At 54.5% G+C, this 242,500-nt stretch overlaps 31 protein-coding genes, 1 long non-coding RNA gene and 1 other non-coding gene across 95 annotated transcripts in view; 10 read left to right on the top strand and 23 right to left on the bottom strand.

The window, feature by feature from the left end:
• Nucleotides 1-12,183: 12,183 nt before the first annotated feature.
• Nucleotides 12,184-27,576, bottom strand: syt4 (synaptotagmin IV). 2 transcript variants are annotated; one of them, XM_037261185.1, is made up of 6 exons: nucleotides 27,555-27,576; nucleotides 17,293-17,469; nucleotides 14,318-14,874; nucleotides 13,579-13,902; nucleotides 13,390-13,510; nucleotides 12,184-13,307 (listed from the first exon to the last, which is right to left on the bottom strand). In XM_037261185.1, the coding sequence occupies exons 2-6, from the start codon at nucleotides 17,327-17,329 to the stop codon at nucleotides 12,988-12,990; spliced, it is 1,359 nt and encodes a 452-aa protein (XP_037117080.1). In that variant the 5' UTR covers nucleotides 17,330-17,469; nucleotides 27,555-27,576; the 3' UTR covers nucleotides 12,184-12,987. The 2 variants fall into 2 exon arrangements, with proteins under 2 accessions (XP_037117080.1, XP_037117081.1); XM_037261186.1 differs by lacking the exon at nucleotides 27,555-27,576 and having other exon boundaries at nucleotides 17,293-17,523.
• On the bottom strand, nucleotides 17,764-28,851 carry sema4f (sema domain, immunoglobulin domain (Ig), transmembrane domain (TM) and short cytoplasmic domain, (semaphorin) 4F). 5 transcript variants are annotated; one of them, XM_037261178.1, is made up of 15 exons: nucleotides 28,264-28,851; nucleotides 23,566-23,711; nucleotides 23,439-23,498; nucleotides 22,881-22,982; nucleotides 22,690-22,801; nucleotides 22,503-22,622; nucleotides 22,263-22,417; nucleotides 21,933-22,114; nucleotides 21,709-21,838; nucleotides 20,780-20,996; nucleotides 20,605-20,714; nucleotides 20,379-20,530; nucleotides 20,116-20,171; nucleotides 19,569-19,759; nucleotides 17,764-19,141 (listed from the first exon to the last, which is right to left on the bottom strand). In XM_037261178.1, the coding sequence occupies exons 1-15, from the start codon at nucleotides 28,352-28,354 to the stop codon at nucleotides 18,671-18,673; spliced, it is 2,295 nt and encodes a 764-aa protein (XP_037117073.1). In that variant the 5' UTR covers nucleotides 28,355-28,851; the 3' UTR covers nucleotides 17,764-18,670. The 5 variants fall into 5 exon arrangements, with proteins under 5 accessions (XP_037117073.1, XP_037117072.1, XP_037117076.1 ...); XM_037261177.1 differs by having other exon boundaries at nucleotides 19,569-19,762; XM_037261181.1 differs by lacking the exon at nucleotides 28,264-28,851 and adding an exon at nucleotides 24,570-24,824 and having other exon boundaries at nucleotides 19,569-19,762.
• Nucleotides 28,852-31,692: 2,841 nt separating this feature from the next.
• LOC119129633 (meiosis 1 associated protein) lies at nucleotides 31,693-35,218 on the top strand. Its single transcript, XM_037262987.1, has 9 exons — nucleotides 31,693-31,923; nucleotides 32,098-32,289; nucleotides 32,699-32,855; nucleotides 33,799-33,945; nucleotides 34,022-34,151; nucleotides 34,452-34,593; nucleotides 34,666-34,720; nucleotides 34,854-34,996; nucleotides 35,096-35,218. The coding sequence occupies exons 1-9, from the start codon at nucleotides 31,693-31,695 to the stop codon at nucleotides 35,216-35,218; spliced, it is 1,320 nt and encodes a 439-aa protein (XP_037118882.1).
• Nucleotides 35,219-37,314: 2,096 nt separating this feature from the next.
• On the bottom strand, nucleotides 37,315-42,088 carry dok1b (docking protein 1b). Its single transcript, XM_037261183.1, has 5 exons — nucleotides 41,598-42,088; nucleotides 40,712-41,020; nucleotides 40,485-40,590; nucleotides 40,224-40,396; nucleotides 37,315-39,894 (listed from the first exon to the last, which is right to left on the bottom strand). Exons 1-5 carry the CDS (start codon nucleotides 41,652-41,654, stop codon nucleotides 38,611-38,613), a joined length of 1,929 nt encoding a protein of 642 aa, XP_037117078.1. The 5' UTR covers nucleotides 41,655-42,088; the 3' UTR covers nucleotides 37,315-38,610.
• A 1,148-nt stretch (nucleotides 42,089-43,236) lies between these two features.
• On the top strand, nucleotides 43,237-46,036 carry nagk (N-acetylglucosamine kinase). Of its 2 annotated transcripts, none has more exons than XM_037261187.1 (10): nucleotides 43,237-43,370; nucleotides 43,554-43,638; nucleotides 43,715-43,813; nucleotides 43,893-44,034; nucleotides 44,165-44,275; nucleotides 44,570-44,682; nucleotides 44,757-44,844; nucleotides 44,926-45,023; nucleotides 45,107-45,185; nucleotides 45,269-46,036. In XM_037261187.1, the coding sequence occupies exons 1-10, from the start codon at nucleotides 43,270-43,272 to the stop codon at nucleotides 45,469-45,471; spliced, it is 1,119 nt and encodes a 372-aa protein (XP_037117082.1). In that variant the 5' UTR covers nucleotides 43,237-43,269; the 3' UTR covers nucleotides 45,472-46,036. The 2 variants fall into 2 exon arrangements, with proteins under 2 accessions (XP_037117082.1, XP_037117083.1); XM_037261188.1 differs by having other exon boundaries at nucleotides 43,287-43,370; nucleotides 43,453-43,638.
• Nucleotides 45,840-49,799, bottom strand: paip2b (poly(A) binding protein interacting protein 2B). Of its 2 annotated transcripts, none has more exons than XM_037261201.1 (4): nucleotides 49,611-49,799; nucleotides 47,544-47,710; nucleotides 47,257-47,439; nucleotides 45,840-47,140 (listed from the first exon to the last, which is right to left on the bottom strand). In XM_037261201.1, the coding sequence occupies exons 2-4, from the start codon at nucleotides 47,697-47,699 to the stop codon at nucleotides 47,084-47,086; spliced, it is 396 nt and encodes a 131-aa protein (XP_037117096.1). In that variant the 5' UTR covers nucleotides 47,700-47,710; nucleotides 49,611-49,799; the 3' UTR covers nucleotides 45,840-47,083. The 2 variants fall into 2 exon arrangements, with proteins under 2 accessions (XP_037117096.1, XP_037117095.1); XM_037261200.1 differs by lacking the exon at nucleotides 49,611-49,799 and adding an exon at nucleotides 48,377-48,527.
• On the top strand, nucleotides 48,704-49,326 carry LOC119128630. The gene is made up of 2 exons (XR_005099054.1): nucleotides 48,704-49,037; nucleotides 49,129-49,326. It is a non-coding gene; the product is annotated as an uncharacterized LOC119128630 (long non-coding RNA).
• Nucleotides 49,800-51,702: 1,903 nt separating the features above from the next.
• On the bottom strand, nucleotides 51,703-53,344 carry LOC119128625 (ankyrin repeat domain-containing protein 46). Of its 2 annotated transcripts, none has more exons than XM_037261197.1 (4): nucleotides 53,225-53,344; nucleotides 52,608-52,950; nucleotides 52,117-52,275; nucleotides 51,703-52,029 (listed from the first exon to the last, which is right to left on the bottom strand). In XM_037261197.1, the coding sequence occupies exons 2-4, from the start codon at nucleotides 52,916-52,918 to the stop codon at nucleotides 51,813-51,815; spliced, it is 687 nt and encodes a 228-aa protein (XP_037117092.1). In that variant the 5' UTR covers nucleotides 52,919-52,950; nucleotides 53,225-53,344; the 3' UTR covers nucleotides 51,703-51,812. The 2 variants fall into 2 exon arrangements, with proteins under 2 accessions (XP_037117092.1, XP_037117091.1); XM_037261196.1 differs by having other exon boundaries at nucleotides 53,077-53,314.
• Nucleotides 53,345-53,862: 518 nt separating this feature from the next.
• On the bottom strand, nucleotides 53,863-57,160 carry LOC119128622 (transmembrane protein 185A). Of its 2 annotated transcripts, XM_037261189.1 has the most exons (7): nucleotides 56,539-57,160; nucleotides 55,772-55,948; nucleotides 55,445-55,658; nucleotides 55,279-55,362; nucleotides 54,869-55,045; nucleotides 54,652-54,775; nucleotides 53,863-54,441 (listed from the first exon to the last, which is right to left on the bottom strand). In XM_037261189.1, exons 1-7 carry the CDS (start codon nucleotides 56,574-56,576, stop codon nucleotides 54,188-54,190), a joined length of 1,068 nt encoding a protein of 355 aa, XP_037117084.1. In that variant the 5' UTR covers nucleotides 56,577-57,160; the 3' UTR covers nucleotides 53,863-54,187. The 2 variants fall into 2 exon arrangements, with proteins under 2 accessions (XP_037117084.1, XP_037117085.1); XM_037261190.1 differs by lacking the exon at nucleotides 56,539-57,160 and having other exon boundaries at nucleotides 55,772-55,967.
• A 793-nt stretch (nucleotides 57,161-57,953) lies between these two features.
• LOC119128626 (cytoplasmic aconitate hydratase-like) lies at nucleotides 57,954-59,016 on the bottom strand. Its single transcript, XM_037261198.1, has 4 exons — nucleotides 58,870-59,016; nucleotides 58,588-58,710; nucleotides 58,242-58,427; nucleotides 57,954-58,172 (listed from the first exon to the last, which is right to left on the bottom strand). Exons 1-4 carry the CDS (start codon nucleotides 58,960-58,962, stop codon nucleotides 58,056-58,058), a joined length of 519 nt encoding a protein of 172 aa, XP_037117093.1. The 5' UTR covers nucleotides 58,963-59,016; the 3' UTR covers nucleotides 57,954-58,055.
• Nucleotides 59,017-60,153: 1,137 nt separating this feature from the next.
• LOC119128624 (ankyrin repeat domain-containing protein 46) lies at nucleotides 60,154-61,744 on the bottom strand. Of its 2 annotated transcripts, none has more exons than XM_037261195.1 (4): nucleotides 61,625-61,744; nucleotides 61,008-61,350; nucleotides 60,517-60,675; nucleotides 60,154-60,429 (listed from the first exon to the last, which is right to left on the bottom strand). In XM_037261195.1, the coding sequence occupies exons 2-4, from the start codon at nucleotides 61,316-61,318 to the stop codon at nucleotides 60,213-60,215; spliced, it is 687 nt and encodes a 228-aa protein (XP_037117090.1). In that variant the 5' UTR covers nucleotides 61,319-61,350; nucleotides 61,625-61,744; the 3' UTR covers nucleotides 60,154-60,212. The 2 variants fall into 2 exon arrangements, with proteins under 2 accessions (XP_037117090.1, XP_037117089.1); XM_037261194.1 differs by having other exon boundaries at nucleotides 61,477-61,714.
• Nucleotides 61,745-62,254: 510 nt separating this feature from the next.
• LOC119128623 (transmembrane protein 185A) lies at nucleotides 62,255-65,554 on the bottom strand. 2 transcript variants are annotated; one of them, XM_037261192.1, is made up of 7 exons: nucleotides 64,933-65,554; nucleotides 64,165-64,341; nucleotides 63,838-64,051; nucleotides 63,672-63,755; nucleotides 63,261-63,437; nucleotides 63,044-63,167; nucleotides 62,255-62,833 (listed from the first exon to the last, which is right to left on the bottom strand). In XM_037261192.1, exons 1-7 carry the CDS (start codon nucleotides 64,968-64,970, stop codon nucleotides 62,580-62,582), a joined length of 1,068 nt encoding a protein of 355 aa, XP_037117087.1. In that variant the 5' UTR covers nucleotides 64,971-65,554; the 3' UTR covers nucleotides 62,255-62,579. The 2 variants fall into 2 exon arrangements, with proteins under 2 accessions (XP_037117087.1, XP_037117088.1); XM_037261193.1 differs by lacking the exon at nucleotides 62,255-62,833 and having other exon boundaries at nucleotides 63,610-63,755.
• A 793-nt stretch (nucleotides 65,555-66,347) lies between these two features.
• On the bottom strand, nucleotides 66,348-73,954 carry aco1 (aconitase 1, soluble). Of its 3 annotated transcripts, none has more exons than XM_037261175.1 (21): nucleotides 73,826-73,954; nucleotides 71,868-72,001; nucleotides 71,572-71,740; nucleotides 71,369-71,506; nucleotides 71,213-71,282; nucleotides 70,759-70,942; nucleotides 70,485-70,624; nucleotides 69,975-70,146; nucleotides 69,812-69,912; nucleotides 69,633-69,749; nucleotides 69,336-69,495; nucleotides 69,126-69,261; nucleotides 68,421-68,505; nucleotides 68,142-68,298; nucleotides 67,947-68,071; nucleotides 67,779-67,883; nucleotides 67,510-67,652; nucleotides 67,264-67,411; nucleotides 66,982-67,104; nucleotides 66,636-66,821; nucleotides 66,348-66,566 (listed from the first exon to the last, which is right to left on the bottom strand). In XM_037261175.1, exons 2-21 carry the CDS (start codon nucleotides 71,974-71,976, stop codon nucleotides 66,450-66,452), a joined length of 2,685 nt encoding a protein of 894 aa, XP_037117070.1. In that variant the 5' UTR covers nucleotides 71,977-72,001; nucleotides 73,826-73,954; the 3' UTR covers nucleotides 66,348-66,449. The 3 variants fall into 3 exon arrangements, with proteins under 3 accessions (XP_037117070.1, XP_037117069.1, XP_037117071.1); XM_037261174.1 differs by lacking the exon at nucleotides 73,826-73,954 and adding an exon at nucleotides 72,744-73,033; XM_037261176.1 differs by lacking the exons at nucleotides 66,348-66,566; nucleotides 66,636-66,821; nucleotides 73,826-73,954 and adding an exon at nucleotides 72,744-73,037 and having other exon boundaries at nucleotides 67,012-67,151.
• On the top strand, nucleotides 73,667-76,728 carry arsj (arylsulfatase family, member J). The gene is made up of 3 exons (XM_037261184.1): nucleotides 73,667-74,077; nucleotides 74,774-75,800; nucleotides 75,934-76,728. Exons 1-3 carry the CDS (start codon nucleotides 73,800-73,802, stop codon nucleotides 76,276-76,278), a joined length of 1,650 nt encoding a protein of 549 aa, XP_037117079.1. The 5' UTR covers nucleotides 73,667-73,799; the 3' UTR covers nucleotides 76,279-76,728.
• A 303-nt stretch (nucleotides 76,729-77,031) lies between these two features.
• LOC119128627 (calcium/calmodulin-dependent protein kinase type II delta chain-like) lies at nucleotides 77,032-78,842 on the top strand. The gene is made up of 4 exons (XM_037261199.1): nucleotides 77,032-77,558; nucleotides 77,617-77,692; nucleotides 77,760-77,857; nucleotides 78,188-78,842. The coding sequence occupies exons 1-4, from the start codon at nucleotides 77,459-77,461 to the stop codon at nucleotides 78,400-78,402; spliced, it is 489 nt and encodes a 162-aa protein (XP_037117094.1). The 5' UTR covers nucleotides 77,032-77,458; the 3' UTR covers nucleotides 78,403-78,842.
• On the bottom strand, nucleotides 78,478-99,220 carry LOC119128614 (ankyrin-2-like). Of its 7 annotated transcripts, XM_037261166.1 has the most exons (44): nucleotides 99,080-99,220; nucleotides 98,195-98,620; nucleotides 93,753-93,854; nucleotides 93,479-93,577; nucleotides 93,100-93,198; nucleotides 92,879-92,977; nucleotides 92,619-92,804; nucleotides 92,352-92,375; nucleotides 91,442-91,540; nucleotides 91,274-91,372; nucleotides 90,910-91,008; nucleotides 90,321-90,518; nucleotides 90,146-90,244; nucleotides 89,980-90,078; nucleotides 89,799-89,897; nucleotides 89,503-89,700; nucleotides 89,281-89,379; nucleotides 88,992-89,090; nucleotides 88,679-88,876; nucleotides 88,482-88,580; nucleotides 88,309-88,407; nucleotides 88,148-88,246; nucleotides 87,959-88,060; nucleotides 87,813-87,885; nucleotides 87,589-87,724; nucleotides 87,279-87,354; nucleotides 87,111-87,199; nucleotides 86,721-86,762; nucleotides 86,286-86,495; nucleotides 86,106-86,204; nucleotides 85,865-86,022; nucleotides 85,556-85,767; nucleotides 84,849-85,053; nucleotides 84,685-84,781; nucleotides 84,371-84,602; nucleotides 84,139-84,264; nucleotides 83,942-84,070; nucleotides 83,802-83,828; nucleotides 83,705-83,729; nucleotides 81,818-83,317; nucleotides 79,827-81,547; nucleotides 79,437-79,567; nucleotides 79,268-79,358; nucleotides 78,478-78,955 (listed from the first exon to the last, which is right to left on the bottom strand). In XM_037261166.1, the coding sequence occupies exons 2-44, from the start codon at nucleotides 98,576-98,578 to the stop codon at nucleotides 78,929-78,931; spliced, it is 8,184 nt and encodes a 2,727-aa protein (XP_037117061.1). In that variant the 5' UTR covers nucleotides 98,579-98,620; nucleotides 99,080-99,220; the 3' UTR covers nucleotides 78,478-78,928. The 7 variants fall into 7 exon arrangements, with proteins under 7 accessions (XP_037117061.1, XP_037117062.1, XP_037117068.1 ...); XM_037261167.1 differs by lacking the exon at nucleotides 92,352-92,375; XM_037261173.1 differs by lacking the exon at nucleotides 81,818-83,317 and having other exon boundaries at nucleotides 99,080-99,209.
• Nucleotides 99,221-99,770: 550 nt separating this feature from the next.
• On the bottom strand, nucleotides 99,771-102,469 carry LOC119129634 (FH1/FH2 domain-containing protein 1-like). Its single transcript, XM_037262988.1, has 8 exons — nucleotides 101,888-102,469; nucleotides 101,692-101,826; nucleotides 101,433-101,615; nucleotides 101,244-101,363; nucleotides 100,730-101,157; nucleotides 100,480-100,666; nucleotides 100,208-100,316; nucleotides 99,771-100,132 (listed from the first exon to the last, which is right to left on the bottom strand). The coding sequence occupies exons 1-8, from the start codon at nucleotides 102,467-102,469 to the stop codon at nucleotides 100,104-100,106; spliced, it is 1,773 nt and encodes a 590-aa protein (XP_037118883.1). The 3' UTR covers nucleotides 99,771-100,103.
• A 2,270-nt stretch (nucleotides 102,470-104,739) lies between these two features.
• On the top strand, nucleotides 104,740-118,134 carry trpc5a (transient receptor potential cation channel, subfamily C, member 5a). 2 transcript variants are annotated; one of them, XM_037261803.1, is made up of 17 exons: nucleotides 104,740-105,253; nucleotides 110,583-110,702; nucleotides 110,775-111,128; nucleotides 111,205-111,321; nucleotides 111,450-111,512; nucleotides 111,602-111,739; nucleotides 111,822-112,028; nucleotides 112,259-112,396; nucleotides 112,514-112,712; nucleotides 112,788-112,927; nucleotides 113,184-113,384; nucleotides 113,537-113,658; nucleotides 114,295-114,490; nucleotides 114,579-114,788; nucleotides 115,065-115,106; nucleotides 115,263-115,352; nucleotides 115,692-118,134. In XM_037261803.1, the coding sequence occupies exons 2-17, from the start codon at nucleotides 110,670-110,672 to the stop codon at nucleotides 116,616-116,618; spliced, it is 3,177 nt and encodes a 1,058-aa protein (XP_037117698.1). In that variant the 5' UTR covers nucleotides 104,740-105,253; nucleotides 110,583-110,669; the 3' UTR covers nucleotides 116,619-118,134. The 2 variants fall into 2 exon arrangements, with proteins under 2 accessions (XP_037117698.1, XP_037117697.1); XM_037261802.1 differs by having other exon boundaries at nucleotides 110,661-110,702.
• Nucleotides 118,135-121,025: 2,891 nt separating this feature from the next.
• Nucleotides 121,026-122,615, top strand: cnpy3 (canopy FGF signaling regulator 3). Its single transcript, XM_037261820.1, has 6 exons — nucleotides 121,026-121,281; nucleotides 121,512-121,638; nucleotides 121,712-121,808; nucleotides 121,867-121,989; nucleotides 122,067-122,184; nucleotides 122,257-122,615. Exons 1-6 carry the CDS (start codon nucleotides 121,083-121,085, stop codon nucleotides 122,439-122,441), a joined length of 849 nt encoding a protein of 282 aa, XP_037117715.1. The 5' UTR covers nucleotides 121,026-121,082; the 3' UTR covers nucleotides 122,442-122,615.
• Nucleotides 121,690-139,344, bottom strand: LOC119128926 (dachshund homolog 2-like). Of its 7 annotated transcripts, none has more exons than XR_005099097.1 (12): nucleotides 138,425-139,341; nucleotides 131,345-131,451; nucleotides 129,669-129,779; nucleotides 128,991-129,110; nucleotides 128,327-128,505; nucleotides 127,986-128,085; nucleotides 127,658-127,711; nucleotides 127,245-127,348; nucleotides 127,022-127,169; nucleotides 126,814-126,945; nucleotides 125,405-125,511; nucleotides 121,690-121,703 (listed from the first exon to the last, which is right to left on the bottom strand). XR_005099097.1 is itself a non-coding variant. In XM_037261817.1 (12 exons), the coding sequence occupies exons 1-11, from the start codon at nucleotides 139,000-139,002 to the stop codon at nucleotides 126,661-126,663; spliced, it is 1,650 nt and encodes a 549-aa protein (XP_037117712.1). In that variant the 5' UTR covers nucleotides 139,003-139,337; the 3' UTR covers nucleotides 124,698-125,511; nucleotides 126,624-126,660. The 7 variants fall into 7 exon arrangements, 4 of the variants coding, with proteins under 4 accessions (XP_037117712.1, XP_037117711.1, XP_037117710.1 ...); XR_005099098.1 differs by lacking the exon at nucleotides 121,690-121,703 and adding an exon at nucleotides 126,624-126,677 and having other exon boundaries at nucleotides 124,698-125,511; nucleotides 127,658-127,769; nucleotides 138,425-139,339; XM_037261817.1 differs by lacking the exon at nucleotides 121,690-121,703 and adding an exon at nucleotides 126,624-126,677 and having other exon boundaries at nucleotides 124,698-125,511; nucleotides 138,425-139,337.
• Nucleotides 139,345-140,669: 1,325 nt separating this feature from the next.
• On the bottom strand, nucleotides 140,670-169,066 carry dennd4c (DENN/MADD domain containing 4C). Of its 5 annotated transcripts, XM_037261797.1 has the most exons (33): nucleotides 169,051-169,066; nucleotides 167,477-167,479; nucleotides 152,256-152,350; nucleotides 150,596-150,901; nucleotides 150,278-150,530; nucleotides 150,131-150,200; nucleotides 149,888-150,057; nucleotides 149,580-149,821; nucleotides 149,279-149,345; nucleotides 149,145-149,203; nucleotides 148,908-149,052; nucleotides 148,598-148,773; nucleotides 148,429-148,529; nucleotides 148,124-148,348; nucleotides 147,540-147,915; nucleotides 147,090-147,222; nucleotides 146,792-146,998; nucleotides 146,553-146,681; nucleotides 146,331-146,469; nucleotides 146,160-146,240; nucleotides 145,758-145,871; nucleotides 144,743-145,686; nucleotides 144,464-144,641; nucleotides 143,994-144,091; nucleotides 143,746-143,921; nucleotides 143,526-143,678; nucleotides 143,269-143,455; nucleotides 143,096-143,206; nucleotides 142,657-142,794; nucleotides 142,444-142,561; nucleotides 142,129-142,285; nucleotides 142,005-142,069; nucleotides 141,210-141,916 (listed from the first exon to the last, which is right to left on the bottom strand). In XM_037261797.1, exons 4-33 carry the CDS (start codon nucleotides 150,889-150,891, stop codon nucleotides 141,780-141,782), a joined length of 5,445 nt encoding a protein of 1,814 aa, XP_037117692.1. In that variant the 5' UTR covers nucleotides 150,892-150,901; nucleotides 152,256-152,350; nucleotides 167,477-167,479; nucleotides 169,051-169,066; the 3' UTR covers nucleotides 141,210-141,779. The 5 variants fall into 5 exon arrangements, 4 of the variants coding, with proteins under 4 accessions (XP_037117692.1, XP_037117693.1, XP_037117696.1 ...); XR_005099095.1 differs by lacking the exons at nucleotides 167,477-167,479; nucleotides 169,051-169,066 and adding an exon at nucleotides 140,670-140,709 and having other exon boundaries at nucleotides 141,693-141,916; nucleotides 152,256-152,553; XM_037261798.1 differs by lacking the exons at nucleotides 167,477-167,479; nucleotides 169,051-169,066 and adding an exon at nucleotides 164,646-164,668 and having other exon boundaries at nucleotides 152,256-152,322.
• haus6 (HAUS augmin-like complex, subunit 6) lies at nucleotides 152,308-156,774 on the bottom strand. Of its 4 annotated transcripts, XR_005099096.1 has the most exons (16): nucleotides 156,545-156,774; nucleotides 156,291-156,386; nucleotides 156,130-156,208; nucleotides 155,931-156,063; nucleotides 155,722-155,866; nucleotides 155,580-155,642; nucleotides 155,439-155,490; nucleotides 155,201-155,362; nucleotides 154,948-155,138; nucleotides 154,619-154,748; nucleotides 154,432-154,534; nucleotides 154,258-154,315; nucleotides 153,909-154,023; nucleotides 153,368-153,503; nucleotides 152,883-153,280; nucleotides 152,308-152,324 (listed from the first exon to the last, which is right to left on the bottom strand). XR_005099096.1 is itself a non-coding variant. In XM_037261808.1 (15 exons), the coding sequence occupies exons 1-15, from the start codon at nucleotides 156,667-156,669 to the stop codon at nucleotides 152,949-152,951; spliced, it is 1,902 nt and encodes a 633-aa protein (XP_037117703.1). In that variant the 5' UTR covers nucleotides 156,670-156,774; the 3' UTR covers nucleotides 152,778-152,948. The 4 variants fall into 4 exon arrangements, 3 of the variants coding, with proteins under 3 accessions (XP_037117703.1, XP_037117702.1, XP_037117701.1); XM_037261808.1 differs by lacking the exon at nucleotides 152,308-152,324 and having other exon boundaries at nucleotides 152,778-153,280; nucleotides 155,598-155,642; XM_037261807.1 differs by lacking the exon at nucleotides 152,308-152,324 and having other exon boundaries at nucleotides 152,778-153,280; nucleotides 155,204-155,362.
• LOC119129763 lies at nucleotides 154,104-154,234 on the bottom strand. Its single transcript, XR_005099303.1, has one exon.
• Nucleotides 157,189-162,101, bottom strand: plaa (phospholipase A2-activating protein). Of its 2 annotated transcripts, none has more exons than XM_037261804.1 (13): nucleotides 161,828-162,101; nucleotides 160,834-161,021; nucleotides 160,358-160,579; nucleotides 160,081-160,248; nucleotides 159,839-159,974; nucleotides 159,595-159,764; nucleotides 159,382-159,533; nucleotides 158,979-159,231; nucleotides 158,836-158,901; nucleotides 158,466-158,537; nucleotides 158,278-158,388; nucleotides 158,028-158,192; nucleotides 157,189-157,844 (listed from the first exon to the last, which is right to left on the bottom strand). In XM_037261804.1, the coding sequence occupies exons 1-13, from the start codon at nucleotides 161,986-161,988 to the stop codon at nucleotides 157,273-157,275; spliced, it is 2,436 nt and encodes an 811-aa protein (XP_037117699.1). In that variant the 5' UTR covers nucleotides 161,989-162,101; the 3' UTR covers nucleotides 157,189-157,272. The 2 variants fall into 2 exon arrangements, with proteins under 2 accessions (XP_037117699.1, XP_037117700.1); XM_037261805.1 differs by having other exon boundaries at nucleotides 157,443-157,791.
• On the bottom strand, nucleotides 162,511-169,401 carry rcor2 (REST corepressor 2). Of its 5 annotated transcripts, none has more exons than XM_037261812.1 (14): nucleotides 169,274-169,401; nucleotides 166,898-167,046; nucleotides 166,569-166,625; nucleotides 166,120-166,200; nucleotides 165,994-166,046; nucleotides 165,679-165,840; nucleotides 165,474-165,598; nucleotides 165,329-165,395; nucleotides 165,033-165,272; nucleotides 164,881-164,958; nucleotides 164,746-164,803; nucleotides 164,258-164,325; nucleotides 164,045-164,194; nucleotides 162,511-163,939 (listed from the first exon to the last, which is right to left on the bottom strand). In XM_037261812.1, the coding sequence occupies exons 2-14, from the start codon at nucleotides 167,019-167,021 to the stop codon at nucleotides 163,619-163,621; spliced, it is 1,584 nt and encodes a 527-aa protein (XP_037117707.1). In that variant the 5' UTR covers nucleotides 167,022-167,046; nucleotides 169,274-169,401; the 3' UTR covers nucleotides 162,511-163,618. The 5 variants fall into 5 exon arrangements, with proteins under 5 accessions (XP_037117707.1, XP_037117706.1, XP_037117708.1 ...); XM_037261811.1 differs by lacking the exon at nucleotides 169,274-169,401 and adding an exon at nucleotides 168,283-168,756 and having other exon boundaries at nucleotides 166,898-167,049; XM_037261813.1 differs by lacking the exon at nucleotides 169,274-169,401 and adding an exon at nucleotides 168,288-168,755.
• Nucleotides 169,402-170,959: 1,558 nt separating this feature from the next.
• LOC119128610 (serine/threonine-protein phosphatase 2B catalytic subunit alpha isoform) lies at nucleotides 170,960-183,983 on the bottom strand. 10 transcript variants are annotated; one of them, XM_037261154.1, is made up of 15 exons: nucleotides 178,538-178,955; nucleotides 178,236-178,436; nucleotides 176,555-176,679; nucleotides 176,340-176,451; nucleotides 176,116-176,261; nucleotides 175,835-175,974; nucleotides 175,633-175,710; nucleotides 175,463-175,557; nucleotides 175,264-175,389; nucleotides 175,110-175,181; nucleotides 174,752-174,778; nucleotides 174,184-174,268; nucleotides 173,822-173,919; nucleotides 172,727-172,756; nucleotides 170,960-171,185 (listed from the first exon to the last, which is right to left on the bottom strand). In XM_037261154.1, exons 1-15 carry the CDS (start codon nucleotides 178,806-178,808, stop codon nucleotides 170,992-170,994), a joined length of 1,800 nt encoding a protein of 599 aa, XP_037117049.1. In that variant the 5' UTR covers nucleotides 178,809-178,955; the 3' UTR covers nucleotides 170,960-170,991. The 10 variants fall into 10 exon arrangements, with proteins under 10 accessions (XP_037117049.1, XP_037117056.1, XP_037117050.1 ...); XM_037261158.1 differs by lacking the exon at nucleotides 178,538-178,955 and adding an exon at nucleotides 183,577-183,982 and having other exon boundaries at nucleotides 170,962-171,185; XM_037261163.1 differs by lacking the exon at nucleotides 178,538-178,955 and adding an exon at nucleotides 180,504-180,730 and having other exon boundaries at nucleotides 170,962-171,185.
• Nucleotides 183,984-187,338: 3,355 nt separating this feature from the next.
• On the bottom strand, nucleotides 187,339-193,752 carry LOC119128609 (transmembrane protein 151B). Of its 2 annotated transcripts, XM_037261151.1 has the most exons (6): nucleotides 193,178-193,752; nucleotides 190,340-190,690; nucleotides 189,783-189,917; nucleotides 189,512-189,651; nucleotides 189,364-189,403; nucleotides 187,339-189,155 (listed from the first exon to the last, which is right to left on the bottom strand). In XM_037261151.1, the coding sequence occupies exons 1-6, from the start codon at nucleotides 193,241-193,243 to the stop codon at nucleotides 188,034-188,036; spliced, it is 1,854 nt and encodes a 617-aa protein (XP_037117046.1). In that variant the 5' UTR covers nucleotides 193,244-193,752; the 3' UTR covers nucleotides 187,339-188,033. The 2 variants fall into 2 exon arrangements, with proteins under 2 accessions (XP_037117046.1, XP_037117047.1); XM_037261152.1 differs by lacking the exon at nucleotides 190,340-190,690.
• A 117-nt stretch (nucleotides 193,753-193,869) lies between these two features.
• spag17 (sperm associated antigen 17) lies at nucleotides 193,870-205,304 on the bottom strand. Of its 6 annotated transcripts, XM_037261150.1 has the most exons (48): nucleotides 205,090-205,304; nucleotides 204,441-204,581; nucleotides 204,284-204,343; nucleotides 204,082-204,219; nucleotides 203,843-203,978; nucleotides 203,335-203,505; nucleotides 203,058-203,242; nucleotides 202,825-202,977; nucleotides 202,522-202,576; nucleotides 202,304-202,422; nucleotides 202,019-202,207; nucleotides 201,847-201,954; nucleotides 201,598-201,748; nucleotides 201,315-201,521; nucleotides 201,195-201,232; nucleotides 200,919-201,113; nucleotides 200,625-200,779; nucleotides 200,431-200,543; nucleotides 200,295-200,353; nucleotides 199,982-200,227; nucleotides 199,800-199,914; nucleotides 199,620-199,709; nucleotides 199,394-199,504; nucleotides 199,206-199,267; nucleotides 199,035-199,143; nucleotides 198,818-198,951; nucleotides 198,663-198,747; nucleotides 198,431-198,588; nucleotides 198,093-198,356; nucleotides 197,812-197,967; nucleotides 197,563-197,681; nucleotides 197,312-197,442; nucleotides 197,114-197,247; nucleotides 196,804-196,977; nucleotides 196,636-196,743; nucleotides 196,464-196,533; nucleotides 196,303-196,393; nucleotides 196,165-196,215; nucleotides 195,979-196,072; nucleotides 195,802-195,898; nucleotides 195,583-195,721; nucleotides 195,461-195,516; nucleotides 195,269-195,384; nucleotides 195,000-195,178; nucleotides 194,873-194,933; nucleotides 194,587-194,737; nucleotides 194,338-194,508; nucleotides 193,870-194,264 (listed from the first exon to the last, which is right to left on the bottom strand). In XM_037261150.1, exons 1-48 carry the CDS (start codon nucleotides 205,213-205,215, stop codon nucleotides 194,236-194,238), a joined length of 6,000 nt encoding a protein of 1,999 aa, XP_037117045.1. In that variant the 5' UTR covers nucleotides 205,216-205,304; the 3' UTR covers nucleotides 193,870-194,235. The 6 variants fall into 6 exon arrangements, with proteins under 6 accessions (XP_037117045.1, XP_037117044.1, XP_037117042.1 ...); XM_037261149.1 differs by having other exon boundaries at nucleotides 194,338-194,737; nucleotides 204,091-204,219; XM_037261147.1 differs by having other exon boundaries at nucleotides 194,338-194,737; nucleotides 200,919-201,110.
• A 2,285-nt stretch (nucleotides 205,305-207,589) lies between these two features.
• si:dkey-106g10.7 (uncharacterized protein C11orf95 homolog) lies at nucleotides 207,590-211,484 on the bottom strand. The gene is made up of 5 exons (XM_037260582.1): nucleotides 211,046-211,484; nucleotides 209,620-210,102; nucleotides 209,122-209,463; nucleotides 208,650-209,033; nucleotides 207,590-208,320 (listed from the first exon to the last, which is right to left on the bottom strand). Exons 1-5 carry the CDS (start codon nucleotides 211,167-211,169, stop codon nucleotides 207,854-207,856), a joined length of 1,800 nt encoding a protein of 599 aa, XP_037116477.1. The 5' UTR covers nucleotides 211,170-211,484; the 3' UTR covers nucleotides 207,590-207,853.
• A 1,095-nt stretch (nucleotides 211,485-212,579) lies between these two features.
• Nucleotides 212,580-218,155, top strand: si:dkey-28a3.2 (actin cytoskeleton-regulatory complex protein PAN1). Of its 5 annotated transcripts, none has more exons than XM_037260566.1 (7): nucleotides 212,580-212,695; nucleotides 213,402-215,095; nucleotides 215,389-215,760; nucleotides 215,976-216,037; nucleotides 217,028-217,080; nucleotides 217,152-217,460; nucleotides 217,781-218,155. In XM_037260566.1, exons 2-7 carry the CDS (start codon nucleotides 213,491-213,493, stop codon nucleotides 217,795-217,797), a joined length of 2,418 nt encoding a protein of 805 aa, XP_037116461.1. In that variant the 5' UTR covers nucleotides 212,580-212,695; nucleotides 213,402-213,490; the 3' UTR covers nucleotides 217,798-218,155. The 5 variants fall into 5 exon arrangements, with proteins under 5 accessions (XP_037116461.1, XP_037116464.1, XP_037116462.1 ...); XM_037260569.1 differs by having other exon boundaries at nucleotides 213,402-215,050; XM_037260567.1 differs by having other exon boundaries at nucleotides 213,407-215,095.
• ecsit (ECSIT signaling integrator) lies at nucleotides 217,656-221,077 on the bottom strand. Of its 4 annotated transcripts, none has more exons than XM_037260592.1 (7): nucleotides 220,952-221,077; nucleotides 220,309-220,408; nucleotides 219,656-220,010; nucleotides 219,353-219,576; nucleotides 218,829-219,038; nucleotides 218,648-218,753; nucleotides 217,656-218,577 (listed from the first exon to the last, which is right to left on the bottom strand). In XM_037260592.1, the coding sequence occupies exons 2-7, from the start codon at nucleotides 220,399-220,401 to the stop codon at nucleotides 218,348-218,350; spliced, it is 1,218 nt and encodes a 405-aa protein (XP_037116487.1). In that variant the 5' UTR covers nucleotides 220,402-220,408; nucleotides 220,952-221,077; the 3' UTR covers nucleotides 217,656-218,347. The 4 variants fall into 4 exon arrangements, with proteins under 4 accessions (XP_037116487.1, XP_037116488.1, XP_037116486.1 ...); XM_037260593.1 differs by having other exon boundaries at nucleotides 220,309-220,560; XM_037260591.1 differs by having other exon boundaries at nucleotides 219,353-219,439; nucleotides 219,512-219,576; nucleotides 220,309-221,077.
• An 826-nt stretch (nucleotides 221,078-221,903) lies between these two features.
• eml3 (EMAP like 3) lies at nucleotides 221,904-231,951 on the top strand. 3 transcript variants are annotated; one of them, XM_037260564.1, is made up of 25 exons: nucleotides 221,910-222,148; nucleotides 224,295-224,471; nucleotides 224,540-224,636; nucleotides 224,716-225,033; nucleotides 225,064-225,078; nucleotides 226,213-226,323; nucleotides 226,392-226,420; nucleotides 226,607-226,642; nucleotides 226,982-227,102; nucleotides 227,178-227,327; nucleotides 227,397-227,466; nucleotides 227,847-227,957; nucleotides 228,127-228,222; nucleotides 228,636-228,770; nucleotides 229,189-229,327; nucleotides 229,403-229,557; nucleotides 229,643-229,768; nucleotides 229,842-229,973; nucleotides 230,033-230,100; nucleotides 230,170-230,258; nucleotides 230,338-230,435; nucleotides 230,500-230,587; nucleotides 230,743-230,841; nucleotides 231,373-231,503; nucleotides 231,774-231,951. In XM_037260564.1, exons 1-25 carry the CDS (start codon nucleotides 222,124-222,126, stop codon nucleotides 231,933-231,935), a joined length of 2,778 nt encoding a protein of 925 aa, XP_037116459.1. In that variant the 5' UTR covers nucleotides 221,910-222,123; the 3' UTR covers nucleotides 231,936-231,951. The 3 variants fall into 3 exon arrangements, with proteins under 3 accessions (XP_037116460.1, XP_037116459.1, XP_037116458.1); XM_037260563.1 differs by having other exon boundaries at nucleotides 224,716-225,078; XM_037260565.1 differs by lacking the exons at nucleotides 230,500-230,587; nucleotides 230,743-230,841; nucleotides 231,373-231,503; nucleotides 231,774-231,951 and having other exon boundaries at nucleotides 221,904-222,148; nucleotides 224,716-225,078; nucleotides 229,643-229,772; nucleotides 230,338-230,396.
• A 1,237-nt stretch (nucleotides 231,952-233,188) lies between these two features.
• The window catches only part of mta2 (metastasis associated 1 family, member 2), a 9,621-nt gene continuing 309 nt past the window's right edge, over nucleotides 233,189-242,500 (top strand). Inside the window, exons 1-18 of the mRNA XM_037260571.1 lie at nucleotides 233,189-233,594; nucleotides 236,083-236,150; nucleotides 236,640-236,733; nucleotides 237,863-237,980; nucleotides 238,091-238,154; nucleotides 238,293-238,410; nucleotides 238,486-238,588; nucleotides 238,691-238,790; nucleotides 238,886-239,074; nucleotides 239,305-239,379; nucleotides 239,449-239,507; nucleotides 239,586-239,713; nucleotides 240,200-240,339; nucleotides 240,424-240,652; nucleotides 240,724-240,813; nucleotides 241,162-241,280; nucleotides 241,373-241,515; nucleotides 241,590-242,500. The exon at nucleotides 241,590-242,500 is cut by the window's right edge and continues 309 nt beyond it. Of these exons, the coding sequence (XP_037116466.1) occupies nucleotides 233,567-233,594; nucleotides 236,083-236,150; nucleotides 236,640-236,733; nucleotides 237,863-237,980; nucleotides 238,091-238,154; nucleotides 238,293-238,410; nucleotides 238,486-238,588; nucleotides 238,691-238,790; nucleotides 238,886-239,074; nucleotides 239,305-239,379; nucleotides 239,449-239,507; nucleotides 239,586-239,713; nucleotides 240,200-240,339; nucleotides 240,424-240,652; nucleotides 240,724-240,813; nucleotides 241,162-241,280; nucleotides 241,373-241,515; nucleotides 241,590-241,749 (2,025 nt within the window). The 5' untranslated portion in view covers nucleotides 233,189-233,566 and the 3' untranslated portion in view covers nucleotides 241,750-242,500. The remainder of the gene's footprint in view (nucleotides 233,595-236,082; nucleotides 236,151-236,639; nucleotides 236,734-237,862; nucleotides 237,981-238,090; nucleotides 238,155-238,292; nucleotides 238,411-238,485; nucleotides 238,589-238,690; nucleotides 238,791-238,885; nucleotides 239,075-239,304; nucleotides 239,380-239,448; nucleotides 239,508-239,585; nucleotides 239,714-240,199; nucleotides 240,340-240,423; nucleotides 240,653-240,723; nucleotides 240,814-241,161; nucleotides 241,281-241,372; nucleotides 241,516-241,589) is intronic.

A 242,500-nucleotide genomic window follows, 5' to 3' on the forward strand; every position in this document is an offset into this window, starting at 1 on the left:
ATAGCCCTAAGCGAAACCCTAACCCTAACCCTAGGAGCACATAGCCCTAAGCGAAACCCTAACCCTAACCCTAGGAGCACATAGCCCTAAGCGAAACCCTAACCCTAACCCTAGGAGCACATAGCCCTAAGCGAAACCCTAACCCTAACCCTAGGAGCACATAGCCCTAAGCGAAACCCTAACCCTAACCCTAGGAGCACATAGCCCTAAGCGAAACCCTAACCCTAACCCTAGGAGCACATAGCCCTAAGCGAAACCCTAACCCTAACCCTAGGAGCACATAGCCCTAAGCGAAACCCTAACCCTAACCCTAGGAGCACATAGCCCTAAGCGAAACCCTAACCCTAACCCTAGGAGCACATAGCCCTAAGCGAAACCCTAACCCTAACCCTAGGAGCACATAGCCCTAAGCGAAACCCTAACCCTAACCCTAGGAGCACATAGCCCTAAGCGAAACCCTAACCCTAACCCTAGGAGCACATAGCCCTAAGCGAAACCCTAACCCTAACCCTAGGAGCACATAGCCCTAAGCGAAACCCTAACCCTAACCCTAGGAGCACATAGCCCTAAGCGAAACCCTAACCCTAACCCTAGGAGCACATAGCCCTAAGCGAAACCCTAACCCTAACCCTAGGAGCACATAGCCCTAAGCGAAACCCTAACCCTAACCCTAGGAGCACATAGCCCTAAGCGAAACCCTAACCCTAACCCTAGGAGCACATAGCCCTAAGCGAAACCCTAACCCTAACCCTAGGAGCACATAGCCCTAAGCGAAACCCTAACCCTAACCCTAGGAGCACATAGCCCTAAGCGAAACCCTAACCCTAACCCTAGGAGCACATAGCCCTAAGCGAAACCCTAACCCTAACCCTAGGAGCACATAGCCCTAAGCGAAACCCTAACCCTAACCCTAGGAGCACATAGCCCTAAGCGAAACCCTAACCCTAACCCTAGGAGCACATAGCCCTAAGCGAAACCCTAACCCTAACCCTAGGAGCACATAGCCCTAAGCGAAACCCTAACCCTAACCCTAGGAGCACATAGCCCTAAGCGAAACCCTAACCCTAACCCTAGGAGCACATAGCCCTAAGCGAAACCCTAACCCTAACCCTAGGAGCACATAGCCCTAAGCGAAACCCTAACCCTAACCCTAGGAGCACATAGCCCTAAGCGAAACCCTAACCCTAACCCTAGGAGCACATAGCCCTAAGCGAAACCCTAACCCTAACCCTAGGAGCACATAGCCCTAAGCGAAACCCTAACCCTAACCCTAGGAGCACATAGCCCTAAGCGAAACCCTAACCCTAACCCTAGGAGCACATAGCCCTAAGCGAAACCCTAACCCTAACCCTAGGAGCACATAGCCCTAAGCGAAACCCTAACCCTAACCCTAGGAGCACATAGCCCTAAGCGAAACCCTAACCCTAACCCTAGGAGCACATAGCCCTAAGCGAAACCCTAACCCTAACCCTAGGAGCACATAGCCCTAAGCGAAACCCTAACCCTAACCCTAGGAGCACATAGCCCTAAGCGAAACCCTAACCCTAACCCTAGGAGCACATAGCCCTAAGCGAAACCCTAACCCTAACCCTAGGAGCACATAGCCCTAAGCGAAACCCTAACCCTAACCCTAGGAGCACATAGCCCTAAGCGAAACCCTAACCCTAACCCTAGGAGCACATAGCCCTAAGCGAAACCCTAACCCTAACCCTAGGAGCACATAGCCCTAAGCGAAACCCTAACCCTAACCCTAGGAGCACATAGCCCTAAGCGAAACCCTAACCCTAACCCTAGGAGCACATAGCCCTAAGCGAAACCCTAACCCTAACCCTAGGAGCACATAGCCCTAAGCGAAACCCTAACCCTAACCCTAGGAGCACATAGCCCTAAGCGAAACCCTAACCCTAACCCTAGGAGCACATAGCCCTAAGCGAAACCCTAACCCTAACCCTAGGAGCACATAGCCCTAAGCGAAACCCTAACCCTAACCCTAGGAGCACATAGCCCTAAGCGAAACCCTAACCCTAACCCTAGGAGCACATAGCCCTAAGCGAAACCCTAACCCTAACCCTAGGAGCACATAGCCCTAAGCGAAACCCTAACCCTAACCCTAGGAGCACATAGCCCTAAGCGAAACCCTAACCCTAACCCTAGGAGCACATAGCCCTAAGCGAAACCCTAACCCTAACCCTAGGAGCACATAGCCCTAAGCGAAACCCTAACCCTAACCCTAGGAGCACATAGCCCTAAGCGAAACCCTAACCCTAACCCTAGGAGCACATAGCCCTAAGCGAAACCCTAACCCTAACCCTAGGAGCACATAGCCCTAAGCGAAACCCTAACCCTAACCCTAGGAGCACATAGCCCTAAGCGAAACCCTAACCCTAACCCTAGGAGCACCTAGCCCTAAGCGAAACCCTAACCCTAACCCTAGGAGCACATAGCCCTAAGCGAAACCCTAACCCTAACCCTAGGAGCACATAGCCCTAAGCGAAACCCTAACCCTAACCCTAGGAGCACATAGCCCTAAGCGAAACCCTAACCCTAACCCTAGGAGCACATAGCCCTAAGCGAAACCCTAACCCTAACCCTAGGAGCACATAGCCCTAAGCGAAACCCTAACCCTAACCCTAGGAGCACATAGCCCTAAGCGAAACCCTAACCCTAACCCTAGGAGCACATAGCCCTAAGCGAAACCCTAACCCTAACCCTAGGAGCACATAGCCCTAAGCGAAACCCTAACCCTAACCCTAGGAGCACATAGCCCTAAGCGAAACCCTAACCCTAACCCTAGGAGCACATAGCCCTAAGCGAAACCCTAACCCTAACCCTAGGAGCACATAGCCCTAAGCGAAACCCTAACCCTAACCCTAGGAGCACATAGCCCTAAGCGAAACCCTAACCCTAACCCTAGGAGCACATAGCCCTAAGCGAAACCCTAACCCTAACCCTAGGAGCACATAGCCCTAAGCGAAACCCTAACCCTAACCCTAGGAGCACATAGCCCTAAGCGAAACCCTAACCCTAACCCTAGGAGCACATAGCCCTAAGCGAAACCCTAACCCTAACCCTAGGAGCACATAGCCCTAAGCGAAACCCTAACCCTAACCCTAGGAGCACATAGCCCTAAGCGAAACCCTAACCCTAACCCTAGGAGCACATAGCCCTAAGCGAAACCCTAACCCTAACCCTAGGAGCACATAGCCCTAAGCGAAACCCTAACCCTAACCCTAGGAGCACATAGCCCTAAGCGAAACCCTAACCCTAACCCTAGGAGCACATAGCCCTAAGCGAAACCCTAACCCTAACCCTAGGAGCACATAGCCCTAAGCGAAACCCTAACCCTAACCCTAGGAGCACATAGCCCTAAGCGAAACCCTAACCCTAACCCTAGGAGCACATAGCCCTAAGCGAAACCCTAACCCTAACCCTAGGAGCACATAGCCCTAAGCGAAACCCTAACCCTAACCCTAGGAGCACATAGCCCTAAGCGAAACCCTAACCCTAACCCTAGGAGCACATAGCCCTAAGCGAAACCCTAACCCTAACCCTAGGAGCACATAGCCCTAAGCGAAACCCTAACCCTAACCCTAGGAGCACATAGCAAATGTCACCTTTAGCACATAGCAAATGTCACCTTTAGCACATAGCAAATGTCACCTTTAGCACATAGCAAATGTCACCTTTAGCACATAGCAAATGTCACCTTTAGCACATAGCAAATGTCACCTTTAGCACATAGCAAATGTCACCTTTAGCACATAGCAAATGTCACCTTTAGCACATAGCAAATGTCACCTTTAGCACATAGCAAATGTCACCTTTAGCACATAGCAAATGTCACCTTTAGCACATAGCAAATGTCACCTTTAGCACATAGCAAATGTCACCTTTAGCACATAGCAAATGTCACCTTTAGCACATAGCAAATGTCACCTTTAGCACATAGCAAATGTCACCTTTAGCACATAGCAAATGTCACCTTTAGCACATAGCAAATGTCACCTTTAGCACATAGCAAATGTCACCTTTAGCACATAGCAAATGTCACCTTTAGCACATAGCAAATGTCACCTTTAGCACATAGCAAATGTCACCTTTAGCACATAGCAAATGTCACCTTTAGCACATAGCAAATGTCACCTTTAGCACATAGCAAATGTCACCTTTAGCACATAGCAAATGTCACCTTTAGCACATAGCAAATGTCACCTTTAGCACATAGCAAATGTCACCTTTAGCACATAGCAAATGTCACCTTTAGCACATAGCAAATGTCACCTTTAGCACATAGCAAATGTCACCTTTAGCACATAGCAAATGTCACCTTTAGCACATAGCAAATGTCACCTTTAGCACATAGCAAATGTCACCTTTAGCACATAGCAAATGTCACCTTTAGCACATAGCAAATGTCACCTTTAGCACATAGCAAATGTCACCTTTAGCACATAGCAAATGTCACCTTTAGCACATAGCAAATGTCACCTTTAGCACATAGCAAATGTCACCTTTAGCACATAGCAAATGTCACCTTTAGCACATAGCAAATGTCACCTTTAGCACATAGCAAATGTCACCTTTAGCACATAGCAAATGTCACCTTTAGCACATAGCAAATGTCACCTTTAGCACATAGCAAATGTCACCTTTAGCACATAGCAAATGTCACCTTTAGCACATAGCAAATGTCACCTTTAGCACATAGCAAATGTCACCTTTAGCACATAGCAAATGTCACCTTTAGCACATAGCAAATGTCACCTTTAGCACATAGCAAATGTCACCTTTAGCACATAGCAAATGTCACCTTTAGCACATAGCAAATGTCACCTTTAGCACATAGCAAATGTCACCTTTAGCACATAGCAAATGTCACCTTTAGCACATAGCAAATGTCACCTTTAGCACATAGCAAATGTCACCTTTAGCACATAGCAAATGTCACCTTTAGCACATAGCAAATGTCACCTTTAGCACATAGCAAATGTCACCTTTAGCACATAGCAAATGTCACCTTTAGCACATAGCAAATGTCACCTTTAGCACATAGCAAATGTCACCTTTAGCACATAGCAAATGTCACCTTTAGCACATAGCAAATGTCACCTTTAGCACATAGCAAATGTCACCTTTAGCACATAGCAAATGTCACCTTTAGCACATAGCAAATGTCACCTTTAGCACATAGCAAATGTCACCTTTAGCACATAGCAAATGTCACCTTTAGCACATAGCAAATGTCACCTTTAGCACATAGCAAATGTCACCTTTAGCACATAGCAAATGTCACCTTTAGCACATAGCAAATGTCACCTTTAGCACATAGCAAATGTCACCTTTAGCACATAGCAAATGTCACCTTTAGCACATAGCAAATGTCACCTTTAGCACATAGCAAATGTCACCTTTAGCACATTGCAAATGTCACCTTTAGCACATAGCAAATGTCACCTTTAGCACATTGCAAATGTCACCTTTAGCACATTGCAAATGTCACCTTTAGCACATTAGCAAATGTCACCTTTAGCACATTGCAAATGTCACCTTTAGCACACTAGCAAATGTCACCTTTAGCACATAGCAAATGTCACCTTTAGCACATAGCAAATGTCACCTTTAGCACATAGCAAATGTCACCTTTAGCACATAGCAAATGTCACCTTTAGCACATAGCAAATGTCACCTTTAGCACATAGCAAATGTCACCTTTAGCACATAGCAAATGTCACCTTTAGCACATAGCAAATGTCACCTTTAGCACATAGCAAATGTCACCTTTAGCACATAGCAAATGTCACCTTTAGCACATAGCAAATGTCACCTTTAGCACATAGCAAATGTCACCTTTAGCACATAGCAAATGTCACCTTTAGCACATAGCAAATGTCACCTTTAGCACATAGCAAATGTCACCTTTAGCACATAGCAAATGTCACCTTTAGCACATAGCAAATGTCACCTTTAGCACATAGCAAATGTCACCTTTAGCACATAGCAAATGTCACCTTTAGCACATAGCAAATGTCACCTTTAGCACATAGCAAATGTCACCTTTAGCACATAGCAAATGTCACCTTTAGCACATAGCAAATGTCACCTTTAGCACATTGCAAATGTCACCTTTAGCACATTGCAAATGTCACCTTTAGCACATAGCAAATGTCACCTTTAGCACATAGCAAATGTCACCTTTAGCACATAGCAAATGTCACCTTTAGCACATAGCAAATGTCACCTTTAGCACATAGCAAATGTCACCTTTAGCACATTGCAAATGTCACCTTTAGCACATTGCAAATGTCACCTTTAGCACATTGCAAATGTCACCTTTAGCACATTGCAAATGTCACCTTTAGCACCTAACCACATCAGACCTCAGCACCTAGCCTCTTAGCACCTAGCCTCTTAGCACAATTACAGAGTATGACATCACAAAAAACAGAGTATGACATCACAAATGCAAAACATCTCACAAAGGAAATCACATCACCCCACGTGCTCTTAAAATAACTTGGCCAATGCATTTGTCTATTTGATCTGCAGCAAATCCAAATTATACCTAAGGATGGTGACAAATCTTAATATCATACTTAATAGGACATAAAGACTTGAGTAAATTAATTAATTTATTTGCTAATTGTCATTTTAATTATGATTTTGTATAAATACTAGGTATAAACAGAAAATATACTATACAAAATGGGCAGACTTTACTTGTTTGAAAAGGAGTGGGAAGTAAGACTTATTTCATTCATTTAAAGGGAAGAAGACTTATTTATCGGAAAGAATGGATTTGCTGGAATTCCAAATTTCCAAAATGAATGAATGAAGTCATTTCAATTATGATTTGGGATAAATACTAGGTGTGAACACAAAAACTACTGCACAAAATGGCCAGTTTACTTGTTTGAAAAGGACTGTGAAGAAGAGAGACTTATTTCATTTATTTAATGGGAAGAAGTCAGACTTATTTAATCTATTTTTGTTCCCAGGCAAAATTGGATTTGCTGCAATTGCAAATTTCAACAAAGCACAGTGCCAAATCTTGACTTGAGACCTGACAGGACGTATTAAACGCCTAGTTAAATTGATAGAAGTTGGTCGTATGAGCGAGTGGAGTAACATGAGATCTATTCTCAATTACTAATAGCACACACAACTTTGGATATTTTGAATGAATGAGTGAGTGAATGAATCTTATTTGTTCATTTAAATTATGACTGTATAAATACTAGGTATAAACAGAAAATCTCCTGCACAAAATGGCCAGTTTACTTGTTTGAAAAGGTGTGGGAACAAGTCATCTATCCAATTTAAGACAAATGTAGTTTGTAACCTCTAACAATGTGTTACTTTAGCTATTGTTGTCTGTGACTTCCCATGAATAAAAAGGAAGGAAGGACTCACCGGAGACGTCTTCGCCAACGTGCAACTGTTGTACTTTGTATTTTTATCCTTCTTACAGTGGAAAACATACAGCCAAAGAACACCGTGGAACCTAAAGGAATGAAAGAAAACTTTATCATTTGGCCTCAACCAATATTCGCAGATACAACACAATGTGACGTGCGGGGTTAGGGTTAAAGATTGAGGGAGGGGCCCTCGTTTTAAACTACTTTTTTTGAAAAGGAGTGGGAACAAGCAAGACTTATTTAATTTATTTAATGGGAACAAGTAAGACTTATTTAGTTTATTTAATCTATTTTTGTTCCCAGGCAAAATTGGATTTGCTGCAATTGCAAATTTCAACAAAGTACGGTGCCAAAATCTTGACTTGGGACCTGATAGGACGTATTAAACTCATTTAATATGAAGAAGACTTATTTAGTTTATTTAATCTATTTTTGTTCCCTGGCAAAATTGGATGTATGGTGCCAAATCTTGACTTGAGACCTGATAGGATGTATTAAACGCTTAGTTAAATCGACAGAAGTTGGTAATAAGAGCGAGTGGCGTAACGGTGGTTGAATGGATGAATAAATGTTGAAAGTAATTTAAATTATGACTTTGTATAAATACTAGGTATTAACAGAACATCTACTGCGCAAAATGGGCAGAGTTTACTTGTTTGAGAAGGAGTGGCAAGAAGTAAGACTTATTTAATCTGTTTGTTCCCAGGCAAAATTGGATGTGCTGCAATTCCAAATTTCACCACATGATGGTGCCAAATTTTGACTTGAGCCATGATAGGAAATATTAAACACTTAGTTGAATTGATAGAAGTTCGTAATAAGACCGAGTGGAATAACATGAATGTTCTGAATTAGACATAGTTTGAATATGCTTTTGAATATTTTTAGGTAAACAGTTTTGCTTTACTTTGAGCATCATTTGAGCAGTCTGATAATCTACCAAATCTTTGAATTGAAGAATTTGTTATTTAAGAAATAGCTTGTTATTATTTTCAAGGTAATCAGATTTGTTTATAATTCTAATGGCCTTCTTTTCAAAACTTTTGTTTGTTCCCAGGCAAAATTGGATGTGCTGCAATTCCAAATTTCACCACATGATGGTGCCAAATTTTGACTTCAGCCCTGATAGGACATATTAAACACAGTTGAATTGATAGAAGTTGGTAATAAGACCGAGTGGAATAACATGAATGTTCGGAATTAGACAGTTTGAATATGCTTTTGAATATCTCAAAGGGGGATGAGTCTGCCTACAGGGACGAAGTGGTCCAGCTATCGGAGTGGTGTGGAGAGAACAATCTGCTCCTAAACACGGCTAAAACCCAAGAACTGGTCATTGATTTTCGGAGGAAAAATAAAACGGACATTCCACCACTTATCATCGACGGGGTCTGTGTGAAGAGGGTGTCCTCCTTCCGCTACCTGGGAGTCCACATCGAGGAGGACTTCACCTGGGGCGTGAACACCTCTGAGCTGCTTAAAAAGGCCCAGCAGAGACTCTACTTTTTAAGGGTGCTGAGGAGGCACAGCATTACACAGAGACTGCTGGTGTCCTTCTATCGCTGCTCCATAGAAAGCACTTTAACGTACTGTATACGTGTTTGGTACTCCAGCTGCACTGCTGCTCAGAGGAAAAAGCTCCAAGAGGTCATCAACACAGCACAGAAGATCATTGGCTGCCCTCTCCCTCTTTACGGTGTTGTGCTTGATTTGGTCCCCCCGTGAGATTTTGTTCCCCCTGCCGCGGGAGCGCGCACGCCTTATTTGGAAAGCGAAAAACCGATGTCGTACGGCGTCAGCACTACGTTGTTTTCAATAAAAACATGAAGACCTCACGTTTGCGTCAGTCAATTTTAATTTTCATAAAGGATTATTCTCATTTGATGTCTTTAAATTCATCCGCGTTGTGCCATTGAAGCGGGGTGCATTCAAAGACCAGTCGTACAGTCGGAACACTCATTCCCTTCACCAAAAAGCAACAATATAATTAAGTGATCTCTTTGCATAAACCTCGATGCAAAGAAACTCCTCTTTTTGGGTACAGGCTACAAGGAGTATATATTACAAATACTTAATTGTGATCATCATCCATCCATCCATCCATTTTATTCCTCAGGTATTTTCAAAGCAAATTAATATTGTTGCATTTATTAATTTGCTTTAAAATGACAGCGCAATATAATTAAAAGCTGACACTGTAGCAATGTCAAATGTGTTCATTTAAGAAAAAGCCACACACGTTTTGTGATCAAATCTTTCAGAACGAGAATGATTTGAGTGAATTGATTTGAATGAATAATTGAGAAGAGATTTCAGTTCTGAAGGCTCCTTTTGTCCCAAGCAAAGTGACAGATGGTGGGGAGGGGGGATAAAAATTGTAAGGAACTCTATAAAAATGTCAAGCCGTGAGGATATGTCCCCCCCCCCCCCCTTTATTTTGAGAACGGTGAGTGCTGGACTGCAGCTGTTTTTTTTTCTCTGTCTTCCTGGGGGTCTGTTCAGGTTGTGTGAAAATTTTGAACAGGTTCCCTCATTCCTAGGCCAAATTACAGGTCTGGAACAAATCCTCACAGCTGCCCCGTGAGGATATGTTCCCCCCCCCCCCTTATTTTGAGAACGGTGAGTGACTGTGAGTGAAAAAACGCTGGAGTCCAGCACTCACCGTTCTCAAAATAAGGGGGGGGGGGGGGGGACATATCCTCACCGGGCAGCTGTGAGGATGTGTCCCCCCCCTGTAATTTGGCCTAGGAATGAGGGAACCGGTTCAAATTTTTCACACAACCTGAACAGACCCCCAGGAAGACAGAAAAAAAAACATCTGGAGTCCAGCACTCACCGTTCTCAAAATAAGGGGGGGGGGGGGGGGAACATATCCTCACGGCTTGACATTTTTATAGAATTCCTGTTACAATTTTTATCCCCCCTCCCCACCATCTGTCACTTTGCTTGGGACAAAAGGAGCCTTCAGAACTGAAATCTCTTTTCAATTATTCATTCAAATCAATTCACTCAAATCATTCTCGTTATGAAAGATTTGATCACAAAACGTGTGGCTTTTTCTTAAATGAACACGTTTGACATTGCTATAGTGTCAGCTTTTAATTATATTGCGCTGTCATTTTAAAGCAAATTAATAAATGCAACAATATTAATTTGCTTTGAAAATACCTGAGGAATAAAATGGATGGTTGGATGATGATCACAATTAAGTATTTGTAATATATACTCCTTGTAGCCTGTACCCAAAAAGAGGAGTTTCTTTGCATCGAGGTTTATGCAAAGAGATCACTTAATTATATTGTTGCTTTTTGGTGAAGGGAATGAGTGTTCCGACTGTACGACTGGTCTTTGAATGCACCCCGCTTCAATGGCACAACGCGGATGAATTTAAAGACATCAAATAAGAATAATCCTTTATGAAAATTAAAATTGACTGACGCAAACGTGAGTTCTTCATGTTTTTATTGAAAACGTAGTGCTGACGCCGTACGACATCGGTTTTTCGCTTTCCAAATAAGGCGTGCGCGCTCCCGCGGCAGGGGGAACAAAATTTCACGGGGGAACCAAATCAAGCACAACAACGGTACACAGTAAAAATAAATGTGGCTCTTATTCTCTGACTGGTTGGCCACCCCTGAGCTAGGGTTAGCTACTCAGCTACACATTGCTATTACACAGTGAACGCTAGCTACATCGACAACTTTAGTCAAACTACACAAACGTAAATCTCTAAACGCAATGAGTTGTATTTACCTTGTACGTTCTAGACGGTCCAGTTGCAAGCAGAAAATAAAGATATTTCTGTTGATAATCGTCGTGTTTGTATCCGCTGTCTCGCTCACGGCAATCCGCGCCCACAGATTTGAATCTTGGCGGGATTTCCGCCAATTGACGTCACTGCCGCGGCACATGACTGCGACGTAATACCCGCTTATCTGAAACGGTAATGTTAAAAGTAGAGTTAAATAAAGTTTTCTTTTTTAATCAACGCAATAATTTACAACCGTTGACCAGAAAGAATCGTCGAAATTCGGTGTCTGTGGCTGGAAGCAGACGCCGAGTTCGACGACGCCGAGTTCGACGACGCCGAGTTCGACGACGCCGAGTTCGACGACGCCGAGTTCGACGACGTCCCCCCCCCCCCAAACGCCACACTCACTCGCTTTTCAGGGCTACAAAAGTACTTCTTTTTAAAAACAATGAGTTGTATTTACCGTGTACGCTCTAGACGGTCCAGTTGCAAGCAGAAAATACAAATATCTCTCTTGTTAGTCGTCGTCTTACTATTCGCTGTGTCTCGTTTGCCGCATTGCCGATTTCCAACTGCCTGTTGAAAGCCGCGCCCGCGGATTTGAATTTTGGCGGAAGTCATTTTCGCGTCACATGACTGCGACGTGGAAATTACGTCATATAGCAACCGCTGTTTTATTTAGTAAACTTGCAATGGTTTGCAGTTGCTCCAGAGGCAGATTAAATTCAAATGCATTTCTCTGCACTCATTCCAGAGTGTAATTACGTCATGGACTTTTTCTCTACGTGTTGCCATGTAAATCTAATCTGTTTAAGGCCTTAAGAAGCCTCATCGTTGGCCACTGTGACTAAAAAGGAAAGCAAGGGGACCGCAGGTTCTTTGACCAATCAGATTATTAGCTCTCCATGACGTCGGCATTTTGTCTGTCCTCTGATTGGTTGGGTCGAGCAATCCAAGTTCAACTAGCAAAATGTGTTTTTCTATAATGCCAATGGGCAGCCAAATGAAGACAAACACTTGTCATAACTTGATCCCTTTAATTTGAAGGTACTTTCATTTTACATTTCATTTCGGCTGTCTTTGTGCTCACAGTCAAGGGGACAAAACTGACAAATATTATATGTGCGCACACACGCAGTTGCGCACATCTGCACAAACATTCGCACGGCTGTGGCGCGTCGCCTCTTGCCACTGCAGTCCAAGCTCACGCTACCTCATTTAAGCTTGTTAGGAGATAGCACTTACAAAACATAGTCCAAAAGTCCACCCAGACGAATAAAAACAGCTAATGAATCAAATCCAACATATTTGGTCCTTTTGATAAATTAATGCCTTTTTTTTTTTTTTTTTTTTGGTGTGTGTGGGGGGGAGGGGGCGGGCGCTTTTGGTCAAAAGTAACGCTCAATTTAAAGCGAGAGATGGAGACGTTTAGGCACACGATTACCATGACAACCTCAATGATGTAACCCAGGAACGTTGGTCAACAGTCTTTGGGCATATTAAAAGATACACTGTACTGCCAACATCAAATATGTATGTGCAAATATGGGCAATTTCCATATATTTAGTTTTTTTAAAAATCCATCCTATTGATCTGTCTCCAACATTGTCTGATATTTTTAAGGCAGATATTGTTGGCAATAGCTATGGTTCTGCTTTTGGCACGCAACAGCATCGACCAAGCTATGCCTCGTAACTTGAAAAATGAGCAAATGGGTCAAGGTATAATCGTAATTTCCAAGATGAGCTAATGACCGATAGATTGACGACAATAAGGCTCCCCGCGCCAACCGTCCAATGATTTGCACACATCCCGCCATCTTAACCCTCAGACATGGCGTGCCACTTGGCAATTTGGCGCCGTGGGTGCTCGCAGATCTCCCGCCAGTGCTCGCCGGCGGTGCCCGCTGCCGTCATTCCCATCAGCAGGCGGCCGAGGACCGGCTTCGGACAGCGGGAGTCCCCCGGGTCCGAGTCCATCAGCAGCAGTTCCACGCCGGCGTCCCTTGGGCCATGGTCGGAGGGCAGGTCGAAGGTGAAGAGCTCGTTGAAGACGGGGTTGGGGGCGCACTTCTTAACGTGGGTCTTCTTCTTGCACACGCGCTTCCTTCCGTGGTACAGGTTGACTTTGACGTACGGATCTACAGAAAGAGCAGGAGAAAAAGAACGTGACTCAGTAATAAGTGGCTTTGAATTTGCAAGTCATAATTGCAGCTACCGCACCCGAGGGCCCGTTGTTGTCATTCTTGGGCAGGTGGCGGGCCTTGAGGACCACCACGGTCAGAGTGTTGGTGGCGGATTGGTAACACAAGGACAGCAGCAGCTCGCCTCGGCCCCAAGACTTCTGCGGTGACACAAACGTGCAGTACGGTCAGTGGTGAAAACGGGACACTAAAAGCGTCCTCTCGTCACCTTGACGTTCCTCTTGATGATCTCCCTGCTCATCAGCACGCGGCCTTCGGACAGGTCGATTCCCGAGAGCGGGACGAGGGTCTCGCCGATGATTTCGTCCCGGGAGAACCTGTCAAAGCTGAGCACCATAAACTGGAGAGCCAGTTTGGACACACTGGGCAAGGAGATCCCGTAAAAGCTGAAGGTTTCGTCAAAAGTCGGGTCCAGAGTCTTCCTTAGCACTCTGGTCTTGACTCGGTGCTTCTTCTCAGGCAGCAGGGTCAGCTTGATGTAGGGGTCTGACGTCAAGGATTGCTCATCGGTTGGGCTCAGGTCACGGGCTTCCTGGAATCAAATCAGCCAGTCAGAAATGTGCCAATCATATAGCATTGCAGTTCAGAACCAGACACTAAGATAAGCGCTCTCGAATCTTGTGCTCTATGGAGCGCCAAGGAAGGAATGAGGGTGCTTAACAGCGGACAGGGCCTTGTTACTCCCAAGTTTGGGGCAAAAAACCCAGCGTGCCCTCTGAGCCAAGACTCGGCAATCTCCACCGGCAGCCGGTCAGCCGAGCCGAGGCACCAGGCGGGAGTGTCGGAATGCAGCAGCTCGGCAAGGAAAGCCAGATATGGGAAGAAGAGCAATCTTAAAATGATGCGAGCGACAGCGTTTTGGCTCGACCGGAGACGTTCGAGGGAGGGCTGGGCGACTCCGAAGCGCATTCTGACGACCGAGGCTCGGCTTACTTTCAAAGGCTCACCTGAATGTGGACGATGAAGGCCTTCTTCTCCACGTGATACTCAAGGGCAAAGCGGAGGGTTCCGAGCCTCCCCTCTCTCTCGTCCGTGGCCGGGGTCGGAGCGTGGCTGGAGATGGACGGCGAGGGGGGTTCCCGGCGGTCCGTCGTGCCGGGCTCCAAGTCGGGCGAGCGCCGCACCTTGACCTGGTGAGAGGGTTTGGTGGGGAAGTTTCCGTTGAGGTCCAGTTGCTCCAGGTCCAGATGTAGCGCCGATCTGGAGCCACCCGGGCTCGACGCCAGCTCGGGACTATCCACGGGCGTCGCGGCGCCCCGGCAGTTCCCGTTAACGTCCGTTTGACCGACTTTATTGGTTGTCACGCCGGTAGCGGGGGCAAACTTCTTTTTGCCGCCGAGGCTTTCCGGATAAATGTCGACACCTTTGAGCATGTGCACAAACTTGTACGGGGGCGTCTTCTGGCCTTTGGTGTTTTTGCGCTGGCAGCAGATCCACGCAAAGGCCGACGCGGTGAAGATCAAGCCGAAGACGCTTGCCGCCGCGACACCTCCCGGGACCGCCACTGCAAAGCAGCACAAAGAACCGTGACCTACGTTGCGTGGCGGCGGCGTCCGTACGATTGATTCTAAAGGCGGCAATGCCAGCAAATGAGACAGACTGAGCTGAATGAGCGACGCACAACACATCTGGCGACCCTCGCACTAGCGCTGTTTCTCGTATAATAACATTGAGATGACGCGCCTCTGACTCCCAGCCAACATTTCCACCATGCGGGTTTTAAGAGGGGCTTATGGGCACAGGTTCCATCTGGTTTTGCTCCTGGGTTCCGCCGCCAGGGGCACGCTTGTATTAGACCAGTGGTCCCCAACCACCGGGCCGGGTACCGGTCCGTGGGTCACTTGGTATCGGGCCGCGGAGCCGCACAGGAAAAAAAAAAATTGACGATCAATTCATTCAGGTTAAGACGCTCGTCCCGGTCACGTGACATGTTTCCCCAGTCGAGCCCGCAAAGCTAGCAAAAATGAGTAAGAATTTATTTTGAAAAATATAAAAGATTTGGCGAATCTCTCCCAATTACATCTGTCGGTGCATCTGAAAAATAAGGACTCTTGACACAGGGCGCTCGTCTCGGTCACGTGACATGTCACCACAGTCAAGCCCGCGAGGCAAGCAAAAATGAGCAAGAAACAGAGAAGTTTGGAAAGCTTCTTCGGAAAGGGAAAAACGTCCAATGAGGACACTGAAGAAGAAGATGCTACGACTTCTAAGAAAAGGAAAGCTGCATTTAAAAGAACATTTCTGGAGTCCTACTTAAAATATGGATTTATCGCCACAGGTGACGAGCCAAGCCCACTCTGCATAATAGGTGGCGACAGGCTAGCTAACGAGGCAATGAAGCCTTCAAACCTGCTTCGGCACATGGTGACCAAGCATCCTGCATTTAAAGACAAACCTTAACCACTTCGGGTGTCATTGTCTCCGATTACGCCTAGATGGGAACGGCTCATTTCTGAGAAAAGAGCTCGGTGCTCCCACTAATTCAACGTTTTATTTTTATGTGGTTTATATTTGTTTTTATGCCAGTCGTATCATTTGATTTCATCCTATTTATATATATAAATATTTAAATAATAAATATATAAATATATTTATTTATATAAAGACCGGTCCGCGAAAATATTTCTGACACGTAACCGGCCCGTGGTGCAAAAAAGGTTGGGGACCACTGTATTAGACCACATGGGCTGAGCTGGGTTTTTGACTGGGTCTTAGGTGGATTGTAAATGCACCACTTGAACTGGGGAAATGTTTCGCAACCCAAGTAGGCCCCGATTGCGTTTGCCCAATTAGGGCTGCTGCGAGTAGTTTCCGTGCATTCGTTGAAGTCACATGTGTTAGGACCACAGCAATGCCAGGTGAGAGATTCCCAGGGCGGACTTGATCCAATTTGGGAAGGATTCTCATGAAACAAGGGTGCACGGAAAAGACGTGAGAAAGAATGAAAGGCAAATTGTGAGGATGAACACAATGTCAGACAGCCCTACAAAAGGAGACCTGCATAAGAAGTGATACAGGGTGAGACCCAGACAGGGGTGAGCAGTTTCCAACCCTCAAATCCCAGATGGACTCTCCATGGAACCGTTGCCCATTTCTACCCGTAGCCACTTGGTAGCCAGGAAACCAACCACATTAGCCCCACTTGCGGCTGGGCCCAAATCGGTCAGCCATTTTGGTTTGGAGTAGCCATTTTCCAGGGCTGCTACTTTGCAAAACTCCTTCCAAAGGGAATACCAATTGGAAATCCTGCTTTGGAGAGGCAACTTTTAGCCTGGGCCACTTGGTGACTATTTGGCGGCTTTGCCACGGGCCTGTTCATCACTGCCGCCGGCGGCGGCGGCTCTTATTATCGCGGCGTCGCTAATCCCGCAACTCGTCAAGCCGACAACAGTCGTGTTTTTGGACGGGAGCTTGATAAAAGAAAAACCTGGCGTCTTATGTAAGGCAATTTGAGCATATTTGAGCGCATGTGTTGGAGCTCAGCGTCAATAGATGCTATTGGTGCTATTGGTAAGGTGTGACCGGAACGCCGCTCGTCCTGCCCGATGACGCCACGATACGGCGCTCGAGGCCTTCTCTGTCCCGACGGCTCTGTTTTTCAACTGGGGCGTTTCTTGCTCTCGGGCCAGCGAGGCGACAGCGGCTGAATACGACCGAGAACCCAATGTGCATTTCACGGACATTCCCGTCTCGTACCGAGACGGCTCTCGATGTTTTTTTAATGAGCCGCCCCGCCCAAAAGCACAACAATACCCGCTTCAATGGACAGGGCTGAGATTTTGAAGCACATCACCAGTTTCAAGCTAGACAAATGAAAGTGAAGAAGCCGCATACTGCATAAACACACGACAGTGAGAATCCTTTCCAAAGGACACATGGGAGGGAAGCAAATGTCAGATGTGGCAAAAGGAAGCAGACTCACCAGGCTGCGCTCCATCCTCCAGCGTCACTGGTGCCATGGTCGCTCTCCGAGGTCCTGTAATGCTTCCCCCTCCCCCTTGAAAGCAGACGTGTGAGAGCTTGATGGAGGAAGTCGATGAAGAAGGTTGCCGTTGAATCTCCTCTTGCTGCTCTGCCACGGTCTTCAGAATGTGCGCGTACGCGCGCGTGTGTGTTTGTCCCACACCCCGCCCGTGCTCCTTCCCTCGTCCTCGTCATCGTCCTCGTCATCCTCCTCCTCCTCCTCCTCCCCCCCCCCCCCTATGAGCTCACGGGCGCGCTGACGCAGTGGTGACGGAAGCTGCCTTGCATTGGTCCTGTCATTGTGGTGGCTCCAAAATGGTTGATTTACTCCAAACAATGACACCCTCATCCATCTTTCCTTGCCAATGACACATAGGAATAAAGACAACGATTATGTTCTAACAAAAGGACCAATAACAATAACAAATGGTCCAGATGGCGTGAATTTTAGGAATGTAATGAAGCCGGAGTGGGGAGAATCAGTTGAAGAAGGGAACGGAACGGAACCAAATAGAATATAATAGCACAGAACAGAACAGAATAGAACAGAACAGAACGCCTTGATTGTCATTGTACAACAGGTATACAAGAAAATTGGGAGTCATTTTAAAGCATGTTAAAGAAGAGAACAAAAAAATGGAATAGTTCCAAGGTGTGGAACATGAATGATTTACTCCAGAGCCTATCAGTCATATAGTATCTGCTATGTAGAGTGAAAAGCAGAACGATTGATGATTTTTTCTTTTGTTTGTATTCTTTTGACATTTTTGCTCTTCGACTGTGAGAGTTTGGTCAGGTAAAATACATGCCTCGGCTCAAAAGTAGAGCCTTCCCATTTTCCTTACTTGTCTTTGTGTTCCCACATATGATTTATTATAAGAACAGTACATTAGGAATCCACATTAAGGGAACACGGTTAGTCCTCGCACGCCGACGCTGACCCTCATCCGAGGTAGGAGGAGGACCCCGTCGAGATCACAGGACTAAGCCAAGACGGGCCCGCTCACTTGACGACTCGGGAGTCCTTTGGTGACTGTGGGATCGGCCGCACTGAGACAACTTGTGTTCTCTTTGGATGGGCGAGGACAATAGGACTTTTCCACGTCACGCTTGGATCGCACACGAGCGACATCCTGCTTTTCTCCACTAGTCACGCATCAAGATGGAGACGGAGTCTTGTCATAAAGGCTTTGAGTCGCGGGCCGTTGCAGCTCCCGGCGCCTGTTCAAATGGAGCTTTCTTCACACGGAGCGAGGGCTGCTGGGGATTTAAACAAAGCTGGCTAACTCTTCTTCGAGTCCTGTGATCCCTTCACTCAGGCCCCCATCCAGCCCAGCCTAATCCGACGACTCCGCCCGCCCCCCCTCGGAACCCTCTCCCTCCCCGGGGGCGGTCGGTCGGTCCGGAACGTCCGCAGATAAAATGCTGTAGTTAGCGTACGAGGCGCTCGCATTTCTGCCTTTGTCGCCAGCCGGCGGGGCGCTCAAACCGTCGCCGAGGCAACCGCCGTTTCCCCGCTTCCGGACTCGGCTGGCTTCGGCGGCTGCGATCTCGTTGCGTTCATCTGTCAAACGGGAGCCCGGCTGCAGGGGGGCGGAGTCCAACGAGTCCCGCCTCATGACCTTGCACCGACCGCTGGCAAAGTGGAAGAGCATCGCCCCGCACAGCGAGCCGGCGAAGAAAACGAGGACGTAGAAGGCCACCACGTGACGAGTGCATCCCGACAGGGCTCCCGCGGTGCCGGGGTCCTCCAGCGTCAGATGATAGGCCGCTCGACGGCAAGGGGTGTGCTCACGCTTTTGTCCTTCCTGAGTAGGGAAGGGAGAGAGACTCTCAATTGTAAATGACTGGTTGTATCAAGAGTGTCCATGTCAACGGTATCAATTAGAAACTAAATCATGGAAAGTTGACTTTTGTGCCCCCAAGCATTAAAAATTGAGAATTTGGTTTTGAGGGCCCATTTTGATTCAATGACCAAAAGTACACAGTACCTAATACATTCATGCTCGGTCGGGCTGGACAAAACATAAACAAAAATAGTTATGTACGTATCCTTATGGCAGTAATGGCCTGTGAAATATACGTACATATCCAAGTTCAATAAGTTTCTGGTGGAATTGTTGTATGCTTTGACCTATTTGACTTTGACCAATCAGGTGCGATTGGCCATGGAACGGTATACGGGGCCCAAACGTTTGACCTTTATTTATAACATTTCCCGTGTCTCCTGGGTACCTGGCACGCACAGATGTAACTTCCCAGTCCGTCTTTGGTGACGGTCACCTCCAAGTCAGGGTGCCGCTGCTTGGTGAGACTGTTGCGAGGGTGCTCCCAGCTGCAGGGCCTGGGAGACAGCTGGGCGCAAGGCAACACCACACGCAGGCCCAGCGAAACACGCAGCTCCTTGATGGGCGGCGAACAGCGCTCTGCTGTGTGACCAGTCACATGACAAAGGCAAATAAGCACTGGCTTCGTTTCTTTTCAAACATTTTGAGCCTTCTTCATATTTTCTCTGCTCAGCCGCTTTGAGTTCAGCACCGCTTGACCAATACAAGAAGAATAGCTTTGTGAGGAGAAGCGCTTCTGAAAATGGATGGATGGATGGATGGATGGATGGATGGATGGATGGATGGATGGATGGATGGATGGATGGATGGATGGATGGATGGATGGATGGATGGATGGATGGATGGATGGATGGATGGATGGATGGATGGATGGATGGATGGGGTTGGTTTATGGGTGGATGGATGGATGGATGGTACGTGTCCAACAAATATACCTTCCTGGTAGTCACATTTCCTCACGGCTTCTTCCGTTTTAACTCCATGGTCGAGCCTACACACACACACACACACACACACACACACACGCACACACACGCACACACACGCACACACGCGCACACACGCGCACACACACGCACGCACGCGCAGACACACGCGCAGACATGCGCAGACACACACAGACACACACACACACAATGCTTATATGTGAGATAGCAGCGGCATCTGTCCGATCTGGATAGCGAGCGGCCCGACTTACGCCGCTGCGGAGCGAACGCAGCCTTCCTTGCCGACGTCCCACTCGCAGCCCAGTTGACGGAATCGGGTGCACAATTCGCAGCTTAAATAGAGCGCGCATTCTTGCGCCTGGATGCGCGCCAGAGACAGCGGGCTGCCCACCACAAGCCAACCCTGGCAAACGAGAAATGGCAGGAAAGCAGCCGTCCGATTGGCACGTTGACGCAGGCAGCAGGCGGGCCGCTTACTTGGTACAGCAAAATATTGTTGACCGGCTCTGTGGCCTCAAATAAGGGAATTTCACGGAGTAAGGTGGCATTCTCGCCCAAGACTGCCACCTGATGGAGCTCCCCAGAGTCTGGTGATGTAACAAGCATGACGGCGTACGTATGGCTACACTTGTTTGATGTGGGTGCCTTTTACCTGTTCCCAGGTGGAGCAAGGCCTCTTCTCTCTGGCCCTCTCTGCGACCGATCAGCGTGACGGCCAGTTTGGTGTACGCCACCCCCTTTCTGACCAGCAGGGGCGCCGCGTTGACACTCTGCTGCACGAGGGGGTGATTCCTCACGTATGCCAACAGGTTGTCGGGCATTTTGAGGGAGGAGTCAAAGCCGTGTGCCTTCAGCGCATTGTTCACACACTGTCAATGCCGGCGGAGGAAAGAAAAAGCATGAGAGGCCGTCTCACGTGCTCACAAACACTGGCCGATATCTACAAGTCAAATTCTCAGTCTCACGTGCTCACAAACACTGGCCGATATCTACAAGTCAAATTCTCAGTCATTGCTTGTGCTTCGTGGGAGATGTTGTTGTTAGATCGATCAATATCGTGTGGCATCCACGTTGGAGTAGTTGTAGATTTTTCATCATAGCTAGTTTCCTCTACTGGCTTTAGAATTCACGTTTTTCCTTGGTTTTTATTTTTGAAATCATGCTTTGCTTTTATTAGTTATGCTAAATAGTTGGAGTAGGTGACAAGCGTGAGACTAAAAAAGTCACTAGCTCAACTACATTCACTAGGGAGTAAGCTAGGATTCTCAAATGGCTTTTTGACCTCTCTTCTTCTTACGTCAGCACGCACCGCGGAATAAACGGTTAGGGTGAACACCGAAAGCCGACGGATGATGTCCGTTGGCAGCGATGAAGGACATTTTTTGACCCTTAGTTTTCGAAACATGAGACGCTAGTCGCATTTCCATTTGATTTGGTCACTGAAATAGTTTGATCAATTTCAGAATTGCTCATTTCATTGGTTTTGGTCACCTAAAATAAACCCGGTGTGAAAACGCTACGTTAGCTTCTTCCTTTGTAACATGCTAAAAGATGGACAGCATTCCGCCGAGAGGTCAGTACCTGGCCAGGCCTCGGCAAGCCCGCCGGTGCGAGCGCGTCGCTTTTGTCGCTGCCTTTTCTAAACGGGCCGTTCATCGCCGTGACGATGTCCGACATGCTGAAAACACACACCGCTGACCGCTCGGGTTCCCTAGAGCACGGACGGACGGGTGAGACGAGAGAACGGTCCGTCGTAAAGTGAGACCGCTTGATTCACCGGCTCTGAGTTTGCTCCCTCGGCTTACCACTGTGTGGTGAAGAGTCCGTAGAAGTGCGTCGTGCCGGCTTCTCCAGGAGAATGCCGCAAGGTGAAAACGTCCACCAGGACGTCAAAGCGCCGATGTCGGACTTTGTCCTCGCACACCAGCTCCGCCTTGAGAAAGGTGGTCCAATGCTGCTGCAGCGTCCGGAGACCTCCCACGTCAGACTGAAAGCAAGAGAAATGCATCGTACGGCGGGCGGGCGGGCGGCATCAATCGCGACGGACTGTCGACGGCACGCGTGCCAATTGAGCAAGCAGACCAAATGGCGTCGGTCGCTCCACCGGGACTTAATGGATAAAAGCCACCTCTCACCCTGCACACGCGTGCCACTCTGGGCACCCGGACTTTGGAATAAAAGTTGTACTCCTGGGCCGCCTCGTTGAAAAAGAAGTAGATCCTGTCGTCCTCTCCCGTCTCGTTATTGTCGGCCGACAGCGCCACCGCGGCCGAGCTCACAAAGTCGGGTTCTGCGTGGCAAAAGCGCACCGGCGGGCATCAGCGCGGCGACGCTCTCCGCGTCGGCACGGCTAAGCGAGCACGCCGTGGCCTCACCGTCAAGCCAGTGCACTTTCTGCTCACTTCGGACCTGCTTCTGCTCCGGACCCGTCGCCCGGGTGATATCGAACTCCGTCCCGCGGAAGTTGATGGAGGTGGCGGCGTACAACACGTCGCCTTAGCGCACGACACAAAGATCTAGAAAGCGCTCGAGGCGAGGACGTCGCGAGCCGCGCCGGCTCACCTATCATGACGGCTGTGTGTCGCTTCCTGGGGTCAAAGGGGACCTTCTTCCTCCCCATCTCCACGATCACATGGCCATCGGCATCCCTCCGCAGGGTGAGGGAGGAGATCTCCTGCGGGAGGGATGGTCAGGTAGGAGGACAGAAAAATACAAACTATTGACAAAAGAAACACACACACACACACACGCACCAGGTAGGCACACTTTGGGTCAAAGGCATGCGTGCCACACGCGTAGATGTGGCGCCCATCGGAGTGAAACTCCAACAGCACGATGTAGTTATGGCACTCACCCTGGAGAGGGAGACAAACGAGCACCGCGCATGCTGAAAGAAATCTGATATACGGGCATTTACTCATTTGCGTTGCCGTATGAATGCGTGCCCTACGAATGGCTGAATGAGAGGCATTGAAACGCTTTGGGCAGCGTAGCTCGAGCGCTGTAGGAGCGCAGTCCATTTGCCACAGGAATGAATAGTCACATCTGTCTTTGGTTATTTCACAGAGATGCAACTTTGACGTTAAAACGCTGAAAGACACTGCGTAAGTTTTTGCACTAAACGAAAGCCAAAGCTATCCATCTCCCCACATTTAGGATTGTGTACTTGTCCACAGACTGCACGAGTGTGACTTGTTCAGAAGCGAGAATCGGCACTTCCCTCCTCCTGAGTGTCTTTTGGCTTTGCAGGTGGAACCGCCACCGTGTCACTTCCCGTCTCTCTTTTGATGGTGACGATGGCACGCTCTCACCTCAGTCTTTCCCTTGGCCATACAAGTCTTCCTGCTCTCTTGCGGCACGTCCCACACCACCTGAAATGGGGAAAAGCATCATTTTCACACCGCTGGCGGCGACGATCAGTAGCGATTGGCCAATCACCGTGCGGACGGGCTCGTTCAGTTTGTTGGTGTCCAGCGCCACGATGGTGTCCCTGGCGCCCAGGAAGAGGAGACCCGACGCGGGATCCAGCAGCAACGTACTGAAGTTGGCCACAGCCCCAAACTCTCGGCGACTTAAAACAGGGTCTGCGGTGAAGAAAAAACAACAACAAATGTCGACCGCCGCGTGCTGTCCCAAAGGGGAGGGGAGGGGAGAACAGAGACACGGGCGGACGGGACAGATGCTCACGGACAGTGGGCAGAAAACACAAGGGAAGGGAAGGGACACAGGTGGACGAGACAGATGCTCACGGACAGCGGGCAGGAAACACAAGTCCACTCTGACCAGGAACACAGACATGAAACGGGTTCTAAGCGTGAGCCTACTACGCGAGACCCGCTGCACAACGGAACAAGAACAACGGGGGCAGAAAGAGACAGGAAGCAACAGTCGACACCGACTGGTGTCTAATACACCCGAGCAGGCTTTAAAAACACAAGGTAACAAAAGAGGGCGCAGGTGACAGTCCCAGCTTTGCCTTCTTTTATGCTTGATGAACACAACGGGTTCAACCCTAACCACTCGCTTCACAATGGCTCCACGTGGTATTTCACAAGATTTAATTGTCATACATATAGCAGGTAGGCAGAGTACTAAGAAAAGCTTCCTGACTGGGCGAGCTGTCTCCACACACAAAGTGACATTTGACACCGTACACGAAACCGAGAACTCGGATGACAAGAAGCAAGCGCCTCATCTTGAAGCTAGCTGTCATCAGCGCCGCAATTGTGCACGTATTGTGTTACCACGTTTGCACCAAGCGACCCGTGGGAAAGTCGGCCCATAGAGTTGATACATCGAGCGTGGCTGCTGCTGCCTAACACGAGTACAACTGTCTCTGCTGACTGACAAACATGCTGGACACGCACACCGCTGCACTGCGTGCGACAGAGCAGAGAGAGGAGGGAGGAGGAGGAGGAGGAGGAGGGAGGACGCACCCGTACCCGTCCAGCCGTCTGCTGTTCATTCGATGGCAAAGAGTGAAGAGGAGTGTTCCGAGTCATGAACGCTGTTAACGCTGTTAATCATTTGTCAAACCAGTTCAGAGGACCAGGCTACAACAGTGGTGCCTATTGTGCATGCACGTGTTCCAATATGGGCAATGACATCATCAAAAGCAGCATGTGCACACACGTGCGCGCACACACAACATGTCAGGATATAAGCAGCAATTGAACGGAGCTCGCGCGCGTGCGTCCAACTAAATGCCTCTTAGTGGATGCCACTCGAGGTCATCTCGCTCTTGGTGCCTTGCATTTTCACCTGACACTCCCATTAAAACAGGGGTGTCAAACTCATTTTTTTTCACGGGCCGCGTTGTAGTCATAGCTTCTTTTGGAGGGCCATTCCATTATGACTGTCAACCCAAATAAATGTATGAGCACCTCATATTATATACAGTAAAAGCTACAAAACAAACTGACAAATAACTCGTTTTCAAATCAGACGAGTAAAAACTGGTCAAATATTTAAAAAAAAAGATATTATTAAAAGTGAAGACAATTTGCAATTCTAGTAATGACAAACGAATTTGATGCACAATTTGTCTTCGCGGGCCACATAAAATGATGTGGCGGGCCGTATCTGGCCCCCGGGCCTTGAGTTTGACACCTGTGCATTAAAAGCAACCAGACTACCGAAAGCCAGCGGCATGGGGTTTAGTGAAGGATTTGGGGGGGGGGGGGGGGGGGGGGGCATTTAATGAGAGGTTGGCTCACACACGAAGACCACTCCCGCTGCGGGGAATGTGTACGGCTTTTCCTCAGCTTGTGCCAGCTTCTTGCCATTAAGGACTTTCGTACCACCTGCAACCCGAATGAGCCCCCCCACCCCCCTCAAGTAATGCGAGTATATGGTCGAAGATCCATTACTCAGCGTTGTGTTTGGGTGTGTGTGTGACGGTGCGCTCTAGTGCAGCATCAAAACCGGTTCGATCAAAGGTGCTCGTGGTTCAGCTGTGAACTGGTTCGACCTGACTGGTGAGGGAAAGTGTGTGCTCGTGTACAAGCGGCGCTTGCTGCAGCGTCTACAAAAAGCTTTGTCTCAAATTGGGGGGGTTTTCCAAACCAAAACGATCCCGCCAAAGGGAGGCAAATTCAAAAGGCAGAGACATCAATATTAAAGACTTGAAAAAAAAAAGTGACATTATTTTCATGTAGCTTAATACTAATATTTAACGCTAAATGCCATCCACGGCCAAGGGATTTAGCATTGCGGTCAATATAAGCAACAAACGAGGCATACGAGCAGACAGTCGCTCTATTTGCGCATCACGATACCGCGTCTACAACAGATCCATAGAGTCGTTCTGTTTGCCCCGTTGGCTACATCCGGTAGCTGCTGCCCAGCGTTTTACCCTGCTAAGTTAGTGGAGCATTTTTTGGTGGTGGTCGCCGATACGACAGCGTACGAGGGGAAAATAAACCAGCTGCACCTCACAGGCGTGACACGTGTACGACGCGTAAAGCTGTCAAATACACGGGAAAGACGAACAATGCTCGCTACTTGCTACGACTGCTGTAGCGTCAATGGAAAGGATGGCTTTCACGCGATGGCTTTCGTCAAACGAGCGGCAGGCGGGTATCCTCGGACCAGGCAAAATACACAGCGACAAATGCGCGACAGCCGTGTACGCCGCTTTACCCGTGGAAGCGCTTTCTGCTTTGCTCAAAGTCAAGGGCAGACCTTTTGACACAAGCCTTCCTTCCAACTTGTGTCTACATTGTGGAAGCGTGTGGCGTGAAGATGCAAAGTTAAAAGCAACATCGAAGGCAACATCTTAGGCTCACACGCACAGTCCAGGCCTCCCCCCCTACATACAAACTAGCGATGAATGATTGCGTTATCACGGAGTTGCCGTGTCATTCCGACTGTCCTTCTTTGCAACGCTTTCCAGAAAACAGGAAGCCCGCGGGGCAAATGTGCGCCGCTGACCTCGCCCGCCAACACAAAGAGGGTGCTTGTCGGCGAGCCGGGCTCGTCTCGCAATCGGGATGCTTTTACACCATGGCAGTAGCGATTCACGAAAGCGGTCCCGATACTTTTTCACATTTCTGACCTCTTACGCTGGCCTGGAGTTTCCGCTCAATCTAAGCACTAGTTACGAGTGCCGAGTGTGGAAGAGGAGCACACAAATGCCACGGTCGCTTCAGCTCGTCTGGGGATAATAACCAATACTTCTACGATTTTTATGTTCATATCACTCCGCATGCTTCCAGTTTCCATTAGATTGCAGATATGCACTGAGGCCAAAACTTGTGTACTCTTCCTCAAAACTATGGGTGTGTGTGGGGGGGAGTGGTTGGGGTTCCGATTGCACGTCACCTACGTACCCTCTACACTGCTCAATATGACCGCTAATGTTGAGACTACGGGAGCGCTTTGTCTGGAAATGATTCGCACAAACGGGGTTTTCAGAACCACAAATATAGCCGTGATTCTCACATGCGCTTTTCAGTTCCACAATAAGAGGGAGCGTGGCTGGTTTTGTGTGCGCCTGCATTTAACATGATTTATCATCTGCCAATATTCATTTCTGCTTGTCAATTGTTACATGTACGTTGACATCCCTGGAGGTGGCTTTCCCTTGAGATGGAAGACCTTCTGCTGCTACCGCCCAGGATGCTGCAGTGGGGCTGAAGAAAAAGTAGCAGCAGCAGCAGCAGCAGCAGCAGCAGCAGCAGAAGAACAACCTCTTCTGGCTTCCAGGAAAAGCAGGCTCGAGGCAACCGAATCACAGTCGTATTTTCTTTCCCGACTTGTTTTTACGTAATAGACTAAGAGATCAGATAAAGGCCCCCTTACCGTTGTTCAACTTCCAAAAACTTGTTCCTGTTCACCGGGGACAGCAACAATCCCTCCTAACGGATGGAGTAGCCTTTCCACACACGTTTGTGTGTGTGTGTGTGTGTGTGTGTGTGTGTGTGTGTGTGTGTGTGTGTGTGTGTGTGTGTGTGTCTTGAAACTGCATGGCGAAAATAAATGAGCGCCCGCTGACTCACAAACACACATTCAACAATTTACAAACTAAGCCAATTTTCAAAATGATGAATCATAGTACTAAATGCACACACATACACACACACACACACACACACACACACACACACACACACACACACACACACACACACACGATAGCTCGCCTTGCCATGTTTGGCTCAACATTAGGGGCCACATCGCAGTGTCACTGAAGGCTGGTGTGTTGGTATCGGAGCTTATTTTTATATCGAGTATGAATCATGTGGAGACAAATTTCTCCCTATATTAGAGACCACACAACTTTTAGATGAAATGTGTTCCAAGACTGTTAAAAGAATACTTTAGAGACGACAAATAATTGGTACTTAAAAAATACTTTTCTCTGAAACTCGTGCCATGTTCAAGAAAGTTCCCGTTGTTTAATAAGTAGCCGCTAGTACTCAAATATAAGTCCGAGTATTTGTCTCCGTCTGCAATGAGTGGTGTCTACCGCTAGTTTCTACCAAAAAGAACAAGAAAAAAACACCCATCGTCACCCAACCATCGTTCAGCTGTGCGACCGGAGAATATTTGCAGCAAGTGTAGCCTACCGAACATTGTGGTCAGACATGCAGTGCACTCGACAACGAGATCCAAGAGAGCGTTCACTCTACTTACATTGCAGTCCGCTCAAAGTCGCTGCCCGGGAGGTTCCGAGGAGCAAACAGCATACCGGGAGACAAGCGAACATCACCCCGGCCGAAGTCATCCCAACTCGGCTTTTGTCCCGCTCAAGTCTCCAATCGCGTTGTGATTCTTATTCCACTTTTAGTACGGGGGTTTCAGCTGCGGGGTCTCCTCGCGTTGATTCTTGACCGCCGAGTGATGAAGCCGCACGCGATCGATTGCGGTTAAAACGTTTCTCACAGAACTGCTGGCACATCGCCCAAGGAGCACCCAGCAGCCGCAGCAGGTGGAGGCTGCGCGGTGCACTCACCGTGGCTCGTCCGCCTGCCCGGCAAAGGTGTCCTGAAGTTTCACCCCGGTGGTTAGAAACTGTAACCAAAGTATTGTCCTTTTCTATGCCGGACGAGACAGCCAAAGGTCGCGTGTATGGGTCTGCGGACAGTCCCACCCTCCGAAGCATACACGATAGGTTTTGTTCAGGAGAATACGTGGAGAGATTGAATAAGAAACAATAAATACATTTTTAAAAAAAGGCAAGGGGCTGGTGTTTGTCAAGTATGTCTGCGCAGGCGTGGTGACCCGCACAGAAGTCAACGCCTCAAGGATGGAAGACTCCGCCCCCCCCCCCCAACCCTAACCCTAACACCCCCCCCCCCCCCCCCCGGAAAAGGCAGCGCACAACAGGTTAAAGCTGGAGTTTGACACTTCAAGGCCCGGGAGCCAGATTTGGCCCGCCACATCATTTTATGTGGCCCGCAAAGACAAATTGTGCATCACATTCGTGTGTCATTACTAGAATTACAAATTGTCTTCACTTTTAATAATATCTTTTTTTTTAAATATTTGACCAGTTTTTACTCGTCTGGTTTGAAAATGAGTTATTTGCTCATTTGTTTTGAAGCTTTTACTGTATGTAATTTGAGGTGCTCATACATTTATTTGGGTTGACAGTCATAATAACCCTCCGAAAGAAGCTATGACTACAATGCGGCCGGCGAAAAAAAAGAGTTTGACACCACTGGTTTAAATCTAGGGTTAGGGTTTTAAAGTAGGGTTTCATACTAGGGTTAGGGTTTCAAAGTAGGGTTCAAAGCTAGGGTTAGGGTTTCAAACATGGGTTTAAACCTATGGTTAGTATTTCAAACTCGGGTTTCAAACTAGGGTTAGGGTTTCAAAGCGGGGTTTTATACTAGAGTTAGGGTTTCAAAGTAGGGTTAAAGCTAGGGTTAGGGCTTCAAAGTATGGTTTCATTCTAGGGTTAGGGTTTCAAAATAGGGTTTAAAGCTCGGGTTACGGTTTCAAAGTAGGGTTTAAAGCTAGGGTTAGAGTTTCAAAGTAGGGTTTAAAGCTCGGGCTAGGGTTATAAACCAGGGTTCATACTAGAGTTAGGGTTTCAAACTAGGCCCTAGTTACTAGGGTTTAAAATTTAAACTTTAACTTTAACCGTTAAAGTGAGGACGTGGGAACGACTTGTTAACAATAATTATTAAAATAATTATTTATTAAAACTAAAAAATAAATAAATAAATAAAAGAATATTTGGACTTGATTACGGAAAGACTGTGAAGAAGTCATCTTTCATGTATTTGTATGCGTTGGATTTGACAGGTCCTTGCCCACTTGATATCAACTTTGGCTCTACTACCTGTGCAAAATGTGCCGCCCCTAGTGGAGAGTGAGTGAACGATCCAATCACAATCGGTCCTCCTTTTGAGTTGGCTGAATCTATACACCTGCTAAAGTAAGTGACGAAACGTTTGTTATATGGTAAACGTGACCTTCAATCGACGAATTGAGATTTTGTGAAATGTAAACACGATTTTAGTAAAATTGTGTGACCTCAACATCGGAGATGAGAATTAGCATTCGTTCATTAGCATTATGCATTAGCATTATGGTTATTATGGCATAGCATTATATAGTCGTTTCGTCCGTTCGCGGCCGTACTGGACCGCTTGTCTTCACAAAACGCGTTGTGGGTGGTGAAAAGGACAGATAGGAACACCAAACCCATGTCCACACTGCGCTGCCTTGGCGTCGTTGCTCGTAGATCTGTGAAACGAAAGGGCCTTGAAGAAAGTACGGTGGGTGGGCGGGCGAGCCATTCATTTGTATGGGAGAAGTTTACTTTTGTGAATGCTATAGACCAGGGGTGTCAAACGTATTTTTGTCGTGGGCCGCATCATAGTCATGGTTTCCTTCGAAGGGCCATTGAAATTGCCAACCCAAATAAATGTCTGAATGTCTCAAATTATAGATAGTGTAACAAACTCAGCAAACTAGTGAATGACTAGATGAATAACTAGTTTTCAAAACAGAGACTAAGAAAAACTGTTAACATATTTTAAAAAGATGAATGGTAATAAAAATTGCTAGCAATAGATCTATTTTTTTAAGTGAGAACAATTAGTAATTTTAATATTGACATATGAATTTGATGCACAATTTGTCTTCGCGGGCCACATAAAATGATGTGGCGGGCCGTGTCTGGCCCCCGGGCCTTGAGTTTGACACATCTGCTATAGACCAAAGGAACCCAGATGCACTGCATAACACCATATTTATTTGCCAGGATTTCCCATCGTAATGTCTGGTGCAATTAAAGAGCTTGTTTTGAATTTTTGTCATCTGTTGGTGACAGTTAAATTGTTGCTCTGAAATGCTGTGTGCCGTGCATGTTAAACTAATACGCCACTAAAAAAACTTGTAAACAGCACGAGTGTCTGTATGAAATTCAACACTTGATATTCAGCAAGATGAAAAATGATTTACTGGTGTCAAGGATCGGATGGAGCAGGGCGACCAAATGCAGCTTGGACCAGGGTTTATTGGAGAAAACAAAAACAGACTCGGCAAGCTGACATGACTTAACAAAATAACTAGAGGACTAACTGACAGGGACGTGAAACAAAGGACGTGAAGGCATTAACCGACAACAAGAATCAAAAGACATCAAGACGACAACACACAATGATCCAACGGGGCGTGAGGGGCAGACAGGACTTATATACATGACAGGTAACAAGCGGCAGGTGAGAATAATCAAACTAGTCATGGGCACACAGGAGGGGAGGGGCGAGCACACAGACAGAAACCATGACAACAGACACATAGTGGAACGACTGGGGACGAGACGTGACAACTGGGGAATTTTGAAATATCACCTTTTCAACTCAAGCCATCAATAAAGAAGCTTGAGCCATTGGCAAACTAGATTCTGTTTTGCTTGAATCAATACCAAGGTATTTTGGTTGAAGTTTTTTTTTTTTTATTCTGTAGTCATCCATAGCATTGGATATTGGGATGGAGGGCTCATTTGTGTTATTCCTGGTTCTTATTGCCTCCTTGTGATCCAGTAACATTTTGTTTTTTAACATGTTCAATCAATATAAGCACTTTCTTCTTGTGTTTCCAGGTGACATGGATTGCAAGAAGGCTTCCGGTCTCTCTAACACCGCATTTCTACGGCAACCAGCCCGGGTCTTGATTGTTGAGGCCGTGCCGCCACGGTGGTCCGACACCCGCGCGGTTCTCTGTGATGCTCTTGAGAACTTCCTGACCATGGTCTGTAGTCTGAAGGGCCCTTCTAGACTTCCTTTCCTCAGCGTGTTTGCCATCGGCAGTCAGCAGCAATGTCTGCTCCCTTTTGCGGTAATCAATCAATCAATCAATCAATCTATCAATCAATCTATCCATCCGCTTTATCGTCATTACCTTGCCTCCCCTTATCATTTGTGTGTGTGTGTGTGTGTGTGTGTGTGTGTGTGTGTGTGTGTGTGTGTGTGTGTGTGTGTGTGTGTGTGTGTGTGTGTGTGTGTTTTTTAGAAGGTTCGGGGTAACCTGCCCATGTTGCTTTCCTGCGTGGCGGCCTTGCGGGCAATCCCGGGCAAAGGCGTCAACACAGAACTGGCCAGTGTCGGCGAGCATCTGCGAAGGACTGTGCTGGACAGCCACAGACAATTTCACCAATACAGGAAGTTCAGCGGAGTCCACGTCCAGGCCAACATATCTGTCGAGGTGAAGCGAGGCGAGGGGGGGGGGGCACAAAGCGGCTTAATATGTAAGGATTGAAGACTTTGAAAGGGCTGTCTCCTATGGCATGCTTCACTTCTCCTCAGCTGCAGCCACACCATTTGAAGTGTGGCTGTGAGCCTACTGCTTTTATTCGGAGCTCGGCAACATCCCATCATGATCATTCTTTCATGTTCTCTCGGGAGAGGGAATACAAATTACACAAGAGAGCACATTTATGTTGTGTCAGATAGTGATGGTCTTGAACCAGGATGAAGTCGGGAACGGGCGTTGTCCTAAAATCACACACGTAGTATGTTACCTTCCCTAACCGTGTCCCCAAAGTGCAACCTTAGCTTCAAAGAGGGCTTTATATGTACATGTTTTTTGTTTTGTTTTTGTTTTTTATGAACAGGTTACTGTGGTGACCAGCCGTCCAGGAAAAGGCGTGGTTAGTCTTTTGAAAAACGTGCTCAAGGACGATGACCTGGAGCCAATCAATAGTTTCCTGGTGGTGCAGCTCGACAGTGAGGTGGATTGGGCTCAAGATGAAGTCCTGCCTCAGGACCCACGTCAGATTTGTAGTGCGGGTAGGAAGGAGACAGACGCCCTTGATTTTTCTTTCATTTGTGCCAATGGGAGAAATGTTTTGTTTTGTTTTGTTTTGGACCAAAGTCAATTCAACCAACACATTGTCCCATATGTGGACCAGTGCGTGCGTGGTCAAGTCGGTCCCAATTGAAGCAAAGCTCCCCGACTGATCCTGCGGCGTTGCTTCCGTCTATCCGGGCCGCGCCGCGCGAGCACAAGCTGTGTGTGGTGGCGGCCTGGCTCAGGCAGCAGAGCGGCCCGTTCAGAAACCGGAGGGTGGGCGTTTCCGACCCGGCTCTGTCCGAGTCGCGCGCCGTCGTGTCCGTGGACAGAACGCTTGACGCACCTTGCCTCCAGGCCGTCGCTGTAAATGAGAAAGTCTTCTCAATTGACTTACCTACTAAAAAGTTGAATAATATTTCAACAAAACAAAACCAAATCTAGGCGCTAGTTGAGGATCCGTCACGCATTTTGTTTTCCTTGAACGCTTCCAATTTTGGCTTGCAACGCACAAAATCTCTGGCATTGTATCTCGAGTGCCGTTTTCTCTCTTTTGTTCTCGGTGTTCTTTCCAAGCCTCTGCTCATAAAGTAGACGTGCCTTTGAGGCAATGAGCTGGCTGGCTGGCTGGCTGGCTCGCTCGCTCGCTCGCGTCACACTGCCACCAATGTGACAGCAGTCGTGTTGCGTGCCGGACCATCAATGGGGCATTGACGACACGGACGTGCTATTTGCTACCGGCCGTGTTGGAAAAGTGTTGGCCTGCGTGAGGCCAAACAAGTAACATGGTAAAAGAGAAAGAGAGCTCTTTCATACATCTCAAAGTTAATTTTGCTTACTTTGTTTACGAATCCAATTCAGTTGTAATGAGAAAAGAAAATGCAGCGGCTGGCAAGTGTGTGATGGGCCAAATTCCTCCCGCAGAGAGTCTGGTGCTGGTAGACCTGCGACAGGTGGCCAACAGTGTGTTTGCTGTGGAGGGCGTGCTGAAGGAATGGCTTCAAGAATATGGCGTGGACTTCGAACACCTCCACCTTGGCCTGCCGAGCCCGCGGGGGAGTCCCGCTGCAGGTCTGGAGCGACATGGCAAAAACGTCGTCATTCTTGCCGCCCGAGACGTGAGCGTGGCTTTTTGGCTCCGCTCTAGTGCACATCAAGTGCGACGTGCGGGAGAGCGTCATCAGCCCCAGCCTTCTCCCGCTCAGCCCCGAGAAGCCCGATAGCCTCGGAGACATCGTACCTGCCTCTCCAGCACCACGGAGGATGAGGGCAATCAAGTAGGATTGAGAAGGACTCATCACGAGTGGCTTTTCTATTCACATGGGGGGGGTTATGTCCACCCTTTGTGCAGCCGACTGAACGTGAGCGTTCCAATGCACCGTGTGCGTGTTGTCTATTGTGCGTTCTCTTTGACAGCGCACTTTTTCCAAGAGCTCCCGTTATGTCGACATATGAGACGGGCCTAAATGGCATGGACACGGATTGCACACGTGTCGGCAGCCGCTCGGTCGAACAAAAGAGGAGACAAATGGCGACGGCTACATTTGCCAGAAGGCCCTCCTATCTTGTGTCCGCAGGGCTCTGCGCTCAGGCGGCGTGTGTCAAAGCATGTTGTACGGGCTGCCGCTCGTCGTCACCCCGACGACCTGCTGGCGGCTCAACTGGGACGAGGTGGAGAGTAACCGACACGCCTTTCAAGCTCTCAACCGCACGCTGCAGGTGCGTCAGAAACACCACCGCCGCCATATAGCGACTCCCCAAAGCCACGCTCTCCCCGAACTTCCGTTTCAGGACCATGACCAGGTTTTGCTGCTGCAGGCGGGGCCGAGCGACGGAGGCGGCCCAGGTGCGTGGCCGTTGTAGTTGGAATTTGATGAGACCTGACCTGACTTTGTTATCCCGAGGAGGTCCAAATCTCTGCTATTTGTTGTTATTTCCAATGGTGGCCTTCAAAGTGCGTGTGTCTTTGCGTGCCACAGATTTACGTACTTTCTATTGCCTCCATCCCTCACCGTCCCTCGCCATGCTGCTGAAACCGGTCGTCTGCCAGGAACTGTTTATGCCCGGCATTCACTCGAAGCCGCTGCAGGAGCCTCCGCCCGAGGCCATGCGGCTCATCCGGGTAAAATGGCCTTTGTCTTCTCTAGAATTCCATAGCAGAAGGGGTGGCGAGAGGCAGAAAGCGTCACTCAACATTGGTTTCGTGTCTTGTCGGTATCAGGGTTGCCTCAGCCAGATCAACGAGACGGCCGTGTTGAGCCCTTGCTGTCTGAGCAGCAACCTCTACCAATATCTCAGGAGCATCCCGGTCACCGAGCTGCACCGTCCGTCGGGGTCGGCTTGACTTCAGTTGTGTTTCAGTAGGCTCTGAGTTGAAAACACGTGACAATCAATGCCATGCGTCCGTCTGTTGTCTCTAGTGCGTCAAATGCGCACGCCGCTATCCAGACGTACCAGCGTCAACCAGCAGGGGGCGTCGAAGTCGGCGGGCAACCCCGTCAGGTAAACACTTGTTTTCTTGACCGTGGGAGCGAGCCATATCGGTGGTTTGTGGCAACCCTCGGATCCATTTACGTCAGAACGTCTTTTGACGTTCCTGATGACTTTAGTGTTCTCCTCATTGAAAAAGTATAGCCATTTTATTCTCAAAATGAGGACAGTGACCCCAAACCTTTGAACGGTAGTGTGCATGGCACGCATAGGCCCCGGTGGAAATGAAATGAGCACCTTTGGTCTGCCTGCCCGCCGTCCCAAATGCAACACACATATATATATATATATATATATATATATATATATATATATATATTGCCTTCCTTATCTCTCAGGCTCGGCAGCTGAGCGTGTACAGCGGCGAGGTCGCTTCCACCGTGGCGTCCTCCTCGCCCACGAGCCCGGAACACTCTCGCCCCGGCCCGCCGAGAACCTCGCCTGTCTTTCCGCCGCGGCGACGTCCAGCCTTGACCTTGACCAGAGAGGGGAGTCGGGGGCGCGACGGCGCGGCCCTGACGGGAAAGCACTGATGGGCCAATGCTCCAGGCGCACCCTTGTCGCCTTTCCACGGCTGGGTGAGGGCTTTGCAAATGGATGCGTGTAGTGCGACGGAAGGAGTGGAGGTACCCGTCAGAATCGTAGCAAGGTCAAGACGAGCGTGAGCATTCTTCTGGAGTCGGAGCGAGTAAGCAGCAGAGGTACGGCTCTCCGCTTCCCTTTGACCCCAAAGTCGTCCACCGTGACCCATCGAGTCGTGTCAGGCTTGCGCCGTCTGTCGCGCCCACCGTCGGACGCGACTCGATATCCTGCCATTCGGCTCCCTCGTGGAACCTTGCGGCGCGAGCGGCGACCCGCTGACCGATGACCTCATGCTGTTGCCATGTCAGCGCACTTCCGCATTGGCAAGTTCCTTCCACCACAAGGGCTCTTTTGTGCCTCCTTTTTGGCTTGCCTGGCTTCCTTGCTCCCATCCTCTGGCCTACCTTTTTGTACCACCAGTCGGTGGACTGAAGTGCAAAATAGAAAAGGTCACAAGTCTGAAGTTCCTCTTTCAGACTGGTAACCACAAAGGAGAACCAGGCGAGCTAAAGACTGACGTTTTGTGTGCGTGGGTGTGTTGAATTTGACTCGGGAGGATGCGCGTACTTTACTTTGAAGATGAGTTGAGTTTTGGGAGGGAAACTTGTGAATTTTATTTACTTATATATTTATTTATTGTATTTGAGAAAAGCATTTTCCTGTTCAGCTTTCACATGTTGTCAACAAGTCGTCGCGCGCGGACTATTGCTACCCTCGCTAGAAATGCTTGGAGTTGTCTTAAGTTGGCTTTCAATAAATTGCCTTGAGACCTCGCAGGCGTCGTCGCTCATTGTGTCGCTGCGGGCAAGAAAACCTTTCCTCTGGCTGTGTCTTTCCTGCAGTTGTCTGTTCCGGCCCCAGTGAGAAAACCAGACAAATGCCCACCCATGACACAAGGTGAGGCTAACCCTCTGTAGGAGGAGGTGTGTCACAGGATCGGATGGAGCAGGGCAACCAAATGCAGCTTGGACCAGGGTTTATTGGCAAACTGACATGACTTAACAAAACGATAACATGCCTGACTGACTAACCGAAACAGACTTGAAAACGACAGGAACCAAAAAGACATGAAGACAACAATGATCCGACGGGGCGTGAGGGAGGGGCAGACAGGACTTATATACACGACAGGTAACAAGAGGCAGGTGAGAATAATCAAACTAATCATGGGCACACAGGAGGGCAGGGGCGAGCACACAGACAGAAACCATGTACACGGTGCAGTGGGAAGTGGACAACTCAAAGTCTAAAAACAAAATAGAAAAAAGGTTGGCCACCTTCCTCGGCAGTCACAAAAGTGTCGAAAAGTGATTCCAAGTACCAGACATGCAAACGTTTACCCAAACAAAATTTGTGGGTGGGTTTTCCGTTAAAAAAAAAAAAAAAAGTAGTCTGCGTCCTCAAAGAAGCAAAATGAAATGACTATGACAGAGAGCCGAAACAAAGCAAATGGAACTTGAGAGACAGACGCAATGACGCCGCTGCCGTGCAGTGCTAAAAATACAAGTCGCATGTGCTCATTCCAAAGAGCAGTTAAGTTGAACAAATGGGACGTCGTCAAATGGCCCCAAACGGAACCCTGGAACATGCACAGACTATTTCCTCGCCTCATCGTGTATTTGCATTTGTTCCGTCAGCTTGCCAGACAGTGGAGTGAAGTGCCTTAAAAATGCCACGTGGGCTTCTGCGGAGGCGCTCGCAAAGAAGCTCACCGAGCAATCGAGGACATCGGACAAAGCCGAGAGATGAGCGGGACAGAGAAACAGAGCAGGGAAGGGAACGGTCAGTCCCCGTTTCGCAAACCGACCGCCGCACGCCGGCATCCTTTCTCGTGCGGTGTGGCCTTGCGTATGCGCCGCACAAAGTGTCCATTGTCGTCGGTCCCGCTCGGGCGGAGCCTCCCTCGTCTTTCCGCCTCACGTTCCATCTGCCTTTGTCAAACTGCTCGCGGTTAACTGACGCTGTGGCGACCCGACGAGCCAAACGAAGGAGAAGAAAGTAGGGACGAAAGGCGCCGCGCTGTGCCTAAACGGTGCCATGAAGTGCTTGGAAACGCACCTGAGTAACAAAAACAGAGTGTGGCACAGGATGAGGTCAGACTTGCTCATAAAGTCCCTTGACTAAGAGTAACTGTGATGTTGGTGCCACTCTCTTTTGCAGATATCTTTTATTGCCCGTGAGATTTGCGGACATCTCCGTATGTAAACATCCATTGCGAGTCAAGGCTCTTATGTAGCAGATGCAAGGAGGTAAGAGTGCTGCAGCTTGGCGCGCTTTGGGTCAAGTTCCTTGACCCAAACGAGGATTCATTGCATGATTCGTGCAAAAGATTTTCCACTGTCTTGGTGCCTTGGATGGAGGAAGGGATAGATGGCAGCTAAGGTGATGTGACTCGCTGACGTGAATGAGAATGTCCTGGGCTGGAGCTGCACCCAATCTAAAGGCGGCAGCAACAGCGGCGGTGGCAGCGGCGGTGGCAGCGGCGGAGGCGGGAGCGGAAGCGGCTTTCTCACGCATTTGCGTGCGCCTCACAGCTTGCTCGGTCTCTGACGGATGAGACCGTCCCAACGCTTTCGCCGCCGTTTTTACCCCAACAATGACACAAGTGTGCTTCCGAAAACAAAGTCTTCTTTTGATCACTTACAGACTAACTAAGGCAACTGTTCAAATATTTCCCAAGTTGTCATAGATGGTATCCGGTGAGCCCAGTGCTGACGGTTTGGACTGATTTGACCACGATGTGGAAGGTTTAGAGACAATGCTGTACAGCTCCCTTTCCTTTCCACCCCTAAAGTTGTTGTTGTTGTTGTCGTTGCCGCCGCCGCTCACATTGTCATCGGGCTCGCCAAGTTTCCCAGGAGGCGACGGTACGGGCACCTTCCGAGCAAAATTGCACCAGACGGGTTTGGGAGCGGCGACGGGCTTGGGCCATCTTGGAGCCGGCACGTGTCGCCCTCCACGATTGGCGGGCCAATGTTTGTGGGACTCCAGAGACTTTGCGTGGGCAGGGGTGCTGTAATCTCGCTCCGGTCCCGCGGGGGCCGGCGCTTCCTCCTGCCTCTTCCTTCCTCCTTTGGCGCAACCCTCCGGTTCATCGTAGATATGCTCCGGAGAAGGAAGGGGGGTGGACAGAGCTCCGGGGTTCGACATGTTATCGTTCACGCCGCGTCTCCCGTCCCCATTCAGAAGCAAGACATCCGTCTGACGGCTGAGCTCCAGGCTGATGCGGTCATAGACGTGGGAATAGAGGTCCCGGGCTTTCCTCTGGTCGTCGCCCCCACGAGCTTGGGCCCCGCCCCCGGAGGACTCGTCACCCAGCGGACGCAGGCGACAGGCTGGAACTCGCAGCGCCGACGCGATGCTGTCCACCGGGTCCGAGTAGAGGCCGTCGGCCTTTTGCGGGGGCAGACGGACGGCGTCTGCTGGCTCGGAGTAAAGAGTGGCTCGTCGCTCGGGTGAGGTAGGACACTTTGCCGTCCCCCGGCCTCTGGGAGAGCACGGAAGTGTGTCGGCTCCGCTCGCAGAGCCCAGTAACGCCGGCGGTTCTGGCAAGCTCCTCCCTTTGTGTCTATCGACGGCGCCGCACGCTTGCCCTCTCGCCCCCCCGCCGCCATCTCCTCCCTCCCTTTTCCCGAGCACACCGTCTGCGGAGCCCGGTTTGCTGCCGCCCGAATCGCCGTCGGCCTCCCAGCTGTTACAGCTGCTGCTGCCGCTGTCTCCGCTTGCGGGTGCCGCGGCGCCAGCTGCGTCGCGTACGTGCCGCAGCGAGGGCGGGCACTCTGGCTCAAAGTCGACGGGGCAGCTTAGGGGACGTTCCTCAGCCAGGGCCTTCTGGGACTTGATGGCCCGGTCCACCAGGACAAAGATCTCGTTACCTTGCTTGGTGTCAAAGCTGAAGTTGCCGGGGCCCGAGTCACAGCGACGCCCGGACTCGAAGGAAAACATCACCTGGAGAAAGAAAAGATCAAGCCAGATGGATTTCAGTTCAGCCTGTGACAGAAGCCTCTGAAGGAAGGTTTTGCACCCTTTTTTTTTAGTCTGGCTGGCTTTGACTTGCTTTTCGCGTTACTCCTGTTAGCAAATCCCCACCAACGACGAGCTTTCCTTAAGCCGTCTGCTATCCCGTCCGTCTTCTGCGCATACGTAATTGAACCGTCTCGTGTAAGCGACCGCGTGTCAACAGCATAGCAGCCGCTGCCTCGGAAACACAAGATGCTCTGACCGCTCAGTCGCTCGCTCAGTCGCTCGCTCAGCAACACGCACGGACTCTGACCCACCCGGTCTCGACCGTATCTCCTCAGCAGCTTATACGGCCAGACAAAGACGTCCCTCTTTGTCTTGGGCTCTTTCAAGATCAGGACGTCGCTTTCAGCTTTCAGCCAGTAGTTGCCCGACAGCCCGCAGCGGTCCGAAGCCTCGGTCGGCTGAATGGTCACCCAGAACTGGTTGGCTGCGGACATGTTTTTTGTTTTTTCTTTCACAGTTTACAAACGATTGCTTATGCAAGCGCTTTGGGCTTCTGTCTGTCGCATACTCACCCTCCTCTCTGGAGTAATAGATGAGGTTCTCTGACATTTTCAGGTCTTGAGGTTCCCCGTCATTATTCCTGTTGGCGCCGCCGCCGCCGCCGCCGCCACTTCCACCCTTTGGAGACACAAATTTGCCTTCATGCAAAAGTGCTCACGGAAGCAGCATATGGAAAGATCTCTCTCCGCTCGTCAAAGTCTTTGAGCCTTTTAAAGCAAAGGCAGGCGCCAAAGGATACCTGAAACGCAATGTCACACATGGTATTCATCCACTCCTCGGCGGCTTTCTTCTCAGCAGCAAACACGTGGGTCTTGTCGTTGGTCTCCACGCAGAAGGCCGCCATGTTGTCTTTGGGACAGTTCTCCGTCAGCGCCGGCAGGATGGAGATGCACTCGGACAAGCGGATAATCTTCTTGTCGAGCTTTCTGGTCTTCTCGTTTGAATTGCCGCCGGCCGCGCCTCCCGACCCGGCCGCGTCGAAGAACTCCAGGCGCGCGATTCCGTTTTGGCTGGCCGGATAGAGGACGAACCAGTTCTTCTTCCATTTCTGTTGGGCACAACGACATAAGGAGCCACTGTCACATCCTTTCGACGCCACGCTTTGATTTCGTTCTGTTCTGAGATTGGGGAACCCCTTAAAATGGTGCCCGATCGCAGCGTTGAGCTCAGCAGAAAGCAAATGTCAAGAGTTTCACCTCATTCCTTCTTTCCACAAACAGTAAGCCGTCAGGTTGTACCGTGGCTTTCGTACTAGGAACGCGTTCCCGTTGACTTTTTCCACTCTCTACTGTGGGACGGACGGAGCGAGGGCCAAAAATGTTTTTGCTGCTCCATGTCATATGACCCAAAGGAGACGCTCAACATAGACAAAGACCCTCTTTCAATTCCCCGCCAGGCAGGAGATGTGTTCTTAGCCAGAAGCGCGTTAGGAGCAAAGGCACGTATGCTTGGAGACCCAAGTCCGAGCCCCTCGAACGATGAGCTTCCGCGGTATGAAGGTCTAAGGTTGTTAAAAAAACACACACAAAAAACTGTCTTCCTTCCGTACACGGCTCTGTGCAGCTCACACACCAAATGGAGCTCATGACGAGGCTACCACGACGATAAGAACAGCAAAAGATTACCTTGCCAAACTTTTGATGCTGCACGTAAAGTTGTCCCTCCTTAGTGTGAGTGTCCATGCCCCCGGCCGGGCTCCAGGGACTCGAGCCTCACCCCCACCCCCCAGCCCCAGGTAATCCAAATTTGACAGCAGAGGAGGGGGGGAAAAATCCTCTTGAGTTTGTTGTTCTTTTTCTCCCCCCCACACACCCCTACATCCCCAACCCAAGCAAGCAACTTCCCCACTTCTTTCACTTCCGCTGCCTGGCTATGAAAGGCTGAGAAGGGTTGCCGTGGGACTAAGCGATGCAAAGCGGCACGGCGCAAACAAGTCAAGGCCCAACAGAACACTGGGCGGTCCCGTTTGGGATAAAAAAAAGTCCAAAACTAAAGTTACGCTTCTACTTGATGTGTCTGACGGCTGCGGTGAGAGTGAGCTGTGTGAAAAGTTCGCATCAAGAATCCCAGTCTTCCCTTTAACCTTTCAGTATAAAAGCTCTTTGGTCCTTAACTCATTGACAACCAGCACCCCCTCACCCCCACCCCGTTCTACGTAGGAATACTATGATTCCCTTAAAAAAAAGGTGAGAGGTCATCAGGGGTGCCGTGGGAAATCATCTACTTTCACTTTATTTGTAAGGACATTGTTATTTATTTTATATAACTGCCTCGTGACTTCGCTGGCTATGCCAATGATATGTAATGACAGGCAGAACAATAATATGCTCTTATTATATACGTCACCTGCTGGGCATTCTTCCAATATGACTCATGGAGGTAGTGTATTCTGTTCATTGGAGTTAGCACAGAGTCAATCCAATTCGTGTGAAAATGGACACAAGATCACTTTCTAGTCGTTTTTCGCAAACTAGCTTATTGAAACATTTATGTTTGGCGTTGTGTGCGTCTTTGTTAGACAAAATAGACACCCACCGTCGCTCAGTAAAGGTTGGGAAACGAATATAATCATGTCTGTCAGATGTTTTATTTCGAAGCTCTGGCGCTTCATATCTGCTTTTTCCTGCTCGCTTGACACGCGCTCGTCTTCCTCTTCTCAGATCTCCTCACTCTTTCGTAACGGCTCTTTTGCTCGCTGTCATGGCACACTTAACACGTTGTCCCTGATACGGTGTCAGAACGACAACAAAGTTCAAGTGATTTTTGTTTTAACACTACTTTCCTAGGATCACGTCAAGCAAAGTTGCAGGGGGACTCGCCCACTTTGGCAAGAGATTTGCGAATGGCTTTTTAATGGGCTGCAGATGCCTCGTGTTGGCTCTCAGCGTTGTCCCTGATTCGAGCCTAAAACCAGCACTATGAACCCTCTTCGTTCATCACGTCGTAGAGGAGGAGGAGGAGGAGGAGGAGGGGGAGGGGGGGGGGTGCAATCAGTCGTTCCAATTTTAGTACGGTTTAACAAACTAAAAGAAAATCACTTTAAACTCAACACAGTGAGATAATCACACTGATTTGATATACAGGGGCAAACGCGGGATGCTGCAAGCAAAAAAAAAGAATAAAAAGATGCAAACATAAATAAGACAAACACACACACGCAAAGGAATAAGAACGCAAAAGAAAAAACGCCGCCGCAAGTAAGAAATGCCGCAAACAATGGAAAATCACCCGTTACCCGCCACCTTCATTTCATTTTGTCGACGGTACAATGCTGCCGTCCACTGGTCGTTTGAGAGCATGGCAAAGTTCAGCCCAATTCTTTGGAGATCGTCGCAGTCACGCGGACGGAGCGAAGCAGGAAGTGGGGCAATGGCAACCGTGTTCGGCGGCGTAGAAGGGTAAGTTTGAAAAGATAGCGCACAAAATGTTGTATGTTTTTCTGCTCGATCCCGATCGCTAAAGACATCACTTGCGGTGAAGTCACTGCTACGTACGTCCTGGCATTCGGCACTACAGTGTTTAGTTGAAGTTCCAATGTCCAACCAAGAAAGACGCATCCGAAACTTGGTGTGCGCCCGTAGTGGGGGAACCCATTCCAAGGCGGTGCTGGTGGCACAAGATGGACGAATCCTGGCAGAGACTGCGGGGCCCTCCACCAACCACTGGGTGAGCAAGCGAGCCGGCGAGCGAGCTGGAGTAGTCCTGATGACTTTTGTCTAATCAAACAATTGTGTTTGCGCAGTTGGTGGGGGTGGACAAATGTATCGAAACCATCAATCTCATGGTCCAGAGAGCCAAAGTGGAGGCGGGACTGGATCCAAACACGCCGCTGCGCTTGCTGGTCTGTCAAATGATGGCTGGCAGAACGTGATTTTTATTTGTTTCCTTTTTTCAGCCAAAACGTGCGTTTATGTCAACAGGGCATGTCTCTGAGTGGGGGCGAGCAGAAGGAGGCCATCGACAAGCTGATTGCGCACATGAAAGCCCGCTTTCCGAATCTTAGCCAACATTATTTCATCACGACCGACGCCATCGGTGCCATGGCTACCGCTAGTGATCGCGGCAAGTCCAGGCTTAGCACACACCAGTCGAAACAGGCTTGATACTTTGCACCCATTAGGTGTGCGTGTGGCATTATCTCTGTCAAGTTGGCTGCTTGATCAGAGTTCGGGCGTTTGCTTTTTTTCGCCAGGAGGCGTGGTCTTGATCTCGGGCACCGGCTCCAACTGCAAATTGATGAATCCGGACGGGTCCCAGATCGGCTGCGGGGGCTGGGGTCACATGATGGGCGACGAAGGGTCCGGTAAGAAGTTCAACATTCCTGGACCAGATCCGATTTGAAGAAACTCCCCCCTCCAACACACACATTCACACCGTCATATGCCGGAATCGAACTCACAGTGTCGGCACACAAGACAGGCAAGTCTACACCATCGGCAACTCCCACCGGTCTGAGAACCGTAAAGCTTCGGAACCGGCTCTGAGCTGCGGTCCTGACAGGAAATGTGTCAGTTGGCAAGCGGCGGTCACCGGTAGAAAAACGGACTGTACTTACCGGTAAGCACAAGTGACGAGCCTCCGAACATGTTCTTCGCAGCTTTCTGGATTGCTCATTTAGCGGTCAAGAGCGTCTTTGACGCAAAAGACAAGCTGGCCACGCCTCCTCATGATGTCACGTATGTGAGAAAAGCCATGGAGGAGTATTTTGCGGTGAGCTTCCGTCCCATTCGGCCCGACGTTTCTCATGTGCCATGCCAAAGCGGATTCCCAACGGTTCTTTGTAGGTGTCTGACCTCATGGGAATGCTGCCGCACCTCTACACAAACTTCCAGAAGTCCCGCTTTGCCGGATTCTGTCGGAAGCTGGCTGAAGGTAGGCAGTGAGTCGCGCCAGCCGCAAATGATTTCTTTGAAATACTATTGGGAAAAGCAAATATTTGCTTGTGTGTCAAAGGTGCGGAGGCCGGGGATGCCCTGTGTCGATATGTGTTCTCCCAAGCCGGGAGAGTCCTCGCCAAACACGTGCGAGCTGTGCTACCTGCGGCGCAAGAGGTGACGCCCGCACACCCGCCCGATTGCACCGTCATCGCTTTCCTCTGTGAGCGCCGCCCTATCTCCCTCCCTCCCTCTTCCAGCCTCTACTGAGCGGCGACCTCGGACTGCCCATCCTGTGCGTGGGCTCCGTGTGGAAGAGCTGGGAGCTTCTGAAACCGAGTCAGCTTCCGTCGACTTTGCCCTCTTGCGCAACGCGTACGGCCGTCTCCACAACTCCCCGTTTTGTGCCTCCTCCCTCGCAGGCTTCGTCCAGGTCCTGGATGAGGCGGCGGCGTCGCAGGAGCTCAAGGGTCGTTTCCACGGCTACAGCCTTCTGTCGTTGAAGCGGTCCTCGGCCGTCGGCGGCGCCAACCTCGGAGCTCAGAGTTTGGGCGCACTTCTAAAGATGGACTACGCGGCCAATGTCGACGTCTTCTACCGTCACTCCTGCGAGAACGAGCGCTGAGAGCGTAAGATGCAGAGAACGTTTTGGTCTTTTTGTTCAATAGTTGCGGACTACGTCTTCTTCTCGCGCGTCATCATATTGTGATGCCGACAAACGGCGCAGAGGACTCGCTTAGCCACCCGTCCGTTTTCTGAAGCTGGTCCCACAAATTTGTTACGTTAGCTACCGACGCCGCTTCCTTTTGTATGTCAGCGATGCCACCATCTGCTGGCCACCCAGCTGCATTGCACACAGACAGGGCACTAAATTCCAAACCCGACGTGTCTCTCCCTACTTTGAAGACGATCAGTCAGTTCCCACGCTAAATTGGACAACGACAACAGACTCCGTTGTGGATGCTTGTCATGCCTAAGAAAGCTCCAAAGCAGTTTGCCTTGAATATCTTTTATTCATTCTTTGTATTGAAATGAATACTCTGTCTTTGGACCTCTTTAACTCTCACGGCTCGTGTCAACTAACTTGAACAAAAATCAGCCAAAAATGATTTGACGTTGCACAACCCACCTGGCAAACATGAGGAAGTTCCGCTTTGACCCCATGTTCAAATAAACTCAACTTGACGGTGGCAAAGTGAAATGTTTCTACTCATTAACAGTCAAGTTTATTACACAAAAGTAGGACAACAAAAACTACGGAGCTGACGGGGCATTTCCGTGCGACCATTTCCTACGACTCACGCCAAATCAGGCTCACGAGAGGAACTTCCTCATACGTGCGATTGTGGGGGGGGGGGGGGGGTGTTACGGTGACAATCAGCCCAGACGGATATCGCCCACGTGACGGGTCGGAGCGGACCCCAAACATCTCCGTCCTCTAAACAGGATGAGAAGGACAAAACCAAAGTGGGGAAGAGGCCATTTGAAAATCCCATGCGAGTATGGACACTTGTTGGGATGCCGGACGAATAAGTAAGAATGTCAGCCGCCGGTCCCCTGCGATCACGCCCGAGCGTTTGGATCGGTCTTTGTAGCGTCCTGCAAAATTGGCAGGCTCTGTGACATCGCGGGCGTCAACGGGTCGCGGGGCCTTTGATAGACGGGCAGAGTGGCCCACCGCGCCCTCCGAAATTTGGGCTAAGGAAACCTTCAACCGCTTCGATGTCCAATTTGACCAAACACAAAATGTATGAGAGGTCATTTTTCAAGTTTATTGTTACACTCGGTTCAAGTTGTTGAGTCTGGCGTCAATCGCTCGGTAGCTGCCGCAATTCCCGCGGGGGAGGGGTTGGGGGCGATGTGTGTGTGTGTAGGGGGGGGGGGGGGGGGTCGGTGGGCGCGCGCCCTCTCTGCCGTGTATTGGGAAGTGTGGCCGCGCGGAGGCGCCCGTCGTAGGGCCGGACATGTGTCGAGACCCCGCTCCAAAGTGTCGCTCGGTTCGCAAGAAACAAGAAATAAAAAGAAAGGGAACAAAACGAAGAAATAATCCCCCCACCCCCCGACTGGGCCTAATCACACAGTGGTTGTGTGTGCATGTGTGTGTATGTGTGTGGTTGTGTGTGTGTGCGTGCGTGCGCGTGAGAATCAGTGTGCTGACTCATGGCCGCCAGAGTCTCTTGAGAATGCGTGAGGACTGGTGCACGTGCGTGTAGGCTCCATAGGGGTGAGGGGGACTTCTAGTATTTCTTCCCAGGGACAAACTCCTTGGCTTCGGGGTTCAACATGCTCTTCCTCTGCACAAAAGAAGGGGAGGGAGAGAGTGAGCGCTGCAGGCAGGCTGCTAGGTAGGTAGGTAGGCTGGCCGGCCGGCAGGCAGGCAGGCAGGCCTTGCCTGCACCAATCTTCTCACCGCCACTTCCTCCAGACTGTTGTGGTGTTCGCTGACAGACAGGCCGTTGAGCTGCTGCTGCAGTTGCTCCACCCCTTGATTGTTGAGATCACGTGACGGGATGAACCAGTGCTGGTCCTCTTCCTCCAGCATCTCCTGGAAGCAGCGGTCCAGGAACTCTTGCTCCAGCAGCTCTTCTTCCACCTGCAGGAAGGGGCAAAGCATGACAGCGGATTGGTGGGGGCAGACGACAGCTAAAGCCAAACCAGCAACGCTGCCAAAACACAACTTCTACACTAGATCCACACCTGTCTGTTATACTCCTCCTCATTCTCCATCCACATGTATTCGGCAAAGGGGTTGGCGTCGTTGGTGTCGCCCGCATGTCCGTTAGCCACCGGCTCTTTGCCCTCCTTCCCTGGCGCGCCTCCCCCCGGTGTCTTGGCCACCTCGGGACCACTCATCTCAGCCGGCTCTGCGTGGGATGAATGACAATGGAGGTCATAAGAAGGACGTGAGGGATGGACATTTGACAACACGACTGTGCTCTACCCTACAGCCATAGCATCCGAGACTTCATGACAGGTTATGTAACGCGGACGGACGGACGTCGCCGTGGCGTCGAGCCTGCTAGCGTCTGCACGCAGCTAACGGGCTAAGGCAGGTGCCTGGCCGAGTCTACCTGCAAAGTTACTCGAGGGATTGCACAGCGCTCTTAGCTGCCAGAAGAGTACGGGAGGGGCGGGCTGCTAACTGGTTAGCTGCATGCAAATAGACGCTGAGCTGACTGAGCCGAGCTGCGCTGCGCGGCGCTGTCAACGAGCAGGCCTAAAGACGGCCGCCATCCCGTCAACAACAAAAGGCCGGCTCGAAACCATAGCACGCAGCTGCTCCAACACGCAAGGCGCAACCAACACAATCTCAATTTGAGCACCTCCAAACAATCAAAGTCCAAGCTCGATCGCTGTGTGCGGCAAACAAAAGACGAGTGCTCCGCTACGTGTTAGCACGATGCTAACAGCATGGCAGCATCACCGAGGCAGATCAACAAAAACAAGGCAGCGTTCCAGGTTTGCAGTGGCTTTGCACGGGACGAAGGCAAAAACCGCATAGCCTTGACGTTCTGCGGCCCCAGGGTTACCTGGCATCGTGTACTCCGAGTGTGACGTGACCCAAACGTCGGTTCTGTGGCTCGCTGATTGTTAAGGGTTGCTTCCGTCGGAATTTCAGTGCAGCAACGCAATGGTGCGCGAGTTAGCTAAATCTTGTTAGCCACCGCCTTGCTAGCGCAAGCAAACTGGGATGCTCACGTGATCTCTATCGAGTTGACGTGTTTCGCGAAAACCGTTGTTCGCACTGCTTTTGGAAGTTTCGGGGGGGGAAACTATTCCCCCTCAAATTGCTATCACTGTATTCTGATGGTTTTGGTCGGTGCCCATGTTTTTTGTTACCTAACTGGTTTCAGTCTTGCCACGAATCAAACTAGCGACAAATACAGATTTAAAAATACGGCATCGGGAAGGGGCATTGAACGCAGCATGTGAGCAAACACACCGCCCACCCGCCCTTGGTCGTGCTGCGTTCACATGTAAATCGGAACTGCAGCTTTTCTCTGTGAGACCGCAACAGGAACGCATTTCTAAAATATCGGGTCTAACGTAAGTCCTTGTAGTTGTTGTTACAAAGTTTGGAAAATAACAGTTTATATGGAAATTAAAGTAGAGCAGTTCAGAAGAAGGATGGATGTACATAGCTGTACCTACTTAAATGTGTCAAAGCCGAAACACGTTTACGCGTGCGACGTAAACTGAATCCTTCCCGTGATGCCTACATTTGTCGTTGACTTTTATGGCTGTCATAGTGCGGTAATCTGTGTCTTGATGTAACCTGCAGGCGTTTCATGTTCGTGATGTAGATTGACGAGTGTTTTTCTTCAAACGGCCGTTTGGTCACTTGACGGCTCGGTTGTGACGCCACGGGCAGCCAATATTCCGAGGTAGCGGGAACGCGACATTACTCACACCAAAACCAAATGTCTGCGTGGCTTCGTCAATCCTCGAGTGTAACCAAGTAAAGCAGCTACCAGTGAACTATATTTTGTTTGACTCCGGCCTAAGCACTACAGCAGACGTAACAAACTGTGTGCGATTTCGGGACATTTATGTGTTGCCACATGTTGGAGTCCCGTGGAATTGTCCCTAAAAGTTTTTCAATGCGGTCGTAGGGGGGGGAAGTCGTTATTTTACTTTTCGAAGGGCGAAATTCTCTCTTTCGACTGTCTGTGGCAAAGTTCTGGCAGGGGGTTGCTGGCTGGCTGGCTGGCTGGATGGATGGCTGGATGGATGGCTTCTCACTGGCAGACAACACAGACTCACCCAACAACTTGAGGTGTAAACGGGGCGAATCCGCTGGAGCAAACGATCGTCTCTGCTGCCTGCCGGATGTCACGCTGTGTTAACGTTCAACTTTTTTTTCCTCCCATCAACAAACACGTGTCTTCTTTGACACTTTTGGGACGCGAAAGCAAGCAAGCGAAATCCACTGCAGCATTCAGGGGAGACGAGCCCTGTGCCGTGTTAAGTTTATCCAACTGGAGGTTTCGCCCATTGGTCGAAAGGGACGCCAATCAGCTCTTTGGCGCAGTGCAATTGGTCATACGGCCAACATGCCCGCCCCCATTCACAGAAGTAAACAAAATGTACCCCATGCTATAGTTCTGTATTAATCAATGTGGCTTGTTAATATTTGACAAAGTCAACGTTTACGTGGCAGCTGTAGCACCTACTTAACCTTTTAGTGTTGGTAATCAACATAAAAAATAAAAATACCCCTGGCATGGAGAGTCCAGCAAAAATAGACAATATTTGCTCGGCGTTTCAAACAAGTGGTTTGCACGGCTGCTTTGCAGTCGTACTGTTCTGGGTTTGACTCCCAGAGGGGTGGCCATATTTGCCACCCGAGTGAAGGTGGCCATACTTACTAGGGGGGGGGGGGGGGGGGCAACGGTATAGATAACCCACGGTACAGATAACCCACGGTACATCCCTCGGTATTTGCGCCATGGTTTCAGGACACCATTTTTGTGTTTACAGAGTAAAGAACTTTTTTTCGATCAAAATATTGCGTCATTTTGCTTTTCAGCAACATTTTTCTAAATCTCTGGGATTCATTTAAGTAATAATGATTTTGACACTCTTCTCAAGCCTAACCCTAATTCGAAACCCTAACTTTAACTTGGTAGCCTACTTTGAAACTGTAACCCAGGGGTGGGCAATTCCGGTCCTTGAGGGCCGGCCGGTGTCCTGCAAGTTTTATAGGTCTCCCTGCTGCAACACACCTGATTCAAATGATCAGGATTGTTATCCAGCTTCTGCAGACCTTGCTAATTATCAGACCATTTGAATCAGGTGTGTTGCAAAAGGGTGACAGAAAACCTGCAGGACACCGGCCCTCGAGGACCGGAATTGCCCACCCCTGCTGTAACCCTAGTTTAAAACCTAACGCTTAACCCTATCACTTCTACAGAACCCAAACCCTAGTTTGCAATTCATACGGATACATTGGGAGGTTTCTGCAATCTGCGTTTATTTACTTTTAACAGAACACAAGTAGCTTAATTATGTTGGAGGACAATGTGTGATTTTACCAATTCATATCAGACCATCCATATGGAGAATACAGTTGAAGAGAGCGATACAAAGCATTTCACGACAAATAAATTGGGTCAGAAGAGAAAGGAGAAAATTGTCAAGACATATCACCGATGATCAACTATGTGTTTCTCACAAGTGAACAAAAAGGACGCCACGGAGAGCATACGTCCAAAGTCGCTGAGCTGCCTGCTCCCAAAGTCTGCCTCTCCATCACAAAAACTTGCCATTTGGTGTGTGTTTGTGTGAACAGAGATGATTTTAAAACGTAGCATATGTATGTATAAATGTATTAATCCAATGTCATACGCAAAAGACAAATATCCGACTGTTACCAATCAGTGGGGGGGGGGGGGGGGGGCATCTCTAAGAACACAAGCAAGGTTTCTCTGTCACCGAGACACACAAAAGTCATCAACTTTGCTGGCTTGAATGACATTCTCATGAATTAATACAGTGGGGAGGGAGTTACAAAAAAATAAAATAAAAGTACATAACACAAGCAACGTGCCGCTTGGGACGAGCGCATCATTTCTTCAAAGCAGCCGCGGTTACCTTTAGTGCAGGGGTCTCAAACTCCAGTCCTCGGGGGGGGGGGGGGCGCATTCCTACATGTCTTCCAAGTTTCCCTCGTTAAACACACCTGATTCAAATGATCAGTTCATCCTCACGTTCTGCAGGAGCCTGATCATTGAATCAGGTGTGTTTAACGAGGGAAACTTGGAAAACATGTAGGAATGCGGCCCCCGAGGACTGGAGTTTGAGACCCCTGCTTTAGTGAAAGACGACAAAGACTTTGATTTGATCGGCGCAGAGGTCAGTAACGCTGCGTCATCCAATTTTTCGATGAAGTGTCGTTCGCTTTTCACAACTTTACCTCTTGACGTTTTGATAAGAAAAAAAAAAAAGGCAAAAAAACCAAGCCGCTCAGTGCACGAGCTCCAGCTGGCCGGCAGAGAAGGGCAGCACGCCGCTGACGTAGTAGGCGATGCCGAGGGAGAGCAGGGCGATGACCAGCAACAGCAGCAGGACCCTCCAGAAGCCCAGGTCCTCCACAAACTCCTGCCAGGTGGTGCGGAAGCTGGACAGCACGCCCTCGCTGCGTTGCAGGCTGGGGTTGAGCAGCGAGTGGCTCTCCATGGCGCTAGAGGCACACGGCACAAGGAGGACGGACGCGCACGCAAAAATCTATTCAGCGTCTGAGCACCAAGCGTCCGGCCCGAGCACATACCTCTCGCTGTCGGCCATCTGCATGCTCTCCAGTTTGGAGTGAGCTCCTCGGTTAAAACCTTTCACCTCCTGCTCCTCCAGTCCCTCCAGCAGTCGGATGGCGTCCTTGTTGACGCCGCGTCTCTTGGCCAGCACCAGCGGCGTGGAGCCGTTGTGATTGCTACGGCGGGCGAGAGAGAGCAGGTCGCGCCGTCAACAACGGTACCTCGACTTAAGAGGCGAGGTCCATCCGGGACGCACTCGAGTCAAAGGTGCCCTTTGAAATGAATTGGCTTTGGGCTGAAATGTGACATTTTGGTAGGGCTTTGAATGATGAATGAAGCTTTGGGTTTACGGCGCCATAAACACGCTTACACAAGCGGACGGAGTCAGAGCTCCATCTCGCAGGCGGCAGCGTTCAATCTGCAAAACTCCGGCCGGTCTGGTTCCGATCACCAGCTTAATGTGTGCTCACGAGTCATGATTTGCAGCCAAACAGATTGCATCGCTTACCAAATATCAATCTTCAGCCCATTGGACACCAGGAACTGAATGGTATCGACGTGCCCGCACAGGTGCAGCGCCGTATTCCCCTGGTAGTCGGTCGCCAACAAATCGGCGCCAAACTTGTGCAGCAGGCGACATATGTCCACGTTGCCCCGCGCCGCAGCTAAGTGCAAGCCGGTGCGACCCCGGTTGTCGCGGATGTTGGGGTCGCAGCCGGTCTCCAGGAGCCTCTTGGCGAAGGCCAAGGCGCCGTCGATGCAGGACTGCAGCAGAGGCACGTTGGTCTGCGACGAGTCGTTGATGAAGACATAGGACATGTCCGAGTGGCTGTCCGAAAATTCCAGCGTACCTGCATCGGGAAGGACAACGTCACTTTCCGAGGATTCGGAACATTTGACGTGTGGGCCATTCGCCCTCACCCGGTCGCACAACCTTACTAAAGGCAGAAACGAAGCATCCATCGAAAGAAGCTTACTTATAGCTTGAGCTAACATCAGCAGCCTGCGATGCTACTGGTCCGGCCAGATCGACATGAGCTCACGCGCGACTCGACAATCAACGCACGGGAAAATGACAAGGAGAAGATTCCTCGTTTCCTAGGAGCTGTACGACGACGGACGTACCTGCTTAAGACGTCGCAGAGGAGCCGAGGAAATGCTGTTCGACGCCGAGAAGCGCTGTTGAAGCTGCTACCGTCTTCTTCTTCGGAGTCATTTGCTGCCATCTAGCGTTCGGGAGTGTAACTAGCATCCGAGTTTTGCGCAGTTACGTCGTATTTCTTTCGACGCTTTTATCGGGTTCGCGCGCTCTCGCAGCCAGCCAGCCAGCCAGCCAGCCAGCCAGCCAGCCAGCCGGACCGACGTCAAGCACAGTTACCGTAAGTTGACGTACGTCCTCCACATTTGCATCCAAAGCATTACAAGTTGACAGTGATCAGACCATCAAGAACGACTCCAGCAAGGCTCGTTTGACAGTGATCAGACCATCAAGAACGACTCCAGCAAGGCTCGTTTCTATCGATCAGCTGAAAGCTGATTGGTTGCTCTGGTCCCTGATGAGACACATTCATTTATTTACAATCAACAGGAAGAAGGGAGAGAAAAAAAGAGACGGGACCTATTTCAGCTGATTGGTTGCTCTGGTCCCTGATGAGACATATTCATTTATTTACAATCAACTGGAAGAAGGGAGGAAAAAAGAGACGGGACCTATCTCGGGGGAGAAAAAAAAAAGACAGGACCTCTCTCAACTCGTAAGTGCATTTTCCATCAAAGATTTTGGAAACCCTCTTGGGTCACATCAACTCTTTCTTCTCTTTGCTAGCGGCGAATGTGAAATAAACAGAACGGGAGTGTTGGCTCCGGAGCGCAAGCGAAGGGAACGACTAGGGAGGGGCCAACTTTCAAAGTCCTCGCCGCAAAGTTCGCGTCTCTCCGCTGGTCCCAGCGCAGAGGCGACGCGGCGTTCATTGTGGAGCCTGGAATCATCATCGCCTTGCTCTGAAAACGACGCGGCAGGGCCACACTCGGTTCGCATCGAGCGGCGGCTGGACCCGCGGCTCGACCTGCGGCGGCGTCCGCGCCCGTCTAGTCGGGCGTGTCGATGCAGAGTTTGGGCGGAGGCGCAAAGTATTTGCCGGGACTCTGCGTGATCACCACGCCCGTCTTTTTGCGGAACACGGGGGCGATCTTGGGCGGCGGCTCGGGGATGGGCGGGTCCTCGGCGGCCTCGGGGTCGTCGCCGCCGCCCCGGAGGTCATAAGAGACGTTGCCGTACTCTCTCAGGAAAGGGAGGAGCTCCAGCAGAAAATGGCAGAAGTCCTTGCGGATGCCAAACCACCCTAGAAGAGAAAATGAGCGGCGCCGTTGTATAATTGCCATTTTTCAAAAGCAAGACGAAGTGAGGTCACATGGAGTGTGTGTGGAAAATGCACAAACAAATTGATGAGGATGCACTTGTCTTAGACCCGCTTCGGTCCAGAACATGTCACAAATTGCTAGGAGTCTACAGAAAACCTCTTGCACCAAAGCTTTCATTGCCTTCTACTCACAGTGGTTTGCGCCTTTCTGGCCGAAGGCGGTGACCATGAGCGTGAGCAGCGAGAGCCACAGCGGCACGAAGACGCACACGTAGCTCAGGCCGTTGTGGCCGTCCAGCTTGTGCACCAGCAGGATCTACGCCAGGCCAGAAGAAGGCGGCAAAGGTCAGCGACCTGGCGGCGGCAAAGGTCAGCCACCAGCCCGGCCCCTCGCCTCCCTCGCGCTCACCTCGAAGGTGAGCAGCGGAACCACGATGGTCATCCAGCTGACGGCCATGGTGATGTGAGTCCGCCGCTGCTCGGCGATGATGTCGATGGAGCGGAGGAAGAGCACCGACCAGATGATGTAGTAGAGGACCACCAGGCATAGGAAGGACATGAGGATCCACAGCGGCACGCACACCACCTGCACGCAGAGCGGACCTGTGACTCACTCGGCTCCCTAACCCAAACCCAAGTCGCTCGTCTGGAACGTTTGGGCTCTACGCATTTTTTTTTTTTTTTTTGCAAACGGGGTCGGTCGTGATGTGAAGAAAACAAGACCAAAAACCGCAGCCGTTCTGAAGCGCCTCTTCACCGCTGTCTGTCGCAGCGGGAAGTCGTATTTCGGCTCTCGACAAAATGTTCCTTGGCCCTCACCAGCCAAGGCCAGTTGATGATCCTGTCCAGCCTGAGAGCGATGAAGATGAACTGGAGAATATTCACCGAACAGAACACCTCCAGCTAGGGGGAGAGGAGGTGGTTACTTTTGCACCACCCCGTCCGTCCGCCCAATGGTTGCTAAAGTAGGCAAGGCGCATCTCACCTCCAGGGAGCGGTCGTGCCTGAAGCCCCAGACGCACGCCGCCACCGAGACGGGCGACACGAAGAAGAGCGGCATGAAGACCAGCAGCCAAAAGTAGTTGCCGCTTCCCCTGGCCACACGGTCGCACACCAACACCTCGAACATGAGCAAGAGGACGTGAAGCCCCACGGCGATCAGCATGGCCTTGAACTCTACGCAGGTCTCACCTTCAGCCCTGGCAGAGAGGGAAAACGCGCCCCCCCGCTCACATGACTCGAGTCCCGCAACATTTCGACTGAAATAAAAAAACAACCTCTGGATTTTCGCCAAGATCACCGACGGCCGTACCTGTACTGAGGGTTGCGGGCCCACACTCCGATGCCCACTGACGCCCCGATGATGACCAGCAGCTTCCACAGCCATATTGGCGTGAACACTGCCCAGTAGCTCCACTGGATAACCCCATCCAGCCTCAAGGACAGCAACACGGAGAAAAGCAGCAGGCACGAGTAGATCAGGAACTTGCTGTGTGTGTGTGTGTGTGTGTGTGTGTGAGGGGGGGGGGGGGGGGGGGGTTAGGGTGGGACAGAGAGACGGAAGTTCACGTGGGTCACGCCGAATTGGCAGAATTGAATTCAACAGACTCGAAAGTGATCATATACAAGGAACGGCCAGCAACCCGAAAGAACCGCCACTGGACTATGGCGTCTCAAGGCAGGACCGCCGCTAATATGAGGACATCAATGCAATTAATGAATGACGACCGAGGCTGTTCATAAAGAAATCCTCGTCAAGAACAGATCGGCGCATTATTTGTAGGCTTTATTGCGTGACTTGGCCCTCAAATGTTGTTAGTCACCTGAATGTTGTTAAGTCACTTAAATGTTGTACAGAGGCTGAGATCAACCGGAGTCAAATTCCTTGTTTGGTACAAACTTGGCCAATAAAGCGGATTCTGATTCTAAAAGCGGTTACGACGTTTAAAGTCAACGGTAGCACCGTAGGCACCCACACTTTCCCATTTTTAACTCTGGAGCCAAACAAGATCCATATTGGTTCAATTCCTTACACAGTGTGTGATGACATTCAGCTAAATTTGCGGACGTTCATTATACCTGGGATTAAAATCCTGAAAGAGTCCCCGTAAATTCATGGCGCAGAAGGAAACGTCGCGCGCGTCCTTTATTTCATTGTTTCCGTTTCTTTGCGATTTGATCTGGTTTTTGGCGTTCAAAAGATATTCCGCGTTAGCAGGCTAGCTTGTTTTGGTTTTTGCCCTAAACCTTCCATCGGAAATGACGTCATGACACCGAGGGAGGCCTTTTCCGCTCACAAGCGACCAAAGGAGAAAAAAAAACAACGGATTATTTTTGCTTGATTTCTCTGCCGTCTTTGTTTGTTTTTAATTTTCTTCGTTAAAAAAACCAAAACAAAAAAAAAAGTTCAATTGTACTACTTACTACACAGCGATTAGTTTGAGTTCTTTTGCTTGTAAAATGTTGACTGAAACTGAACAAAACCCATCTCGGAAACGTTATTCGTGGGTGTCTTTCACAACTGAAAATCACTATTGAGCCTGAATTGTTTCTCATCCGCTAGCAGTGAGTCTCAAAAGTGTACCGTGGCTCACAGTTGCATTTCACTTTTTTAGCACAATGGACTTCAGCTTTAATAAAAGTCCATTTTTTATTTAGCCACAATCAAGCTGTTACATCCAATACGTTGGAAATGAATGGGGGTTTAAGATGAGGGGATGTTTGAGAATAATTGTCCATTTTTTTTTGTATATGTGAAGCCCTTTGAGACTTGTTTGTGATTTAGGGCTGTATAAATAAACTTGACTTGAATGATTGAAGCCTTCTTTTCTTTCTGTTCAAATTGTGCATAACGTTTCAGTATCTTCAATGATATTTAGTTGCACTTTTTAGAAGCAAACTTCCGATTTGTGGCTTTCACATTGGCCAACCATGCTGTAGTTCAATGTTGGTCAAGATGGTGGTACTCTAAAAGTCTAGAATGTTTTTTTTCCCTCAATGGTTAGCTGGTGTAAAAAGTTGAAATGTATACAGTATAAAGCATTTTCAACAGCGCTTATGCTGCTCAGGGTCGCTTGCTGGAGCTCACCCCGCCCCAGTCCAGCCCAGCCCAGCTGACAACGAGCAGATGACACCCCTACACCCTGAACTGGTCGCACATATCCAGACGAACAAGCAACCAGCGTCACTGAGCGGGAAGCGATCTCACGCCGTCCTGCCTGCACGCATGTCAGGCACGTGCTGCCCGAAACCATCAGTGACTCTATGGACGAGTGAAAAGTGATTGAATTCAATGAAAAAGCCTTGCACAGATGTATTCCTTATCTGCAAATGCAATCTAAAAGTTAACAGTTGTCGCACAACTTTGTACCGTGATGGTATCAGGAGTCGCGCTGCCATTCGACCGTGACAAAATCTGCACCGACCGGGTGGCTACGTGAGCAGCACCGTATGGCAAAAATGAAGGCAACAAGACCTACAAACAAAGCGGTGACTGAAGGCAAACTATCCACCGAGGCCACTTTATAGAATGCTACGGATAACACAACACTTAAAGAGGAACGGAATGCAACTTGAGGTAAGGATAACTCTGGACGTTAATTTTTAGACATCTTGCGGATCATGTAGTTCAGGATTCCCCCGTGGTGGAAATAGGCCAGTTCCACGTCGGTGTCGAACCTCATCCGTACGCCAAAGGTTTTGCCCGTGTGGAGCTGTCGGGAGAAGAAGAGCTAGGAGAAGGCGTCGTATACGAAAAGGCGCGCCTTCACCAGACAGCGTACCGTCACGGCCACGATCATCCCAGGGGCGATGTTCTCGGGGATGGCGACGTGGAAGCGTTCTCTTCCGGTCAAGCCCAGACTCTCTGCGTTGTCTCCCGGCAAATACTCCAGCGGGATTATTCCCATCCCCACCAGATTGCTCCGATGGATCCGCTCGTAGCTCTCGGCGAGAACAGCCTTGATGCCCTTGATTTGGGGCGGGGGGAAACGTGGCTCACTGCCTTCAAGGAAAGCCTACTCTTGCTAGTTTTTAATGATATTCTATCTGTTTTGTTAGTTGGTGATTTGTCCATTATAAATCAAATTCAATATTTTCATCATCATTATTATGTAGGGGCGTTCCTACCAGCAACAATGGACCTTTGGCTGCCCAATCTCTCGAGCTACCCGAACCATACTCCTTCCCGGCAAGAATCAGGAGCGGGACTCCCGATTGGCCGTATCGCTCGGCGGCATCAAAAACGTCCATCTTGACACGGGGAGGGAACAGACTAATTATGATGACCGAGAACCAACCTTCGGGGAATGGCATCAAAGTCTTCGTCAGTTTGTGTACAGCAAAGCCCCATTTCTCATATGGTCACCGTCCGGCGGACATTTCCCAAATATGCAAAGTTGGGCAGCTTACCACTTCGCCAGTTGGCAGGAAAACAGTTTGTGGCGCCTGCTTGTTGAGGAATTTGTTAAACAGGCGGATGTTGGCAAACGTCCCCCGGGCCATGACGGCGTCATTCCCTCGACGGGAGCCGTAAGAGTTGAACTCGCGTGGGCTGATGCTGTCGCCCAAAAAATTTGAATCAGGTGTGTTGCAAAAGGGTGACAGAAAACCTGCAGGACACCGGCCCTCGAGGACCGGAATTGCCCACCCCTGCTGTAACCCTAGTTTAAAACCTAACGCTTAACCCTATCACTTCTACAGAACCCAAACCCTAGTTTGCAATTCATACGGATACATTGGGAGGTTTCTGCAATCTGCGTTTATTTACTTTTAACAGAACACAAGTAGCTTAATTATGTTGGAGGACAATGTGTGATTTTACCAATTCATATCAGACCATCCATATGGAGAATACAGTTGAAGAGAGCGATACAAAGCATTTCACGACAAATAAATTGGGTCAGAAGAGAAAGGAGAAAATTGTCAAGACATATCACCGATGATCAACTATGTGTTTCTCACAAGTGAACAAAAAGGACGCCACGGAGAGCATACGTCCAAAGTCGCTGAGCTGCCTGCTCCCAAAGTCTGCCTCTCCATCACAAAAACTTGCCATTTGGTGTGTGTTTGTGTGAACAGAGATGATTTTAAAACGTAGCATATGTATGTATAAATGTATTAATCCAATGTCATACGCAAAAGACAAATATCCGACTGTTACCAATCAGTGGGGGGGGGGGGGGGGGGCATCTCTAAGAACACAAGCAAGGTTTCTCTGTCACCGAGACACACAAAAGTCATCAACTTTGCTGGCTTGAATGACATTCTCATGAATTAATACAGTGGGGAGGGAGTTACAAAAAAATAAAATAAAAGTACATAACACAAGCAACGTGCCGCTTGGGACGAGCGCATCATTTCTTCAAAGCAGCCGCGGTTACCTTTAGTGCAGGGGTCTCAAACTCCAGTCCTCGGGGGGGGGGGGGGCGCATTCCTGCATGTCTTCCAAGTTTCCCTCGTTAAACACACCTGATTCAAATGATCAGTTCATCCTCACGTTCTGCAGGAGCCTGATCATTGAATCAGGTGTGTTTAACGAGGGAAACTTGGAAAACATGTAGGAATGCGGCCCCCGAGGACTGGAGTTTGAGACCCCTGCTTTAGTGAAAGACGACAAAGACTTTGATTTGATCGGCGCAGAGGTCAGTAACGCTGCGTCATCCAATTTTTCGATGAAGTGTCGTTCGCTTTTCACAACTTTACCTCTTGACGTTTTGATAAGAAAAAAAAAAAAGGCAAAAAAACCAAGCCGCTCAGTGCACGAGCTCCAGCTGGCCGGCAGAGAAGGGCAGCACGCCGCTGACGTAGTAGGCGATGCCGAGGGAGAGCAGGGCGATGACCAGCAACAGCAGCAGGACCCTCCAGAAGCCCAGGTCCTCCACAAACTCCTGCCAGGTGGTGCGGAAGCTGGACAGCACGCCCTCGCTGCGTTGCAGGCTGGGGTTGAGCAGCGAGTGGCTCTCCATGGCGCTAGAGGCACACGGCACAAGGAGGACGGACGCGCACGCAAAAATCTATTCAGCGTCTGAGCACCAAGCGTCCGGCCCGAGCACATACCTCTCGCTGTCGGCCATCTGCATGCTCTCCAGTTTGGAGTGAGCTCCTCGGTTAAAACCTTTCACCTCCTGCTCCTCCAGTCCCTCCAGCAGTCGGATGGCGTCCTTGTTGACGCCGCGTCTCTTGGCCAGCACCAGCGGCGTGGAGCCGTTGTGATTGCTACGGCGGGCGAGAGAGAGCAGGTCGCGCCGTCAACAACGGTACCTCGACTTAAGAGGCGAGGTCCATCCGGGACGCACTCGAGTCAAAGGTGCCCTTTGAAATGAATTGGCTTTGGGCTGAAATGTGACATTTTGGTAGGGCTTTGAATGATGAATGAAGCTTTGGGTTTACGGCGCCATAAACACGCTTACACAAGCGGACGGAGTCAGAGCTCCATCTCGCAGGCGGCAGCGTTCAATCTGCAAAACTCCGGCCGGTCTGGTTCCGATCACCAGCTTAATGTGTGCTCACGAGTCATGATTTGCAGCCAAACAGATTGCATCGCTTACCAAATATCAATCTTCAGCCCATTGGACACCAGGAACTGAATGGTATCGACGTGCCCGCACAGGTGCAGCGCCGTATTCCCCTGGTAGTCGGTCGCCAACAAATCGGCGCCAAACTTGTGCAGCAGGCGACATATGTCCACGTTGCCCCGCGCCGCAGCTAAGTGCAAGCCGGTGCGACCCCGGTTGTCGCGGATGTTGGGGTCGCAGCCGGTCTCCAGGAGCCTCTTGGCGAAGGCCAAGGCGCCGTCGATGCAGGACTGCAGCAGAGGCACGTTGGTCTGCGACGAGTCGTTGATGAAGACATAGGACATGTCCGAGTGGCTGTCCGAAAATTCCAGCGTACCTGCATCGGGAAGGACAACGTCACTTTCCGAGGATTCGGAACATTTGACGTGTGGGCCATTCGCCCTCACCCGGTCGCACAACCTTACTAAAGGCAGAAACGAAGCATCCATCGAAAGAAGCTTACTTATAGCTTGAGCTAACATCAGCAGCCTGCGATGCTACTGGTCCGGCCAGATCGACATGAGCTCACGCGCGACTCGACAATCAACGCACGGGAAAATGACAAGGAGAAGATTCCTCGTTTCCTAGGAGCTGTACGACGACGGACGTACCTGCTTAAGACGTCGCAGAGGAGCCGAGGAAATGCTGTTCGACGCCGAGAAGCGCTGTTGAAGCTGCTACCGTCTTCTTCTTCGGAGTCATTTGCTGCCATCTAGCGTTCGGGAGTGTAACTAGCATCCGAGTTTTGCGCAGTTACGTCGTATTTCTTTCGACGCTTTTATCGGGTTCGCGCGCTCTCGCAGCCAGCCAGCCAGCCAGCCAGCCAGCCAGCCGGACCGACGTCAAGCACAGTTACCGTAAGTTGACGTACGTCCTCCACATTTGCATCCAAAGCATTACAAGTTGACAGTGATCAGACCATCAAGAACGACTCCAGCAAGGCTCGTTTGACAGTGATCAGACCATCAAGAACGACTCCAGCAAGGCTCGTTTCTATCGATCAGCTGAAAGCTGATTGGTTGCTCTGGTCCCTGATGAGACACATTCATTTATTTACAATCAACAGGAAGAAGGGAGAGAAAAAAAGAGACGGGACCTATTTCAGCTGATTGGTTGCTCTGGTCCCTGATGAGACATATTCATTTATTTACAATCAACTGGAAGAAGGGAGGAAAAAAGAGACGGGACCTATCTCGGGGGAGAAAAAAAAAAGACAGGACCTCTCTCAACTCGTAAGTGCATTTTCCATCAAAGATTTTGGAAACCCTCTTGGGTCACATCAACTCTTTCTTCTCTTTGCTAGCGGCGAATGTGAAATAAACAGAACGGGAGTGTTGGCTCCGGAGCGCAAGCGAAGGGAACGACTAGGGAGGGGCCAACTTTCAAAGTCCTCGCCGCAAAGTTCGCGTCTCTCCGCTGGTCCCAGCGCAGAGGCGACGCGGCGTTCATTGTGGAGCCTGGAATCATCATCGCCTTGCTCTGAAAACGACGCGGCAGGGCCACACTCGGTTCGCATCGAGCGGCGGCTGGACCCGCGGCTCGACCTGCGGCGGCGTCCGCGCCCGTCTAGTCGGGCGTGTCGATGCAGAGTTTGGGCGGAGGCGCAAAGTATTTGCCGGGACTCTGCGTGATCACCACGCCCGTCTTTTTGCGGAACACGGGGGCGATCTTGGGCGGCGGCTCGGGGATGGGCGGGTCCTCGGCGGCCTCGGGGTCGTCGCCGCCGCCCCGGAGGTCATAAGAGACGTTGCCGTACTCTCTCAGGAAAGGGAGGAGCTCCAGCAGAAAATGGCAGAAGTCCTTGCGGATGCCAAACCACCCTAGAAGAGAAAATGAGCGGCGCCGTTGTATAATTGCCATTTTTCAAAAGCAAGACGAAGTGAGGTCACATGGAGTGTGTGTGGAAAATGCACAAACAAATTGATGAGGATGCACTTGTCTTAGACCCGCTTCGGTCCAGAACATGTCACAAATTGCTAGGAGTCTACAGAAAACCTCTTGCACCAAAGCTTTCATTGCCTTCTACTCACAGTGGTTTGCGCCTTTCTGGCCGAAGGCGGTGACCATGAGCGTGAGCAGCGAGAGCCACAGCGGCACGAAGACGCACACGTAGCTCAGGCCGTTGTGGCCGTCCAGCTTGTGCACCAGCAGGATCTACGCCAGGCCAGAAGAAGGCGGCAAAGGTCAGCGACCTGGCGGCGGCAAAGGTCAGCCACCAGCCCGGCCCCTCGCCTCCCTCGCGCTCACCTCGAAGGTGAGCAGCGGAACCACGATGGTCATCCAGCTGACGGCCATGGTGATGTGAGTCCGCCGCTGCTCGGCGATGATGTCGATGGAGCGGAGGAAGAGCACCGACCAGATGATGTAGTAGAGGACCACCAGGCATAGGAAGGACATGAGGATCCACAGCGGCACGCACACCACCTGCACGCAGAGCGGACCTGTGACTCACTCGGCTCCCTAACCCAAACCCAAGTCGCTCGTCTGGAACGTTTGGGCTCTACGCATTTTTTTTTTTTTTTTTTGCAAACGGGGTCGGTCGTGATGTGAAGAAAACAAGACCAAAAACCGCAGCCGTTCTGAAGCGCCTCTTCACCGCTGTCTGTCGCAGCGGGAAGTCGTATTTCGGCTCTCGACAAAATGTTCCTTGGCCCTCACCAGCCAAGGCCAGTTGATGATCCTGTCCAGCCTGAGAGCGATGAAGATGAACTGGAGAATATTCACCGAACAGAACACCTCCAGCTAGGGGGAGAGGAGGTGGTTACTTTTGCACCACCCCGTCCGTCCGCCCAATGGTTGCTAAAGTAGGCAAGGCGCATCTCACCTCCAGGGAGCGGTCGTGCCTGAAGCCCCAGACGCACGCCGCCACCGAGACGGGCGACACGAAGAAGAGCGGCATGAAGACCAGCAGCCAAAAGTAGTTGCCGCTTCCCCTGGCCACACGGTCGCACACCAACACCTCGAACATGAGCAAGAGGACGTGAAGCCCCACGGCGATCAGCATGGCCTTGAACTCTACGCAGGTCTCACCTTCAGCCCTGGCAGAGAGGGAAAACGCGCCCCCCCGCTCACATGACTCGAGTCCCGCAACATTTCGACTGAAATAAAAAAACAACCTCTGGATTTTCGCCAAGATCACCGACGGCCGTACCTGTACTGAGGGTTGCGGGCCCACACTCCGATGCCCACTGACGCCCCGATGATGACCAGCAGCTTCCACAGCCATATTGGCGTGAACACTGCCCAGTAGCTCCACTGGATAACCCCATCCAGCCTCAAGGACAGCAACACGGAGAAAAGCAGCAGGCACGAGTAGATCAGGAACTTGCTGTGTGTGTGTGTGTGTGTGTGTGTGTGAGGGGGGGGGGGGGGGGGGGGGTTAGGGTGGGACAGAGAGACGGAAGTTCACGTGGGTCACGCCGAATTGGCAGAATTGAATTCAACAGACTCGAAAGTGATCATATACAAGGAACGGCCAGCAACCCGAAAGAACCGCCACTGGACTATGGCGTCTCAAGGCAGGACCGCCGCTAATATGAGGACATCAATGCAATTAATGAATGACGACCGAGGCTGTTCATAAAGAAATCCTCGTCAAGAACAGATCGGCGCATTATTTGTAGGCTTTATTGCGTGACTTGGCCCTCAAATGTTGTTAGTCACCTGAATGTTGTTAAGTCACTTAAATGTTGTACAGAGGCTGAGATCAACCGGAGTCAAATTCCTTGTTTGGTACAAACTTGGCCAATAAAGCGGATTCTGATTCTAAAAGCGGTTGCGACGTTTAAAGTCAACGGTAGCACCGTAGGCACCCACACTTTCCCATTTTTAACTCTGGAGCCAAACAAGATCCATATTGGTTCAATTCCTTACACAGTGTGTGATGACATTCAGCTAAATTTGCGGACGTTCATTATACCTGGGATTAAAATCCTGAAAGAGTCCCCGTAAATTCATGGCGCAGAAGGAAACGTCGCGCGCGTCCTTTATTTCATTGTTTCCGTTTCTTTGCGATTTGATCTGGTTTTTGGCGTTCAAAAGATATTCCGCGTTAGCAGGCTAGCTTGTTTTGGTTTTTGCCCTAAACCTTCCATCGGAAATGACGTCATGACACCGAGGGAGGCCTTTTCCGCTCACAAGCGACCAAAGGAGAAAAAAAAACAACGGATTATTTTTGCTTGATTTCTCTGCCGTCTTTGTTTGTTTTTAATTTTCTTCGTTAAAAAAACCAAAACAAAAAAAAAAGTTCAATTGTACTACTTACTACACAGCGATTAGTTTGAGTTCTTTTGCTTGTAAAATGTTGACTGAAACTGAACAAAACCCATCTCGGAAACGTTATTCGTGGGTGTCTTTCACAACTGAAAATCACTATTGAGCCTGAATTGTTTCTCATCCGCTAGCAGTGAGTCTCAAAAGTGTACCGTGGCTCACAGTTGCATTTCACTTTTTTAGCACAATGGACTTCAGCTTTAATAAAAGTCCATTTTTTATTTAGCCACAATCAAGCTGTTACATCCAATACGTTGGAAATGAATGGGGGTTTAAGATGAGGGGATGTTTGAGAATAATTGTCCATTTTTTTTTGTATATGTGAAGCCCTTTGAGACTTGTTTGTGATTTAGGGCTGTATAAATAAACTTGACTTGAATGATTGAAGCCTTCTTTTCTTTCTGTTCAAATTGTGCATAACGTTTCAGTATCTTCAATGATATTTAGTTGCACTTTTTAGAAGCAAACTTCCGATTTGTGGCTTTCACATTGGCCAACCATGCTGTAGTTCAATGTTGGTCAAGATGGTGGTACTCTAAAAGTCTAGAATGTTTTTTTTCCCTCAATGGTTAGCTGGTGTAAAAAGTTGAAATGTATACAGTATAAAGCATTTTCAACAGCGCTTATGCTGCTCAGGGTCGCTTGCTGGAGCTCACCCCGCCCCAGTCCAGCCCAGCCCAGCTGACAACGAGCAGATGACACCCCTACACCCTGAACTGGTCGCACATATCCAGACGAACAAGCAACCAGCGTCACTGAGCGGGAAGCGATCTCACGCCGTCCTGCCTGCACGCATGTCAGGCACGTGCTGCCCGAAACCATCAGTGACTCTATGGACGAGTGAAAAGTGATTGAATTCAATGAAAAAGCCTTGCACAGATGTATTCCTTATCTGCAAATGCAATCTAAAAGTTAACAGTTGTCGCACAACTTTGTACCGTGATGGTATCAGGAGTCGCGCTGCCATTCGACCGTGACAAAATCTGCACCGACCGGGTGGCTACGTGAGCAGCACCGTATGGCAAAAATGAAGGCAACAAGACCTACAAACAAAGCGGTGACTGAAGGCAAACTATCCACCGAGGCCACTTTATAGAATGCTACGGATAACACAACACTTAAAGAGGAACGGAATGCAACTTGAGGTAAGGATAACTCTGGACGTTAATTTTTAGACATCTTGCGGATCATGTAGTTCAGGATTCCCCCGTGGTGGAAATAGGCCAGTTCCACGTCGGTGTCGAACCTCATCCGTACGCCAAAGGTTTTGCCCGTGTGGAGCTGTCGGGAGAAGAAGAGCTAGGAGAAGGCGTCGTATACGAAAAGGCGCGCCTTCACCAGACAGCGTACCGTCACGGCCACGATCATCCCAGGGGCGATGTTCTCGGGGATGGCGACGTGGAAGCGTTCTCTTCCGGTCAAGCCCAGACTCTCTGCGTTGTCTCCCGGCAAATACTCCAGCGGGATTATTCCCATCCCCACCAGATTGCTCCGATGGATCCGCTCGTAGCTCTCGGCGAGAACAGCCTTGATGCCCTTGATTTGGGGCGGGGGGAAACGTGGCTCACTGCCTTCAAGGAAAGCCTACTCTTGCTAGTTTTTAATGATATTCTATCTGTTTTGTTAGTTGGTGATTTGTCCATTATAAATCAAATTCAATATTTTCATCATCATTATTATGTAGGGGCGTTCCTACCAGCAACAATGGACCTTTGGCTGCCCAATCTCTCGAGCTACCCGAACCATACTCCTTCCCGGCAAGAATCAGGAGCGGGACTCCCGATTGGCCGTATCGCTCGGCGGCATCAAAAACGTCCATCTTGACACGGGGAGGGAACAGACTAATTATGATGACCGAGAACCAACCTTCGGGGAATGGCATCAAAGTCTTCGTCAGTTTGTGTACAGCAAAGCCCCATTTCTCATATGGTCACCGTCCGGCGGACATTTCCCAAATATGCAAAGTTGGGCAGCTTACCACTTCGCCAGTTGGCAGGAAAACAGTTTGTGGCGCCTGCTTGTTGAGGAATTTGTTAAACAGGCGGATGTTGGCAAACGTCCCCCGGGCCATGACGGCGTCATTCCCTCGACGGGAGCCGTAAGAGTTGAACTCGCGTGGGCTGATGCTGTCGCCCAAAAAAAAGGAAGGCAATGAAATGTTTGTATTCCACACGTGGCGTGGCCTGGCCTGGTGTCATTGCTTCAATTGCGATCGCTCGCTCACCCTCTGCTTGACAGGTAGCGGGCGGCGGGGCTGCTTCTGGTGATGTTCCCAGCAGGGGAAATGTGGTCCGTCGTCACTGAGTCGCCCAAGTTCAGCAGCACGTAGGCGCCGTCTATGGCTGCCGGAGGATTTAACTGCATGCTCTGAAGAAAAGACCAGCGAGCGTGTTCCAAAATGAAGATCTCTTCTTTGGCAGGCAGGCAGGCAGGCAGGCAGGCAGGCAGGCAGGCAGGTGTGCGACGAACCACACCCTGCCCAAAAAAACTTACCAAGCCATCAAAGAACGGCGGGGACTTGATATACGTGGAGGCGGCATCCCAGGGATACAGCTCGTCTGACGGCGCCACCAGAGAGTTCCAGCGTTCATTCCCTTTCTGCAACCACATTCCGACTTCAACAACGCCCGGCAGAGCGAAAGGGCGGGCCGGCCAATCTACCTCGACGTTTTGGTAGACTTCTCTGAACATTGTCGGGATGACAAACTTTGTCTCCTCTTGCTGGATCTCTTCGCGCGTGGGCCAGATGTCCCTCAAGAAGACCCCTCGGCCATGGGAATTAACGGCTAAAAAAAGCAGACGTTTGTATTCAATGGCGTGCCACGACTCCCCAATTTACTAAACCCACACACCCACCGATAGGTTCTGTCTCAAAGTCAATCTTTACAGTCCCGGCTATGGCGTAAGCAATAACGAGCGGCGGCGAGGCAAGGTAGTTGGCTCTGGTATTGGGGTGGACGCGACCTTCAAAGTTTCGGTTTCCTGACAGGACGCCTGCGGCGACCAAGTCTCCCTGAAAAAACAAAGGCACGGACAGAAGCGTAGCTGGAATGAATGAGAAGGAGCGTGAAATCCAGCATCTTGTCTAACCCTAACCCTCTAGCGCACCAGGAACATAGCAAACGACGGTAATACCTGGGAGATGGCCTCCACCACCGGCTCCGGGAGGGGTCCACTGTTTCCTATGCAGGTCATGCAACCGTAGCCGACCACCTCAAAGCTAAAAAAGAGAAGAGAGCGATCCATACATAGCCGCTTCATTGGCATCCAATGACAATGGCAATTACGCTTTCCGTTTTATTAGCGGATCCGCCGCTGCATTCGGAAGCAATCGTTTTCGAATGGGCCTAAAATGGCTGCTCGAGAGAAGCTCATGGTCGACCCGCCTCTGCGTTGTGAGGAGCCAGATGAGGTGGCTCGGGCCTCCCAGACATCTCCACCCCGCTCAGGTGGTCCGGAGGGAGACTCCGGGCGCGACCCACCCGGGACACGCCGGCGAGAAGGCCTCGGGATCCCCCGGACGAGGTGGCGCTTTGGGTTTGCCGCCCCAGAGAAGCGGTGGAAAAGGGAGGGAGGGATGACAGATGGATGGATGGATGACGGATGGATGGATGGATACATATGACAGACGTATGCCGTTCAAATTTCAAGCTAGTACGTTTTGCCATTTGAAGAAAAAAAAAGCAAGATGAAAAAAGGCATCCCCCAGAGCTCTTTGTCGTGGCCCTGCATTTTCTGCGCTTTACGTCGCTCGGTTCGTTTGGCGCATCACACCGAGAGCGCCGGCCCGCCGTGTCCGTATGTTGAGCGCCTTTGTGCGAATGCAGTTTTGCAGCTTACCCCAACTGAGAGAGATAGTCCATAACGCCGCTCTCCTTCAGGTAATAGGTCACCACTCCACTGCCGGGCGAAAGGCTGGTCTTGATGTAAGGCCTCACGCTTAAGCCGTTCTCCACCGCCTTCTTAGCGAGGAGTCCTGGAAGAAAAGCCCGATTGATAGATAATCCAGACGTGGAAAAAAGGAGGGCGATCCGAAAAGGGCCGACCCACCGGCTCCGAGCATGACGGACGGGTTGCTGGTGTTTGTGCAGCTGGTGATGGCCGCGATCACAACAGAGCCGTGGCTTAACGAGTAGTCTTTTCCGTCGTAGCAGAAGGGGACTGTTGCGCTCTGACCATCCGGGGCCACGGCAAAGCCTTTGAAACCTTGCTGGATTTCGGGCACAGCAGGTCAAACGTGGCACCTGCAGCTAGCTTTCCATGCTCCGGCGGCGGCAACGAGAGATGAGACTACGCTGGGCACCGGAGCGTCAACAAGTCAAATCATCATCAAGAATGCAAACTCACCTTTGCAACCAGACACCTTTCAAAGTCTTCCTTCATGTCTGAAAGAGGAATTTTGTCCTGAGGTCTCTTGGGCCCACTGCAGCACGGAACCACCGTCCCGAGGTCCAACTCTACAACCTTCAACGAGAGATGCAAAGTCATTTTCCAGACTCGGTCGGATGCCTGTCAGCGGCACAGACCTGACTGAAATCTGGATCCTGGGAGACGTCGCCGTAGTCCCGGAACATGCCCACGGCCTTCAGATACTTTGTAATGTAGGCCAGCTTTTGTGCTTCTCGCCCTGAGAGAAAAGAAATCACGGGCTGACCCAAATCCGCTCAGCGCTGGTGACTTGTCACTCACCGGTCTGCTTGAGGTATTCCACGCTGACGCCATCCACCGGAAAGAACGCTGCGGTGGCTCCGTATTCTGGACACATGTTGGAGATGGTGGCTCTGTCCGCAATGGACAGCTGAGCCACGCTGGGCCCGAAAAACTCCACAAACTTGCCGACGACGCCCACTTGGCGCAGATGCTGGGAAAGCACAGACGCAAACAGGTGACGCTCGATGTTTGAGGCAGGCAGGCAGGCAGGCACTGGCAGGCACTGGCAGGAAGGCACTGGCAGGCAGGCACTGGCAGGCACTGGCAGGCAGTGACTGCCTGCCAGGCAGTCACTGCCTGCCAGGCAGTCACTGCCTGCCAGGCAGTGACTGCCAGTGCCTGGCAGGCAGTGACTGCCAGTGCCTGCCAGGCAGTGACTGCCAGTGCCTGCCAGGCAGTGACTGCCAGTGCCTGCCAGGCAGTGACTGCCAGTGCCTGCCAGGCAGTGACTGCCAGGCAGGCTCCTTCCTCGAAAGAGGGCTCTGTTACCTCGGTGACGGTGAGAACAATGTCGGTGGACGTAATGAAGCGGTCGGGGCTGCCGCGCAACTTGTATCCGACCACCTCGGGTAGAACCATGCTGATGGGCTGACCCAGCATCACCGCCTCTGCTTCGATGCCACCCACGCCTACGCGGAGGAGACCAAGCCAACTCAACCGAGCCGCCACGGCGCTTTCAATTGAGAACGCCGCTCCTCGCCGATGACCGCATGATACGGTCGAGCGGAATTTGGACCGGCTCCCTTCAAAACGGGCGACTTACCCCATCCCAGAACACCGAGGCCATCGATCATGGTGGTATGGGAATCGGTGCCCACCAGGCTGTCGGGGTAGAAAAAGCCTCGGTGGTTAAACACCACCCGGGCCAAATACTCCAAGTTGACTTGGTGGACAATCCCTGAACCGGGCGGAATGATACGCATGTTCCTGAAAGCTTGGGAGCCCCACTAAAAATAAAAGACAGACAAAGCCATGCCCGTTACAATCAAACTGTTATTCAAATCTACTGTCCAAACATAAATGGCAACAGGCATTCCCCAAGGCATTTACTTTACGTTCAATCGCGGCATCACATCCAGACCTTTCGCTCGGGTTCCAGACAACGGAATTCCATTGGCATCGAGCCCAACGCATAGTTTCAACGTACCTACGAGCACGTCGCTACTATACGTGTATCGCTGACATACATTCGGCGTACTATTACGGCTCGTTAGTACCTTAAGGAACTGGAATCTCTCTCTGTTGCGCTCAAACTCCAAGTTTTGATTTTTCTGGAGGCTATCAGACCTTAAGAAGGGAAAGAAAGAGAAAAAAAAAACCCCACACATTACATATGAATGGAGCATTTAAAAGCTGGAAGAACTATATCTTACTTTTTGTTAAAGTCCACTTGGACAGAATGATCAATGACTAGGTCAGCCGGGCAAACGGGATTGATTTTGGCAGGGTCTCCGCCAAGCTTAACCACCGCATCGCGCATGGCGGCAAAATCCACCACAGCGGGTACGCCGCTGTGAAGAAAAAGCAAACAAAGACTGCAATTGCACCACAGCAGAAAGAAGTGGTGCAGACTTACGTGAAGTCCTGCAGGATGACGCGCGCCGGCATGAACGGGATCTCCACCCTCTGCGTCTGGGTTTGCTTCCAGTTGAGGATATTTTCCACGTCGGACTGTTTCACCAGAAAGCCGTCGCAGTTTCTGACGGCAGACTCCAAGAGAACACGGATGCAGAACGGCAAGCTCCCTAAAGAACCGAACCGAACCAAACCAAGCGTTGTGAATGTTGGGCTCCTTGTTTGAGAATAGGAAGGAAGCCGTTCTAGTTTGGTTCAAGCTTCTCGGAAAAGGCGCGGCAACAGATGACATTTTACCATATCTGGGATCTTCAAGTTTGGAGAGATTATAGAAATGCTGATTTGCAACCTGGGGATCCAGGGGATCCACTATACGTTGGAATGGATGATTGACAGTTTCAGCCATCCTCGCCCAGTAGGTTTGCGCAAATCTAAAAGAAAAATGGAAATCCAAATGAAGGGCACTCGATTGGGATTGATGCCCTCGCTCCGCCCCGCTAATTATGACGACATTTTCGAATGTAGGTAGTAAAACACATATTTAAGTACAGAACAATTGATGAAAATCTACTCAAGTACTAATATTATGAGGCGTTTGCTGACAGCCGGACCCGTTTTTTGACGTCAGGTTACGGAAACCATCTTGGGGTGGGATTGTCGGTACTCTCCGTTAGTAATCATTATTGTGACCATTAACTTGAGTTGAGACACTTGACGTTTAATGTAAATATATAAAACGCTTTCAATGTTCTCGCTGCCTCTCAAGCACACAGCACGATAATAGGTGCGTGTGCCCCCCTCCCCGACCCCCAAGCCCCGTCTCTCTCTCGCAGTTGCATAATGTTGCCTTCTGTCAAAGTCGAAAGTCTGCAGCACGGCCCTGGCTTAGCATTAGCTACGCTGTCAAAGTCACATTTTGGGTTGCGATGGAACGACAACAACGGCTTCGTGGTGCAACTTTGTGCGCCTTTCACTTGGACGGCCAGGGGTAGTGTTAAAAAAAAAGAAGTTATCTGCCAAAGTTCTGTAACGTAATTCGTGCTGTCGGCCGAATAGCTCGAGCTACTTGGGCTCGTATTGAAGAGAAGACGCCGAATTAGTAGCACAGTCGGATCATGTGTGCCTTGTACGGAAAACGACGGCGAACAAGTCGTGATGTGCGGCGGACTGTACCTCGTCACAAAAATCGCCGTTTGACGTCGCTGCTACCCGAAACGAAGGCGGAAGTCATCTGCAGCGGAGCTTGTACGGCAACTCCACTTGGACAGACTACGTAGAGTGCTTTCTATACATAGAGGGGGGAGGGCTGGCTCGCTCGCTTCGTGGGCCTTAACGTCCAGTGAAAAAGCTCATGTACGAGGAAAGATTGTCAGTGTGCACATTTGGAATAAAAAATGGATAAAAATGTCAAAATATGAAAAACTGAGCAAATCCCTTCAGAAGTGCGCTGTGAATCTCACAAAACTGGCACTCAGACCCCCCCCCCCCCCCCCCCCCCACACACACACCCCGTCCTCTGAAAAAAGGCTACTGGAGGTTCCCCTCAATTTGCACAGGCTCAAACAAGACAAAGTTGCGGACTGCTGCAAATCCCACCAAAGTTGCGCTGGGCGGCGGGGCCGAGGTGGAAGAAAAGAACTGCTGGCCCGGCGTGCTTCCATTTCTGATAAAGTGTGCGGAATGTGTTTGGGGCCTTGAGAGAGACAAGACGCAACTTGTAGAACTGATATGTAAGGAACCGCTATGCCAATGACGGAGAGCTCGTGGGATCGAGGAGAGCTTCCAGTATGGCAAGTACCCTCAGAAGAACAGGACGTTGAAAAGAAAAGGACAGTGCAGTGGCCGTCGTGCATGCCTGATGATGCACGCACGACTTGGTTCCATGTGTTTGGGACTGGCTGGCGAGGAGAACGTCCTTTATGCTGTCACTTTTACCATCAAATCCCCACCCCACCCAGCCGCCGAGTTCCGCACGGACCCGCCCGCCCACGCACGCACTCGGGGGGTTTGCTCGGCGAGCACGAACATGGAGCGTTTTTCTCCCACGATGCAAGACATCTGGCTTGGACGTGCTCCAGAGTAATGCGCGTGGAAGTCATTTTCGATTGGCGGCGCCATCGACGCGAAGCCGGCCAGCCTACTCACGCGTCGATGCACGCATTCTACAAGACGATGGGAGAGGCGAGAGGCTAGAGGCGACCGCAGTGCAATCGGGGCTGCAGCAGCGCAATGTTGATTCTGTGGGTTCCGCTCACTTTGCTCCTCGGCTTCATCGTGTCGCACACGTGGAGCTCCAAGCGGGCGTCGGAGTTGGGCAAAGCGCCGTCGCCGCCGCCGCACATCGTCTTTATCTTGGCGGACGATCAGGGCTTCCGGGACGTGGGCTACCACGGCTCCGAGATCAAGACGCCCACCCTCGACCGACTGGCTGCACGGGGAGTCAAGCTGGACAACTACTACGTGCAGCCGCTGTGCAGCCCATCCAGGAGCCAGCTCATGACCGGCAGGTACACTGGGAACACGCGGAGGGAAACACTACCGCGGCGCGGAACGTTCCGTGCTGTCGCCGACTGCCGCCACATCGTGACGAGATTTCCCCATCGATCAGATGCAGACAGTGACGCTGTGAGCGGGCTGGCAGCGAGTGAATCGAATCATGTCGGAAAACTAAAGTAAAACCAAACATTCTGAGGACAAAAACAAACAAACAAACAAACAACAACAACAGTGATTCAAACCCAGCAACCCTGGTCCAAAAACTATAGTGAAATAAAAGGAAAATAAAAACGACGAAGAATCTCAAAGTGTCATAACCTCGGTAAGCGGCCAACGATATGAGATAGCTATGTTTGGTCTCGCGTCAGTGACAATGCTCGATGCAAACGTTGATATTTTTCCAAGAAGAACGGTACGGAGAATCGATATACGGGACGAAAAGTACGTAGAGAAGCCGATTTGAGCTATTTGACAATGGTGGAGCGCGAGCGAGGTGACCGACCGCGCGGCGAACCGACGCGGTCTGAAGCCGCCGCGGTCTGAAGCTGCCGCGGTCTGAATTCGCCGCCGCCACGGTCTGAAGTCCCCGCGCGGTCTGAAGCCGCCGCCGCCTACGCCACCGCGGTCTGAAGCCGGCTTTTGCACAAAAGAGAGAACGTCAAAGACACACGGCCGTGCCGGCCGGCCGACTTTGCTTTGTCTCGCAGGTACCAGATCCACACGGGGCTCCAGCACTCGGTGATCCGAGCCAGCCAGCCCAACTGCCTCCCCCTGGACCAGGCCACCCTGCCGCAGAAGCTGAAGCAGGTGGGCTACTCCACGCACATGGTGGGCAAGTGGCACCTAGGCTTCTACAAACGCGGCTGTCTGCCCACCCGGCGCGGCTTCGACACCTTCTTTGGCTCGCTGCTGGGAAGCGGCGACTACTACAGCCGCTACAAGTGCGACGGTCCCGGCGCGTGCGGCTACGACCTGCACCAGGGCGAAGAGGCCGCCTGGGAGCAGGACCGCGGCTCGTACTCCACGCTGATGTACACGCAAAAGGCCATCGCGATCTTGGCCCGGCACGACCCCGGCGAGCCCTTGTTCCTCTACCTGGCCTACCAGGCGGCGCATTCGCCGCTGCAGGTCCCGGCCGGCTACCTGGAGCGCTACGCGGGCATCGTCAACCCCCGGCGCCGCAAATACGCCGCCATGGTCTCGTGCCTGGACGAAGCCGTGCGCAATCTGACCCTGGCCCTCAAACGCTACCGTTTCTACCACAACACGGTCCTGGTGTACTCGTCGGACAACGGGGGGCAGCCCCTGGTGGGCGGCAGCAACTGGCCCCTGCGGGGGAGCAAGGCCACGCTGTGGGAAGGGGGCATCCGGGCGCCGGGCTTCGTCCACAGCCCCCTGCTGGCCAACAAGGGCACCCGCTGTCGCTCGCTGGTGCACATCACCGACTGGTTCCCCACGTTGGTGACCCTGGGCCAGGGCACCCTGGAAGAGGACCTGCAGCTGGACGGCTACGACGTCTGGGAAGCCATCAGCGAAGGGCGCCCGTCGCCCCGCCGGGACATCCTCCACAACATCGACCCGCTTTACGTCAAGGCCAAAAACGGCTCGTGGAAGGCCGGCCACGGCCTGTGGAACACGGCCGTGAGGGCGGCGCTGCGGGTGGGCCACTGGAAGCTGCTGACGGGGGTCCCCGGTTACGGCGACTGGGTGCCACCGCAGACCTTCAACCCACAGGTACGGGTCTGGGTGGGCGGGGGCATACGACAGTTCAAAAGCAGTTCAGGAGCAGTTCAGGAGTTTTACTGCATGTTACTGGCTGAAAGCCGACCCAAGACTTAGTCCCGCCTACCTCTTTTTCTCCATCCAGCGGCTGAGCCTGCGTCAGCACAGCGAACGCGTCCGCCGGGACCGCGGCAAGTCCCTGTGGCTGTTCAACATCAGCTCGGACCCCTACGAACGGGTGGATTTGTCGCAGCGCTACCCGGACGTGGTCAAGAAGATGCTGATGCGGCTCGCCCAGTACAACAAGACGGCAGTGCGTGTGCGCTACCCGCCCAAAGACCCGCGCTCCAACCCGCAGTACAACGGCGGCGTGTGGGGCCCCTGGTACGAGGAGCCGCACGGGGGCCGTCCGCTGACTAACCATCTGAGCGGCAGAGGCGACGGTGAAAAAGGGACTTCAAGTAGGTCGGAGCTAACGTTGCACAAATAAAGGCATCATCCAACCAGGAAAACTCCTTGTGCCCAGAAGTCGGGGAATGGGTCAAAAGTCTCAAAAGAGCAAAGTCAGAATCTTGCACATCAAGTTGTCCTGTCTCGAAATAAAAGCGGTCGTAACGGGCGCTCCGAATAAACGCTGTGTCGCACAAATCAAATGAAATGAAAAAGTGAAAAGAATCGTGTTGGGCAAGTTTGGCCGAAAGCGCAATCTTTAGGATGAGGACAAAGGGACATTGCAAAAGAAGAAGCAGACGTTGCAAGAATGTAATGACAGAATTGGCGGGGAGAGGGAGAGAGATTTGCCTCGGACCATTCAACCGAGTAAAACTTGTTTTTTTTTTTTTTGGGGGGGCACGAACGACAAGGCACACGTCTTCACTTGACGACCGCTCGGTCTCCAACGGGCAACAGCTGAGGAAATAAAGTCGCTTCTGGAACTCCGGCTTTGTCTGGCCACGGCGCCGTCCGACGTCCGTCCGTCCGTCCGTCCGTCCGTCCGTCCGTCCATCCATCCATCCATCCATCCATCCATCCATCCATCCTTCCTTCCCAGGACATCTGGAATGTGACAGGCAGGTGGGGCGCTTTAGATACGTATGTCCAGCTGGCGCCCAGCCCCATTCCGTCTGCCTGGCCTCGGGCTCCTCCCACCCACATCCTGTTTGACATTTGGGATGGGTGGTGGCGTCCCGCCCTTCGCCCCTCCCCCCACCTTCTTTCGCTCAACTATTAGACATGCGTTCAACAGTCAGAATATTAAAAAGAGAGTCAGACATAGTGACACAAAAGTCACAATCAAAAAGTTCGTGTAGAAAAAAGTTGATGAAAGTTGAGAATCATTGCGAAAAAGTCTGCATTTACGATTGGGGGGAGGGGAAGGTTGAAATGGACCATTTGGAATGGGAAAGAAGGTGGAAAGGAGGCAAAGTGCAGGCGGCCAGCACATACGCAGAGTTGCTATTTGCAAAGTAAAGTCCAAAGCACATCTTTGCGCAAGCACCAGTCCAAAGGGACACTTTGAAAGCAACAGCACATCTTTGTGCAAGCACCAGTCCAAAGGGACTCTTTGAAAGCAACGTTCCCAAAAAAACAGAGACAAAGGTGGAGTCCACCTCAATCCTGCCTGCCTGCCTGCCTGCCTGCCTGCGGAGAAAAGATCTGATCCGGCGACAATGCTTTGGCATCTTTGTGTGGCTTTGCTCTCCCTGGGGGGGATCGGAAGCAGCCCGGTGAGTGTCCAGTGGGCCGCAAACAGCAGTCAGCCCGTTACAGGTAAGCCTAAACAGCACGCAGAAGCAAACGGCCGTGTGAGTATTTGGATTCTTTCCAGCCCGCCAGCAGGAAATCATCCAAGCCACTGTCAAGCTGCTGAGCGCCGTTGCCAGCGGAGATTACGACACGTACCGGTCAGTTGCGTAGCGAGCGGTCAGTTGCAGTTGCATCCGCGTCCGACGCTTCGCCTTTGTGTCTCAGGGAAATGTCCCATCCGGCTCTCTCCAGCTTCGAGCCCGAAAGCTTGGGCGTCCTGGTGCGCGGCTTGGAGTTCCATCGCTTCCTCATGCAGAACGACGGTAACGACCACCTCTCGTTCAAACGAGAAACCATGCCTTGCTCCATCCAGAACAAATCGCGGAACAAAAAGAGTCAGAGGAGGTTACGTTGCAGCCGCCCAGCCCGCATGCTCGCAATTCCCGCGCAAACGCTCCAGCCTCTTGCATGCGTCATGTCGAGCTTGCAGAGGAATTTGCGACCCCTTCCTTGCGGGTGGCGACTCGCTACTTAAGTACTTAATCTCACCCTAAAGAGTCCCTGGCGATTTGGATTGGCGCTAAAGGTCACAGCGCCGCCTGGCCGCTGCCTGGCTGCTGCCTGGCCGCTGCCTGGCCGCCATGTCTTTTCAGGGGCGCCCGGACGTGCTGGTCACACGGTAGTGGTGGAGCCCCTGGTGCACATGCTGAGCGAGGACGCCGCCTGCATCGCCTACGTGCGCCTCACCCTGACGCCGGGCCGGCGCGCCAAGGCGGAGGAGACGCGCGTCTGGCGCCGAGGCGGCGACGGCACCTGGCGCCACGTCCACTTCCACAGGAGCGTCTCGGCCGCTCCGCACACAAACTGACGCAAAGTCCGTCCCCCAAATGACGACGCTGACCTCATTTGTCCCCAAAATGATGACTCCGCTAGCCACTCCCACAACCTAGTCGGGAATTTATTTGCAAACACAATCGTCAAACAAAGACATTGGGCAAGCTGCACGGCACACACACACACACCCACACACACCTCAACAAATTCTCTGTCATACACTCTCGCTCATTCTCACACGGAGTAGTCGCCATACACAGTAGCTGGAAATGAATAAAGGTGCATCTCCTGAACCGTTCGTCTGTCCGTCCGTCGGCCACATCGGGGCAACAGGGATGCGCTCTTTGGCCACGGATGGATGGATGATAGATAGATCCTCCCCACCCCCCGAAAAGAAAGGAAGCGTGAAAATGCCGCCAATGGTGAGAATGAAGAGTCCATCAATCGGAATGAAGACGGCAAAGAAAAGACAAGGTTACGCAGCTGCTCAGCTCCATCGTCCACCCGGTCTTCGGCGGCGGCAGTTGCTTTTTGCATGGCCATCGCTCGACTGCTGGACTTTACGCGCCTGGCTTCTGATGGGGCACCTTGATACACACACAAACACACATGCAAAATGGAAAAATGGCATGTCAAAAGGCAAAACTACAATCGCTTTGAAAAAAAAAACCCATGAGGATACATGATACAGTATATATTGCGCAATAAAACAAGATGGAATGACAACGGTGAGAAAAAAGTCATGAGGGTACGAGGCATCAATATGGAGGACTATGGAGGGAAGAAATGTAAAGTCGCTCAATCTGAATGAAAATGGCATTGTGCTGTGTCAATGCAAAAATAAAATGCAAAAAAGAGGAAGCCATGTGTGAGAAGAAAGTCAGAAAAAAAGCTCCTACTCCAGCGTGCGTCGTCGGTCGGGGAAGCCTCGGCGTAAGAGCGCCCGCCGCCACCGCCTGTTCCGAGCGCGTCGATTCGGCCGCCCCGCCACTGTGGAAAACAGCAAGAAAGGGGACCTGAATGGCGCCGAGGCTCATTGGATGCCAAAGGTGCTTTTGAAAGGCTCACCGTGTGGCCTCCATCTCATTGTGCCCTTTGGGCTCCGGTGATGCCGCCGAGGCACCGGCTCCGCTCTCCGTCGTGTCCACCGTGTCCGTGCGGTGGCTCTCGCTCTCTTTCTCCACAAATGCGCCGTCTGCGTGGGAGGACAAGGTTCCGTTGAGAGAGCGAGAGAGAGCGAGAGAGAGAGAGCGAGAGCGAGAGAGCAGCGCTTCCGTCTTTGGGCCGATGCAAAGCGCCAAATATTGCCAAAGACACTCGACTGACTTGCCCTTCGACACGTCGGAGGTTGAGAAAAGTAACAAGCTAACAAAAGTGGTTTTCTAGAATGGACACAAAACAGAGTACAGAAGTGTGAAAGGCACAGGCGCACCAACGCCTACCTGGACTTTGAGGTCCAGCGCCGGGGCTTGGTCGCGCTTGCGTCTCGCCAGCACAGCTGCGCCGGCGCCTCCCGGAGCCCGAGGCGTGCCTTTCCGTGGCGCTTTGGTCCCGGCGGCGGCGACGGTCTTCCTCGGGCCGCTCGGCAACCTCCACCAAAGATGGCTCAGAATGCCGGCGCGCCTCGCCGGCGTCTTTGCAAGACGGGCCGCCTTTCCCTTTGACGGGTAGTCTCGAGCGGAAGGCTTTTGCTTTCGACTCGGGCCCGGTCCAGGCAGTGCCGGCGGATGTCTTAGCCTTGACCAAAGTCCCTTGGGACGGCGCAGCAGTTCCGTTTGTTGGCCCTCTGCTCCTTTTATCTTGAGCAGATCTGAGCAAAGAATCTGCCTCAGGAGACTTTGACTTGATGGGGATGCGCGATTTGGAGGCGGCGGCGGTGGCGCCGCCTGCCGGCGTTTGCTTTTGAACTCGCCGGGCTGGCTCGGACGGGCTTTTCAGAGGGACTCCACACGAATCGGGGGGCTCTGCGGCTGACTTTGAGTCTTGCCGAGAAGAGTGGGATGACTCTGTTCCTCGCTCCGACCTGGTAAGAGCGGATTCTGCCGTCTCTGCATTGACGGTCGCATGACCAGTAGAGCCCGGATCCAAACAGGAGGAGTCACCGTGATGTGCCGGAGCCTCGAGGCTTTCCGGGTCGCGGTGATCTTTGGCCCAACAAGTGGAAAGGCCCATTTTGGGGATTTTCAATTTGGCAGACGTGTGATCGAGCTCAGTTATCGACGGAAGCTGCCAATCGGGACTTTGTTCGGAGCGCTCCTCGGCCTTGAGCTCTACTTTTAGGTTGAGGCCGACGTCACGCCAGCCGGCCGGCGCCTCGCCTTCTCGCCCGCCGTTCCCCGATACGGGCCCCTCGAGGGCATGTTGGGCAATTTGGAAAAAAGCAAAAGCGCCCCCGTCCTCCTGGCAGCTCCTCTTGGTCATGTCGATAGCGCCGCTTCGGGTCATTTCAAAAAGTTTCCCTTCCTGGAAGAGAAACGGGTTGGGTTCACTCGTCGGCGTGCTGCCCTCGGTTGGTGTTTTCTCCTCCGGTGTGGTGTCGGCTGTCCCTGGCCGAGACGAGGAGCCCGCTGCCGCCAGAGACGGGGAGCCCGCTGCCGCCAGAGACGGGGAGCCCGCTGCCGCCAGAGACGGGGAGCCCGCTGCCGCCAGAGACGGGGAGCCCGCTGCCACCAGATACGGGGAGCCCGCTGCCGCCAGAGACGGGGAGCCCGCTGCCGCCGCCGGCACCGCCAGATCGAGTATCTCCACTTCCTCCACTTTGCCAAAAGCACAGCACTCCGTCTTGGCAGTGACGCCTTTGGACTCAGTTCTGGGACAGTCAAGTTCCTCCTCTTCCGCGTGGTCGTAGATACAGAACTCGGGGGGTTTGCTCGTTTGACTCGTCGGAACCTCTGGCGCCGCTTCGGCTCGGTCGGTTACGTTAGGTGGAAACGGGGCAGTTTCTCCCGACTTGACCGCCTTTTGCTCATGGCTTCTATTTGCCGCATTCAACCTTGCGGAAGGTCCGTCGTCCGTGGCGGCAGCAACAGGCAGCGGCAGCGGCGGCGGAGGCGGCAGAGGCGGCGGCGGCACGGCGGCGGGCTTTTGGACTTTTGAGGAGTTTGTGTAGGCTTCCTCCGGACCGATTGGAGCCGTTGTTTGGCGGACATCCTTTGCCTGGGACCGGTGGTGCGCAGCGGCTGAAACACAAGAGGAGGCAACTTGAATTCGGGGCTGACGGGGAAACCTCACCAGGTGACCTGGCATCCCCGCATTGACACGGTGTGCCTGCCCCTGGGGAACTCCACTGATTTCTTTCTAGCTCTAACGCTTTTGGGAGCTTCGCCGCCGCCGCCGCCGTCCTCCGGCCGCCGCTTTGAATGGGAAAGAACGGTCAGGATGCAGGATGAGGAAGTGCTCACTTACCTGGTCGTCGCAAGCAAGGGTGTCGCGGGTGAGAGGACTCTTACCGGAACTTGTGTGAACCCGGTCCCGGTCGGCGCGGGCCTGCGGCTGCGGGAAATGCCCAAATGCTCGGTGGGAGGGTTCGGATTGACCGGCGGGATGGTCTCCCATGAGGGGCAACGCCGGCCGCTCAACGGGGCTGCTCTCTAAGGAGTCGCGAAGAGGCCATTCCTCCTCCTCCTCCTCCTCCTCGCAAGGGCTGGCTTCGATGGAATCTGGGGACTGAAGGGAGGAGGAGTTCCGGTCCAAAACAGGACTGCCCTCCAGCGAGTCTCTGTGGCTTATTGTCAAAGAGTCGCCGTCAGCCGATGACGGACTGAGAGGACGGCAATCTTGCGTGGTGGGCAAGCGCAAGCTGGCGCGCTGCTCGTCAATAGACGTTTGCGAGCGGGCTGAAGGCAACCCTGACTGCAAATGGCCACTGCCGCCGAGCTGCCGAGCGCTCTCTGAAAGGTCCTCGGGTGTGGCGCCAGATTTCAAAGAGTTGGGCCCGCTCCTCGCGTCAGCCTCGCCGAAAGGCGGAGCCGCGGTCAAATGGCTGGACGGCGGCTCAATTGTTGGACTCGCGCGCTCTTCTCCGTGGCGCGTACTCGGCTTTTCACGCACCGCGCCGGGCGGCTGTGTTTGTTGGTCAAGGCGCAGACTTTGGGGGCTTGTGTCATCAGAACTGCCACTCGTCACCCAGTTTGCGGGGGCACCTCGGTCTTCACCGTCACCTTCTGCGGCGCTCTTCTTTCTATCCACCTCGTCGAGCGGAGCCGTCTTAGAATCGAGAGGGACGGACGTCGTCCACGGGCTCGTCGGCGGTCTTCCGTACAAGCCCGACGGTGTTGGCGAAGGCTCTTTTTGAAAGGCTCGCATCAACTCTTTGACTGAGAGGCTGTCCCGGTGTTTTCCCGACCCGGCCGGGGGTGCGGCGGTGCGCGGGTGGCCGTCTTTGAGCGCCGGAGGCGTTTTGGCGGTGCCACGCAACGGCGGCGAGGGCTCACCACCGTTGCCGCTTTGCTCTGCTGCGCCCGCTCTCTGCTGTAAGGATTTGACTTTGTCTTTGACCGAGCCAACGGGCAAGCGGTTAGCTCCTCGCCCGTCTTTTGCTCTCGATGCGGCCAGGCGTGACTCGCCGGTGTCTTCTGCGGATGCATCGGCGCCCCCGTGAGCCGGCCGCTCGGCAGCCTCTCCTATCGCCGCCTCAGAGAGGAGGAGGAGCTCAGGCTCCCTACTTGCCTGGCGGTATGTCCCGCTCCTTAGTATTTGACTGACTTTCTCCAGGTCTTCTTTGACTTTCTCCAGGTCCTTCTCCATGATTTCTAAAGGTACTCTGGAAAGATCAGGCAGGCCTTCCTGAGAGGTGCGGCCTCCCAAGGCGGGGCGCCGTTCCTCTGAGGGACGGGCGGTCAAAATGGCCGTCATTTTCATCAAATCTCCTTTCATCTCCGACACGTCCGACAGGAGGTCCGCTTCCCGCGTCAGCTCCGCTTTGGAAAGCGCCGCTGCTGTCTCTTCGCCTTCCGAGCGATGAGTCAAAATAGAAGGAAAGAATTCAAATGAAAGGAGACAAACATTTGAGAGGGTGGTCAGGCCCAGCCGAGCCGAGCCGAGCCGAGCCGAGCCGAGACAAGCCAAGCCAAGCCAAGCCAAGCCAAGCCAAGCCAAGCGGTGGCAGAGGTACACATGTGACATGCGCTATTCTTTCATTCACCGGCCATCATTGAGGAAGGTCCAAAAAGGAAAGCATAGACGTGAAAGTCAAGCTTCAAAGAAAAGAAAGGCACCAAACAAGAAACAAGAGCACGACACAAGATGCAGCAGGCCAAGGCAGCGAGCGACCCACACTGACATAGAGAAAACGAAAAGAAGCGCAAGTGCGCTTTTTTTCTTGAAAAAGACCTTACGTTGCTCTCGCCTCGCGTTGTCCATCTGCAGAGAAAGAGACGGACAGGAAAGGCGTCAAGACTCGACATTTGATGAAAAACAACAAGCCGTCTTTACCTCTTCTTCTGGATCAGAATCAGACTCCTTTTTCCAAAGCAGCCAAGCATTGGGAGGGAGGGAGGGATGGGAGGGAGACAAAAAGTACTTTTTTTTTGCTCCTGACAATCCGCAATGAAACGGCTTGGGAGACGACTCACCTTGCGGAAAGACGGCAAGGCCACGTTGAGGTTGCACACGGCGTCATGGCCCAGCGCGGCGCCATAACTCCGGGGGGGCTCCTTGAGAAAGCACAAGCGGCCGCACGGCTCTCGGGCGTCGTCTCGGATCTGCAAAGGCCGGCTCGTTACGCTCGCTACGTCGGAATGCGCCGGGCGCCAAAGACAACAAGACAAACTTTGATGGAAAGCGCCAGCCGGTTCTCCTTGAAGGCAAAAAAGCTGAAGAGATGATGCTGTCCACTTTTGGCCAGGGGGACAAAGTTTCCACAGCAGTCCGCATAGATGGGCCTTCCCTCCAGAACCTAAAACAGAGCGAGAGCGAGAGCAATAGCAAGAATTGCTCGCCCGCCCGCCACCGGAAAAAGGAGTCCTGGCCCCTCCCCCCCGGGCTCCCGAAGCGCCGGCCACCTCCACATCTCGACTGCGGGCCACCTCGGCGAAGTCGTCTCGCTGCTCCGGCGTTTTGTCCAGTTTGTCGTCGGTCACGCAGAGGCAGCGCAGGTGGCCCTCGCTGGGCTCGTGGTAGCTTTTGGCCAAGATGACAAACTTGGCCATGTACGGCACGCAGATCAGCTCCCGGTACACCCGAGAGGAGAAGTTGACCGACTCGTGGACTTGCCGGCAGTCTATGAGCCAAAACCTAGAAGACGTGAAGGGGCAAACGACCGGTGTGGTTAGGCGAGGTGCGGTGAGGCGAAAGGGACGGACGGCCAGCCGGGCACCTGGCGGAAACGTTTGTGGTGAAGGACACGCGGTCGCTGGTAAACGTTAAGGGAGTGGTGCCGGTGATGTCTTCCCACTGGGCCGGCGTGGTTCCGCCTGAAAGAGGGACCGCTCCGACTGAGAAAAAAAAAAAACGCAGCCGCGCGGAGCTGACGAGTCCTACCCGTGATGCTGCAGAGCAGCCGTAAGGTCGGGGCGGAGCGGGAGGAAGCGGCGGGGAGCGGCGAGGCGTTGCCTTTGGGCACCGGGATGGTCACGGTGATGGCTTTGTGGAATTTCCTGCGCCGGGGCTCCAAAGTGACCACGGGGCTGAAGCTGGACCTGTTCCCCAGAGCCCTCCTGACCAGGTCCAAACTCACCGGCTGGGCCTGGAAGCAGACACGCCGGGTTGCCTCGGCCATCTTTTCTTTTGACCGAGATGCCAGATGGTTCGCTCGGCATTCGGGGCACGGGACTGGGACGAATTCCTCCGGCGAGCTTGTACCGTACGCGAAGCGGCTTCCCGTGAATCCGTCGGGCCGATCTAATGCGCGTCCGATACGGAAGCAGACAAATTCGATCGGTGGCACCGAGGACGTCCAGCCTCTGGCTTTTTGCCCCGAGACAAAAAGGACGGCAGACCGTAACGATGCCGAGTCCAAATGATTGGACGGGCGAACCATCTTTTCTGGCTAGCAATATGATGATGATGATGATAGAACTTTATTCATCCCACAGCGGGGAAAATGTACTTGTCACAGCAGCGCATACGAGTGCAAGAAAACAAGTGCCGAAATATCAAAAAGGATAAATAACAGACAAAGACAAAGACAAGTGCCGCTAGTAGAGACGACACTTGTCTCTACTATTGTCTTTGTCAATATGGCGTACCTGCAGGCCCACCCTGATCTTTTTGGTCAAGGCCCCCTCAGGAAAACGCGCTTGCACTTGGGGCACCACCGTGCTGCTCAGGACGCCTCCTTCCGGACCAATCAGAGCAGCGTCTTGCCTGACCCGCGACACCACCGCAAAGAATTGCGGGAGATCCCTGGCGATGATGCGGCAAATGCGCTTCTTCTGCACCTCCTCCCCAGAGTCCGGCTCTAGTGCGCGACAGAAGGGTGGCGGCAGTGACATCAGGGGGGAGGGGAGGCTTTGGGGGAGGGGAGGAGAAGGGACGAGACGGACGGACGGACGGACCTTCATCGTCCGCCGTGTTGAGGATCTGCTTGAGCTCTTCTTGGGTGTGCTCGCAGTGATGCTCCTTCCAGCTCTCTCCCGTTTCACTCCTCAGGATGACCAGCTCACGCTCGCCACCGCGCAGAGCGGCAAAGTGGGGCACCTCCACCACAACGGGACTGCGTGGCGGCGGCCGAGAAAGGGAGAGCAAAGGTTTACAAAGTCCGGCCGCTTGGGCTCTTTTGTTTTGCAGCCTACCTACCCCAGGAAAGTGGTCCCCGGCGGGCCAAGCTGCACCATTCTGCTCACCAAACTCTCGCCCTCGTTAAGAGGGGGCGGGGCACTGGGGAGGTGGAGCTTCCTGTGGTCGGCCACAGAGAAAAGACACGCACGCTGCACACAAGTGAATGCGGAAAGGAGGGAGGGAAGGCGGCCCCCTTACCCGAGCAGCTGGCCTCCAGACACCGCAAGCTCAGTGCCTCGCCTGGCGGCCAGAGCCGGGCCTTGGGCGAGGCGCTGCCGTTTTACCAGCCTGCAGGTCACACGTGTGGGCGCGCCGCACGTCCCCGGCGGGATGAGCACGCGCAGGCCGTGGTAGCGGCAACCCCGCATGGACCCGCCCCTGGCGTCCACCATGAAGCTAACCAGGAAGCTGAGCCGAGAGCAGACACACACTTTGAATGCTTGCGATGCAACCTGGCTGATTGCACCTCAAACGTTTCTCGGCAACACACACGACGACACGTATGCACACGGATCGGCGGGATCTGAGAAGCGTCCGGCTTGCCGCCGTCGCAGGCTTCCACCCAAAGAGAGGGAGGGAGCAAAGAGAACAAGCGGCGGGAACAATGGGAGGGAGGGAGGCGGCCGAGATCACCTGCTGAGATCCGCCGCGCCGTCGCGGCAAGGAGACCCGGGCCTGAGAGCGTCCACGGCGAAAGCAGAGAGAGAAGGAGGAGAGCGGGTCAGAATCAGGCAGGGCAGGGCAGGGCAGGGCAGGGCAGAGGAGAGGAGAGGAGAGGAGAGGAGAGGAGAGGAGAGGAGAGGAGAGGAGAGGAGAGGAGAGGAGAGGAGAGGAGAGGAGAGGAGAGGAGAGGAGAGGAGAGGAGAGGAGAGGAGAGGAGGGGAGCGCAGCGTTGTCCGTCCAGTGAAGAGTAAAGTTCCTCGGCCGCCCGCCACTCATACAACACGTGAGAATCACTCTCTCACTTCAGCACTGCATGCTGCTGCGTCATTGGCCGAGACCACGCTCGAGTACTGTGCGTACCCAGAATGTGGAGCAAGGTTGTCCAGATTCTCTGCGCCCCAACTCAGCCGGTAGGAGTTTTGCACCTTTCCCCTCGAAAGCCACCATGTCTGGGATGGGATCAAGCACAAAGCCGCCGCTCAATATAAGAAGCAAAGCGCAAACGGAATCTCTGCGCAGTGCGCATACCTGACAGGTGAGCCTTTCGTCCGTCACGCTTTCAAGTTTCTGCTGGTAGCTTTGGAGCGTGAAAGACCTTTCCCAACTGTGTTCCAGATGAGATAGATGATGACCAAAAAAAAAATGGAACATTGGAGCAGAGTGAGTCAGAGGAGGTGTCAGCGGGTCAGAGGAGACGTCAGCGGGTCAGAGGAAGTGTCAGCGGGTCAGGGGATACGTCAGCGGGTCAGGGGATACGTCAGCGGGTCAGAGGAGACGCGAGTGAGTCAGAGGAGACGCGGGAGTCCCACGCGTGCGAGTCGGCTGGATTTGACCCAACCTGCCGGCGTGCGCTCCTTCGTCGCCAAAGTAGTTTGCGTGATCCGGATACTGTCCCGGGAGCGAGTCGTCCCCGAGCTCCCGGAGGTCCTCGGCCCTGAGATAGTCCCCTCCGTCGCCCGTTATGGTGTCGTCGCCTTGAGAGAGAACGAGCGAGCGTTGCGCTTGAGAAAGGCAAAAAGGGCGGGGGGGGGGGGGGGAGGCTCGCTCCGGCGGCTGACTGACCTTCTTCGTCCGACACATCCAGTACTTCCGTCATTGTTTCCGGAACATTCAGCTTGTGTTTCTCCATCACCGTCTGGTGGTGGAATGCCTGCATCAGACTAGCGAGCGGACGGCGGGCGGACGGACGGACGGACGGCGCAACGTGCCGTGGTGGTGGTGGTGACCATCTCCTCCGTGACCACCTTCAGCGTGTCCACAACCGAGATGTAGCCCAGGCGCCGCGCTATTCCGAGGGCCGTGTTGCCGTTCTGGCGCCAAAAGGAAGAAAATGCGCAAAATGCCCATGAGCCAACGTGCCCGTACGTGCGTGCGTGCGTGCGGCAATGCGGACGTACCGCGGTGACAGCGTTGGGCTTGGCCCCGTGCTGCAGGAGGATGTCGATGATGTGCGTGTTGCCCTGCTGGGCCGCCTGGTGAAGAGGGCCGTAGCCATTCTGCGGGAGCGGCCGGGTTAAGCCAAAACATCAAGAGCGACCACGCGCCGCGGATATCGCACCTTGGTCTCCACGGTCACGCTGGCGCCGTTTTGAAGAAGGAAGGTGACCACCTTGCTGTTTCCATAGTGGCACGCCACCATGAGCGGCGTGTAGCCCAGCTGCAAAACAAGTGCGACAAGCTCAAGCGTGCAAAAGGTCAAGGCGCCGCTTTTGCGAGGGAGGCTTCCTATACTTTGGTCTGCTGGTCCAGGTCGGCGCCATTGGTGGCCAGAATCTGGGCGGCGGCGAGCCTGTCGTCCTGCGCTGCCAAATGAAGGGCGCTCAGGCCGCTCTGGAGCGCACAAAGAAAGAAAGGGAAGGAAGGAAGGAAGGAAGGAAGGAAGGAAGGAAGGCACTTCTTTTTCCACAGAGAGAGAGCCCACTTGCTACCTTGGTGCCGGCGTTGACCCGAGCTCCGTGATTCAGGAGCAGGGCGGCCATGTCGGCGTGGCCCTCCTCCGAAGCCAAATGGAGCGGCGTGACGCCCTGTTTGCTCAGCAGGTGGCTTTGGGCTCCGCAGGCCAGCAGTGCGCGGGCCGTCTCCACTTGGTTCTTCTTGGCCGCGATGTGGAGAGGGGTGTAGCCGTTCTGCGAGAGCGAGAGAGATGTGATCGCGACTGGCTTAAGCCGAGCCGAGCCGAGCCGCCTCGGAACAATTGACAATGCGGCGGCGCTGCCCGCCCTGCCGCTTGAACTCTCTGACCTTGGCCACGGCGTGGGGGGACGCGCCTTTGTCCAGAAGCAGAAGCGCCACCTTCTGATTATCGTAATGTGTGGCAACGTGGAGGGGTGTCAGGCCATTCTGGCACACAAAAGAAAAGATGGCGCCAAAGCCTGACTTTGGCTGTGCGCGAGCCGTCAAATGTCCCGCAACTACTGGTTGCGATGCCCAGTTGAACATCAGGGGACGTTGAGAATAATTGTCAACTTTGAGACCTGTCTGTGACTTAGGGCGGCTGCTATATAAATAAACTTGACTCGACCTGACCCACCTTCCCCACGGAATCGGGCAGCGCGCCACGCTGCAACAGAAGTTTGGCCACATCTCGGCTCCCGTACTTTGAGGCGACGTGAAGGGGAGTAAATCCTTTCTGTGGAAAAGAAAGGCAGAGGTAGAGTGGTGGCAGAAGCATTTGGCGAGCGGAGGATGGGCAAACGGTGGCGCCAAAGCCAACCGAGCGACAGCACACACGGGCGAGCACGCAGGTACCCGCCTTTGTGGGCAGCGAGCGCTCGGCCCCGGCCTCCAGGAGCACCGAGGCGATCTCCGGCTGGTCCTCCTTGGCGGCGATGTGAAGGGCCGTGTAGCCGTTGGCCGTGGCCGTGTCCGGGTGGGCCATGTGTTGCAGCAGCAGCTGGACGATCTCGCTTTTGCCCAGTCGGGCGGCAATGTGAAGCGGGGTCTGCTCCTCCTGAGGAGGCGGCGGCGCCGCACGTGCGTCTCAGCGAGACACCCTTTTTGCGCTTGCTTGCTCGCTTGCGGCGGGCGGGCGGGTGGGTGGACACTCACCCGGGCCCTGGCGTCCACCGTGGCTCCGTTCCTCAGCAGACAACGAACCACCTCCACCTGGCCGGCCCGGACCGCCATGTGCAGGGAGGTCTCGCCGCGCTGCGCAGATGAGGCCGTTGAAGCCCATTGAAGCCCATTGTGGCGCCGCGCCGCGCCGCGCCGCACCGCGCCTTTGACTCACAATGTTGCTCCTGTCCGGGGACGCCCCGTTTTGCAGCAGCAGCAGGACGATGTTGAGGTGACCCATGAAGGCCGCCACGTGGACGGGCGTCAAGCCAGACTGGAAAGCCACAGGCAAGTGAGCGGGCGGGCGGGCCCCTCCGGAAGCAAAGAGTACGACTCGGTACCTCGGTGACGGCCTGGACCGAGGCTCCGTATTTGACCAGCAACTCCATGACTTTGACTCGGTTCTTCTTACAAGCGATGTGCAGCGGGGTGAAGCCGTTCTGCGGAAGCCACGGCCAGCGTTTTACTGCCGAGCGACGGCTTGGGAACGGGAACAGCCGGCGGCGGCGGCGGTACCAGTGCCCGGGCATCAGGGTCGGCCCGCCGCTCCAACAGCAGCTGGGTGACCCGGAAGTGGCCGCAATGGGCCGCCACGTGAAGAGCCGTCAGGTAGTCCAAAGTCACGTCGCCGATGGGCGCACTGTGCCGCAGGAGCTGTTTGACGCAGTCCACATGATCGCCTTGGGCCGCCATGTGGAGGGGAGACAGCCCGTTCTGGGGAGCCATGCAGCGTGCGCACACACACACACGCACGCACGCACGCACGCACGCACGCACGCACGCACGCACGCACGCACACACGCACACACGCACACACACACACACACACACACACACAAACTCACACACAGACACGGGGGCTGGCATGGGCAACACTGATGGGCGGGATGTTGCTTCGGTTGGCCACCTTCGTTGCAGAAACCTGTCGTTTGCTTTATTCTTACAAAATTGCTTGTTTTCTTTTTGACTCGACGACGCTTGATCCTGGCCAAATGCCAGGACTGAGCCTTTTGTCATACTTTTACTCAACTGCAGCAGTTTGGCCAGCATGAGCGCTGCGCACACCGCCCCGCCCCGCCCCTTCCGCTGGCGTAAACGTGTCAACCTTTGTCCTGGCGAGTAGAGGCGCTCCCCGCTCCAGGAGGAGCTCAACGGCGGAGTCATGGCCACTCCGGGCGGCGCAGTGGAGCGGGGTGAGGCCGTCCTGCGGATGAGAAGGCGTCGACAGCAGCGGCGCACGACGTCAAACGGCGGGATGAGAAATGTTGCAAATCGCGCCCAATTCGTGCAAAAAAGTCTCAAGGAGCTTCACGTGCCCGCCGTTGACAGATCTGAATGGTTGGATGGATGGATGGATGGATGGATGGATGGATGGATGGATGGAGGGAGGGAGGGAGGGATGGATGGATGGAGGGATAGACGGATGGATGGACGGACGGACGGACAGAGGGATGGAGGCGAGCGCTCACCCTGGTTTTGGCATCTATCTGAGAGCCGCGATCCAGAAGCAGGCACACCATGGCGCCGTTGCCGCGCTTGGACGCCACGTGAAGGGGGGTGATGGCGTTCTGCACGGCCGCGAAAAAGCGCCATTATTTGACCATCCGAGCGCCGGATTCCGGCTCTCGGGCTCTCACCCTGGCGAGGAAGTCCACGGCCGCCCCTCGGTTGAGCAGGAGCGTGGCCACGTTGACGTTGCCGTAGTGGGCGGCGATGTGCAGCGGCGTGAATCCGCTCTAGGGGGCGGGAGCAAAAGGAACGTGAAGATGGGACTCGCGCCAAAGAAAAGGGAAGAAAGCAGTCTAAGACACGCTGCCGGCAAAAGCAAAATTCGGTGCCGTCACGCGTCACAAGTCAAAGACGGCGGCCGCAACGGCGAACGAGCAAGACAGCGCCAAAGGTACTCCTCCCACACTGCCGGAATAAAAAGGGGGCCGCCTCTTTTTTCCCCTCAATCCAATGGCAATGAGCTCTCAGCCCGCCTCAGGCCTTTCTGCCACCAAATGACGCACGCGGCAGGTAGGAGGAGTGCCCAAACGTCCGCCTCACTGTGCGGGCGAGTCGGGCTCAGGTGAAAAAGTCGTCAAAGGCGGGACAGGCAAGCGACGGGGATGACGGGGACGGAGGGAGGGAGGGAGGGCTGCCAAGAGCCTCTGAAGTGCGTGCATATGGGCTTCGTTTGCAACAGGCTCCAACCCAAATGAAAGCTTTCAAATCAAGGCAGCGAACTTTGAAGCGTCACAAAGTTGTCACGCACGTTGCAAGCAACCTGTTGCAGGTTTGAATGTCAATTTTAGCAGCCCTCCCTCCAGTCCAGACGGCTGATGACGAGGCATGCAATGTTAGGACATCTATCCAGGGCTGGCTGGCTGGCTGGCTGGCTGGCTGGCTGGCGCACGCACACACACACAAAAGCATGCTAATGTGACAGAGTCCAAACATTCCCAAGGCAAAACGGGAGCACGGAAAGAAGAGCCAGGGGCCACCGAGCCAGGGCCAAAAACAAGTCGAGAAAGGCAGGCGCTCCCAAACGGCAACGACATCTACCTCGGTGCTTCTATTGACCATCATCTGAAGCGGGGGACACCACGGAAGAAAAGCTCAGTCAGTCAAACTCGACAAGGCGGGGGACCACGCTGCAAAGTCAGAGGTCATCTGAGTCGGCCTTCAAAGGAAGACGCAAAGGGAGCCCCGTGCCGTGCGTGCAGTCGGCGCGCCGGGCTGGCCAAAAGTCACAGAGAAGGGTCGCCGAGGGCGGGGCTCGGGCAGAGCCCGCTCGGGCTCGAGTTCGAACTCTGGCTCGGGCCCACCCACCTTGGAGCGGACGTCGGCGTTGTGGTCACTCTGGAGCAGCAAGGCCGCCGATTTGGTGTCGTCCTTGCGGGCCGCGATGTGCAGGGCGGGCAAGCGCACTTTGCCCTTGGTGTCGTTCTCCAGCAAGACGGACACCACCCGCTCGTGGCCTTGCTGGAGGGCGATGGCCAGAGGAGTGAAGCCGTCCTAAGACAGAAATACAATGCGCCGAGTGAGCCGGCCCGCCTGCAGCCAGACCACACTTTGGAGCCGGTCCCCACCTCTGTGGCGGCACTCTGGTTGCCTCCGTTCTCCAGGAGGTACCGCACCACGTCCAGGTGGTTCTCCTGCGCGGCCATGTAGAGCGGAGTGAATCCATTCTGCAAGCGGACACACGGCGGGGGGGGGGGGGGGGGGGGGGGGGGGTTGGTGGGCGGTTGTTGGGGCTGGTCTCTAGTTCGCTCAGGAAAAGGGCCCGACCCGACCCGGCCTGCCCGCTCACCTGAGACTGGCCGTTGATGTCAGCACCTCGCTTGACCAGTACTTTCACCACCTCGGCCTGCCCGGCCAGAGCGGAGATGTGCAGAGCCGTGTTTCCTTTCTGAATGAGCAAAGGGCCCAAGCGCACATCACGTTACATCACGTTACGTCTCGTTACGTCACGTTACGTCTCGTCACGTTACGTCTCGTCACGTTACGTCTCGTCACGTTACGTCACCTTACGTCACGCTACGTCACGTTACGTCGCGCTACGTCACGTTACTTCACGCTACGTCACGTTACGTCACGCTACGTCACGCTACGTCACGTTACGTCACGTTACGTCACGTTACGTCACGTTACGTCACGTCGCTCGCTTAGATGACGCCCTCCAGGCGCACCTTGGTTGCAGAGTTCAAGGCAACTCCCCCTTCCAGCAGCTCCTCGACAAGCGCCACGTGACCCTCCTTAGCTGCCAGGTGCAGTGCGTTGAGTCCGTTCTGAGAAAGGAGAAGAGGATGCTTTGAGGATGCTCGGAGGATGCTCGGAGGATGATCGGAGGATGATCGGAGGATGCTGAGGACGCCACACTCCGAGGACGCTCTGACCCTTCCGCTCAAACGTGGCCACCCAGGTTGAAGCGGATCGTTCACATGACACAAAATGTGCTTTTACCTGATTGCTGGTGTTGATGTCCACGCCGCCTTTCAGATACTCCAACACCTTGTCGATGTTGCCGGCCCTGGCCGCGCGCAGGAAACTGGTGTTGCTGTCGGACTGCAAGAGACCGCACGTCAGCCAACACGCCCCCGTTTGAAACAGTCACGGCAATACGGATCGCAGAAGTTACGTGGGCCACGGAGTCGACCCGTATCGTCGTGGAACGCGGTCGGGAGAGCCTGATCATGGGATCGTTTCGAGCAAAGGTCTTTGGAGTGGCTCGATGGCCCATCAGATGTTTACTTTGTGACAAGACTGAAATGCTTTTGCCACCCCGGCCGTGCCGTGCGGACGGATGGATGGATGGATCTTTTTGGCATATACTATGGGGCGCTCGGTCCCTGCTCACATTGGAAGCGTGTTGAGGGGAGCCGCCTCCAGAGCAATCCCCCTTTTACCCGCTGGGCCCTGCAGAGTCACAACAGGCAGATTAGGAAAACTCTAATCCGGGATTTGCTCAATCCGCGTTCACGGCCAGAGCCGGGGCCGAGCGCGTGCCGGCCGATGAGCCGTCAGACTGTCAACTGACAAGATGGCCACAAAAACAACACGCTTGAAGTAAATCAAATGCTAACAAGAAGCAACATTCCCCATTTTGCGGCGTACACATTCTTTTGCTCTTCATGCTGTGTGCGTGCGTGCGTGCGGGCATGCGTGTGTGTGTGTGTGCGCGGGTGTGCGTGTTCTTGGATGCGCTACAACTAAATGCCTTGACTTGCCAACCAAAGAGACAGAGGGCGGAACCATCAACCTGAGCCGGCCCCCCCATTACAGGAACGTCACGCACGGAGCGGTACATACACACAGTCACATCAATTCAACCTTGCGGCCCCCAAAAGACAAGAAAGCTGCAAGGCGTATTTCCGTTTGCAAAACGGTGCCGGGGCGGGGCGGGGCTCGAGGCCAGCGCCGGCCGCGATGAGCCGGCCCAGCCCCCGGCCAAGAAAAGCACGGGCTGCCGACAAAGGGCAAATTGAAGAATCAGGTGGGCCGACCGAAGCGGGGCCGACTGGAGCGGGGCCGAAGGCGGCGTCCTACGGCATTTTATTTACCGCCACTCAAGTTCAACACTTGGGCGGAGATCCGGCTTGGCTCGCCGGCATAACTTGAAGAGTCTTCAGCGGTCGAGTACGCCTTTGCCTGGCTCGCCTCCAAAGCGGGACAAAAACTGAAGGGCCAATGAGCCGCTTTTTCACCATTTGCCTGCCGGCAGGGCTCGGAACGGCAGACAAAACCGCTTTGACCGTTAGCTTGGCGTTTGCCCAGAACAAGGACAAGCGGGCGCGAGAGGGAACGTGGAGAGGGACTGTGACGCCGTCGTTGGCGATGAGGGGCGGATGAGAGGACGCGGCGTGGAGAAAGCGCAGGACGCGCCAAACGGGATGAGCGAGTACCTTGCGCCTTCGTTCCGCCTGCTCCCGGGAGCGCCGCCTTCTCTCCTTTGCTTTCTCCAGGGCCTTCAGGTCGGCAGGTGGATCCATCTCCGACCTGGCCTTCTTAATGTGGGCGGCGGCGTGCGCCATGGCTGCCCGCCGCCTCTACGCTCGGACAAAAGGGGAACACCTGACTACTGCTGCCGCGAGTCCTCCCACGGCAAAGGGAAGGCAGTGCCAAGGGGTGAGGTGTGTGGGGGATGGGGGGCTTCCACCCTACAGGTTCAAAGCGACTCGCCTCTCGAAATCCCTCCCGATTCCATGTGCCGACGCTCGTCGTGTCGTGCGCAAGAGTGTGAGAGAGGTGGGATTACGCTCACTCCCTCGCTCGGCCGGTGGGGGAGGGAGGATGCTGAGAGAACACACAAGAGGGGAGGGGGCGGGGCAGAGGGAGCGAGGGAGGGAGGGATGGAGGGTGGGTGATCAGGATTGGAGCATCTGCACCGCTCCACGCACAGGAGCTACCATCTTTGCAAATAACAGAGGGGGGGGATCTGCGAGGTAGCAAATATTCAGATGGTACTTCTGGGAAGCGGCGGCATCAGCTGGCGGCGGCCAATGCGCGGCCGCAGCAGCAGCAGCGGCCGCGGCCGCAGCAGCAGCAGCGGCCGCAGCAGCCGCAGCAGCAGCCGCAGCAGCAGCAGCAGCAGCAGCAGCCGCAGCCGCAGCCGCAGCCGCAGCCGCAGCAGCAGCCGCAGCCGCAGCCGCAGCAGCAGCCGCAGCAGCAGCCGCAGCAGCAGCCGCAGCAGCAGCCGCAGCAGCAGCCGTAGCATCCGCAGCAGCCGCAGCAGCAGCCGTAGCATCCGCAGCAGCCGCAGCAGCAGCCGCAGCACTAAATATAACATGCCGATGGCACAGTACGACACGGCGGTACGGCCCGGCACAGACTTCATGCGAAGCCAAACCTCAGTGGCTCTACCAGCGAGACGCCGATGGTGGCGGCAGCGCCCCGAGTCGGGACTTTGAGAAGAGCAGACGCATTTTTCCCAGCCATTATTGGGACTTTTTGGTACATTTGCAGCCTAAAAGCAGCAGCAAGTGATGCACAATTGCGCTGCTCAGGTTCTGGCACAGGCAGGTAAATCTCCTGCTGGCTGTTGCTCTACAAAGCTCTCAACGCTCTCACGGAAAAAGCCGCAACGTGCAACTTGCTCCCGGCGATTCTCGGCCGTAGCGATGAGACGACGCTCTCAAGCGTGCTTCTGAACTTCTGGCTGGAGAAGCGGCGGGCGCAAAACTACCCGCAGCCAGCGTCGCGTCGCCATCAAAGCCCGGCGGCCGGCCCCAAACTTCTATTCTCCCCGTGGCTGCTTTTTCAATCCATCCAGCTATCCAAAATCCAATTCCTGGCTTTTGCCGTCTATCCGGCTTATCCGGGCTCTGGCGTTTATTCCGCGACCAGCAAACGGCGTATTCGCTGTATTCTTTCCATTTTGCGTCGCAGTCGAGGCGTCGCTCCTTACCTGGCCCGACTGCCCGAGCACCATGACGGACGGCCAAAGAATATCAAAGCACAATCAAAGGGGAGTCGGCTCGCTTCCGGGAACATCTGAACAGGCCGGCCGGCCGGCCGACAAGGGGGCGGTGGGCTGGCTGGCTGGCTGGCTGGCTGGCTGGCTGGCTGGCTGGCTGGCTGGCTGGCTGGCTGGCTGGCTGGCTGGCTGGGCTGGCGGGCGGGCGGGCGGGCGGGCGAGCGCGCGTCCTACGTGCGGGAGACGTGAATAAGAGACAAGAAGCTTAAGTGCAGGAAAGAGCGTCCTGCCGACTGGGTGGATTAGCGCCGCATTAGCAGCTAACTTGCACACAAACACCACGCGCATATGGACACCAGCAGAGCGAGGCTCGGAGGGGGTTCCGCCGGCCCGCCACCTATCCCGCCGAGCCGACTCGCTAACGAAACGCCGTGCGGTGACTCTGGCTGTCGGCTTATCCGTCAAACCTGACCCTTCCGAGACGCCGGATCTCAAACTTTGGACGCGGAGCTCCGCCTCCCCAAACAAAACAAAACAAAACAAAACAAAACAAAACGGGTTGTCCAAACGCCAATGTTGTGACCTGTCATCCAAACACAGAGGGGGTCGCGGGACGGCCACAATGAGGGTGAAAAACACGTCCATAAAAAGTACCTTTGTAGACACTGGAAGCCACCATCATACCATCAACACATATTTAACAACAATAACAACAAGAAAGATCTTCCTGGCGTCGTTGACAACCGCAGCCGAGACGGCAGGCCGGCCAGTCGCTGGTAGCGGACGCCGTCGCTCAACAACATCCCTTTCGTGAGCCGCTGTCGAAACGCGACCGGCGAGGTCCGCGCTGACCGACCGCCGGCGCGGCCCTCGTCAGCGATTCTTCCGAGGAGGCCGAAAAAAAAGTCCAAGCTTCCGTCGTAAACCCATTCAAACTATTTGCGATAACTAACCCTGGTGACAGAAGGCAGCCCCAAAGCTCTCGAGGATAATTAACCAGGGCTGCCACGGCCCGATGCTAAACCTCCTCATCATCAATGCCCCCATATCATATATTGATTTGACCCCAACCCGACTAGCCCCGACCTCACCCACGACCCGGCACTCGGTCAGTGTTAAAATCACATCAAACCAGGGGAACTTCATGGCTAATCAAATCATGACGACCCGTATATGGCCCTGGATCCAAATCAGCAACGTATGACTCCAAAATACACAGGATGGGGTCTTTGTTGTTGTTGACCAAAAAAAAAAAAAGAGAAGCACAAAAAAAAAAAAAAGCATGGCTGGCTTGAAACGGAAGAAATGTGGAAGCAAGCAACACAAAGAGGGAGCCGGGACCCACCCTGTGGTGTGAGAGCCTTCTCCTCCTTCTACTGGCCGAGGCAGCAAAGCAAAGAGGTGCGTGCGTGCGTGCGTGCGTGCGTGCGTGCGCTCAACAATGAAAAGCGCATCCCCGAGATGGCCCCAAAATTGAGGCACATTCATTTACCTTCTTAGGTCTCTTCCTCCTCTGCCCCAAGCCATTGAGGCGATCGCAGGGATCCAGTCTGTAGTGGTAGTCCTCACTCATTTCTGAGCGCCCCAACCAAAACGGGGAGGGGGGAGTTCCGTTTTTTTGTGTTTGTTTGTTTGTTTGTTTTCTTGATATCCGCACCAAGCCGCACCCCCCTGGCCAGTCAGCGAAAAACACACCCGGCCGTCTCGTGTCAAAGTCTGCAAAGACAACGCGGACAAAGCGCACAAGCAGAAGGTGGAGCAGGGGGCGGTAAGAACGCGGTCGGTGGCTGGCTGGATGGATGGCGAGGCGAGGCGAGGCGCGGCAAGGCGAGGCGAGGGGGGCGCTTGGGAGGAGGGAACACAATGGTGTTGCCATGGCAGCAGATGTCACCAGCTTTTCTCTGGAAACCTCGCCCCGCTAGCAAAACAAGCCATGTCAATGCACGCCGGCCAGACGAGGCTGCATGGGGCTCCAATAACTTACAAATCGTTCACAAAAAAAAAAAAAGTCAGGTTAAATGGTTTGAGATGAAATAGCCCAATTGTAAATAAATCTTTGGATTTGCAATTTTTTTCAACTGAAATGGTCCCATTTCAACGAGCTTTAGGGCTCGACGGAGTGGCCTCTTCGAAGATCATTGGTCCATAGCAATGAGTGACATCTCGTTTGACCAATCGCAAGCCGGCCTTTCCTTAATTGGGCAGGCTGCGTCTACTGGAAAAGTTCGGACTCTGTTGCCAACGTACTTCAATCGACCTCGACTGATTTCTAATGTAACGTCGCACAGGCGTCGTGAAGCGTTTGAGCTTCAAACATCAGCCATCATCACACTTTGAAGCTCTGCGAGCGTCAAATGAGAGGAAGATTTACTCCTACCTCTATTGGTCAAAAGGTCCATGCCAAAGCCGCTAGTTTGGTTGCTTCGTTTGTTTTTCGGTCCAAGGCGTCGAAAAATGGGCGACCGCGCGTCCCTGATTGAATAGCGGCGATTAGTTTCCTTTTAAACTCTTATTGGACGATGAGATGTCAACCAACCAGTTCTTCCTTCGCCTGGGCGGCCCATTTAAACGCCGGCCTGCCAAAGTTGTCCACTTGGTGGCACTGTCTAGCAAGATTAGACTTCAAACAGTATTTGTGACTCGAGTTTTTGGGTGTTTTAGCCACGTAGAACTTTTTAGGGGCTTGCATATTTACCCTTTACACACGCATTTAAACTTATTAAGACACAACGAGCTTTCAAACACAATGTCGACACGTGCAAAAAGAAGGCGTTTACGGTCGCCTGGAAATGAAATATTCCGGGGGCCTTTTCAAACACGATGTCGACGTATTTGTAGACACGTGCAAAAAGAAGGCGTTTACGGTCGCCGGGAAAGTCGCCAAGGACTCGTTTCCATTTGCAAAGCTGCCAGTGATCCACCAAAGTGCACATTTTGCATTCAAGCGCACATGTAGAGCAAGCCATCCGTCTGCACGTGATCTGTCTTCATAAATGTCAAGCGCAAAAGTCGTCGTGGCTCGCAAAAGGCTACCTCTCGCACCCAGACAAAACGTATCTTGCCGCCACCTCGCTCGACACATTTTATTTCAAAACGGGATTGAAGCGCCAACAAACGGAGCTGACGAGACCGGCCGAGTCATTCCCCCAAAATGGACGCCAGACCAACGGTCGGCGGCACGCAAGATGATTCAAGACGTTGTTTGAGCTTCTTCTCCTGCCGATGGGTCACGTGACCACGCCAGCGTGTCCCTCGTATGTTCTTTGACTGGAGTGGGTCACCGGTGGCGCCCTCCCCAAAGCGCAAGAGGACAAATGAGAACGATGCAGACGTGGCTCTGAGAGCGCCGTTCATACTTTGTGCTCGTACCAAACCGCAGGCGCTCTTCATGGGCGGCGGGCTTAGCGCTTGCAGCTCGTCCACACCGGACCTGGCTCGCACGCAAAAACCCATTTGGTTTGGTCGGTGGGGAAAGCAGACTTAAAGTGTAGCGTCACGGCCTCACCTCGGAGGCTGGAGATCCTCTCGCGGCGCAGAGGTACAGTCCCGTCGGGCCCGGAGGCGGACTGGGGTCTTCTCAGCACCTCCTCCAGCATAGAATGTTGCTCGCTTTGCTAGTGGAGCGGTACGGAGCCTGTCAGCCGCCGCTTTGCTTGCCCACCGCAGCCGCCGCTTTGCTTGCCCCCGCCGCGGCCCCCGCCGCGGCCCCCGCCGCGGCCCCCGTCGCAGCCCCCGCCGCAGCCCCCGCCGCAGCCCCGCTTTGTTAGCCGTACGTACCTCGGTGCGAGACGGCGGACTTTTGGCCCTTTGGCTTCTGGCGGCACGCTCTTTCTGGCGGAGGAGCGTCTGCTGAGCGGCCCGAAACTCCAGGGAGAAGTTGCTGATGGTTCTGCAGAAGTCCTGCGCTCTGGTTTCTCGCGCCATGGCTCTGGAGTAGCCCAGGAAGAGGAGGAAGGAGTGGAACCTGCACAAATGCGCTGGCTAGAAGGCAGGTCTCTCATAGGGTCGCCGCCAGCAAGCAACCAACCTGTTGGTCACCCGACGGTGAACAGCCCTCAGGGCCTCGGTCCTGTCGGCGCGCTCTTTCAGAAGATTTGGCAGCCGGCGGCGGAGCTCCGAACGGTGATCCAAAAGCGTGGTCATCTGCTCCCACGAGCCCTCGGACAGGGCTTCCAGGTGCTCCAGGTTGGCTCGGACCAGCAAGTAGTCACACTGCAAACACGCAGAAGCGAAGCGCTCGACCCGCTCCAACTTTGGACGGCCCGATGGGTCGGGGAGGGAACGCCGCTGCACCTTGCCGGCTTTGCTGACCGCGCTCAGGTCCGAGTAGAGGTCCGAGGAGTGCGGGTAGAGCTGCAGCACGAGCGCGCAAACGTGGTGCAGAAGAGGTTGGCGGCAATGCGTGTCCCGCACTTGAGAAAGCTTGCCCAAGTAGCTCAACTCGAAGCCCCGGGCCTGGGCCGCAACGGCGAGCAGATGAGCAGAGCTGCTGACGGGCCGAGGGAGGTCGCCGCCTGTCCGCAAGCAAGGCGAGCGCTCACCTCGCATCCGTTGAGAACGTTACCCACGGCTAACACCGTCGCCAAAACGTGTCTGAAGGCCTGGCTGGCGAGCAGCTGCTCCATGGCCTGCTTCAGGTAGAAGAGGGGCTTGGCGATCTCCTAACGAACGGGTGGGCCGGCCGTTCACGCCAGAGCTCCGAGACGAGGCCGGGAACGCCGGTCGCTCACCTGCTCCAAGGAGTCGTAATCCAGCACAAAGGCCCACAGCTGAAGCCTGGAGCCCAGGTGAGGGATCTCCCCCAGAGCCAGCAGGCAGAGGTCGGCCGGGGCCAGGCAGAGGTCGGCGTGGCGCCCTTTGGCCTCCTTGATCAGACGAAGCTCCTCCTCGGTCGGGATCAGCGTTTGAAGGCGCTGCAGAGCAGAGCAGAGCAGAGCAGAGCAGAGCAGAGCAGAGAAGAAGAGGAGAAGTGAATGAGCGGGGCAGTACCCGAATGTCCTCGCGGTCCAGGACGCTGCCGTCCATGCTGAAAATGGCGGGAGGGAGGAGGTGCTGTGGAGGCAGGCCGCTCAAGGTAATGCTGATGTTGTTACTCCTCGCCAGCCCCAGCACCGAAACACGTTTCTGGGTTGCGAGGCAGAAGCTCAAGTGGATGTACTCACGGACGGACGTGGACTCTTCTTACCCCTCGTCCGGCGGCCAAAGGAGCCGAGCTCTTGCCCTTGCGTTCAAACAGGAAGGCCAGTCGCGCCGTATCCAGTCGGACCGGCTCCAGGAGGCTCCAGATGCTCCGTGTTCCGAAGCGAGTCCTCCTGGGAAGCGGCGGCACGCTCTGCAGTGGCTGCCAGTGGAGCTTCAGGGTGGCGTTTTTAACGGGGGAGACCTCCAGAGGAGGTGGGAGTGGAGGAGGCGCTAAGACGCCACAGGAGCCTTCCTCGCCCCAGGCCCTGCCCGAGTGGCTCGCTGCGTCCACTTGCAGGTCTTCCTCATCCCAAAGGTCGGTGAAGTCCAGCGCGTCCAGGCGGAGACGAGCGGCGGCTCGGAGCGGCCATGCTTGCGGCCATGCTTGCGGCCAGGCTTGCGGCCAGGCTTGCGGCCAGGCTTGCGGCCAGGCTTGCGGCCAGGCTTGCGGCCAGGCTTGCGGCCAGGCTTGCGGCCAGGCTTGCGGCCAGGCTTGCGGCCAGGCTTGCGGCCAGGCTCGCTCAGAGTCCCTGCTCGGAGAGATGTCCTCCTCGCGCTTGTCCCCGCTTTGCTGCGACTCCTTCATGATGTCACGCGTGTTCACGTGAGCGCGGCCTGGTGCTCGCCTGTCTTGTCACGTCTCTCCAGACACCCTGAACCTCCAGAGCTTCTGCTCAACCCGGACTGTGCCTCTGTTGAGGCAAGGTCCAGCGAGTCGTGCGTCTGGAAAAGCCCCGAGGACACGCTCCACTGGCTGGATGGCCTTCTATCTGAGAGGTGGAGCCTATGTATCGGTGGAGTTTATCTGAGCCGCGCCCTTTGCCTCCATTTCCTTATCGGATGGCCATCTCCTGTTTGGACTGAATTGCACGCAGGCTCAAACCTCTCCCAGATGCTGTCCACAGCCTCTTGCATCTCACACTTAGGACAAAATGCCATCTCGCTATTTGTAGTGGCATTGTTGCATTTCAGCAAGAAAGGTTCACAAGAGAAGACAGACGTGAGTTGGTGGTGTTCCCCGGGCTTATTTGCACGGTCGGCTTGCAGACGTAATGAGGTCCCTCGCTCGCTCGCTCGCCTGCGAATCCCTTCCTTCCATTTGATTCTCAGTCGTTTGGGAGCTCTGTCTGGAGGAACACAAAATGCTTTGGTCCAGGGCTTTGACGTGGTCAACCTCGTAAGCTTGCCTTGTTGGCTTGTATGCAGTTGTGCAAAGTCGTTGCAGCGGCATCGGAATCAAATCATAAAACAACCCGTAAGCGCAGACGTCGTCGTCGCCGCCGCGTGCTTTTCAAAGCCCACTGGCCATGTTTCACTTTTTGTTGATTATGGCGGCGCCATGTGGATAAAAGCGCTAGTGCGTTGCCTCAAGTCGACCACATTTCCCCATCCACCCTACGAGTGCCGGCGCGGCAATAGCACCGATTTGGTGAATCCAATTGTGCCCAAACAATATCATATAGAGTGGGTGAAAAAACAATCAAAACACTGCGAACACAACACGTCCGGCATCGGTCGCGCTCGAGACGAAGGGTGCAGTCGCACTTCTCTTCCCGCCGTGAGAGATCGTAAACATGGCTACAAAGAAGTCCAACGTGAGGCTTCGTTAGTGGTGGATGGAACACGCTTTAAAGAGCAGGAGGGAGAACGACGGATTCCTTTTTCGACAGCACTGTACTTCTTCTTCTTCTTCTTCACTCGCCGTAACAACCGACACTTCCGTATTCCCCGTCACCTGACCAACACTAACCAATCAGGAGCTAGTGGTTTCGGCAGCTGCAAGAAAATGATTGACACTCTTACTCATGAGTAAGAGTGTCAATCATTTTCAAACATAAATGGAGATGTATATTTCAACAAATGAACTCAATTTTCATACATTTCTGAACCTTACTAAATAGGCTGAACTTGAGAGCGTGAATCAAAGGCAAAGGCCATAGCTGCAGCTATCGAATGAAAGAAACACATTGTTTCGAGGCACGAAAGTGGCAATGGTGTTTCCAGTACGGCGACGGAACACAACAAGGAGCGCTTCTTAAATCCCATTTTGTGCAGAGCAAGAGGACCGAATGCACCGCCGTGTCCAGGTGTGGACATGACGGCCCGGCAGTGGCGTAGCCAAGCCGGGGCGAGCCGGGGCGGCGCCCCGGTTCGGACTCCCTGCGCCCCGGTTGAAAAAAATCGAGCTTTTTCGATTCTTCATTTTCATGCCGTTTTTTTCTTTCGGTCTTGCGCGAATGTGCTTGCGCTATTCTATGTGCGCGATGTTATCCATTCACCGTTTGCCTCCCGGACCCGGATGTTGTTTTAGCGATCAGCGAACGGCGTGGGTGATGTTCGATTTTTTTTCCTGTGGGCGCGCGCCCCTACTGGAGAAATTCCTGGCTACGCCACTGCGGCCCGGGTACCGCGCTAACTCACTATTTAGAACTTCAGTCATATTGAAATCATAAAAAGTACACATTTATTTGTTCACGTTTGAATCGCGATCATCAGAAATTTGGTCTTTAATAAAAGCGGTACAAGCGGTATAGAAAATGGGGGGATGGATGGATGGATGGATGGATGGTTATTATTTGGCGCTCTCTCCACCAGTTGACGACCGCCTTGTTCAGGGCCGGCCCTGCGATGTGTGCGTGCGCGCGTGTTTTGAAGAAATGGGAGGAGGGGGCGGTACGTATGCAACACACTGGTGCGTGATCTTGCCCGCAGCACCACCAGCAGCACCAGCACCAGCACCAGCACCGGCACCAGCAGCAGCAGCAGCAGCAGCAACAGCAACAGCAGCAGCAACAGCAGCAGCAACAGCAGCAGCATCGCTACCAGGCGCAGCAGCGGCAGCAGCAGCAGCAGCAGCATCGCTACCAGGCGCAGTAGAGGCAGCAGCAGCAGCGGCGGCGGGAGCAGCAGCAGCGGTGGCGGCAGCGGCGGCAGCAGCACAGACGTTCTCTTTGGAATAGCGGGAATGGGCCGTCATCACCTGTAGCTGCTGCACGCCGCTTCCCGACACACGCATGCGCGCACCGACGCTTCCCCTGCCCCAACGCACAGAAAGGATGGCACGCGCCGAGCGACAGACGCGGCTGCGGCCGAGTCCCCAGCACCGAGAACCGCTCCGTCCCCGTCCAGGCGGCGCGGCCCGGACGAGCTGATCCCGCGGAAAGCAAGAGGAAAGGGGCGTGGGGGAGGAGCGGGGCGGCGGTGTGTGTGTGTGCGTGCGTGTGTGTGCGTGCGTTAGGAGCTCCCGCGGGAAGGAGAGACGTACGGACAGACAGAGACACTCTGGGGAAGGAAGCTAAGCGACGCACGTCAGGCGCAAGGTACCAGAAGGGACTCATTTGGAGGATATTTACATGCCTCTCGCCAACAGGTAAGACAACTTTCCTCCCCCTCGAACCTGATCAATTTATGGTCCGCGTATGTCAAGCGGACGCGGACGCAAGTAGCCCGATGCATGCTAGCGCTTTCCCAAAAGCAACGGGGCTCGCGCGTGTGATGAGAAAGTGTTGGCTTCAGCGCAGAGGTAGGCGAGTGGGTGCTCGAGCAGGCGGGCGGGCGGGCGGTTGGGCGCTCGGGGGGTGGCTACTCCACGCCCCGCTCCATGCGAGGGGCGCTGCGGAGTTTGCGTGGGTCTTGGCGGGTTTTGCGCGCGAGATGGCGGTGGAGCAAGCTGGTGCGCGGCGCGGCGCGGCCACTGCAGTCGACATCAGCGCGCGCGTCAGCGCTTGTGCACGAGGGGGGCAGGCACACGCAGATGATGGATGGCGCTGCAGAACCAGCGTCTTGGTTGCACGTGAAACACTTAGTCAGCCCCCCCCCCATAAAATATTCTTCTCCACCTGCTCTTAACACGCATGCGCAGTGCCCCAGCCGCGAAATGGCTCGTTCCAAAAGGAAGACGCGGTCTTTACGGTCTTGTTCACATTCAGTGGCTTCGTCGAAAAGGATCAAGGCCTTCGTTTTGGAAAAGCGATCAGCCTCGACAAATATTGCTAGATCACTGTTTCAAAATGCTCATGTCAGCAGTATTGATGTACAACATCAGATATGAATGATGGACGAGCTCTTACTTGGCTTCACTCCAAAAGGTTTACGTCGGTCGTAATGCTCCGGACCCTTGTTGATGTACATGGTAGATAGTGCATGGACGGGCCCGAACGGAAGGAATGGACGGGAAATGGCAAGTCCGTTGCTTCCTGCTTTGGGAGCCTGCTGTGATGCGATGCGATGCAACGCGACGCGACGCATTGCTATGTTTTCCTTCCTATTTTGAGAGCACCTTCTTGGAAAGGCGGGCGAGCGCAGCTCGGCAGAAAGTCTCAAATGTGCTTTTTTGCTGAGTGACCTGCGCGGGTTGAAGGCTCCCTCCGGCCTCCTTTCCTCTCGTACACTTTCTGCCTTTTGCGATTTGGCAGCTGGCTGGAGAGCAGAGAGAGGATGGGTTTGCGCCGTTTCCCTGGGCGGCACTTTTTGCGGCATGCACGCGGCCTCCTTCCTGTTTGGTTTTGACGAACCCTCCTTCCATCTCTTCTTGCAAACGCTCACGGTTTCTCCCGGGTCTAAGCCAATTCCCTCATCCGTTACTTTGGCAGCCGCCACGCGACCGTGCACGCGACTTTCTTTCTTTCTTTCTTTCTTTCTTTCTTTCTTTCTTTCTTTCTTTCTTTCTTTCTTTCTTTCTTTCTGTCTGTCTGTCTGTCTGTCTGTCTGTCTGTCTGTCTGTCTGTCTGTCTGTCTGTCTGTCTGTCTGTCTGTCTGTCTGTCTGTCTGCCTGCCTGCCTGCCTGCCTGCCTGCCTGCCTGCCTGTCTGTCTGTCTGTCTGTCCTGCCTGCCTGCCTGTCTGTCTGTCTGTCTGTCTGTCTGCCTGCCTGCCTGCCTGTCTGTCTGTCTGTCTGTCTGTCTGTCTGTCTGCCTGCCTGCCTGTCTGCCTGTCTGTCTGTCTGTCTGTCTGTCTGTCTGTCTGTCTTTCAGCCCACCGTGGCTGAAGGCGGCTGCACGCGGTCCGCATCGCCCCGTGGCTGATGGTAAACGGGTTCAGATGGAGGTTAAGCTGGTTTCATCGCGCCGTCGCCTGCCGCCTCCTCACTCCACTTTTGCTCCCCTTCCGCATCGCTGTCGGGAAGCATTAGCTAATTTGATTTTGAAGCAGAAAATATGGTGGCCATCAGGACGGCCGCAAGTGTCATTAGGCGTCGAGTGGGACCGCGGGGTACTTGCGTCACGACCCGAAGATTCCGGACCCGCTTGCGACGACAATAAACGCGCTGTCACTTTCACCGCCTCAAAAATATGACTTTTGGCCAATACTGCTTAGAAACGATTAGTCTTTTCATGGGGAGTTTTATGTGTGTGTGTGTGGGGGGGGGGGGGGGGGGGGGCGTTTGGCTTCTGCGGCGGTTCGTCGGTCCCGCAGCTAATGGACTTCTGTAATCAAGCGATGCCGCTCTATCAGTGATGTCACGCTCGCCATGCGCCGCCTCCGCGAGGACGATCAAAGTCAAATTTCGCAGTGAACAGACATCGATGCAGCAAAGAATAAAATAAAATACAGCCTCGTTAAGACACAAGCCTGCGATCACATCACGGCCGAGGGGACGGAGGATTTTGCCAAACAACCTTTGAGCAAGCCCGTGAAAGTGGAAGTGCAGACCCCAATTGGATCGTGTCTCAGAAGAGAAAGGAGCATGAGGGAACCATTTCCAAAACGGCAAAATTCAAAGTGTTGCTTTTGCAAAGCTTTCAAAGTCCGCACGAAGCGGCGGGCTGTGCGTCGTTAACATAACGTGTGACCCCCAGGGGGCGCTTGCCGCATATCATCCTTTACGACGCTGGCGTGCTGCCATTTCCTCAAGAGGGATCAATGAGAGTGTCCGCCTCAAGGGCGGCAAGGACAAAAAAAAAATCTCAAACTCATTTCATCATCGACCTGTGAAGTCGGAAGACTTCAGCGCCACATTTTGCTCGGTTCAATTGCAATTTTGTACGCTAGATGTTGCTTATGGGGGGGGTCAGAGCCTTCTTTTCCCCAAGCTCACGAGTGCAAACGCCGTGTGTGAAGTAAGAGGTCAGCTTTGAGGAACAGGCAGCGCTCGTTAAGTTGATGAGGCAAAGCGCCACGAGTGGCGAGACGGCATCCGGCCCAGCGGCGGCCTCGGGCCCGCCCGTGTTGGGACTCGGCACGGAGATTGCAATTTTGGCAACCTTGGCAATCTTGGCAACCTTGGCTCCTTCATGGTTTGCTCTCGCCGGCGTGAGCGTCAAGCTACTTGGCCCTACTCGGTCCTCGACCCCTCCCGGCGGCTCCACTGACGACCGGGTTCCAGTTTGATGTCACGTTTCACTTGAACATGTCAGCGTACGTCGGGCAAGTAATGAGCGAGGCTTATTCGACTCCACTTCCTCCATGAAGGCTTCTTTCATGTTTCATTTCCTCGTCCTTTTGAGTCTCGGGCCAATCCCAGATGCAAGGTTTTGGCCACTTTGCGATCTAGCGAAGGACACGTTTGGATGTCTGTGGACGTCACCACGAGAAGTCCACGTTCTTGACGCCAGCGGTGCTTGTGGAATCAATTGCCCGTCGTAGCTCGCAGTCCAGCTTAATGTGTCCACTCTGTCCGAGTGAAATAGCAATCGAGTCTTGTCAGACACGGGCGGCTGCTAACCGTTGCTAAATCGAGGTGCGCTCAAGGGGCGGGGATGTCCGTCCATCCATCCGCCCGTCCGCCCGCCCTTCCGTCCATGTCACCCATCCATCCGTCCATCCATTTCCTCCAACCGTCTGTCCGTCAATCCATCGAGCGCTGGCGTTTGGAGCCGTGACCTCACGCTCCGGGGGTCAGACTCGGACAACGAGCCGCGGAGCCACTATGAGGCGTTTCGACGCTCAACCGGGCAAAGTGTTAAGACGTCGCCACGGAGACCAACGTAGAGTCTCGCTTCCGCTCGCGTAGGAGCGTCACGAAGGGAAGCGGCTGCCATTCGGGGCCGAGAGGAGGCGAAACGCGATGCGCTCTTTGGTCCTTCTTGTCGTCCATCACAGTGAGCTGCACCGTGACATTTCATTTAGGCCAGAGGAGGCAAATCAATATCCCACGCTTGAAGCCCACCCGCTAGCATAAGGAGGAATTGAGAAGACGTTTCTGCAGCCTCCACAGCAAAAGAACAAGAGCGGGAGCGAGTTGAAGGGAAAAGCAGCTCCAATTGTGTTGAAAAGGCAAAAAAGCTGAGGGAGGGAGGGAGTTAGAGAGCAAATCTTTGGCTGATAAAAGGTTGCCATCAATTGGGAGGGAGGAAGGAAGGAAGGAAGGAGGGAGGGAAGGAAGGAAGGAAGGAAGGAAGGAAGGAAGGAAGGAAGGAGGGAAGGAAGCAAGGAAGCAAGGAAGCAAGGAAGCGAGGGAGGAAGGAAGGAAGGAAGGAAGGAAGGAAGGAAGGAAGGAAGGAAGGAAGGAAGGAAGGAAGGAAGGTTGACTCAAGAGGCGGTAGCTTGACGGAACGGCACAATATCTGCAAGTGGCCTCAGAGGCAGAGTGACAACGGGGAGGTAAAGGGAAGTGAGGAAGGGAAGAGGGACAAAGACGACGACGTGCTAACGGTGAAGGTGGGAGAGCACGGCTGACACCTGCCAGTCACATTCGGGGAAGGAGGCAGGAAGGTCAGAAATGCGCCGGTCAACGGGTCACCGCTCGCTTTGCAGCGCTACTGATGGTCAGGAGCGCCTCGGGGTTCCGTGTCTTGCCATGGATCCGACCTGCGCCCTCTGGGTCGAGAACCCAGCACACTCACTCAACTCGGCAAAGAGGAAGCCCCCCCAAAGCAGAGTGTTGGCAGCGGCTGGGGTTGCGCTGTCTTCACTGGCGTCGGCGGCCCCGTCCGTCTCCCCAAATGCCTTGCGCTTCTAAATTTAGAGCGTTACGCAACAAAAAGGTTGCATCATCGGGTAACACACTTTCTGGATTGGCTCGCTTTCCCTCAGCCCTTTTCATCTGCTAAAGATGTTTGTTTGTCAGCCTCAAGCAAAGGTCACAAGTAGAGGACGCCATTGTTTTTATTTATTCACTTGCCATTTGTCATCTCGGGCGGGACAGAGGACAGACGGGACACTTGGCGGACTGACTTGTCAAGCGAGCGCTATTTGGAGGCGCGAATGGCGTAGGTTGGAAGCAAAGAGCCTTTGAGCGACTGCCGCTTTGGTGCCGAGCTATGGGGAGGGAGGGCCAGCTCGGGGGAAGCGAGCGGTGGGGGGGCTTCAGGTGTAGCTTTTGCTCGTCAAGTGCGGGACAGACACCGCGAGAGGTCTACGGAGCCCAGGCAGATGAGCGGTCCAAAGGGCCCAGCCAGGCAGATGAGCGGTCCAAAGGGCCCAGCCAGGCAGATGAGCGGTCCAGAGGGCGAGGCCAGCTCAAAAAATGTGTCACATCTCAACAGGTGCAAGTTGCAAAAAACAAAGCCAAAAGCCTCACGCGCACCAGCCTGCTTCTGCACAAACGCTGGGCAAGCGACACTCCCTTGCGCAGCCACGTAAAGCCTCGGGTGCCGATCCGTATTCTACTCCTCTGGAGCCAACGCGCACGTTTGCGGCGTCCGGGACGAGACGGGAAGGCGTCCACGACAGGCGCGTGACCTACTCGAGTTGCCCGACTTGTTCCAAGCTAGAGAAGCCAAATGACTTTTGGAGCTTCTTGCTTTTCTTGCACGGACAGCACGAGGGACTCGCTGGGCACCGACGTCGCCGAGCGTGTGTGGGGAGTCACCGGTTCGGTGTCTTGTCTCCCCGCCAGATCGTCCAAATGAATCCCATGACTCAGCTCTACTACAAGAAGGTGAGGACCGGCCGGCTAGCCTTCCGGCTAGCCAGCCAGCCAGCCAGCTGATGCAGTTTGTCTTCCCTCAAGGCGACGTACTCGCCGTACCGCGACCGCATCCCGCTGCAGATCGTGCGGGCCGAGGTGGAGCTGTCGGCAGAGGAACGCGCCTACCTGACGGCGGTGGAGAAGGGCGACTACGCCGGCGTCAAACACGCGCTCCGTGAGGCCGAAGTCTACTACAACATGGACGTCAACTGTCTGGACCCACTGGGCCGCAGCGCACTGCTCATCGCCATCGAGAATGAGAACCTGGAGATCATGGAGCTGCTCCTGGACCACGGCATCCACACCGGCGATGCCCTGCTCTACGCCATCCGCAAGGAGGTGGTGGGCGCCGTGGAGCTGCTGCTGTCGCACCGCCGGCCCAGCGGCGAGAAACAGGTGCCCGTTGACCCGGTGCGGAGAGGACAAAAAACACAAAATGGCAAAAACAGCAACTTTGGCGTGTTCCGGGCAGGTTCCCTCGCTGATGATGGACAGCCAGTTTTCGGAGTTCACCCCCGACATCACTCCCATCATGTTGGCCGCGCACACCAACAACTACGAGATCATCAAGCTGCTGGTGCAGAGGAAGGTAAGCAACGGCCAGCGCGTGGGCCGAGCGGCGGGCATCCCTTTGGGCCGAGCGGCGGGCATCCCTTTGGGCCGAGCGGCGGGCATCCCTTTGACCGGCGCGCCTCTCCTCTCCCGCCCTCCTGGTAGGTGACCATTCCCAGGCCGCACCAGATCCGATGCGACTGCGTGGAGTGCGTCTCCAGTTCGGAGGTGCCCCGAGTCGCGAGCGGCGCAGCGTTCCAAAATTGCCAAAGTTGCCAGGCCACGCACGGCATCCACGCGTCCCGTCTGGTCCGCAGGTGGACAGCCTGCGGCACTCGCGCTCTCGACTCAACATCTACAAGGCCTTGGCGTCGCCGTCGCTCATTGCGCTGTCCAGCGAGGACCCCATCCTGACCGCCTTCCGACTGGGCTGGGAACTTAAGGAACTCAGCAAGGTCCGCCTTGTTTTGTAGCCAATTGCTGGCAAAATTCAATTGTGCCAAGTTGAGCTTCCTGTCTCCCCGGCCGGCCGGGCAGGTGGAGAACGAGTTCCGCCAGGAGTACGAGGAGCTGTCGCAACAGTGCAAGCGTTTTGCCAAAGACCTTCTGGACCAGGCCAGGAGTTCCAGAGAGCTGGAGACCATCTTGAACCACCGGGACAGCGACCAGAGCGAGGAGCTGGACCCCCGACAGTGCCACGACCTGGCCAAGCTCAAGCTGGCCATCAAATACCACCAAAAGGAGGTACGGCGGCCCAAAGAGGCCAATCGCTCTGGGGATGGCCCTATTGCCATCTTGCCTTGTGGCACGGACAGCTTTCCTTTGTTGCCTCGGTTCGATTTTGCAAACAGTTCTTTCTCCCGCGTGTCTTTGTATTGCGGATGCACGTGTTGGTTCACACGACGTCTCCGAGGAACGTCTTTGCGTGCGTCCGCCCGCTCATCCGTCGGTGACCAGTCCGTCTGTCTCGGCAGTTTGTGGCGCAACCCAACTGCCAGCAGCTGTTGGCGACACTGTGGTACGACGGCTTCCCGGGCTGGAGGCGGCGCCACTGGGCGGTCAAGCTGGTCACCTGCTTCATCATCGGACTCCTGTTTCCCGTCTTCTCGTTGGTACGCGGCGGCGGGGCGCTTTGCGGGCGTAGGAACGGGGTGCCCCCGTCTCCTCGCCCACGTCTTCTCGCCCACGTCTCTCGGCTCTTTCTTTCTTTCTTTCTTTCTTTCTTGCAGATCTACCTGTTGGCTCCCAAAGGCGCGCTGGGGCGCTTCATCAAGAAGCCCTTCATCAAGTTCATCTGTCACACGGCGTCCTACCTGACCTTCCTCTTCCTGCTCCTGCTGGCCTCGCAGCACATCGCCCGCACCAACCTGCACATGCAGGGCCCGCCGCCCACCGTGGTGGAGTGGATGATTCTGCCGTGGGTGCTGGGTACGCTAAGCCTAACCCAGCGACCTTTGTTCAAAATGTCAAGAAACCGTCTGCGTGTGTGTGCGCGCACTTTAGGATTCATCTGGGCAGAGATCAAAGAGATGTGGGACGGAGGCTTCACAGAGTACATCCACGACTGGTGGAACCTGATGGACTTTGCCATGAACTCCCTCTACCTGGCCACCATCTCACTGAAGATCGTGGCCTACGTCAAGGTAATGCCGAGCGTCAGGCGGGCGGGCGTCGTCAAGGTACTTTAAGAACGTCCGCCAGCAAACGAGAGCGTGCTCGCTCACCAGACGCTGAGCCATCTGCGGCATCTGTGAGATGCTGACGGACAGCCCGCCGGCCCGCCTACCCTAACCTCCCTCCCTCCCTCCCACACACCCGCGCACAGCCTTTCCACAAAATGCGTACGTCCACCCGGTCTGGCGTTTCCTTCCGTGCGCTTGACTTTTCTCTCTCGGCCAGTACAACTCATCTCGGCCCCGGGAGGAGTGGGAGATGTGGCACCCGACGCTCATCGCAGAGGCTCTGTTCGCCATCGCCAACATCTTCAGCTCGCTGCGACTCATCTCGCTCTTCACCGCCAACTCGCACCTCGGGCCCCTGCAGATCTCCCTGGGCAGGATGCTGCTGGACATCCTCAAGTTCCTCTTCATCTACTGCCTGGTAATGCCTGGTAGTGACACCGTTCTGGCCAAGGCTGCGTCACGTGCCGAAAATGATCCTGGGGTGGGGGGGGGGTTGACAGTTGGCGTCTTTGGGCAGTGGCGTGCAAAGGGCGCTGAGCAGGCAATTTGGTGATTCCCCCCCCCACACAGGTGCTGCTCGCCTTCGCCAACGGCCTGAACCAGCTCTACTTCTACTACGAGACCACGGCCTCGGAAGAGCCCAACAACTGCAAGGGCATCCGCTGCGAGCGTCAGAACAACGCCTTCTCCACGTAAGTGGCCGTTCCCGCGATGGCCTGCTTTGGCTTTGGATGGTTTGGTGTGCAAAAGCGAGAGAACGTTGCGCTCGCGACTGCCCCCGCCCGCGCCTCATCTGTCCATCACGCCGCATCAATGCGTCGGCGTGTTTGACACCGCCGTGCGAGGCGAGGCGTCTGCGCGAGGCGCGTGTGTGGAGGCGGCAAAACAACTGGCTCGGGAACATCTTCGCCATGACTGACAGATGACCGTTGGCGCCGCCAGGGGGGGGGGGGGGGGCTCGGTAACTGAGTAAACGGCGAGTCGTCACGTGGTGTCTTTCTCGCTTTGCAGTAACGATGCTCTGTCGCCTCCCCTCCTCATTTACACTCTGGCCGAGCGGGTCGGCACGGAATGAATGTCGCTGTTGAATATTTGATGCATCAAATAGGTATATCAGCTTTGCTGGCCGCTTCGTCAAAGTTTCGACAAAAGAGCGGAACTCTTTCTCCGGCTCCAGCTCAGTCATAAATTTCGGAGGGAGCGCTGGCTTTTCCAGAGCAGCGTACGCGGTCCAGATGGGGCCGGTCGGGCTTTGCGCATTGGCAAAGCAAAGCACCGCGTGAGCGGTGAGCTGGCATTGGCAGCTTGTTCTCCACGTCCGCCTCCAGGCTCTTTGAGACTCTGCAGTCGCTCTTCTGGTCAATATTTGGTCTGCTCAACCTCTACGTCACCAACGTGAAAGCCCGCCACGAGTTCACTGAGTTTGTGGGCGCCACCATGTTTGGGACGTACAACGTGATCTCGCTGGTGGTTCTCCTCAACATGCTCATCGCCATGATGAACAACTCGTACCAGCTCATCGCCGTGAGTGCCGCCGCCGCTGCTGCTTTTTGACCTCGCCTGCCTGCCTGCCTGCCTGCCTGATGCCTGCCGCTTGCCTCCGGCCCATCAGGACCACGCTGACATTGAGTGGAAGTTTGCTCGCACAAAGCTGTGGATGAGCTACTTTGACGAAGGAGGAACGCTGCCGCCCCCGTTCAACATCGTTCCCAGCCCCAAGTCCGTCTGGTACCTGCTCATGTGGCTCCACAACAAGCTGTGCGGCCGAGGCCGGCCGCCCGGGGATGACCCACACAAGTGCGAGAACCTGCGAGAGTTCACGGTGAGTGGACCCGAGGCTGAGCGTGTCGCTAAGGAGGAGACCTCCGCTCGCTGACACACGCATGCACGCACGCACGCACGCACGCACACACACACACACACACTGACGCACTTGCTGAGTTACGTAAGACGAGCAGCCCACATAAGTTAAGAGCGCCGACCGTGTTTCTAAATTCAATCCATCGGTGCATGCCAGAACCGCCTGGGCTCAAACTGAAAATGTCAGTCCCTAATTATTTGGACTTGTCCCCCCCACACCCTCTCTCCCTCTCCGTAGGAGCGTCACGCCGACAGTCTGATACAGAACCAGCATTACCAGGTGTGTAAGCCGGGTTTCCACAAAGAGGACCGACACCAAACGCTGGTTTGGGGTATCTGACACCCACGGATTCTCGCAGCCGCCCGGACGGGCTTTGTAGCCAATCTCGGCCCAAGGTGCTTCCGTGGGGTTCCGCTAAAGCGCCCTTTTCAACAGGAGGTGATCCGAAACCTGGTGAAGAGATACGTGGCTGCCATGATCCGCAGCGCCAAGACGGACGAGGGCCTGACGGAGGAGAACTTCAAGGTGGGTGGACCCGGGCGGCCGTATTTATCTGGTGGATCCATCATCCTGATCCGACCGCACGAGGAATTTTTCTTGACGGATCTTTGGCATAGCGAGCGGCCGGCCACTTCTTAGGTTCCCGTCATCTTTGGCGGAGAGAAGTCAGGACAGTTTGGAAAGCACACTGTGCTGGAAACCTCCTCCTGCTGACCCCCTCCACCTGCTCCTGCTCCTGCTCCGTTTTTAACCTTTGAAAGCCGAGTTCTCTTCACTGTGCAAAGGACTGTGTGCAAACTGCTGAGGATGCATCGAAAGCGCCTGCAGGCTCTTCATCAATCAACATTTTGGCTTTGTTTCCAGGAGCTCAAGCAGGACATCTCCAGTTTCCGTTACGAGGTCCTGGATCTCCTGGGCAACCGGCGTCCTCCTCGCCGACACTACTCCTCCTCCAGCGACATGGCACGAGACGACGGCGGCGACGTGGCCTCGGAGGACGACAGCGAGCCGGGCGACCGGAGGGCAAAGGGCGTCAGCTTCACCGTGCCGCTGGAGGAGGAGGACGATTGCCGGCCGGCGCCCGCGCTCGGCGTCTCCGCCTTGGTACGCTCCATTTCCGGGATGAACCGGGTGGGGGAGGGGGCGTTGGAGGAGGGCCTGGCGGAGGAGGGGGAAGAGAAACCCAAGAGCAACGGGCTGAAGACCGCGGCGCTCCCGCCTTCCGGCACCCTAGCGTCGCCGTGGTTCTCGTCCTCGCTCTCCACCTCGCTGGCTCGCACCAAGAGCCGGCTGCAGCGTCTGCCAGTGGCGGCCAAGACGGACTCCTTCAAACGCCTCTCGGTGCTCTTCTCCCGCTCCAAGCGCTCGGCCCTGCCCCTGCGCTCGCTGCCCCTGCGCTCGCCGCCCTCCTACACCATCTCCGACGGGCTGCTCCTCCCGCGGGGGGGCCGCTCCGACTCGGGACCGGAGCGCGTGAGCGAGACCCGTCTGAACCGGGTGGGCCGAACAAACGGACGCGACGCGCTCCTGACGCTGCCCCCGCCTCCGCCTTGTCCCTGCCAGTCGCTGCACTGCGCGTCCAACATGTCCGAGTCCAGCTCGCGTCTTTTGGACTCCAGCGAGGACATTTTCCAAGGTGGCGGCGGCGGCGGCGGCGGAGTGGAGGCGGCGGGCGACGGGGGTGACAGCGGAGGGCTGATGATGATGATGGGCGGCTGGGTGGGACCCTGCGACGACGTCGCGGAGGACGGCCGCGAGGTCGCGGAGGACTCGGTCAGCACGCAGCTCTAGAACCGGGACGGACGGGGCTTTCGTTTCTTTTCCGCTCTGACGGCCGAGGCTGGATTGGCGAGTGCCCGCTTCCCGTTTGGCAGTGATCAGCGCGAAGTTGAGCGAGGCGCCCGCGCACACGTCAGACGCGCACGCAGCGCGCTGCTTTTTCCCTCGTCTGCCTGCGGCGGGTGTTTTGCCGACGCCTTTCTCTGCGTACTTTGACGATAGCCGATCCTATCTTTTGCTGCCACGGACAGATGTCACGCAAGTCTGAGCGACTCCAATATGGGAATCCACGCAATTTGCGCTTTTCTTTTGTTTTCTCTGAAGTCCAAACGGTCGCCGCGTTTGCGTCGCTCGGGCCTTTGCGAGAAGCCGTGGTTTTGCCCCGGTTTGTGCGTTTGTCGTCCGTCTCGGGTAGTCCCGAAAAAGTCCAGACGTCCCGCGTTGGAGCTCCGCGGAGCGTGCATGTTTCACCGACGCTCGCGAGGTCGCTTGGCTTTGTTTGGCGGGCACGGAAGACTCGAAATGGGCACGAAAGGCCGGCGCGTTTCAAAAGGAAGGCGGCCATGTTTTTTAAAGCCAGTGCAAGAGCAAGCGAGCCGCTCACCGACTTGCTAATCGTGCACGTGCTCGCTCAATCATCTTCTCTTGGTTTGGGCGGCTCGCTCATGTTTCCCTTTGCTAAACGGCGGCGCATCCCTCCCTCCCTCCCTCCCTCCCTCCCTCCCTCCCTCCCTCCCTCCATCCATCCAACCAACACCCATGGCCCGAGCCGAGAGCTTTTTTAGGAAGGTGCGCCGTATCCACCGTAACGACCAGGACGGGGCCGTTTTCCCTTTAAGCACTTTGGCGGCCGCCAGTACCTGGACCACTTTGAACGTAGCCCCAAGAGACAAAAGGAGAAGGACAAAGGAAGCCCTCAAACCTCTTGCCAAGGAACCACCTTCTACCCCACTTATGCCAGTAATAATGACGCTAATCATCACAATAATAATAATAACAACAACAACAATAAGAGGCCTCGTCTGGTTTGCTTCTTTGCCTCCAAGATTCAGTTCTTCCTTGACTTTGTCCCACTTGGAGCTGCTCAATAAATCCACCGTGTTGGACTTGGACAGGAAGTGACGGTGCTGACGCACGCGCAGCCGCTGGATGGACGCACGCACGCGCAGCCACCGCCACCAGAGACTTTTTGTCTTTTTATTATATTTTTGTTTTTGGGCGACTCATGGAAAACATTTCCCTTGTTTCAATGTTTTTACCAGTCCAGCAGGACGGGCACACCGACTTATTAGGCATGTTTGATCAATGGCATTCCAACACACACGCGCATGCGCGCACACGCACGCACACAGTGTTTCCGCCGCATCGCAACGATATGGTTTGACGATCAATCGATCGGACCTTGACAATCACCATAAGGACCGGCGGGCCAACATCACGCCTCTTAGCAAACATAGAATTCCCCCCCCCCCCACCAATGAATTCTGAACACAATTATTGACAAGTATTGATCACCGTAGAAGCTCCTTTGATCAGTGAACGCAAGTTCAGATAAATCATTCGGATGGGCCAATATCAATAATGGCAGGCTGACTCCCTGAGGCATGTGTGTGAGTGGGGCTCATCAGCCTTTCGAGACAAGACTTATCTCCTCCAGTCACACACACACACACACACACACACACACGTGCGCACGCACGCAAACACACATTTAGACAGCAGTGTCTCTTGACAGAGAGGTTTCATCATGATTTATTCACACAAATACATGTGTGGCCACTGTCATGCACACACGCATACACGCACACACACACACACACACACACACACAGACAATACCACTACAAGATTTATGTTCCTACAACAGGAAAAACAAGGACAAACTCACAGGGGACACTAATAACCACAAAGTGTGTGTGTGTGTGCGTGCGTGCGTGCGTGCATACAGGAGGCTTACTACAAATGATTCCGTAGTGCGGCATTTTAAGTGGCACTTCAGGTGTCAAACAATTGTTGTCCAACAGAATAGCTCTCGCACACACGCTCACGGCAGACAGGCCCGCCCGGCCGGACATGCACGCACGCACACAGAGGACAGGTCGCCCGCCCTCTTCACCCTCCACACAGATTTTCAGCTTTGACACTGGGAGGGGGTTTTTCCCCGTGAATGAATGTACGATTGAGGTTTTTTTTTGCAGAAGCTGGCGCACGTTGTTAATTCTTGAATAAAGGCATCATTGCTTGCTTTTGTATTTTGTTATGTACAAATACATGAAAACCTTCACAGCTTAGCCTTTCAGTGTGCTAGCTAAAAAGCTAACACTGAATAGCCATTAGGCACGGGCTGAACACAAATGCGCAGAAATCATACAACAGTCGTACTACAACTACTATTAGCTTACGAGCGAGCGAGCGCGCGCTCTGTCTTATGGAGGAAAATGGATGTTGTGTGACAAAAAGTGTCCAACTCATTTTGTCACGGAACGGACGGAGCAGGTCGACCAAATGCAGCTTGGACCAGGGTTTATTGGAGAACAAACTAATAGACTCGGCAAACTGACATGACTTAACAAACAAAACCAACAACAGGACTGACCGACAAAGATGTGCACCAAAAAGTCATGAAGACATTAAGACGACAACACACACAATGATCCGACGAGGGCGGGGCAGACAGTACTTATATACACGACAGGTAACAAGAGGCAGGTGAGAATAATCCAACTAATCATGGGCACACAGGAGGGGAGGGGCGAGCACACAGACAGAAACCATGACAACAAGCACGGAGTGGAACGGCTGGGGACGAGACGTGACACATTTGGATTCTATTGAATTGTGTGTACGGAGCAAGAAAAAGATTGTGAGGATCAACAAAGTCCGTTTGGACGCATCTCTTTGTAGCTAATGTACGGCGGGCGGCCCGGTGGGCTAATGCGCCAGCTTCAGCGATTCAAAGGGCTTTGTTGGCAGAGTGCCCGAGCGAGGCTAACGCCGGCCGGCCGGCCGGCCAGCCAGCACCTCGCGCCACCGTCGGAAGCTCTTTCTGCCGGCCTCCGCGTGATGCTCCTATTGCCAAGGGACAAAAGCTCCTGCGTGGGCCGCGCTACTGAATAGGAACCGGTCGGCCGACTCTCATCTTTCCAGCTCCCCTCCGCCGACTCAGTGTCAGCTTTTGCGATGAGACGCACACTCATCGGCCGCCAGCCGGCTGTTCTTTTGGCATTGTCTCCCGAAGCGGAGCACGCTTGACAATGGTTAACTCATACTATTTGATACGTCTCATTTTAGATCAGGGACGTCTCGCCATGTTGCGACTCGTGTGCGAGACAAGACAAGAATGTGTGGAAAACAAAGAAAGCCCAAAGTTGAGGATCATTCTGTGCTTAAAAAGAAGACAATGAGTCGACGACAAAGCAGAACCCATTGACGCAAAAGCCCATCTAGGCCGCAGTCAACGTTGCTAGCTAATTTCATGCGGGCTAACGCTGCTGGTTAGAACAAGCGGCAGTCCCATCACAGGTCACGAGGGTTGTATTGTACAAAAGACGAGCCACGTCACGAGCACGTTCGGACGCGGGCTGCGCTCAAAAGCCAGCTGACTATTGGCCAGCTCGCTATGCTGAGCCAAGCATACATGCCATTTCAAGTCACAGATGCAACACTGTCCAATCGTGGGCAAAAATAATCACGTTGACAATTTGCATTGGCATAGCGCCTTCATTTGCCGTGCAGAAGTAAATCAAAGAAATATCGGCTTGCCGCTTTGCACATTTTCATCTCTAATGTCTCTGAACCGTAGCAAGTGCAAAGATCACCATTTCTATTTGTGAATCCTTTTGTGCACAGTCAAACAAACAACGGGTTGTGTTGTGTGTTCTTTTCACATAACCTCACATCATCCTCAACAATAGAAGGGATAGGAGTTTGCCACCATGATTCTGTGAATAGTTAGCCTTGCTTCGTTTTGTTCCCCCCCTCAACGACTGCTATTAGTACTACAGTGCCTGGCGGCACCATTCTGATTCTGACAGGTCCGTTTTGGTTCTACAGTGACCAGCCTCTAATTTAGTATCTGCAACGAGCCTCCACTTCTTGATTATTTTCTTGTAGCTCATATTTTGGAAAAACGCTCTCGCTATTCCATACGCAAAAAGAAGCGGAGTGCGTGTGTCAGAGTAAAATACATATACATAGCATTGACTTAAGGTACGTAAAGTTCCAAACTCGTCGCAACGTTGTTTGAAGGGGCATTTGTTTTAGGGGGTGGGCAGCGCCCTCGTGTGGAACATGAAAAGAAACAGAAGCTAGCACCACGACTGAGCGGAGCTGCGTCAAGCAGTACTGCGCCTCCGCCGGTGTATACTGCATCCTGATTGGTCGGGCCTGTGCCACTTCTTTCTCTCTGATTGGTGGGTGAAGAGCAGAGCCGAGCCGAGCCGCGCAGAGCCGAGAGCGGAAGTGCTCTCAGTTGAGATGAGCCATCGAAAGCAGTATCAAAAAAATTCGTTTCCTAAACTTCTTAAAGGACCAAACGAGCGAGTCCAACAAAGGCCGGCGGGCGGAATGACTTTAGCGGCTCGTTTTTGGCTTTTGGTGAGCGTCACTGCGGCCGGGACGGCGGCGAAGCACGACGGCGACGACGAGTGGGTGCACCTTCCGGACAAGTGTGAAGGTAAGCGATCACCAACCACCCACAATGCACTTCAAATACCCGGAAACAGCAGGTGCTCATATCGTCATATCATACAGTCATGATGTTAATCAATACGTAGTATCACATGCGACGTCCTCAATTGGTGCATTGAAAAGAAACCAATTCACCAGACATTGATGGAAGAAAAGCAACTGCCGTCTGTCACGATGCTTTTCCGAGTCATCGATATTATCGGTGTTTCTTTTCAGTGTGCAAGTTTGTCAGCATCGAGATGAAGTCCGCCTTCGACGAAACAGGAAAGACCAAGGAAGTCATCGACCGCAACTACCGTTTCATTGACAGCAGGGGAGCTCCGCCCATCAAATACGTCAAGTCGTAAGTACGCTAGCTGCCGCTAACTACTGTTCTCTAGCGTGCCTCAAAAGCCCGTCCGTCCCTCCCTCTTCAGTGACCTGCGCTTCATCGAGGTGGTGGAGAACGTGTGTCAGCGGCTCTTGGAGTACAACCTGCACAAGGAGAGAAGCGGTAGCAACCGCTTTGCCAAGGTGAGTCGAGCCGCGCCCGAGCTCCTTTGCTCCATCCAGAAGACTTTGTCCGTCGCAGGGCATGTCCGAGACCTTCTCCACGCTGCACGGCCTGGTCAATAAAGGCGTCAACGTGGTCATGGACATCCCGTACGAGCTGTGGAACGAGACCTCGGCGGAGGTGTCGGACCTCAAGAAGCGGGTAAATGTGGGCGGGTGCCGGGCGGGCGCCGGGCGGGCTCAATTCCATGCCGTGAGCACAACCTGTGTCTGTGTCAGTGTGACGTGTTGGTGGAGCAATACGAGGACGTGATTGAAGACTGGTACAGAGGCAGCCAGGAAGAAGACTTGACCACATACCTGTGCGAGAAGCACGTGCTCAAAGGACAGGACGCGGGTGACTCGCGCGCACGCACGCACTCGCGCACGCAATGACGGCAACGCTGAGCGCTAAATGTTCTTTGCCCAGCCTGCTTGAAGGAGGAGTGGGCACCCAAAAGGAAGGGAGACCGGGCGGCTATCGCACAACACAACAAGAAGAGTGAAGGAGTTGATAGCAAGAAAAAAAGGGAGAAGAAAGCAAAGACGGCGGAGCCGGACGCGCGGGGGATTCGGTCCCGGGAGTCTCCATCTGAGACCAAGACGGAGCTGTGAGGATCTTTGGGGGTGGGGGCCTCACTTTTGCTACAACAAAAACATTTGACTGCTCATGCTGGATGTGTGCGTGTCTATTTAAGATGATGTGCAATGCGTGTGCATTTCCCAGTTTTATGTGCTTGCTGCTGTGCCGTTTCTGTTGTTCAATAAAGTTTTCTAGATGGAACAATTCACTGTGGTTGGCGATGGGGGGGGGCATCAGGGGATGCTTTGAGAATAATTGTCAATTTTTGTCTATGTGAAGCCCTTTGAGACTGCTTGTGATTTAGGGCTATACAAATAAACTTGACTTGACTTGACTCTGGGCTCCAGTCAGGTTCAATGGCTCAACTTTGTTGCCAGTTGCCCAAGTATACTTTCAAAAGTTTTTGAACCTCTTCAACACGGAGTGTGCAACATTAGCAAAAATGGAATCAGACACAACGCTAAGGTGTTGTAATGTCAACGTTGTACCCCTGGAGGGAGGCAGAGTTCAACAAGAATGATCCGAAGACATTGCAATGTCACGTTATCGCCGCTCGAGAGAGCCACGATTCTGCGTCAAGAATCGATGCCAAGCTCACCAAGTTGACGATGTCACGTGCCTTACCTGAAGTGGTGGTGCCTTACCTGAAGTGGTGGTGCCTTACCTGAAGTGGTGGTGCCTTACCTGAAGAGGTGGAGCCTTCAGACTTGCCCGACTTAATCCACCGCTCACTATCGCGTCAAAACGTGATCAAGCATCACGACTAAACAAAAACACAACACATCTTGAGTAGTTCGCAATTTTGTCATCAAACGACGACAAAAACTAGTTGAAAATGTCTTCCCACCTCGGATATGGCGTCGAACGAAGCCTCCCTCCGGGAGTCAATCCAGGGCATGTTTAAGGCGAGCGCAACGAAGACCAAACGGCAGCGAGAAACGGGCTGGCGGGCGGGCGGCACTTGACGCCGCCGCCGCATCAGCCATTGGCACCTGCGTGAAGCTGGCCCCCCAGCCCACGCAAAATGCAAGTAAAATAGTCTGTTTCGTTTGGGGCCAGCTTTATCGCATGGCAGGTGGAAAACGCAATTGACTGACTCGTTCGTGAACGGGAAGTTGCGTCATTTTTCTTCTTCGTTTTGTTTTACGGCGAGGTCGCACCAGCTTCAATGCGCATTACCGACGCCTACGGTGTGGGATAAGTTACGTCATTGCATGTTGGTTGAAGTCATATGAACTGAAAAAAGAACGAATAACTTCAGGAAGTGATCCGTTCACTGAAAAGATTCGTTCTTATGAACGAATCGTTGACTCACGAGCCAACACTAATCTCGGTTGTCCCGCTGAAATATCATGTCACTTGACGACGTGCATCCATTCCGCATTCAAGGCTTTCTGTTCTGCCTTGGCCGCTTGGAGCAGTTTTCACTTGGAGAACAGTGCACGTTCTTAGCGTTTAGCCCTCCCTCGCTCGCTCGCTCGAGGAGGCTTGAATGAAACAGGGCGACACTTTAGTGGTGTTTGCTTCCGGCCGCATGCGATTGGAAGCAGATGTCACCAAAGAGTGAATTACTGCGCTGTGTCCATGTCATTTGACCATTTAGCAGGCCCAAAGGTTAGGCGCAACCAGAAGACGTGACCAGACATTTGTGGAGGGAGGGAAAAAAAAAAAGATTCAGGAGTGATCGATAGGTTGAGTGGTAGACAAGATGATCCAACTCGCTGGCAAATGCTGCTCATGTTGGGCTACGGTGGCAAGGACGCTGTCACCTGGGAGCGCAAATACGTACGCTAACGTGCTAATGACATTTGGAGCAGAAAGGTGTCACATGCCACTTTCACACGGGCCAGCATTAGCACGCGCTTCAGGGCCTGCCACCAAGAACAAACAGCCCATTTCAGAAGGCGAAAGGAGGGAGAGAAGCAGGGGCCGAGGGCATCGTTGTCACACCTCCCCCTCTCAAGTGGTCGTTCTCCAAGAAGGAAAACGACAAGCCGAAAGCGAATGCGATTTTCACATCGCGACGGCTGCAATTTGGAGAAAGAACGAAAAAAACATTCACGCTGCTTCTCTCTCTCTCGGAACTCCGCGTGTCTAAGTTGAGTGCTTAAGAAAGCTTTCATTCACAAAGACTACAAATTTGAAGCGACTTTTTTTTGCATCATTGATGTCATCTGATTGATGACCTTCGCTGGTCTGGTACAATTTTGTGAACAAAGGGGATAGATAGACGGTCCTTCAATCCATTTGTGTCGAAGCTATACAGCCAAAACGCGGACGTATCGTACGAATTGTAATCGGGCTTTATTTATTGCTGTGCTTGTATAAAAAAAAAAAAAAAGAAAACACCCCAAAAAACATGGAATTAGGACCTTGACACGGCAATCACAATATTGAGGGGGAATAAAACAATGGCGATTTGATTTTTGGTTCATTTTTGGAAGTGGTTCAGGCCTGGCCATGGCCGCCGTTACCTTGAAGTGTTTGTCGGTTGCGGTTACTCACATCCTCCACGCCGTCCCCTCTCCATCCTTCCTCGTTTCCTCCATCATCTCTCGTCCATCCCTTCTCATACGGCGGTTCGTCCGTCCGTCGCACGCTCAGCTCTCCATTAGGGGGACATCGACTATAAGCGAGGAAGGAGGAGACACCCATCGCTGGCTGAGGAAAGGCAAGGGCGACCAATTCGTGCCTGCCTGCCGTTCTTCTCCGATTCACAGAGAACGGGCGAGAATAACTTTGCTTTTTTCCCCACACAAAAACACTCCAAACAAAACTGGAGGAGTCAAACCACAGAAAAGGAATGAAGTGAGACACAAGACAAAGAAAGTTCTTTTGTTCAAGAGTCTCCTTGTGGCGTTGGCTTGACTCCCGTCCAATCGGAGCGGGCCAGCCCATGAGGTGGGCTCCCGTAGTTCCAAATCCGCCACTTGCGCCAGCATGCGCACAGAAAACAAGGTCATGTTTTGCTGCGCTCCGCCCCGCCCCGCCCGACGTCCGTCCGTCCGTCCGAGGCAAAGATTTGTTGAGGAGGATGCCGTGGCGTTGGGCCGATATCACGTTTCTAGAACGTGACGGTGGTCTTCAGGAATTCCCGAGATTCTGATCGGAAGACAAAACAAAACAATCACGTGACTCCGGTTGGCGCATCAAACGACAAGAAGCGATTCCGGAACCGGACGGACCAATCGGTCGGCAGACGGCCTGGAGCTAACACGCATGATGCAGGCAACGACGCCGAGACCTTTTCCGCTTGTGATGTGAAAATGAAGTCGTGCGAGTCAAAAGAACGGAGGCGAGCGCCAGCCGTGGTACTTGTTCGCTCTCGGCCCGAGAAAGGAGCAGAGCCGAGTCATCGTTCTCCCCCCCTCTCTCGCTGTCATTGTTTTCTGCCAAGGTTGCAAAGTGTTTCCGTTTGGGGGGGCCGAGCTCCGAGTGACAACCTTCTCTGTTTTGCTACTCGTCTTTGTGCTCTTCATCTGCTGCCCTTTGCTAAGGAGCCCTCCTAGCCCCACCCTTCCCTTCCAATCCCATCGCTCACGTCCCGCGTGTTTGGTTATTCTGAGCCTGACCCGTTTTCTGCCCGTCGTAAAAGGCAGCAGAGAACCCGAGGCGTGTGGACGGCCGTTGCTGGCGACAAGGTGCCATTTTTCAAGCCTTCCTCCCGCTGGCCTCCTTTGCCTCGCTCCTCCTCCTCCTCCTCCTCCTCCTCCTGACGCAACCTTTCCCATAAAAGCTCCCCGTCCTCGCTTTGGATTTCTTTGGATTCAGCATTTTTCTCTCCACTCCTTAATGAAGAGCGGGAAGGCTGGAGCGTGCGCGTTACAACTGCCGCTATGGCGACGCTTAGCACGTTAGCGAGAGCAAGCGCTACTTGAGCCCGCTTTGCGCCCGCGCACGGCATCCGCTCTGCTCGGCATCCGCTCTACTCGGCCCACCACCGCCAGGAAAAGGCCTCTGGGAGAGAGGGAGGGAGAAATTTTCTCGGACCGATGGTTGGCCTTTGAACAACTACGTCTTGAGAGGAGGTCCCAAAAAAGGCAACTCGATTTTCCAGTGGGAACGAGGCTTGCCCGTCCGTCCCACACCAGTGTGGATTTCGCTGGCTGGCTGGCTGGCTGGCTGGCTGGCTGGCTCACGCCATTCACCCACAACAAAGCTTGTCAACGTCAGGCAGGCAGGACGGCGGCACACACGCGTTTGGTTTTGCCAACCTTGTCTCGGGGGTTCCCGTCGAGTCGGTCCTGCCGGTCAAAGGGAGGCGGCATCTGCACGACACGCAACCACGGACGGCAAATGTATTCTTTGGTTTTGAGGAGAAGAGCCCGGGTTTTGGAGGGCATGCGTGAACCGAGACTGAAAAGAAACTGTGCGAATGGCTTCTCACGCCACCCGTGTCAGTACCGTCGGGCTCGGGCGAGAGTTCCCGGGCGTCCTCACCCCCCGGCTGCCGTCTGCGCTTGGACTCAAACTCCAGTGCCTCCTGCAGCTTCCTCTTGGCCTTCTTCTCCTTCTTCAGACGTTTCTGGAAGGACACTGCGGGCAGAGCAGAGGGAGAAGCCGTTTGGGAGCGGCTGCCGACACGCGACCTGAGAGAGACGGCGAGCGAGACCTCTGCTCTGCAGTTCCGAGGTCAGCTGGCGCTCCAGGCTCTCTCTCATCTCTCGTTCGCGGTCCAGCTCCATCTTCAGCTCCCTTTTCTCCGCCTGGATCTGCTTGTCCTGCACGCGGGCGTTCTCCACCGCCACCTTCAGGAGGCCCTGGAACGCACGCACACGCATATGCATGCTTTGTTGACAAAAGGAAAGGAGTGGCGGCGGCGGCGGCGGCGGCACCTGTATGTTGGTGAGGAGCGTCTCCACAGACGACAGGCTGTCGGCGAAAAGAAACGGGGCGGGGAAGGTGGCGGGCGGGGCTCGACCCGGCGAGGCTTGGTCTTCTGCGGAAAGCGCGTGTTTTTTTGGAAGCGGCGTTGCCCAACCGCCGAGTCAGTTGCGGGAATGCCTTGTACCCGCCGAGCCGGGCCAAAAGCCGGCGCCTTTTGCCAGATCAACAGCGCTCGCCAGGGGGAAACACACAAAGAGTGGAATCCACCAAAAGGAGTTTACAGCGGCGGGACGTGACATTTTACCATTCCGCAAAATGAAATCAAATGTCAAGGAACGGCGCCAAAAAAAGCTCGCCCGCTCGTTCGAGCCTGTGCGGAGCGCACCCCCAGTATGTCGCCATCGTGTCCTTTGCGTCTCACCTTTGTCCTTTGCCATGTTCTCCGCGGGCGTCGCAGCGTCCGTCGACAGCGGGCCTGAAGAGGGAGAACCCAACCGATTCAATCGGAAGCATGCCATTGATTTCAAGTTTTCCTTCGAAATAAAGAGAGCAAAAAAGCAGGTGGCGGGCTCAAGTGGGCTAATTCCTCTTAGCCTCTTTATGGAATTTGACATCATGTGGCCCATTTTGAGGCGTGCTCGAGCACGTCCGTCTTCTCCTTTCTTCCATTGAGAGTCGCAAGAAACCTTTTTCTTTTCTTTCCGTGTCTCGAGCTATTAAGAGAAGAAAGAAAAGATAGTCCCGCATACCGAGTCTTTCCGGCGAGCCGGATGTGGAGCTACTGGTCCGCGACCGCCGAGGAGTGTCCGTCTCGTCGACAGAGGGCGAGGGACTGCGGCACGCGCGCTCCTGCCCGACAGCACAAATACGTACAGGAAGTGAACCCCGCGGGACGTTCCCATTTCCCAAATCCCTTCCCATTGTTGTCGACGGCGTTTGGCCTTCATTTTTAGCGGATCAATTTGCTCATGGCGACTTTATGACGCAATCCGTCGAAAGAAAGAAAGAAAGAAAGAAAGAAAGAAAGAAAGAAAGAAAGAAAGAAAGAAAGAAAGAAAGAAAGAAAGAAAGAAAGAAAGAAAGAAAGCACCTTGATGACGGGCGTCTGGCGCAGGTGGATCTGCTGAGCGGCGGCGGCCATGTTGGCGATAGTGCCGAGCTGGTTCATCTGCGACATGGCCATGACGACGGAGGCGGGCGGCAGGCCCACGGGCGGCAGGCCCACGGGCAGCAACGGGTGGGGCATCATCACAAAGGGCAGCTCCAGTCCTGGCGCACGGACAAGAGTCACGGCTAGCTGACGGCTAGCTAGCTGACGTTTCTCATTTTGCCATATTTGAATGCCTGCCGCGACCTGCTGTTCAACGTTCAGTCACACACACACGCACACACACACACGCAAAAGCTCTCCCCCTCCGCCCGCCCGCATTCCCTCCCTCCCTCCGGGGTCAACGTGACGACAATCAACGGGAGTGTTTGTGCGTCACCTCGCTCAACGCCGATGAATCCGAGCAAAGTGTTAATATGCGAGATGGCCGCAGTTGAAATGGGCCGCATGAACAAATCGCATTGGCTTTTGCGTCAAGCTTATCGTGACGATGCGCGCACGCACGCACACACACACACACACACACACACACACACACACACACACACACACACACACACACACACACACACACACACACACACACACACACACACACACACACACACACACACACACACAGCTGAGGGTGGGTGCACTTGCTCACTGTTGGCCAGCTGCTGCTGGCTGAGGGCTCCCAAAGCCAGGGCCCGCCCTGCCGCTGCCGCCGCTCCTTCTCCGGGTCTGTCGCTTGGGCGCTCCTTGTCCCAGGAGCACTCACTCCCTCCTGGGCACACGTACAGAAGGCATGAAAGACAACAACATCCGGCAAAAGCGGCTGTCACCAATTGTGGCCCGACCCGGCCTCCCCCTTCTCATCTATCTTCATTAGTTGGAATCTCTCTGGATTATTGCGCGTGTCAGCTGGGCCCGATCCCGTTGAAAAAAACGTTTCCCCTCTCGACCTGCGTCTGTCTTTTCCCGGCTCGCTCGCAACGTCTTTACGTTTGTGGTCAGAAGAAAAGGACAAAACGCTCCTCGGAAAGTGCCCGGTCGGTCGGGGCCGGCCGGCCGGCTTTTCCCTTTGTTGCGTTCTTCAATAATTCACACCCACATATAATGGACTCTTTGTCGGATGCTTGTCGAGCGGAAACGCACGCACGCACGCACGCACGCACGCAGGCAGGCACAACGTCAAACGCCTTTGGCGGACGGCATCGTACTCCATGAAGACGCAGGTGCAACTGTATAGGCCGACGTTGCACTCTGCATCTTGCCGGAGGATTCACACACACGCACACACACGTGTCAATGCTATTTGTGCACGTGTGTTTGCGTGAGCTACCCGCGTTGGAGTGCAGGTCGTCATTGTCCGATTCGTTTCCGTTCTGCAGCCTCATCATCATCTTCATCTTGTGCAGCTTCTGGAGCTCAGCCATGGCGGCCGCTGTAAGGCCTGACGCGCACGCACGCACGCACACCCACCCACACATGTGCGCGCACACACACACACCCGCGCGCACACACACACATGCGCACACAGTGGTCAATATGCGCCACGTTGCCTTTGGTTGGAGCGTTTCAGACACCCTGAGGACATGATAGTGCGCCCGTACACGTCGCCTGTACGCGTCGCCCGTGCACACGCGCTTTTGTACTCTGTGCGCTGACCCGGAACTGACTTCTGTACACAACAGGCAGCAGAGTGAGAGGGATGCCCCCCCCCCCATCGCAGCGCAGTGCAACGCGACACGTCACTGCCCCAAATTTGAGGAGCGAAGACGCAGTTTGATCCGCCGCTCAATCCGTCGCTCCGACGTCCCGCCTCACTTGGGTTGGCGGCTCGACCGTCGCGGCTCACAGAAGGCCCATTGTGAGTTAGTGAGCAAACTAGCACGGCGGCAGAACGGGAGGCCTCGATTTTGTCGTGACGGCGTCTCGCCCGACCGCTCCCCCCCCGACCCATTTGGCTGCTCAATATTTGATGACTCTGAGAGACGGCATGACAGTGTGCATACAACAAAGAGCAAAAGAGAGCAATTGCTCTTTTGTGTTCTGGATTTAGAAAGTCACGATTGTTTTCTACGCTCCCGTGAGCGCCCGGGCCGACGGACTTAATGGCTGCGCCGCAGCACTTAAGTCGGCCATTTTGTTTTCGTTGCTCTTTTTGTTTTGAAAAAGGTTCCGTCTGGTCTCTCACTCGACCGACACACCGAGTGTGTGTGTGTGTGTGTGTGTCTGGATCGGGCCAAATTGATTCGGTCCGCAGGGTGGAAAAGGCCTCGAGACCACTTTGGCTTTTCTTGCCGATTTGTAAAGCTGAATTTGGCGCTCTTCCGTTACAGCTGTCCCGTTTCGATCCTACGGTCAAGCTATTTTTAGGACAGGCCGCTCTCGAGCGGAGAAGGTCGACGAGATGGTCAAAAGCGTCGTCGCCCGACGAGGTGGAGGCCGATAGCGAGGCCGAGCGATCTGAAGTCAGCCAACGCTTTGTCTGGGATGCACTCGTGCTCACCAAACTCAACTCATAGTGCGAGCCAATGCCGGAGTGAGCCGTGTCCGTATGTCCCGAAACACATCAATGATGGCAGGCGGAAGATCAAAGGTGGAAGGAGAGAGGAGGCAAAAGCGAGGAGGGAAGGACAGAGCCGGGAGACCGGGAGGCGTCCCGCCTGCACCACTTCACCTCCGAGCACCTCCGAGCATCTCCTCCCTTCTTCTAGGCAGGCAGGCAGGCGGGCGGGCGGGCGGGCGGGCGGGCGGGCGGTTAGGCAGGCAGGCAGGCAGGCAGGCAGGCAGGCAGGCAGGCAGGCAGGCAGGCAGGCAGGCAGGCAGGCAGGCAGGCAGGCAAGCAGGCAGGCAGGCAGGCAGCCACGCAGGCAGCCACGCAGGCAGCCACGCAGGCAGGCAGGCAGCCACGCAGGCAGGCAGCCACGCAGGCAGGCAGCCACGCAGGCAGGCAGCCACGCAGGCAGGCAGCCACGCAGGCAGGCAGCCACGCAGGCAGGCAGCGCTACTGACCAGTGTGAGAGAGCAGGTTGGGGGACAGCAGGCCCGGGTGAAGAAGCCTCGGGCTGTCGCCACCGGCGCCCAAAGAACAGCGCTTGGGAGGACGACCCGGACGAGAGCTGCGGGCGAGAGAGAGAGAGAGAGACAAAGGAAGGGAGGACAAATCACAAACGCAACGCTACAAAGAGAAAACTTTTTTTTAAGCCTGCAAAAATCCTCCACTCTCTGTCGTGTCAAGTGCCATCAGCCAATATGCCAAATTTGCAGCAGCCCATTTGAAAATCACACCTTGTTCAAAGAGTCATCTGTTTTGCCCCCCCCCCCCCACACACACACACACACACACACACACACAAAAATCACCCAGCCAAAGGACGAGACACGTCTCTTCAAAACATGGTGCTTTGCCTTGCAGGAAGAGCCATTGGGGAGGGTGTGAAAAGAAAAGCAGCGCAACGTGGCAGCGACTTGTCGCGTCAACTTGGACCGACCTCTCTGCATCACACCACACCACGACTGCATGTGTGAACAAAAGACACTTGTTTGTACTGTGCGCGTGTCCCGTCGGCTCCATCGCCGTACGTCGGTTATTCGTTCTCTGCGCAAAGTGCAGGTCACACGTTCCTGACACGCACGCACGCAGGCAGGCGTACAGGCACGCAAGCGCTGACCTCCGTTTGTTAACCTGGAGTGGCCTAACTAGTAGATCTCGGAGCTGAGTCGCCAAACGATGGCGCTGGGGTCCAGCCGCCTTCAAGCAAGTCTCGGCACTCGCACGCCGCGCCATCTCCCGCTCTCCCAATGGCCGTTTCTATGGCGACGGAGCCCGGATCAATATTTTGTCGCGGGCGCCGTCGGCCGGCTGACGGATTGATTTAGCGGGAGACGGGCAGAGGTCACGCAGTTTAGTGAAGGCGGCGCCGCTCCGTGCCCCCTCTTTAGCCGGCATCTCTCATCTGGCTCGCCAGACCCCGCCTCCTCCATCCGAGAGCGCAGGAGTTCTGTTTTGTGACAGCGGTCAAACGGAAGCAGGCATTTAAAGCTCGCGCGCGGTGGCCACTCGGTGGCCACTTGGTGGCCACCAAGTGGCGAGTGCGGCCAAATGGAGGTCATGTCTCTCACTGGGCGAGGCCGCCGCCACTTGCCGTTTCGGAAAGCAAATCATTTTTGTCCAATGGGTGGCCGCTCGCTTTCATCGCACGAAAAATCAGACGTTGTTTGATGGCAAACTCATTGCGGACGGACGGTCACACGGGCAGAGAGACGGACGGATGCTTTTGCCGGCGGACGGATGTTTCCTTTCCGTCCAACCGAGAACAAGGAGCGATCGTTAAGAGAAGTAGAGCACGAATAATTGGAGGGGGGGTTCCATGACAGATGAAGAAACAGCCAAGCGAGCCGCACCCGCTGCCCTGGGCCTAAGACGGAGGGAGGCGTCTCGCTTCCAGCTACGTGTGGCAGGCAAAAACGCCGGCAGCTGACGAGAGCGGTCGGACGGCGCCGTGGGTCCGACGAATGGCAAGAGAGCTTCAAGTGGGATTTTCTCCGCCGCGGCTTTTTGCTCTCTGCGGAGGTCAGACCTCGGTACGCCGGCTTGATAAACGGCCGTTACGTCGGTGTCATGTGTCATGGATCGGCCCTGACGCGGCGGCGCAAGGACGCTCGCCTCTCTCCTCTCGGCCCTGTCATCTCTTCCCGGAGGTTCCCTCCCAACCCTCCCTCCCTCCCGCCAGCCACCCCCCTCCGCATCTCTCCCTCCCTCCCCCCATCCATGAGTCGATCCCTCCGCCATCACTTAAGTCCTCCTGCGCTCGCCGCCATCTTTCATCTGTCGGGCTGTCTCGGCTCCAAACCAAAGGTAAACTTCACCTCCAGCGACACGACCATGGCGCTGCAACGTCGTGGGGGCGAGGGGGGCGCCTTAAGGAACCGGCCAGTTTGATCAAAGTAAGGATTCCGTCAGCCAGCGCCGTACTGGGGTTAGGCTTTTGGCGCACGAGGAGACAAAGCAACGCTTTCCTTGATGCCTGTTTTTTCCCGCTGTCCCACTCACAGGGTGCCATCCTCCTTTTCTGCTGAGTCGGTGCTTCACAGGCGCCGCACGCCACAGCTGTTGAGAGACAAGTGCTGGGGGGGGGCTTTATTGGATTGTCTGTGTCCTCCATTTGGATAAGAAGGGAACGAGGGATTAAGGACAAAGGACGGGGAGAATCAGCCGACGGCCAGAGAGCTAAAATTGTTGCGTCTTGTAACACGTGCGCACGCACACACACACACACACACACACACACACACACAAACACACGCGCTGAGAAGGTCAAGCCCGGATCCTTCAAGAAGTCCACTTTGATGAGTCGTGCACAACGCCAACAGCTGAATCAATATTAGGCTCACAGAGTGAGCCCGCACGTGTGCATGGCACAGAGCGCGCACTTGCCTCAAACTCATTGCGAGAATCAAACTCAGTGCAGTACACGCAATACAGCCAATTGTCTTTCAAAAGCTGCCGCTCGGGTTGTGCCGCCGCCCGCTGCCCTGATGGCTGGCGGCCGGCGCACAACAACCGGGCCAGCCATTTTGTAGGTCACTCCAAACAAAGGAGACGGCAAGCGCAAACACGGCACAAATAATATGGTCGGAAAGGCCGCCTGGCGAGCCAAACGAACAAAAACAAACGGCCCTTCCGTCTCCCTTTACATGAAGGAGGGAGGGAGGGAGGGAGGGAGGGAGGGAGGGAGGGAGGGAGGGAGGGGGACGGGGCCTACAAGCATGACTGAGAGGGACCGAGTTCCTCGTGGCTTTTGCCCACTGAGCCCAGTCCAAATCCAGCTAGCATCGCTGCTCAAGTTTGATGGTGGAGACACACACACCTACGCACACGTGCCCACCCACCCACACACACACACACACACAGGCTTGCTTACATGGACACTTTGCTGTCTTGGAAACCGTAATAAAGCCAAACGCACACACACACGCACATCATAAATCTCACAATAATACGTCCTCCGGGTGCAAGTGTGTGTGTGTGTGTGTGTGTGTGTGTCTTTTATAGGAGTTGTAAATTTAGCTGCTGGCATTGTTTTTATCAGCATATTTGCAAGCTGTTTAGCCAACGGTGCAGATGTCACTGTTACGACCGCACACACGCACACTCACACTACACTAGCCTTTTGATACTGTGTGTGCGTGTGTGCGTGCGTGCGTGCGTGCGTGCAATGCTCCATCGCTTCACCTGGCTGAGTGTTTTCCCGTTTGTGCAGGTCACTCACACACACGCGCACACACACACATGCACACACATGCACGCACACACACATTCTAGTGAGCTTGCTCACTGCGTGAAGGTCATCACTCGCGTGTGTGTTATTTGATGAATGCTGAGAAGCGGCGCAGGGCTTAGAAAGAGGTCGCGACCTTTGAGCTTCCATTCAATCAGATGACAAGCGAGCGAGCGGAGGGCTCCACGGCGCTAACGGAGACGAAGCTGGGCTCGAGCCCATTTTGTGCCCACGTGCTCGCGACGTGCAGCAAGTGGGCGACCGATGGACTTTTTCAACCTCTTTGACTTGTGTTTTGGGTTTGTTTTTTCCCGCCCGCCTCTTCTTGGCGCTCTTTCTTCTTTCCTCCCGTGCCCCTTTGGCCCCGGCCAATTACGCGGTGTTTGTCCACCCGTTTTCAATCAAATCCCTCCGTCCAGCCCCGGCGTCCCCCTCCCACTGCTCTCCTTTTTCATTTTTAATTAACTTCTTTTGTAACTTGAAAGCGACCCGCCCGCAAGAGCCCCCCCCTCCCACCCGCTCCTCTCCAGTGCCCCTTGGGCAGACACGTAGGTGTGTGGAGGTTAAACAGGCTATTTACATTTCAGTTACAAGCAGAGAGCAAATAAATGATTAATGAGGCCGCAGATTAGCAGCACGCCACTTCCTTTAGCTTAGCTTAGTTTAGCAATTCATTTGGCCTTCAGCCTTTGTTCTGAATAAAGACTTTTTGGGGGCCTTTAATGGAGATGCCCAAATGTCAAGCAGTTGCATTTTTTGCCAGATACAATTGTGCGGTCGTGTGAAATGACAGGTGTTCTACGGACACCGATTTAGATCCGTCCGATAAACTCCGATTTGGATTGAATGCATTTTCATTCAACTTTGAACACACTCTCCATTTGTTTTCTATAAAGCAGAACCTTTGAAAGTGCCGTCTTAAATCCTGCACCGTTTTTCTTTTTTTCTCACAAGCGGACCCCACTGTCAGGTTGATTTGTACGGCAACAAAAACGGTGCAATTGACCTGGGTCGCTCCAGTTTGGGTTGCTTTAAAGGCAGCAGGAAAGAGGCGAGCCAAACATCAAAACAAAGTTAGTGCAGGAAGGGCTCCCAAAACTCAAACGTATCAGGATGCAAACGCGCTTCATTCCGAGGCTGAAGAAGCTTTTGCTGGCTTGGGGGGGGGAGGGAGTCTGAACGTGGACGGCATTTTCCACAAACACCTTTGCTTGCCCTGCTGCCCGTCGTGCTGATTTAAGGGTGACACCAATAAGTCAAAGCTGGAAGAAGACAGAGACCTCACGCACGCACGCACGCACGCACGCACGGAGAAGGGGGGAACTTTCAAACGGCCACATTGTTCGCTGTGAGGAGAAAATTACAGTGAGCGGGATGATTCTGACAAGCTATCACCACGCGCACGCGCACGCTTTTTTGCGCTCAGGTAATAAACGTGTGTCTTCATCAAGACCAGCGCAGCACATTAGTCTTCATGTTGTCGCCCACCATCTTGGCGGAAAAACAAAAGGATCTCCCGAAATAAATGAAGGAGGCTGGACCGGCACATTTAGCACACACATGCACGCACACAAATGATGAGTTTGTTTGTCCGTGAAAATCTCAGTCGCTTTAACCACTGTTATTATTCTAATCAAGATGACATGTTTTTAAATGGATTATTATACGTTTTCATTAATAACACACTGTCAGCCTGCCTGCCTGCCTGCCTGCCGAGGGCTTCTTGATGGGTACGCACGCACGCATGCACGCACGCACGCACGCACGCGGTAAACATCCAAGTCAGAAAGCAAAGAAAAAAGAGAAAAGAAGTTTGTCAGGAGACACACGCACACCTCTGTCATGTGTCTACAGGCTGATTAAAAGTTTGCGTTAATGACACGCTGTCTGCTCGAAAAAGGACGCGCGCCCGCCCGCCCGCGCGCAATCTTTCGGAACTGATTTTGGCTGCAATTACTCCACGGCAACACTTGGACGGACGTGCGTTTGTTGGGCTGAACCGGGTGACAATGTTTTCCTTAATAACAAGTTGTCTTTGAGACACGGCCGCACAGCTGATCTGCGGCCACCTTGCGCGCGCGTGTGTGTGTGGGGGGGGGGCAGGTGAAGGACAGAACGCAGGAGAGCTGGGGAACAACAAACCGGAAGCGCGTGAAATGAGAAAAGGGATGGAGAGAGATTACCTGGCGCCCCGGAGGAAAAGAAAAGCCATAGGGACGCTCCCTAATGCCATTTCCAAAGCAATCTGCTAAGTGCACCAGGTAGCTAAGTGCACGCCAAACGTGCGCGCGCGCGCCCGCGTTCGTAGGCATACGATGATAAAACATATCCCGCTAAAAGACAACACTGCGCCTTCATCACCTCCTTCCTTCCATCCATCCATCCATCCATCCATCCATCCATCCATCCTCGCGAGCCAACTCCGTCCAGACGCGATCTGTGACCGACCGCAGCACAATCTGGGGTGCGCATGCGCACAATGTGCTCCAACTTGGACGCAAACTCCGGCAACGACACCACATCCAAACACGTTGCCACTCGCAAATGCGTCGGTGGGGCCTCCACAATTTATGGGGAAATCCGCTATTGTTTCCAACGCTTCAGTGTAGTCTTTGAATAGATCTTGAAGGAAAATATAGTATTAGACAAGAGGGCACTGTAAGATTATTTGTGTCTTATCACATCATCCGATACAAACGCACACCGGGCATTATGAAGCCTTTTTTTGTTTTTTCTCATGCGCTTGCCGTAGTTAGTGATCGAAGCTGGACGACCTCAGATTGCTTGGTTGGAGTACAAACGATACGGTAACCGTGTCCAAAAGGACCGATAACGCACAGGCAATGTTAGCTAGCGCGCTCACGAGAATCTTGGTTTTGCACGCAAGAAAACAACCGCAGGCAGGGGCATATTTCTCCCACGCTCACTGGCAAACGACGCAAATGCTATGTTTTGGGTTTCTCCGTCTCGAAATAAGGCAAAGACGGCTGTCAGTGACGTCATCAACGACTTGACTTGCACGGCATTGACGGCGACTACAACAAGTCTGATGGTGCGTGAGCGGGATGTTTCAGCGCGGCGAGCGGACTCTGTCTTCCGTACGCGTTTTGTCTCAGACGGCAAGCTGACGTGACAAGAAGAGCCCAGAAGAACATTCGGAAGGCCTTCCTCTCTCTCTCTCTCTCTCTCTCTCTCTCTCTCTCTCTCTCTCTCTCTCTCTCTCTCTCTCTCTCTCTCTCTCTCTCTCTCTCTCTCTCTCTCTCTCGCTGGCTGGCTGGCGCACACACACAGGCGCATCTCGCTCTGGCAAAACGGGACGTTTTTCCTGCCACCTTTTCCAACGAGTCAACCAATTGAGAGCCAATTTGCTCACGACTTGCCCCCACCTGGCCCGCGCCAAAGTCCGCTTGCACTGTTTTGACTGGCTCGCTCGCTCGCTCGCTCAGTGGCTGAGCCCAGTGCCTGGGAGTTCATCATTCTTTTCCTTTTCCCGGCGCACAATTTGAAGAGAGGCTCAGGGGGCGAGGCTCGTTCACTGCATGGAGGAATGTCAATATCATTTAAAAGGCTGGGTGGGGGTGCATGCGATCGGCAACAATGGCTTTCCAGCTGCGTCGTTCGCCCGATTCTTGACTATAGTCAAGAATGAGGTATACCTCATTGTCGGCAAAGGAACGTTTCTAACCTATTTTCAACAGGACGGCAAAAGAGAAACAAGATAAGTTGGAATAAATCCACACCGCGAAGACGTCCAAGTCGAGCACTTCCGAGCGGATGCGAAATGTTGGAGAACGGGAACCTGGTCACTGACCTGGCGCTGGTGCAGTCCTGGTAGAGGATCTCAAAGTCCTTCCTGGAGATGAGCTTGCATCGGTTGACCCCGGGCTGGATGGCGCCGAGCCCCCGCAGCACACGGACCTGCTCCACGGTGCACACCGCCGGCGTGATGTCCAGCCTCTTGAGCTTGGTGTAGACCGTGTGCAGGCCGCCCACCAGGTGCTTCAGGAAGAGGTCGAACACCTGCGGCAGGCAGATCAGCTCCTGGCCGTGCACGCTGAAGCTGGCCACCTTGACGCCGTGCAGCTCCACCAGCTTGCACTCGCCACACGGCCCTGGCCCTGGCCCTGGCCCTGGCCCCGGCAAGGTCGGCGAGCCTAGGGAACCCAGTCCGCCCTGCAGCCCGGGCACCAGCGGGGTGACGCCGCCGTTGCCCAAGCCGGCCAGCGCGCATCCCGCGGCGGGCAGGAAGCCAACGAGCGCGGTGCCGCCGCTGAGCCGCGGCGAAAGCGAGTGCGGCTGCGTGGGGCTGGAGCTTTCGCCGGGAGCCGCTGAAGCGTGGACTTTCTCCGCTGGCAAGTGGTAAAGCGCGGGGGAGCCGGGCAGCGACATGCCGGAAGTGCGGTGGCCGGCCGGACGGACGGACACTCTTCCGGAGTCTCGTGTTCCGTTTTGCTTTGTCCGCTCGTTGGAGTGACGTCGCCGTGGGTTTCGCTCTCCACGCGTCAACCGTCGCTCGGCCGTGGGGCACGCGTGGCTGCTTGCCTGCGTGGCTGCCTGCCTGCGTGGCTGCCTGCCTGCGTGGCTGCGTAGCTGCCTGCCTGCCTGCCTGACCGCCTGCCTGCCTGTCTGTCTTGCTGGCCTCTGAGTCCGCTCGCTCGGCAAGTACAGACCGCAAACTCGCAAGCGGACGCTCAAGCTCGGTGGTGGCCCCGCCCTTGCCGCGAATAGACCAATCGGTCAACACGCCCTGCAGGACAGCCGCTGCAATTGGTCGAAAGGGAGGGGCGGGGGCGGTTAGCCACCTTCCCTTTCATCAACCAGAAAGTTTGGTCAGCGGACCCATGCATATTCGCAGTTCAGCACCCGCGAATTCAGCTCTTGTATTTCCACCCCTCCCTCCCTCCACCCATCCATCATCTGAAGCGTTTATCCTCACGCTTATCTTCTCCCAGCAACCTGTGCGGCGTGCGTGTCTTTGGGAGGAAAGGCACGTAGCCGTGACGGGGAGCAAACTCCTCAAGACTGTGAGGTTGCTGCGCTCACCGGTGCGCCTCTGCGCCGCTCTGCATTTTTTTCTTCTCGTGAAAAAGACACGTACGCCTCTGTAGTTTTGGGCATTTGCAAGAACGGATGGATCAGCCTGGACGGCCTCATGCTTTGCAGAGGACAACGAGCATATGCCGCCGCGGATGCGGGCTTTTCACATGCATTTTCAATGCTGCGCAGCGGCTATGCATTTCATGTCCTCGTAGCCCGTCTATGGCATTTCACGCGGTGCGTTAGCCTTAAACGACTGTTTGATGTGACAGTCAAAATAACAGGGGCACTCATAAGCAAAAGTCCACTCATGCTTGAAGCTTTTTTCCCGACGCGGCCGGCGTGAATGAAGACCAGTATAGAGTTTTCCATCCATTCCTAAAACGCGTTTGCCTCAGGTTGACCTGTGACTCGCCCAAAATCGAAGGCGGGGCTTGAAAGCAAACTAATTTAAAGATTAAGATTAAAGATTAAAGTCCCAATGATCGTCACACACACACCTGGGTGCGGTGAAATTTGTCCTCTGCATTTAACCCATCCCCGTGTGATTTTAATCCATCCCCTGGGGGAGAGAGGAGCAGTGAGCAGCAGCGGTGCCGCGCTCGGGAATCAGTTGGTGATTTAACCCCCCAACTCCAACCCTTAATGCTGAGTGCCAAGCAGGGAGGCAATGGGTCCCATTTTTATAGTCTTTGGTATGACCCGGCCGGGGTTTGAACCCACAACCTTCCAGTCTCAGGGCGGACACTCTACCACTAGGCCACTGAGCTGACACCGAGAGATGGTGAAAGAAGATGAAAAGCAAAAGCAGCAGTAGTGAGGAGGAATTACTCATGCGTAAATGGGATTGAGCGGTGTGGATTACAGAGTGGCTGCTTTTTGTAATCCCGTGTAATCCCATCACACCGAGACGCTACAACCGACAACTGAAAAGGGGCAGGCAGGGAGGATCGAAGCGCAAAGGCTTTGGACGACGTCAAGCGGCGAGCGAGGGCAGCGCAGCGCAGCGCAGCGCAGCGCAGCGCAGCGCAGCGGGACGGGACGGGACGGGACGGGACGGACGGACGTCGCGGCCGAGCCCAGAGCAAGGGGCTCATTCCAAACTTTTGCACACTTGTACAGTTATCGATCGGGTGCCGCAATCACGTGGACGTCCTTCAGCATGTCGCGATCCGTTTACCATCGCTGCCTCGGTTCTTGCGTGATATGCACAAAACGGATCGTGCCCACAAACCGGATTCGTCTTTGACTCCATTCTTACTCGTTGCTGCAGCCAGCAGGTGGTTAACCGCAACTGCTTTGGGTGCCCAAAAGGGAACTCTTGAAGTCACTCGCTGACGACGTCACCGAGTCGAAACAAATATTAAGTGCAGCGTGACCTTTTGCGACTTTTGTGTGGGTGTGTGTCTGTGAGAGACTCACGTGTCGCTGTTGATTGGGACATGTCTGCGACGCCTTCTTAACTGTACGATACACACGACGGTGAAATATTAAAAGCAGTCGACAGACTCAACCAGAAGGACACTTTTCGATTTGTTGTTGTCGCACATACGACCAACTTGATGGTTCACAAACTTGTTTATTGCAGCTAATTTCTAGGTAGACATTCAATTCCTTACCACAGGACGGTGAGAGATCACTTTTGAGAAATCACTACAGCTTGAAATCACTCATTCGAACATTTGAACAGCCATTTTAAAAAGTTACTAGAATGACAGCAAGAGCGAGACTACAAAAATAAATACGAGAAAGTCGTTTTTGTGTGTTTGAGAGGACAAACGAGTTAAGACTCTGAGGCGACGTCGGCTCATCTTCTTGTCAATCCGTTTGGAAAATGGAATGTGTTCGCTTGGTTACATCCGTGCTCCTTCTCCAGCGCAACGCTCGCTCGCTCGCTCGCCGTGGAATGTTTTCAGCACCCGGCACAACTAAAAAGGCTGCCGACTTGTAATTAGCGATTGTCTGCTTCTTTGGTGAGCTGACGAGGACTTGAAAATTCATTAAGACGTGGATCAAAGCAACTGGAAAGGCGGGCGGGGGGGACACGCGACTCGTGCACCCAGTTGTCTTTGGAGTGAGGAAAAAACGAGCACGCTGTTGCCGGACGCAGAAGAAACGGCTTTCCCTGATCAGATGAAGAGGGTGCCAAAGCATTTGAGGCAGCAGCTGACGCCGGCGCCGGGCGGCCCGTCCATGCGGCGCAGGAACCGGAGCTGCTCCGCGCTGAGCTGGTCGTAGGCCAGCCGGTACTCCCTGTCAAAAGCCTCTGCCCGGGTGGGGAAAAGCCAGGTCAAAAAGGTGGGGGGGGGGGGGGGGGGGGAGCAGCACAATGCCGGCCGGGCACATTCGCTCACCTACGTCGATGTTCTCTCGCCCCAACGCCACAAGGGAGAGAAATAATATTTCTCTATAGATGCTCCTGAAAAAGAAGGGTTAGGGTTAGGCGACGGACGAGTCGGGGCGGGCACGCCTTTTTACCTCTCCCGCCGGCCGTCCTCCGGGCGACGTTTGAGCTCTCGGATCAGCAGGTTGATGGGGCCGTAGACGTCGTTGGTCTGGATGTTGCGCACAACGGTGTTGAGGAGCGTGCGCATCTCCTGGTGATCGCTGGGGGCCAAGGTCCCCTTCTTTTCCACTAAAAAAAAAGCCAATATTTATCCGACGCAAGCCATTGGGTGGCTTTCGATGCGGGCGTCGTGGTTTGGGCGCAATGTTGGCGACGGCGTTAAGCTCTTTGAGCCAACTATCGGCACATTTTTCTGCTGAAATCAAGTCATTCAAACTTTCACCCACACAAGGTCCTCCAAAGCTGGTAAAGGGGATCTCCGGCCTCTTGGTGGAGGTTGATGTTGTCCCACAGGATCTGGACGTACACTTGCTTGCTGTCCTGGGGCAGCGAGGTCAGGGGCAGCTGGACGGAGCAAGGGAGGGACAAACGGGCGAGAACCGGCAAAAGACAAAAGCCGGGCCGGGCCGGGCCGGGCCTGCGGGCCAGCATCTACCTACCTGCGTGCCGTTGTTACAGTGCTCGGAGGTCAGGACCAGGCCGGGGAGGTGGCTGGGCAGGTCCAAGCGCTGGAAATACCACACCAGGTTCCAGAAGATGATGGGATGCTGGCTGAGGAACTTGTGACTGTAAATCACCTGTTGGGCCACAGCGGCGGATGGGCGGGGTCACAACGGCGCCCGACTGACTCTTTTCGGGCGAGATACATATACGCTTAGAGGGGGGAAAAAAAAACGTGCGCGGGCTCTCCCGCCTTGCAAGACCTCGGATGACGCCCCCCGCCCGCTTTGCACAATTGTGGGAGAGAAAACCTTCTTGGACATTTCACGACAAGGGAAAAAAATAAACTACCTTGAAGTTGACCTTCTGTTTGACGGAGGAGAAAAGGAGCGGGGCCAGATGACGACGCGAGGCAGTCCAGGGGCAAAGCCAACTTACCTGGTCTCCCTCGTTCTCCAGAAGCGTCTCCAGTTCCTTGCGCAGCACCAAGGGACTGAGGTACGGCACCGACACGGGGCGGGGGTCCGGCTTTTTGCCTGCCATTCCATCCTGTGGGTTGGCCACAGTTAGTTTGCAAAGCGTGTCGGACGGAAGGGCCTTTCGGGACCCACCGAAACCTCGCGCAGGCTGCCGGGGAGGCTGCTGGTGGAGAGGCCGTGACCGGGCGGCGCAGGGGAGGAGTCCAGGCCCTGCAGCGGACCGCCCACGCTGTTGCTGCGCGTCAGCGACGTACCGCCGCATCTTTTGGCCGACGCCAGGAGACCCAGCGGGTCGGACTGCGCCGGCTCCGGAACCAGTCTGGAAAGGGGAGAAACGCTGACTGACTTTGACCGCCTCGGCTTCCCGACAGCGACGACCACGTCTTTACCTTTGATGCGTTCCGGGACTACTGTGGGCCAGAGCCTCCTCCGGAGGGAGAGCCGCGCGCCCTGGCGTCTTCACGTCGCCAGGCGCCGTCGGGAGCCCACTGCCGCCGGAACTGTGCAGACTGTCTCCGGACGCAGCGGGATTTAAGTAGAAGCTGAAGGCAGAACGGCGCCAGATGAGCGCCGGGCGGAAAAACGCCGGCTTTTCTTTTGAGCACCCACCCGCCGACGGCGCGCAGGTCGTGAAACTCCACGTGCAGCAGGGGCAGGAAGACGGCGCGGCAGAAGGGGCAATTGGTGTTGAGGTTGGAGTCGTCCGCCGTCCAGCCCGCCATGATCTCTTCGTCGTACACCAGCGCTTGGCAAGAGCGACACTGCGAGCAGCTGGACATCAGCACCTGTCGGGGGAGGGGACCAGGCTGGCGTGAGAAGCAGTGCGCCGCCGCGTGAAAGCGTTTTGCGCTCTTGACCTCCAAGGCGTAGTTCTGGAAGATGCTGGAGGAGGAGGACGAGGAGGAGGCGCGGTGACACGAGTCGGGGGCCCCGCCCGCTCGCCCGGGGCTGGCATCTGCCGAAAAAGGAGACGGTGAGCGCTAACCCTAACCCGCCTCCACTTTGCCACGCTCAAACTTGGGTTTAGGTCTGTAATCAAAAGGGATGAGAATCCAAAAATGGCTTTTGCATGGTATCGTCGCTCGTGTAGCTGAAAAACAACCTTTCGTTTGTTCTTCGTAACGGCCTTTTGTTCTCAGTCTTTCTTCATTGTCAGCAAAAATGGCTGTCATTTATCTGCTCCGCTTTAGCACGTAGCTCGAAGGAATCTGACGTGGCCCCAAATTTGAAGCAAAACAATTCCATTTTCCCCAATTCCACTTGCTAAGTGAGAAATAAAAGAAAGCAACCCCCGAGTTCAAAGGCGAGTCTCGCGCCCGTCGCCTACGTGGGTGCCGCATCCCTCGGCCCGCGTCGCTGCCGATGCTGGCGCAGCTCCGGTTGAGGCCGTTGGCCGCTAAATGCAGGTCGCCGCCGCCGCCTCTCTCCGGCTCGTCCTCCGCGTCGGGCAACATGTGCTCGTCCAAGCTGGCGGGGAAACCTCCTCCGCTTTGACCTTGTTCTTCCTGCGGGAAAAAGAAGCCAGTCGGAAGAAAGGCGGTTAGGGTTGGGGGGGGAAGGGAGGAAAAAAACAAAAAACAAACGCATCCGGGCGGGCCCGTCTCACCTCATCGTCCGAGTAGGAGTAAGCGGTGGCGACGGCCACCCACATTTTGCTGGCCACGTTGGCCGCCTGTTTCATTCCGGACTTGAGCACATCCATTTTGGGGCCCGACAGCAAGTTGTCCATCTTGATGGCCGAAATGGAGTTGATGACTGAGCCCAGCGAGCCTCCCTGGGAGGACTTGGTGAGCGGCGCCAGGGTCGAGGACGGTACGCCGGGGGGCTGGCTCTTTGCCGCAAAGGTCTTGGAGCGAGCCAGGGCGGAGCCGGCGGCAGCGGGCCCGCGGCGAGGGGCCTCGGCCGGCGAGCCGGGAAGGCTGCACCTGCGCTCCGGGGGTGGCTCGGACTTGCTGCCGGCGCCCGGGGGGCTTCTCAGGCCCATGTACATTTCAATTTCCTCAGCCAGGTTGCGGGACACGACGGCGGGCGGCTCGGGGGGCTCCAGGCCGTCGACGGAGGCCGGCTCTGGGCTCTCCGACGCCAGGAGGGAAAGCGGGTCGGCGCCCGCCTCCACATCCGCCCTTTCCAGGTTGGCGGGGCGCGCCCCAGACTCCTCCTCCTTTGCGTCGCCGCATTTGTCTGGCAGCTTCCCGCCATCGCCACCGCCACTTTCTTCTTGGGCCGGGGAAGCGAGGCCCTGAAACTCTTCAGGAAAAGCTTCTTCCTCCAAGTCCCGGAAAAGCGCTTTGGACGCGGCGCCGGGGCCGCTCGCGCTCCGTGCCGCCGAAAAGGCGGCGGCCAGGATGCGGGCGTCGGCGCCGAGCCGCTCCACGCCTTTCTCCGAGAGCATTCCGGCCCTCGTTTGGGCGCTGAAGCTCCTGCTGCGCTCGGCGAAGGCTTTCTTGCGCCGCTTCGGAGGCCGGTCGGCCGCAGCGAGCGAGGCGGCGTCGGGGACGACGGGCGCCGCGTCGTCCGCTTTGCCGTGCCGCTGGAACGAGTCGCCTTTGGCTGCGGAACATTTCTGGTCATGTCCAGTTTGGAGCCGAAGGCCTCGTTCGTTCGTCTTCCTCGTCTCTCACCTGACTCGGGGCTGCTCCCGGTGGACAATCTGACGATGCTGGGGACAGATGCGTGCGCGTCGACGGGACCGGGAGGCTCTGCTGCGGTCGCCGCCGTGGCGCTGTCGCTTCCTGCTTCATCCGACACACATTTGGTATTCTTCATTAGACTTACTTCGCTCGGCTGGTTTGGAGGGCTTTCAAAAGGCTTCATTTTGGTTGTTTGACTTTGGTCTGGCCTCTGTCAGTCGGCCTCTCCTAAAAGCGAGTCGTAATCGGTCCCGATATTTTCTACGGACCGGCAGCCGTTTGTCTCCGACCAAAGTACAAGTTGCACAGGAGTGAGAATTGCGACGTCACACTTGAGCCCGAGGGAAAGCCAGCCAATGGCTCAAAGCGCCTTGTGGCGGCGGCGGCTCCCACCTGCTCGAGGTGGCGCCGGATGTCGGTCACGCGGCTCCTCCTCTGCGCCGTCGGCGCCGCAGCGGTCCGAAGATGCGCCTCCTGCCGTGGATGGATGGGGACAAAAGCGCGGTGAAGCGTGGCGGCCCCCTCTGGTGGGGAGGAGCTGGCGCAGAGCCCGACCCGACCCACCTGCGCTTCCCTTTCCGGGGGAAGAGCGGCGGTGCAGGGCCTGCTTGAACTGGGCCACCCCGCGCAGGACGTTGCGAAGCTTGGTCCACATGAAGAGGCCGCCGCGGTTCCGGCTGGGCCACGGGCTCTCCAAGGCGGCCTGCGGGGGGAGAAGGGCGCTCAAGAAGCTCAGGCTCGCCGGCGCTGCCGTGGCCTCGGCGAGCGGCGCGGAGCTGTCGGGACCTTGTTGTAGTAGCCGTAGGTGATGGCGTTGGGTTGAACGCCGGCCCTCTTCATCTCCACCAACACGCGCACGGCCATCACGGGTAGACCCCAAATGCCGCACAGCTGCATCACCACCCGGTAACACACCTGACACACAGGAAAGAAAGAAAGGAGGCTGACACCACCACAGCCCAGCCCAGCCCAGCCCAGCCCAGCCCAGCCCAGCCCAGGCGAGGCGCCGTGTCTGCTGGCCGAACCTCGTCCAAGACCTCCACCTCGGTGGTCCTCATTTTCAAGAGCACGTTGTAGGCCTGCTGCATGGCACGGCTCTTGGAGCGGGCCAGGCGCACGGCGGCCGGCAGGCAGATGAACCACAGGCTGTAGCAGTGACTGAAGAGGCAGCGGGCCCACAGCTGAGGGTCGCTGGAGAAGTGCTTGGCCATTTTGGAGGCCAGCTTGATCTCCTGGCGGGATGGCGGCAGGCAGGCACATGTCATTAGGCAGGCAGGGGTTTGAGGCGGAGGAGCCCGAGTGGCGGCGGCGGCGGCACGCCACCTGCTTTGTGCGCTTGGCCAGGAGCGCCGGGCTGCTGGCGAGACTGGCGCCCGCCGCTCTGCTGCTGATCGCCGGCCGCAACTCTCCGGGACGCTCAAAGAGCTCCAGCCTCAGCCGGGGGAAACCTTTGTAACTGTCCATTCAAACGAGAGAGGTTAGTAGCGCTTTCATCGAGTCTTCTCGCAAATCCAAAAAGAATAGACGGGCAATCGATAGTGGCTTCCCACATCCGCACTCGATTGCGCACCTTTCAGCTCATCTCAAAATTCCCACATTTCCAAAAGCGCTTGACTGGCTTGATTTTGAATTCCAGCCCTTTTATAGTAGCAATTGTAGCGATTGCATTTCTCCTGGCCATTTTGGAGCCTTTCTCTCTTCTTCGGAGGTAGCTGCCGCTACGGAACGCCGACAACGGAGGAATAATCTGGGCTCGGAGGACGGACGGCTCACGTATATTTGGGGGGCGGGTCGCGGCCGCCCTCGGACGGCGGCTCGGGCGGCATCACGAAGACGGTGTGCTCGCTCTTCTGCGACTCGTCCAGCTCCAAGAGTCGGCCCTCCTCCGACCATTCTCCCTGCACCTGCGCCCGAGCATACCACGACACCAGAAGGTAGCGGAGAGAAAAAAAACCTTGCTCTATTTTGGGCATTTGGAAGAGCGGAGCCATCGGGCCGCTCACCTTCTCCACGCAATCGTCGAAGAAGGCCAAACCCGTGTCCTTGTCGCTGACAAAGGTGCACTCCTCGATGAAGCGGATAAAGATTTGGGTCTTGGTGAGCTGCGAGTAGAACTTGTGGTGAGCGCGCTCTCGGCTTTTGAGAAAACCTGCGCGGGCAGAGGAGGAAATTGCCTGAATTCAAAGGCCTCGTGAGGCGTGACCGACCCAGCCGCCGGCCGGGCCTTTTCATCTTTATTCTCCTGGCTTTTTGGATTGGCTTCATTGCCAAGGCTGGCGTTACGTGATGCCACTTTCCATAGCTTTGAGTCTGGTCCGATGGCAGGGACGCAAAGGTCCCCAGAAAGGGCCGTTTACCTTGCAGATCGTAGAGGGAGTCGGCGGCCGTGGCCTTGTCGGACGGCGCCTGGGTGATGGGCTTGAGGTAGCAGCGGTAGCCTTTCAGAACCGAGGCCATGAAGCGCAGAAAGGCCTCCTGGATTTCCATCTCCAAGGCCGTCTTCTTCTTGTGCCAAGTGAAGTCGGCCTCGACGGGCGTCACGTCCTCCGCCGCCGCCGCCAGACCCGTTTGTCGCACTGAAACTAAGACAGGAGAGGGGGGGAGGAAGAGAAGCGGGCGCTGCGGCGCCGCCGCCGCCGCCGCATTCTGGCTCCGTTTGTACCTGCGGCCAGCTGGCGGTGCAAGGCGCTCAGGGAGCCCAGCAGAGTCTTGCAGGGCTTCTTGGGGAGGTTCTTCCAGTTGTTGTGCTTCTTCTCGTCGGACCTGCGCGGTCACGCAGAGAGCGCGCTTGTCGGAGAAAGGCCAAGCGGGTCGGAGCGCGCGCAACGTACAAGTAGACGGTGTTGGTGTCCAGGTCGACGCAGACCACGTCCGACGGCGGGTCGTAAAGGTCAAAGTAGCGGGAGTCCACGCCCACGATAAAGGGGCACGGGGCGTTGAGGACGCCTGCCAGGGACAGCGGGCACAGGGGGATGTAGGGGCACTGCCACTGAAAGGGGAAGATCATCTGAGGAGAGAGAGACAAAAGGCAGGCAGCCAGCCAGCCAGCCAGCCAGCCAGCCAGCCAGCCAGCCGCTCACAACTCAACCTTTGCTTTGGCGAGCTCTACTCGAAAGCATACGGGCGCCAAGCCGGACTGACCGCCACCACGGCCTCGGCCACTCCGGTGAGCACCGCCGGCCGGAGCGAGTGCAGCAGAATCTTGCTCTCCAGCAGGACAAAGTGCAGCAAGGTGGCGCAGTTTTCCGAGCCCAGGTTCATCAAGAGGGTGCCGTAGTCGGCGCCGCTGGAGGGGAGGAAGAGAGCAGCGGTGAGGGAAGGGAAGGTTGGAGGGATGGGAGGGAGGCCAAAAGAACGCACATTAGGCAGCCGGCCTACCTGAGGGGTAAAGGCGTCGAAACGGGCTGCGAGAGGATCAAGGTGTCGTCCGCCGAAAGCTTGGAGACAAAATGGCAGTCGAAAGCGGGCAAAGGCAGACGGATCTAATGGCAGGAGAACAAACGAGAGCTCACTTGGACCAGGATCCGAGGCCTCTGCGGGGACGGAAAGGACACGCTGTGCATGAAGTGGGCGATGTGCCTGTGGAGGGAGGGAGAGAGAAAGGAAGGAAGGAAGGGAAGGAAGGAGGAAAGGAAGGAAGGAAGGAAGGAAGGAAGGAAGGAAGGAAGGAAGGAAGGAAGGAAGGAAGGAAGGAAGGAAGGAAGGAAGGAAGGAAGGAAGGAAGGAAGGAAGGAAGGAAGGAAGGAAGGAAGGAAGGACGGTGAGCACACGCCAGGAATGAAATGGAAATGCGTGTGGACGGAAGAGGTTCACTTTTCCATGGGCAGCGGCTGCGGCCCTGAGACAGACAGCTTGTAGAGGAACATGAGGAACTTGCGGAAGGATTCAAAGAAGGGCCAGCGGGAGAGGAGGCAGATGCATTTGTTGGCGTTGAGGGCCCGCTCGGGGACCGGCTTCTTTTCCACGCTGGTGAGCAGGCCCAGGTGGATCTGCTGCTTCTCGCTCAGCAGGTTGGCCGGGTAGGGCTCGTAGAACTGGATGGCCGAACCGTACACCTGAGCGCAACGCGTTGGTGAGTCCTCGCCGTTTGCTCAGGAAAGGCCGACGGAGGCGCGAGTCACCTTTTCGCCGGAGCCGCTGGTCAACACAAAGGTGGAGAAGACGGGCAGAGGGTCTCGGGTGTTGGGCGCCCAACATTCGATCTTGGCGCCCATGGGCAAGCAGAAGAGAGGAACCGACTCGGACAGGGGCAAAGACTCGTAGTCCTCCTCCGGATAGCGGAAGATGAGGCCTGGAGTCAAAGACGTGGCCACGGCGGCGTCAGGGGAACACGTGTCCAGCGTGCCCCGTGGCGCGGGACTCACCGGCTTTGTAGGTGATGGAGTTGGACGCCGACACGGATTTCTTATAACACAGAAAGACACTGGAGCCCCACTGAAAGTGAAAAAGGTGGAGGGTCATCCGGACGCACGGCGGCGGCAGCGGCGGCGTTTTCCCGGGCCGGCACGCACCATGCCGCAGTTGAGGTTCTTGTCCACCCTGCAGAAGGTGTGCGGCGGCGTCTCGCCCTTGCTGCCGACGATGACGCAGACGTCGGTGACGGCCAGCGAGTTCTGAGGCCGCACGGGCGCGGCCCGGCGGAAGGTGACGAAGATGCGCTGCGAGGCGGCCGAGCTGTTGTTGACGTTGGCGCAGCGGCCGTACGGCGTGGCCTGGATCACCTCGCAGCCCTGGATCAGGCGCTCCTTGCCCTCGTACAGAACGCTGAGGCAAAAGGGCGCGTCAGGACAGTTGCCAAAGAAGCGGCCGAAGCTCTGGCTTAGCGTTACCCGACGTCGATGAGCGGCGGCTTCCCGCGAGCGCGCCGGTAGCAGAGGAAGAGCTCGGGGCTCTTGAGGCTGCCGTGGTTGAGGTTGGCCGGCAGGCCGCCGGGGGTGCCGTCGACGCAGGTGAAGCCCTCGGGCACGGCCTCGCCCGCCGACCTGTTGATGACGGCCAGGTCGGTGATGGGAGCTTTGGGCCCGCTCCACTTGGCTTCAGAAAGGTCCAGCTCCAGCGGCGCCGACGTGTCCGTCAGGCCGGCCACCACAAAGTAGTCGCTCACGCGGTGGCCCTTGTCCTCCATCGTGGCTCACCTGCAAAAGACCACGTAGCAAATACAAAGGCGCTCGGGAGAAGCAGGAGCTACCCCGGGGTAGGGGAGAAAAAAGAAAAGGCCCTCTTTTTGGGGGGTCCTTTCTCCCAGTCATCACAAAGGTTGAATCGCTCTTTTCAAAATCAGCACGTCAGCCCAAAACAACAGCGCACATTCCCACGCCGCGCCAGAATGGACAAAAGTCGAAATGCTGCGAAAAATCATCATCAAAGTGTCTGTCTCAAATGCTCCTGAAAATGTTTTTGTCAGCTGCTATTTCACACGAGCCTTCGGCATCGCTGCGGAAGGCCAAAAGGTCATACAAAGGCCAAGTCTTCATTTCGTTTCATTTCAGTCACAATCGGGTCATGTGGGTTTTGTTGACAAGGGAGCGCAAAAGCATTGCCGAGCAAAACGCCAGCGCATTCATCAAAAGAAGGAAAGGGGGTCAAAGCGGCAACTTTCTCAAAGTCATCGAGTCTGAAGGAACGTGGAAGGATGAAAGGCTTTTGCTCGGTTGTTTTCAAAGAGCACGTGGCGCACTCGCATTAAGACCCGCAGACACAGAGTGGGTGAAATCCAAAAGCTTCCTTCCGTCCACACCATCGCGATGGAGCATCCAAGCTGAACGCGTCCGACTTCAGGGGCGACGGAGGTCACCTGCTGAAACGTGCGCTCCGGTCCAGCCGGTCCAGCCAGCCGGCCGGCCGGCCGGCGTTTGGTCACCTTGCAACGCCGAGTAACATCTTCCGTTCCTGTCCGTAACACCTGTCACGCATTCAAAGCTGGCCATCATCCTTGGAGGCCTTTGCGCTCTTTTCTCAATGGCCTCGGACACGTTTGTTACTGTTGGCCTCACGTCACGTCACGTCACGTCACGGCACGGCACGGCACGGAGAAGGCGCACAATTGGAGAGCCCGCAACGACGCGACGCGGTTCGGGAATCGGGGCCCCAAGCACCAGCATTGGCGCTTTGCACATTTCAAGCATGAATCGACTTATTCGCGCACTGTACGTCAAGCCTGTTTAGTCTTTGTAAAAGCTTCCATCAAATGTATCTTCGCTCATCCGTTGTCTACTTTGCTAGCGCTTCTACGGTTCTCTCCTGTGACCCCCCCGCCCGCCCGCCCGCGGTCACCGTAATAGAAGGAAATAAACAGCATTCCCCGAAAGACAATGGTGCGCTTGTGGATACGTGGCTGTCTCCACTCGGCGTCGAGAAGCGACAAGTTGCTCGAAAAGCTCGCCGTGCCGTGCCGTCTCGCTGCACTCGGAACTCGCTCAAGCGGACACTGGTTAGGTAGATAGGTAGGAAGAGGTCGCTGGCTGGCTGGCTGGCTCGCTCGCTACTTACCGGCTGTTTACGAGGGACGACGTTGACATGGAAGCGAGTTGCTGTCGTTGAGCTCGCTCGCTCGCTCGCCAAGTTCCGTACTTGGGGCGGGCGCGCTTTCGAGCGGGGGTGCTCGCTCACGAAAGTTCGCCGGCGGTGTGACTTAAGTTCGCCACACTTTTCACGCCGGCGCCATGTTTGTGTGCGCGGCGCTGGTAGTTTTGTTGCTGCTGCGCTTTCTTCGGGCGGGCGACGGAACCGCCCAGAGCAGAGTCGACTCAACTCGACAAGCTGAGAGAGGAGAGCGAGGCGGGCACAGACGCCGCCAAGTTAGCGACTGTGCTTTTTCCCGTTTGGGATTTCAAAGTAAAGTCGCATAGCGGAAATGCACCGTTGGATTTCCACGATAAAAGTGAATTGATTAGAGTCACTTAACGACTGACTGCGCCGCGAAAAGTGGCGCTCTCATTCTGTCACTATTCATTACAGCGTAGTGTTTGAATTCCTTAAAGTACAGACTGGGAAATGTACACAAGTACTATTAGTGATAACAAGTTTATTTATATTGCGTTAAAAAGCTGCAACAAAGCACTTTACAGATAACAATGACATCGAAAAGAGTCAGTTCAACCACAAATTAATACATGTTCGCTCTGCTCCAGCATGGTTGAAAAGCAATGTCTGACTTTCATCCAATTTTTACTTTTGTCAGATTCAAGGTGAGAAGGAGATGAGCGGAGAGGGAAAAAGCGCTGGAGCGACCAAAAGGTCGCGGGCCGGGCGAGGGCGCTCGGGCGAGCCGTCCCGGCACGCCTCCGCCGGCGTCTCGTCGGCCGCGTTCGGGCAGGGGAAGGGCTCTTCTTCCTCTGCGGTGTCGTCGAGGCTCAGCAGACTGTCGTAGCTGGGCAGAGTTTCTTGCTGGAGGAAGGAGCCCCAAAACAACTGCCGCTGGCCGGAGGAAGGAGTGCGCCACGGCAACACGCCGCCGTCTGAGTCTCCGTCGTCTTCACGCAGGGCCTGTCGCCGGGAGCTCTCCATGTCCACGACTAGAACACGGAGCAGAGAGAAATCCAAAAGGAGACACTCGTTTCCTGGCTAAAGCGAACCCGCTCGCATTCGACGACGACGCTCACTCAAGGTCTCGGGCGTGCGGGGACGCTGCTCTATGCTGGCGAAGGGGTCTCGGCGGAAGCAACCTCGCATTGCGCCCGGGTCGGAACCCGCCTCGCCGTCTCGCGTTGGACCGCTTGCGCTTACGATATCTGCAAACTGGGACAAACGGGGGGTGGTTGTGTGTGTGTGTGTGTGGTTAGCGCGCTACCTGACACACCCGCTCAGCGCATTCCAGCTCTAACATCGCCTTGGTCGTCGTCTGTGATCAGGGTCACAATAGTTTGGCCCATCCTTTCTATTTGAACAGCAGCTCCGCCCATCCACATAAGAGTGTGGGCCGCCTCTCAAGACCCAGAGCTTTGCGTCCCTGCTCTCCCAAATCGCCAACTTCTACAGAGCACATTTCTTGCTGCTCCTTTCAGCCACGCCGCTGCCCAAATCATCTCGGGCGCTTCCAAAACAGTCCCCGAAGGCTCATTTGCAGCTTATCGGAAACGACGCCGTTGGTTTTGCCGACCTGAAATGTCCTTTCGCCTGCGTCAACTTCTGAAACGAGCGCACCTGCGGCCTCCCGGGTGGAGTCTTCCCATCGACGAGCCGGTCGAGCGAGGAGTCGAGTCCGGTCGAGTCGGCGAGCCCAAAGGCGCCCTGGTCTTCTGCCGCCGGGCGTCGGGCGCTTGCAAACGAGACGCGCCTTTAGAAAGAGCGGCTCTCACCACACGGCAAAGGTGCCTGCCGGCGACGGGGCGCAAGGGACGCTGTCTGCTCCGTATCTGTCTGCGGCAATTTCTCTCCGCTTGCCGCAGTCATCGGAGAGCACGCATGCTCTGGGGAGGACCGGTGACGGACGGCGCACCGCTCGGCACCGCCCGGGTATCCGCCTCCCTCCCTCCGGCAGAGCGCCACTTACCTCTTCAGTTGCCAGAGATCGCCGCTTACTTGACGCCCTGAGGACTCGGCGCAGCCGTCTGCCGGGTCACGTGGAAAAGAAGGTCGGAAGGAGAGACGTCAGTCAGAGAGCCAAGTCAGCGGTAACTTTGCAAGTCCAGTCATCTTTCAAGACGACGCCCAAAACGCCACTGACCGGGGAGCTTGGCGGGAAACTTGGAGAAGACGCAACTGGCATCACTTTGGTCGCGCGCCGCTTCAAACGGCAGACGAGCCGTTGGCGAAAGAAGAGCGAGTACCTCAACGACATAAATCATACCAAAAAAAAGACGTGAGTCCCACCGAAAATTTACACCAAAGGTGGACTCCAAATGACCGCTCACCGGATCGCCGTCGAGCAAGGACACTAAAGATTTGCCTGTTAGTACGCCGGCCCACTTGCTGTCCAACGCCGCTTCCAGCTCTCCGATGGCGCCCCTCATCTTGGGAATTTCCTCCTGGGAAATCTTCACTCTAATTCATCCCCCAAAAAAATAATACAGCTAATATTTGAAAATATGCTTATTTTGCAGGGCGGCACAATAGCGCACCGGTTGGCACCTCGCCTCACATTGCAGAGGAACCCCCCCCCCCCCAACCAATATCAAATCAATTCAATCAAGACTTCCCCCCCCCCCCCCCAATCATCGGTCAGCTCTGTTCCACTCCTTACCTGAGGAGCTTTGAGTTCTGCAGCTGGCGGGCCATCTGCCGCTGGATTTGCTGCAACTGCGGCAGGCTGAGCTGCGGCGAGGAGGAGCCCCCACACGGCTCCTCCCGCAGGAGGCGCAGGCAGTGGTTCATCAGCTCCAAGAGCCGCAGGAGGTTCAGCTGAGCGGCCTCGTCGGCGTTCCCCGAGCTCAACTGCCAAAGACACGCCGACGTGACATCGAGCGCACGGCGGGTCGGTAGCGCGCCGGGCTCACCCGCCGCCGCGAGGGCCGCTCCAGCAGGCCACGAGAAACGCGCAGGGGGCGGCCGGCTAGCGCGTAGCGATCCACTTCTCCTCCGAGCACGCACTCCAGCACCTCGCGCTCCGCCTCGGTCATCGCCAGCATTCCGTCCACGGTCGCCCACAGGCGTGCCACCTGAACGCGAGCGCTTGTATTTTTTGTATCTGGCGAGGGAAAACAGCAAATGCTTTTTCTTTTTTCTTCACCTGACCATTTGGGCTTTATCGGCAAAATCCTCTCGGACAGACTTGCCGCCGTTCTGTCTGCGGAGTGAAACGAGGCCAAAGTGACCGAGCGATCGGCGCGGTACGGTGTGAGATAAACGGCAAGGGGAAAAAAAAGAAAAACCTACTCGAGTAGCTCGTCATACTTTTGACTCTCGGCCCGGAGGTCTCGCATGGTATCCGCGTGGCTCCTAAAAGAGCGGACAAACACGCACACGGGCAGGAATGTGGGAATGTCAAATGTCTCCCTCTGTTCCCCTCGCTACTCACTGGACTTTTTTCTGCACGTCCAGGAAAAAGCGACCGTGGTGCGCCACCTGCTCCAAGAACTTTTTCTGGGCCACGCGGCATCTCCTCAGCGCCATGTGGCGCGAAGACGTCGGTTTGAAGACGACGTCGACGACCCAGCTCTCGTCTAAAGCAAACATTTGAGGAGAAGGCGTAAGAATTTGGCTGAGTGTCGCTGGGTAAGAAGGTACCTTTGGTGTAGGTTTTCATTTCCCGCCGCATGACGTGCTTGACTAAATGCACCATCAAGCCGATGAATTTGGGGCCTCCGGGCGAGACCAACGATGACGCCAACACTTTGGGGCCGACGAATCCACTTTCAACCTAACGGTCAAAACGATCAGCATCTTGGTGAGCCTGGCGCGCTGCCCATCCCTTTGAAATCCTCACCATGATTTCTTGCAGCCAAGCGCGGGTCTCTTTGCGAAACTCTGCATCTTGTTTAGCATTATTGGGAGGCCAGCAAAATCTATTCCAAAACGACAACAAAAGTTGAAATGGAAAAACCAGTCGACGGGGACAGGCAGGCGTAACGCATGCCCTAGGCTCACTTGAATGCCTTTTGAAATCGCGGAGGATCGAGCGTCTGCAACAGGAATTGGACGACAATCAGGAAGGCGTACTTGTTGGCTTTGTCGAACATATCCCTGTTGAAGAAAAGTAAAGATCAGCGGTGGCCGCACACGGCTAGCCTTTGCACTTGCTTTGAAGCTTTCGTCAGCAATCGATTGAGTGGAAAGACGCCAGCCACCACGCAGGCAGCCACGCAGGCAGGCACCCGAAGACAAAGCTTGGCGAGACTTACGCTCCCAGTTTGATGTGCTTGGAGTCGCGCGCGAAGAGCCGCAACTGCCGCTCTGGCTCAAAGCCCAGCGCGAGGAGGCAGAACCATAGATTGGTGCCGCAGTCCTTTAGCATTTGGCTTGCCATCTTTTTTTGAAAAAGGGCACGATCGACGGCCAGCCAACGGACGAGCACAAATCGAGCGCGGTTTGATGCATCCGCCAAACTGGCCGCCTTCTTCCTTTTATTGGTCGCTTCTCTTCTTCGGTGACCTATATATAGTCGACAGCGCCCCCGGCGTAGCGGAGTTTCAATGCAGGACGGACGTTTATTTGCAAGCTGCTTCATTTAGGGCTGCGCTGATCTGGTACTCGATTACCACCCCCCCCCCCCCCCCCCCCCTACTAGTTTATGTCACGGATGTTTTATTTGTTATATTGAACAAGCAAAAGGCTCCAACTCAGGAGTCAGTGGACTCCATTTTGTGCGAGGCGCGGTGTCGTGTGTCATGAGTGTCCGTCAGTTTTGAGTTTGTGTGCGCGCGTGTCCTCGCACCCCTTTGTCCACCCCATGCTCGACCCTTCATTGGATTGGAGGGGGTCGTAACCCAGGTATATTGGGTCTTCTACTCCCCTATCCGACGACGTGAATACGTAGCCACAAAACCTCGGACGTGTCCTTTTATTAACCGCAGAACATACAAGTCAAGTCGGCTCGTTGTCGTCAGAAAGCGATGGATTGATTTGTATTTTATTGCAGTTCTTTTAAAAGCAGTCGACAACACTCGCCCAGTTTGGAGGGCTCGGCTACGGAGGAGTATTGGGAGATTTGCGCGTTGACCCCCAGGGAGCGGGCCAGGTCCCGGGCCGTCGGGTCGGACGCCACGGTGGTTCCCAGCGCCACCAGCAGGCGGAAGACGGCTTCCTGGTCCCGAACGCTCTCCAGCGCTCGGCTGGCCACCGACAGGCACTGGGCTTTGGCCTCCAGGTCGGGTCGGCGGTGCAGGCAGCCGGCGTAGTTGAGCACCAGCGTGGCCAGAGCAATGTGGACGTTCTTATTGCACACGGCGGCGGCCAAGTCGGCGGCCCGCGACAGGACGGCTTCGCGCCGGGCCATGAGCAGCGCTCGGCCGGGCCCGCTGCTGAAGCAGTTGCAGAGGATGCGCAGCGCCAGCATCTGATTGGCCGCGCGGCCCTCGGGCCTCATCAGGCTCAGGAGGTGGTCGCACAGCCCGACGCCCTCGGTCTCGCCGCACAGGCGCTCGTTGACCTGCGGGTGGCGCACAGCCAGCCTTAGAATGTCCAGGACCGGAAACACAATATCTAGCCGGGTGGAGAAGAAACGCTCGTTTTCAGCTCTGGCTCCAAGATGAAAAATGTTTGGGCTGGCGGGCCTTGAGCGCAAAATTTCACAATGAGCCCAAAAGGCGCAATCCGTCTGCTAAGGAAGCTCGGGGCAGCCCCCGCGGGGCAGCCCCCGCGGGGCAGCTGCGGGCGGGCATGTACCTTCGGGCCAGTGCGTGGCTTTCCAGAGGAGGAGGATCTGCTGGACGGTGGGCGGGGCGTCGGCCAGGCCGCAGACGGACGCCAGCAGCCCCCGCAGACTTTCCAGGAAGTCTTCCGAGAGCCGGTGCTCCTGAGGGGCCCCGGCGTTGAGTTCTTTCAGCTTGCCTGGGCAAGAGAGAGCGAGCGCCCCCAAAAGGCAGACTTGAGGCAAACGGCAGCTTTTCAGGGGCGAGCGAGCTGAGATACTCACCGACAATTTGTGAAACGTTGGCTTGCTCAAAGGTCACGCCGTCGGTCTTGGGAAAGTAAATGTTGGTGCTTTTCTGTCCCGCCGCCCCGGCGGAAGAGTAAGCGCCTCCGCCTGGCCGAGGTAAAGTCCTCAACTGGGTTTGGGCTTGCGCTAGGCGCCGCGGAGGCCGGGTCGGGGGAGTGGCTCACCTGTGAAGGGATCGGCCACGCCTTCGGGAGCCGCCGAGTCGGGGCCGGACCCGGGGATGTAGCGACCGGAGCCTGGGAGGGGTTTAGAAGGCGATAGCGACTTTATTGGCACTCGACAACAGAAAAGAGCCCGCAAAACCAAAATCACTGGCAAATCCAAAAGGAAAGCAGGCCTCGTTGTACTAAGTTCATCTTGTTTTTCCTTTTTAATCACTTCACGGTTCTTTTATCGCAAACAAATTATTTTAGGTGTATTACCTGACATGTAATACCGCCGAAACATGTCAGGTAATACACCTAAAATAATTTGTTTGATATAAAAGAACCGTGAAGTGATGGAAAGCAGGCCTCACCGCCTGGAAGCGCGCACCTGTGAAGGGATCGCCTCCGAAGCGGGGACTCGTCTCGGTGCCGCCAGGGATGTAGCGAGCGCCACCTGCCGGAGCGACACAAAAGAGCAGCTTGGCGCCAGGAAAGGCAAAGCGGGCTCACCGCGGCGACGACGTTTCTCACCGGTGAAAGGGTCGCCGCCGGCGGGCTGCGGCGGCGCGGGTCCGGCCGCGTGCCCCGCCGCCGCCTGACCCGCCGCCTGCCCTTTGGTGTTTTCCGTGATGAAATTAGCAACCTGGTCCAGGAACATGGGGCTGAGGTCGTTCTTCTGCAAAAAGTTGTGCGCCGCCAGCCAGGGGTCCTCCGACACGTTGTACGGCAGCTTCATGGACGGCCCGCCCTCGTTCACGTCGATGGTGAAGACGTAGTCGTACTCCTGCGGGGGGGGGGGGCGCACGCAGCCTTGACGCACGCTCAAATTGCACAGGCGTTTGTCCGCACCCACCGGCCGCCGGGGCCTGAACGCAACGTTTGCTCTGGAAACCAAAATGAGCTCGTTCAACGGGCCGGGCAATTCCCGCCTCACCTTCCCTTCGTACATGACGCTCTTGGAGGTCTGCTGGTCGGAGCCGCCGAGCACGTCTCCGATTTTCACCCAGCGACTGTCGCTCACGCTCCATTGGTACGCCTCCACTTTCTGCCCGTCCTTGATCAGCCGCGTCTGGCCGTCGCGATTCCCTGGGACCGCCAGAAAAAGGTTGACGATGGAAAAAGTCCCAACCCAGCCCCAACACAATACCCGGCTCGTCGAGGTGCTCCCGCCCGGGAAGCTCCTCCACTTTGATGTCCCCGAGGTCCCCCGTCTTGGGGTCGATGGTGGCGTCGGAGAGCTCGTCCTCGAAGGCCCGCAGGTCGCGAGCGCTCGCCACGCGCTCCTCGGCCTCCGTAAACACTCGGATGATGCCGTCGCTGCAGCGGCGGCGGCGAGAGCGCACAAGTCAGCCCCGGCAAATACACGCGCGTGACTTTTTGGAGAGGGTCACCTGGCTCCCACAGCAATGTCGCCATTTGGCAGGATGCAGCAGCACCAAACAGACTGAGCGGGCAGGCGGATCGTCTGCGTGCACTCCCCGCTCCTCCAGATTCGCACCGTCCGGTCCTCTCCTGTGCTCACAAAATCTAGCGCAAGCAGTCAACACGCCGCGGTTGCAAAACAGACAGACAGACAGACAGACGGACAGACGGGCCGCCGTCCGTCCGGGCAATTGTCAAGCTTCAAACAAACCTCCGCTATCCGGGAAGACGGCCATGCTGTAGATGTAGTTGGTGTGTCCGTAGTAGACCTGCGTACACTCGCCCGTGAGCAGCCACTTCCTGACGCTGCCGTCGTTGCTGCAAGAGAAGAACTCGGTGGCGCTGATCACCGCGAGGCCTCGCACGCAATCCTCGTGACCTAAAAGGGAAGCGAGCGGTCGTGACGTGGGATATCGATCGCCTGGCTGGCCGAAGGAGCAGGCGAGGTGAGCGGCGCTTTTTCAAAGGCCGACGTGAGCTTTGGCTACCTGTAAACGTCCTCTCGCACTGTCCCGCTTTCCAAAGCTTGATGCTTCGGTCCGCCGACCCGGACAGCATGAGCCCTTGCTCGGGCAGCATGGCCGCCGCCCACACGGCCGCCGAGTGGCCGCGCAGCGTCATCATGCACTTTTCGCTGAGCCACACTTTGGCGGTGGTGTCCCAAGAGCCGCTCAAAAGTGTCCCGAACTTCCCCGAGGACAGAGTACAAACTGCGGACATAGAAAGCGCTCGGTGGCAAAATGCGCAGAGGATGGATGGATGGATGGATGGATGGATGGATGGATGGATGGATGGATGGATGGATGGATGGATGGATGGATGGATGGATGGATGGATGGATGGATGGATGGATGGATGGATGGATGAGCCGATAGAGCCGATAGAGCCGATAGAGCCGATAGAGCAAAGCCCAGCCGCCGTGCCGCTCCGCTCGGCACTCCTTTTCAAACGCACGCTCGCTCACCTGTGTTTTTGTGACCTTTGAGGGTGTACAGGGGCTGCGCTTGGTCCAGCGCAAATACGCAAATGTTATTGTCGTTCCCTCCGGTGGCAACCAGTCCTCGGGGGTACGTCTCGCTCGGCCCGATGACGCATACGCAGGATACGAAATTCGAGTGGGCCGACAAGCGTTGCATCTCCGTGAAACCGTCGCTGTCAACAAACAGAGGAAAAGAAAGGACAAATAAACACAGAGTGAGGGACTACAAGCGGTCACATGCAAAATAGACATGAAAGTACTCGCAAGGAGGTAACCTACCTCTCTTCTAAGGCCTTATCAAAAAGTGCCGGCTCAAACCAGAGCAATAGGAACACTTTCCAAATGATTCATGTCATTCGTACAGAGCTTTCAAAAGAAAATTGAGATCTGGAACAAATCAATAGAATTTCTATTCATTTGAATTAGAGCTGTTCAGTACCACTTCTACCTACAGCGGTACTCGCGCCTGTCCCCAATTTGAATTGAGTTGATAAGCTTGTCGAAATCAGGGAGGGAGGGAGCAAGCAAGGTTTGATTCGACTTCCTTCGTTTTAAATGTACTCTCAATTCACCACCCAAGGAACATGTATCGGAATGTTGCTCTTTGAAAATCTTGACATGCAGTCAAGGGCTTAAAGAAAGAAAGAAAGAAAGAAAGAAAGAAAGAAAGAAAGAACCTTCCTAAAACTTGACAAAACGGATCTGAAAATGGACTGCGCATTGGCAACGATAGGCAAGCGCGCGTTTACTGAATGACATATGAAATCATGATTTGTACTTGCTGGACAAGTGAATGAATGACAAAGCTAGTAAGTGGCATAGTAGGCAAGCACTCGAGCCGAAACGGCAACACTTGAAAGGAGCCAGATGAAAAGCCCTTCATTTGATTTGGTTTATCCTCGTGGGCGCTACTGGAACATTAAGGGCAACACTTTTCGAAGCTGATTTGCGGGCTGGCTAGCGGGCTAACGCTCGCTACCTTGAGTTTGGGACCCAGATCCTTCCGGTCCGGTCTCTGGACACAGAAACCAACGCTCCTTCCGGGAAAACAGCAGCCGCGAGCCCCCGGACGTCCATCTCGTGGCCCGGAATGGAGCACCGAAGTCTGTAAGAGTTGGACGAAAGCGTGTTTTCCTGCATTTTGACGCTATATTCCAGAAGAATGGTGAGAACTCCGGCAGACACGGACGGCACCACCGGTGGGCTGGCTCAAAGCTAGCGGAAGCAGAATGACGTCGTTTGAGGGAGGGTCCGAGCAAACGCCGAGAATGATCATTTATTCTGTTTGCGTGGAATTCATTCATAGTATCAAACGGAACCACTTAAAATCAAAGCATTAAAACAAAATACCATATCAATACAATAAATACAGACCATCCGTTGAGTGGCTTGGCCTGTTGTTATGGATACGTCAAGACATCGGCCATATTGAATGGGGCAGAGTGTCGTTAACTCGTATTCGAGAACCCTAATAAGGTTAAACTCGCTGTCCATAATGGTGTTTGGGGTGTATCCAAGCATCTAACTGATGAATGTCATTTCATTCATTTGGAATTGAAGAGCAAAGAATAAACGTTAGCTCATTGAAGCCACCAAAGTCGTCGCCCACTTTTGCACTGAAGTATCAACGCAACGAACAAATCAACAATTACTGCAGGAAACTCAACAGTAGTCGTTCCTTTATTGTAGAAAAACAAAAACAAATGGAAATATACAGTATGCACAAGCCAGGTTGTTGTTGTTGTTGTTTTTGCATGACTGTAAACTTGCTAAAGGAATGACAATGCAAGCCAGCTCCAGAGCCAAACACAAATCGAGTCAATGAAGTCATTAAACATGCTCCCAATCAAAAGACAACAGGTTAATCGCAATAGTTTGAACAAGTTTCCTGGATCAAACCATATTAGCAGCTGTCATGAGAAAGTCAGTCTTGTTTTTTTCTTCTTTCTCCTCATTTGTGCTTTTAAAGCGAGAACTGACTTTGGCCGGATAAGTTGTAGGGGACGAGGGAAGACGACTCCACCTAGTGCTTAGTCAACAATAAGAAACGACCTAAAGTCTTGTCTAGCTAAGAGCTCATCTTAAGTCTAGTTAAAACAAATGCAAACCTTCCCTCCAGGTCTTAGCATGGCTGCGAGAAGCGGGTCGCTCAACTTTTGCCTGAGCTCTTTAAAAGGGCTACCCGCTTTCTTCTCATTGACGATTCCAGTAGGAACACAAAAAGCTGTATAAACTGCGGAGCGAGCGTCCCGTCGTGTTTGGAGTTTAGAGCTGCTCGACGTTTGTGTGTGTGCGCGTGTGTGTGTGCGCGTGTGTGTGTGTGCGCGCGCGTGCGTGCGTGTGCGCGCTCTCTCTCTCTCTCTCTAGAGGTAGGCGTGACACTGCAGCTATCAAACAAAGACTGGGAGGCGCCCTCGTGTCCATTGACGGTTGCCCATTTCCAAAGTGGCAAACTTTCCATTCATGGGTATAACGAAGCAGGAATTTCCAAAAGCCAAGGTTGGCTCTCAACAAGGAACTTTGATTTTTGTTTCTCTCCCCATAACACTGAATCAACAAAATATTCACTGAGAAGGGAAATTTAAACGCACAAGAACACAACTAATGAGAAGGCATTCACTTGCGGTGTGTGAAAAGAAAAGCGGCGTGCTTGAATATGAAAGCTCTCCCATTCTCATCCCCGCCCATGGAAAGTTTCCAATTTGGATGATTTCCCGCTCCAGCGTTCAATTTGCCGCAACCTTAAGGAGCCGAGTGTGCGTTTCTTCTGTTAGTGCGAGTTGGCCCGCTCCACCTTGATCCCCAGCAGCGACGGCGGCAGGATCTGCATGGCGGCGGAGGGCGAGGAGCTTCCGGAGGAGCCTGTGGCGCCAGCTGGCCGAATGAGGGGTGGCGGCGGGTGGTTGTGAGGGGCCCGGTTCTGCAGCGGGCGGGTCTGCAGCGGCGGGGGTTGGCGCAGGAGGCTGGGCGGCGCCGAGGGCGGCGCCGGGCGCAGCAGCGGGGGAGGCTGGGACAGGGACGAGGGGGTTTGGCCCGAGCAGGGCGGCGAGGAGCCCTCGGCCGCCTCCGGAGGAGACTCCTCCATCTTGACCTTGCAAAGGACAGGGAATAGCCAGAGCCAGAGAACGGGGGTCACGTCTGAACGGCGCCCTGATTTGTTTTTCACTGGGAAATGTATTGGGGAAGCCTTGCTCACCTGGTCCTCGGCTCCCCGTTGCGCGGCGGCGGCGGCCGTCTCCACGCCGACCCTTCTCGGGTCCCGGGCCAGCGCCTGCTCGGCGACCCACTCCCTCAGCACCTCGTCCAGGTTGAACCTGCGGCGGTAGCTCACGAAGAAGGAGCTCACCTGCCGACAAGGGCGCCAAGGACGGTGAACGCTCGCATGGCGCACAGGACCGAGGCGGCTTACCTGAGCCGATGTCTTGTTTCCGATCACCTCGCCGATGGCGGTGAAGTCTTTGCCGTAACGGCGGATGGCTGCGTGAGGAAGCGCAAATTGAGTCAAGTGATGCTATTTACGGACAATAGCAACGTCCAGAGGAACACGGGCCAACAGTCGGCATTGACGCCAACTGATGGGGTTGGTTAACGTAGGAAAGCGATTATGACCGAGTCATCGCGGCACAACGTGCATTGGATGAAGACGAGTAATCAGATGACTTTTTCAAGTCACTACGTTGGTCAGAGGCCATCACTCACTCACTCACTCACTCACTCACTCACTCACTCACTCACTCACTCACTCACTCACTCACTCACTCACTCACTCACTCACTCACTCACTCACTCACTCACTCACTCACTCACTCACTCACTCACGCAGGCAGGCAGGCAGCCAGGCAGGCAGGCTGTGGACTTTGTTTGGAAACCTTTTTTGCCAGCGTTTGCATTCCTCACCTTGCACCGCCAGCAGCTGCTCCTCCGTAGTCCAGCGAGCGTTCATCTTGGGGGCGGGCTGCAGGAGGGAATGGTGACATCCTCAGCCCAAAATAAATCAAATAAATAAATAAATAAATAACAACCACACCATACCTCAGCGGGCCTGAACGCGTCGACACCCCCGCTCAGGCTCAGCTTCAGAGCGCCGTTGCTCTGTTTGATACTTTGGACCTGAAAGAGGAAGCGGAAAGCCCGTGGAAGACGCGACGAAAGCCGGCGCGAGGGAGGCGCGGCCGGTCCGTCACCTGTCGCTTGAGCGACACCAGCCGGGCGTCCAGCTGCCTGACGGTCAGCGGGCCCGAGTCGCGCGAGGCTGACAGCGAGGTGATGTCGGCCCGTTCCAGGTGCATGCCCTTTGGCGGGCGGCGACGCGCTCGCAGCGGGTGGTGGCGGTACTGCGCCCCAGCGTTCTCCTTCTTGGCGGGGCCCGGGCGGCCGGGAAGCGCCTTGTCCGAGACGGCGGCGCCCGCATTCTGTGCGGCCGCCTAGGCACGGACATCAATTAGCTCCGGTGGCCCGGCTCGCTTTCTCGGCCGCTCACCTCTTTCTTGGCATCCAGCTCAAAGTCGCAGTCGCTGCCGGGATCTCCTTCCTCCAGCTCGTCGTTGCTACGGCGCAAGACAAGTGGTTCGGGTTAAGACGCTTCTCGCTTGCTTGCTTGCTTGCTTGCTTTGGTCCATTCTCACCTGTCTTCTCTCTCCCTCTTGCTGACCAGCCTCCTGGCCTGCCGGTCCATGACGGAGGTTCTGCTCCGCGTCTTCTTCCAGCCGTAGTAGTACTTGACCAGACTGGAGATCAGCTTGTCGGGGAGCTCGAGGGGCAAAAGGTGGCGTTGATGCACGTGGCCAAGGGCGGGCACCCGGTGGTGGCGGCGGCGGTGCTGAGGCTCACCATCTGCTGGATGCGGTGGAAGCTCTTGCCGTGGAAGCCAAAGGCCTGCTCGAACAGCACTTTGTCCTCCACCGTCCACTCGTCCGGGAAGGGCGTGAAGTTGGCCAGGTCGGCCAGCGAGCGCTCCACGTCGTGCTTGTGCCACAGCAGCATGCCCAGGGCCTGCCGGCGGAAGGCGCAGATGCTCGAGCGGGTCGGCGCTTCAAAGCCGGCCGGCCAATGGGCCGGCCCGCTCGGCCAATGGGCCGGCCCGCTCGGCCAATGGGCCGGCCCGCTCGGCCAATGGGCCGGCCCGCTCGGCTGGCTTTACTCTACCTGTTCCATGTTGTAGCCGTGCTTCTCTTTGGCCATGGCGATGTACTCGTCCACTGCGCCGGCGACAGGACAATGAGATGCGGCGGGCGGATACTCACTGAGCGGGCCAGCGGAGGCGGCGCGTACACGTTGCGTCCGACAGCCGGGCGTCGGGACGCCACACCAGCATGCTCTTCTGCTCCTTCTCGTCGTCACGGGCCGGGCCGTCTGCAATCCGTCGCAAGAAAGGCCGTGAAAATCGGGCGCGCCGTCGCCCGGGCCTTTCGCGACGGCTCCCTCGCTTCCCTAACCCTGCACCCATCTAAGCGCCCGCGTTTTTCCCGCCAAAGCCATCGGCCCCATCTAGCGCCACAAAAAGTTGCCTCGTATAAAATCAAAAGAAGCAGACTAGAAAATAAGGGGGGAGGGCCGAAATCTCGACTTCCATAAACGAGCAGAAAAGGTAAAGTCGAGTCGAGAATGCGGACGGAACCAAGAGCGTACTTGTCACGGAACCCATCATTGTTGACACCCTTTGAAAGAAATGAAACAAACGCTGCTGTTCTGTTCCAGACTTTGGGATGTATTTTTGTCACCTGCTTTGAACTCTGGGATCGGGGCCTGGTAGTCTCCTCCCACGCGGATCATGCTGTCTGTGGAGCCATAAAGGAAGAGCTAAGAAAAATACGCGAGCACCGGGGTCGTCAGCGGATAAAGGGGAAGAGGACGAAAATGAAAAAGAATAAAATGCTCTTTTTAATCATGTGCTTAAAAAAAAGGCAAAATTGTGCTCAGGGCGGCTTCAAAAGTTGCGGAAACGTGACATTTCCCATCGGCCCATTACGGTCAAGTCCACTTGGATGTAAACAAGGTGCAAATTCAAGCAGGCGTGCGTGCGTGTGTGTGTGTATGCGTGTGCGTGGACCGTGAGCGTGCTCCTCGTCGCTGCTCTCCTCCTCGGAATGCGGTTGGCTGTTGCCGTTGGTTACCGTCTTGGCTCGGCTCCTGGACAACACGCCGGCCCCGGGGCGCTCCATCGCCGAGGGCATGCTGCCGCCGCCGCCGCCGCCGACCCTGGACACGTCAGACGTCTTTTGAGTCACTTTGCTCTGGCTTCCGAGTACAACGTTATTTCCTTCAAGGTTTGCTTCGAAAAGAATTGGAATGACTGCAGTAGCTACTCCGGCCACCCCCCACATTTCGGTATACATTATGTTTACAACATTGGCGCCGCTCAGCCGCTTTTTTGAGGCCATACTCAGTGTGGGAAGTTGGAGGATTGGCAAACGCAAAGGTCCCCATCCTTTTATTTGGACTCTCGCTCATCATATGTGACCTGGTCCTGCAAACGTGCCAATATGACCAAAAAGTCCAGCGGCCTTGTTATGCTCCTCCTCTTCAGTCACACGAGGACGCAAGTATCCATCCGAGCAACGGAAATTTCGGACAAGGCAAAAAGCATAAGAAAAAACACTTTAGTCGCTAACTGCCCTCAATTCGGTACCGCCTTGAAGAGTGTTTTAACAAACGAAGCGTAGGACAATGCGAGGCTCTCTGAGGGGCTCTTTGTGTCTCATAATGCAGCCCCCCCCCCCGTGCCCCCCTGTCCGACCTGCAACAGCTGTCATTACGATCCGAGGAAAGCTTCACAATCAACATTTGCGACGTTCTAGTCAATGCTTACGGCTTGACGAATCTGCAGAAAACTTGATTTGGTCTCAAAAGCGCAAAAGGCAAAGTTAGCCTCGATCACACTGATGGTAGCCTCGATCATCATCGAGCGACAAATCCTGATTGAAAAAAAACCACAACAAACAAAAAAAGAGAAGCAGATCTAGGCAGAGTTGCTGTCAAGGTTTGAGCTGATGTTTGAGACGCATTCGCGTTCAAATAAATTCTTTTCAAATAACGCCGCACGCAAAGAAAGCAAATGATGAGCATCTTCACCTTGCAATTCTCCTCTTTGTTTGCGGTGCATGTGACAATCACAACTCGGCCGGCCACTCGGCCAGTCGGCTTTTGTTTTCAACACGCCGGAGGTCGCTCCGGCCAGCGGCTGCGGCGGCCGACTCTCGTCATTTCAAAAGTGCCCCTCTTTTCTTTTCTTTTCTTTTCTTATTTCTTTCACTTTGGCGGTGTTCCGATGCCTCATCCGATTTGCTCGGAAAGTGGGGCCGCGCGCGAGTGCGCCAAGTATGCAAACATAGTTGGGATGCTAGCGTTAGCCACTTAGCTCATTCGGCACCACCGCGTTACATTAGTAACGTTTACTCACTCCGAGTTGCGAGTCATCATAACAGTCGGGTTGTACCTGCCTGTCTCGTTCCTCTGCCGAGCTCGAAACTTCGATGTGCCTTGGCCGTTCTCGAGGTGGCGTCGACAATCTCCCCTCAGTGTGGCAAGAGAAAGACAAATTTCCCACCCAAATGAGCCTCTAGTTCCACCAATTGATTGAGTAGAATGAAGTGAAGAGGCGGCGGTGGCGGTGGCGGCGGCGTGGAGCACAAATGGAAGCAGCCGGCGAGCCGAGCCGAGCCGCGCCGCGGAGCGCAGCTCACTCGCAATTGGGAAATGCTCATCCGCCGCCCGATGCCTCCCTTTCCCCTCCCGTGCTCCGGCTTCGCCGTTTGGACAAAGTGCACAAGTGGCCAATGGTCGCTCGCCCATCCGCCTTGAATGGCGTATGTGTTTACGTAGGTGGAAAGGCAGGAATTGGCGTCGCGGTCTGCTTCACCAACAAACAAAAGCATCAATCGGGGACTACTTGACGGTGAGCCCGCGGAGGGATGCGTCAAGTGTGCGTCTCTGTGCTGAGGCAGGCTGTCCAGACTTGCACTGATGTATGTGCGGTGGGACTATGGAAAGGGGGGGGGGGGTGTCACACACGCACACAACGGAGAGGCAGTGAAAAGAATAAACGGTTTCATGGCTCATTTCAATTTGTGGCTTCTTGCCGCCTAAACGTGTTCTCTCACTCTCACACTTGATGCTGGAACACGCACGTACACACAAACACACACGCGCGCATAGTCACGTGCAGAAGGATTCGCTCGCGCGCGCGCACGCACGCACACACACGCTCGCTCGCTCGCTCGCTCGATCTCGTTCTTACTCTCCGAGGCCTGTTCTTCCTCACACCCTCCCTCCCTATTTCTGCGGCCTCGTCACTCCCCAGCCAGGCCTGGCCTGGGCCAGGGCCAGGCCAGCCCCCCCCCCCCCCCCTGCATCCCTTTCACCTCCTGCTCTCGTGAGGCGTCCTCCTCCTCCTTCACCTCCTCCTTCTCCTCGAACATGGACTCACGTGCGACGGTTGAAGTCCCTTGGTTGCGGTGGACGTCAAGTGACTTTTGAGGACAAAAGGCCGGCCGGTCGTTCGCTTGCTTCACAGCGACTCGGTCTTGCCACGCGCAGGTTAACGCGGGTCGGAAATAAGATCGAACGTCTTTCTTGTCAGAGCGCCACCTCGCGGAGCCCGATCAAATAAGGCGAGCCCCATTGAGCGTTGGTTGATCCCATTGGAGTGTCATCGTCAAAACGGGAGTAAAAGAGTGAGTGGCTCTCGAGTTGAAATTCATGCACATTTTTTTTATTGAACAGTCATATAAAATACTCATGTTTCATTGTTGCGAGTGCATGCCTCATCTGCCAACAGTTTCAAAGTTAAATTACAAAAAGCAAGGCTTCATGTCGTGTAGTGAATTACTCGGGCACTTGAGCAGTTTCTTAAAAAAGATCAACACAGCTTTGTTTAAAGTATTGAGCAGTATCAAACCTGTAACTGATATACAAAGCAGAGTTCCAAATAAGAAGATTCAGAATCATTCGAAGGACCAAATTTCTGTGGCACATTTACAAAACAGAGTCAAAGTATTGTTTACAATTTGAAACTTGTCATATGACGCCTTGGGCTAATCATGCATTTTTGAGCTCCACATAGTAACCACACACGGCTCACAAGCATTGTCAAACATGCGGCGGAATTGGACTGTGCGCGCGCACGTTCAAGCGCTCAGGAGTTGCATGATGGCGGCGGCGGCGCAAAGCGCGTCGCGGCGGCGCTCGTCCCAAAGATGCTTCCAGTACAAGGTCACGAGAGAGAGAGAGCAATGCGGCTCAAAGATTGAAATTTGCCACGTTCTTCTTCGGTTCTTTTAGAAAACATGCATAGGCAGACACTTGATTCTTTTTTTTCTTTCTTTCTTTCTTTCTTTCTTTGTTTCCTTTACACGATAGAGGCTTTTCTATCCTCACTTTGTTCGTAATACTTAAAAAGAGAAAAGGAACATTCGTTCTCAGCAAGCCTTAATAAATCTAACCTTCCCTTCCAACAGAGACAAAGCAACAGCTTAGCATATGCAAATTCCAGTTACGAAACTCAAGAAAATAGGATGGACTTGTTTAGCCGTAATACAGAAGACCAAAAAAAAAAAAAAAATCAGGTCAAAGCACACACCAAAAAGAACCTGAGGTAAGCATCATATATGTACACGACCGTAAAACGTTCCATTATTTGGCATTTCCGTAACATTCCGTTTAAGACTGCCTCATTCATTTCAGAGTTAGTTTATAAGAGGAGCAAAACAAAAAAAAGAGGGAAAAAAACAATAAATAGTTTCTTACTTTGTACACCCTTACATCTTTAAAAACGCCATCTCGTCTTGTGTCCTTTTTAGTGCTGCGTTTGTTGTAAACGTACAATCGTGAGCAAGAAAGAAAAGGTGGAACGAACCATCGCCATGCAGCTCGTGGCCGGCCGGCCTGCCTGCCTGCCGGAGTATTAGGCGCATCCCGCTGCCGCCGGCAATCAGTGATCACATTTGACGAATAGTTCCAAGGCATTTCCAAAAACTGGCGAGTGACACGGCGGCAGCACCCACCTCCCTCCCCACCCGGTGTGAGCCACACACGCTCCCTCCCGCCGCTTCCCTCCCTCCCTCCCCGCCGCTTCCCTCCCTCCCTCCCTCCCTCCGCTCCCCTCCCTCCCTCCCTCCCTCCCTCCCTCCGCTCCCCTCCCTCCCTCTACTGGATGCCGCTGGCGCTTCCCTTGCCGTCCGTGCCGTTGGTCTCCGAGGACAGCGCCTTGTTAAGCGAGTTGAGGCTGGCGTCGGAGGGCAGCGCGTCCCGCCGCGGCGGCATCCTCTCGTTGATGCGGTCCAGGCCCTTGGCCTCCTCGAAGCTGGTGATCTTGTGCTGGGGCGAGAAGCCCTTGATTGCTGCCCGGAACGAGAAGATATTTCAATGAAAAAAAATCGATCAAATCAAAAAGCCCCGTCGGGTCGGTCGAGACCTCCTGAGAGAGAAAGCCAAAGAAAACGGCAACATTGGCTCAGAGTAGCGACGTCACCCCGTTGCACCAATTGCCCCCCCCCCCCTTTTTTTTTTGATGACGACGTTTGAGATGTCAGGGTACTCGGCCATGGCTCGCTTAGCGCTTGGCTCGTCTGCTCGGAGCGTGCAGCAATCGGGGTGTCGGAGAAGGGAGGGAGGGAGGAAAACCATCTCTTCCAAGGAGTGCAATTGCTCCCCAAAGATAGCTCCGTGGTTTGGGACGTAGCATCAAGCAGGAGTTGACTAGCGCGACCACGCCAATTTGCAATTTGTGTGGCTTTGGCTCACTCGCGAGCAACTAGACAGAGCGTACTGTATATCCCAACCTATTTGTCTCATTTCTAGCTTTTGCTTCCCGATGGTGAGACGGCCACCAAAGCGGTAGGTAGGTAGCTCTTGTTTGACTAATAACGAGCCAGTTTATCCTGGCAAGTGTCACAATCAAGTGGACGAGGTCGGGAGGGGCTGGCTTCCAAGCCTAATGGTCAAACGGCGGAGGCACCCAACAACACGGAGAGGACGCTCCCTCCCTCCGGCCGGCCGGCCGGCGGCTCGGGCTCTGAGCGCTTGCCCGTTGCTGCATGGCTCCGGTCAGACGCGGGTTCTCGGCACACGTCACGCCACGACACGCCACAGAGAAGAGGAAGCTGAGGAGGCCTCCTCGGCTGGAAGCAAGCCTAAATAGCAGCGTGGCCAGCTACTATTTAGTGCGTGCGCACTTGACGTCATTCTTGCCCGTGTGGCCAAGCGGGGTGGTGGTGGGGCGGAGGCGGGCTTGGTAGGAAAAGCGGCACCAGCATTTTGCCCAATGTGCTGGCGCTCACGCGGCTTTTCGTAAGGCTCGGGCGCTTTCAAACTGTTGGCAGGATGCCTGCCGCTTGCTTTTTTTTGGGGGAGGTCCAGATGTTGTCCACTGAGAGCCATAAAATGAAACAGTGAAGGCAGGCAGGTGGTCACTTCAATTTGTGTTTGAGAAACATCCTTCAGACAGTCAAATGAGTCTGATCTGATTTGTGATTTTCCACAAACAAATGACCACTCTCAGAAATGTGGCCAAAGCCGGGCCGCATTGAACCAAATGTGATCAAATCGACGCCGTCTTGCTCTGGATTCTTTCTGTTTTGTTTTTGGAGCTGGATCCTCTCACCGGCTTTGCTCGTTTTCCACCTCCCGCGCCACATACCGCCGGGTGGCCCTCAGTGGCACTTGGACACGCTGCTGGAGCGCCAATCAAAGGTGCTGCCGAGCGGTTCCCCTTTCAGATCCGCGTGGCCACGCAGGGCTTCGTACGTCCGTCCGCACGACTCTCACACAGCTACCAGGACGCCCCGAGCGTCGGCAGCGCCGCCGCCGAGAGAAAGCCCGCTCACCCTCGCTCGCTCGCTTGCGCGCGCTGTGCAGAGCAACACAGGAGCTGGTGATTTACCTTCGTCAGCCTCAATAGCTTCGATAGTAGCTGAAGAGAAGAAGAGGGGGGTTGCAAAACCAGTGAGAGAGGTGAGCAAAGAGGAGGTCACGTTGTCAAGGAGCACCGCCGACGCCGACCCACTGACCGAGCGAGCGACCGTGCTCGTTATCGACACATTTAAAAAAAATTCATCTCTCATGCTCAGTGAAAAAAAGCTCACACACACACACACACACACACACACACACACACACACACACACACACACACACACACACACACACACACACACACACACACACACACACACACACACACACACACACACACACACACACACACACACACACACACACACACACACACACACAACAACCCTGGGGACCAATAAAGTATCCATCCCTCCCTCCCTCCATCTACTTAAAACAAACTCAGGCAAAACGTTTCATACGGCCCTCAAAATCTTCCGGCAAACTTGGGCTGAGCATGTGAGATTTTGTTTTTTGCGAGTAAATGTTCTTTTTGGCCACACGACGGAGGGACTGGTGCAAAAGGTTTGAGAAGCCCCGCTCGAAACACCATTTGGGATGTTGTTTCTTACACGAGCGAGTCAGATCAGCGGGATCTCGGCTCGGATTTGCGGCCTCCCCTTTTATAGGCCGCCGCTTGTCCACTCCCGAGCATCGCTGCTGAGATCCAAACAACCTTTTTTTTTTTTTTTACTCAAAAACACGACTGCAAATTGCTGGAGCTGTTTGGAATTCAACATGAGGGTGAGCAGGACAACTAAAATCGCTCTCACAAAATGAGGCGGGTAGGGCGGTCACATGTGTGCGTTTTGCGGAATACAAATCTACCAGCGGCTTCTAGGGAGAGAGGAAAACAGAAAGAAGAGAAAGAAAGATGGGCCACATTTCAAAAGCAAGCAAGAGCAAGGCAGACTTTTTCTTCCCATCTGAGACGCAGACACGGCTGGGGCAGGAGCCCAGGGCGGCGCCCCCCGGTGGAGGGCGGGCGGGCGGTCAGGCATAAGTGCGAGTGAGACTTTCTCTTCCCAGCTCAGCCGCAGACACGGTTGGGGGGCGGAGGAGGGGTGGCGGGCGGGCATCTTACCGTTCTGCAGCTTCTCCTTGCCGCCGGACAGCACACCGCTGGGGAGCATGCCCGTCGGGGTGAGGCCCTTCAGCGTCAGCACGCTCTCGCTCTCCTCCCTGATGTGCAAACAAAGGTGCCGGCGTGACCGGCTGCTCCAAACAAAACTGGCATCGTCTTGCTGAACGCTACCGCCGAGTAATGTAGGATTTGTTTTCTTTTGGACCCAATACTGCCCGCCATCGCCTTTCGTTTTGACAACGCGCTCTCGTTGGAAATGCCGTCTGGTGTTTTTTAGCGTGCGGGCGGGCGGGCGGGGCACATTTGGGGCGGCGCGAAAGACGCGTCGGCTGTCCCAGCCCATCCCATCCACTAGTCGGTACCTGAGCACGGAGAAGACACGGGCCATCTTCCCAATGGCGCGGATCTTGTTGCGGATGACTTCCTTGCGCGCAGAAGCCGTGGCACCTGGGGGGGTTACAAACCATCACAAACCATCAGCCGCCGCTAGATTGAGCAGCAGGCGGGCGTGTCGCAGGCAGGCGGGCGGGCGTGTCGCAGGCACGCGCGCGTGCCGCCGCATCGCCATTAGCAATGCCCGACACGCTCGTCAAGCATCACGCGTACGGCGGCACCCCGACCTCCCGACTCGTCTCGGCAGCTTCGTATCAGAGAAAGAAAGGGAAACGAGCACGCGGTCGCCACGTCGGCGAGCCGCTACAGCGCCGGCTCACTAGCCACCGGCTCGCCACTCGTTTTTCAAACACATAGACTCGCTTTGCCATTCATTTGCGACCAGGGAAACGCATTTGAAAAGTCTACGCGCCGGGGCGCCGCACAGAAACCTTTGCTGACACGACGAGGAGCCTCGGTCGCAGGTCGGCGAGTACCTGGCAAAGCCGCTGCGCGAGCGCACACGCCGCCACCGCAGTGGCTGGAGTTTGTTTGTACCTGTTTTGGGGGCATATATTAGCTGTCCTTCTCATCAAAGACCCCCAGAAGAGGACAGAAGAAAAAGGGGATAGACAAGTCAGTGGATGGCTGCGGCATGAAAGCGGAGGCAGTGGAGGAAGAAGTGGGGTGGGGTGGGGGGGGGGGCGCAAAGAGAGCACCACAAGCGTAAAGAAAAAAACAAAGTCTGGAAAAGAAAGAAGACGAATTAGATGAAGTCAAAACAAAGAGGAAATGAAGATGTGAAGGAAACCTCGGGGTTGCGTGATGAAAAGCGTGAAGCTTTCGAGGAGCATGTCAAGAATGAGGAGAAAGAAACGCCCAGAGCACAATAAGAGCTCCATCCCGTTGGGCTTACCGTCCAGGTCCTCGTCAGTGGTCAGCTCGTCGTTGGAGCAGATGCTCAAGACGTTCACCAGCATCTCGGTCACTGCGGAAGGAGCAGAGGAAGAACTCCGGCAACCCGATCGAGGAAGCGCGAGCGAGCGGCTAGGAAAGCTGGCCCGACCGACCCTTTTCGCCGACAAAGGGCAGCGACCAGGTGAAGACATCCATGAAGTTGGGCAGCCAGTAGGGGTGGGGCGAGCAGTTGAACTGGCGGATGTTCATCACGTTGTTTTCGTACTTCAGCACGGCCGCTGCGCAAAACGCAAACCACGAAAAGGGGTCAAATGCAAACGAGCGGGCTCGGTCCTCCCGCTGTCGCCTCACCTTTGTTGTTGTAGACATCAAGGTAGTTGGGTGCAGAGAAGATGGTGATGAGGGACGGGAAGCCGGTGGTCTGACTCTTTCGGTACATGCGGTACCTGGCGAGCGCACGAGCAGCAAGGTGAGCGCGGCTGGCTCCATCCCCCCACTACCCCCCCTTCGTCGCAACTCACCCGGCATCCTGCGCTTCGTGGGCCCGGATGATGGATAATAAATTGTTGTGGTGGAGGAAGTCGCAAACAGCCGGGTAGCTGCAGCGGCCGGCACAAGGGAAAGGAGAAAAACGCCTTTGACCCAGGCTCGCTAATCGAGCTGAGGCCGCCAATTTTTGCGGTACGGTCAGCATCGAGCTCATCCCGGCCCGGCGCCACCCACCTGTAGAAGTAGGAGCAGCCCCGCACCGTGTTGTGCGTGAAATGCTCCTGGCTCTTCTCGTTGCCAAAGTCCTCCAGGGGGTCGGACCAGAGCAGGTCGCACATGGGGCCGTAGGCCGGAGGCTCTTTGAATCTGTCCAGCTGCAAAGAGCACATTGAAAGCACGTGAAAGGGCCCGAGCCAGACGTTTGTCCTCCATCGCTGGCCACTTGGCTTTGCTGCTCGTTTGCGGCGCAATTGCAACGACAACAACAAAACGCCCTGCCCACCGGGGCCACCTACTTTCCTGATGTCGTCCAGATTTGTGATCTCTGGAGAAAGTCCTCCGTGTACGCACAGGAACTGCTGGTTCATAAGCGCCGCCAGGGGAAGGCAGTCAAAGGCGTCCATGCAGGCGTCGTACACCCTCTCGGAATACTTGATTCGACCTGCCGCGCAGGCGAGCCGGGGAGGCGGGTCAAACCAGCAAGCATTGGCGGTGCCGGCGGCGGCGGCGGAGGACTTACATTCCTGCTTAAAGGTGAAATACTCGGTCAAATGCCGACATTCGTGGTTCCCGCGCAGCAAAAACAGGGTTTTGGGGTAGAGGAGCTTCAAGGCCCACAAGTAGAGCACGCACTGCCACCACAAGAGCGAGCGCTGCGGTCAAGACGCAAAGCCAGCCAGCCAGGTTCCGTCGCCTCTCGCACTCGGGCGGGCGGCCGGCCGGCCGGCCACTCACTTCGATACTGAAGTAGCCTCTGTCCACATAGTCGCCCAGGAAAAGGTAGCGCGTGGATGCCGGGGAGCCTCCCACTTCAAACAGCTTCATCAAGTCAAAGAACTGGCCGTGGATGTCGCCGCACACTACAAGCGGAAACAACATCCGTGTGATCTTCTTATCAGCTTTTTTCTAGACTGACACCACCCACCGAGTTTCAACCGCCGCCAATAGCAGGCGTCAACTCCAAATATTTGAAAAAGAAAAAAACACAGCCGGTCGACCGCCACCGCTCCATCTGGTTCACATGGTGGCGCCAGACTGCTGAGCGGGCGGGATCCGCACGAGGATGGAGCCGCCGCAATGAAACCTTTCAGCAATTCAGACAAAGCGCGAGAGGCCATCAATCTGAGAGGGGGGGGGGTGGGGGGGGGGGGCACACGCCGCCAGAAACAATGTGTCCGTCGCTCGGCTTCAGTCCACCTACCCGTACGCGCGAGAAGCACAAGAACAGGTGGGAGTAAATTAACCGCGGCGAGGAACCATTTGTTCTGACCGCAGCCCGCGAGCGAGCACCCTGAGAAGCGTTGCGGCTAGCGAGCGGGCGGGCGGGCGGGCGAGTGGGCGGCTGTTACACAATGAAGCTTCAGAACCCACACGGGGCGCTCCGAGCGGCAGAGGCCTGGCCCGTATCGGGCTCCGACCGAGGCGGGCGCGACGACGGCAACATCGGGTGCCCTGGCCAACTGCAATGCGTGCACTTCAGAGAGCAAAGGTGGACTGGAAACGACAAACAAACAATATTTTTCAAACAAGTGCCTCAGCGCCTGTTTTGTGCGTGTGAGAGCGAGAAGAGTGGAATTGTCATAGAAGTCGGTGCGTGCGCATCTGGCTTCATTTTTGCCTCCTCTGACGCAGGCACCTGAAAGGTTCGGCGTTGGGTGAATGGTTGGGTGGGTGAATGGTTGGGCAAACACAGCGAGCGAGATAGCCAAGCGGCCCAGAGTAAGCCAGGTGGTGGGCTGGGCCGGCGATTCAATCGCGCGAGTCAACGATGGCCCGTTGCCATAGATCCTGTGTCGGATTTGAAAGGCATCAAAGAAGCCTCATTGGCAAGTGTAATGGAGGGAGGGAGGGAGGGAGGAAGGAAGGAAGGAAGGAAGGAAGGAAGGAAGGAAGGAAGGAAGGAAGGAAGGAAGGAAGGAAGGAAGGGAGGAAGGAAGGGAGGAAGGGAGGGAGGAAGGAAGGGAGGAAGGAAGGGAGGAAGGAAGGAAGGAAGGAAGGAAGGAAGGAAGGAAGGAAGGAAGGAAGGAAGGAAGGAAGGAAGGAAGGAAGGAAGGAAGGAAGGAAGGAAGGAAGGAAGGAAGGAGCACTTGACCAGGAAGGAAGGAAGGAGCACTTGACCAGGAAAACAGGCAAGCAGCCAGTGATGGTCATTTTGCGGCTTGCCTCCCATTTTGGGACCCAAACTATGACGCCGACATTTGGAGCCGCACGCGTGTGCTGACGACGAGGCGGGACTCTTTTGCAAGTATTGAGCCGCTCGCTCCCCCCAAATCCAAAGCGGCCTTGGAAAGGGCGCTCGAGCCGCTCGGAAGGCGCAGGTGAGAGGAGCGGCGGGAAAAAAGTAAACTACGGACGCTCTCGGCTCGAGCGGAATGCGGACAACTTTGAATTGAAATCCAAGAAGGTGGCGGGCGACCTGTCACCGGGGCCTCGATGTCCAGCAGGTTCTTCTCGGCGCGCAGGATGGCGGCGCCCTCCCTGATGAGCCTTAGCGCCACCGCCTCCTCCACGCGTCCTTCCTTGGTCAGGTGGCCTTTCAGCACGTCCACTCTGGGCTTGCCCTCGCCGTCAAACACCTCTTTGGCCGTCAGTCGATGACTGGGCGGGAACGGAACGGCTGCGGAGATCAAGGCAAACTGGGTCAAAAAGGTGCCTCTTCATTTGGAAAGCTGCGCATGCATCCTGCTCAAGCTAGCGCGAGCCAGCGCGTACGCTAACCTCCATCCTCGCCGGAGGTGACGCCAGCGGTAAGCAGACCTGCACTCTGGCGCCCCTTGCCAAGCAGAGCCCTATTTGCCCTGACAGCGGCAGCCACGGAAACTTGATATTCTTCCCGGAGCAAAATGAATTCCTCCCTCCCTCCCTCCCTCCCTCGCCTGCAGCTAGGTAGGCAGGCAGGCAGGCAGGCCACTCTCACACGATTCCGTTTTGGCTCACGCGCTTCTGTCTCCAAATCACCAGTCTCGGCCGTTTCATCCTGCATTTGCATTCACCGTGTTCATCGAACCGTTTACTGCCGCGGACGAGTATGAACGTCATGGTCCGTTCTTCCAAATTCAACGGAGCCCTGTCCGTAGGACAGAGTGCTCCAGATGCTCCAAAAGGGCCAGCGATAAACAGACTGCCTCGACGTCACGCCAAAGTGTCAAGAAAATGCATCCGTCCGCTCCAAGCGTCTCAAACGAGCCGTCCGTCCCTTTGCGGATGGCGAGCCGTCCGTCCCTTTGCGGCAGCGGCTCAGAATTAACAACAGGCTGGCCTCTGCCTCCGGAGGTTCTTGACCCTCAACGTGCATGCCTTTTTCTGTGGAACAAATTCAAGAGCTCGGTGACCCCGAGTCAATGTCATCATCACTAGCGTCGGTGACTCATCTCATCAGAGCGTTCACGGGCTAAGCGTTGGTGACCATTAAAAGCTGCTGAGCTGAGCTGAAAGCCAATAAAGTGCGTTGCCAGGGAAACAGTCTTCATTTTTGACGCACCGCAGTCGAGCCAGGCCTAAAACACGGCAAACAAACGGGTGGACGTGGTGGCGGGGCCTCTTGTGCATCAGCGACACTCGGCCGGGGCCGTTTGCTCCACACATTCCAACGCATTGCAAGCCAGCGAGCGCGCACGCCGGCGCCATCAGTCAGAAATGCCCCCGATCGATGGGTGCGGCGAGCGACTGACCCAGGGAAGTCCCCGCAGCGGATTCCTGCTGCAGCGGTTTCCCGCTGCAGCGGATGGGCAGAGTGGCAGCGGATCAATGACACAGTTAGAGGGCCCCCCTCCCTGGGCTGGATCAATGAAACGACGACGGAACTCCCAAGATCTATCTCCCTGGTTTCAAACGCGCCGTCCATTTTTTGCCTCCATGGCAAGCGCGGGCAAAAAGAGACAAACATTGAGACCAGCGTGCGCCAAGGTGTTTTTAGCCAATGGACGGACGGTAGTCTCGTCCGGAAGGTCTGGGCGGGCGCCACCGAGTGTCAAAGCTCGCTGTCCATAGTCACACTTGGCTGTGTTTGTAAACAAAGCACAATTGCGCCATTGTGGTCTTCAACGTTGACGTGCAAACGGTCGCCCGACTCGCCAACCGTGACACGGCTCTCGGATCGGCAGCTTTGGAGCCTTTCTGAAGACGTTCCCGCTGCCGCCGCCGCCTCCACAATGCCGTGACACGGGATTAGCTTTCATTAGCAACGCAGCTGTAATCAGCTTTGGAGGGAGGAGGGAGGGAGCGCTGAGTGAAAAGCGGCTTGCTGGAATGCGCCCCCCTTCCGTCAAAGCCGACAAACGAGGCAGGGGTCCCGCACCCATCAAGTGATTCGGCCGAATGTTCAAGAGCACGTTTCAAACGAAATCCTTGGCAATGTAATGTGCATCGAGGGCAACCGGCCGGGGCTTCAAGTTGGCCAAGCTCAGCGAAAGACGACGGAAGATGACCCGCCGCCACCGCCGCCGCCGCCCAGAGGGCTTTGCTAACCAATTGGTGCACGCCGGAAGCCGCAGCCAGAGAAAAAGAGCACCCGAGTGGCACAGGTCCATTTGCGGGAGGGGACGCATGAGCGCAATATGGTGGCTTGTGAAGACAAAAAGCTGTCGCTCCATCTGTGCCATGCGACCGACCACAAACAATGGAAGGCCAAGAGAAACCAGGGAAGGATTTGTAGCCATGTTTGTACAAAACGTGGCTTTTGCACCTGCACGGTGGGGGGGGCACGCCAGTTGGCTGCCTGCCGCACACCTCTCTTGGCCAACAGGGTACACGGTGCGCTCGGATCCAATTTCTCCTCACAAAGCCTCCGGCGTCGGAAGGTTATGAGGTCAAAGCGCACGAGCACCTGCCAATGCGTGCCTGCGTGCGTGTCTAATTTCACCTGACGGCTTTCAAGCGTATGTATATGCTCCGACGGACGCCATGGCACCTCTGGAGGAAAGAAAGAAATAGCTAGCTAGCAGTCTCCAACCACCAGCCCCAAGAAGGGAAGGCTGTTTGATTGAAACGCTCAGTGCAGTTGACTTTGCTTTTTGGCACAGCCGCTGCGCTTTTTGACAGGTGGCGGGTGGACGGGACCGCCGCCTCCTGCCGCTCGCCACCGTGAGCAAAAGCCGGGGGCCTCATCCGCTCACTCCACCGCAACATCCTCGCTACTCCAGCGCGTGATGGATTTCAGCATAAGCATCAGCCATCCGTACGTAGTTCAGGCTGGTCTCAATTGGCTGCATTGGTGCTTCTTTGCTTCATGGCTGCCAGATAGCAAATATTCAAAAAGGGCTGGCAGGCAGGCAGGCAGGCAGGCAGGCAGGCAGGCAGGCTGGCTGGCTGGCTGGCTGGCAAAAAGTGCAACCTCATGGAAATGCCTCCAAAGCGCCATTAGCAGATTAAAAAAAAAAAAAAGCAAACCTGCGACGGAATGCGGCGGCACTACAGCCGGCCAGGACAAACGGCAAACACCGACACAAATCCCAGCAAAGGCTTCCTTGGTGACATTCCTCCACACCACTGCGCTCACCCAAGAGTGTGAACAGCAATTGCTCTCACATACAATCCAGGTGTAGGCCTGGCCCGCCCGGGGTAGGCTTGGCAGGCTTGGCCCTCTTCCATAGATTGCGGTCTCGGCCGCCTTATGACGAGAAGGTTCACGTCAGAGGGGCGCGCCTGCTTCCTCCTCCGTGTGCTTTGTTCCTATTACAGCCGTTGGAGCTCAGAAGATGAAGCTTTCTTCCTCCAGCCTCCAGAAGAAGAAACGCTGACACACTGACCCAATCCCATGACGGGAAAGGCTCAGCCCAATAGCGGGGTGACGGCCGGTCGCAGCCGCCGAGATAAAAGACGGCGAGGATGTTCCTCTGCTTTGTGCTGCAAGGAGCGCTTTCTCCTTCTTACCGGCAATTTCCGCGAGCCATCCGTGGCTTTTGGTTGGCCAAGCGGGCCTCCGTTCCACCGAGTCCATTCCTGACCACGTGGAAGCCAAAAAACAATAGAAATGGAAGGGGGGGGGGGGGGGGGGTCGGTCTCTCTCTGCGAGATGGCGCAGACAAGGTGACAATTTGCTCCCAATTTCAAAGTGGAACGTTTCATGGCAAACGCGTGGGCCAAGCGGTTGCGTTTCCTCTGACCGCCATTGAGAAATCTCCAGCCAGTCAACTAACAGGAAGGGAAAGGAGCAAGAAAGCAACGGGTGACGCACAGAGCCGCTTCTTGCGACAGTCTCGGTCAGCCAGAGAAACTGGCTTTGTCTCAAAGCGGCCTCTGGTCGCAACAAAGTCCGACTCGAACCGAGCCAGGAACATTTTCCTTTCTGTGTAGAGGAGAGAGAAGATGCCTCCCTCCAAGAGAGCTCGCTGATGTGGATTGGCGGAAGGCGGGAATGTCGGCCAGAGCAGTGTTTCCCATGCCGCTCCTGCCCGCCCGCCCGCCCGCCGCAGAAATTGGATTACGGGGTGCATTATGAACAGGATAACGGCCCGCTCAGCCACTTGCTAATCACACGCGGCTAATCTGAGAATCTCGACAGTTATGAGCATGCGGATCAGCCACCACCGATGGATAGCAATGACGCTCTGACAGCCGCGGTGCGTTTGAGGACCGCCGGAAACCCCGGTGTGCGGCTTGACGGGAGAACCTGGATGTACTGTCCATTGTACATAAAAAAAACAAAAACAAAAACAGATGAATCGTGGCTCTTTCACCACAATAACCACTCAGCAGGGGGCGGTACAACGTGACTTGGGTTGCAATTTTTAAGGAACTAGTCTAAGAGTCAGGTTGAGTCTTTTGCATTTGAATCATAATTTGTTTATTCTTTGCACTGTCTAAAAAACGTTTTGGAAATGGTCATTTTCATCTAGAGAGAGAGAGAGAGAGAGAGAGAGAGAGAGAATATTCCCAATGTAAAAGTTTTGTGCCTTGGATGAAAAAACACTGCATTCGCCTGCCTGTCTATTGCCGTTTGCATTGTTTCACGTTATTCTCTATGGCTGTCTACTTTGAGAAAAATTCAAATACAATTCTTCACTATGTTCTCAACTGCTAGTTGTTGCTGTCAAGCGAGCGGCACCCGTCCGTCCGTCCCTCCGTCCGTCCGTCCACACAAGGCCCTCTTGTATGACAGATTGGAGCAAAGTGTGGCACGTCACACTACGTGATGTCAGTTGCCAGCATGAGAGGAAAACGCGCATGCAACTGCCTGCGTTGCTTCTTTGCGCACACAAACCGATTGTGATCTTTATTGCGTTCTACTAGAATGCAAAAGTGGATTCCGAAACGCGGGCAGGAATACTGTAGGGGGGGGGGGGGGGGGGGGGAGAAAAGAAAAGAAAAGCAAGCGACCGGAGGGCGAGTAAGGAAAGCAAGCTCTATGGTCGGCGGTGCAAGCAAGCAAGCAAACAAGCACAAATGAGCTTGCAGCTCGCCCTTGCGATGCTTGTTCACAGTGGGTCATGCGCTGCCACGGTGTCCGGCCCAAAGGGCGAAACGGTACAAAATGTGGCTTGTCGGGAGCCCGGTTGGGTCTGGGTGAGCCTCACTTCCTCGTAGGGCGCCGCCGCTGTCGGCGAACACCCTTGTTGTTCCTCCTCCCCAGCTAGCCAGCCAGCCAGCCTGCCTGCCCAGCCAGCCAGCTAGCCTGCTAACCAAGCAACCCGCCCGCCAACTAACCAGCCCGTCAGCCAGCCAGCCAGCCAGCCATCTCGACCGTGAATCCGTCTCGCGGGTAGGGTGGGTTCGGGTGGGGGAGGAAAAATGTCAGCGCAAAATGGTCGTGTACTCACATTTCACCGCCCTGTCCGTCGTCGATAACTTGGGCTCGTCATTCGGCTTGCTTTCGGACATTTCCAGTGTGAACGAATATTGAGCTGGGGCAGAAGAAAATAGGCGAAAAACGCTTGGCTGGCCGCGTCGCTCTCGCCGGACAAGTCTCTTGCTGCTGCTGCCTGGCTCCAGCCGAGGAAGGAAAGACAGCGAAAGACGGGGGATCCCGTCAGCGGCCAAAAATACAGCGACGTTTGCAGGTTTTCGATTTCACTGCTCCGGCCGGCTGCGAGCTCGGATTTACTCTTACTCCGCGCACAGTCGCCCCAACGCAGCGCGGAGAGGGCAGAGAGCCAGAGCTAGAGCTAGAGCCAGAGCGAGAGCGAGAGCTAGAGCCAGAGCTAGAGCTAGGGCCAGAGCCAGAGCGCACGCAAGCAAACCTGCTGGTTCCTTGAGCCCGCCCAGCCGCAACACTCAACGTTCCTATTGGTCCGGCGCACACGCCTCCATCACCCTTTGACGCAAGAAAAGGCGAACGATACCTGATGATCCCCTGCGGGCAAATTCTGCATGCTTGCTTGCTTGCTTGCTTGCTTGAAAAGTCAAATAAGAATCTGTTATGTAAAGCCAACTATTGACCGTGCCCAACAACGGCGTATTACTTGAAGTTGGCTTTGTATTTTTTTAGGAGATATGGTGTATGAAAATTGGATTCATCAATGCCATCATTGATCGAGCTAAAGTGATCCCTCCCTGACCTTTGTTTATTCCATTTTTCACCCACTTTAATTGAAACGACACCACAAATCCTGTTTCAGCAGTAAAAAGACCATCTTTTGTCCATCCAACAGCTGTTCAAGGACGCGGGGGAGCGCCAGAGCCCATGCTGGCCGGCTGGCCGGCCGGCCGACCGCCATCGGGCAAAAGTCCGAGCGAGCGCACGCCGAGCTGCTCGCGGAAACTAACAGGGCTGGAGCTGGAGCTACACATTGACATATACACTATACATGCCACAGAACATCACAGTCCAGAGACGGCAGCAGACGTACAAGTCCAATGTGCCAAGTCGAAGACGCCGCGACAAAAAGTGCCATTCATTCGCTTTCAAATTTGAAACGTCTTTTTCTCCACTAGTCGGCTCATTGGCTGCCGTAGCGAGTGACGCGAGAGGCAACCGGCTCGATCCGCACTTGTGAAATCTCAAATTGATTCTCGTAACAGGACGTCGTTGCTTGGTCTTTCACCTGATGAGACGCTCTTGATATTTTCAAAAAAAAATTGTTTGTAATGTGCAAACGAGTCAGTTGTATGGTGACGGGTGCAAATAGGCTTTCAACGTGCACTTGGGCTCAGCTGGTCATTTGCTATGCGAGAGTTAGACAAAGGAGCCGAGTGGCCGGGCCGGGCCAGGCCAGGGCCGCCCCCGAAGCTTTGCTTGGAATTGATCTTGGAAAGGCGCCCGCTAATTCAATCTGCGTTGTTTATGTGCAGCCCGAGGAAATGAAGAGAGCAGAGCGCACGTTCCAGCCACTGGCTTTGATGAACTGCCGGCCGGAGGCACAAATGCCGGACAATCCTTTGGGGCCGTTTGCTGTCCGCCCGCCCACCCGCCCATCTATCCTCACAGCTGCAATGCCTTCTTGCCATGCCCGTTGATTCGTGGCTCATTGTGCTTGATTGATGGCTTCATCAGCTTCTGCCATTGATCCTCAAGTGGGCTAAAAAGGGCTCTGCCACGAGTTGTGCCTTTCATTGAGGCTTGCCAAACATTGTAGCTCAGATAGGTTCTTTTGTTCTTCTCTCCCTCAGGTTTCCGGCCAGTGCACTCGAGTCATGTGAGATGCCGAGGGCTACCCGTGGGCGCTGGACGACTCTCTCTCGCTCTCTTTCATCAAGTGGCCCGAAAAGCAAGTCGAGCGCCCGCCCTCTCATCGTCTTGCCACGAAAGCTTGATGCCGGCCACTTTTCCGCCGTTGACGCATTGAGGATGCCGTCGTCCGTCATGCCACTCTCGGCTGTGGAGTTTTGTTTTCTTTTGGTCCAATCCGAGCAAACGTATTTATCTGGCCTAACGACCAGAACCAGAGTGCAGACGGCTTTTTGGGGCGGCGGCGGGGGCTGTCGAATGCCCCGCTAACGTGGGCGGGGTCGTTCTTTCCGCAGGTTCACCAAGCGATGAACCGCGACGCCTTCCCCCCCCCCCCCCCCCCCCCCCCCCCCTCGTCCAGCCTCCAATTCATCAAGGCAGCGATTCGGGTCGTCAATAACGGCGAGACGGATGGCTCCCCTGCTTGACGCGCCGGCTGAATGGCTCACAGAACGTGCGTCGTCACGTCCAGCGGTGACTGGTGGGCCCTGGCGCCAGCCGCCGCGTTTGTTCATTTGCGGCTGGCTGGGGGTGCGGTGGCTTACGTTGTGAATGATTCCGTTTGCAGCGCAAGCAGCGTGGGTACAAATAGCGCAAGCAAATCGCCCAGGTGTCAAAGTCGAGGCTCAAATTGTTTTGGTGTCCCACTAAAGCAAATCCAGTGTGTCTACTTCATGTGTCTTGCGAAGTGGATTGGTTCTTTTCATTTTGCCAGAAATGAGAAATACAGCAAGCAGCGCTTTGGCAAATAGTCAGGCGTCAAGCTGTATATTGTCACTGCCTGTTGAAGTTTGCATTGAAAACAACCACATAGTCCGTGAGGTTAATGCTCATTTAGTCGCCCTCCCTCCTCGTGGCGACGACAAAGATGGATAACGACGGAAAGCCATTTGTGCCCCTCCCCGAAATTGCGCTTTGAACGATTCTTTTTTATTTCACTCCCTATCGCGGCTTGCTGTCAAAATAAATTGCCTTACGTGAATCTGTTAGCTTAATGCTAACGAACAGCAAAAGGGCATAACAATGGTATCATGAACCAAATATTATTGCGACTAACTGAGTTGCGACCGTCTCCGTGTGTGTTTTACTGCCCCCTGGCGGCCACACTGCACAGCAGAAACATTGGACTGATGCCTCTCGCTCCCTTTAATAACGTCGACCAGGTGTTCTCAACTGCTTTAGTCCAAGGGACCACCATAATCACCAAGAAGCAACTCGGGGACCACTGCCTTGGCAGAATATTATTTTATTTTGCACCAAAGGAGGATAGACCTATACAGGCTATTTATTTGCATCTGTATGTCTATTTTGGGAATCTCAGCTACATGTGACATACTTTGGATGAGTAAATGATTGACAAAATTAGCTGGAATTTTATTTAGACAAAGGTTATAATTAATTTCCATTTTGTAGACCACACGTAATACCACCACGGACCACTAGAGGGCCGCGGACCACCGTTGACGATCCCTGACGTAGCCAATGAAAAGTTTAGTTGAAAAGACACGACGATCTTGGGGTTGTTTTATTTTTGGGAGGCCGGAGCGGATTCGTGGCGGATTTCAAGAGAGCGGCGAGGCGAGGCAAAGCGCATGCTCGAGTGTGAATTTCAAGGACAATGACTCAAATAGCTTTCCATCGTGTCAGATTTGTTTTGTACCTTGTCTGAGTCAGGGTGAGTGGCTGGACCGCCCTCCCAAAGTGCTTCTTCGATATTTTGCTGCCAGCTCGACGCGGCGCTAGACGCCACACGAAGGCGACGCGGGAGGAGGACATGTCCATGCTGTCGGAGAGCGCCTGGAAGTCCCGTCGACACGCTCGCTAAACGGCAACGCGGCGCACGCGCTGACTATTTCAGTTTGGTGGCCAAATGCTTACAGCGTATACACACCATAGAGATAGATAGAGAGAGAGAGAGAGAGAGAGAGAGAGAGATTATTGCCCAAGTGCGTTCCGTCCGTACAATCAAATCAAAGGAACAATAATGAAACAAATCCATACATACTAGATGAATAGATAGATAAAATACTCGCCGGTTTGACTTTTATGTCCGATTTCATGTCATCGTGGCTGATTTGAGGCCATCTTCATTCACGTGTGCTCGCCGTACCTGCGGAGGGAGGGAGGGAGGGAGGGAGGGAGGGAAGGGCCTCGCTTGCAGCAGCTGATGTGCTCGTAGCAGGTGATGTGCTCGCACTAGAGTGCTGCGGAAGACGCTCAGGTGTTCCACAAAGGCGTGCCTGCCTGCCTGGATGTGTGGGTGCGCTGCTGTGCGGAAGATCTGGACTCCAGGCCAGGTGAGGCAATATCGTTGCGGCTCCCCTATCCTGCTCCTCCCCTATCCTCCTCCTCCCGCTCTTGCATAGATTGATCCAGAAGCCAGCTTCCGTCCGTCTTCGCTCGCTGCACTGGCAAAGGTTTGGGGCGGGGCAACAGATTTTGTGCTCAAGTGAAACCATGCCTAAGATAAAGAGCGCTGCTCTGTCCGTCCGATAGAGAAGCCCTTTTTCGGCGGCATCTACGAGGGGGGGGGGGTCAACGAATGGCAAGTCCGGAGCGGTGACTTTGGGCAGACTGTGGGCGAGTCCAAAGCCAGCCTGCGTTGCGTGTTCAGAGGCGCTCCCCGGCATGGCAGCTTTCATCACCGTGGACAATGAGCACAGGGAAGAAGAAGGCATCCTGGTAGGAAGGCGGGCGATCCCTCCGGAGCAGGCCTCCTCCGTCTCGCCCGGCCCTCTGGCTGCGGCCGTCCTCGCCCCTCCCCTCGTCCGCCTCCCGCTCGTCTTGGTCATCGCCTTCCGCCTGCAGCACACCTCGGCTCTCCTCGTCGTCCTGCCGGGATCCCAAGCCTGGGAAAGAGCCGCCGCCGCCGTCCTCCCGACTCCCCGCCGGGCCTCCTCCCATGCTGCGGGAGGAATGAAGGAGGCTGCTCCGCCTCCCTCCTCCGAGCCTACCCAGGGAGAATCCGCTTCGACTGAGCACCAGCCGGCCCGGCGGGCCGCCGTGCCCGGCCGCCCTCAAAGCGGCCACGGTGGCATTGAGCAGGGCGGCGGTTCCCGTGGGCGCCCTCAGTCGGGAGGGCAGACTGCAGCTGGACGCGGTCCGCCGACATCGGGGGCAGCTCTGCAGGAGGTATGTGGAGTTGAAGACCACCGGCAGCGCCAGGGGAGGTGGGTTCCCCTCCGGGTTGGGGGTGGTGCCCGGGGGTCCAGACACGGGCGTGAACGCGGCGGAGTTGTCGGTCCTGCCGCTGCCACTGCCTCCGCTGTCCAAGTCCATGAGGATGGCCTCAGAGTAGCTGGGAACCATCTGTTGGTTACAGCGGATGTGCCACTCCAGTTCTGTCATGTCCACCGTGTTGACCCGGGAGATGGCTCTGTAGCTGGACCCATTCAGAGCCGCGATGCAGGGGATGGCCGCCATGCCCGCCCCTCCGTTCTCCGTCTCCCCTTGGCCTCCGCCGCCGCCGCCGGGATCCTCGTCCTCCCCAAACAGCTTCTCCACGTGGTAGTGCACGTAGGCCGTGCGGTACTCAGACAGCACGCGCAGCGGCCACGAGAGCAGGAAAGCCGAGGCCAGCCAGAAGACCCAATACTTGGAAAACCACGGCTGGTGCGAGGGGTCCGGGAAGGCCAGGATGTGCTCGCGGAAATCCACGTTCTTCAGGTGCATGCCCTCCCTGGCCTCCATGTAGTCGTCCAGGCCCTCGTTCTCGCCGAAGAAGCGTGCTCGCTTGGGGCGGGAAGGACAAGTGAGTTGACAGCGGGCCGTGCCACGCGCTTGCCAATCAATTCAAGGCTTTACGTTCACGTCTCCATATGACGCCCAAAAAACCCCAATCAAATTCGGAGCGAGTGGTGCGTGTCAAATGGCTTAAGGCGAGTTGATCTCTCGTACTTAAGTTTAAGCCAGTTCACCTTTGCGTTGGTCTGTCAATTACCTGGGTGAGATAGGCAGCCTCAGAACGTGCGCTGGAGAAGCTGAGGAAGGGGAAAGGCAGGCGGTTGGTCGGTCAGTCGGTCGGTCGGTCGGTCGGTCATCTTTCACCGCAAATTGCAAGCAAGCCATGGAAAATAAAGCTCACCTACCTGAAGCACTTGGTGAAGCGGAGGCGAACCGCCGAGTGCAACTGCAGCTCCAGCAGCTCCTTCGACACGTCTTTGACGCCGTAGCGGGCGTAGTCAAACTCGGAGCTGGAGGCGTGAGTGTTGACGCGCTCGTGATAGACCTGGAAAGACCACAATTGTACCTTTCAAAGCAAATGTGACAACTCAAGTGGACTCGTACTACCAATGCAGTGCAGTGAGCAGGAAAGGGGACGCATTTTTCCGCACCGCTAGAGGGAGCCGTGTCTCTCACCTGCGTGGTCGTGTACGCGTCTCCGTTGCGGTATCTTGTCACCTGCCTCGTCCTCCTCACGTAATGGTAGCTGATGGCCTTCCACCAAATGCAGGGCGTGGCCTGCTGGAGCCGCTGCACGCGCTCGTACACGTCCTGCAAATGTTTGGCGTCAATGAAGCAAAAAAAGGAGCACACTTTTCAGAGCTTTGACTCCTAAAGAGTAGCTCGAAGCCTTTGAGCATGGCTGACCGGACAGAATCCCTCAATGGCCAGCCAGCCAGCCAGCGCAAAGTCTTGGCCAGCTCCGCTTTAAGCTTGAAGAAACACCAAAGATGGCCAGCAGACAGCAGCATAGGGCGAGATCACTGCCTAGCAAACGAGTGGGGAAACGGCGGAGCTTTGGAAATTTCACTCTGACCACCAGCATGAGAGGAATTAGCACGCTAGATGATTTGAGTTAGGAAGTAGAAGCCACGGCGACACGCACGCGCGCGCACGCACACACACACAAGCGTACGCTCACGCACACACCCAAGTGTACGTTCACGCACGCCGCCGGCCGGCAAGCAACAAACCTGGAATTCAGCGTGCGCCAACACAGCCGTCTTGGAGAAGCAGTGCCAACACTCCACCAGGTAGACCACATAGAGCATGGCCAGGAAGGCCAGCGGGATGTAGAGGTAGCCGCCGGAGCACGGGCTCTCCAGGCGTCGCACGTCACTGTAGTAGGCGGTCGAGGTGGTGGAGTTGCTGGCGCCGGCAGCGGCAGCCACGCGCACCGGCGAGGAGCTGAGCACGGGCACGCGGCACAGGGCGCACCAGATCAGCGTGGCGAAGCAGCCGTACATCAGGAGGCTCAGGAGCAGGCACTTCCAGTGCGACTCCCGGCACAGGGACGCCGCCGCCGACCGCCGGATCGGACGTTGCTGAGGAGACGCGTGCAGAGACGTGTAAGGGAACGGCGGCGGCGGCGGCCGCCGAGCTCAACGCAAGCGGGACCATGCGGTCTTCCGATAGCTCCGCTTAGCATAGAGAGCGTTGGAGATGGAAGAAGCGGCTGACCATAATACGCTTTTATTAGAGTGTTGAATTTTCTCATTTCTAGTTCCCGATGCTGTCGGCCAGCGTCGGCACCGTAGCGGCCCATCCCCAGCGACGACCTTCCTGCCGCTAAGGGGGGTCGGTCCGAGTGCGGATGCGTGGCTGGCGACCAAAACAGAGACATCGCCACCCGGAACGTAATTACAAGCACGAGCCAGTGAGCGCTATTGCTTGCATGGCTAAGTGAACGCGGCCTCACTTGCACTGTGCGGATGTCATATTACAGCCAGCCCTCCTTCTCCAGCCTCTAGTTCTGATTGGCCCGTCAGAGCCCGGCATCGCGATGCATGTGAATAATTTAGTCACCTAGGATGCTTGGAGACGATTCTGGAGCGGACGCTGGCCAGAGGACGCAAGGCGGCTCTTTGGACACCGCACGGCGTGCTTGAAGGTCGCCCATCTACGGCCTATTTCAAATCCGTCCGTCAGATGCCGTTGGCCTGACCTGTCTCTGAGCTCCACGGCCTCTACCTTTGCTTACGCAACGCCCCCCCCCCCCCAGTTTTGGCTGATACAGCCTCACTCCCTCCCCCAACGCTGGCAAAACAGATAGCTTGAGCGCCATATATGGCTATATTCTAGCCTGCTCGCCCCATTTTCAAACAAGCATTTATTTCTCTACTTCCATGCGAATGAAAGCCCCGGCCGCCTCAGAATCAGTATGAGCAACTGAAGTGTTTGTTCACCAATGGGACTCCAAATTTGTCCTCAATAATGTCAGCTTTCTGACACTCCAAATTGATTGCCGTGTTTCCTGGTATTCAACCACAGTCCACGCGTTTGTTAGCGGCCTTCCCATTCCGCTGCTGAGCTGAGGTGTGACTGGAGCGGCTATAATTAGCAAATCTTGCCATGTGGGCAGGCAGACCAAGAAGTGACTGAGGATCTGGAAATGTATTGTGGGTGTGTATATATAATGTATACATACATTCTTATACACTTATGTGTATTTACGTATGTACTGTATGTATCTAGTCGTAGGACAATGATGGTCAGTCGAGAGACAAAGTGTAATAAAATGAATGAAGGACTCGCCTGCACTTTAGCAGTCGACTATTGACTGAAGGTAAATGGGATAAGTGCTTGAGAGGGAGGTTGGAGGGAGGGAGGGAGGGAGGTTGGCGGATGAGAGGCTGCCATCGAGTCCATCCGGAACGCTGGAAAGGCAAAACAGGAAGCACACTCCATCGCATGCATCGCCTATGCTCTCGATGGCAGCAAGCAAGGAATGTTGGAAGGGGGCAGTCGACAACAAAACGTTTACGACTTAGATTTCAGCACTTTGGCAAATGGTGCCCGTTTCATGGGAAGGGGGGAATGACGACGGTACGGCCACTGCCAGTTGAGGTTTCCTGTCAATTTCAACCTAAAACAGAGAGCAAACGGCCTTACCTTTGACACTGGCTAGCTAAATGCTCAAATGAATGGCAAATGCCGTTGACATTGGCCACCTTTATCTATTTTCTTCAGGCTCCACAAAAAACGGACTCGCGTTCGAGTAAGTTGGTAGCAGACGAATGGAACTCGATTGTCTTTTTCTTCACTCACGTCTGCACGACTACTATCTGGCACTGTAGTGCCTCCTGGTGGTCGAGGCTGGCACACCCACCGCTGTGCCGTGAAACGGATGGAGCAGTCGGTCAAACCGCGCGCGATGCATGCACAGACACTTTGGCCTCTTTATTTGATTGCAAAAATGGGACTAATAATCGACAGCCGATCACGATTGGTGATTTTTTGAAAAATGCGTCCAGCTGCTGGCAATTTCAGCTTCTCAACAGTTAACTTTTCTCCCATTTTTGGAGTCCTCCGTGACAGCCGTGCGATGAGCCTTGTGTTGAATGAATCAAATGAAAACATCTGAATTGACTTGGGAAAATCATGATCGGCATTTTTGCCGATTTTCTGACCATGAGCAAACCAGGAAGTGAATCCTAATCGATTGGCTTGTGCATTTTCTGTTCTGCCGATTTGAAATGTTGTACTGCGTTTGAGTAAAGAGGTGGAAATTCAAACGTTTTGAGCACGTCATAAGCAAGCAAGCAATCTTTGATTCAAATAACCATTGGCTGCAACTGTAGAGGGCAATGCGTTTAGAAAAAAGTCGGGGAGCTTGAGCAATATGTACGGCTAATACAATCAAGTTGAGCCTACTCCAAAGATGTCATCTTCGCTCTGCGTTGCCGGCTGGCCGATCGAAAACAAGCGCCCGCCCGATCGAGTGTCCTTGACCCGCTTCGCCCTTCCCTTCAATGACACGGCGTCCGCATGCACCGCAACTTGTCGGCCGGCCGACCGACCGGCGTCCTTACCTGCTCTCGTCCCGAGCCTTCCTCCAAAATGGGCTCTCGTGCGGCGGCCCTCTCCTCCGTCCGCATCTTCCCTCCTGCCGCTCCTCGCTTGTGCCCGTGCCCCCCCACCCCACCCCAACCCAACACCCCCCCAGCCCTCCCCTCCTACAAGCGAGCACAGGCGGCGGCGGCGGCAGCCGTGTCCGAAGGCAGCTGGCACCTCCTCCCGGGTGGAGCAGCGGGCTCGGTCACGTCGGTCACCCCATCTGCCGCAAGTTGGTGTCCGCTTTCACGATGACGGCGCCTGCGGCAAACGGGCATCGTCGAGTCCGCGTCTTGGAGCTCAGCGATGTTCGGCCGGCTCCGTCATTCGGCGTGAAGAAGAAGAAGAAGAAGAAAAGAAACCAAACAAAAAGAATCACGCGGCGGCGGTGGCGGCGGCACCCTTCTGCGGCGACGCTGAGCCAAAAGCGGGGGACGCAAACATGACAGACTAGACTGCATACGGCGCACGCACAAGCGGCGACGCCGAAGATGACAGACAGCGCCGCTTTTGCACCTTTTTCTGACGTCATCGGCGCGCCAAACACGGAGGCGCGTGACACCCCGGAGCGCGCGAGCGTGCGCGCGCGCTGTGCACGCGGAGCGGAACGAAAGAATGGCTCAGTAGTTCTATCGATGTACGTCCGACAAATTGCCCCCTTCTCCTGTCCTTGTGGAAATACGCTTTATTTGAAGTAAAGAATAAAAACGGTCAATCAAAGCATTTTTTCCTAAAACCAAATCACACCATGAATCATATCAGATAGCGCCGATGGTCAGTGTTGTGCTAGCTAGGGAATGAAAACGAGTGACTCGTTACTTCATTTCAAAAGTAACTCAATTACTCTGTTGTTGACTTCAACCAAAAGATTTGTCATTTTGAGTTTCAAAAAGAACATTTGTTAACGCGCCCACACAAACGTGACGGTAACAGAGAGCCAAGAATGGAATGGAATGGAATGGAAGCAACGACCACTGCTTTATTGTGCGTGCATGCGTGGGTGACGTTCAGCTTGCTGGCTGCGTTGGCGTGCTCTTCAAAGACTAGCTGTGCGGTTATGGTGCCCTGTACAAAGAAGAAGAAGAAGAAGAAGAAGAAGAAGAAAACATTGTGCTCAACTCTCTACACGCGTGCGTACCTGAGAAGGCAGCGGCGGCGGGCTCCAGAGAGCCGCGTTGCGGCGGGTCCTGGCCCAGGCGCTGGCACGGCGGGAGGCTGCGGGCCTGTCTGGGCCTCCCGGCGCGGATCCCGCTGTCGCAACCGGAGCGCTCTCTCAACCAAATGTCGTAGAAGGCCTCAGGAAGAACGGCTACGCCATGTGCGTCAAGGATCTCTCCGCAAGGCTGCCTGGGTCCAGACCACGGCGACACGTGCCTTTGAAGGATATTGGCCGTGACGGGTAGGTAGAAGATGTCGGTCTCTGTGGGGATGATGATGTCCTGGGAGATGTACTTGGTGGGATTCCCGTCCAGCTCGAGCGCCTCCTCGCACATGGCGTACAGCTCGACGTCCAGTTCAACTTGCAAACCTGCCGGCACCTGGGCAAACAGACGGAGCGCTTGGCGCGGGCGGTTGCGCTTCGGGCGTTTGCGCTTCGGGCGTTTGCGCTTCGGGCGTTTGCGCTTCGGGCGTCTGCGCTTCGGGCGTTTGCGACGGCTGGCCTGTGCGCTTACGGGTCCCGGCTGGTATTTGACGCGGAGGCCCGTGGAGACCGGAGGCTGCTTGACGTGGAACCTGGAAGAGAAGCCGAGCGGCAGAGGTGACGCCCTTTGCGCGTCCTTTGCCGCCTCCCGCGCTCACCTGCAGGTGTCGACGCCCACGTTCTTCATGACCACCGTGACCACGGAGGACGCGCCGTCCCTCAGCGGGCCAAAGTCAACTCTGGACGGCCGCAGCTCAAAGCCTCTGCTGATGACTTTGGGGTCGGCCAGCGAAATGGTGCGACACCTGCGCCGCACCGGCTCCTCCACGCGGCGGAACTGGCATGGAAAGAACAGAGCGCTCCCGGTCGACGTTAGCCAGGCAAAACGCCGGCCTGAGTCAGGCAGGCGAGTCGCGACCGGCCTTACGTGATGATTGGGGACGCTGCAGGCTTTGCAGCTGACAATGGAAGGCGGCAGTCTGACGCCGCTCCGCCTGGGCTGCCCGCTCACATTCACCTGGAGCGACCTGGGACGGACGGCTGCTGCACGCGGAGCGGGGCAAGATGGGTGGGGCATACACATCAGCCGCGTTCAGCTGAACTAGGCGGGATTGCGCACCTGGTGCGGTGGCGGCGCCGAACGTCCTGCTGCTCCTCGCTGCCACCGCCGCGTGACTGAAACAGAGGGCCGCGCCCGTTAACATCCGCTGACTATGTCGGCTGACTGCGCGACTGGCAAACCTGGCAGGATAAGAAGGCTCCAAGGGTCGCCGGGCCGGCTCCAAGGCCGGTTCCAAGGCCGGCTCCAAAGGCCACACTGGCTCCAAGGGCCACACCGGCAACTCCAAGGGCTGTGCCGCTTTGTTGTCGTCGTCGTCGTCTACGCGGCAAAACGCAACACGTAGACAAAGTGGTTTTGTGAGCCCGACTCGTTTCCCATTTGTCGGCCCGTACGCTTACGGGCCTCTTGGGCTAGGATGTCGCTCCGGAAGGCGTCATCGTCCGACTCGGTGGTGGGCACGCTCAAATTTGGCCTCTGGGAGTCGGGACAATGAGTCTGTAGAAGAAGAGCACGAGAGAGTCAAGGGGTGGTACGGGCAAACCATTTGGACGGGAACGGAGGTTAACGGCGCTTTCCTGGCGCAAGGAGTCGTTTTCGGGGTGAAAGTAGGGCACGATGATCCTCTTCCTCAGCGCATCGACACGGGCCTTCACTTCAAGCAGCTCCTGTCTACGGGACGCACAGAGGGGCGGATGGAGTTTTGCCAGCTTTCTTTCGGGTCAAAGACCAGCGCCCCGGCGCCACGGGCCGAGCCTGCCCACCTGTACTGCTCCAGCCTGTCCGTCCACTTTGACACCTGGAGCTGGGTGCAGCTGCGAGAAGACGGACGGGAGAGAGGGAGGGAGGGATGAGATGCTAGAGCCAGTCGGCGGGTCGAGCGACGCGGCGGCGGCCTTTACCCGGCGCCGGCCGGCACGGCGGGATCCTCCGCGCGGCCCGACGGCTCGAGTGCGGCGTGCACCGCCTGGCCGTACAGAACGCCCATGTCCCCTGCGGACAGACGAGCGGCAAATGAGACAAAGGATCGTGGGCTCGGGCCGTGATGAGCGACTGCCTTTACCTGGACTCCTCTGCGCGCCGGCGGCGCCGCCTTTGGCTTGTTCTCGGTGCGCCGGCTCCTCTGCGAAGGACTTGAGAAGAACTCTGAGTCATTAGCACACTTTGCAGAGGAAGACGGCTTCCCGAGCAGCGCTGGCTTCACGTCTTGGCTCGTCGGCGGAGAGCGCCGGCACCTGACTGAGCAGAAGCCCGGCGTGGGCTCGTTCCACCTCGCCGCGAGGCTCCTTGAGCGTCACGTCGGCCGACCAGCGCGCCTTCTCCATCAAAGTCTCGATGTATTCCTGCCGGGAGAAGCCGGCGTTCCTTTGTCTGCTCACGGGTCGCGTGTCGTCGGTACTCGCCTTCAGCCGCGTGTCCACCGTGTCTCGGAGCTGTCGACCGAAGGCCCTGTGCTGCTGAACTTCCCTTATCTCCAGGACTTTGGGGCAGCTGAGGACGCCGCCGCCGCCGCCGCCGAGCTTTTTCAGGCCGGGCCCCTGTCCTGCGGTGCTCCCCAACGGAGGACTGTGAGTCGTCTGCGACGTGTTAAGGGTTAGGGTGGCTTAGGGTGTTAAGTCAGAGGCTGCGTTCCCACAAGTAAGGGCGGCAGCAACCTGCACGAGCGAGCGGCAACCTGCACGAGCGGAGGCGTCACCTTACGGGATAGCGTACCTCAAATGGGGCGCAATCCCGCCAGCTGCGGTTCCGAAGGCTCTGATGCATGGCGTTGGGGTCCAGCTTGACGTGCACCCACTTGGAGCGCACGTTTTCCGTGCCGGGTTTCAGGACGGTGATGCCAAACTCACCTGGAGGAGCGCAGACACCTTTCCGTAGCAAGGTCGCGCCTCGGCGGGACAAAGGCACGCTCACCTGGCGAGTCCGGCAGCGGGTCCCTCAGCACGGCCGCGGCGGGGTCCGAGCGGGCCCGCTTCAGCAGCTCCGACACGGCTCGGCTACTCAGGAGCTCCGAACCGGAACCGTCCTCGTGCACCAGGAACAGCCTGCGCTCAAAGACCAGGCAGGGGTCAAGCGCCGAGGACTTGGCCGGCGGGAAAAACTGGTTGCGGGCGCTTAGGGCCGTGTGAAAGTTCCTTCTGACACCGAGTGTGTGTGTGTGTCACCTGGGAGAGTGGTCTCGGGGCCCCCCCATCCCATCTTTGTCCTCGTCTTCGTCGTCCTCTTGCAGCATCCTTGGGGCTGGGCCAACAGTGCGCACGCTCACCTGGCCGTCTTGCGACACCTGAAGAGAGAGCAATGTACAGTGGCGCCTTCAAGTCGGGCGGGCAGGCTGGGGGCTATGTGTAGAAAGTGGAGTTGTTCTCGGCAGAACACGCCGGGCGCACGACAGCATGTCGACATCCGCAACTGGCCTGAAAGTGGTTTCCATCCACGTCTGTGACGTCGCAGGCCACTTTGTCGGTGTGACTCATGATGTAGGCGGGGCGGCCGTCCCGGAGCGCTCCGCCGGAGTAGACGCACTTGCCGTCGCTTTGGATGCGCAGGAGTCCGATGCTGGACGGGACCACCTTTTGACCCCAAATCTCTTTTTTAGCGGTTCACGAGGACGGAGAAACGGAGGGAGGGACGGAGGGAGGTAGGCAGCGCGACGCGCATCACCACGCGCACCGCCAGCCAGCGCACGGCGGCCCACCTGATAAGCTCCCTGGTTATCGCCGGTGACCACGGTGCCGTCCGCCAACCAGATTTCGGCCACGTGTCGTTCGGGGTACATCAAGACGGTGGCGCAGGCCTCGTTCTCCACCGCCACCACCTTCTCTCTCCCTCCCTCCTCAGCTGCGCTTCCAGGCCTGTCCCGGTAGAAGGTGGTGATTCTGGTTCCGTCCGCGTGATCGACACTCACCGATCCGTCCGGCCGCTTCACCGTCACCACCAGATCTTCGCGGCTCAGCATCACCTGGAAGGAAGCCGAGGGCACGGAGCCAATGTCGCTCGCCCGGGTTGGGCCGGTGGCACCGGCGGGCGGCTCACCTCGTGAGTGACCGGGTCGGAGGTCACGTAGCTCAGCAGAGCGCAGGCGGGACTCTGCTCGTGCGTGCTACCCACGGTGCAGATGCGCGTGCCGCAGGGCGTGGTCGTTGCCCAATACCCTCGAGGAGGAGACGCCAGCTGGTTCTCGGGGTTTTGCTCTGGAAGCACGCAAGCAGATAGAAGGTGTAGACGACGCAGAGGCTTGATGGAGTTCAGCGCGGCTCTTTCTTGCCATCCGTCGTGTCTTCTGCCGCCTCAGGTACCCACACCGGGCCGGAATCCAGGCTGGAGCTGACCGTGCCGTCCGCAAAGAGCACCTGGCGCGCCAATGTCACCAAAAGCTGAGTGGCCGAATAGAGGCGCGGCAGGCGCGGCGGGCGGGCTCACCTGGCTGGAGCCGTCCCTCATGTATCGGATGACGGTTCCCTGGGCCGTAACGGTGCGGGACGCCTCCTTGGCCAGAGCGGGGCCGCGGCGACCCGCGGCGTGAAAACTCAGCCGCACCAGCACGCTCTGCTCCCCTGAGGACACGCGCAGGTGTCGTCATGCGCTGCACGTACGTTGCGGAGGGAAAAACAAGCACAGGCCCACCACCGTCACCCACCGTCTTGGCGCATGAACTGCACAAGTAGGCCACTGGGGATGGACAAGCTGAGGCTGGCCAGTGGCCTCGGGGGGGGGCACGTCTGCGACGACGGGCTGTCACGCGGCTGCTAAGAAGCGCACAATCACGTCTACGGCTCCATGGGCCGGCGCGGATTGCAAAGACCCGCACCTCGGCGTCATCGCTCTTGGCCGTCGACTCTTTCTCCGGTTCCTTGAGGCTCCCGTCCGAGGCTGCCAAGGAGCGGCGGCGGCGGCCATTTGTTTATTGGCCATCCGAGGCATTTTGGAAATACTCATAATAAAGGAAGGGCACGCGTGCCGTGCCGATGACAGCCGGCGGCAAGCTCACAAACCCACCTTTGCCTTCGTCCTTTGCCGGTCCCTCAAAGGTGTAAGCCAGCCGGACGCCGCTGTCCAGCAGGGCCGAGAAGGAGCGCCTGGTGGCCGCGGCCGTCCTGACCGGATGCTCTTTTGGAGTAGCGAGCCAGCCAGCCAGCCAGCCAGCCAGCGAGCAAGCAAGCGAGCAAAAGGTCAGCGCGGCAGCGGAAAGCGGCAAACGAGCAAAGCTCTCGAGGTTCTTCACCTTTGGCGCCATTTCTCGTGAGCGCTCGGTCCACGTGCGTGTACAAGCGGTGGCCGTCTTTGCTCACGGCCACTTTCAGCATGCTGGAACCTGCCGTCAAACGCCGAGAAAGGCGTGAGCGACTTTACCCTCCACGTAGCCCACCCACCACGGTCTCCACGGTAGGTAACGTGACTTTACCCTCCACGTAGCTGATGGTCTCCACGGTAACGTGCCCCCCGGCCGCAGGGAAGAGGTACTGGAGAGACCCTGACAGGTGGACCAGCATTCCGTCCATGTGGAAGCCGGCGAATCCCTAAAGGAGAGGCACAGAGGTCAAGACGGCGAGCGCTTGGCCTCCCCCGTCCGGTAGCGTCTCCTACGCTGCCGCCGGCCTCCTCTTTGTCGTCCGCTGTGCTGGGTGGCTGGGTCGCGTCGGAGGCGGCGGCGGCCGTGGAGCTGCTGGCCGCGGCTTTGCTCTTGCCCGCCGCCGATTTGTCGCTCTTCTTGGTCTTGGTGGACTTGGCGTTCTCCGCCGGCTGCTGCTTCTTGCCCGTGGCCGCCTTGGCCGGCTTCTTGCCTTTCTTGCCTTCCTCTTCCTTCAGCTTGTCCTCCTCCAGCTTGGCCGCCTGCCAAATGTCAATGACATTTCAGAGGCTGGGGCGTCTCCAATACGTCGCCGCCGCCGCCGCAAACCTTGAGTGAGCTTCCGGTGACAAATTGCTCCCGGGATTCGTCATCTTCCTCTTGCAAACCTGCAAAGTTTTTTTTTTCTTTCAAGTCCCGGAAGAACGAAGCCATCAGAACCAAATGGCGAAGCTGGGCTGTATACTTTCTGAAGCTTGCGCTGCAGAACTTGTGCGGTCACTCGCCGACAACTGTTTCTTCAGCTCCTCCTTCTCAAGCCAGTCTGCAATGGTGTCCGCCACGTGCTCCAAATAAGTCCTTGAAAGAGCAGCACGAAAGGCGTCGCGCGGCCAGCCAAACAATGGGTGTGGGCCGGCGGGCGGGCGGGCTCGCTCTTACCGGAACTTGACGTCGGTGTGAATGGCCACGTCCCAGAACTCCTTGCACAAGCGATCGGGACTCATGGGATTGTGGCAGAAGACGTAGAGGACGTTATTGTGACTTCCTCTGTGCGTGTCCAGACAGCGATACTGCTGGGCAGCTGAGTGGAGGACCTGCGGCCAGCACGGCGCCGAGCGTCAGTCGCCGGCCGGCATGGCGGCAAGCGTCAGTCCCCCAGACGAGAGAGAGAGAGAGAGAGAGAGAGAGAGAGAGAGAGAGAGAGAGAGAGAGAGAGAGCGAGAGAGAGCTCACCTGCGGGAAGACGCCCGCCTCGTGGCGTTCCACGTAGTCCCAGTCCCGGAGGCACCTCCGCCGGCAGCTCTGAATGTCGCGCAGGTCGAGCCGCTTGGCGCTTTCCCGCTTGGCGCTTTCCCGCTTGGCGCTTTCCCGCTTGGCGCTTTCCCGCTTGGCGCTTTCCCGCTTGGCGCTTTCCCGCTCGCTGAGCTGCTGCGTGGGAGGGAGGCAGGCACAATTAAAAAAAAAGACAAGAAGAACAAACAGAAGCAAGCAAGAAAGAAGAAGAAACACCTCCGATGAGTGCGCCTCTTCCTGGAGAAAGGTGGGGCCTGCGGCAGAGACAAGGAGGGGAGGATGAGCGCGTCTGCCGGCGCAAAGGGAAAAAGGTTTGAGGGGCGGCCGGCGGCGGACATTTCTCGCGCAGGTTGCTAAACTTGTGCTTTGCAAAGGACAGCGGGTCATCCCAGGGGATGACGGGCTGCTTCTTGGCCTGGTGCGCCATTCCCAAAGCTCTGCAGTCTTTTCCCAGGACGCCGTCCTCGTCCAGCTGGCTCAGCAGCATGCTCTCCAGCACGCTGCGCTGAAAGAAGTGCTCCGCCTGGGGCCACGACACCTCATCTGCGGCGGCGGCAAAGGCAAGGGCTCAGCTTGACCCAATGGAACAAAAAGCACATGAAAACCGCGCAGCGGCCACCTCCGGTGCACTGGCGCTGGAGCTGTTGCTCGACCACCCTCCAACACGAGGCGTCGCAACGCCGCCGAGCCACAGAGTTGATGAGCTGCCACGCCGGCGAGCGCCTCATCACGGACGCCTCCTCCTGGGCCGGATCCAAACTCGGAGTGGCCTCGGTCGGGGAAGAGAGCGACAGACGAGGGCCGTTGCCTTTCCGACGCAGAGGCGCCAAGCATGGACAGCGCGCATCTGATGATGCGCTTAACTCACAGTTACGCCAATGAAGCGGCGCGCCCTTTCGTCGTGGTGGCGGACGATGACGGGCTGCTGCTGGCGCCTCCTGGGCGTCTCCTCTGCGCCAAACTCTTCCTTAAGCATCTGCGACAGCCAGCAGCCGGGTGACAAGGTGACAAAGAAAGGCGCGAGGCCTTCACGCACCTACCTGCTTGTCCTCTTCTCGCTCCACCGCGCTCAACAAACTACACAGCAAGTCTCTCCTCTCGTCCTCCGCGTGGACCTGAGGCAGGACCTTGTGCAGCATTCGGCCCAGCGCGTGACGGTCCAAGTCGAGAGCCGTCTGAGGCTCGCCGTCGTCGGGCGCCTGCGGCGCCTGCTCGCTCGACACAGCCACCTGCACGCACGCAAAGGAGCAGGGATGATCGGCGGCGGCACGGCGGCGGCACGGCGGCGGCACGGCGGCGCTCCCGACGTCCAAGGACGCGCAAACCTGCTCCAGCATGCAGTGCAAGACGAGCGCCACCGAGCAGGCCTCGGCTGGGACCTGCTCCACCAGGCCCGCGTAGTGATTCATGTCCACGTCGGTGGTCAGGGATGAGGGCGGCTTTTCTGTTTGCCAAGAAGGAGCGCCGGCTTAGCTTGCCTGCTACCAAAGTGACGCTGGAGGATGATGAGATGAGGGATGGAGGGAGGGAGGCGCGTACTCACTCGGGGCTGGCGGCCGCCCCGACTTCTTGGAACGGGGGGACACAGAAGCTGTAGTCTGGCAGGAAACACCACAAAGGTCAGGCCCAGGGAACCGAGGTTGAACCAAGCCCCTTTTTACAAGCCAACAGTGCCCCCCTCCCTCCCTCATTTGAGTCCATCTCACCTGAAGGCCAGTGGCCGGCTTGGACTGACAAAGCAACAAATATAATGCCTGACATGGGATCGGACAATAATCTGCTCACAAATGGGAGTCCTTGCAATCAACATTTCAGAAGGCGTCCGTCCGTCCGTCCGTCAGTCTACCTCGGCAGGCGGCGGCGCGTCCTGGCCCCAAACCAACGAGGGCACACGGATGAAGTTGGCGCTGTCCAGGTAGTGCCGGTGCTGCCTGCGCCACTCCAGACAGTCGTAGATGAGATTGGACACGCCGTCAAACATTTGGGTCGCCGCCGCCATCTGCCAGCAGACGGACGTGAGCGTTAAGACACGGGCCGGCCAATTGGCAGGCACATCCTATCCGGCAGGCGGCCACGCACCGCAGCCTCCGGGTCGTGCGGGTCAAAGGGCATCAACGAATCCGGGACAGCGTATTCCAGCTGAGCCACGTCGTGGAGTCTGGAGTTGGGTCCCCCGTTGTCCAAAACGTGTCTCAGGGCTCCCCAGAAGCGGTCCAGCACCTTGGCCTGCGCCGCCCTGGCCTCTCGGGCGGCAATTTCATCCGCTGCCGGAAAACAAATGAAATTGCGTCATTGTTGCGCTTCCGCTCGTCTCAGGCCGTCCAGAAGGACAAAGGCGCACGCTTTGGGAGCTCACCGTCGGCCGTTTCCTCATCCACCTGGTCAGGGGGCGCGGCGGTGTCGGCGGCGCTCAGCCTGATGACGTTGGCCACGTGCACGCCGGCGCCGTCCAGCGTCCCCACCAGCTGAGGCTGGTGGAAGCCCAGCAGCAGCACGTAGTGTTGAGGCCCGTCGCTCGGCTCGTCGTCTTTGCCGCCGCACGAGCAAAAAACCAAACAAAACAACACACGTGTCAATGCTGAGCGAGCGACCGTGCGTCGCTTTGCAACTTTCTCGCCCGGGGGAGCGTCCATTCTCTATTATCGACCAAATGCCGATGATGATGATGGAACTTTATTCATCCCACCGTGGGGAAATGTACTTGTCTCAGCAGCGCATACGATTGCAAGAATACAAGTGCCAAAATGTCCAAAAAAGGATCAATACGGCATCTCGGTGCCAAGAAACTAAAAGTAGCACTTTGCCGCTGCAGTTGCATTCGGACAAGAGTCGTCATCATCATCATCATCGTGGCCGTGGCTTACTTATGTACTTGGGCGGCTCCACATCATCCCTGCGCTTGAGTTTTGTTTTGGGTTTGAGGGCCGGCTCGTCCTTTGGCTTTTTGTCTTTGCCTTTGGGTCCCGGTTTTTCTTTGGCGACAGGAGCAGCTGCTTTGGCCTTGAGATGGAAGCGTCCAACAAGGGCAAGCGGTTAGGGTGGGTGGGTCAGAAAGAGCGCGGGCGGACGGACGGACGGGCATCCAGCTCATGGTTTTGTCCACGTCTCTCACTTGCTCGGCCTTTCGCCTCTGCTGGTCGCTCTCCTTGATCTGCAGCAGCATGAACTTAACGACTTGCGCCATGAGCTGGGCGGGGATCTCCTCTCGGGCCTCCAGCAGCTCCCTGGCGGGCTCCGTCACCTGCGGACATTGGCAAAGGTCCGGAGAGGTGCGGGAGTCGGGCGTGGCGGCGGCGGCGGCAAACCTGGTAGAACTGAGGAAAAGCGTCTCGTTTCTTTGCTTTGCGGTTCCCGTACTGGCGAATCTGCTCAAGGACATTTGCTTCACTATGTTCCACTTGCTCAAGTCGTTCAGCACACACAAATAGGCCAGAGAGACTCAGCCATGCACCGGCGAGCTACCTTCGCCTCGGTGTCCTCCCACGACAGCGAACTGAAAAGCTTGCGTTGCGGTTGCCGCACGGCCCGAGCCAGCGTCCGGATCAGCTCCTCGTCGCGCGGACCTCGGCCCACCAGCACGCACACGCACGCTTGCCAGTGGTCCTGTCGCCGCCACAGCGAGCGCGCGCGCGCGTTACGCCGGAAGCCAGCGGCGGCTACGTCACGCGCACGCGCTTGCTCCATTCTGATTTGCTTCTCATTACAATGCTACTTTGAAAAAAGGTGCATTTCGTTGTTTACGTCTCTCTCCACGTTCACTCTGGGAATAATGCGCGCGCGCGCACGCACGCACATCAAAAGTTCTTCAACACAGTTGAGCCAACTTCAAAGCAAGTCAACCCATGCAGATGCCATTTTTCAGCCGGCCAATGACACAAATGGTTGGTTTTGCGCTTCTTTAAAGTAGCTTTCCTCCATTTTTAATTTGTCGTTCTTTTTCCCTCCGAACTTGCTTGCTTTGTTTCTGGGCCCCAAGTAGACAAGTGTTACGTTTCGACATGCAGTGAACGTATTCCGATGCACCCGAATGGCCAATGCCCGGCCGCGTCCGGTCGGTCGGTCGGCCGGCCGCGGCGGCGGCGGGCCTTGTTGTTTGCCGTTTCGTACAAACCTCGTGAAAAAGTGCATTGGCGAGCTCGCTCTCCCAAGTCTGGACTTCCGAGCCCTGCGCGGCGGCGGCGGCGGCGGCCGCGGTCTTCTTCGCTGCGGCGCCTTTCTTGGCAGCCTTGGGGGCCATGATTGCCTGCCTGCCTGCCTCCCTGCCGGGACAAGAAATCCGATGTGCAACGAACTCGACCGCGTGGGTGGGGTCTTCTCGGCGTCCGTGTTGCCAGGACAACCAAGCGCACACACAGTTCCATCCCGCCCGCGTCCACTAGATGGCAGTCGAAACACGTTCAACCCCCAACCAAAGCAGCTGCTATGATGACGATCCAAGGTTTCAAAGAAAAGCCTAGGGACCGGACGGACACGCACGCTGCACACTTCAGATCTGCAGGATAGATTGGAGTTCAATACAATGGAGGAGGAGGAGGTTGTAGTTTCAAATATTTCAATACCTGCTTTTTGTAGTACCAAATGTGATGTTTACTAGGGGAGAGAGAGAGAGAGAGAGAGAGAGAGAGAGAGAGAGAGAGAGAGAGAGAGAGAGAGAGAGAGAGAGAGAGAGAGAGAGAGAGAGAGAGAGAGAGAGAGTGCGGTAAGACGTGCCAATTCTTACTTACTTCAAGTGCCCTCCCTTAAAGCAAGGGGCTAACAGCAATCATATCCACATCTAGTTTAGGATGCTGTGCATCCCTGGGAACAATTACTTTGGACCTTAAACAAACTGTTTGTGTTTTGGGGTGTTCTGTGATATTGAGGGGTGCTGGTTGGCTGGCCGGCCGGCCGCTGTTTCTTTTTTTCCTTTGCTTTGATGGCGTTGATCTTTCGCACTTGTTTGTTGGTTAGAATTGTTCAAACACAAAAATCCCAAAACCTTAACATGTTACTTTTGGGGGCAAAAGAATGCTTTTTGAACTTGCGTTTGCGTACCTCTCAAGCCATGTGTCTTCTCTGCAGGACGAGTGAAAATAGGTGGTCACCTGACCAACTTCTTCGATGCTTTTCTGGAAAACCTGCTGCCCCTTGGCACAAATGAGCACGCGCTCCCCGATATTGTTTAAGCAGTTCTAAATGAGTGATTTTTCAATATCAAGGTGATCCATTTGCTTTCAGGGTCGAGCGGAAAGCATTCCTCTGAATGCCCAGAGCACGGGGCTGCTGTGGAGACTGCTGAAAAACCTGGATGAGCAAGAATTCAAGGCCTTCAAGTACTTTATGGACCTGCCCGAGAGGGTCTACGTTAACGCAGAGCGGCTTGACATCCTCATGCAGCTGGGAGAGCTGCACGGGGATAATGCTGTGCAGGGGAGATAATAAAGATCCTGGAGGAGATGGTCCACGACCTGGCCCAGAAGCTGCGCAGCGACCTGGAGGAAATTAGAGGTATGTCGGAAAATTCCGCACGCACGGAGAAAAAAAAGGACTTTCCGACCACTTTTGACACAAAGTGCTTTTCGGCGGCAGCGGCAGCTAGTGACGCTTTCTGGAACTGCACTCATTGGCGACCTGCTCTTTTCATCCCGTTTATGTTGCAGCCACAAGCTGAGGCGACGAGGCCAAGGAACGCAACAAGACTTCCCTCCGCTCAAGTCACCTCACCTACCTTTCTTTCCAGGTTGGCCATCACGACGGACGGGCCCGTGAGCTCCATCCCGAGAATAAAACCATTGGCACTGTAAAAAAGACTCTCTGTTTGACTGACTCTTTGAAGCGGAACTTTTAGCTAGCTGTCAGATAGATGGCTAGGTAGTCGTGATGGGTCAAAGGCAATGTCTTCACATGGCAAGATATGCAAAGAGATCCAAATTGCGTTTCCTACTATCCCACGGTGGAGACGAGACATATTTCACCAATTAGGTCCACGGACAAACATAACAGTCAAGTCAACAATATAAAAAGTATACGATGACGAAATAAGAGCGGCAAAATCAAGAGACCTGTTTCCACCACTTGGTGCCAGTCATTTCATAAGAGATAATCATTCAAAAAGGGGAAGAAAGGGAACAACGTGCGATCTGCTCTGTGTACTCATGGGAAATGAATACAAATACGTCAGAGGACTGTCGGGTTCTTCTAGTTTGTTTGACTGGGATCTTCGTTCATCTCTCGATGGCAGAGCTGTGGCGAGACGGATGGACGGACGCACGCACGCACGGAAGCACGGGCAGGACAATTCGATGCTCTTCCGCTAAGCGGCAGGAGGAACTCAGGAACCCGCGCACCCGTCCACCAACAAACACCAAGTCATTATGGCCCATGCGCGCGCGTCGTTGGCTAAGTCCGAGCTTGACGACACGCTGAGGTCCAAAAAGTTGAATTGATCCACAATGCCGCAGCTGGAGCCGATTTCAACGGTTAGCTATGCAAGTGGAGCGTGGGTGGATGGATGGCACGCCGCAGACGCCAAAAACAGCAAACTATATATATATATATTTTTGTTTTTTGGTTTTTTTTTGGGGGGGGGGGGGGGAGAAAGCCAAATAAAGGTCATGAGTGAAGCCTTTGAATGTGATTTTCTACTTTTTGACATTTTTTAATAAATTAACAAAAAACGTTTTTTTAAAAAATTACAAGATATGTGCAGAATTTTAAGGAGGGTGCATTTACTCCATTTTGAATAAAGCTCTAACATCATGTGGAGTAGTGAAGCAAGCGCTGCGCATACTTTTCCAGATGCATTGGGAAGGCTTTTGGAGGAGCTTTTTAATAGCGTTCCCTCGATCTGTTGTGGAAGCTGAAACAAGAGCAGCCCGAGACCCCCCCCCCTCCCCTTAAGTGGCAAAGTGCCCTATGTCTGTGCGGGCGTGATCCCGGGACAGGAAGCAGTCGTCGGCGTGGACAAAGCTTTTGGCGTTGCGGTCGTAGGACAGCGCGGCGCGGCGCCGCTCGGCGTCTCCGTAGCGCAGCGAGTGCGCGTGCACCTGCTGGATGTGGCGCTTGATGGTGCTCACTTTCAGCGTGGCCAGCGCCGCGCCGCACACCATGCAGATCAGCCCGTGCCGCCGGCAGTCGTAGTCCATCAGGAAGTCCCTGCGCCAGCGCACCTGGTAGTTGCGCCGCTGGTCCTTGCCCGGGTAGTGACCGTGGCGCGGGGCGGCGTCCTTGCTTGTGTCCTTCACTCCTCCATCCTCACCCTTCTCCTCTTCTTCTTTCACCGAGCGTTTGGTGTCAGGGGAGGCGTCCTCGTTCGGGGCTTCGTCGGTGGTCGGAACAGCGGCGGCATCACTCGTGTTAATTTCTGCCGACCGGGAAGTAAGTGCAATAAGCCTCGATCGAAAAAATAACCAACAACAAAAAGGAACATCAAGCCGATAAATGCATTGTGGATACGCAAAGTGTTTGTAGCACTTGACTTTTTGGACATTTTTGCAGATCATTGTTTTCTGGCCCTTAACATCCGACGCATCTGAGGAAGACAGTGGGAACTGTCAAGCAGGTAACATCTCAAATTTGGACTCATCTGAACAAAAGAACCGCCTTCTACTATCTATGTACGTACATCATGGATTCTGCGCTAGGGTAATGGGAACCCCCCCCCCCCCAGCTAACCCCAACCCACCCACCCACCGTCTTGTGCGAGGATGCCGTCGGCACAGTACTCTTTGGTCCAGGCGGCGGCGGCGGCTTCCCGCTCCTCCTGGCTCAGGCTCAGCGTCTGGGGATGGCATTGCTGGATGTGGCGGCGGAAGCTGCGTACTTGGGTCCCGCGCAGCACCTGCGAGCACACCATGCAGTAGACCCGACGGCCCCGGGGCCCGTACGCCACCAGGTAGTCCAGGCGCAGCTGCCACGATTCGCCGCAGGCGCCGCGGCGCCGCTCCATGCGGGCGGGGCCCGGCCGTACGGCGTCCGGGCCGCCGTCTTGGCCGATCGGACCCGCGTCCCCGGACGGCGACGGGTCCCGCTCGCCTCCGTCGTCGGCCTCCGACTGGATCGAGCCCTCCGACTCGTCTGTCGCGGTCAATAGAGGGAAGTCAATTGCCGACAAGTGCCGGCCGACAAAGCGCCCCGGGCCCAACGGGTACGCGGTCTCGCTCACCGTGCGCCTGGGCCCAGGCCTGCAGGACGCAGTGCTTCTGCTGGGAGGTGTAAACCAGCGAGTCGGGGTGGCGCTGGAGCACGTGGCTCTTGATGTGGTCCAGGTGCAGCGAGGGAAGCTGGCCGCCGCACAGCATGCACAGCAGCCGGCCCGCATCCGCCTCGTACTCCATCAGGAACTCCTGGCGGAACCACGCGTGCAGCGACGCGTTCAGGTAGCACTCCAGCGTGCGGATCTCCGCCGCCGCCGCCGCCGCCTCGTCTTCCGCATGGCCGGCGTCTCCCGCCTCGGGCCGGGGAAAGAGGTTCCTTCTCTGTTGCAGTTGGGACTCGGCCGGTGCGGCTCAGGTGGGACAAAAAAAATAAATAAACAATCATGTTACTTTTTCAATGCTGTACGTGTAGATTTCAAGCATTTTTGTCGACCGAACGAACGAATCAAAAAAACCACCTGACGCCATTCGTTGCCCAACTTGCGCGCACGCACGCACGCACTCACCGGCAGCGTCGGCCTCTCGGTCCCCCCGAGGTGAAGTCTGGACGGGCGGGGCGGCGAGGCTCAGGTGGCTCTCCCAGCCCGAGCGGATGACCTCCTTGTCGGCGGCGCTCCACAGCAGCGAGTCGGGGTGCTTCTGGCGGATGTGGCGTTTGATGGTGCTCAGCTTGAGGGTGGCCAGCGAGCTGCCGCACACCATGCAGATCATGCCGTGGCGCAGCGGGTCAAAGTCCATCAGGTACTCGCTGCGCCAGTACTCGTGGTAGTAGCGCCGGTGGTCGCGGCCCGGGATGCGGCTCAGGCCCGGGCGCGACGCACGGCGCACTTTGCGTCCCGACGACGGACCGGGCGCCGGCGACAGGATGGGGGGCCGGTCGGGACTCTCGCTGATGCTCCAGTAGCTGGTGCCCGGCGATCGGACGGGTCCCGCCGAGCCCTCCTCGGATTCGTCTCGGGAGGCGTGGCCGTTGGCGAGTGCGTCTTCCGCTAAGAAGACACAACACGCTTGGACTCATGTTCTCGCGTCACTGTGTGGAGCTCAGGGATTTTCCAGTTGATAATGCAATGTTGAAAAGGAACACTGGTCAACAGCAAATTTGTATCCGGTAGGGCTTTATGTGTGTGCCGCGCATTGTTATTAACATCATTGTTATTATTATTAGGATTATTATGAAACCTGACTGTTTCTTCTGGGATCAAGCTAACCGGTTAGCTTCTGACTTTTCCCCTGTAGTGCCTCTACTGTCCACTGATGAGGTTTCCCAAAAAACAACCCTTCTTTCTTAAATACTGTAAATGATTGTTATTATTATTATTATTGTTTGTTTGGGTCATACCAAAGACTATAAAAATGGGACCCATTGCCTCCCTGCTTGGCACTCAGCATGAAGGGTTGGAATTGGGTTAGGGTTAGATCACCAAATGATTCCCGAGCGCGGCGGCGGCGGCACCGCTGCTGCTCCTCCTGCTGCTGCTGGTGCTGCTGGTGCTGCTGGTGCTGCTGGTGCTGCTCCCCTCTCCCCCCCCAGGGGATGGATCCAAATCACACGGGGATGGGTTCAATGCAGAGGACAAATGTCACCACACCCAGATGTGTGTGTGTGTGACGATGATCATTGGGACTTTAACTTGACTTTAACTTTGTTGTTATTATCATTCATATGATGATGATGAAAACATGACTGTTTGTTCTGGGATCAAGCTAACCGGTTAGCTTCAGATGTTTCCCCTGTAGTGCCTCCACTGTCCACACGAGGACGTCCGCGCGCGCCGTGGCGCTGTTAAGCCTTTGTTTACAGGAGCCCACACAGACTTTCGGGGCCAAGCGGTATTGGTATTGTCCCACTGACAATGGCCGTGGCTTTGACAGCAGCCACACACACATGAAAAGCGTAACATTGACTTTCTCTTTTGCTCAACGTCACCTCACCTCCCCAGTCGCCGTGGCCGCGCGCCGCCTCTCCCTCCTCCTCCTCGTCCCCGCGTACGGTTAATGAGAGCGGCTCCGGCCGAGCTTGCTCGCAACGCCGAAGCTCGGCGTCGGCGACGTCCATCCCGCGCTCGCTCCGGTTCCGGGACGTGTCACGCGCGCATGAGCACGTTGGGGACACTCATCTGGCATCGCACGGCAGCTCCGACGACGCGTGCGTGTGCGTGCGCGCGCGCGACCCTGTCAATGTAAACCTACCCCCCTCCGCCCCCCACCCTCGCGCTCTCTCTTGACAAGTTAACTTTTCATCGGGGCTCTCCCGTGACGCGGAAAAGGTGCAGCAAAGGCGTGAGCGTGGGCCTCCAGTCGCGAATTTCTGAAGCTCTTGCTTGTCTTAAGGGTGGGGAGCCGGACGAGGGGCCCCTGGGGCTCCTTAAGGGGCTCCTGGGTAAATTTAAAGAGACAGTACTCGTGTCCACGAGAGTCCTGGAGCACTGTTGCGTCATCACACGTACGTTTGTCAGGTCGCCCGACCGCCCGTTAGTATTCTTATCATTACGCACAGATAGACTGCATGTGTTGACAACAGAGAGGGCAGGGCAGGGCAGGGCAAGGCAAGGCAAGGCAAGGCAAGGCAAGGCAAGGCAAGGCAAGGCAAGGCAAGGCAGGGCAGGGCAGGGCAGGGCAAGGCAGGGCAGGGCGGGCGGCATGGTGGTTGCAGGCCTGCCCGTGTGGAGTTTGCATGTTCTCCCTGTGCCTGCATGAGTCTCCTCTGGGTACTCCAATTTGCTCCAAAAGCATGCGTGCTAGCTAGGCTGCTTGACCGCTCCAAATTGCCCGGAGGTGGCCACGTGTGGGAGTGCGAACTGTTGTTCGTCACTCTCTGTGCTGCTTGGGAACCGCTTCAGGGTGTCCAGTCAGCTGAGATAGGAAACTGAGGGTCGGTCCCTCGTGAGGTTCACAAAGTGGATCGATGGATGGATCTATTTGACACATAAGCACATTTGAATATGTTGTTGTTTTTTACCTCGTATTGTAATATTCAAATTCTAAATTTCATTTTATGCACGCGTTTATTTCTCTTTTATTCTATTTTTTAGGCACACACCTTTTAATATGGGATATAATCGCGTTTATTCCTATATTGTATACACTTTATTATTGAAACAAAACAAAAAAAATCATAAAGGGGCTGGCTGTAAAGGTAGGTGCGCGGTACATGGATTCTATTCATGACTGAAATTCCAGTTTGATGACTATATTTGTGAGTACGTATTTCCCCCCCAAAACATCGAGACGCGCGCGCGGCCTTGTCATTGTGGAGTCGGTCGGGCCAGTCAGTATCCGGGTCCTGTGCTTCGTTGTCAAGGCAGCCAGTTCCCGGCAGGCCGGCTAGCTCGCGCGCGCGCGCACGGCGGGAGCTAACCGACCGTGGAGCGAGTCCTACGCGGGCGGACCGAGTCCAACGCGGGCGGACCGAGTCCTACGCGGGCGGATCGAGTCCTACGCGGGCGGATCGAGTCCTACGCGGGCGGATCGAGTCCTACGCGGGCGGATCGAGTCCTACGCAGGCTGTCCTCACATCATCACGGAGAAAAAGAAAACAAAAAAATCCTCAGCCCCCCGGCACTAAAGTAACTCGTTGATAAGGTAAACGATCGAGCGCGCATGCTTTCACTCTCCGTCCTCCTTTCCGGCGCTCGAAGCCGCGCAGACGAAGATAAACGACGAGGACAAGCTAGATGTCCATTGTGAGACACGGTGGGCCGGCCGGTGGGCCGGAGACTCGCCCGCCCGCTCGCTCGCTCGGCCTCGTTCGTTCGTTCGACGACCGTCCTAGTAGTGTCCCCCCCCCCCCGGCCGCCACCTCTTTTGAACCCGTCGTTTCTTCGCCGCTGTTGAAATGGGTCAAAACGCGTGCGAAATGCGACATTTTGACGGTCGGCGGGTAGAACGAAGGCAAGCCAGTCGTCCGTCCGGTCGGCCGGCCGGCCGGCCGGCGGAGGGCACGTTTCAAGAGCTAGCTAGCATCACCATGACGACGACACGTTGGAAGGGCGAGATAGCCAGCCGTGATAGCCAGCCAGCCGTGTGTTGCTTGCAATTGCTACAAGGCCTCCAAACAAGTCGACATGAAAGCAGTGAGGGTAACACCAGCGACTTCAAATGAGTAAGCCATTTGACCAACATTGAAGGCAAACTTAACATGGGTGAAAAGAGACAACAAGAATGATTGGAATCGACTGCAATGCTACGTAACATTTGATGTTGATTCGATCCAAATGGATATTGCACAGAAACATGCGTTGATCTTCTCATTTCCCACATTGACTGTAGTGTGCTACTGTCATGTCAGCACAGGTCCTGACGGCAGAACAATGCCTTCCGGCCGGACGGAACCCATGAAGGACTCGGCGGGACGCCATCTTGTCGCTTGACAGCAGCATGCCCACGGTCGAGACGGAAGACGACTCGGAGGCTCCCGAGTTGGACGGCGGCACCGCCGCCACCCCGTCGACTACCGCTTCGTCCGCTCGCTCGGCTAAAACCACTCGGACGGTCGGGACGATGACCGACGGCGGCCGGACGCCGCACTTTGCGCGGGTCAAAAGCGAGCGCACGTCGACAACGGAGAGTGAGAGCGAGGAGGCTCGAGTGGCCCGTCGCCGGGAACGCTGGAGGCTGAAAAAGCGAGAGCAGCGGGCCAAGATGGCGGCGAGGCTCAGCGAAACCCAGGAGAAGGTCACGCCGGTGATAACCGCGTCCGCTCACTTCCTTTTTCCTCACGCCGACCGAGGTGGGCGAGCCCAAACGCAGACCTTGCGCAAGTCCACACAAATAGCCAAGGAACGGCCTCCGAACGGCGCGCCGCCGTCAAGCCTCCCTCGGCGGAGATCCTCGCAAGCGCAAAGACGGCGGAAAGTCAAATGCCTGTCCGTGCCTTCGCCGCCGCTGACAAGGAGGAGCATCCCTCCGACGGACGCTGCCGGTGACGCTCTGGAGCAGAGCGTCGCCAAACAGAGAGCGTACTGGCGGATTAAAAAGCGGGAGCAGCGGGCCAAGATGTCGATGGAGGCCAAGGTCCGGCTCAAGGAGAAGGACTCCCTGATGCGGCGAGTCCGACGTTACCGCAACATTGTGAAGGAGTTGAGGCGGGCCCGGGCGTGGGTCCCACGCCCGGGGACCATCGGCAGCTTCATTAAAGAAGACGGCGCGCTGTCCGCGGCGGGCATTCCCCGGACCACGCCGTCCCTCGGCGGCATGGCCGGGAAAGACGGCCGCGCGGTCCCCGCCGGAGCGCCCGCCCGAAGCTCAGAGCCACCGCCGCCCCGGTCTTGCAGTCACCTCACGCGTCCTCAGAGCCAGCGCAAGGCCGTCTTTCCGGCCGCACGGGTCGCTCGGCCCGCCTGCGTCAGGAAGATGCTCCTTTCGGATCAATCGCTGAGCGAAGCCGAGCGCTTGGCGAAGAAACGAGAGTACTGGAGGGTGACGAAGCGGCAGCAGCGGGCGGCCCGCCTGAGGCGAGAGGGGGCTCGGCTCGGCCCGCCGCTCCAAAGGAAGCAGGGCCCGAGGCCGGTGTCGGAAGCGCCCGTGTTGAACGCCGTCAAACGGGAGCCCGACCTTAGTCCCGCCTCGGAACGAGGCGTCGCTCCAGATGTCAAGCCTCCGCTTCTGGAGCCCGAGCCTGACCCGGCTTCGCCCGCCGACTGCCCGGCGGCGACCACTCTGCTGGCGGTGGCTTCCATGAAGAAGCTTCTGGAGGAGTCTCTGAGCACGGCGAATGAGGTCCGAGACCAAGAGCCCGGCGTTGGCGCCAAGGTGAAAGCGGAACCCGAGCGCTCGGAGCCCGACATGACGGAGGTCGCTCTGGTTGTGCGAGCTCGGTACCCCGATGGCATCCCCCTGCCTTGCCCGAGTGCAGACGGGAGCCTGCAGAAGAAGCGCGAGTACTGGAAGCTGATGAAGAGGCAGCAGAGGGCCCGGCAGAAGGAGAGCCAGCGCAAGGTCGGCGCTGGTCGTGGCCGTGGTGCTGGCTTAGGGAGCAAGCAGGTGGGACGCAGGCGTTCTCTCTGCTCTTGGCACGCTGGCCTTCTTTCACCCTGGCTCGGAGTCTGTCTGTCTGTCTGTCTGTCGGTCTGTCCACTGTCCAGACACTGTGTCCATTTACGGCTGCATGCGTTTGTGTCGCTGCGCGCGTGTCCGAGCGTACTCGTCTGTGCCTTTCCATTGGCTGCGTCCGCCATTGTAGCCCGCGTCCGACAGCCGGTCTGTTACCGCAAACATCTGATGAACTCTATGGACAAAAGACAAGGTTACAAATGCACAACTCTGTTCCTGTTCAGGCCGCGGCTCTGGCCCCGATAAACGTCGCAAAGACGCCAGCGAGGGTTTCCGCCGCGCTGCTCCGAGCGCCCGGCAACGGACGCCCCGCAGCAGAGCCGGACCCCGCTCTCCCCACTCTGAGAGCCCCGCAAAACCCGCTTTCCGGCCTCACCCTGCTGCTCCCCGTCCGGCCTCCCGCTCCTCTGAAACGCTTGTGGCCGCCCGGCGCGGGCCCTCCCAAGCGCCGCCCGGAGGAGTCCGAGGAGGACTTTGTGAAGCGCAAGCGCGAGTACTGGAGGATCAAGAAGAAGGAGCAGAGAGCCAGGAAGTGTGTGGCTGACAAGGGCGTCGCCCGCGGGAGGACCTGCACGCCGCCCGCTCGCAAGCTCCAGGTATAAAAAGTCCAGCGAGGCTCGCTTACTCCAGTAGGCCATCTGGGTTCTTCGCCATGGCAACCGCCGACACACCCATCTCCTGATTGCCGGCTAAGGCGTTTCCCAACCGCGCTGGCCGGCCGGCGCAACGACGGGGCTAGGCTAGCTAGCCACCAACGGTGACGAGCCATGCTTTTATTTCTTTCTCTCTGTTTTGATCTCCCATCGCACAGGGTTTTTGTCAGCGTGCCATGCCCGACAAGCCTTTGAGTGACGCGGAAGGACATCTCGTCAGGTAGGAACCTGCATTTGCTTTGGACCTTGATCGTTTGTTCTCGTTAAAGACGCTACGTACGGAGAAATGACAGCCCGGAACTCTGGTCTGTGTCTTGAGCTGCTCGTCAGTTGTTATTTTCACACAGGGTGAACATGCCGCCATCCATCTCGGACATGCCTCCATCCGTCTTGGGTCCACTAGAGGCTAACTCATTGAGCCACTTTGATGGGCTGACATTTGGCCCTTTCGACAATGTTTTGCCCATTCAAGACCGATGCATTCTGACGTCGAGTACCATATTTTCCCAACTAAAAGTCGCTCCCGAGTATAAGTCGCACAGGCCATAAAATTCGTAATAAAGGGGAAAAAAACATAAGTCGTACCGGCGTATAAGTGGCATTTCTTTATTGGACAAAATCCAACAGCAAGAACAGACATGAATAGGGAACAACAGGCTGAACGCTACGCTATGCTCACGTTACATGAACGAGGAGCTGAGAACGTGCCTGACGTCACATATGAAGAGTTATTCAAATAACTAGCATAAATAACAAGTTTATCGAAGCATCCGTCCCACTCCAAATCTTTAAATCCATCAAAATCTTTGTCCTCTGGGTCACTCATAAACAACTCCGCTGATTTCGTAAGCGGACGTCAGACTCATCGTCAGTTGCAACTATTCCACAGGCCGAGAGCGTCCTCTTGCGGTTTAGTGTGACGATAACATTTGAAAGGATATAATGTGTTAATAATTTCACACATAAGTCGCTCCAGAGTATAAGTCGCACCCCCGGCCAACCTATGAAAAAACACTGCTGCTTATAATACGGTAAACAGGATACGTAAACGCCGCACTCGGAATGATGCGCTTGCTCGCACCTTTTGTCTATCGGGAGGCGGTCCCACCCATCCGAGGGTGCAGCGAGCGGAGCGGAGATGGAAAATGGACTCGCGGTTGCGCTCGCCCATCCATGTGTATCGTTCTCCCGTTGTTCTTTGCTTTCACAGCAATTGGGCGGACACCGGCACTTGCTCTCACGCCGCCGCCGCACCGCCGCAAGGTAACGCGGCAGCAGATGGGGAAAGACTCATTTGGAAAAACAAAAATAACGATGGTCAACCGCGTCGCCAGGTGAGCTGCTCGGGACGGCCGAGCGCCCCCCCGGCGAGGAAGGTCCCGTGTCGGAGGCCACGTGGAGGAACACCTACCTGATGGACTACGAGCCGCTGGACCGGCTGCTGGTGTGCGTGGCGTGCGGTGAGCTGCAGCACTCTGACAGCCTGGAGGGCGTGCTGGCGCACATCCAGGAGGCCCACCCGCACACGCGGGCCCTGGAGCCCGCACAGCGCCGCCGCATCCTGGAGGCCTGGGACGAGCAGGTGTCCCGGCGCGAGCGCTTCTTCACCAGCCAGCTCCAGCGGCGCCACGCGGCCCTGGCAGGTAGGCAAGCTCGTCTCGGTTTAGCGCCAACTGCCAAATTGATCGATGACATCGCGGACCATTTTTGTATCGATGAAGGAGTAGAATCGAATGGCGTCATTGTGGCGCTTTGCTTCGTTGGAATCGGCGCATCCCAAAGAAATGTATTTGAGGAAAATTGGAGAGAGAGAAAAAAAAATGGACAAAAGCAACGAGCACTTGGAACACAGTTTATTGTTCATTTCGATCCCCTCGTCGGTCGCCCGCCCGCCCGCCCGCCCGCGTTTACTTGTGCCTCACCGACAACTGCAATGAATGAATAGACCTGTTTTGTTCAACAGAGACTCACAGGAACTGAAGTGTGGGATAAAAGCAACTTCTCCAAAAGACATCTTCAGGTATTCATGTCCGTTGATCCCGCCAAGCCACGGGCAAAGTCGCTCGGAGCCAATGTGATTTTGTAGCCAAAGGAGAGCGTGAGCGAGCGAGCGAGCGAGCGAGGGGAGAGAGAGAGAGAGATTGGCCCTTTCAATTCAGGAGCATGGTGACAGCACAAAGTTTTCTTCCTCCGGTCAGCATCTGGCAGGCCAGAAAGCATTTGCGTTGCGGCCAACCGACGTGGACGTGTGCACACCAGCCCACCGCAAGCTTTTCAATGGATTTGGCACGTGCTAACTGATGCCTTTTGTTCTGCAATTAAATGGTCTTTTTTGTCACAATTTCTTTTGTGAGCAGTGCAATTAGTTCTTATGGGGCGCGCTTGCGGCCGGCCACACGCACGTCGGCACGCATGTCGGCGCTCGGCCTCTAGAGTGTTTTCTTGCCGTCTTCTCCTTCCCAAAAGACGCAAGTTGAAGACTCCATCTGGGTTTGAGGGAAGGCGAGGGCAGAGGAGCCCGCGCGCTCAGTCAGTTGGCGCTCCTTCTCGCTTCCTCGGGCGGCGCCTCCCTACCGAGAGACTCGTCTGTCGGGCTTTCTGCCGGGAGCTCCCTCGGGGGGGCGGCGGCTCGCAGGCGGAACAGGGTGGGGATCCGACCCAGGATGGGGTTGCTCTCCTGGAGACCGGAGATCCACCGGTTGAGCGTGGCCTGGTCCCCCTGGCTGGTCATGCACATGGCATAAACTGGACCTTCGTCCACTAGGGGGAAAGACACAGCAAAAGTTAAGTCACCAAAGAGTTTCCAAACCATCCCAAATGTCTTTCTTACAGTCTTCAACATCTAAAGTGTCCATGTCCCCAAGGTCCCGATCTAAGTCCAAGTCGAGTTGCAGAGGGTAGTCAAAACAGCGCTCTGGATCGTAGGGCTCCTCCGCCTTGGGGGAAAAAAAAAAGAGAAATATTCCATTTCAGTTCTTTGACGCGTGCTGGCGAGCAGCGGCTCCGCTCACCCTCTCCTCAGGCGGCGCCGGTTCGGCCCGGAGGACGTAGTAGTGGACGCACGTCTTCCTCAGCCACAGCGGGAAGGGCCCCTCCACCAAGACGGGCCTGTCGGGGTCGTGCTCGCCGAGTAGCCCCATCTGCTCGGGGCTCTGGATGCCCACGATGTGCGGCGCCGCTGCCGTCTGCTCGCCGCTCCGGCTCACGTCCGTGCGCGCCATCTGCTGACGAGATGGGAGGTAAGACGATGGCCACGCTATCTTGACGACTCGTGGGGATTGGAAAGGAAGAAGAGAAAAGAAAGGAAAAACTTCAGTCCCTTTGTCCAAATATGTACACTTGTGCTCCAAAAATGTAGTTTGGGGGTCATGTCGTCAGATTTGCGGCCGCGTGTTTTGGTCGGACCCGTCGCGGCAAACGCGTCGGTGGACACCGAACGGCGAGTGATAAGGGATGCCGTCGAGACGAAGACAAAGTCCCGACCCTCCCTCTTTTGCCGGTCTCCCGTTCCCCCTTATGATTTGAAACGGGCCACCTGGTAAACGGTGACTCGGGCATCCAGGTCGTTGGCGATCCGCTTCAGGCTGAAGCGGGCCAGGTCCACCGGGTCCTCGGGCAGCCGCTGCGGTACGGGGAAGGGGTTGGCGTGTTTGAACTTGGGGAACCAGTACATGATGCGCTGGTACTTTCTCACAGGGTGGCCCTTGTCGCCAAAGATCCGCACCAGCAGGACCTTGGTTTCCACGTTGGGCATGACTCCTGGCCAAAGCAAAAAAACCACACCCGTTCAGATTGTGGCTTTGAGCGAGCGAGCGAACCCTTTGTCACTCACACGCACCGTAGTTCTCCATTTGCTCCAGCAACTGCACGGCGCACTCCTGCTGCCGAGGATAATGGTTGAACATGCGCTGGATGAAGTTCCTGGGCACAAACACCTCCTTGGGAAAGACGTCCAGCAGCTGGTTGTAGACGGCGAGGTCGCGCTCCACGCCAAACTCGGGCATCTTCTTGAGCGCCGCGTAGATGAACTCCACGTGGCCCCTGCGCCTCACGTCCGCCTCGGCAAAGGCCCGCAGCGCCTCGGCGAAAGAGGCCTCGTTTTTGTGCTCGGCGGCGAAGGGGTCGCGCGCCACTGCCGTCTCGGCGCCCACAAACTCGGCGGGTGTGTCGTTGCTGCGGAAGCGCCGCAGCACCTGTGGAACGTGGTGGGAGCGCTCATCCAAATGATGTGACATTCTTTCTTCCAGATATTTCCTATTGTAAGCCACGGCACAGTTTCGACGTCAACACTGTGCTTCAATAGAGCAAAATGTACTTGAATGAGAACATTGATAAAAACGACACTATATAGGTTAAAAGAATCAATTCTGAAAGATTCAATGCAATTGTACTCAAATGGTAAAAACGGAATCATGAACATTTCCAAAAACATGTCACCATGAAGGCGTTAATAATGGTTTAGTCTGACCTAAATTCGGACTGCTGTCTTACCTGACGGTGCTGTGGACTGCGTAGCAAACTGGGCCGAGCAGCACGGTAGACCGACTGGCCCAGAACTCGGAGCAGGCAGCGGGCGCAATGCATGGTACAACTGCAGTAGGAAGAAGGCGCATGACGCTCTCGCTCTCTCTCTCTCTCTCGCTCGCTCACACAGAAAGAATCACATGCTCTTGTCGTACGCTCATTGATGATTATTTTTGCTGCAAAAGCACACTCAGCGTCAACAACTTCGCCATTTGCGCGCTGTATTTCGGCACTTTGGGAATAGATGAGGCGAAGCATTTCCACATTGACACTTTTTTTTCTAAATCTTGTTTGAACTTCGCAAGCAGTGCTGCGTGCCTTCTCAGTACGATATGTTTATTTTCATACGTTTAGGTAGAAATTTCACCTCACTTTTAAGCAATACTATGCATTCTTTAATCGGGTTTTAAGCGCAGTGTTCTAGTTGCAAAATGCATGCGGTTGCGGACAGTGTCTTAGAATAATATATACATTTGAAGAAAACCGGAATACATCATTTATTCGGATGGTACATCGTGGTTGTCATGTGGATCAATGTTAAAAACAAGCTAGTACAGTGGCGTTTGCGTGTACTGCATATATTAAACGAATGCTTAGCTCGCTCGCTCACCGTCTCCTTCAAGTTGCTCTTTATGAGTGTCGCCGTGCAGAAACGTCGACCGACCGACCGACTTCCGGATGCTACATCCAAATCCCGCCGGCCAAGAACGCTGACATTAGTTCCGCTCTTTTTCCCCCCTCTGTAACATTGAGACAAACTGAAATAAAACGATCGAAAAGATGTGCTTCCTCAGCTAAGGGAAAAGGCAAGCTATGAAGAAGCAGTCCTGCGTGTTTACATCTTATCGGAAGTTGAAGAGAGCGGAATTTGGATGACATTATTTTTAGGAACACAGTAGATTAAATAGTACCATTAAACGAACTCGTTAAATAGTTCCATACCGCCTGGGCTTTTTCGAACCTTTCGTTGGAGAATGTTTTCTGTTACGTTTGTAACCCCCCCCCCCCAACCGAAGACCTAAACGGAAGAGGACGTTTACCATCCAATAACTAAAGAGGAACTGAAATGGCCGTGAAATATGGGCGTATTTCAGACCAGGAAAAATATTTAGGCAACGCAAGTTCATTTGTATTGCACATTTCATGTACAAGACAAATTCAAGGTGCTTTACATAAAACATTGAAAGCATTACAGAAAAAGAACCCAAATGGACCCAGGAAGGCAAGGGAAATGGACTATGATTGTGTCGATAACCATTGAATTGTATTTCATGTCGTCACTGCGTGAGTGTGTAATGATACTCGTTTCAGCCGTTTGGTATCCACTCATCATGTAGTATACCGAGAGATTAAAACTGAAGAAAAAGCACACGGGTTTATATTCTTATCATTAAACAAATGATGAACTATTGACAGCAAATATAAAACCTTGGTAAAGTTCACGGAAACTACCGTTGCAGTGATGAAAACGTCCGCATGGTGGCGCCAAACCCTCCAAGCAAGGAGTGCGAGGCGTACCTACCGTCTTACTATGAAGAGTTAAACGAGAAGCGAATTAGAGCGAACCAATAGTTCCAGTTTGGATACTCGACGCGGTGGCTGGCCTTCGGGGGCAAAATTCTCTCGGCTCAACTTGACGCGGAGTGCGTGTTTGAGCGACACTCCTTCCTTCCTTCCTTCCTCCCTCGCAGCATGGGGACGAAGCACCCTTTTATTCGGGTCGCCTCTGGACTCTCGACGACACGGGTCATAAAAGAAGCCTAATCCCCCAAAAATCCCACCATGGACTCCTCAACCAACAGCCTGGGTGAGTACGTGTGTTTTTGTCGGTATTCCTTTGTGCTAAGTTGAGCTACATCCTCTTTTTTTCCCCCATTGAGTGAAGAACATGCTTGTGGGCGTGCGTGCGTGCGTGTGTGCGTGTGACTGACATGAGTGCGTAGGCGTGGAGGCAGATGTTGGCTCGTTTGGGAACTGTCTTATGGTTTTCAATCAATGCTTTCCTTGTTGTTGATTGTGAAGAAAACATTCTTTGCAAAAGAGTTGTTGTTGGGTGTTTTAGCCACGTGGCTAATTACAAATATGCATCTAGTGTCAATCGTGAGTTAGAATTTTCCCACAATGTGCTCTTTATTTTTCGATATTTATCACGCTTAAATGTTTCAGATCAGTAAGATTGACACACCAAGTGAATATGAAATGCAGTTCAGGTATCAATCCAAACCAACGTGATCCTGTGTGATAAAGTAATTAATTGCCTCCTGAACTTGACCCGCTGAGCTTCATTTGGTACATACCAAGGGACTATGTTGAAGTACATTGAGGCGCTTCAACGAGACCAAAGGAGTGCTTTGCCTAATGAAGCCAGGGAACTGTGTTGAAGTGAGTTGAGGAGCTTTGTTTTCTCAAAAAGAGTCATTTGTTGTCATTCTGCTGCCAAGTCACCTTGTTGAAGTGAGTTGGGGATGTTCATTTGGACAAAACTAGTGCTCGACCACCATCCCCTGACATCTTGGAACCAAGGAACTTGATTCAAGTTGAGAAGCTTCATTTCGACACAAGTTGTGTTTTCCCCACTGTCTTGTTGAGCTGTTTTCGAACTTTTTGAGCAATCACACCATCGATTTGCCTGTGTGTGTGTGTGTGTGTGTGTGTGTGTGTGTGTGTGTGTGTGTGTGTGTGTGTGTTTGTTTGTGTTTGAGTCCGCTGCTTGCAACATATTGCGTCTGCACTGAATTAGATGGTTTCGTTCAAAATTGCCTGTAATCACAGTCTGCCTGATAGAACATTTGTCTTGAGCATCGCAGGCACATTGGATTCCCCATTGTACAGTAAATGTGAAACAAGCTTCAAGAAAAGGGCCCATTCCGTTCATAATCTCACCACGAGACGGAGAACAAAGAATACAAAACAAGAATCAGCGCATTGTGAAACTTTCTATCTGTATTCCTTTGGAGAGCAAGCTCAGTCACGCCCATTCACTGACGATTGCCAAATCCCGATCCCCCCCCCGTACTTAGGCAGGCGTCGTGCCGTGCGCACGGCCGGGCCGGGCCGAGCCGAGCCGAGCCGAGCCGTGCCGACTGACGTCTAATGGGGCCGTCAGCAAAACTTCAACTTCATGGCATTTGTCTGCAAAAAGTGGAGACTTGACATCAATCAAGCAGCAGTTGGGCACATTTTTTTTACGCTACGTAATTTAATGGCAAAACGAGTTTCAAACGAATCTTGAAGACAACTATGCATTTTGTATTGAAAACAATTTAGCAGCTTTGCCTTAGCTTGGCTATCTTAGCTCAATGCTAGCAGACGACGGCCTTTTAAAACCCAGTAAAAGGAAGAGCAACACTGTCGAAAGATACTCTGTGAAAAAGCGGCTCATATCAATTCATCTGACTGAGGCGTTGTAGCTGTCTCCATGGATGTATTATACTGCCCCCAAGTGGCCAGCCAAGGTGCGCAACACACATAAGGAGCGGCGCAATAGCCAAAGAATTGACGCGACCAACCTTTCGTCTTTCATTCTTTACATTTGAATTGTGAGTCATATCAACGAGGGCTCTCTTTCTTGTCTGCCTGCACGTGATGCCAAGAAAAATGGAAACGAGGCCAAATGCGCCAGTTGACCAGTTTGACAAGAACAACCATCGTACCATTGATCATCATCATTCCGGAATCTTCTTCCAGCGACACTTGCTGCCAGACGAGTTTGCGGTTGGGATTCTGCCATAAACTCGGATCTCTCGGCGTCGAGGCTTAACGACAGTGTGTGTGTGTGTGTGTACGTGTACTTTTGCAACCTGTGCAATCCTCGTGGCTCCGACATGGGGTTAAAAATGCGGCTTGCTTGTAGCGTGACTTCTGCAAGAGACGTTTCTTTTCACGCAAGCGTAGCGTAGCTTGCTCACGCACAATGCAACCGCACGGGTGCCCATGGCACGCTCTGTCCTCAGATGACGCGCCGGCGGACAGCGGCGCCGATTCGACCGAGCGGGCGGCGCCGACGGAGACGCGTCTTCGGGCGCAGGAGGACGAGCTCACGCTGCTCAAGGCCTCGCTGGCGGACGCCTTGCGCCGGATCCGCCTCCACGATGGGCTTCTCCTCGTGCTCAAGCAGCAGTTGATCGCAGGTGAGGCCCCGACCGACCGACCGACCGACCGACCATTCCATTGACTCCATTTGACCCGTGGCTTCTAGTGAACCCCGCCGCTGCCGGACTGATCAACCAAATTTGCTGTCACGAGGGCGCAAGCATTTATTCCAGCTTGGACCGAGTCCTCCTGTGTGAGTGCAGGTACTGGAAAAAAATGCCGTTGGGAATTCTTTTCAAACCCCGAGTCGCTGAGTTCACGCCCCTCCGCTTTTGTGCCCAGCCAAACACCACGGAGCATTTCGGGGCCGGCGACGGCGGATCGCTCCACCCAGACGGAGGCGGGCCATCCCGAGCCAAAGGCGGCTTTATCCGGGGGGGCGCAGAGCCTCCACCTGGAGGACCCCCTCCCTCTGCGGGCCAAGCTGCACCGCGCCCCCAGCGTGGAGGAGGACGAGGACCCGGACGACCACGACGGAGCGGCGCAGCGAGAAACGGAGCCCACTCGGACAGCGGCTGGCGAGGAGCCCGTTTGGACCAGCGCCGGCGGCCCCCAGAATGGACGCGATTGGCCGGAGGACACGTCTCTCGATCAGAACCTCGGCCCTTTGTCCAGTGTCCGGCAAGAAGCGCAGCACAAACCTCTGTGCGTGAGCTGGCCAAATTCAACTCTTCTTTCTTCCAAAATGTTCTTGTTGAGAAAATGTTGTCCGTCTAAGGTGGTTTATTTGGGGTCAATTTAGCAAGGCTTGTTAAAGGTTTTGGGTCCAAGGACACGGGTGCCCCTCACAATCCCAACAAAAGGTTTGCGCTATGGGTGTGTAGCATTTGGCGTGGTACAAATACAGAGCACGTTGCCCGCAAATTGTTTCATTTGATTGGCCGAAAGACAAAAGTCATTCATTGCTTGGTTTTTAAATGAAACAGGAGCTTGTACGACATCTATTCCTGCTTTTTTTTCTTTCTTTCTTTTTTTCGTAACCACAAGCTACGACTCCGGTTTGAGAACCAGTTTTGACAGTTTTGGGCCGTGGTTTGTTCAAAGTTTGCAGCCGGGCGAGTTTTGGCGACTTCCTTCCTTCCTTCCTTCCTTCCTTCCTTCCTTCCTTCCTTCCTTCCTTCCTTCCTTCCTTCCTTCCTTCCTTCCTTCCTTCCTTCCTTCCTTCCTTCCTTCCGCTTGCTTGTGCTTGGCAGGCCAGGCCGCTTGACATTCTGACATTGCTCACCACATGACTTTTTGTTGGCTGGGTCTTCCTTTGGCATTTTTCATCATAGTTAGCTTTTGAATGTGGAGAATTTATCAATCAGCTTGGAGGGCATTTTTGTTTTTCTTTTATTTATTTGTTATGTTTTTCTTCTTATTTATTTTATTGTACCGTAATTTTCGGACTATAAGTCGCACCGGAGTATAAGTCGCACCAGCCATAAAATGCCCAAAAAAGTGAAAAAAAAACATATATATGTATATAAGTCGCTCCTGAGTACAAGTCGCCCCCCCCCACCCAAACTATGAAAAAAAACCGCGACTTATAGTCCGAAAATTACGGTATATATTATATTGGTTTTCTTTTATTTATATTAGATATCTGTCTATCTATTTATTTTAGGTTTTTTTGGGAGACTCTGTGCTATTGTTAGTTGATGTTCTCCAATCGCACACACCACAGGTCGAAATGAGAAAGGGCGAAAAAACGTGTGCAAGTTTATCCTATTTATAAAATATGTCGAAAAAGGTGAAGCGTATTTTTCAGCGGCGAATAAATGTCTTCTTTTTTTTCAGACTTCGAAGGAATAGCGAAAAACTGGGCAACCTGAAGAGGCAGGTCAAGCGACTGGACAGAAAAGCGGCGTCCTCGGCCACTCTCCTCAGCCGCTCGCCAAGCTTAGAGAAGTGGGACATGCGCGAGCGAGCCTGCTTGTGCGCTTCTGCTCATCCCGCTTGTCTTCCTTTCTCCGCAGTCGTGTCAAGGAGCTCGTTGCCAGCGCAGGTGATTATTTTCTTTTTTTTCTTTTCAAAAAATGGAACTTGTGGCTTTTGTATGGCAAACACTCTCCTTGTGCTCAGAAAAGCAATTGCGAGCGTTCATCAGCTTGAAAATGGTCATTCTCAGAATGGTTATCGGAAAAGAAAAGCAAAAGATTTTTAAAATGTCCCCTCCGATTCACCCTCACAGGATCCCCCGGCTCTCGAAGACGAACCTATGGTCAAGGTCGGTCAAGTTTGAAATGTATTTGTTCTGAGGATTTGGTCCCACCCGCTCGCAAAATCTGCCATCAGAGTGACTAAATGTACACTTCACTTTTTGGGTATTTTTCAATTTGAGTCGAATTTGATTTTAATTTGCCATTTTTTTTTGATAGCTCCAAACAAATCTTTGTGCGAGATGTGAGGTTGAACGAATATACGTTCCCCAAGGCTCTGCGCTAGGTCCTAAACGATACGCTATCGTATGTTCCACACCATTTTGAAGGAGTCCTGTGTCTGACTCAAAGAATCCTTCCAAATAGTCAACCATGACAGCATGAGTGAGTGGAATGTCCTTTTCCAGGCCAGTCCATCAAAATGTTCATCCGCGGCCGGCCCATCACCATGTACGTCCCGAGCGCCATCCAAAATTACCACGAGCTGAAGACGGAGCCGCCCTCCCAGAGCCTGGAGCTGGACTGGGTGTATCCTAGCTTGCAGCATGGCCGCGCGTCCAAAGTGACACTCGGAGGCGTCGACCTTGACCCACGGCGCCGCAGCTACGGCTACCGGGGGCGAGACTGTCGGGCCAACCTGTACACGCTGCCCACGGGCGAGGCCGTCTACTTCGTGGCCCGCGTGGTGGTCCTCTACCACATGGACAAGCGCACGCAGCGCCACTACCGCAGACACAGCGACTGCGTTCGCTGGTCAGCGGAGAGAACAAATTGCCGCTCCTAAAATGCCTGCCGCGTCCAACCTTTCTGCTTTGCTTGCAGTCTCGCGCTGCATCCCGACAAAGTGCGGATCGCGTCCGGCCAAACGGCGGGTGTGGACAAAGACGGCAAGGTGGTGGTAATAGCTGGCGCAAATCGGTTGCATTTCCGCAAAAATGAAAACGTTCAGCACACATGACGATCAAGACGCGCATAATATTACATTGTAGATCCAAAAAAACATTGAGAATGGGCCTCAAGAACCAGATGGATTTGATTATTTCATTGTCGTTTTGTAAACTTAGTGACATTCCCATGCTTGCACGGGACTTGAGTGTTGGAAATGGCGCGAGAGCAATTCATGCAGAAATGCTCAATCTGCGGGAGGGAGGAAAAAGTCAATCACAAAATCACTTTTGGGAAGAAAACAAATGACACACAGCTTGTTTAGTTCTCATCAGACGTGTTGAAAATGATCCTTTGAGACGCTGTACGTGTGTGTGTGTGCGTTAGCCCCTGCAGCCTTGCGTTCACATCTGGGACTCGACCACCTTGGTCACACTGCAGCAAATCGGACTGGGAACCTTCCAGAGAGGAGTGGTCTCTGTTGCTTTTTCCACCATGGTGAGTTTGAACATCTTGAGAAGGATGGCAAAAAACAATCAAAGCGGGCCGGCGGGCGGGCGGGCGTGCGTGTTGTCAGTTGCCCTGCCACCACCGCTGGCTGCGCTTTGAGCTCATAGAGACTTTTTCTGTCTCTCCGCTAACCCTAGTCGGAAACTTGCCTTCTCAGGACTCGGGCGTCTTCCTGTGCGTGATCGATGAGTCCAACGAGCACATGTTGTCCGTGTGGGACTGCGCCAAGGGGAGCAAGCAAGCCGAGGTCAAGGTAAGTCGCAAGATAATCGCAATGAATGGAGCTTTTTGTGTCCGTTTCTTGAAGTCGTGGTGAAGAACATCTGCCAGGGGTCCTAGCTGGGAGCCTTTCCACACCTTTTCTTTTGGCACAAGGCACCGTTGGCGCAGCACACGGACTCCAGCTCCGAATTCTTAGCCGCCGCTCGTTTCAAATAAGAGAAAAAGGGATCACTTTTGAGGACGTCTTTTTATTCGTCATGCCCCGGCCGCAATAATCAAGCACCTAGAATCCGTCCATCCACTTTCCGAATAAAACCAAGTCGTATTTTATTTGAATTTCAGTATACGACTCAAAGGAATCAGCGTGAAAAGAAAACGTCGGTGTTAGTGTCGTAGGGCCAAAAAAAGTGCAACCTGACGATGCGGTGTCTTTTGTTTTGGAAGACCACCAACGAGACGGTGTTCGCCGTGGACTTCCACCCCGGCGACAGTGGCAACATCATCACCTGCGGCAAATCCCACGTCTACTTCTGGACCCTGAGCGCAGGGCAGTTCACCAAGAAGCAAGGCATCTTTGGGGTGAGCCTGGCCTCCCTCCCGCGTGTCACCTTCACGTCCCCCGTGGCCCGATGCGGTCCGTCAAGCCTCTTTGAAAAGCCCTGTACTAATTGAATGTATTATTATGAAGACAAATTGTGGATGGACAGACAGACAGACTCCACGTGTGGATAGTAAAAGCGCAAATTGTCTTGACTTTCAAAAAGGACAGATGTCGCTCGCCATTTTGATCCCATTGATCTTTTTCCAATATTTGAACCGTCCGTCTCTGATTTCAAAGCGAGTGTAGATAGATTTAACAACGGTGTTGACAGTCATAACGGAAGAAAACATCCATCCATCCATTTTCTGAACCGCTTAGTCCCCACGGCAATGCGCATGAAATCGCCTGGGCCGACCTCTGCCCTGAAAAGTCTCCCTTGGCTTTCTTTTCTTGCAGAAATACAAAAAGCCCAAGTTTATCCAGTGCTTTGTGTTCAGCCTGACTGGCGACGTTTTGACCGGCGACTCGGAGGGGAACATCCTGACCTGGGGCAGGTCAGCGGCCGATGTCAGAACTCTGGGCAAAGGGGCCAAAGGTAGGAAGGAGCATGTCTGACTTTCATCGCCCCATATGCCGATCGATGATGTTGTCTTTGGACCTTTCCCTTCAGAGACCTTCCAGATCATGCGGCAGACCAAAGCGCACGAGGGCAGCGTTTTCACCTTGTGCGCGCTGCAGGGCGGCGCCGCGCTGCTCAGCGGAGGAAGCAAAGACCGCAAGATCATCCGCTGGAGCGCCGACCTGGCTCCGGAGCACGAGTGCGAGGTGAAGCGCAAACGACGGCAAAAAAAACAGCGCAAAGCCGCCGCCGCCGCTCCTTCACCCGCCTGCCTCACACCCGCTTGTCCAGATTCCCGAAAAGTTCGGGGCGATCCGCACCCTCGCCGATGTCGACGGAGAGGAAGTGTTAGTGGGAACGAGCCGAAACGCCATCCTGAGGGGCGCCTTCTCCACCGGCTTCGTGGCCGTCGTGCAAGTAGGTGCGAGAGGCCGGCCGCAAAGCTCGCCCAGCTTCCGACTCACCCGAATGGCGTCCGGCCGGCTCTCAGGGCCACGTGGACGAGCTGTGGGGGCTGGCCACGCATCCGTCGCTCAACGGCTTCCTGTCCTGTGGCCACGACCGGCAGGTGTGCCTGTGGAACGCCGAGGAGCACGCGCTGCGCTGGAGCGTCTCCCTGGAGGTACCCGGCTGGCCAGAGCTTTTTGCCCCCTCGCAAACATCAGCGCTGTTTTTCTGTAGGAGTACGGCTTGTGCGCCGATTTCTGCCCAAACGGATCGGTGGTGTCGGTCGGCCTCAGCACGGGAAGGTAAGTTGCGGACGGCATTGCGCTGCCACGGCAGAAATGACTCCCTCCCTCCGCCCGCCTTCGCAACAGATGGGTGGTCCTGGACCTGCTGACGGCCGAGGTCATCTCCGAGGCTGTGGACGGCAACGAGCAGCATTCCGTCATGAGATACTCTCCAGGTACGAGAGAGTTGAAGCTCCTCCCAGCGGGTGGGCGGGAACGCATTACCAACGTGGGTGCGTGCGTGCGTGCTTTCAGACGGCAGCTTCCTGGCGGTGGGCTCCCATGACAACTTCATCTACATCTATAACGTGACTGAAAATGGCCGCAGTTACACTCGTTTTGGGAGATGCAACGTAAGCCCCGCCGCATCCATGGCGATCCTGCTGCACTCTGCCCCTCGCCTATCTTTGCTCACAGGGTCACTCCAGTTTCATAACTCACCTGGATTGGTCCAAAGACGGAAAGTACATCATGTCAAATTCGGGCGACTATGAAATCCTCTATTGTAAGTTGATATATGCTGCTTTTTTCTTTTTTTCCTAAATATCATTTTCCCAAAAATGTGTCCGTCCGTCCTCGTCCGGCCGTCTATCTTTGCTAGCGACCTCGGCGGAACAATTAAACACTCCTCCACTAGATGGCACACTTGTTTGTTGTCAGGGGACGTCGCTGCGGGCTGCAAACTGCTGAGGAATCGCTCGGAGAGCAAAGACCGGGAGTGGGCCTCCTACACCTGCGTGCTGGGCTTCCACGTCATGGGTGAGGAAAGGTGTTTTTGCCTGCCTGCCCTGGCATGGCGCCATTTGCAGCTGCTGCAATGGTTGATTTCATACAGGTCAAAGAAATGCCACCATTTGCTGCCATCTCGTGGTAGTTTAGTGTCAAACAACGTTTTTTTTAGAATCTTTTCTTTGGGTTTTCAAAACAACGATTTTTTGGCACTCAAAAATGCTCCTCATGGAGTTGGATTTCAAATAAAACACTTTTCAATGTTCCATCCCTTTACTGAACAATAGTTTGCGACATTATTTCAAATTGTGCAAAACGTCAATTATGATTTCATTCCTGGTTTGGCCTGGAATGTGTCCGACAATTGGCGTCATTGTTTTCTGAGCTGAGAGCAAATTGTTTTATTTGGATTCAATACAAAGATCAGAAGTCAATTGTTACTGTTGAAGCGGAAAGCTTGAGCCTCTCTCTGTACGATTGTTATATCAAAGGAAGAAAATATGTCAATTCATTTCATCATTGACGAAGCATCTCTTTCTGCATTTTTGCCGCCATCACCAGGCGTGTGGCCGGAGGGCTCGGACGGCACCGACATCAACGCGCTGTGCCGCTCCCACAGCGAGAGCGTGGTGGCGGTGGCGGACGACTTCTGCAAAGTCCACCTCTTCCAGTACCCCTGCCCCAAACTCAAGGTGCGGCGCGGCGCGGCGCGGCACGGCACGGCACGGTGCAGTGTTTTGCTGAAGCAAACATGATCTGGCCAAGCCTCCAAACCGGTTTTGGAATTTGCATAAGCGCATATGCCAACTCCACTTCCTGGCTGCTTTCCCGCCCATTCTGGTCCGCTCGCAACTAAATGCCTGCGCTGGATTTGCTGTTTGGGCTGGAAAAGCAGCAAAAAAAAGTCTTTTTCACCAGACGCACGTCTTTGTTCCGCCCGTTCGTTCGTTCGTTCGTTCCAGGCGCCGAGCCGCAGGTACGAGGGCCACGGCAGCCACGTCACCAACGTGCGCTTCACCCACAGCGACGCGCACTTGCTCTCGGTGGGCGGCAAGGACACGTGCATCTTCCAGTGGCGGGTGCTCCCCGCAGGCTCTCCGGAACCCGCTCCCAGCAGCCACTAGGTGGCGGCCGCAAAAAGAATGTAGACAAAGAAACCCGCACAACGCGGACGGGCGACGTTTATTTTAACGTTGCAATTTTGGGGGGAGGGCAACTTTTTTTTTTTTCCCCTCTCCTTCCTGTAAAAGTTCCCTGGACCCAAAAGGTTTAATAAGCCCTGCTTTAAATAGCGTACTTAACTGTACTGTGTTCTTGTTGGCTAACAATCAAAGTGCCGTTACCACACTGCCAAAAGCTCTTCCCTCCCAGGAAGTCCATTAACGTTCGTTGTCCATTTGTGTATACGCAAAAGTACAGTGAAGACCTTGCAATCATTTTCTGGATTGCTTGTCCACATTCGTCTATCAGACGAGTCGAACCCTAACCTGTTCGCCAGTCAGCCAGTCGCAAGCTTTATACAGACAGACAGACAGACAACCGACCAATCACAATCGCGTTCCATTCAAGGAATGCGCAAGAGGAAAGGCACACGCGCACAGCGACAACATGCGAGTGAGTGACTTAGTGAGTGAGTGAGTGCCTGAAGCTCAGGCAGCAATGTGCCGTCGACTGACGGTTAGGGGGCAGTGTTGCTCCGCGTTTGCTCAACAAGCACAACGTTTTTTAGGCCATCTTCATTTTTCCAACTTGTTCTTGACCATTTTTGCCCACATAGTCATTCATAGTCTGTCATTTTCGAGATGCTTTCTTGAAACATTTTACCGCCTTTTGTAAATAACATTGAAATCCATTTTCCGCTTTTTTTACATCATGTCTAAGTTGAAAACCACCCTCAACTTAAGTTGCACGTATGTAGTCTGATGAGCAATTTTTCAATTCGTTAGCCTAATAGCGTAAATGCCTGAATCCTTTTTAATTTACTGTCACTAGCAATAAAAAATAGCAATGTTGTCATTTTTATGCATATTCTGAGTCGTGATGATACACGAAACATTTCCTGTTTGTTTGATTTGTTTGGATTTTTCCCCGCCAGTTTTCCCATCAACGTACAAATATAATGTGGGCATTTATGCGATGTAAGCTATGGAAATGTAATTGTGATGTGAACATATTGAAAATGCTTTTCAAAAAGATATTTTTTGGCCTTTTTTTCTATTTATGTCAGAGGTCAAAAATGTTAAAAAAGAAACACGCTTTCTACAGTATTATTATTATTTACGTAAGTCAAAACTGCCTGGTCGAGATGACGTTTCCGACGTTTGCCGAACATTTCCGAAGATGACGACGAGCGTGTGTAATCGAGTGACGGTGAAGACCAAGAAGAAGAAGAAGAGAAGGACGAAGATCTGCTGAGCGGAGGATGAGAGGAAGAGTGGAGGTAGAGACAGACGTGTGAATGAGCGAGTGAGAAGGCGGCGGCGGCGGAGGAGGAGGAGGAGGAGGTGGTGGTGGTAGTGGAGAAGGAGACGATTGTCGTGAGGGAGCAAATTCAAGACCAATGTTTTGGAGGAGCGTTTCGTGACGGAAACTTTCAACTTTTTTTTTTTTTTTTTTTTTTTAAACCGCCACTCACTCGGCTTGTTGTGCCCCGGAGCCGGCCGGCTTTGTCTCACGACGCGGGCGTCTATAAATGGACTAAAACAGAGCCCCGCAGACGATCTCTTCGCATTAACCCAGAGCTCATTACTAAAGAATGGCGGCCAACATGTATCGAGTGGGAGGTAAGTTGTCTTATTTAATTAAATTTTTGTTCATTTTTGAACACCCCACCACTCCCCACCTCCTCCCTCCAGCGTGGTTGTTCCTTCTGGCTGCACGTTAGCTTAGCTACACGCTAGCTGTCTGTGAGCTAGCCGCTAATCCCCGCTAGTGCTTGCTAGGGTAAACGTAGGCACCGCACCGTCTACTTTTCAATTCCAGTCAACTATTGAAAAGACGTAGCGCATTCACTACCAGTTGAAAGGCCGCTTTTGTGATACAATTTCCACCCGAGGGGAAATTTTACAGCCCTAAAGTGCGCCCAAGTGTTGCAAAAGGTCAACTTCCAAATTCGATTCGTTGTCCGCCGACAAAGTTATCGGGAACCTACTACGAGTCCCCACCCCTGTCCCTCTCTGGTTAGAACATTCAATTCGGCGTATTAACACGACAATTTGTCGTCCCCACGACAATTTTATTTATTTGCAACATCGGCCTGAAGTGGACTCTTTACACATGGTGCTAGTTAGCATTAGCTTAGCTTTGACAATGCCCGGTAGGCTGAACTGATAGATGCGGCTTAGGTTTTGACACTGGCTTTAGTTCACATATGACTGTTAGGGGGGGATACAGAATTGTTACAGTCCCCGAGTATTTGCCGCAAGTATAAAGATTTCATCTGAATTCTACAAGATGGTGGCAGCAAAGCACTACTTTTGTCCAAATGAAACTTCTCAACAGACTTCAACTAAAAGCAACCAAGCTGAGCTGAGCTGAGTCTGCTGCAAATGTCGAATCGAGAATATGTATTCAAAGCAAGTCTTTGCTTCAGTGCGAGCAACTCCGGTCCTCCGGTGTCCAGCAAGATCCCGATTGTTATCCAGCTTCTCCAGATCTTGCTGATCATTCCAATTCGGTGTGTTGCAACAAGGTGTAGGACACCGGCCCTCAACGACCCACCCGACTTGCCTACCTGCCTGCCTACCCAATGCACTTTAGTGGGTGCGCAGTCAAAGTCGTCTATTTACATGTGTAGAATTTTAGGTTTTCTCATTTCAAGATCAACGTAAGCACTCATTCAAATTACAACAGCGCCTCGAAGCGTGCGTGGGCCAATGTTAGATTCTGACAGCATGAACAAAAAGAGCGATTTTCTTTTTTTTCTTCTTTTTCTCAAAGACTCGTGGACCAAATCTTGGGACTAACGCGTAGCAGCTTGTCTTTTTTATAATTGAATATAGCAATATGCATTCATGAACAGAGCGACCAGTCAAACAATAGCCAGTCAAAAACCCTTCGGCAGTTCTTTTAATCGACGTTTGGGCCGGGATACGCGCCACCAGCTCGATCCGTCCAAACGATTGTTTAAGAAAGCCAAATTCTGAGCTTAACACCAATGTGGTTTGTCCGTAATTTGCCGTGTTTCTTTTGTCGCCCTCCCTTCCTCCATCTCCATGCGTAACTTCTCACCCGTCCCCCCCTGCTCGCTCACAGAGAAGGACCGGCCCCAATGACCTTCAAAGAGGTGGGGTTGTTAACTCTGCAAGCAAATCGCGACTATTTATTTTTTCTTCTTCACAAAACCGAAGAAATAACTTGGCTGAATCGGACATTTTTGCCTTTGATTGGTCCGTTTTTTGGATGAGATGAGGGCCTGGACATTTTGTTTCGTTCCAATAAGCCATCAATCGGAGTGAAATTCACATTTTTTGGCCTCCGGTACAGTAATCCCTCGCTATATCATTTATCGAGGCTTCGGTGCATCGTGGATTTTTATAAAATGTAAAAAAAAGTTGTTAGTATAGTAAGAGTTCTAAAAACATATTTACAGTATTGTACCATGTTATAAAAAAAAGTTAGAATGATAATAATAAAAGAGTTTTAAAAAGATATTTACCGTATATACACTTGTTATAAAAAAGTTATGATAAGAGTTGTAAAAACATTTATAGTATGTATACTTTAGCTACAGCTACATATGTTACACACACGTATCATATTGATATTATTTTCTGTATGTCATTTACACTATTAATATAATATTTACATGTTTGAAACTATTCTTTAATGTTCTAATGATGACATACGTACTTATATGGTTTCATATACATTTATTGATACGCAAAAAATGTTCAAAACGAGAAGGTGACACTACTTTGCGGATTTTCTCTTATCGCGGGTGCTCGTGGAACCAATTAGTCGCCATAAACCAGAGATGACTATTTCATTTTACAACACAGTGAGAAAAAAGTTGTTGTCATTGGCTTTATCCCTATGGAAATAAAAGGTTGTACATTAATGGACATTTTACTAGTGGCATAAATCACCATTCTTTAGCTTTTGGGGTGATTCGTGCTAACATTTGGCCAGCAATATGCGGAGAACAATTTGCGAGTCCAATTTGTCGACTACCACGCGCAAATGACGTTTGAAAGAATCCCACGTCTCCACCTGCTTGCTGGTTGGACGTAGGTCTGCTTCACCTCTTGCTGTGTGTTTCCCTCCTTCCAGATTACGTCTACTTTGAGAACTCCTCCAGCAACCCGTACCTGATCCGCAGGATAGAAGAGCTCAACAAGGTGCCGTGGTGCCACACACACACACACACACACACACACACACACACACATCCGGTTTGGCCCAACACTGGCGCGGGAGCCTCCTTATGTCGTAGCAGTCTTTTAGCCAGTCAAAGATGAAGAAGCATCCTTTGAAAAAGGCATTGGCCTTTCGCTTGGCCACGCCGGAGACTCGCTGGCTGGCTGGCTGGCTGGCTGGCTGGCTGGCTGGCTGGCCGGCTGGCTGGCTGGCTGGCTGGCTGGCCGGCCGGCTGGCTGGCTGGCTTTTAACGTTGCGCAATTTCAACGTTTCAACCATTGGTTGTTGTACTTCTGCCACGCGCCGCACAGACATTTCATCTTTTGTGCGTGCCACCGGAAGGCGCTGGCGTAGATAGACGGAGAGACAAAACTGGCAGAATTGCTTTTAATTTGGGATGATCATTTGGCTTTTTGAACTTCTTAAACGGAGATGTGTTTCTTGTGCAAATTTGGCCGTGTTTTGTGCAGACGGCCAACGGGAACGTGGAGGCCAAGGTGGTATGTCTCTTCAGACGGCGAGACATCTCCGGCAACCTCAACGCTCTCGCTGACAGCAACGCAAGTAAGTTGCGCCCGCCGCTACTCGAACCGCCGCCGAGTCGCCTCGCGTCCCCCAAAAAAAAAAAAAAAAAAGCACCGTGGCGACATATGCCGAGTCCGGTCGGCCTGAGCGCGACAAGATTGAACATTTTCAAAGAAATGAAAGCTGAAAAGAAGAAGCTGTTGGACGGTTGTGTCACACGCCTTGAGGAAGTCGGGCCTCAAAAATGCCTTCAAATGAAAGTCGAACTGGATCATTTGTCAACATGCGTCCCGTCCCGGCCGGCGCCTTTGCTGCGCTCTTCTTCTCCAGGACGCCTTCACTTCTTTTGTCTTGTGTGCGTGTGATATAAGGAGTTTGGGCGGGCTTATGCTGCTTTTGACATGCGGCCCACCGGAGGCTGAGCACATTTGCTCATTAGCGAGGAAGCCCCCCCCCCAAGGATGCACCGCCCACCCGCCCGCCTCAGACAAAGACGTGCCCACCTCCAAAATCGAGGCATCCACTGTACTGTTGGCCAGTCACACGAGGACACCGTCGTCAATATGGGTTTGAGAATTCCAAATCTAGGTCCTCCGTCGTGCCAGTTGGGCTGCTCGTCTATAAGAACAAATAAGTACGCTTGGTCGCATGTGGCGGAACAAAAGGCCCTTTTTGTGCGCTGCCACAGGACCTTGTGGAAAGTGTGTGTGTGTATTCTTTAGATGGAGTGTGCTGCTCTGTGCGTGTGTGTATGTGCGCGCGCAGCGCAAGTTAGGATACATGTTGGGGGGGGGGGGCACCTCGAGTTCGGTACACGGGGTTTCCGACATTGTCTGGCAGGGACTAGCTGGACGGCGGTGGGGGGTGAGAGGTTAACAGAAAAGGGGGTGTAGCCCAAGTAGCGTCCCTCCTCCAATGTGTGTGCGAGCGCGGGCGGGCGGGCTTGCCCCCTCGCTGACGGACGGGGTTTCCCGTAGCGGAGCGCAGGGGCGGAGTCCTTCCAGAGATGGAGCAGGCGATAATGGCGCCGCCCCCTTGGGCTTACCACAAATCGCAAAATTGGGAACGCTTGCTCGTACGTTATGGACAGAGGTGGTACGGTTGGATACTTGTGTCAAAAAGAGGCGCAAAGTTGGAGTGCAAATGAAAATGCCGTTGTCATTTGAAGGGGAATTTGAGGAGGAGTCCAAGCAGCCGGCGCTGGCCGAGCCACAGAAGCACCAACTCAAGCACCGGGAGCTGTTCCTCTCGCGCCAGTTTGAGTCGCTACCGGCCACTCACATCAGGTAGTGGCTGTGCTGCCGTGGCCGCCTGACCCTTGTGCCTGCTGCCTGACCCTTGTGCCTGCTGCCTGACCCTTGTGCCTGCTGCCTGACCGTCCACTCTCTCCCCCCAGGGGCAAGTGCAACGTCACCCTCCTCAATGAAACCGATGTCTTGGCAGGATACTTGGAGAAAGAGGTGAGAGGAGCTTGGAGAGCGTTTCACACCTCAACTGGCTTTGCTTTGCCTTGCTTCTGATGCTTGCTTTGTTTGAAGCACAGCAAACCTTCCTTCCTTCCTTCCCCCCCCCCCCAAATCTTCCGGCTTTCTTTTCAGGACTGTTTCTTCTATTCATTGGTGTTCGACCCGGTCCAAAAGACCCTGTTGGCCGACCAGGGAGAGATCAGGGTGGGCTCCAAGTACCAGGCGGATGTGCCCGACAAGCTGGCGGAGGGTGAGGAGCCAAATGCGCCCGCGCCGCTCTTCCTCGAATCCATTTCTTTTCTTTTCTTTTTTTTTTTAATCTCAGGAGAATTGGATGGCCGCATCCAGGAGAAGCTGGAGACCAAGGTGTGGGACCCTGACAACCAACTCAAAGACCCCCAGATTGACCAGTTTCTGGTGGTAGCAAGGTAAACGACCCAAGCCCAAATAGCAACTAACGGCGGCGTGGTTAACAGATGACTTTGAGAAGCTCCCTCGCCTCATTTGCATCTTTGACTTGTTGTTCACAGGGCGGTGGGCACCTTCGCTCGGGCTCTGGACTGCAGCAGCTCCATCCGCCAGCCCAGCCTGCACATGAGCGCGGCGGCGGCTTCGCGAGACATCACGCTGGTGAGAGCGACGTTGGCCAGCCGGAATCACTGGAATAAGCCAGGCGGACGCACGCTTCTAAGCCCTCATTGCGCTGCAATGTCTCCTGTGTGCAGTTCCACGCCATGGACACGCTGCAGAAGAACCATTACGACTTGGCCAAGGCCATGTCCACGCTGGTGCCCCAGGGCGGCCCCGTGCTCTGTCGCGACGAGATGGAGGAGTGGAGCGCCTCCGAGGCCATGTTGTTTGAAGAGGCGCTGGAGAAATACGGCAAAGACTTCAACGACATCCGCCAGGACTTTGTAAGCAGCGAAAAAAAGTGCACCGGGGCTGAGATGGCCTCAAATGTAATAGCGATTTCACGAGCAAATTCATTTGAATCCCGAGAAAGTCAACGGAACATTTACCATGCAAAAACCTTTTGGCCGACGCTCAACTTGATAGGAAAGGGTTCATCTGCACTTTGGTTCCTGCCTGCCTGCCTGCCTGCCTGCTCTTTCATTTCTTGATTTTGCTGTGCTGTGCTGTGCAGCTCCCTTGGAAGTCTTTAGCCAGCGTGGTCCAGTTCTACTACATGTGGAAGACCACAGACCGCTACATCCAGCAGGTAAACAGCCCGTCGTGGTTTGGCGCCACTCCGAGGCCACAAAGCAAGCGTTTGTTGCCTCCTCCTCAGAAACGACTGAAGGCGGCCGAGGCGGACAGTAAGCTGAAGCAGGTCTACATCCCCACCTAGTGAGTATTGCGAGTCACTGCGGCATCACGGCAGAAAAAAAATGTTAACTTTTTTTCGCCGCGGCCCCTTCTGACCAGCACCAAGCCCAACCCCAATCAGATCATGGTGCCGGGGAGCAAGCCGGGCGTGAACGGCGCCGCCGCCACCGGCGCCGCCGGCGCCGCCGCCGGCTTCCAGAAAGGACTCAACTGCGAGAGTTGTCACAGTAAGTCAGTCCTCGTGGCTTGTCTTTTTTCTTCAGTTGGTCATTGAAAAGAGGAAACGTGTTGCTTTTCGACCACCTTGAATGGATTCTTTTAGGAATGAATGGCTCTTCCGGTAAACTGGGACTTTATTACCAATTGGACTCCTGTAGCCGCCTCAGTTGCCGCACGCCCGACACGCAGCCGTATTATCTGTGACGGCGCGTCTCCTTTGTTCACTTTAGCGTCAAATACTGTGCGTATTTGACACGAAATTGAAACAAGCGCATGTTTCCTTTTGCGCCGTACCCGCGCTGAAAATGCTGAAAGTCCAAAGTAAGTTGGGATTGTAAAAATAAGTTGTCATAAGAGAACAATTCTCCAGGTGAGCCAGAATACTATCAAATTCTAAATCTTTGAACCAAAAAGCGAGCAATGAAAGATTTTTTCATTTCTCGTCTGAGGCGAAATAAAGTTGAAGAGAAACTCTTTGATGTCTTTTGTGCCAGCGGCCCAGTCGCCTCAGTGGTACGCCTGGGGGCCCCCCAACATGCAGTGCCGACTGTGCGCCTCCTGCTGGATCTACTGGAAAAAATACGGCGGCTTAAAGACCCCGACGCAGCTCGAGGGCGCCGCCCGGACCGGCTCCGTATGTCGCCCCAACGCACGCACGCGCACACACGCCTCGCGGCCCCTAAGCACGCGCCCATTTCATTGTCCTCCTGCGTTTCAGGAGTCAGGGCCGCGCAGTCACATGACCCGCCAGGAGGTCCAGGGCCTGTCGCCATTCACGCGCAACGAGGGCCGCGCCAAGCTGCTGGCCAAGAACCGCCAAACGTTCATCCTGCAGACCACCAAGCTGACCCGCGTGGCCCGCCGGGTCTGCCAGGACATCCTGCAGCCTCGGCGGGCGGCGCGGCGCCCCTACGCCTCCATCAACGCCAATGCCGTCAAAGCCGAGTGTACGTCCACCCGCGTGCACGCGGCGGCCGGCTCGAGCCTTGGGACCCACCTTTGACTCTGCTCTCCTCAGGTATGATCCGGTTGCCCAAAGCCACAAAAACTCCCCTGAAGAGCAAGCTGGTCCCCCGACCGTCGCTGGCCAACATCGTGAAGGACTTGGGTAAGAGTAGCCGGACCGTAGGAAATGGAGGGACGGCTCGGGTCCCAAATACACGCCGAGCCCATTGGGGCTCGGAGGTCAGCGAACTCGGGTCGGGGCCAGAGTTCCCAGCAATGCCGGTGCGTCGGCATTTAGCTGTTACGCTGCACGCAAATGGAAGCAAGTGTGGATGCCCCCCCCATAAGTGCCATTTCTACCGTTGACTTTTCCCCAACGGGTCATTTTACTCAACTGCTTTTGACTTGAAATGTGGGACACGCTTTAGTTTTTGCCAGATTCTTTTCCCTTTAAATGCTGCCTTGCCTTGGAATGAAATCCGATGTTTTGGGTTTGTTTGGTTGTCTGCAGCCATCGCCGCTCCTCTCAAGCTGAAAGCATCCAGGGGACCCCCGACGCCCATCAACAGGAACCAGGCCAGCCAGCCTAGAGCGGGCCAAGGCCTGCTGGGAAAGAGGGGCTTTGACAGCGTGAGCGTCCTCCCTCGCTGGCGCGCCAGCCGTCCCGTCCCGCGCCGGCCGGCCGGCCACGTCCGACTCAAATTGGCCTTTGCTTTGGACAGGGCTCGGGAACGGCCTACTCGGCCAACGGGAGGGCCTACACTTCAGGCATGAGGACCACCTCGCAGTCTGTCATCAAGCGTCAGAAGGTCAGCCAGGGAGAAGCCCCCAACCCTGTTGTCTTCGTGGCTACAAAAGACACCAGGTACTCCCAAATGGAGCCCGACCCGAGCCCATTGAGCACAAGATATACTTGACAAATGTGTCCCCCCCCCACAGAGCACTAAGGAAACATCTGACTCAATCGGAGATGCGCCGGGCGGCTCGGAAACCTCACCTTCCCGTACGGCTCAAGCTGCCGCCGCCGCCGCCCCCTCGCCCCCTGGCCCTGCCCTTGCTCCCGTCCAGCACCAGCGAACCCATCGTCCTCGAGGACTGAATGGCGAGCGAGCGGGCGGGCGGGCGGGTCGCTTTTCTTAACAAGATAGCAGCGGTCTGTGTCCATACTTTTCTCTTGAGATTTTATTTTTTTTTTTTGAGTTCCCCACCAAGGATCCCCCCCGCAGCTCAGGCTTTGTAAGATTTTATTACAGGTCCTGAATTATTTTGTAACACCCCACTGGCTTTTAAATGTGTAATTTAAGTGGAAAATATTTTCTCCCTGAAACGTTTTTGGATGGTAAAGCACACCGTGTGTCAATGTGTGCGTGCGTCATCGCTATCTCTGCCCAAAGTGAAGCTTTAAACACTTCAAACTTTTCCTTTGGTCCTGACCATTTTATTCATGTCCCATACGCGGTTGGCCGGCAGGCAGGCAAGCACCGGACAGCTTGCCGACCTGTGCCAGATATCCCAGCCAGGCATTGCATAGCGTACAATAACACCGGCTTGTTTTGTGCTCGCTTGAACAGCGGTACTAAACAATAATTGTTCAGGACCCTCCACTCTCTTTCACTTTTATATCTCAAAGCCCACCCCAAATACTTTTTTACAAAGACAATTGGATCATCATAATCCCTGGATTCCACAGCACTTGGGGATAGCAATGATTCTTTTTTTCTCAAGCAGCTTTGGTCCCAATGTGGAGTTTATCTTTCTCAAAAAAATCAAAAAGAGGGGGAAAAAAAAGAAGAAATGGCTGTGTTTGTAGCAAATACCCGTCTGTAAAGAAAAGGCAAGTGGATAACTGC

This window comes from Syngnathus acus, chromosome 10, assembly GCF_901709675.1.
Source record: "Syngnathus acus chromosome 10, fSynAcu1.2, whole genome shotgun sequence".
NCBI lineage: Eukaryota > Metazoa > Chordata > Actinopteri > Syngnathiformes > Syngnathidae > Syngnathus > Syngnathus acus.

What these genes read in the sequence shown, in the direction of transcription:
- syt4 (XM_037261185.1), bottom strand. Translation starts at nt 17,329, where the DNA reads ATGGCACCAGTGACGCTGGAGGATGGAGCGCAGCCTG. An exon ending in CCTTCATCGTCCACATTCAG is followed by an intron (nt 13,903 to 14,317) that starts GTGAGCCTTTGA and finishes ATTTGATTCCAG; the next exon opens with GAAGCCCGTGACCTGAGCCC. An exon ending in TCATCAAGAGGAACGTCAAG is followed by an intron (nt 13,511 to 13,578) that starts GTGACGAGAGGA and finishes GTGTCACCGCAG; the next exon opens with AAGTCTTGGGGCCGAGGCGA.
- sema4f (XM_037261177.1), bottom strand. Translation starts at nt 28,354, where the DNA reads ATGACTTCGGCCGGGGTGATGTTCGCTTGTCTCCCGGTATGCTGTTTG. An exon ending in TGAACGAGCCCGTCCGCACG is followed by an intron (nt 23,499 to 23,565) that starts GTGATTGGCCAA and finishes TCCCCATTTCAG; the next exon opens with GTGGTGTGGGACGTGCCGCA. An exon ending in ACAATATTTTGCTGTACCAA is followed by an intron (nt 20,531 to 20,604) that starts GTAAGCGGCCCG and finishes CTCGTTTGCCAG; the next exon opens with GGTTGGCTTGTGGTGGGCAG.
- LOC119129633 (XM_037262987.1), top strand. Translation starts at nt 31,693, where the DNA reads ATGGATTGCAAGAAGGCTTCCGGTCTCTCTAACACCGCATTTCTACGG. An exon ending in GCGGGGGAGTCCCGCTGCAG is followed by an intron (nt 33,946 to 34,021) that starts GTCTGGAGCGAC and finishes GCTCCGCTCTAG; the next exon opens with TGCACATCAAGTGCGACGTG. An exon ending in AGGCCATGCGGCTCATCCGG is followed by an intron (nt 34,997 to 35,095) that starts GTAAAATGGCCT and finishes TGTCGGTATCAG; the next exon opens with GGTTGCCTCAGCCAGATCAA.
- dok1b (XM_037261183.1), bottom strand. Translation starts at nt 41,654, where the DNA reads ATGGACACTCACACTAAGGAGGGACAACTTTACGTGCAGCATCAAAAG. An exon ending in AGCATCAAAAGTTTGGCAAG is followed by an intron (nt 41,021 to 41,597) that starts GTAATCTTTTGC and finishes TGTGCCCAACAG; the next exon opens with AAATGGAAGAAGAACTGGTT. An exon ending in CTATTACTCCAGAGAGGAGG is followed by an intron (nt 40,397 to 40,484) that starts GTGAGTATGCGA and finishes ACATGTCCGCAG; the next exon opens with CCAACCAGTTCTGGGTGACC.
- nagk (XM_037261187.1), top strand. Translation starts at nt 43,270, where the DNA reads ATGGCAAAGTTCAGCCCAATTCTTTGGAGATCGTCGCAGTCACGCGGA. An exon ending in CCATGGAGGAGTATTTTGCG is followed by an intron (nt 44,683 to 44,756) that starts GTGAGCTTCCGT and finishes GGTTCTTTGTAG; the next exon opens with GTGTCTGACCTCATGGGAAT. An exon ending in CTGTCGGAAGCTGGCTGAAG is followed by an intron (nt 44,845 to 44,925) that starts GTAGGCAGTGAG and finishes TGTGTGTCAAAG; the next exon opens with GTGCGGAGGCCGGGGATGCC.
- paip2b (XM_037261200.1), bottom strand. An exon ending in AGGAGGAGTATAACAGACAG is followed by an intron (nt 47,440 to 47,543) that starts GTGTGGATCTAG and finishes CCCTTCCTGCAG; the next exon opens with GTGGAAGAAGAGCTGCTGGA. An exon ending in ACAGTCTGGAGGAAGTGGCG is followed by an intron (nt 47,141 to 47,256) that starts GTGAGAAGATTG and finishes TCTTTTGTGCAG; the next exon opens with AGGAAGAGCATGTTGAACCC.
- LOC119128625 (XM_037261196.1), bottom strand. An exon ending in GGGCTGAAGATTGATATTTG is followed by an intron (nt 52,276 to 52,607) that starts GTAAGCGATGCA and finishes CGCCCGCCGTAG; the next exon opens with CAATCACAACGGCTCCACGC. An exon ending in CAGATGGCCGACAGCGAGAG is followed by an intron (nt 52,030 to 52,116) that starts GTATGTGCTCGG and finishes GTGTGCCTCTAG; the next exon opens with CGCCATGGAGAGCCACTCGC.
- LOC119128622 (XM_037261189.1), bottom strand. Translation starts at nt 56,576, where the DNA reads ATGAATTTACGGGGACTCTTTCAGGATTTTAATCCCAG. An exon ending in GCCCGCAACCCTCAGTACAG is followed by an intron (nt 55,659 to 55,771) that starts GTACGGCCGTCG and finishes CCTCTCTGCCAG; the next exon opens with GGCTGAAGGTGAGACCTGCG. An exon ending in TCATCAACTGGCCTTGGCTG is followed by an intron (nt 55,046 to 55,278) that starts GTGAGGGCCAAG and finishes CTCTGCGTGCAG; the next exon opens with GTGGTGTGCGTGCCGCTGTG.
- LOC119128626 (XM_037261198.1), bottom strand. Translation starts at nt 58,962, where the DNA reads ATGGCCCGGGGGACGTTTGCCAACATCCGCCTGTTTAACAAATTCCTC. An exon ending in TCCTGCCAACTGGCGAAGTG is followed by an intron (nt 58,711 to 58,869) that starts GTAAGCTGCCCA and finishes CCCCGTGTCAAG; the next exon opens with ATGGACGTTTTTGATGCCGC. An exon ending in GGATGATCGTGGCCGTGACG is followed by an intron (nt 58,173 to 58,241) that starts GTACGCTGTCTG and finishes TTCTCCCGACAG; the next exon opens with CTCCACACGGGCAAAACCTT.
- LOC119128624 (XM_037261194.1), bottom strand. An exon ending in GGGCTGAAGATTGATATTTG is followed by an intron (nt 60,676 to 61,007) that starts GTAAGCGATGCA and finishes CGCCCGCCGTAG; the next exon opens with CAATCACAACGGCTCCACGC. An exon ending in CAGATGGCCGACAGCGAGAG is followed by an intron (nt 60,430 to 60,516) that starts GTATGTGCTCGG and finishes GTGTGCCTCTAG; the next exon opens with CGCCATGGAGAGCCACTCGC.
- LOC119128623 (XM_037261192.1), bottom strand. Translation starts at nt 64,970, where the DNA reads ATGAATTTACGGGGACTCTTTCAGGATTTTAATCCCAG. An exon ending in TTTCAGGATTTTAATCCCAG is followed by an intron (nt 64,342 to 64,932) that starts GTATAATGAACG and finishes ACACACACACAG; the next exon opens with CAAGTTCCTGATCTACTCGT. An exon ending in GCCCGCAACCCTCAGTACAG is followed by an intron (nt 64,052 to 64,164) that starts GTACGGCCGTCG and finishes CCTCTCTGCCAG; the next exon opens with GGCTGAAGGTGAGACCTGCG.
- aco1 (XM_037261175.1), bottom strand. Translation starts at nt 71,976, where the DNA reads ATGGCTGAAACTGTCAATCATCCATTCCAACGTATAGTGGATCCCCTG. An exon ending in GTCATCCTGCAGGACTTCAC is followed by an intron (nt 71,507 to 71,571) that starts GTAAGTCTGCAC and finishes TTTTCTTCACAG; the next exon opens with CGGCGTACCCGCTGTGGTGG. An exon ending in AGGATCCAGATTTCAGTCAG is followed by an intron (nt 69,750 to 69,811) that starts GTCTGTGCCGCT and finishes CTCTCGTTGAAG; the next exon opens with GTTGTAGAGTTGGACCTCGG.
- arsj (XM_037261184.1), top strand. Translation starts at nt 73,800, where the DNA reads ATGTTGATTCTGTGGGTTCCGCTCACTTTGCTCCTCGGCTTCATCGTG. An exon ending in AGCCAGCTCATGACCGGCAG is followed by an intron (nt 74,078 to 74,773) that starts GTACACTGGGAA and finishes TTTGTCTCGCAG; the next exon opens with GTACCAGATCCACACGGGGC. An exon ending in CGCAGACCTTCAACCCACAG is followed by an intron (nt 75,801 to 75,933) that starts GTACGGGTCTGG and finishes TTCTCCATCCAG; the next exon opens with CGGCTGAGCCTGCGTCAGCA.
- LOC119128627 (XM_037261199.1), top strand. Translation starts at nt 77,459, where the DNA reads ATGCTTTGGCATCTTTGTGTGGCTTTGCTCTCCCTGGGGGGGATCGGA. An exon ending in CAGCAGTCAGCCCGTTACAG is followed by an intron (nt 77,559 to 77,616) that starts GTAAGCCTAAAC and finishes GATTCTTTCCAG; the next exon opens with CCCGCCAGCAGGAAATCATC. An exon ending in CTTCCTCATGCAGAACGACG is followed by an intron (nt 77,858 to 78,187) that starts GTAACGACCACC and finishes ATGTCTTTTCAG; the next exon opens with GGGCGCCCGGACGTGCTGGT.
- LOC119128614 (XM_037261166.1), bottom strand. Translation starts at nt 98,578, where the DNA reads ATGGCAACACCATTGTGTTCCCTCCTCCCAAGCGCCCCCCTCGCCTCG. An exon ending in AACCTTGCTCCACATTCTGG is followed by an intron (nt 86,763 to 87,110) that starts GTACGCACAGTA and finishes GGACGCTCTCAG; the next exon opens with GCCCGGGTCTCCTTGCCGCG. An exon ending in CAACACGGCGGACGATGAAG is followed by an intron (nt 85,768 to 85,864) that starts GTCCGTCCGTCC and finishes GTCGCGCACTAG; the next exon opens with AGCCGGACTCTGGGGAGGAG.
- LOC119129634 (XM_037262988.1), bottom strand. Translation starts at nt 102,469, where the DNA reads ATGAAGGAGTCGCAGCAAAGCGGGGACAAGCGCGAGGAGGACATCTCT. An exon ending in ATTACGACTCCTTGGAGCAG is followed by an intron (nt 101,364 to 101,432) that starts GTGAGCGACCGG and finishes CCCGTTCGTTAG; the next exon opens with GAGATCGCCAAGCCCCTCTT. An exon ending in CACCGTCGGGTGACCAACAG is followed by an intron (nt 100,667 to 100,729) that starts GTTGGTTGCTTG and finishes GCATTTGTGCAG; the next exon opens with GTTCCACTCCTTCCTCCTCT.
- trpc5a (XM_037261803.1), top strand. Translation starts at nt 110,670, where the DNA reads ATGAATCCCATGACTCAGCTCTACTACAAGAAG. An exon ending in AGAACCTGCGAGAGTTCACG is followed by an intron (nt 114,789 to 115,064) that starts GTGAGTGGACCC and finishes CCCTCTCCGTAG; the next exon opens with GAGCGTCACGCCGACAGTCT. An exon ending in TGACGGAGGAGAACTTCAAG is followed by an intron (nt 115,353 to 115,691) that starts GTGGGTGGACCC and finishes CTTTGTTTCCAG; the next exon opens with GAGCTCAAGCAGGACATCTC.
- cnpy3 (XM_037261820.1), top strand. Translation starts at nt 121,083, where the DNA reads ATGAGCCATCGAAAGCAGTATCAAAAAAATTCGTTTCCTAAACTTCTT. An exon ending in CCCATCAAATACGTCAAGTC is followed by an intron (nt 121,639 to 121,711) that starts GTAAGTACGCTA and finishes CTCCCTCTTCAG; the next exon opens with TGACCTGCGCTTCATCGAGG. An exon ending in GTAGCAACCGCTTTGCCAAG is followed by an intron (nt 121,809 to 121,866) that starts GTGAGTCGAGCC and finishes TGTCCGTCGCAG; the next exon opens with GGCATGTCCGAGACCTTCTC.
- LOC119128926 (XM_037261815.1), bottom strand. Translation starts at nt 139,002, where the DNA reads ATGTCGCTGCCCGGCTCCCCCGCGCTTTACCACTTGCCAGCGGAGAAA. An exon ending in CAACCTGCTCTCTCACACTG is followed by an intron (nt 129,780 to 131,344) that starts GTCAGTAGCGCT and finishes CGTGCGCGTCAG; the next exon opens with GCCTTACAGCGGCCGCCATG. An exon ending in CTCGGAACTGCAGAGCAGAG is followed by an intron (nt 126,946 to 127,021) that starts GTCTCGCTCGCC and finishes CTCTGCCCGCAG; the next exon opens with TGTCCTTCCAGAAACGTCTG.
- dennd4c (XM_037261797.1), bottom strand. Translation starts at nt 150,891, where the DNA reads ATGGAGGACAAGGGCCACCGCGTGAGCGACTACTTTGTGGTGGCCGGC. An exon ending in AGGTGGAGGTCTTGGACGAG is followed by an intron (nt 146,682 to 146,791) that starts GTTCGGCCAGCA and finishes CCTGTGTGTCAG; the next exon opens with GTGTGTTACCGGGTGGTGAT. An exon ending in ACTCCTACTCGGACGATGAG is followed by an intron (nt 144,642 to 144,742) that starts GTGAGACGGGCC and finishes TTTTTCCCGCAG; the next exon opens with GAAGAACAAGGTCAAAGCGG.
- haus6 (XM_037261806.1), bottom strand. Translation starts at nt 156,669, where the DNA reads ATGGCAAGCCAAATGCTAAAGGACTGCGGCACCAATCTATGGTTCTGC. An exon ending in CGATTTCAAAAGGCATTCAA is followed by an intron (nt 156,209 to 156,290) that starts GTGAGCCTAGGG and finishes GTTTTGGAATAG; the next exon opens with ATTTTGCTGGCCTCCCAATA. An exon ending in GACGTGCAGAAAAAAGTCCA is followed by an intron (nt 155,643 to 155,721) that starts GTGAGTAGCGAG and finishes CCGCTCTTTTAG; the next exon opens with GAGCCACGCGGATACCATGC.
- plaa (XM_037261804.1), bottom strand. Translation starts at nt 161,988, where the DNA reads ATGCAGGAAAACACGCTTTCGTCCAACTCTTACAGACTTCGGTGCTCC. An exon ending in GGAGCACCTCGACGAGCCGG is followed by an intron (nt 159,534 to 159,594) that starts GTATTGTGTTGG and finishes TGGCGGTCCCAG; the next exon opens with GGAATCGCGACGGCCAGACG. An exon ending in AGCCACGCACTGGCCCGAAG is followed by an intron (nt 157,845 to 158,027) that starts GTACATGCCCGC and finishes CCACCCGGCTAG; the next exon opens with ATATTGTGTTTCCGGTCCTG.
- rcor2 (XM_037261810.1), bottom strand. Translation starts at nt 168,639, where the DNA reads ATGGGCGAGCGACCATTGGCCACTTGTGCACTTTGTCCAAACGGCGAA. An exon ending in CGACGAGGAGCACGCTCACG is followed by an intron (nt 166,626 to 166,897) that starts GTCCACGCACAC and finishes ATGGCTCCACAG; the next exon opens with ACAGCATGATCCGCGTGGGA. An exon ending in GCAGCTGCTGGCGGTGCAAG is followed by an intron (nt 164,326 to 164,745) that starts GTGAGGAATGCA and finishes TTCCTCACGCAG; the next exon opens with CCATCCGCCGTTACGGCAAA.
- LOC119128610 (XM_037261154.1), bottom strand. Translation starts at nt 178,808, where the DNA reads ATGCAAATGCAGGATGAAACGGCCGAGACTGGTGATTTGGAGACAGAA. An exon ending in ATCTGGACGACATCAGGAAA is followed by an intron (nt 175,975 to 176,115) that starts GTAGGTGGCCCC and finishes TGCTCTTTGCAG; the next exon opens with CTGGACAGATTCAAAGAGCC. An exon ending in AGCTATTGAGGCTGACGAAG is followed by an intron (nt 171,186 to 172,726) that starts GTAAATCACCAG and finishes CGTTCCGGGCAG; the next exon opens with CAATCAAGGGCTTCTCGCCC.
- LOC119128609 (XM_037261151.1), bottom strand. Translation starts at nt 193,243, where the DNA reads ATGCGGACGGAGGAGAGGGCCGCCGCACGAGAGCCCATTTTGGAGGAA. An exon ending in TGGCGCACGCTGAATTCCAG is followed by an intron (nt 189,918 to 190,339) that starts GTTTGTTGCTTG and finishes AAACATTTGCAG; the next exon opens with GACGTGTACGAGCGCGTGCA. An exon ending in AGGCTGCCTATCTCACCCAG is followed by an intron (nt 189,156 to 189,363) that starts GTAATTGACAGA and finishes TCCCGCCCCAAG; the next exon opens with CGAGCACGCTTCTTCGGCGA.
- spag17 (XM_037261144.1), bottom strand. Translation starts at nt 205,215, where the DNA reads ATGGCCCCCAAGGCTGCCAAGAAAGGCGCCGCAGCGAAGAAGACCGCG. An exon ending in TGCAGCGCAAGCTTCAGAAA is followed by an intron (nt 200,354 to 200,430) that starts GTATACAGCCCA and finishes AAAACTTTGCAG; the next exon opens with GTTTGCAAGAGGAAGATGAC. An exon ending in GACCATCAGCTACGTGGAGG is followed by an intron (nt 199,710 to 199,799) that starts GTAAAGTCACGT and finishes GTTTGACGGCAG; the next exon opens with GTTCCAGCATGCTGAAAGTG.
- si:dkey-106g10.7 (XM_037260582.1), bottom strand. Translation starts at nt 211,169, where the DNA reads ATGGACGTCGCCGACGCCGAGCTTCGGCGTTGCGAGCAAGCTCGGCCG. An exon ending in CGGCCACGGCGACTGGGGAG is followed by an intron (nt 210,103 to 211,045) that starts GTGAGGTGACGT and finishes GTGTCTTCTTAG; the next exon opens with CGGAAGACGCACTCGCCAAC. An exon ending in CCGAGAGGCCGACGCTGCCG is followed by an intron (nt 209,464 to 209,619) that starts GTGAGTGCGTGC and finishes GTCCCACCTGAG; the next exon opens with CCGCACCGGCCGAGTCCCAA.
- si:dkey-28a3.2 (XM_037260566.1), top strand. Translation starts at nt 213,491, where the DNA reads ATGCCCACGGTCGAGACGGAAGACGACTCGGAGGCTCCCGAGTTGGAC. An exon ending in CTGGCTTAGGGAGCAAGCAG is followed by an intron (nt 215,096 to 215,388) that starts GTGGGACGCAGG and finishes GTTCCTGTTCAG; the next exon opens with GCCGCGGCTCTGGCCCCGAT. An exon ending in CGCCGCCGCACCGCCGCAAG is followed by an intron (nt 217,081 to 217,151) that starts GTAACGCGGCAG and finishes CCGCGTCGCCAG; the next exon opens with GTGAGCTGCTCGGGACGGCC.
- ecsit (XM_037260590.1), bottom strand. Translation starts at nt 220,599, where the DNA reads ATGCTTCGCCTCATCTATTCCCAAAGTGCCGAAATACAGCGCGCAAAT. An exon ending in CCCGAGTCACCGTTTACCAG is followed by an intron (nt 219,039 to 219,352) that starts GTGGCCCGTTTC and finishes TCTCGTCAGCAG; the next exon opens with ATGGCGCGCACGGACGTGAG. An exon ending in CACTTTAGATGTTGAAGACT is followed by an intron (nt 218,578 to 218,647) that starts GTAAGAAAGACA and finishes CTTTCCCCCTAG; the next exon opens with TGGACGAAGGTCCAGTTTAT.
- eml3 (XM_037260563.1), top strand. Translation starts at nt 222,124, where the DNA reads ATGGACTCCTCAACCAACAGCCTGG. An exon ending in AGCCTGGAGCTGGACTGGGT is followed by an intron (nt 227,103 to 227,177) that starts GTATCCTAGCTT and finishes ACGGCGCCGCAG; the next exon opens with CTACGGCTACCGGGGGCGAG. An exon ending in GCAAGCAAGCCGAGGTCAAG is followed by an intron (nt 228,223 to 228,635) that starts GTAAGTCGCAAG and finishes TTGTTTTGGAAG; the next exon opens with ACCACCAACGAGACGGTGTT.